The sequence below is a fragment of the Bos taurus genome, chromosome 7 (genome assembly GCF_002263795.3).
Source record: "Bos taurus isolate L1 Dominette 01449 registration number 42190680 breed Hereford chromosome 7, ARS-UCD2.0, whole genome shotgun sequence".
Lineage (NCBI taxonomy): Eukaryota > Metazoa > Chordata > Mammalia > Artiodactyla > Bovidae > Bos > Bos taurus.
In genome coordinates, this window is record NC_037334.1 from 3,693,429 (window position 1) to 3,926,461 (window position 233,033).

The 233,033-nt window shown below is 52.3% G+C and overlaps 8 protein-coding genes and 1 non-coding gene across 30 annotated transcripts; 4 read left to right on the top strand and 5 right to left on the bottom strand.

The window, feature by feature from the left end:
* The first annotated feature begins 211 nt into the window (after window positions 1-211).
* On the top strand, window positions 212-10,040 carry GMIP (GEM interacting protein). 3 transcript variants are annotated; one of them, XM_059888250.1, is made up of 22 exons: window positions 212-351; window positions 642-768; window positions 1,362-1,444; window positions 1,946-2,021; window positions 2,132-2,189; window positions 2,462-2,587; window positions 2,680-2,744; window positions 2,854-2,961; window positions 3,397-3,477; window positions 3,562-3,732; window positions 3,816-3,953; window positions 4,361-4,548; window positions 4,798-4,904; window positions 4,977-5,066; window positions 5,398-5,475; window positions 5,549-5,703; window positions 5,895-6,083; window positions 6,180-6,317; window positions 6,420-6,616; window positions 6,945-7,332; window positions 9,066-9,132; window positions 9,265-10,040. In XM_059888250.1, coding segments are annotated over exons 3-22 (2,796 nt in total). In that variant the 5' UTR covers window positions 212-351; window positions 642-768; window positions 1,362-1,442; the 3' UTR covers window positions 9,639-10,040. The 3 variants fall into 3 exon arrangements, with proteins under 3 accessions (XP_059744233.1, XP_059744232.1, NP_001076934.1); XM_059888249.1 differs by having other exon boundaries at window positions 642-1,444; NM_001083465.2 differs by lacking the exon at window positions 642-768 and having other exon boundaries at window positions 299-351; window positions 1,362-1,446; window positions 9,265-10,038.
* Window positions 10,041-10,912: 872 nt separating this feature from the next.
* LPAR2 (lysophosphatidic acid receptor 2) lies at window positions 10,913-16,415 on the top strand. Of its 3 annotated transcripts, none has more exons than XM_010806526.4 (4): window positions 10,913-10,998; window positions 11,184-11,344; window positions 11,979-12,720; window positions 13,486-13,693. In XM_010806526.4, the coding sequence occupies exons 3-4, from the start codon at window positions 11,979-11,981 to the stop codon at window positions 13,605-13,607; spliced, it is 864 nt and encodes a 287-aa protein (XP_010804828.1). In that variant the 5' UTR covers window positions 10,913-10,998; window positions 11,184-11,344; the 3' UTR covers window positions 13,608-13,693. The 3 variants fall into 3 exon arrangements, with proteins under 3 accessions (XP_010804828.1, XP_005208499.1, NP_001179164.1); NM_001192235.1 differs by having other exon boundaries at window positions 10,936-10,998; window positions 13,500-14,391; XM_005208442.5 differs by lacking the exon at window positions 11,184-11,344 and having other exon boundaries at window positions 13,500-16,415.
* A 291-nt stretch (window positions 16,416-16,706) lies between these two features.
* Window positions 16,707-75,596, top strand: PBX4 (PBX homeobox 4). 11 transcript variants are annotated; one of them, XM_005208454.5, is made up of 8 exons: window positions 17,593-17,862; window positions 39,485-39,558; window positions 64,779-65,023; window positions 65,276-65,466; window positions 65,710-65,845; window positions 69,316-69,472; window positions 69,820-69,926; window positions 74,888-75,596. In XM_005208454.5, exons 1-8 carry the CDS (start codon window positions 17,711-17,713, stop codon window positions 74,993-74,995), a joined length of 1,170 nt encoding a protein of 389 aa, XP_005208511.1. In that variant the 5' UTR covers window positions 17,593-17,710; the 3' UTR covers window positions 74,996-75,596. The 11 variants fall into 11 exon arrangements, with proteins under 11 accessions (XP_059744158.1, XP_015327355.1, XP_005208511.1 ...); NM_001192515.2 differs by lacking the exon at window positions 74,888-75,596 and adding an exon at window positions 71,967-72,360 and having other exon boundaries at window positions 17,711-17,862; XM_059888180.1 differs by lacking the exon at window positions 74,888-75,596 and adding an exon at window positions 32,363-32,427 and having other exon boundaries at window positions 17,786-17,862; window positions 69,820-72,058.
* Window positions 30,805-30,911, bottom strand: LOC112447655 (U6 spliceosomal RNA). The gene has a single exon (XR_003035834.1). It is a non-coding gene; the product is annotated as a U6 spliceosomal RNA (small nuclear RNA).
* Window positions 75,597-88,951: 13,355 nt separating the features above from the next.
* Window positions 88,952-97,969, bottom strand: CILP2 (cartilage intermediate layer protein 2). The gene is made up of 8 exons (NM_001192528.1): window positions 97,843-97,969; window positions 96,861-96,959; window positions 95,509-95,781; window positions 94,779-94,934; window positions 93,427-93,705; window positions 92,435-92,543; window positions 92,077-92,234; window positions 88,952-91,853 (listed from the first exon to the last, which is right to left on the bottom strand). The coding sequence occupies exons 1-8, from the start codon at window positions 97,904-97,906 to the stop codon at window positions 89,518-89,520; spliced, it is 3,474 nt and encodes a 1,157-aa protein (NP_001179457.1). The 5' UTR covers window positions 97,907-97,969; the 3' UTR covers window positions 88,952-89,517.
* A 558-nt stretch (window positions 97,970-98,527) lies between these two features.
* On the bottom strand, window positions 98,528-108,139 carry YJEFN3 (YjeF N-terminal domain containing 3). Of its 2 annotated transcripts, XM_003586240.6 has the most exons (6): window positions 107,554-107,699; window positions 102,901-103,009; window positions 100,885-100,995; window positions 100,562-100,675; window positions 100,329-100,479; window positions 98,528-98,770 (listed from the first exon to the last, which is right to left on the bottom strand). In XM_003586240.6, the coding sequence occupies exons 1-6, from the start codon at window positions 107,610-107,612 to the stop codon at window positions 98,565-98,567; spliced, it is 750 nt and encodes a 249-aa protein (XP_003586288.1). In that variant the 5' UTR covers window positions 107,613-107,699; the 3' UTR covers window positions 98,528-98,564. The 2 variants fall into 2 exon arrangements, with proteins under 2 accessions (XP_003586288.1, XP_059744480.1); XM_059888497.1 differs by lacking the exon at window positions 102,901-103,009 and having other exon boundaries at window positions 107,554-108,139.
* A 55-nt stretch (window positions 108,140-108,194) lies between these two features.
* NDUFA13 (NADH:ubiquinone oxidoreductase subunit A13) lies at window positions 108,195-116,430 on the bottom strand. The gene is made up of 5 exons (NM_176672.2): window positions 116,306-116,430; window positions 110,323-110,401; window positions 109,033-109,104; window positions 108,580-108,649; window positions 108,195-108,388 (listed from the first exon to the last, which is right to left on the bottom strand). The coding sequence occupies exons 1-5, from the start codon at window positions 116,397-116,399 to the stop codon at window positions 108,269-108,271; spliced, it is 435 nt and encodes a 144-aa protein (NP_788845.1). The 5' UTR covers window positions 116,400-116,430; the 3' UTR covers window positions 108,195-108,268.
* A 73-nt stretch (window positions 116,431-116,503) lies between these two features.
* Window positions 116,504-118,527, top strand: TSSK6 (testis specific serine kinase 6). The gene has a single exon (XM_002688518.6). It carries the CDS (start codon window positions 117,252-117,254, stop codon window positions 118,071-118,073), a length of 822 nt encoding a protein of 273 aa, XP_002688564.1. The 5' UTR covers window positions 116,504-117,251; the 3' UTR covers window positions 118,074-118,527.
* A 2,846-nt stretch (window positions 118,528-121,373) lies between these two features.
* On the bottom strand, window positions 121,374-219,838 carry GATAD2A (GATA zinc finger domain containing 2A). Of its 7 annotated transcripts, none has more exons than XM_024994028.2 (14): window positions 219,492-219,651; window positions 203,048-203,107; window positions 180,561-180,649; window positions 157,914-158,177; window positions 134,655-134,787; window positions 134,422-134,553; window positions 133,095-133,184; window positions 132,329-132,460; window positions 132,025-132,192; window positions 130,173-130,452; window positions 127,604-127,902; window positions 126,889-126,963; window positions 126,376-126,571; window positions 121,374-124,789 (listed from the first exon to the last, which is right to left on the bottom strand). In XM_024994028.2, the coding sequence occupies exons 4-14, from the start codon at window positions 158,174-158,176 to the stop codon at window positions 124,659-124,661; spliced, it is 1,899 nt and encodes a 632-aa protein (XP_024849796.1). In that variant the 5' UTR covers window position 158,177; window positions 180,561-180,649; window positions 203,048-203,107; window positions 219,492-219,651; the 3' UTR covers window positions 121,374-124,658. The 7 variants fall into 7 exon arrangements, with proteins under 7 accessions (XP_024849796.1, XP_005208491.1, XP_005208490.1 ...); XM_005208434.5 differs by having other exon boundaries at window positions 157,914-158,182; XM_005208433.5 differs by lacking the exon at window positions 219,492-219,651 and adding an exon at window positions 205,532-205,770 and having other exon boundaries at window positions 157,914-158,182.
* Window positions 219,839-233,033: the final 13,195 nt, after the last annotated feature.

Here is a 233,033-nt window from a genome sequence, read left to right on the forward strand (position 1 = left end):
GCCACTGTAAAGGGAGTATGCTGGGGTTAGGGGGCCCCATAAAGATCTGGGAAGAGGAAACCCTGGCCAGGATGGAGTTGTTTCGGCCGGTCACTCAGGAGTCCTGAGTGCACCCCCGGCCGCTCCGGCAGGGGCCGTGGTCCGCGCGTCTTTGCCTGGAGGGTGTGGCCTAGCAGCAGAGGCGTGGTTGGGGGCGGGGCCTTCGCGAGGCGGGGCCGCGCGGAACCCCGGCAGCGGCGGCCGAGGCAGGAAACCGGGGCTTGGCCCCGGCGGCGCCGGCGCGCGATTCCATCCCAGTCCCCGTCCTAGCCGAGCGACCCTAGGGCCGGAGCATGGACTCAACAGAGCCGGGTAGGCGGTCCGGGACTCGTGATCCTCGAGGGGCCTCTCCCGACCGTATCCTACTTCCTAAATCAGTGAGAGTCCCCTCCTGACCCTCTCTGTCCGGAAAGCTGGGAGAGGAGTTCCTGAATGGGGAGGACGCGGGAATTCTCCACTGTGGGGACTCCCAAGCTGAGAGGGGGTCCGGGACACCAGCCCCTGACCCCCTCCCCCGTAGGAGTTCACCCCGGATGTCTGGGGGAGGGGGCCCAGGAAGGGGAAGTGGCCGCTTCTGCTTCTGATATTTGTGATGGGGGCAGGGTGTCACGACTGCTGATGGAGAGGGCAACGCGGCAGGATCCCCACCCAGCTACTCCATTGCCCAGGGAGGGGAACATGCTGGTCTGCGCCCCCTAGAAGGGGTGCCTGCAGCAGAAACGTGGCGAGGTCCGACTTTGTTTCCGCCAGTCTTTGTGTCTCTGATTTGCATATTGAGTGTCATTTGGTCTTTATGCCTCTCCGGGTTTCAATCTGCCCGTGTGTGTTTCTGCCGCGGGCCCTGTGCTGGTCTGTCCCACGTGTATTTCCATCTGTCTGGCCTGAGGTCCATGTGGCTCCATTGTCAAGCTGTCTCTGTCCCTGGAGATAGTGTGGCTGTATCTAGGACATCTGTTTTGTCACTTTGCTTCTAGGCCCATGCATGTGTGGGTGTCTCTGCTTCTCCAAGCCGCGGTCTCTGTGTTGGGTTGTGCCTGAGTCCGTCTGCCTGTCCTGAGTCGGGCCCCACCCAAGCCCACACTCCCGCCATCCCAGCTCAAACACCCACACCATCCTGCACTCCCCATGGGACCAGAACTCTATCTCTCTTTCTTTCGTTTCTCTTTCCCTCCACCCTCCCACCCCACCTCCCCTCCCCATCCCCCCACCCCCGATCCCACCCCCACCCCTGCTCGCCATCCTCACCCTCCAAACGACCTGCCAAGGTGCAGTGGGTGGAGAGAGGCTTCTGTTGCCCCATGTGTGATACTCCCCTCTCCAAGGGTTACCCCCGGCTCCTGAGAGCAGGAAGAGGTACAGTGACATCTTCCGAAGCCTGGACAACCTCGAGATCTCACTGGGGAATGTGTGAGTCTGAGCCTGAGTCACCCCAAATTCTGCCAGGATCCCTAAATCCCTAACCATTTAGATGCCCAAAGCCCCTTTAGGAACCTGCAGCTTCTGGATGCACTTACCTAATAACCCAAGAAGCCTAAGAGAGGGCCTTCAACACATCTGAATATCCCCAAATTCAACCCCCTAAACCCACCAGCAACCCCCAGAGCGATCCTAGGGCCCCCACGTATCCTTGTGATGCTTGTGATCCCTTAAAACATTGGAGAGCTTTATAATGCTACTCTAAACCCCAAAGTTACCCAGGATCCTTCAAATTCTATCTCAAATTTCATTAAAAAAAAAAAAAGCTCACTTACTTCCCTCCCTAAAGTCCCATCCCTCAGGACCCCCAGATATGACAGATGTCACAGAGGTGATATCTAGGACCATCCCCAAACTGCCCTGGGGTCCCTAGCACCCTAGGTGGGACAGACTCGGTGGAGGGTGGCATCCTGACTCCCTGACTTCCCAGGACTCTTGAGATGCTGGCTGGAGACCCTGTGATTTCAAGAGATCCAGAACCTGACAAGAACCCCACAGCCGCTTTGGTGAGAGATGGAACCCAGGGGACAGGGAGAAGGGGCCTCAGAGGACAGACCGAGGAAAGTGGGGCACTTGCACTGCGTGTTCCTGAATGCTGTCTCCTCCCACCCCTCAGACCAGTGAAACCAGCCGTTGGAGTGGCCCCTCCCCAGAGGATCCTGCACCCCTTACAGGTAGGGGGCTCTGGGCCCAGAAGCATGGGGGCAGAAAGGAGTCCTTCATCACCAACTGCCTGTTCCGTGCACCAGGGACATGGCAGTGCACACAGCAGACATGAACCCCTGTCCTCAGGGAGCCCCAGTCTCAGCAGAGAATTCGTGTAAGATAGCAACCTGGATACGTAAAAGCAAGGCAGTGTTTGGAGAAGCCATAGGATGTAGAACAGGGTTCACTGGTCTGGTCTGAGGGCTCAGGGAAGTTTCAGAGGTCCACCCATCTGCCCCAGGGGAGGAACTGGACTTGCGGCTCATCCGAACCAAGGGGGGCGTGGATGCAGCCCTGGAGTATGCCAAGACCTGGAGCCGCTACGTCAAGGATTTGCTGGCCTGGACTGAGAAGAGAGCCAGTTACGGTGAGGGCTCCTTGGGCCCAGTCCCAGGCCCTGCGCTCGACCCTGCAGTACTCGCACCCCACCTAACTCAGACCCCTGCTGTCTACCCCCAGAGCTGGAGTTTGCCAAAAACATCATGAAGATTGCTGAGGCTGGCAAGGTGTCAATCCAGCAGCAGGTAGCCCTGAGCAGACACTGGCCCCCAGAGCCCAACCCCTTCAGAATCCCAGCTGGGCCCTCCTAGATCCTCAGCATCCTCTAACACCAGCTGCCTCTCCCCTCCCCAGAGCCAAATGTCATTGCAATATATCTACCTCCTGTTTCTGGAGCACGACCTCAGCCTAGGAAACCTGGCCATGGAGACACTGGCCCAGCAGAAAAGAGACTACTACCAGGTGAGGGGGCCCCTCATGCATCATTTCTCTACAAGCATCCGGGGAGGCATCATTACCATCAGCACCATTTGCTGATGAGGAAGCCGAGACCAGGGATGCTGCGGAACTTGCCCAAGGTTACCCAGCAGAGATTCAAACCAGGCTTCCTGTGTGATTACAAAACTGCTTTTGTTTGTCCGCGGGCCATGGGGCAAGATGCTGAGTGTACTCAGGAAGAGAGCCTTGGCATCCCCAGCTCCAGACCCAAAGGATGGAAGTGACCACCGAGATTCTTTGCGGAGAGGCCACGGGGGTAGGGGAGGGCAGATCTGGGGGAGAAGACCCAGGAGAGGGTGTAGACCTAGAAAAGGGTCCAGAGGGTGAAAGACGTGTGGCCCCGGTGAATGGGATGACCAAGCAACCCAGGCAGCATTCCTCATTCCCCATCCTTCCCAGCCCTTGGCTGCCAAACGGACTGAGATTGAGAAGTGGCGGAAGGAGTTCAAGGAGCAGTGGATGAAAGAGCAGAAGCGGATGGTGAGGCCTAGGGTTGCGGGCTGGGAAAGCGGGTTGGGGGAGGAGATGAAGAAGCCGGAAGACTCGTCCCTCTTCCGCCCCTAGAACGAGGCGGTGCAGGCGCTGCGGCGGGCCCAGCTCCAGTACACGCAGCGCAGCGAGGAGCTGCGGGTGCGTTCCCAGGTATCGCCGGAAGACCTGGCTCTCCAGGCCTCACCAGGCCCCAACAAACAGCAGGAGCGGCGGCGGCGCTCTCGAGAAGAGGCCCAGGCCAAGGTGGGGACGGTGCCCCGCTGCGCTTCGGCGCCCCCAGCCCCACGGATCTCTCCCATACACGCTCCCTGCCTCGGTTTCTCCAGGCACAGGAGGCCGAAGCGCTGTACCAGGCCTGCGTCAGAGAGGCCAATGCGCGGCAACAGGAACTAGAGGCCGCCAAGCAGCGGATCGTGTCACACGTGCGCAAACTGGTGCTGCAGGGGGACGAAGTGCTGAGGCGGGTGAGACCCTAACCCGACGGCTGCCCGCCACGCTCATTAGCACCACTGGGCCTCACCTGCCCCTAGACCGCCTCTGGTGCACCAGGACTCGCTCCCTCTCCTGGGACAGCCAGTTCCCGCCCCCAGACCCTGACAGCACTTCCTTTCTCGTTCCCCACTCAAGGGGTCCTCCCCCGAGGTTGACCCACCCGGGTTCTGATCACACCCCTATGCCAGCGGCAGGCTCAATCCCTCAGCCACCTCCCACTGCCCTGCCCGGCCCCCAAGCCTGGACCAGCCTGGATGGAGCTGGTGTCGCTCAGGGTCAGGCCACGCCCCAGGCTCCCAGGCTCTGCCCCTCTCACACGCGGGCTCCGCCCCTCTCACACGCGGGCTCCGCCCCTCTCACACGCGGGCTCCGCCCACAGGTGACCCTGGGATTGTTCGGGCTTCGAGGGGCTCAGGCAGAGCATGGCCCCCGCGCCTTCGCTGCCCTGGCCGAGTGCTGCGCTCCCTTCGAGCCCGGCCAGCGATACCAAGAGTTCGTGAGGGCCATAAGGCCCCACTCCCCACCGCCCCCGCCACCCGCCTATTCTTTCCAGGAGTTCACGCACAGGTGGGTCCCCAGGAGCAGGGTCAAATAGGAAGCCAGGGAGACGCGGCGGCGCCAGGCATTTGGGTGGGGTTGTCCTAGTCCTGGGAGGGTTGGGAATTTGGGGTTACTGCACTGGGGGCGATGATGCCCATGGCCATAAGGGCTTGCAGACCTAAGTCCTTGAAGTTGGGTCCTAAAAGGGATGCCAGGGGTGATGTCAGTCCCAGGCCAGCTTCCTGATTATCAGAGCCCTCAAACCTCTCCTCTCAGTTCCCCCCTGGACACAAGAAAGAAGCTCTCTGGAGCACCCCCTCCACAGCTGGATGAGAGTGCAGCTGAGCCAGGCCCTTGGGAAGACACAGGCACAGGCTGCCAGGGTGAGTACCGTGGAAGGCGGGCAGGAGTGGTGTGGGGAGAAGGCCACACCTGACTGGCCTGCCCCTCCCTAGGAGCTCCGGGCCCCACTGTGGGCAGCGATGTGGACAGTGTGGGCGGCAGCAGCGAGTCTCGCTCCCAGGACTCTCCCACTTCCAGTCCAGGTGGGACCATCCTCGGCCCCTGGCCAGGCTCCGACCCTCAATCTCAAACCCTCTTTCTTTGACCTCTGACCTACCCTGCATCCCTGACCTATTTTCTCAACCTCTGACCCATTCTCTTGATCCAACTTGGAACCACCACTACCCTCAGGTTACTGACCTATATTCTTCAGCCCCTAACCCCTGATCTGTCTGACCCCCCTGACCTCTGACCCTTTCCCCAAGGGCATCCGTGGGTGCTTTGGGAAGGCTGAAGACCAGGAAGGTCTCCTTAGCCTTGGAGCTTCCCCCATGACCTCTGTGACCCTCACCCTCTGTAACCTTCTGACTCCAGGCTCTGGCACAAGGCGGCTGGTAAAAGTGTCATCCATAGGCACCGAGTCTTCAGATGACTTTGAGGAGCGAGACCCTGGTGAGGCTGGAAGCAGGTGGAGGTGGGCTGGGGATGGATTAGGCACTTCTGACCCCTGTCTCCCTCCCTGCAGACCTGGGAGATGGGCTGGAGAACGGGCCAGGGACCCCCTTCAAGAAGTGGATACTATCCAACGCGGCCCAGACCCACCGGTTGCGGCGGCTGCGGGGCCCAGCCAAGTGCCGAGAGTGTGAGGCTTTCATGGTCAGCGGGACAGAGTGCGAGGAGGTACGGCCTGGGCTGACGACCTAATGACTTCTGCTGACCCCCAGTGACCTCTCTGACCACAGGCATCTCCGTGACCTGAGATTCCTAAGACCTTCCCATGAGAGGCCTGCCCTGATCTGATGCTCCCCTATGAACCCCCTGAGTATCTCTATGACCTTCTCTCCCCACTGACCCTCATTACCGTCCCTCAGTGCTTTCTGGCCTGCCACAAGCGCTGCCTCGAGACCCTACTGATCCTCTGTGGACATAAGCGGCTACCAGCCCGGACGCCCCTGTTTGGGGTCAGCTTCCTGCAGCTGCCCAGGGACTTCCCGGAGGAGGTGCCTTTTGTGATCACCAGGTGCACGGCCGAGATAGAACAGCGCGCGCTCCACGTGCAGGTGCTGCCTTGACCTTTGACCACCCCCAGTAGTGACCCAGCCCTCTCAATGGCCAGACTGCAAGCCAGGTGTCCACTTCCCACCCCTGCCCTGCAGGGCATTTATCGGGTCAGCGGGTCCAGGGTCCGCGTGGAACGGCTGTGCCAGGCTTTTGAGAATGGCCGAGCATTGGTTGACCTGTCAGGGAACTCACCTCATGATGTCTCGAGTGTTCTCAAGAGATTCCTCCAGGAGGTGGGTGCTCAGTGGCTTGGGACTCATGGGCCAGATGGGCTCAGGCTGAGGACCCTCTGCAGCCCACCCACACCCATATCCCCCCTGCCATTCCACCCCCAGCTCACTGACCCCGTGGTCCCCTTCCACCTCTACGATGCCTTCATCTCTCTGGCTAAGACCCTGCATGCAGACCCTGTGCACGACCCTGGGACCCCCAGCCCCAGCCCTGAGGTTATCCGCTCGCTGAAGACCCTCTTGGTGCAGCTGCCCGACTCTAACTACAGCACCCTGCGGCACCTGGTGGCCCATCTGTTCAGGTGTGCACTGTCCTTGATCTTGACACGTGACTTCTGATCTGAGGCTCAGACTGTTGTGCCCTCCTTAGACATGGGACCACTGACCCCTGACACTGACTTCTGACCTTTGTATGTGTTTTCTGAGCTCTGAAACTTAATACATGACTTCTGACTTTGGATGCTGACCCTTGACCCCCATCTCCAGGCTTGTGGCTACTGGTCGCAAACAATGACCAGGACCTCTTACCCATGACTTGAGCAAGTCGCCACTAGCCTGGTTTGCAGGTCCTACCCAGTGACCAGTAATCAGACACTCAGGGCCCTGATCCTTCTGCTCCTTCTGCTCCAGGGTGGCTGCACAGTTTGAGGACAACAAGATGTCTGCCAACAACCTGGGCATTGTATTTGGGCCGACGCTGTTGCGGCTGCCCGACGGTCCAGGGCCAGCAGGTGCCGGGCCTGTCACCTGCCTGCTGGATTCCGCACACCAGGCTCAGCTCGTCGAGTTCCTCATTGTGCACTATGAGCAGATCTTTGGGCCTGACGAGCTCCTCCTGGCCACTGAGCCCCTGCCCCGAGACCCCAGCCCACCCCCTGCGACCCTCCCAGCTAGCCTCCAGCCACCACACTTACAACTTGTCCTGGACCCCCTGCCCTTATCCCTAGCCTCAGACCGGGACCCAGACGCCATGCTCCTTGGTGCCCTGGAGAAGCATCCCGAGGCCACGCTCCCAGAGGTAGGAACCTGCTGGGCCCACAGACATGGGGAGAACCTGCTCTCCATGTAATCCTCCCACTGTCTCTCCTGTCTTCCTTCCTTCCTTCCCCTTTAAAATTGTCTATTTCATTCCCTTCCTCCTTTATTATTGACCCTGCGCTCATCCTGAAAGGAAAAGTAAGGAATGGAGTGGTGGGAAATAATGGGATAACAACAGGGTACAGCCTTGCAGAGATCCTAACATGAATACTATTGATTCCTTCAACAGAATATTTATTGAACACCTACTGTGTGCCAAGCATTGTTCTAGGCATTACATATATATCAGCAAAATACTCAGAGTCCACCCTCTTGGTTGCCTCCCTTCTAGTGAGGAAAAAACCAACAATAAACAAGATATATGATACAAAGTTATACAAAGGTATATAGGATGTTACAAGGTGATGAGTACTCTAAAGGAAAGAAAGGGTTGGGTAAAGTAAGAGACGTCAAGGGCACCAAGGTGAGAGGTGGTGGGCAGTTTGTAACGGTAAATAGGAGGCTGTGGGTGCGTCCCATGAAGAAGATGAGTCTGCTCAAAGACTAGAAGGATGTGAGGGGGAAGTAAGCCAGGTGGAGACCAGGGAAAGGGTGTTCCAGGCAAAGGGAACAGCCAGTACAACAGCCCTGAGGTGGGACCATGCCTGCTGTGTTCAGGACACAGCCCTATGCTGTAATGAATGAGTGAGGGGAAGGTGGTAGGAAGTGAGGCCAAAGAGGGGTGTGCAAGCCTCCATTGACTGCATACCTACAGTGCAGGTGAGTTTGCATAGTAAGTGCCCTAAGAGGTACCTACTGTTAGTGAAAACCATATATAGATGGGACTCTTAGGGGAGGCTTCCTGTCCCTCAGGTCCTGATATACTCACCATTCCTGAGAGCTTGGATCTCCCCTGTAGCACCCCAGAGCCGGAAAAGGGGCTGTGAGTGAGGTGTGGGACTCAGAACTTCAGAAAGTGCTCAGGACCGAGAGAGAGCATTCCAACTGCTATTAGCATTTAGCGAAAGGATAAACTAAAAGGTACACAGATAAGCTAAAAAAGCAGGCCTAAAATTGCAGAAAGTATAGCAGGATGGAGATCAGTAGTTCACCCCTTCCTAACGGAGAGATGGCTGTCACTTTCCAGGCTGGTCCTCTGCTGCCTGTAATGCGGGAGACCTGGGTTCGATCCCTGGGTCGGGAATATCCCCTGGAGCAGGGAATGGCAACCCACCCCGGTATTCTTGCCTGGAGAATCCTGTGGCCAGAGGAGCCCAGTGGGCTATAGTTCATGGGTTCGCAAAGAGTCAGACACAACTGAGTGACTAACAACCAACAACCTCTGCTGAACAAAGACATTCCCACTTTACAGAGCCCACAGTTGAGATTAATGACACCTCTTCTCAGGAGGGCAAGCAGTACATTCTTGAGGGCATCATCTCTCCCCAAATAACAAAACTGAAACGAGGAGCTTTGGCATGTTCAGGAGTCTCCAAGAACTGGGATTTTATTGCTGGTTCTAGAGTCTCCAGTGTTCTTGCCTGGAGAATCCCAGGGACGGTGGGGCCTGGTGGGCTGCCGTCTACGGGGTCGCACAGAGTCGGACACGACTGAAGCGACTTAGCAGCAGCAGCAGCAGAGTCTCCAAGAACTGCGATTTTATTGCTGGTTCAAGAATCTCCAAGAACTGGGATTTTATTGCTGGAGGTCTCATTCCTGGGTTTCTTCTTACAGATTTCAACTCTGCAGAGTGAGCAGGAAGAGGAAATAACCGAAGACATCAAAAATGAGGGAGGGGAAGGTGAGTGTGTTGGAGGTTAGCCCAGGGTTCTGGGGTTGCTCCTGCCCTGGGGTCGCTGGACTTTGTGATGACAATGGAGGGTGGTATCCAGAGGACTTTGGGGTGCTTAGCATTGACCACCCTATCCCACAGTGTCCAGCCAAGGGTCTGAGGACTCACCCCTGGGGACACAGCCTCGTGGCCACTTCAGCCGCCAGCCAGTGAAGTATCCCCGGGGAGGTGTGCGGCCTGTCACCCACCAGCTGTCTGGCTTGGCCCTGGTGGCTTCCAAATTGTCCGAGGAGACCTCCGTCACATCAGTGCCCCAAGGGAGCTTGCAGAGGCGAGGACCCAGCCCTGCCGCTACCATCCGTGAGGACAGCCCTCTGCGCCGCACCCCTCTGCCCAAGCATTTTGAGATCACCCAGGAGACAGCCAGGCTACTCTCCAAGCTGCACAGCGAGTCTGTGCCCACGGCCACCTGCTGCCCAGACCCCCAAACTGAGGAGGCTGAGGATCGCCTCTGACTATTCCAGCACTCTGATCAAGAAGGCCAGGACTGAGAAGATGGGCCCAACTTCCCAGGAGTTAAATGTTGGGGTGTCTGGAGAATTCCTCTGAGGAAAGACTACATGGCCTAGTGGAGAACTAAAACTCTTTTGGCGGTACCAGCTTACCCTCTACAAGACACAGGTCAATGTCAAGTATCAGGGCCACTCAGGTTCAGAGGTTACTCAGGGTCAATATAGGTCATGGGATCCTTGAGACAGGGGTGCTTTTTGCTACTTTGGTTGTGGCCACTCCCCCATCTCTGTCTGCCTCCTTAGCTGATCCCAAGTGACCAGATCTTGGAGGGTGTGGCAACCCAGACTCAGCATCCTGGTGGTGCCTGGGGTCTGGTGGCCTCTGAATAAACTGTGTCTTTTATATCCTTGAGTGTCTTTCTTTGCTGGGGGAGGGTGACACAGGAGAGGTCGGTAAGGCAGCAGTCTTCCGCTTCATTTTCACCGACTACAGAAGCCAAAGCCCTCTTATTTTCACCTCAGAACACCGCCGAGCACGTACAGGCGGTAGAGGCTGGGCCTGGACACCTGGCTGAGTCACAGGGGCCGGCCCTCCCAGAGCTCCGCGTGCGATCCAGTCCTGGGAAATCAAACAAAGTGCAGATAACCGAGACAATAGGGCTGTGTGCTCTGGGACGTGGGAGTCCAGGGCTGCCACGGGCGTGGGCCGGGCAGGGAACAGCGCTGAGGAGGGAGGCATTCCGAGAAACCTGAGTGCGACAGGACAGTCAGCTGGGGCCAGGCGAGCGGTAGCTCTGGGCCGGCGAAGCCAAGGAGGGGCTGGGGTCCGGGCGAGGGGAGCGGGGTCGGATCAGGGCGTGGCTTGGAACTCGGCGACGGATTGGACGCGAGGGAGCGGGCGGGGGAGGGTCGGCGCGGGGACGAGGACCAAGCGACCACCCGGACGCGGCCCCGGGCGGCGCCAGGTCACGGCGGGAACTCTCGGCCAGCCCCGCGAAGGCCCACAATCGCAGGCGCGAGAGGTGTGCGGGGACAGGAGGCGGGGGTCCCGCGCCGGAAGTGGAGGGGGCGGCCGAGGGGCTGCGAGACGGAGAGGAAACGGGGAGCTGCGGTTCCGGACGCCCCTGTCCCCGCCGCGGCCGCGGAAGCAAGGCTCCTCCAGGTGGCGGGGACGGGGCGGGGCTCGCCCAGGTGGTGGCGGCGGGACGCCGCGACGGGGGCGTGGCGGCGGGACCCCGCCTCCCGCCCTTCCCCGGCCGCTCCGGCCCGGCGCTGCCAGACGCTCTTCTGCTCCCGCTCTGGTCGCCCGGCCATGGGTCTCGGGCGCAGGGCCGCCCAGTCTGCGGCGTGACGGGCGGCTCAGGTGAGGCCGGCATCGACTGGGGGTTGGGTGCGCGCGGGCTCCGGGGAGGGCGCGGCACGTGCCCGCGGGGCCCAGGCGCCTCACCCTCTTCTCCTTCCTCCTTCTCCTCCCCCAGCCTGGGTCCCACCCCCACCCCCCCTAGGCCAGGCCTGCCACCGCCTTCCTGACAGCCCCTTTTGTCCCAGAGGCCGCCAGCGTCTTCACTCCCACCCGGAGCGGCCCGACGCACCGCCTGCTTCGGGAGCACTCGCGCGCAAAGCAAAGCCCGCCGCCCAACTCATGGAGCTGCCTCACTGTCCAATCTGATCGCCCAGATCACCACACCCCAGCACCGACCTCCTGCCAGGTCCGAGCAGTGGCCCCACCCTGCGAACACGCCCGCTGGTTTCTGCTCCCTGCACTGACCCCAACACCAAACTGACCCTCCCTTGTCTGCTTTCACGGCTCACACCCCTTTGTCCTGCCCTAATCTACGCCCCCCACCACCACCCAACACAAGTTGGTTACAGATTGGCCCCGGGTGGGCAAATGAATTTTGTTTTGCTTTTTTCAGTTAAAAACAAAGCTGCCCAGTCATTTGATTCAGGGGCTATCTTTACAAGAAGCTTATTTGTAATTAAGCAACAGCGCCCACCCCCCAACTCATGGAGCATTCTTTCCAGGTCAGCCCTGTCCACTTTGCCACTTTGCCATGAGGCATCTTCCCTGGTGGTCAGACATCTAGTAAAGAATCCGCCTGCAATGCGGGAGACCTGGGTTCCGTCCCTGGGTTGGGAAGATCCCCTGCAGAAGGGAAAGGCTACCCACTCCAGTATTCTGGCCTGGAGAGTTCCATGGACTATACGTGGACTTTCGCTTTCACTTTCATCTGAGTTTGAGACGCTTGCCCTTCCTGTCTTAACCCTCCCTCTGGCTGCTGCTCCCCTCTGTGTCCTTCCACCAAGGACTGCCTGTACTGACTTCCCCTTCTCTGCCCCCAGATGGTCACCATGGGCCAGTGCTACTACAATGAGACCATCGGCTTCTTCTACAACAACAGTGGCAAGGAGCTCAGCTCCCACTGGCGGCCCAAAGATCTGGTCGTGGTGGCGCTGGGCCTGACTGTCAGCGTGCTGGTGCTTCTGACCAACCTGCTGGTCATCGCAGCCATCGCCTCCAATCGCCGCTTCCACCAACCCATTTACTACCTGCTCGGCAACCTGGCCGCAGCTGACCTCTTTGCCGGTGTGGCCTACCTCTTCCTCATGTTCCACACAGGCCCGCGCACAGCCCGGCTGTCACTCCAGGGCTGGTTCGTGCGGCAGGGCCTGTTGGACACGAGCCTGACGGCCTCCGTGGCCACACTTCTGGCCATTGCCGTGGAGCGGCACCGCAGTGTGATGGCCGTCCAGCTGCACAGCCGCCTGCCCCCAGGCCGGGTCATCATGCTGATTGTGGGCGTGTGGGTGGCCGCGCTGGGGCTGGGGCTGCTGCCCGCCCACTCCTGGCACTGCCTCTGTGCCCTGGACCGCTGCTCTCGCATGGCCCCCCTGCTCAGCCGCTCCTACCTCGCCGTCTGGGCGCTGTCCAGTCTGCTCGTCTTCCTGCTCATGGTGGCTGTCTACACCCGCATCTTCTTCTATGTGAGGCGGCGAGTGCAGCGCATGGCTGAGCATGTCAGCTGCCACCCCCGCTACCGTGAAACAACGCTGAACCTGGTCAAAACTGTTGTCATCATCCTAGGTGAGTGGTACCCTGCTTCCCAACTGCCAATCTGATCGAGCGTGATGGGAGGGGACGATTTGAGTGGGGAATGTTCTTCAAGGAAGTGATAGCTGAGATGAGGCCAGGGAAGAGTTCCAAGCAGAGGGAACAGAAAGTGAGTGCTGCAACAGGACCAGCCCAAAGACAGAAGAAGGCCACGTGAGGAGAGGTCAGCACAGCCTTAAAGGGTACAGACAGGAGTCATAGCTTGTTCTGAGTTCCGTGGGAACTTAAGGGTTCTTAGCCAGGAGTAATGGGGTCAGTTCAGCTGTTAAATGTAGAATGAATGGTCTGGGTTGAAGACACATACCACCCCCAAGAAACAGAGCAGGTCTTCTCAATCATTCCTTTTCCCCCACCAACTAACTGGCCAGTCCCACGGTGACCTCCTTCCCACTAAAGAATCTTCAGTGTCCAGGGTCCTGTCCACTGTGTGTGTGCGTGCTCAGTCATGTCTGACTCTTTTCAACCCCATGGACTGTAGCCCGACAGGCTCCACTGTCCATGGGAGTTTCCAGGCAAGAGTACTGTAGTTGCCATTTCCTACTCCACCTGTCCATCATGTCCCAGTTAGGAAAGGCAGACAAATCAGAGAAAGGTTCCCCTTCTTAGCCATTCTGCCCATCATGCTGCAAAGGCAGCAAGACAGGAAGCATTTCCTTGTAAACCGCTCAGCTGTCGCCCAAGATCTAGAGATTCCCCCCAGCTTTGAGCGGTTGCAACAGCTGGCCCTGCTCATGTCAGGCTCTATCCCACAGGGGCATTTGTGGTCTGCTGGACGCCGGGCCAGGTGGTGCTGCTCCTGGATGGTCTGGGCTGCAAGTCCTGCAACGTCCTGGCAGTGGAGAAGTATTTCCTACTCTTAGCCGAGGCCAACTCGCTGGTCAACGCCGTGGTGTACTCCTGCCGTGATGCTGAGATGCGCCGCACTTTTCGCCGTCTCCTCTGCTGTCGTTGCCTCCGCCCATCTACCCACGAGTCTGTTCGCTACACAGCCTCCACTCCCACAGGCACTGGCATTCGCATCATGCTTCCTGAGAATGGCCATTCCCTGATGGACTCCACCCTTTAGCTAACCTTGGATTTCAGCAGGGTACAGCAAATGCCACATCGCTGCCCCGGGCCACTGTGGATGCACCTGCGGGCCAGACTTAAAGGCAGACCATCAGTCTGACATGGCATGAACCACTGCCAGCCCTACCCAGGCACACAGCTGTGCCTGTCTCTGAGCCTGCGGGTTAGGGTCATCTATGCAACTGGGAGAGAGTTGAATGGGGTGCAAGAATTGGGCTCTGAAGTCATCTCAGGTTGGGGGCTTTTTAACAGACACTTTTCTATTTTTTTTCTGCACATGCCTGGTAACCCCTGTGGACTGCTTTCTTGTCTGTGGTGGTGTAGACGATAAATGTGAGAGAGACGAGGACTCTCGGGCCATGCAGCCCGGGGAAGCAGGGTGACGAGGACGGACTATGGGAGCCCCGTCTGCCTGAGGCTGACTGTTTAGGGGCACAGACGGGAGTGCCAAGTGTGAGCTGGGAAAGGTCTGTGACCCCTTGCAGCCTCCAGGGGTCTTGCCTGTCTCATGAGAACTGAGGCGGTCTACAAGGAGGGCATGATTTAAGGAGTAAACTTTTCTACTCTGAGATCTCCAAAGCCTCTTCTGTTGTCAGCTTGGTCTGTCTGTCCCTGTGTCCCAGAATTGTCCACCTTGGCTCAGACTGAGCTGGAATCCTTCAACATGGCATCTCCTCGGCCCTGTTCTCATTCCCCCTTGGTCTCTTTCCTTTTGTCCTCTGTCTCCTCCACCTGTTCCCCTGCCTCCATCTTGCCACCTGCCTGTCTCCATCCTCTGGAGCCCAGAGTGGTTCCTGGCCTGTGTAAGCCTGCTGCTTGCCCTTTGGTCTGAGTCCAAGTTGTTAATAGTCAGATGTGTCTATCCCATTGCCCACTCTATCACCTACCTATAATAGATGGGCTAGGGGTTGTGGGGTCCATGGACCAGCATGCACGATTTTAAAGTTGCCATTTCTCAAGCTCCTCTGCTGTGCCTGGCACACAGATATGTACTTTACTCTTTGCGACCCCATGGACTGCAACACGTTAAGGCTTCCCTGTCCATCACCAACTTCCAGAGCTTGCTCAACTCATGTCCACTGAGTCAGTGATGCCATCCAACCATTTCATCCTCTGTCCCCTCTTCTCCTCCTGCCCTCTGTTTCCCAGCATCAGGGTACTTTATGTACATTATTTAATTATCATCTGCTTCTTGTGGCAAAGGTATTATACATATTTTTCATATGGGGACAGTGGCCCAAAAAGATTGAGATTTGGCCCATGGTCACATAGCTTCAGAAGGACACAGAGGGGGCTAGAGAGGCCCCTGTAGAAAGGGCTTCAGTTTTCCATAAAGTCTGGAATTGGTCACAAGCTCAGCCCGGCTTTGCCCACTTCCCTCTATGGTCTCAGATGTGCCAGACCCATGATGAACCCCCTCTCAGATGCTCATAGAGGCAATCTGCTAGGCACAGAGTGAACCAGAATCTGGATTCTCTGCTTCCATACCTACCCAGAATTTGAACCCAGGCCTCCCATCAGAGACCAAATTCTTAAACTACTAAAGCATGCATTGCCAAAGAACCAAAAACATGTAGGTCTTTCTACATGGAATGGGGCTGGGTTTCCCTTTGGGAAACTCTCCCGGCCCCACAACAGCTCTGTGAGGAGGCAAGAATAAACTGGGGTGCTAGGTATCCCGGGGTCCAAGGTGGGCAGTGTGGTTCCTTGAGCCTGGGCCCTGAGTTGCCAGAAGTGATGACCTTGGCCAGCGCCTTCTACCACACAGATGAGTACGCAGTCCTTGTCTCCATGGAGCTCCATGCCTGTTGGACAGGAGTATTTGTTCCAGATGCAGAGGCAGTCGATCAATTCCTGTGGGGTGGGAACCACCCCCAGTGGTCTCCAAAGGTAGTTCTGTTTCATGTGCTCTGAGCGGGCTGCTGTTGCATCAGCATCTTCCAGGTTCTAACCCACACAATTCTGGTCTCCTTTGGGATCTTGTGCCGTCAGTTTTTCCCTCCCCTGTAGGTTCTCTCCTGTCTACTAGGTGACCAGGTTTTTTTTGTCTCAGATGGTACTCATAGCTTTCAACCCCCTCCCCCCACCACTATTCTCTGAAGGACACCAAAGTTACCGACCACTTTTCAGGTCTTTCGTGTGGTCACTGCCCACTCTAGTCACTGACATTTCCATGGTCCCCACGTGTTCTAGTACTTCTGTTAACTTCTGTTTCACACCTAATGTGAAAACCATGTAGTGGTTTTCACATTAGATGGTGTTTGCATTTCCTCTCCAACAGTAGTGGGAAGAAGATTCTGAAATGTTCCCCGGAAGTTGAAGTTCCTTTCTGAGCCTGTGTCAGAAATCTGTCCCCAGAGCAAACAGGCTCTAGGAGGTCCCATGACTTTGGAGAAGTGATTTATGTCCAATAATAAATTCTTTTCTCTCACACAAGAATCCTCCGATGGTGGGAGTCCTAACAGCTAGAAACAAAGGCCTGTGAAGATTCACTCTGATTTGGGGATGCATCACAGGGTAGGTCCTCAGAAAGCATCCTTCCCGTGCTAGCGGAATGCTGTAGAGCGAAAGAATGAATAAACAAGCAAGGTCACTCTTAAGCTGAATCTTGAAAGGTGAATTGGTTTGTGCAACTGAGAAAATCACTCAGTTTTAACCTCCCAGCCACCATCACCACATACTCCTGTGCCACCCATGGAACACTAGAGCTGCAGCAGGGGGAGCCAGGAGGCTAGAAGCCCCAGTGACCTACCTGATGGGACCTAGGCTGAGGGACGCACTAGCTCACTGAGCAGGGGTCTGGGGCTCAGGATTTCTGGAGATTGTGTGTGTGTGTGTGTGGGGGGGGGGGGGTGGCGGGTGTTGATGCCGTTCTGAAAGGCAAGGGAAGGTTTGAAAACAGAGGGTGGCTTGAAGGAAGAGTGGAGTGTCTGAGAAGTTAGGATCTGAGATGTATAGGTTCCTGAGGGATGCTCTGAGACATGGGAGCCTATGAAAAGGGGAGAGGGGTGGGCTCTGGCTCTGAGCAGGAGCGGTCGCTCTGAGAAAATGCGGAAGGCAGAGATGTGAGAGGTGGGAGTCTCGAAGCAGAGCAAAACCGGCGTCGCCCTCTCCGGCTGGAAGAATGTGTGCTTAGTCGCTCAGTCCGATCCCATGAACTGTACCCCGCCAGTTCCTCTGTCCATGGGGATTCTCCAGGCAAGAATACTGGAGTGGGTTGCTATGCCCTGCTGCTAAGTCGCCTCAGTCGTGTCCGACTCTGTGTGACCCCATAGACGGCAGCCCACCAGGCTTCCCCGTCCCTGGGATTCGCCAGGCAAGAACACTGGAGTGGGTTGCCATTTCCTTCTCCAATGCATGAAAGTGAAAAGTGAAAGTGAAGTCGCTCAGTCGTGTCCGACTCTAGCGACCCCATGGACTGTAGCCTACTAGGCTCCTCCGTCCATGGGATCTTCCAGGCAAAAGCACTGGAGTTGGGTGCCATTGCCCTCTCCTACTCCAGGGCATTTTCCCAACCCAGGGATCGAACCCAGGTCTCCCGCATTGCAGGCGGATTCTTTAAGGTCAGAGCCAGCAGGGAAGAGGGAGGGGGTTAAAATGGAAAGCGCCGTTGCTCAGCAACCTCCAAAAGAGTCCTAGGCCGTTGAGAGGGGCTGGTGGGGGCGTATCTGTGGGCGGGGTGAGGCTGCTTGGGCGGCGATGGTTGGCTGGTGGCGATAGTAGGGCGTGTCCCTGGGCGGGGCGCCATCGCCTGCCTGGCGGCGGTTGGCCGTAGGCAGAGGCGAGGGGCGGGGCTCCGGGGTGCGCGCGCGGGGCGCACGGACGGCAGCAGTTGGCTACGACGTCCGCGCGAGCTCTCCAGTCTCCCCAGCTCCTGGTTGAGCACCCGCAGCTCATGGACGCTCCCCAGCGCCCGCCGCGCCCCGCGCCGCCACCGCCTGCCCCGCGCCGCTCGCCGCCTGGGCCCCCACCGGGCTCCAACACAGGCGATGTCCTGCAGCAGATCATGGCCATCACCGACCAGAGCCTGGACGAGGCGCAGGCCAGGTGCTGGCGCGGATTCGGCGGGGGGCCATCTAAAGTCGCTTCTCTGAAGGGGGCGGGCCGAGGGGCCAGGACCGGGGCAGCTGGGGTCGTGAGGGGTGAGGAAGGTGCAAGGTGAGAGATGCTATGAGTCTCTGGGCGGAGAGAGGGAGGGCAGGGCGCATGGGAGGGGGAGGCTTGAGGAGGACTGAAGCCGGATTCTGAGGCCGAAGGGACGTGAGGGGTTAAAATGGAACGGATTGAAAGGGGGCTTATGGAGCTAAGCAGTTGAGTGATAGATTTTAAGAGCTCGTCCTGAGGTGAGAGGGATGAGTTTAAGGAGAGTTTGTGGATGGAGAGGTTTATGGTGAAAGGTGGTTTCAAGGTTTATGGAATTGTTTTGGAGATGAGGGGTTTGGAGATGATTGTTTTGGAGATGAGGGGTGTAAGGGCTGAGAGGTGGGTACACACAGGATTTGTGAATAATGGACAACGGAATGAAATCGGTGGTACTTACGAAGATGGGTAATTAGGGGGGCTGGTAATGGAGAATGAGTTGTGGGAAATAAGACTGGGGAATAAAGAGAAAGGCGATGGCACCCCACTCCAGTACTCTTGCCTGGAAAATCCCATGGACGGAGGAGCCTGGTAGGCTGCAGTCCATGGGGTCACGAAGAGTTGGACATGACTGAGCGACTTCACTTTCACTTTTCACTTTCATGCATTGGAGACGGAAATGGCAACCCACTCCAGTGTTCTTGCCTGGAGAATCCCAGGGATTGGGGAGCCTGATAGGCTGCCGTCTGTGGGGTCGCACAGAGTCGGACACGACTGAAGCGGCTTAGCAGCAGCAGCAGCGGCAGCAGTCATTTGATTTGGGAATGATCCAGTAAAAAAGTTAGTGGGGAAGCTGAGTGGAGACAAAGGATCCCCCCCTTTTTTAAATTAATTAGGCAAATATTTGTTAGATACTATGTGTGGGGCACAGAGCTGGGTGCTGACATAGTCACTGTTCTCAAGCTAATGGTTTGAGAGAGAGAAAATAATAACAAAACTAAGTTGTGAGAAAAACTGTAAGTAAAGGGATGGAAAGCTGTGGGAAGCCAGGTGGAGAGGGCTCCGCACCTTCAGAAGCCCCAGGGTGGGAAAGGGCAGGAAGAAAGCAGAGCTAGGGACTGAAAGTCCCCAGTAGATTGGAGAGAGTCTGGAACCAGGATCACATGGGGATAACAAGCCTCGGGAAGGAGTCTGGGTTTTATTTCAGGTGTAGTGGGAAAATCAGTGGTTTTTATGTCTCACCTCCACCTACCACTTGTCAGCCAGCTAGGATTGGTTAGAATGTGCTTCACAAGGCAGCCCATTGTGTTTGGGGTCTGCTTGAATTATTAGAAAATAGCAAAGCACTTTTTGGAAGGTGAGGTTTTGTTGAATGGGACCTGTTTGGGGTCCCTGGGGATGGGACCAGGGTCTGGAGGTATGAATTGTACAGTGCCTAGAACCTTCTAGGGAGGACAGATTACAAAGCCAGGTGAACAGCAGCCCCAGAAACAGAGAAGGCAAGTAAAAGATGGATGTGGCAGGCATTCTTCAAACTTTCTTTCCTCTGCTTCTTATAACATGTCAGTTCTTTCCAGTTTCAAGGCCTCTATCTGGAAAGTTAAGAGTGTCACATATACATACTTCCACCCCCACCCCCACCCCCTGGAGCAGTGTGCTAGGTGCTACAGACACCAGGATGGCTAAGAGGTTCTCTTATAATAAGCTCATTCAGAAGTAAGGGGTGGGGGAGACTGACTTATAACAGTCATCATAACAGCAGTGTGCTGAATAGAGGTGATTCCTGGCACAAAGAGCTGAGCCGGGAGAGGGTGCCCTTCTGTGAAGCCTTGTCTGCTAAGCCAGTCTGAGAGCAAGGGCATTGTTGTGCTTTCCTTGGTATTCCCAGGGCTGTGAACAATACCTGGCACCTAGTATTCAGTCGAGTTTTGTGGCACTTAGATTCTGAAAGGATTGGTTGGAGCTAGGGAAAAGGGAAAACGGGCTTTTCACACCCAGGAACCACAGAAGCAGTGTTTTCTTGTTTGCCAAGTTACCTGTGTTCCTTCTGTTCTAGGCCTGGAGCTGCTTAAGCAGCTTGAACTCTGCTCAGACACGGCCTTCCTCAGGCATGTGGCACCCCAGCACAGCCCCGAGGCTGCTGCTTTTCTCTTGTCAATCTCGATTCTCAACTCCCTTAGGTAGGCTTTAGAATGGAATGCAGTCACTACTTGATGTTCTCACAGAGAGTCCTTTTTCTTTGAAGCTTAAGAAACTGAAAAGGGAGGGTATGGTACTTGCTTTACCACCACATAGCTGTTAGGTAGCTGATTCCTGTTTTCTTTCTGCGGTAGAAAGAGCGCTGGGGTTTCTATTTTGAGACTTTGGGGAGCTTCACATCTGATCTGCTTCTTGCGTAGCCTCTAGATGAGTTCAGGGCCCTAAAAGTCACCCAAGTCCAGACACCAGTCTTTAGTCCTCTAGTGGGCAGGCCACTTACTCCACTTCGGAGAAACACAGCTTGGGTGGGCCTGTTCCTTGAAAGGAATGGCTACTGACTCCAGTATTCTTGCCTAGAGAATTCTGTGGACAGAAGAGCCTGGCGGGTTGAAGTCCATGGGGTTGCAAAGAGTCGGACATGACTGAGCGACTAACACTTTAACTTCATTCCTCATAGTAAACCCAGCAGCCAGGTAGATTATCAACCTGGGCAGGGGAGCAAACTGTGTTTTCCTGATTGGCCAACTGGGTGAGACCTTTCTGAGTCATTTTGACCCTGCGCTCTCTCTGTGCCCTGCCAACCCCTTCATAGCCCCTGGAGTCCATTTAGCTCAACTGGCTGGCAAGAAAGAATTTTTCATCTCAGATTTGAGGCCCTCTCAACCGGCTTTGTCCGTGCGTGCGTGTTCAGTTGCTAAGTCATACCTGACTCTGCAGCCCATGGACTGTATCCTGCAGGACTCCTCTGTTGTGGGATTTTCCAGGCAAAAACGTTAGAATGGGTTGACATTTCCTTCTCCAGGGGATCTTCCTGACCCCCAGATCAAACCCAGTTCTTCTGCACTGCCAAGCGGGTTCTTTACCACTGAGCCACCAGGGAAGCCCACTTTGTCACCATTGAATGTGTTTAAAGAAGGAAAGCACACCTGTCCTCCTCAAACCTGGGTTTTTCTTACAACCTTCTACGTTATTAGGAAGGCAGCTCCATGTGCCTGTGTGTGATTCATTTTGTCGTTATGGCTTCAGCCTGATGGAGTCTTGAACAGTGAACTGTGTATTGTTCTTCCTTCCGGCTACACAGATAGTAGGTGGACACCGGGGACCTTGGAATGCACCGTCTTAGTTGAAATTCAGCCCTCATCAGCTGGAGACTTCCTGTGTGAGGGATAACCAGTTTCCCTGAATGATCTTCTGACTTTCTTGGGTGATACCCTGAGGTTTTCCTGGAGAGTTTTACAGGTTCTGATTTGGACCTTTCACTGACCATGTCCTCATTCATTTCTTATATGGAACCAGGAAGGCAGAAAATGTTCTCTCATCTGCCAAAGATTTTCTGAGTATATCGCTCTATCACGTATAGCCTTATTTTTTATAATAGTACATTTTACATTTTGAAGTTTACGTAGTTTTTTCATGTGCTTCCTTTGAATACCTTTATGAATATCTTTGAATGCCTTTGTGAATACCTTTGAAACCCTCTATGAAAGGTTTATGAGATTGCCAGATTCGGGTTGAAGCCTCTTTTGTCAGGACTGCCAGGCTCCAAAGTTCTTCCTTCCTCCCAGAGTTCTTAACCAGTGTTTGAATCATGGGCCCCTTTGAAAGTCTGGTGCAATCTCTGGGTCCCCCACCCCACTACCATGGCCCCAAACACTGTGTTTGTATACCACACCTTTGAGAATCCTCAGGCTTCAGGTGCCCTGGGGTCTGAAAGCTGCCAGTCATCAAAGGCTGGTGGACTTACTTTTTGTCTAGTAGTGAGATTCCTAAGAAGTCAGGGTGAAAACTCTGGACCTGGGAAAGCTGACAGGTGAGTTTTGGAAATTTAATAAAAAGGGGCCACACTCGCCCTCTGTGATGGCCCACATTCTGTCTGCAGAGTGTGCTTCTCTCTGAATCTAAATAAACCTACTTCTTACCTATCACTTTTCTCTCACTGAATTCTTTCTGCAATGAGACGTCAAGAACCTGAGCAAAAGTAGTCTATAAAAACTAACCACGCCAAATTTCGCCACTTGCCCTCTGTGATGGCCCGCACTCTGTCTGTGGAGTGTACTTCTCTCTGAATCTAAATATATCCACTTCTGACCTTAAAAAAAAAAAAAGGGGAAGTAGAATGGTCAGCGGTGTCACCCTAGAGGCCCAGCTTCAGGCCTGATGTTCTGGGAGAAGCAGCTAAAGAGGACTGGCCTTCAAGTCATTTTGCATGTTGGAAGGATAGAAGGATTGTGCTGCCAGATTGGCAGATTTGGCTGCTGTGGTCACTTCTTGACCATTTGCTTGCAAGGAAACGCAGGTACTCGCTACACTGTCCATTGTGGTAGCCCCTTGCCATAAATTAAATTAAAATGCATTAAAATTGAGGACTTCCTTTGCATCCCAGTGGTTAAGACTCTGCACTTCTATTTCAGGGGGCACAGATTCAGTCCCTGGTTGAGGAACTAAGATCCCACATGCCATGCAGAGCAGCAAAAAAATAATAATAATTAGAAATAATAAAATGCATTAAAAGTAAATAGAATTAAACATTCAGTTCTTCAGTCACACTAGCTATATCTCAAGTACTCAGTAGCCACATGTGGCTAATAGCTATTATATTAATGAAGGTAAAAAACGTTTCCATCACTGCAGAAATTTCCAGACAACTGTGCTTTAGAGCAACGCGTCTCTCAGCTGCACCTGCAGCAGATCTCTGCAGAAATCCTGTTGCGTTGCAGATTCTGATGTGCCAGGTCCCAGTGGGGCCAAAGAGTCCACATTTCTAACCATCTCCCAAGGGTGCTGATCCCTGACCACCCTTGGAGAGGTTGGACTCTCAAGAGTAGGAATGAAAAAAAAAAAAGAGTAGGGATGAGAGCGTGTCACTTACTTCAGTTTTCATGGATCATTTTACCTTGTTTTGTTGTTCATTCGATAAGTAGTGTCCGACTGTTTGCGACCCCATGGACTGCAGCATCCCAGGCTTCTCTGTCCTTCACCATCTCCCAGAGCTTGCTCAAATTCACAGCCATTGAGTCAGTGATGCCATCCAACCATCTCATCCTCTGTCATCCCCTTTTCCTGCCTTCATCTTTCCCAGCATCAGGGTCTTTTCCAATGAGTTGGGTCTTCACATCAGGTGACTGAAGTTTGGAGCTTCAGCTTCAGCAACAGTCCTTCCAATGAATATTCAGGGTTGATTTCCTTCAGGATTGACTGGTTTGATCTCCTTGAGTAGATGGTTAATCTGACAAATGGAAATTATTTTTTGAGCCCAAATTGCGTGTGGGCATAAGGAATTTGAAATTAACCACCAGAGTCACATATTAGCATTGTTTTGCCTACTTAATATAGAAAGAAAATTAGAAATGAACCAAATAAAAATCAGAAAATAGTTGATGTTTTCCCCGCTAGATGATACTTTTGATCTGGGGGCTGGGGCCCTGTTGTTTCAGGGTCTGTTTAATTTCCAGTCCAAGGAAATCAGGTTTTAGAGGCTCCAGGCGTTGTTTCTAATATTTCCTGTACATAGGAAATGGCAACCCACTCCAGTGTTCTTGCCTGGAGAATCCCATGGATGGAGAAGCCTGGTAGGCTGCAGTCCATGGGGTCGCACAGAGTCGGACACAACTGAAGCGACTTAGCAGCAACAGCAGTCTATAAAACCACAGCTCAAATTTGTGTTAGTTTGTAGAATTTGAGTATAATAGCAAATGACCAGTGGGGAATGGTACTCAGGTTTTTAGGGCAAAAAAGCTTTAAATATAACAAATGAAATATGACAAAGAGGGACTCCTAGTGATCCAGTGGTTAAGAGTCTGTGCTCCCAATGCAGGGGTCCTGGGTTCAATCCCTGGCTGGGGAACTAGATCCCACATGCCACAACTAAAAGACCCTGCATGCTGCAATTAAGACCTGATGCAGCCAAATAAGAAATTCATTAATAAATGAAAAATTTTAAAGGGATTACAATGCAACAGATGAGATTATATGATTAAAAAAAAATCACTATTATACATGTGTTAGGAGCTAGCTATACGGCCTATGGAGTGGTGTACCTGAAACTAAAAAGGTTATATTTACAGGTTGGCTTTTAGGCAACGTAACGGACACTTCAATTAGGACCTTCATAGCTTTCCTTAGGAAGAAACAATTTTTAATTTGATTTTTACTTCTATGACTTGTAAGATATTTTCTACTGGTCAAAATTTGTAAGACTTGCTTAATTCCTCCAGTATTTCTGCAGATTTTACTTATAATATGGATTAAGTTCTGAATATTAAAAGATGGTGATGACATAAATTTGACTATTCTTAGAACTTACTCAAATGGCGAGGCATGTGCTGTCAAATGAATGGTGTGGCCCTTGTCTCGGTACCTCTGGGATACTAAATATGGGAACACAGACCATTAGAAGTAAGCATGTTAGTGCATATCAGAGAGCATTCAGCCTTTCAGCACACCCGTCAATGAATGCAAGGAGTCAGAAGAGGAATTTATGGTTCGTAATTTCCTAAAGCCAGATAGCATTAGCAAGAGAGGATCTATTAGTCCAAACCCGGGAAGTAAAATTTCAGTGCTAAAGTTTTCTGTTTCACCACCCTTAAGGAGGTTCTGTAAATGCAGGTCGCCTTGGTGCCCGGCAGTCTGTGTCCTTAGCCTGCTTGCAGGCTTTAGCTCTGCTCCTAGCTTACCGCACTGAGCTTGACTTGGTCTAGTGCCAAAGGAAAGTCTTGCTGCCCTTGGTGTACTTTTCCCAAGAGTTGGACTTTGCTGGTTTTAAAATGATTTCCTGAAGCTATCTAGGATCACAGCAAAATCCCTTTTGAAGTGGTTTTATCAGTAAGTAAAGCAATATGTGAGTGATTCAGAAAAGTTTCATAAATGAGCAGGTTTCGGTCATTTAAGTGAAAGTGTGACTTTCCTGGTGACTCAGACAGTAAAGAGTCCACCTGCAATGCAGGAGACCTGGATTCTATCCCTGGGTTGGGAAGATCCCCTGGAGGAGGGCATGGCAACCTACTCCAGTATTCTTGCCCGGAGAATCCCATGGACAGAGCAGCCTGGTGGGCTACAGTCCCTAGGGTTGCAAAGAGTCGGACACGCCTGAGTGACTAAGCGTAGCACAGCACTGAGCACCTCTTTCAGAATACAGTGGTTGTTGATGATGACGACAGCCATAATTTCTGTCTCTCATTTAAATCTCCCAAAAACCCTAGGAAGTGGGTGGTTTCACTGAGCTTCTAGAAGAGGAACTGGACCTGAGTAAGAACTTGCCTGAGGTCAGATGACTAGGGTGTGGGTGGTTGGAGATTTGGCCTTATTCTCTTGAACTCTGGTGCTGACCTGCTGTGCTCCCTGCTTCTCCCAGTGCCCCACGGGCTCCCTAGAGCATGACATCACTCAGAGCAGCTTGGAGCGGATCCAGTACTGTGGAAGATTAGAAAGCTGGACTGGAGCATCAGAGGCTGTTTTTTAAAGTTCATTCTTAAGCATTTAATCTCAACTGCTCAGTAACCTTTCCTTTTGTGCCAGGTTCCAGGGATACAGCAGTGAGTCCCAAAGGCTCACAGTTCAGGAGAGGCAGACACTGCAGAATGCAGTTCAGGGGCGACCAGAGAGAGGGTGATGAGGAGTTGATCAGCCAGGGCAAGAGAGACTACCTGTCAGCAAGAAGAGAGCCCATGGAATGTGCAGCTGGGACACCAGAGTCCAGCTGAAGTCAGGCTGGGTGTCAGAAGCATCCCCCGAGGAGATGACTGTGGCCTGGATGAGAGGCTTTGCCTAGGCCAAGGAGGCAACAGTATTCCAGGCTGGGGCAGGCATGAGTGCAAGGAAGGCATGGAACATGTGGTTCTATCAGACCTGAGTGGAGGGCACAGCCTTCAAGGAGGGGACTCAGTGGGGTGACTGCCTGTCTTCTCTGCTGTCCAGTCAACCATGAATTCCTTGCCAAGCACCAAGCAAGGAATGAGCATGAAGTTTATTCTGTTCCTTGTATAAGTACTTCTTGAAGTACTCCAGCCTTTCTAAGGTGCTGGTCCTGGATCAGAAGAAAGTTGAGTAGTCATTGGCTCTTCTCTACCATCCATTCTTCAGAAATGTCTTAAGACACTCATTTCTCTTGCAGATTGAGCCTTCCAGTGGTTTAAGGACTCTTGCTCTTAGTTCTTCTTAAAGCAACTTTCTTCTTTATCACTTTTTCCTGCCCAAGTGTAGTGTTTCCCCACCCCCTCACTTTGGCCATATCATGAGGCTTGCAAGATCTTAGTTCCCCAACCAGGGGTTGAACCCAGGCCCCAGCAGTGAAAGCGCCAATGTCCTAACCACTGGACCTCTAGGGAATTCTCCAAATGTGGTGTGTTCTGGCCATCATCCTCTCTGATTGTCTCTCTCATCATGCAGCGTTATTAAACTCCTTAATATGTTCTCTTCATACCTAGAGCGGATGAGTGTCCAGGAGCTCAGCCCTGTAACAGAGACCAGGAAGGAGGGGCTCCCAACCGAGCCCTGTGTGCCTTTGGCTTCTCTCTCTTCTTTGGCCGTGGAAGCCACAGTCCTCACCCTAGTTTTTGATTCTCCACTTGCCCTACTTCAGCCTAGAGCTGTCGGAGCTCTGCCACTTTTCATTTCTCCTCTATTAGTTTGACGTCTCTGCCTTTCCTTCAGTAAAATTCAACAAATCTTTGCTCAGTTATTGTGCCAAGCGTGGTGCTGGCCTGGACTTCCTGAAATGTGTAAGTTGAGGCCTTCATCATGCCCAGGCCAGACTTGGTAAGTTCTGTCAATAGAATAGAGGAGGGAGTAATGAATCCAGGCTGGGATAGGCCAAGCCATTGGAGTCTTGGACTTGACAGAAAGGTAGGACTTCCCCAAGACCCCTGGAGAAGGGAACGGCTACCCACTCCAGTATTCTGGCCAGGAGAATTCCGTGGACTGTAGAGTCCATGGGGCTGCAAAGAGTCGGATGTGACTGAGCAACTTTCACTTTCACTTTTCACTCTCAAGACCAGTGGAGGGAGCAGGTCAGAGAGATGCTGGTGAGGAGCCTCAAACACTTTGCTGAGGGGTTGACCAGATAGTGAGTAGCCATTTCATCTTGTGCCCAGAGAGATTCTCATCTCTCCATGGTTTTCAGTAAGAAATTTCAGGGCCGTGTCAATCGTGACCAGTCCACGTGTAAATTAGGAAATAAGAACATTGAAATGAGCTTTATGCAATCTTAAACTTACTCTACATAAAGGTTGCTCTTTCATTCAAGTCCTACAGAGTTTTTCTTGTGTTGTATTGAATACTTTTCCTTGTTTCCTGGTGCCAAAGTTAGCTCCTGATACAAGGCTTCATTTTGCTAAAACTGCTGTAATGATTTCCATGGTTGAACTTGGGTATCAGGACATAGTCTCAACTCCTATTTACTTAGCTTTTTTTGTTTCATTGAGTATACCTTTGTTTTTTGAATGACTGTACAAATGATTGATGGCACCTACTATAGTCTGATTCTTCCTAGTTTACTAAGAAGTTTATTTTAAAATGCCAGGGGCATCTGCCTCCTGGACTGCATTCGCTTCTGGAGCTCGGCACCCTCTGTGAGTTTCTAGGTTTTCCATCAAGATTTTATTTCCTCAGGGTAGGGACCATGTCTTCTAATTGTTGTTCTTCACCTCGGTCTGTCTCCAGGAGACAGCTGGAGCTGTCAGCTAAAACAGTTCTTCAGAAACGAAAATAATTAAGGGGATGTGATTCCGTCTTTTGTTGAGGTATTCGATCATTGTTGTTCTCAGGGAAGTTTTTTCAAGAAGTATCCTATTCTAAGGGATAAGATCTCTGGATGTATCTCTAAGTCAAATTTCTCAATAATTTAAAATGAGACCTTGTTCAGGAAATAAGAGAGAAAAAGATACATCGTGTGTTTTCACTTATACGTGGAATCTAAATAATAAAGCAAGTGAACAAACAGAACAGGAACAGACCCACGGAGAACAAACTGGTGGTTACCAGAGGGGAGAGGGCAGGGAGGCTAAATGGGTGAAGGGGGTGAAAAGGTGCAAACTAGAAGCTGTGAAACAAGTAAGTTATAGAAACCTGTATGCAGGTCAGGAAGCATCAGTTAGAACTGGACATGGAACAACAGACTGGTTCCAAATAGGAAAAGGAGTTCGTCAAGGCTGTATATTGTCACCCCGCTTATTTAACTTATATGCAGAGTACATCATGAGAAACGCTGGGCTGGAAGAAGCACAAGCTGGAATCAAGATTGCTGGGAGAAATATCAATAACCTCAGATACGCAGATGACACCACCGTTATGGCAGAAAGTGAAGAGGAACTGAAAAGCCTCTTGATGAAAGTGAAAGAGGAGAGTGAAAAAGTTGGCTTAAAGCTCAACATTCAGAAAATGAAGATCATGGCATCTGGTCCCATCACTTCATGGGAAATAGATGGGGAAACAGTGGACACAGTGTCAGATTTTATTTTGGGGGGCTCCAAAATCACTGCAGATGGTGACTGCAGCCATGAAATTAAAAGACGCTTGCTCCTTGGAAAGAAAGTTATGACCAACCTAGATAGCATATTCAAAAGCAGAGACATTACTTTGCCAACAAAGCTCCATCTAGTCAACGCTATGGTTTTTCCAGTGGTCATGTATGGATGTAAGAGTTGGACTGTGAAGAAAGCTGAGCGCCGAAGAATTGATGCTTTTGAACTGTGGTGTTGGAGAAGACTCTTGAGAGTCCCATGGACTGCAAGGAGATCCAACCAGTCCATTCTAAAGGAGATCAGTCCTGGGTGTTCGTTAGAAGGAATGATACTAAAGCTGAAACTCCAGTACTTTGGCCACCTCATGCGAAGAGTTGACTCATTGGAAAAGACTCTGATGCTGGGAGGGATTGGGGGCAGGAGGAGAAGGGGACAACAGAGGATGAGATGGCTGGATGGCATCACCGACTCAATGGACATGGGTTAGGATGAACTCTGGGAGCTGGTGATGGACAGGGAGGCCTGGCGTGCTGCGATTCATGGGGTCGCAGAGTTGGACACAACTGAGCGACTGAACTGAACTGAACTGAACTGAGGAATGTTATGCACAGCACAGGGAATATAGACATTATTTTATAGTAACTTTGTTTTGAGTATAAGCTATAAAAATATTGAATTACTGTGGTGTACACCCCAGTCTGGGCTTCCTAGTGGCTCAGTGGTAAAGAATCCGGCTGCAAAGCAGGAGCCCCAGGGGACCTGGGTTTGATCCCTGGGTCAGGAAGATCGCCTGGAGAAGGGAATGGCAACCCACTACAGTATTCTTGCCTGGAGAATCCCATGGACAGAGGAGCCTGCGGGCTACAGTTCATAGGGTCATAAAGAGCTGCATACCACTGAAGTGATTTAGCACGCACACACACCCAAAACTAATGTAGCATTGTAAGTCAACTATACTTTAATAAAAAATTAGTAAACAACTACCCCAAAAATAAATGAAACAATACTTTGTTCAGGAAGGCAGGTAATTCCATAATTTGGAAAAGTAAGTAATAGCTAACATTAGAGGCTGTAGTATGCTGTTGGTAGAAGCCAGGATGTGACTGATGCTTTATTCATCGCCACAGTCCTCTCTCCTTATACAGTGACCACTATATAGAAGTGCCTCATGTCTGTCCTGTAAATATTGAATAAGTGGGGTTGGAGGGTGGTAAAGCTGAATGCTTTCATTTTCTGGCATGGTTCTATGTGATAATAGTTTTGTTGCAGGTTGGTTTTAAAAGGATATTCACAGATTTGTTTTTTAATTTAGTTTATCCTCAGAAGTTTCTTTATTTAAAGGATTTATCATTTCTCATTCATTGGAACTTTACCTCTTCATAAATATCAACATTTTGTTTTGTTTTAATGCAGATACTTGGTTGGGCAGAACATGTCCTGTGCCTGCTAGAGGTGCCAACACAGACCTTGTTCTTCTGCCCGCAGTCCCCATTCAGCACCTTGCTATCTGGCCAGTTATCTGTTGCTATGTAACAAGTTACCACAAACCTGATGGCTTAAAATGACATACCTTTGTGATCTCAGTTTCCATGGGCAGGAATCTGGGCACACGTGAGCTGGGTCGTCTGCTCAGGGTCTCGCAAGGCATCAGGCAAGGTGTTAGCTGGTCTGTGTTCCTATCTGAAGCTCTGGGTCCTCTTCCAGTCTCATAGGGTTGTTATCAGAACTGTTCCTTGCAGTTATAGGATGGACGTTCTTATTTTCTTGCCAGCTGTCAGATGGGGTCTGCTCTCAACTCTAAGAGACTCCCTAGAGTTCCGCGTTACGGCCCTCTCACAACATAGCAGCTGGCTTCAGGGACGACAGGTTGCATCCCCCAGTCTACTAAACTGGAGTCATAACATAATGTAACATAACCGCAGGCAAGACTATATCATCACCGTTGCTGCCCTGCAAGTCACAGAATCTGCCCAAACTCAAGGAGAGAAGATCCCACTCAGTGGGGGTCACCTCAGGGTGTGTCCATCGCAGAAAATAATCCATCCTTTCTGGTGACGCCGTGAACTCCCTGGTCTGTCATACTTTATGAGATCATTAATGGTTTGCTGTCAGCTGATCACCTCTAGGCCAGGAACATGCTGGAAGATGAGACATTTGTATAAGGTGAGACTGTTCATAATAAACCACAAAAAACATTCTGTGAAATCACTTTGTGTTCATTCAAAGGTGCCTTTATACTGTATCTTTTTTTTAAAAAAATATGGAATGCTTCATGAATTTGCGTGTCATCCTTGCACAGGGGCCATGCTAATCTTCTCTGTATCGTTCCAATTTTAGTCCATGTGCTGCCGAAGCGAGCACTGTACTGTATCTTAAGTAAGATGTTTTATAAGCAGGAAACTGACCTGGGAATACACTTCCCTAGAATCCCCTTTGAGAAGCAAAGCAGCCAACTTTATTCTCTTTCCTCTTCCCTTGGATATTTAGAATTACATCACAGAGGATAACAAGCTCTAACCAGAGTCCATTTTTGTGATGATAATAACTGCTTCTATGGAAGGAAACCATTTTGGCATAATATCCTATGTGATCAACCACTGTACACTGTGTAAGAAAGACTAACATTTGCGTTCAGCTTTACAGAACGCCAAATCTCATCGCCCATTAACCTTCTCATATTTGGCTTCAGAGATGTGTATCTTAGTTCTGCACCCCAACCCTAACCTTTTGAAAGGCATCCCGCAGGGGCACGTGGTGAATTTGGAAAGCATTTGAAAATGAGGGCATGCTCCCTTGGATCAACATTATAGTGAGTTGTGCAGATGTTTGACCTTTCTCATGGTGTTAATCACATTTGGCTTCCATGATGAAGTTACTGGTTTTCAGGTACATTATGTGTCCTTGGCAGCATCTTTTAATAAGGGATGCTTGGATGACAGCATTATAGGTGTCATAATGCTTTTAAACATTTAAAGCAGCAGTAAATGTTAAAATAATAGCTTTTTGTTGTTATTCAGTCGCTCAGTCGTGTCCAACTCTTTGTGATACCATTTACTTCAGCATGCCAGGCTTCTCTATCCTTTACTATCTCCCGGGGCTTGCTCAAACTCATGTCCATTGAGTAGGAGGTGATGCCATCCAGCCATCTCATCCTCTGTTGTCCCCTTCTCCTGCCTTCAGTCTTTCCCAGCATCAGGGTCTTTTCCAATGAGTAGACTCTTCGCATCAGGTGGCTAAAGTATTGGAGCTTCAGCTTCAACATCAGTCCTTCCAATGAATATTCAGGATTGAGTTCCCTTAGGATTGACTGGTTTGATCTTGTAGTCCAAGGGATTCTCAAGAGTCTTCTCCAACACCACAGTTCAAAAGCATCAATTCTTTGGTGCACAGCCTTCTTTAAGGTCCAACTCTCACATCCATACATGACCACTGGAAAAACCATAGCTTTGACTATATGGACATTTGTCAGCAAAGTAATGTCTCTGCTTTTTAATATGCTGCCTAGATTTGTCGTAGTTTTTCTTCCAAGGAGCAAGCATCTTTTAATTCCATGGCTGCAGTCACAATCTGCAGTGATTTTGCAGCCCCAAAAATAAAGTCTGTCACTGTTTCCCCATCTATTTGCCATAAAGTGATGGGACTGGATGCCATGATCTTAGTTTTCTGAATGTTGTTTTCAGCCAGCTTTTTCATTCTCCTCTTTCACCTTCATCAAGAGGCCCTTTAGTTCCTCTTTGCTTTCTGCCATAAGGGTGGTATCATCTGCATATCTGAAGTTATTGATATTTCTCCCATCTGCTTCTCCTCTTCAGATTGGCAATCTTGATTCCAGCTTGTGGCTCATCCAGCTGGGCATTTCGCATGATGTACTCTACACGTAAGTTAAATAATCAGGGTGACAATATACAGGCTTGATGTACTCCTTTCCCAATTTTAAGCCAGTCTTTTGTTCCATGTCTGGTTCTAACCATTGCTTCTTGACCTGCATCCAGGTTTCACAGGAGGCAAGTAAGGTGGTCTGGTATTTCCACCTCTTAAGGAATTTTCCAGTTTTTTGTGACCCACACAGTCAAAAGCTTTAGTGTAGTCAATGAAGCAGAAGTAAATGTTTTTCTAGAATTCTGTTTCTTTTTCTATGATCCAATGAATGTTGGCAATTTGATCTCTGGTTCCTCTGCCTTTTCTAAATCCAGCTTGTACATCTGGAATTTCTCAGTTCATGTACTGTTGAAGCCTAGCTACAAACAATCAAATTTGTATGCTGACTTCTCACATATATATACACCCTGGAGATTACTGTTATCCTCACTGTCTCTCTTGTGTTGCCAAATCCCCTCCCTAGACTGGCTTTTGGGCATATAAACATGTGCTAGTGTCTCCCGTCTTTAAAAACACGCAAAGAAACAAAAACCTCCCTTGACTCTCCCTGTCTTTGACCCATGCCTGGGATTTGGGTGGGTGTTATTTTGTTTTTTTGGCTGTGCTGGGTCTTCATTGCCTCTCATGAGCTCTCCATTGTGGCATGCCAGCTTTTCTCTAGTTGCAGTGCGTGGGGGATTTCTAGTTGTGGGGCACAGGCTCTAGAGCACATCGGCCCGGTGGTTGCTATGTGCTTTTCCCAAGGCATGTGAGATCTGGATCAAACCCAGATCTGGATCTGCATTGCAAGACAGATTCTTAACCACTGGACCACCAGGGAAATCCCTAGGATTTGTTTTTAATCAGGTATAATAAGATGAAAGACAGAGACAACTTCAAAAGAAGAGTTTATCACTTAAAATTCCTGAGAGAAGGCAGTCCACGCCGCGCAGGGCTACATGGGGAAGTGCCATATGGGCAGACGTGAGGAGAAAGCATGGCCTGGAGCCTTTATTATGATTTGCACGAAGCGGCGCTAGTGGTAAAGAACCCACCTGTCAATGCAGGAGACATAAGAGACATAGGTTCGCTCCCTGGGTCAGGAAGATCCTCTGGAGGAAGAAATGGCAACCCACTTCAGTATCCTTGCCTGGAGAATCTCATGGACAGAGGAGCCTGACAGGCTACAGTCCATAGGGTCACAAAGAGTCGGACATGACGGAAGCGGCTTAGCGTGCACGTGTGAGAAGGAAGCAGTGAGGCTGGGTAGACAACCGAGCAAATTTGGGACTGGATAGTTTCAATAATTTCAGCAGTTTCTCTCTCCTCATCTGGTACCTGGCACCTGGGGTGATTTAGGGCTAGGGGCATCTTGACTGGTGCTGAGAGTTAAAGCAGTAGTTAAGAGTATGGGCCTTGGATTTGAGTTTGCATATGAAAGACACACTCTCAGACAAGTATGTGTGGATTTAGCTAGCTCTGGGAAAGTCCGTCTCTCCCTGCCCCAGGATGTCAAAGTCAAAGCATCATAAAAGACAGAACATGCCGCAGCTAAGACCGGTGCAGCCAAATGAATGAAGGAATGAATAAATTTTTAAAAAATAAATAAGAAAAATTCTCCCCTCCAGTATATAAAAAAATGTACACCCTTTCTTTTAGCACTTGCTGCATTTCTTTGCTGCTTTTTGTGATGATGTCAGAGTTTGTGGTTGCTACTTCCACTTCCTCTCCCACCTCCACCCACCCTCTCCCAGCCTTCTCCTCCCTCTGCTGAGTCAGTGACCAATGACCTCCATGTTGCTAAATCCAACGTCTCCTCTCCTGCTTCACCTCTCAGAGGCATTTCTCACAGAATACGCTTCTGTCTTTGAAACTGTTCTTGGTTCCTCCCACCTGGCAGTTTGGGCCCCAGTCTCCTCTGCAGGACTTTCTCATCTGTTTGGCCTCTCCAAGAGCAGATGGCTGAGCCTGGGGCCTGGGTCCCTCTATCTACATCCTCCCGTGGTGAGTCCCTCAAGTCTTGTGACTTAAAAGTGCCATCTCTATGCCCAGGGCTCCGTCTTTATATTGCAGGAAGGCAGGGTGGACCCCTTCCAGGGCCAGAGAGTGGGCTCTTGTCTAATACTAGGAAATGAATTGTCCAAGAGGATACATGAGCTGACAGAACAAGAGACTCTATTGGGAAGGGGTGCCTGGGCGGAGAGAAGGAGGGTCAGGGAACCCAGGAGGACTGCTCTGCCACGTGGCTCACAGTCTCAGGTTTTATGGTGATGGGGTTAGTTTCCAGATTGTCTCTGGCCAATCATTGTGACTCAGGGTCCATCCTGGTGGTGCACGCATCACTCAGCCAAGGTGGATTCCAGCGGGGAGGATTCTGGGAGGTTGGTAGGACATGCTACGTCTCCTGTTGACCTTTTGCATATTCTTCCCGTTGGTGGTGGCTTGTTAGTTCCATATTTCTTACCAGGACCTCCTGTTATAAAATAACACATAAATGGTTACTATGGCGCCTGGCCAGGGTGGGCAGTTCCAGTCAGTGTTTCTCCTAACATTTATGTTGTTTATCTCCAGCCTTGAGTCCATGCCTGTGTGCGATCTGCCTACCTGATTCCTCCTCTTGGGAAGCTTATAGGGATCTCAGGTATAACCTGATCAATACACAGCCCTCCTTTCCAGACCCTCCCCAAAATGTGCTCAACGCTCAAACCCCCAAAGCCCTCCAGTCTCAACGGCTTCTTAGATATGACCCCTGAAGCACACGCAGCAAAAGAAAAAGAGATAAATTTGATTTCATCAAAATGAAAAACTTTTGTGCCTCAAAAGGACACTATAAAGTCCAAAGACAGCTTATAGAATAGGAGAAAAAAGTTTGCAAATCATATTAGCATCTAGTATGCAGAATATATGAGGAAGTCTTACAACTCAACAATAAAAAAGAACCTAATTTAAAAAGGAACAAAAAAAATAAAAAATAAAATAAAAAGGAACAAAGGGGACTTCCCTGATGGTCCAGTGATTAAGAATCCGCCTCGCAATACAGGGAACTAGAGTCTGATCCCTGGTCGGGGAACTAAGATCCCTCTTGCCACAGAGCTACTAAGGCCTCACCCTGCAGCTACTGAGCCTATGCACTCTGGAGCCAGCAGGCCACAACAAAAGATGGAGTCCATGACCAAAACAAAAGGCGGAGTCCGTGACCAAAACAAAAGATCCCGCAGGACACATTGGAGACCCCAAGTGCTGCAACTAAGATCCAATGCAGTCAAGTAAGTAAAGGATTTGAATAGACATTTTTCTAAAGAACAGCCTGCTGTACACCTGGAAGTACGCAATATTGTAAACCAACGATTTGTGTTGTTGTTGTTGTTTAGTCACTAAGCTGTGCCCGATTCTTTTGTGACCCCATGGACTGTGGCCCACCAGACTCCTCTGTCCATGGGATTTCCCAGGCAAAAATACTGGAGTGGGTTGCCATTTCCTTCTCCAGGGGATCTTCCCAACCCAGGTATGGAATCCATGGTCTCCTGCATTGGCAGGCAAGTTCTTTACCACTGAGCCAGCTGGGAAACCCATAAATCAATTATCCTCCAGTAAATGTTAAAAATAAGAAGACCAAATACACCAGAAAAAAAGAAGAAGAAGAAGGCTGATAGGCCTTCCCTGGTGGCATGGTGGATAAGAATCCACTTTCCAATGCAGGGGACACAGGTTTGATCCCTGGTCCAGGAAGATTTCACAAGCCTTGGAGCAACTATGCCCGCGTGCCACAACTTCTGAGTCGGCTCTCTGGAGCCCGAGAGCCGCAGCTACTGAGCCCCAGTGCCACTGCTGCTGGAGCCTGCGGGCCTAGAGCCACGCACCGCAGCCAGGGGAGCCCACACGCCTAGAACCCGTGCTCCTCCAGAGAGGCCAGCACAATGAGAAGCCTGCTCAGCGCAACTAGGGAAAGCCTGCACTCAGCAGTGAAGACCCAGTACAACCGAAAAAGAGTGACTGATAAATACTTGGAAAGATGTACAGCGTCATTAGCCATTAGACAAATGCAAATCCAAACCGCAGTGAGATACCACCTCACACCCACAGGGGTGGCTATAATTTTTTTTTTTTTTTAAGTAACAAGTGTTGAGGATGTGGAGAAATTGAATCCCTCTTAAGTTGCTGATAGGAAGGGAAAACGGTGCAGCCACTTTGCAAAAGTTTGCCATTTCCTTAAAAAGTTAAACGTAGAGTTACTATATGATCCAACCATTCTCCCTAGGTAAGTGGTCACACAAAAACTTACACATGCATGTTCATAGCAGCATTGTTAATAATAATCAAAAGGTGGAAATAACCCAAATGTCCATCAACTGATGAATAGATGAACAAAATATAATCTAACAATGGAGTACTGCTGGTGCTGCTAAGTCGCTTCAGTCGTGTCCGACTCTGTGCGACCCCATAGATGGCAGCCCACCAGGCTCCCCCATCCCTGGGATTCTCCAGGCAAGAACACTGGAGTGGGTTGCCATTTCCTTCTCCAATGCAGGAAAGTGAAAAGTGAAAGTGAAGTCGCTCAGTCGTGTCCAACTCTTAGCGACCCCATGGACTGCAGCTCACCAGGCTCCTCCATCCATGGGATTTTCCAGGCAAGAGTACTGGAGTGGGGTGCCATTGCCTTCTCCGAATGGAGTATTAGTTGCCCATAAAAAGGAAGGAAGCACTGATACACAGCATCTTGGATGAACTTTGAAAACGTGCTCTATGTCACCAAAGACCACATGCTGTATGACTTCCTTTTATATGAAATGTCCAGACAAATCTGTGAAAGCAGATCAGGAGTTGCTGAGCGGGAGGAGGCGGAAATGTGGAATGACTAGTAATGAGAACAGGATTTCTCCCTGGGGCGATGAAAGTGTCCTGGAATTAGGTAGTGGTGAGAATTGCCTGTCATGAATTAGCTACAAGTCACTGAATTATATATACCCTTAAGGGTAAACTTTATGATGTGTGAATTATATCTCAAAAAAATCAGCACTAATAAAAGTGCAATACATATCACATGAAACCACCCTGTAAAATCCTCTGTCGCTTCCTGTGTCTGTTTTCTATTGCCAGCTGTGACAAATGAACACATCGTAGCTTACAAAGCACAAATTTATGATCTTCCGTATCTGTAGGTTCCAAGTCCAATGTGGCTCTTGTTGGGCTAAAATCAAGGTGTCAGCAGGGGATTCCTCCTGGAGGCTCTGGAGCAGTGGCCACTTCCTGGCCTTTGCCACCTGCGTTCCGTGGCTCACAGTCCCTCCGTCTTCAAAGCCCACAACACAGCGTCTCTGACTCTATGTCATTGCCTCTCTTTCACTGACCACAATTGGGAGAGTTTGTCCACTTTAAAGAACACATGATTAGATGTAAATCAGCTATGTATGTATGTGTGTGCGTGTGTGTGTGTGTGTGTGTTCAGTCGCGTCCAGCTCTTTGCGACCCCATAGACTTGTAGCCCTCCAGGCTCCTTTGTCCATGGGATTTTCCAGGTAAGAATACTGGAGTGGGTTGCCATTTCTACTGTACTTCAATTTGAAGGAAAAAAAAAGGACACATGAATTAGATTGTGCCCATTTGTGTAATCCAAGTTAATCCTTCCACTTCAAAGTCGTTAACATCAATCTTCTTGAGAGTTCTTTTCTTGTAACTGGTTCTGAGATCACCATACCGACATCTTTGGGGGCCATTCCTCCACCAGCCACAGTTTCCATCACAAGGTGAGCAAAAGCCAGAGTCCTTGCCCTGACTTACAAGACTCTCCGGTCAGGCCCACCTGCCTCTCTAACTTAGCCATACGGCTGTCTCCCTCTCCCCTTACCCGACAGCGTCCTGGTCTCTTTACACACTCTTTACTGTTTCTGGCTGTGCTGTGTCTTTGTCGCTGCACGCAGGCTGTCTCCAGTTACGCAGAGCCGGGGCCACTCTCTGGCTGTAGTGCTTGGGCCTCTCGTTGCAGGGTCTTCTCTTGGGGGGCACAAGCTCCCGGGCCTGTAGGCTTCAGTAGTTGCTGCACGTGGGCTCCAGAGCGCAGAGTCAGTAGCTGTGGTTCCATGAGGCACGAGGGGGCTTCCTGAACCAGGGATGGAACCGGTGTCCTCGGCATTGCAAGGCAGATTCTTACACTGGACCACCAGGGGAACCCCACGCCTGGGGCCTTGGCACTGGCTGTTTCCTCTGCCTAAACATTTACTCTTTGGCCCTCTTCCCACCTGACTTCTCCTTGTCACTCTGATCTCGGCTTTGATGTCACCTTAGAGACATGCAAACTCCAATAAGCCTTCTAGTCACTCTAGTTTAAGTCACCAGAAAGCACCTGCCCCTGCTGATGGGGTATGTTTGTTCGTGTGGCGTCTCATCATCTCCATCCTAATTGCTCGGGACCTCATTGGTGTCTGTGTGACACTGGAATCATGTGTGGCACCTAGAAGCTGCTCAGTTGCTGCTTTTCAGTCACTGAGTCGTGTCTGACGCTGTGTGACCCCATGGACTGCAGCACGCCAGGCTCCCCTATCCCTCGCCATCTCCCGGAGTTTGCCCAAGTTCATGTCCGTTGAGTCAGTGATGCCATCCAACCATCTCATCCTCTGTCACCCTCTTCTTCTCCCCCTGCCTTCAATCTTTCCCAGCATCAGGGTCTTTTCCAATGAGTTGGCTGTTTGCATCAGGTGGCCAAAGTATTGGAGCTTCATCTTCAGCATCAGTCCTGCTAAATTAACATTGCAGGACCCTAGGATAGTTCCATTCGGGTTTTACTTATGCACTGAAAGGCATAAATAAATAGGGCAACATGTGAACAGCTTTCAAATTACTGGACTTTGAAATTTCATATTTGTGTTATTTGAATTTGCAGTGTTTAAGGAGAAATGTCTTGAATATTTGAATATTACTGTTTAGATTTGGTACAAATTGAATTTATTTGAAACACATCAGTTCTGTCCTTTCATAGGAAATTTCAACAGAACTGGCAGGCTCGATATGGAGGATCTTTACTCTCGTGCCCAGAATGACTCTTCACCTTCTCACGCGCGCCTCTGTCCCCTCTCTTTCAGAAAGCACGCTCTGAATTGCCATCGGATGAAGCCTGCGCTCTTCAGCGTGCTCTGTGAGATCAAGGAAAAGACAGGTAGGCCATTGAGAAGGCGCTTCCTGTGTGGATCCAGACCCACAGCCACTTTGTACCTCTGGTCCGGGCTCAGTCCTAACACGCATCCTGAGCCATCTTGCTCGTCACATCCCTCTCTGGCAGCAGTGGTGCAGATGATTCACTTCTGACTTGTCACAGCCCCGCTTTCTGGTGTATTACCCTCATTTATTTCATAGTTTGTAACCGGAGAAGTACTGTTGCCAGCAAGTAACAAGCAGCTGCATTCTGTGTATAAGATGTCAGAGGCATTGTGGCATTCCGTTGTTTTACAAAAGGATCTACCATGACAGAATTCGGAAAATAGAATAATTGTGTTTTGGTTGTTTTAAGCATCCAAAGTAAGCCCCATGGAAGTTTCTGCCATTGGAAGTTCTTTTGTTTAAAAAAAAAATCTTTTTATTTTGAACTAATTTAGACTTGCAGAAAGTTGAAAAACTAGTACAGAACATTCTCATATACCCTTCTCCCAGCTTCTTCTAGTGGCAACACCCTCAAAACCGTTGTTGTTCAGTCACTAATTCGTGTCCGACTCTGCGATCTCATGGGCTGCAGCACGCCAGGCTTCCCTGTCCTTCACTATCTCCCAGAGTTTGCTCAAACTCATGTCCATTGGGTCGGTGATGCCATCTAACCACCTTATCCTCTGTCACCTCTCCCACCTCCTGCCTTCCATTTTTCCCAGCATCAGGGTCTTTTCCAGTGAGTCAGTTCTTCACATCAGGTGGCCAAAGTATTGGAGCTTAAGCTTCAGCATCAGTCCTTCCAATTCAGGCTTGATTTCCTTTAGGATTGCCTGGTTTGATTTCCTTTTTATCCAAGGGACTCTCAAGTCTTTTCTAGCACCACAGTTTGAAGGCATCAATTCTTTGGTGATCAGCCTTTTTTATTGTCCAGCTTTCACATCCGTACATGACTAGTGGAAAAACCATAACTTTGAGCAGGCCTTTGTCAGCAAAGTAATGTCTCCGCTTTTTATATGTGTCTAGGTTTGTCATAGCTTTTCTGCCAAGAAGTAAGCGTCTTTTAATTTCATGGCTGCAATCACCGTCCACAGTAATTTTGGAGCCCAAAAAAACAAAGTCTGTCACTGTTTCCATTGTGCAGTGATTAAAACCAGGAAACTGACGTTGGTACAATGCTCTGTAACTGAGCAACAGGCCCTATTTGAATGTCCCTGGGTTTGGTCCTAAATGCCCTTTTTCTGCTTCAGGATCCACGTTGCATGTAGTCATCGAGTCTCCTCAGTTACCACCCATCTGTGAAGTTTTCTCCCTCGTTGTTCCTCATTCATGACGTTCATACTTGTGCTGAGGACTGCTCAGTCATTTTATAGAGAGTCCTTCAGTTGTGTGTCCGTTGCTTCTGCATAATTAGACTGAGGTTGTGCGTCTTTGGCAGAAATCATGTCTGAGGTATGTGCTGTCAATAAATCCTACCACTGATAGTTCTGGCCTTGATCACTTGGTAAAGGTTAGTAACAGTTTGAAGGTTTGTTTGTTTGTTTGTTTTAACTTTTGATTGCGCTGGGTCTTCGTTGTTGCTCACAGGCCTTTAATTGCAGCAAACAGGGGCTGCTCTTCTTTGCACGGGCTTCTCGTTGTGGGGGCTTCTCTGGTTGCAGAGCACAGGCTCTAGGCACGTGAGCTTCCGAAGCTGCAGCTCACAGGCTCAGCAGTCACGGCTCGTGGGCTCTGGAACATGGGCTCCGTAATTGTGGCACACAGGTTTAGTTGCTCCACGGCATGTGGAATCTTCCCAAATCAGGGATCGAACCTGTGTCCCCTGCGCTGGCAGGGGGATTCTTATCCACTGGCCCACCAGGGAAGTCCCCTGAAGATGGTTTATAAGAGAAGCCAGCAAATATGGTGAAGATATCTTTAAAACTAAAGTCCTCAATAGAAGGGTTGTCACTTGATTAGAGTGAGTTGGTCTCTTGAGAGCAGTTATTTGAACATTGCGTGTCACTTTAGAGCACAGCTCTTCAGTAAGACTGGGGCTTGTAGAAAGTACATATGTGGTACAAAAGTATGTTTCTTTTTCTATTTGTTAATTCAGTTATTTCGGGGTCCTCGTTGCTTTATGTGGGCTTCCCTTGTTGCGGAGCACAGGCTCTAGGCGTGCAGGGGTTCCCGCAGTTGCAGCTGGCGGACCCAGAGCATGCAGGCTCCGTAGTGATGGTGCAGGGTTAGTTGCCCTCCGGCCTGTGGGATCTTTCCATACTGGGGATTGAACCCACGTCTCCTGCATTGGTGGGTGGTTTCCTATCCACCAGGGAAGTTCAAGATTGGTGCAAGATTGATGTATACTTGACATGGACAGTGGCAGAGGGCAGTGACATGGCCTGAATTCCTTTTTGCTTCTGGTTCCATCACCCTGGCACGTGACTGAAAATGCTCCTGTCCCTAGTCCTTCCCTGTGAAGTGGGGACAGTGATAACACTTAGCTCGTGATGACTGAAGACTGTGTGAGTTCGTAGATGTAAGGTTATGGGTGCAGTGCTGGCCTCCAATAGTTATCTGATGACTGAAAGAGAAATTCAATTTTAAACCTATTTAAGTTTCACCTAAATGCTGTAAGGACATAATATTCTTTTTTTCTCCCACAGTTTGAATATTTTTTATTGTGATAAAATATACATAACATAGAATTTACCCCTTCAACCACTTCTAAGTGTACAGTTTAGTGGTATTCAGTACATGCACATCGTTGTACAGCCATCACCACATCCACCTCCACACGTTTTCATCTTCCTAAACTGAGACTTTTCATAAGAACTAGCCTGTGGTATGAGTGTGTGTGCTAAGTTGCTTCAATCCTTGCTGACTCTTTGCAACCCTGTGGACTGTGGCCCGCCAGGCTCCTCTGTCCATGGGATTCTCCAGGCAAGAATACTGGAGTGGGTTGCCTGCCCTCCTCCAGGGGATCTTCCTGACGTAGGGATCAACCCCATATCTTTTACATCTCCTGCACTGGCAGGTAGGTTCTTTAGCACTAGCGCTACCTGGGAAGCCCAGCTTGTGGTGTATTTCTTTTTTAATTATTTTACCTTCCATGCACTCTGTAACCCAGAAACTTACATTCCATTTGGTTTACAAAGCCACTATAGTTTGAGTGGTCTGCGTTTGTTCTGATAAGCTTGTTTATGCGTGTTTAACTTTTTATTTGGAAACAATCACAGATTTACATAAATGTTCCAAGAATAGCACAAATAAATTTTCTCTCTGCACTGTTGGAGGGTAAGTTGCTGCCGCGATGCCTCATGACCCCTGCACACTTGAGCACATTTCCAATGAACAGGGCACCGTCTCCTGTTTACCCACAGAACAACCATCACGGTCAGAAGAGGAACACTGATACGTCACCCACCAAGGAACCCTCAGATCTCGTTCAGGCTCTGCCAGTTGTCCCAGTGATGTCTTTTGGAGAAAAGGACAAAAAGAGTCAAGGCCTCATGTTGCCTTTAGTTGTCACATCTCTTTGGTCTTGTTGCGTCTGTGATAAGACCCCTGTGTTTCCTTGACTCTCATGACCTTGAGCATCTGGAAGATCGCAGGCGAGCCCTCTTCCTTTGGGCTTACGTGGTGTTTCCCCATGATGAGACTTCTACTACACATCCTCAAAAGGAAGCCATGCCTCTTGTCACGCAAAGACTGGTCAGTGGTGCCCACAGTGGCTCTGTCCCCTCTTGGTGACTAACTCTGATAACTCAAGTAAGGTGGTGTCTGCCAGAGTTCTCCTTTTTAAAGTCGCTCCTTTTCCCTTTGTAATAAGTATTCTGTCAGAGGTACTCTAAGACTACTCCTTATTAAATTTCCCATTTATTCATCTTTGGGTTTTGTATCGCTATTGATTCATGGAGTATTATTTAACACAGTGAGTTACTATTATCTCTTCTCTTTCTCTCTCTCTGTTTTTGGCCATGCGGTACAGCTCGCAGAATCTTAGTTCCCCAACCGAGGGTGGAACCCATGCGCCCTACCATGGAAGCATGGAGTCCTAACCACTGGACCACCAGGAAACGCGCTCACTTCAGTGTCTTTAATCGCAGCTCAGCACCACAGGGTTCACTCTCTCTCTCTCTCTGGATTGGTCACCCACCTCTCTGACAGTCAGAACCCTGCGCCCGCCACCCTTGCTGCTTTACTCGTTTAATCAGTCACCCCTCCCGTCTCGTGTGTATCCCTCCTCCTCCCCACGTGGATCCCTTTTCACCACCTCAGCCCCTGACCCGGATCCCCGCCCCACTCCTGCCAGCTGCCCTCCTCACCTTCCTCAGCCTCCAACGGCCGGAGCCAGGTCGCCCTGCCCTGTGGACAGGCCTTTGCCCGACAGGCCTATAATGCCCCACCCCTGAGCTCCTGCTCAGGTGCTTCTCACAGGTGTCTGAACGTCTAGTGGTCTGTCTTCTCTGTTCCTTATTCATGTATGTTTTTACTTGTGTTCCTTATTTCTATTATGGGGTGCAGATATTATGACTTCCAGTAAACAAAGGTTGGGCTTTTCGGGGGTTTATAAACAAGTTTGCTCTCAACACCTCACAGCACCTCCCTCCAGAGCTCTGTGTGAACCAGATAAGCAGCATTCCTGCAACTGAAAAGCAGCACAACCCAGGAGTCCCGTGGGCTGGAAGACACTGCCCTCGGGACACGTGGTGTGTGTCCAGCGCCTGGAGCTCCTGGCAGTCACGTGCTCCTTAGCACCACGTGGACTGTGTGATGTCGATCACCTTCCTCAAAATCGTGCAGCGTTGGTGCCTCTCTCTGAGGCATGCTGTCGCCCAGCCAGCCCCCACCTGCCCCTGGAGGGGAGAAACAGCCCTCTGGGGGCTCCCCACAGCCCCCAGCAGTTGGCCCTGTCGTCAGAGCGCCTCGGCTGTGTGGATCCTTGAGGTTTTTATTAACAACTTAGCTATGCAAATAATAACCAATCGTTAAAAGTCGTTTCATCAGCTGTCATCTCAAGAAGCTGTGGCTCTTGACAAGCTTTTCCCGTCAGCGAGATGCTGGGACTGATCAGAAAACTGCTTCCAGAGTGCCGCGGCTGCGCTGTCTGGGCGTATCTGCTTTTGCTTCATCTGATTCTGTATGTACGGACGTGACGACAGCCATTGGTCAGCTTCCAACTCAGCAATTTCAGGAGAAAAAGAACAGCTCGACACTTACTGCCATCAGGACTGGCTGAGGTGTCCATTTTAGCCCACGCCGTTGCCCTGGCCCATCCTCCCAGGCTGTAGGGGTCACACTCAGGACTTCTGACCCCACCCAGCCTGAGTCCCAAGGCAGCTGTGGGGCCCAGAGTATAGGCCACGTGTCAGATCTGGGCTTTTTTTTTTTTTTTCCAGAAAATCATGCTTCCTTTCCACTGATTGACTCAAACATCAAGGTGCCTGGTACATTTAGGGGCACAGCATCAGGATGGAGCAGCACCACTCAGCCTTGAAAAACACAAGCCATCACGACTGCCGAGAGCTGCCTAAACGTCAGGCTCAGTGTGGCCAGGCGTCTTTTCATATTAGTAGGAAGCGCAGTCATGGGAGTACTGTGTGTCCAACACGCGGGCCGCCGGCCTTCCCGTCTCAGGGCGGACCACAAAGGAAAGAAGCGAGATCTCAGTTCTGCCTGAGCTTTCCCCAACGCCCTGACCAGGAATGACTGAGTCCTGGCCCAGAGAAAACTGCTGGCGGTCCTGACCCTGCACTGGGGTCCTGGGGGCCTCTGCCCAGTGAGCAGTCCTGGGGGTTGGGCCTCCTGGGGCACTCACAGCAGGAGATGGCACATCAGCTGCTGCTTTTTTTTTTAAAGGTTGATTTTATTTTTTGGCTGTGGTGGGTCTTCGTTGCCGCCCAGGGGCTTTCTCTAGTTGCAGAGAGCAGGGGCTGCTCTGCATCGCGATGCACAGGCTTCTCATCATAGAGGCTTCCCTTGTTGCAGAGCGCAGGCTCTGTGATTGTTTCACAGCACGTGGGTTCTTCCTGGACCAGGGTGGATCAAACCAGTGTCTCTTGCATTGCAAGGCAGAGTTTTAACCACTGGACCACCAGAGCAGCCCCACATCGGCTTTTTTATTTAACCCAAATTTGCCTCTGGCTAATGTCTGCGACAAGTGTTTAGGATAAGAACTAAAACCAAACCTGCACAGAGGATTTAAAGGCCCGTACCCAGGTGGCTCAGTGATAAAATAATCTGCCTGCCAATGCAGGAAACACTAGATTGATCTCTGGCTCTGGAACATGCCCGGGAGGAGGAAATGGCAACCCACTCCAGCATTCTTGCCTGGAAATCCCATGGACAGAGCCTGGCCAGCTACAGTCCATAAGATCGCAGAGAGTCAGACACGACTGAGCACAAACTCGAGGCACTGATGGGGTGTGGGCCACAGCAAGGCAGCTCCGCGAGTTTCAGCATCATTGCCCCAACCTTCCAGTGGCCCCAGGCAGACGTTTACTTTACTCCTATTTTGAAGGTGAGCATAGCGGAGTCCAGAGAGAGGGTTGCACCCCAGTAACCCATAGCCAGGCCCCGTGCTGCCCCTCCACACGCTGTTCTGGCTCAGGGAGGGAACCCTGCACCCACAGGCCCCAGGCACTGCCTCCATGTCTGCTGCTCTCATTGGCTCCATGGCGGCTCCTGGCCTCTGGCATCTGTCTCCTCCCGTGAGTGCAGGGTCTCTGACTGGCCGTGTCCTAGGTCTCTGGCATCTGTCTCCTCCCGTGAGTGCAGGGTCTCTGACTGGCCGTGTCCTAGGTCTCTGGCATCTGTCTCCTCCCGTGAGTGCAGGGTCTCTGACTGGCCGTGTCCTAGGTCTCTGGCATCTGTCTCCTCCCGTGAGTGCAGGGTCTCTGACTGGCCGTGTCCTAGGTCTCTGGCATCTGTCTCCTCCCGTGAGTGCAGGGTCTCTGACTGGCCGTGTCCTAGGTCTCTGGCATCTGTCTCCTCCCGTGAGTGCAGGGTCTCTGACTGGCCGTGTCCTAGGTCTCTGGCATCTGTCTCCTCCCGTGAGTGCAGGGTCTCTGACTGGCCGTGTCCTAGGTCTCTGGCATCTGTCTCCTCCCGTGAGTGCAGGGTCTCTGACTGGCCGTGTCCTAGGTCTCTGGCATCTGTCTCCTCCCGTGAGTGCAGGGTCTCTGACTGGCCGTGTCCTAGGTCTCTGGCATCTGTCTCCTCCCGTGAGTGCAGGGTCTCTGACTGGCCGTGTCCTAGGTCTCTGGCATCTGTCTCCTCCCGTGAGTGCAGGGTCTCTGACTGGCCGTGTCCTAGGTCTCTGGCATCTGTCTCCTCCCGTGAGTGCAGGGTCTCTGACTGGCCGTGTCCTAGGTCTCTGGCATCTGTCTCCTCCCGTGAGTGCAGGGTCTCTGACTGGCCGTGTCCTAGGTCTCTGGCATCTGTCTCCTCCCGTGAGTGCAGGGTCTCTGACTGGCCGTGTCCTAGGTCTCTGGCATCTGTCTCCTCCCGTGAGTGCAGGGTCTCTGACTGGCCGTGTCCTAGGTCTCTGGCATCTGTCTCCTCCCGTGAGTGCAGGGTCTCTGACTGGCCGTGTCCTAGGTCTCTGGTATCTGTCTCCTCCCGTGAGTGCAGGGTCTCTGACTGGCCATGTCCTAGGTCTCTGGCATCTGTCTCCTCCCGTGAGTGCAGGGTCTCTGACTGGCCATGTCCTAGGTCTCTGGCATCTGTCTCCTCCCGTGAGTGCAGGGTCTCGACTGGCCGTGTCCTAGGTTTTTGCCATCTGTCTCCTCCCGTGAGTGCAGGGTCTCTGACTGGCCGTGTCCTAGGTCTCTGGCATCTGTCTCCTCCCGTGAGTGCAGGGTCTCTGACTGGCCGTGTCCTAGGTCTCTGGCATCTGTCTCCTCCCGTGAGTGCAGGGTCTCTGACTGGCCGTGTCCTAGGTCTCTGGCATCTGTCTCCTCCCATGAGTGCAGGGTCTCTGGCCGTGTGCTAGGACTGCCCTGGTACCCGAAACACAGTGTACACAGCTTGTATTTTTGTTGAATTAAGAGCAGTTTCTGGTGACTGATACCTATTAAGTGAAATCCTTTTACCTTGTACATCTCATGGGATTCAGGAAGATTGGGTTAGGGTTAGCGCTCCTGAGGAGAACTAATAAACCCTTTTTGGAGATCTTTGAAGTTAGCTGGGAGGACCCAGCACTGGCCCAGTCCTCTTCCTGAAACCCTTGGGGCTGTGTGCAGGACAGGACTCTGAGGTGTTTGGGTTTCAGGTGTGTGGTGCTGACAAGGACTGAAGCAGAGCCTGTGTGAAGTGCCTGAGCCTCGGAGCAGGAACAGCCACACACTCTGGTGTGGGTCAGGCTGTACCTGCAAACTAGCTCGAGTGCCAGCTTGTGTAAAAAGCTTTGGCTCTTGGAGCGCCTGGAAGAGCTGCCAGGCATCCCAGGCAATCCGCACAGAGTGCCCTGCCCTGTCTCCTCCAAGCCTGCCTGTCCCCTGTGCTGGCCTGGAGCACACCTCTGTGCTTCACTTCGTCTCTGAGGAGCGAGACGTCCCAGCTCTGCCAGCCTTGCTCTGGAGCCGAGGAGCACCGGCAGCTGCTGTCAGCAGAGTGGGTGTAAACACCACGCAAAGGACGACCCTTCTCACTGCTGCTCCCTGGGCCTGGGTGGGAGCTCTCAGGCATAGTCATCCAGCATTTTTTTGATTTTGTTTTTTTACTTATGTTTCCCTTCCTCCTCAGCCACTCAGAGCTGTTGCAATTGTAACATCGTGATCGGTAGTTTCAGCCTTCTGGTTGGGTCTGTCCCAAAGACTGCCCTTTGGGCAAGTGTGTGACTTCTTTCGGAATCCGGGCCCCTTCTGTGATCGGCGGGACCTGAGGAGTAGTTCACTGTGGCTGCGCAGGGAGCAGATCTCCTAGAGCTGGGGGTTATTTTTCAGGTTGCTTGGAGTATCCTTTCTTGGCCCCACAGTCTCAGGGTGACTCGTGAATTGAGCCTCCAGTTCTGACCAGCCTATCATAGCTCCTCTGCAGCCATAGACTGTTCATCTATGAACGGTTCATCCCCCAGGGACAATTTACATTTGAATTGACTAAAATCAAAATAAGGCGTTCTTCAGCCACACTAGCCACATCTCCAGTGCTCAGCAGCCACATGCCTGGTGGTTCACATATCAGACAGTACAGATGTAGAACATTCCATCACTGGGGAAATTCTACTGGACAGACAGATGGATTCGTATAGACAAATACACAAATCAAGAATTAAAAAAAAAACCTCTAATGTCCATGATGATGACCAGAGAAACAAAATATGGTCCATCTGTTCGATGGACTGCTGTTCAGCCATGAAAAGAAATGAAGTTTTCTGACACAAACGACAACATTGATGAACCTTGAAAACTTAATTCTAACAACAAGGCCCTACTGTATAGTATAGGGAGCTTTATTTAATATCTTGCAATAACCTATAATGGAAAATAACCTGAGAAATATATATATTATACATATAACATATATAGTACGTTAATAGGATATATATGTTTCTATATTATATAAATAATGTATATATAACAGAATCACTTTGCTGTTTACCTGAAACATTGTAAATCAACTATAGTTCAATTAAAAAAGAAAAAACCTCTATGCTGAGGGAAAGAAGCCAGACGAAAATGTCCACATAGCATGTGGCTCCATTTATGTGAACTGTCCAGAAGAGGCGGAAGGAGATGGTTACTAGTTACCAGCGGCTGGGTGGGAGGCTCGGGAGTGACTGCTGCTGGGCCTGGGGTCTCTCTGAGGTGGTGAAAAATTAGGCAATGGTTGTACAACCTGGTGAAAGTGCTGGAAAACCAGTTAGTTAGTCACTGGGAATGGGTGGATTGTATGTCACCTGAATTATTTATCAATAAAGCTTTTATACAAACCACTCAAGATTGATGGATTTTAGTCAGGGGCCCACAGCTTAAGGACTTAGTACACAGATTCTTATAAAGCATCACTTTCTTGCAGTGTCTGTACCTCTCTTGCAGTTTCTTCTTAGGGCTTAACCATTCGCTGAAATTATCCTGCGGGTTTGTCTCTGGTGTGTCTCCTGATCCCCTTCCTGGAACGCCGGCCCACGAATGCACAGACGTGCCTGCAGCGTATCCCAGCCCAGTTACGGGCTTGGCCCACAGTCAATATCGGTAAACCTGGTCATGGTGTGAAAGTGACTAACCTTTCTTGACAGAGAATGCTCCTTTTTATGGTCAACCCTCTCCAGTGTTCTTGCCTGGAGAATCCCAGGGACAGAAGAGCCTAGTGGGCTGCCATCTATGGGGTTGCACAGAGTCAGACACGACTGAAGCGACTTGGCAGCAGCAGCAGCAGAACCTGCTTGACAGCAGTCCCTGGGCCAATCCCTCAGACAGCAGTCCCTGGGCCAATCCCAGGGAGTTAGGTCCAGGGCGGGCCTGAAAATCTGATTTCCAGCCTGGGAATGGGTTGGACATGGTTGTGCGTGTTGCTGGGCTGTCACTCCCTGTGCAGGACTCGGCAAAGTAAAGGTCACACCTTGGGTAGACCAATTTCAGAAGCTTCTAGATATCGTTCTGCTGAAATTAGAGCATTTCTTGGGATAAGAAATAAGTTTGTTTAAGGTAGACAGAAGCCATCCATAAGTGCTGTTTTTCTTGGCTGTTTCTCTTAAATGTTCTCCAAGCCTCACAGGAGAGCGTGGACTAGTTTTCTAGACATGTTACTTGGCTGCATTTTCTATGACAACACTTCTCTGTCTTGTCCTTTTGCCCTGTTGCCACAAGAAGACAAAGCTAAAGCAAACTCCATGCCGTTTTTACTGAACATCAGCAGTTCAGTAGTTTATGACAGAATCACAGGCCTTTAATTAACAACTGCAAGCGTGTATTGAAATGAAAACGACTTGCATATTTGGTTGAGATTTCAGCGCTTAGGTTGTGATGTATTTTAACTAAGGATTCATTAGAACTGATGGGAATTTTCATAGTGTTATACCCCTTCAGTCTGATGAATATCTAACGTTCATGTCAGCTGTGATTTCAGAAACTGATGAGTGTTTGCTAAAGGAATATCCTTTGATTTTTTGCTTTTTTTGGCCTCACCACTCGTCTTGTGAAATCTTAATTCCTGATAAGGGCCCTTGGCAGTAAAAGCGCAGAGACCTAACCAATGGACCACCAGGGCACTCCCTAAAGAAATATTCTTTGGGAAGTCCTATGGGAAAGATGGGAAAGAATCTGCCTTCAGTGTGGTAGACCCAGGTTCGATCCCTGGGTTGGAAAGATCCCCTGGAGAAGAGAATGGCAACCCACTCCAGTATTCTTGCCTGGAAAGTCCCATGGTCAGAGGATCCTGGCAGGCTACAGTCCTTGGGGTCACAAAGAGTTGGACACAACTGAGCGGTGAACACTTTCAGTTTCATGGGACTGAGAAAGTCTAGTGATTTGAAACAAGGCTGCAGGGACTGCCCTGGTGATCCACTGGCTAAGACTCGTCAGGGGACCTGGGTTCAATCCCTGGTCGGGGAACTAGATCCCCCATGCTACAACTAAAATACCCCTCATGCCTCTCAACTAAAGATCCTGCATGCTGCTCTAAGACCTGTGCAGCCAAAGAAATAACATACAAAAATTTTTTTTTAATCAAACAAGGCTTCATCTAGAATCTTGCTTAAAGAACTGACCTGGGAAACATTGCCTCAAAGGTAAATGCAGACAGTTCTCAACACCAGCAGGCTGTGTTCCAAGTTATCCCCAGGAAGCAAGAATCTAAAGGCCCCTTGGCAGTGCGGGTGGCCAGCTGGTCCGAATGCCATTGCTCAGCACCGACCCCACCTGGAAGCCAGTTTGGAGGTGAGGTAGAGGATGAGAGGGGAGTTGTCAGTGGCATCAATGACTCCCTGGGTGACTCCAGCCACACAGGGATGCCCTTCAGCCTGTAAGTAGGTGACGTCTCCCATCTTTACTTTGCCTGTCTGTCCCATTCCAGGTTCTGGTCCCATCCACTTGACTGGCACCTACAGGACACTGTCTGACTTGAGGTAGTGCCTCAAAAGGGTCCCCAGTACATCCAAGTGTGTGTGCATGTGTGCACGCGCACGCTTTAGGGAGATGCCCCTTATCAGGTTAAGGAGGGTTCTTTCTGTTCCTGGTTTGCTAAGGGTTTTTATCATTAATGGGTGTTGTTTTAATCGATTTGTTTCTTTTTGCATCTTTTGAGATATGCTTTTTCTCTTTGGGGTTGCTGTGGTGCTTTATGTTGATAGATTTACATTGCTTTTCATTGACAATGGTGATTTTTACTGACAGAGTTTGGAAGCCCCTGTGTTCAGAGGGGAGTCTCCTTGGCTGTGGCCCCTGTATCTGAGCTCACACATGCACACAGATGCTGCTGACTTGGGGCTGCTGGCCACGTTTTACTGTCTCAGCTCTGGTCATGGACGCGTGGGGCTGTGGCTTCTGCCTGCGAGCCCCCACCTTTAGTCTCCATCTGTGAGCGGCTGGTTTTCCTGTGTCTCTCTTTTCTGAAAGTGTTGCAGGAGGTGCTCTCTCTTCCTTGAGGGCCTGGTAGTGCTGGTCCCTAAAATGCCCTGCCAGCCTTTGGGGAGAGGTTTCTTGGCACAGGTCCCTATTTCTGGGCCATGATTCTGTGAGGCCAGGAATGTTACGGGAACCAGAGCCCTGGCAGTGAAGGAGCCAGCCACAGTCCCTGGGTCCCTGGGGAGCAGGGTGGTCCCACACAGCCGTGCAGAGACCACTGTGGCCTTCAGAGCCCCTTCAGGCAGTGGGGCGGTGGGGTGGGCAGCTGGGCAGGTCAGTCTCCCCAGGGGACTGACCTGAGCCAGGACCTGCCTGATGGGACATCTCTGCTTCCACGTTGGGAAAGTGTCTCTGAGGCAGGAATGGCCTGGGAGACAGGCAGGCGGCCAGGTTGGAGCTGAGTGAGTGAGGAGAGTGGGCAGCAGCAGGCAGTGCCAGGGAGCTTCCTGGAACAGAACCTGAGGACGTGGGGGCCGGGGGGTGGGCCACCTGCTGCTCCTGCTCTGGCCCCGTGCCTTCAGGGTGGGTCCCTGGGCCCCTCGGGGGCCTCCCACTGCCCAAACCGCCCTCTCGTTGTGCTGCCCCCCACCCTGCCCAGCCCACCTCTTCACCCCAGTCGCTGATGCCCTGCCTTCCTCAGGGCATCACCCCCACCTCCGCCTGTTCCCATGCTGTTGCCTTGGCTGAGGTGCTCAGTCCTGGGTCAGAAAGCCTGGTCTGCCTTCTCTGTGAAGGAAGCGCCCGCAGCCTGGATTCCTGCCACATCTGTGATGCCACCAACGTGGCGTTGTTGGGGTTTGAAGGGCCTTGCTTCCTCACTACATGGATCTTCCCGTGACAATGGATTGCTCTTCCCTTACAACCCGGGCCCGACCCCCTCTTCCTCGCCTAGCGCCTCCGTGTTCCCTCGATGGGAGCACCTGAATGAGCCTTTTTACCACACATGGGGCTTTCCCTCAGCATCTCATGTCCAGACTCCTTCAGGGGAGCAGCACCATCCCCACCCCAAGACTGAGAATGGTCGTGACACGCAGGGAGGCAGGCCTCCCGCACATGTGTGAGAGGAAGCAGCTTTGCCCCCGAGGGTGTCACTGCAGGATTGCCCCTCACCTGGACCTTGTGCGTGGGGCTGGGGTACCCCCGGGCCGCACCCACAGCCTCTGGGAGCGACCCAGGCGCAGTGTGCCCCTGGCCACAGGAAGCGTTCTGGCTCACCGCTGCCCAGGACCAATGCGAAACGCAAGGAAGGAAACCAGGAAAGGGAAACAAAAAATGCAGCAGAAATCTAAAAGAATAAGCTCAAAAATCTCATTAGATCCAATAGACATAACTCTACCCTGTCACGCTGCTGACCTTTACGGAGACAGAAGGCAGACCAGACACGACCTTTAGAGGAGTCCTTGTCTGCATTAGAACGGAAGGAAACACACTAAAATCTCCTGCTTTGTACTGCACGCATGGAAGAAAAGTTGTCAGGGAAGGGAAGGGTCCACAGGCACTCCAGGGACGGGGGGCCTGACGGCAGTGAAGCAGAGGCATGAGGACCCGTCTGGACCCGCACGCGTGGGCTCCTCCTCAGACACGTGTTAGGCTCAGCGACACACAGACGGAGGAGCAGAGTCCCAGACCACAGTCTTGGTAAACAGTTTTATTGGAACTCCGCTGCTCATTGGTGTACTATTACCTGGAGCAAGTTCAGTTCCTAGTCTGGGCTCTCTTACTGGTTTGTAGATGGAAGAGGTGTCTCTTCCTCTGCTTGAAATGAAGTGTTAGTCACTCAGTCGTGTCCAATTCTTTGCAGCCCCATGGACTGTGGCCCGCCAGGCTCCTCTGTCCATGGGATTCTCCGGGCAAGAATACTAGAGTAGGTAGCCATTCCCTTCTCCAGGGGATCTTCACGAGCCAGGGATGGAACCCAGGTCTCCTGCATTGCAGGTGGATTCTTTACTGTCTGAATCACCAGGGAAGCCCTGTCCTCCACTTACAAGGCCACGGTCCTGTGGATTAGGGCCCTGCCCCTATCACCTCATTTGACCTTAATTACTTCTTCACAGGCCCTATTTCACACGGACATTTGGGGTTTCATGTGTGAATTTGGGGAACACAAGTTAGTCCATAGCAGTTCCATACTGTTTCTTATAAAAAAACATAATGTGTTGACATTCATAATTTTATTTTACCTTACTGTGTGGTTTTTAAACCCACAGTAAACTGGGAACATATGGAAATTTGGTGGTTTGGCGGGGAGTGCCTCTGCTTTAGATCCCAGCTCCTCCTCTGAATGCCTCTGACAGTGTCCCTGAGCTGAGCTCCCGGTCTCCAGAGCCACCCGCTCCAAAGTCTAGGGCCCTGGGGGAGCGGAGGAGCACCCCTGGGACCGGAAATGAGCTTGTCGTAATTGATAGTAACGAGTCATCTGCACGCTAATGTGCCCATGTCACATGTGCTAATGACCGCAGTCAAGCCAGGGACAGGGCGCTGGGAAACGGCTGGGCCGTGCTGAGAGCGGCAAAGGGCTCCACACGGGGGCCGCTGACAGAGCCCAGAGGTGCTCAGCAGAGCTGTGTCCACAGCTGGGACCACGGTATGTTCGCAAAAACGCACAACTTTGAAGACACAAAACTTCTAACGTGTGTACGCCTGCCGTAACATACGCACAGTTGAGACCACGGGGCCTGGGGTGCGACAGACCCAGTGTCTCCTTGCTGCTGTTGTTCAGTCGCTGAATTGTGTCCTGCTCTGTGACGCCATGGACGGCAGCACACCAGGCTTCCCTGTCCTTCACTATCTCCCTGAGTTTGCTCAAACTCATATCCATTGAGTCAGTGATGCCATCCAACCGTCTCATCCCCTGTCACTCCCTTCTCCTCCTGCCCTCAATCTTTCCCAGCATCAGGGTCTTTTCCAATGAGGTGGCTCTTCACATCAGGTGGCCAAAGTATTGGAGCTTCAGCTTCAGCACCAGTCCTTCCAATGAATGTTTAGGACTGATTTCCTTTAGGAATGACTGGTTTGATCTCCTTGCTGTCCAAGGAGTCTTCAGCACCACAAGAGTCTTCAGCACCACAGTTGGAAAGCACGAATTCTTGGGTGCTCAGTCTTCTTTGTGGTCCAGCTCTCACACCCATACATGACTACTGGAAAAACCATAGCTGTGACTATATGAGCCTTTGTCAGCAAAGTGACGTCTCTGCTTTTTAATACATTGTTTAGGTTTGTCATAGCTTTTCTTTAAAGGAGCAAGCACCTTTTAATTTCATGGCTGCAGTCACCATCTGCAGTGATTTTGGAGCTCAAGAAAATGAAATCTGACATTGTTTCCACTTTTTCCCCACCTATTTGCCATGAAGTGATTGGACCAGATGCCATGATCTTAGTTTTTTGAATGTTGAGTTTTAAGCCGGCTTTTTCACTATCTTCTTTCACCTTGATCAAGAGGCTCTTTACTTCTTATTCACTTTCTGTCCTTAAAGTGATAACATCCGCATATCTGAGGTTTGATATTTCTCCCAGCAATCTTTATTCCAGTTTATGAGTCATCCAGCCCAGCATTTCACATGATGTACTCTGCATGTAAGTTAAATAAGCAAGGTGACAATATACAGCCTTGACATACTCCTTTCCCAATTTGGAACCAGTCCATTTTTCCATGTCCAGTTCTAACTGTCACTTCTTGTCCTGCATACAGGTTTCTCAGGAGGCAGGTAAGGTGGTCTGGTATTCTCATCTCTTCAAGAATATTCCAGTTTGTTGTCATCCACACAGTCAAAGGCTTTAGAGTAGTCAATGAAGCAGAAATAGATGTGTTTTTGTTTGGAATTGTCTTGCTTTTTTCTATGATCCAGAAGATGTTGGCAATTTTTTTCTCTGATCCCTCTGCTTTTTCTAAATCCACCTTGTACATCTAGAAGTTCTCAGTTCATGTACTGCTGAAGCCAAAGGCTTTAGAGTAGTCAATGAAGCAGAAATAGATGTGTTTTTGTTTGGAATTGTCTTGCTTTTTTCTATGATCCAGAAGATGTTGGCAATTTTTTTCTCTGATCCCTCTGCTTTTTCTAAATCTACCTTGTACATCTAGAAGTTCTCAGTTCATGTACTGTTGAAGCCTAGCTTGGAGAATTTTGAACATAATCTTGCTAGCATATGAAATGAGTGCAATTGTATGGTAATTTGAACATTCTTTGGCACTGCCTTTCTTTGGGATTGGAATGAAAACTGACCTTTTCCAGTCCTATGGCCACTGCTGAGTTTTCCAAATTTGCTGGCATATTGAGTACAGCACTTTAACAGCATCATCCTTTAGGATTTGAAATAGCTCAGCTGGGATTCCATCACCTCCACTAGCTTTGTTTGTAGTGATGCTTCCTAAGGCCCACTTGACTTCACACTCTAGGATGTCTGGCTCTAGGTGAATGACCACACCATCGTGGGTTTCTGGGTCATTAAGAGCTTTTTAGTAGTTCTTCTGTATATTCTGGCTACCTCTTCTTAACGTCTTCTGCTTCTGTCGTTTCTGTCCTTTATTGAGCCCATCTTTGCATGAACTGTTCCCTTGGTACTTCTAGTTTTGGCAGCCCACTCCAGTACTCTTGCCTGGAAAATCCCATGGACGGAGGAGCCTGGTAGGCTGCAGTCCATGGGGTCGCTAAGAGTCGGATACGACCGAGCGACTTCACTTTCACTTTTCACTTTCATGCATCGGAGAAGGAAACGGCAACCCACTCCAGTGTTCTTGCCTGGAGAATCCCAGGGACGGGGGAGCCTGGTGGGCTGCCGTCTATGGGGTCGCACAGAGTTGGACACGAATGAAGCGACTTAGCAGCAGTAGCAGCAGACGTTCCCTTTGTATTGTGTTCCTCTGTTTCTTTGCAATGTTCACTTAAGAAGGCTTCCTGTCTCCCCTTGCTACTCTCTGGAACTCTTCATTCAGTTGGGTGTATCTTTCCCTTTCCCCTTTGCCTTTCACGTCTCTTCTTTTCTCAGCTACTTGTAAGGCCTTCTCAGACAACCACTTTGCTTTCTTGCATTTCTTTTTCTTGGGGATGGTTTTGGTCACCACCTCCTGTACAGTGTTATGAACCCTCTTCCATAGTCCTTCAGGCACTCCATCTACCACATCTAGTATATAGAATCTGTTTGTCACTTCCATTGTATAATCATAGGGATTTGATTTAGGTCATACCTGAATGGCCTAGTGGTTTTCCCTACTTTCTTCAATTTTGCAATAAGGAGTTCATGATCTGAATCACAGCCAGCTCCAGGTCTTGTTTTTACTAACTGTATAGAGTTTCTTCATCTTCAGCTGCAAAGTATATAATCAATCTGATTTCGGTATTGACCATCTGGTGATGTCCATGTGTAAAGTCATCTCTTGTGCTGTTGGAAGAAGGTGTTTGCTATGACCAGTGTGTTCTCTTTGCAAAACTCTGTTAGCCTTTGCTGTGCTTCATTTTGTAATCCAAGGCCCAACTTGCCTATTACTCCAGGTATCTCTTGACTTCCTACTTTTGCATTCCAGTCCCCTGTGATGAAAAGGACATCTCTTTTTTTGGTGTTAGTTCTAGAAGGTCTTGTAAGTCATCATAGAACCATTCAGCTTCAGCTTCTTCGGCATTAGTGATTGGGGCATAGACTTGGATTACTGTGATGTTGAGTGGTTTGCCTTGGAAATGAACCAAGATCATTCCGTCATTTTTGAGATTGCAACCAAGTACTGCATTTCGGACTCTTTTGTTGACTATGAGGGCTAGCTACTCCATTCCTTCCAAGGAATTCTTGCCCACAGTAGTAGATATAATGGTCATCTGAATTAAATTTGCCCATTCCGGTACATTTTAGTTCACTGATTAAAATGTCGATGTTCACTCTTGCCATCTCCTGTTTGACTACTTCCGGTTTACCTTGATTCATGGACCTAACATTCCAGGTTCCTATGCAGTATTGTTCTTTACAGCATCGGACTTTACTTTCACCAACAGACACATCCACAACTGGATGTTGTTTCTGCTTTGGCTCCACCTCTTCATTCTTTTTGTAGGTATTTCTCCTCTCTTGCCCATTGGTTTATTGAACATCTACTGACCTGGGGAGTTCATCTTTCAGTATCATAGCATTTTGCCCTTTCATACTGTTCATGGGGTTCTCAAGGCAAGAATACTGAAGTGGTTTGCCATTCCCTTCTCCAGTGGACCATGTTTTGTCAGGCCTTGACTAGCAGGGACATGCCCTTCAGCTGCTCCATGTAGCTGGGTGACTTGCCTGGTGCCCTGGTTGTCCCACTGCTGGTCCTCATTGAGCATGTAAACCATCAATGGCCGTGCAACTCAAAAGTCAAGGCAAAGCTCCTGCTGGAGTAGCTTGGAAGGGAGTCTGGGGAAGGCTGGCGCGTATGTTGGAGGACGCCTAGGAGCAGAGGGCTCCAGGGTCCCTCTGCTGCTGCTGGCTACCCTGGGGCCAATCCGCTGCCCAGGAGTATCCTTATTCCTGGGCATCTAGGCAGGTTTGGTTTTTCACAGTTTCAGTGTGGTCTTGTGTGTCCTATAAATATAACATCTACTGGTGTCCGTGTTCCTGTAGGGTAAGTTCTCAGAACAGGAATTTGAAGATGTTAATCAGCATTTCAAAGCACCCCTCCAAAAAAGGTCACAGTAATGCATACCCCATAACGAGGTATGAGAAAAGGGTGCTCTCTTTGTTCTCAGAGTTCTCTGTGAGGGTTTTCAGTTGAGAATAGGTCCCACAGTTTTCTGGTGTGTGTGTGTTTTTTTAATCTCCGCACCTGGTTGGGTACTTGACTTATGACGGGTTCTCAGATGCTTTGCTGTCATTGCTCAGTGAATAAGTCATGTCCAACTCTTTGCAACCTCATGGACTGTAACATGCCAGACTCCTCTGTCCTCCACTATCTCCTGGAGTTTGCTCAGATTCATGTCCACTGAGTCAGTGATGCTATCTAACCATCTTGTCCTCTGACACCCCTTTCTCTTTTTGCCTTCAATCTTCCCCATCATCAGTGTCATTTCCAGTGAGTCAGCTCTTCACTGACAATGTGTTGGAGCTTCAGCTTCAGCATCAGTCCTTCCAATGAATATTCAAGATCAGTTTCCTTTAGGATTGACTGGTTTGATGTCCTTGCAGTCCATGGAATTCTCAAGAGTCTTCACCAGTACCACAATTCCAAAGTATCAGTTCTTCAGCGCTCAGCCTTCTTTATGGTCCAACTCTCACATCCATACATGACTACTGGAAAAGTCTTAGCATTGACTATATTACCTTTGTCAGCAAAGTGACATCTCTGCTTTTTAATACATTGTCTAGGTTTGTCATAGCTTTCCTTCCAAGTAGCAAGCGTCTTTTAATTTCATGGCTGCTGTCACCATCCGCAGTGATTTTGGAGCCTGAGAAAATAAAATCTGTCACTGCTTCCACTTTCTCCCCATCTATTTGCCATGAAGTAATGGAACCAGATGCCATGATCTTAGTTTTTTGAAGGTGGAGTTTTAAGCCAGCTTTTTCACTCTCCTCTTTCACCTTCATCAAGAGATTCTTTACGTTCCTCTTCACTTTCTGCCATCAGAGTGGTATCATCTGCGTATCTGAGGTTGTTGATATTTCTCTCGGCAATCTTATTTCCAGTTTTTGATTCATCCGGCCCAACATGTCATATGATGTTCTCTGTATATAAATTAAATTAGCAGGGTGACAATTTACAGCCTTGTCGTACTCCTTTCCCAGTTTTGAACCAATTTCATGTCCAGTTCTAACTGTTGCTTCTTGACCCTCATACAGGTTTCTGAGAAGACAGGTAAGGTGGTCTGGTATTCCCATCTCTTTGAGAATTTTCCACAGTTTGTTGTGATCTATACCAAGGTTTTAGCATCTTCAGTTAAGTCAATGAGATGTTTTTCTGAAACTCCCTTGCTTAAATTGCCCATTGAGGAAGGCCTTCTTGTCTCTCCTTACTGTTCTCTGGACCCTGCATTCAGCCACGTATGCCTCTCCCTCTCTCCCTTGCCTTTTGTTTTTCTTCTTGCGTCAGCTATTTGTAAGACCTTCTCGGACAACCACTTTGCTTTCTTGCATTTCTTTTTCTTGGGGATGATTTTGGTCACTGCCTCCTGTACTGTGCTACAAATCTCTGTCCGTAGTTCTTCAGGCACTTTGTCCACCAGATCTAATCCCGTGAATCTGTGTGTCACCTCCACTGTATAATCATAAGGGATTTGATTTAGGTCATATCTGAATGGCCTAGTGGTTTTCCCTACTTTCTTCAACTTGTTATTGTTGTTCAGTCGCTCATTCCTGTCTGACTCCTTGCAACCCTGTGGACTGCAGCACACCAGGCTTCCCCGTCCTTCAGCATCTCCCAGAGTTTGCTCAAACCCATGTCCACTGAGTTGATGATGCCCTCCAGCCATCTCATCCTCTGTCACCCACTTGTCCTCCTGCCTTCAATCTTTTGCAGGATCGGGGTCTTTTCTAATGAGTTGACTCTTTGCATCAGTGGCCAAAGTATTGGAACTTCAGATTTCTTCAATTTACGCCTGAATTTTGCAATGAGCTCATGATCTGAGCCAGGTCTTGTTTTTGCTGACTGTATATTGCTTCTCAATCTCTGGTTGCAAAAATCGTAATCCATCTGATTTTGGTATTGACCATCTGGTAACGTCTATGTGTAGAACTGTCTCTCATGTTGTTGGAAGAGGGTGTTTGCTACGACCAGTGTCTTCTTTTCACACAGTTGGTTAAATAAAAGAGCAAAAGGGGAGTTCCCTAGTGGTTAGGATTTGGTGCTTTCCCTGCCTTCACCCAGGTTCAATCCCTGGTTGGGAAACAGAGATCCCACAAGTTGCAAGGCGTGGCCAAAAAAAAAAAAAAGAACAAAAGACAGACCACTAAGCAATCCTCAACAGCCCAGAGTCATACACACACACATGCACACACACACACGTGCTCCCAGCCACCCTTCACTCAGCCGTGTGTCCAGTCCAGACCACTCCTGCCCCTAACTGTAACGAGAGAAGGTGAAGGGACCTCTCCAGCCCTGGGAGGCAGGCTGTGCTGGGGGCCCTCTCTGGGGGGTAGGGGGTGCTGTGTGTGTCCCTCTCGGTCACTCCTGAGCCCAGGCCAGACCCATGGGTGCTTAGGGAGGAGCTGCTGAGCAAGCCTGAGACAGTCGCTGTGCTTCCAAGGGCCATGAAGGGCCGAGAAGAGGGAAAGTTCACAAGGGCGGGTTTGGAAGGCTGTCAGGAAAGGCCCTGAGTGCCAGGTGTCAGAGTCTAGGCTGCCGCTGTGGATGCAGAGCTGGTTGAAGTCTTTGAACAGAAGACTGGCATGATGAAGACAGCGTTTGAGGGTAGTCAGCTTGCAGGTGTGCCTGATGGACCAGAGGGCAGAGCTTCCCCACAGGCCACAGAGGGCAGGAAGGGGTCAATGCAGCAGGGTTCCAGGAGTGGCATGAAGGGAGGGGTTGGATGGTGGGTCAGGCGTCAAGGTAGAATCAATAGGATCTGCACACACAGAGGGATGAGGGAAGAGCAAGTCCATAATCTGCTCTGGGTTAGGAGCGGTTAGGAGGGGGGGGCCTTTAGAAGGATCAGGCAGCGCAGCTCCACTCTGTCCAGAAGTCCCCAGCCTTTACATCTGGCGCTTCTTGAAGACCAAGTAAGGCCATTAGAGCATTATGTCTCTGAACTGGAAGGCCTGCAACTCATAAGAGAGACCCTTTTCCTTTACTTCTTTCAGAAAGAGCCCTGTTGCAGCCCAGTGGGACTAAATGGAAAGGGTTCTTTTGTGTGAGCTGAGTCCCTGAATCTGCATGTGAGGAAAATTCCTGCAAGGATATCTCTTGAACGCCTTCAGTTTTCGCTAGTGAGTTTTTGACCAAAAAAAGTTCATCCGTTAAATAGGGAACAAGAAAGGGGCACATGATTAATGAGCAAATGTCTATATGATAGGATTACCCTTTTTTTTTGTTGTTTTTTAGCTGCACCATGCGGCTTACAGGACCAGGGATTGAACCAGGCCATAACAGTGAAAGTGCTGAGTCCTAACCACTGAACCACCAGGGAATTCCCTGAGCTCAGTTCTTATTTGAGCACTGAAGTCAAGTAGTATCTGATAATATTGAGAGCCTGTTTCTAAGAAAAGACTTAAAACGTTGTTTTTCTTGAAAGTCAGAACTACATGGAATCTATATCATCTGTCATCACCTCCTTCTGCATTCCCTGCCTCCCATCCCCTTAGGAACCACCCCTCCACCTTCCTTCCTGTGTCTCCACAGGTATGTGTTTCATCACTGAAAAAGTAGAGAAAAAACAGGTCCTCCCTGGACCCGAGCCTCACTCTGTAACCCCTGCAGCAGCCTCCTCCCCGAACTGCCTGCCTCCCGTCCTCTGAACTTGCTAGTCAGGCTTCACCCCACCATGCCCTGCAGCTGCTTTTGCAGAGGGTAACAATCTTCCCCTGGTTGGATGGCATCACTGACTCAATGGACATGAGTTTGAGGAAACTCCAGGAGTTGGTGATGGACAGGGAAGCCTGGCATACTGCAGTCCATGGAGTTGCAAAGAGTTGGACACAACTGAGCAACTGAACTGAACTGAACTGAACAATCTTCCCCAAGCCTATGTTTTCACCCCACTGCTGCCACTTCTGATTATTCCTCCACCTGCCTCATAACTCTTTCCATCCCCTCCTTTGCCTGCCCTTTAAACGCTGATTTTCTAGCATTCAGGGGGTGTGGCCTTCTCATAGGTGTACCTGAAGGTACAGGCAGATAAAAACAGACTTCCCAGACACACGCCACACACCAAGGACTCAGAAATACCTTCTTGCACCTGAACTGGTCAGCTCAGCCCCAGCTCCCAGGTAGCAGCTCCTTCGCAGCCACCCAGACATCTGTGCTGAGCTGTGTCAGGGACCAGCCTGACACCACCTTTTCACCTGCCTGCCTGCTGTTTTGAGTGCTCTGCGTGGGAAAAAGTAGCACCTTCCAGGGTGAATGTGGGAGTTGTCACAGCATCTTCCTTTTTCTCAAGTCCTGGTGGCTCAGACGGTAAAGAATCCACCTGCCAGTGCAGGAAACATAGGAGGCACAGGTTGGATCCCTGGGTCAGGAAGATCCCCTGGAAGAGGAAATGGCAGCCCACTCCAGTATTCTTGCCTAGGAAATGCCTTGGACAGAGGAGCCTGGTGGGCTAGTCTCTGGGGTCGCAAAGAGTCAGACACAACTGAGCGACTAAGACTTTCATATTCTGGTGGTCACAGTCTGGGGCCTCTCCCTCTGGCCGCCTCGTGGCTGACATGCACCCCTTGGACAGCAGCAGCTCGTCCCCTGCCCACCCACTGCCTGTCCAGTCCTGCCCTTGAGCGCGTCGCCTAGCTAGGATGGCTTCTGCATGTTATAAAGCCAGTCGGCTGTGTCTGTGCTCAAACTAACCCATCTCTCAGTGGGTTAGTTCATCTCTTCTGGCACCTCTGGATCCATCTTTTCCTCTCTGATTTTACAGCAGAAACCCTCCCCTCAACACACTCACACAACAGACGTATTACCAAACCAAAGTTCAGTCACATGAAAAGCAAATTCACTCTACTGACACCAGATCATGGTGAAGGAAAGTACAGCGTTTATTTCAGGGCGCCAAGCATGGGAGTGGAAGACAAGCCTCAGATCTACCCCACTTCGGTCTTTGAATGAGGGTCTTTTTTTTAAGGGGGAGAACAGAGAGGCTGGAATTAAGCATCATCTTGTGACATTTCATTATCATAGTTTCAACAGTCAGGATGTTTCTGGCTTGTGATTCACTCTCCAGGTGGTCCGTGCCTGTTAGCTCATCTTGCCCTGGAGACACAACCTGAGTTTGTACATGAATGATGAAGTATCTATGATAGCAATTTTAGCACCTTAACCATGTCATCAACAACAGAATATTAGTCATCTGACTGGTTGATTAGTGTTCAGTTAACATGTTAACAGGTGGCTCAATGGTAAAGAATCCACCTGCCAACCAAGAGACTCAGGTTTGCTCCCTGGGTTGGGAAGATCCCCTGGAGGAGGGCATGGCAACCCACTCCAGTATTCTTGCCTGGAGAATCCCATGGACAGAGGAGCCTGGTGGGCTATAGTCCATGGAGTCACAAAAGAGTCAGACATGACTTTGTGACTGAACAACACAGGGTTGAAGTCAAAGGGGATGAGAAAGGGAATAAGGTTTTAGATAGAGAAGTTAATGAGACTCAGTGAGGGAGCTTGGTTTTGGGGGGGCTCGGTTTCAGACACATGCCAGCACAGCCTTCCCAAAGCCAGGGTGCCACTAGGCTTCATATTCCTGTCCATGCACTATGAGCCTCTGGAAGGTGCCGCCTCTCCCATCTGGAGGCGTGATTCAGGGCTTCAGGCTTTGCAGCACCCAGTGCCATCTCACTCCTGCCCTGCCTGGAGCTCCACATGTACCCAGCTGTGGGCTGTGGGCTGTGGCGTGCCTGCCTGCACTCCTGGCACCCCAGCTGGGCTCCTGAGCACAGCACCTAGACCAGCATCAGCATGGGTTATTTGATGTCTGTTATGAGATAGTCTCTTTCCCCGAAAGGGCTGCATAAAGAATGTTCAGACATGTGGTCAGTACTAGCACTCTGTCGTGGTGGGTTTTGCTCCAACAACAAGCACTGACTCCATCTCCTCTCTCTGATCCAGTGTCGAGCATCCATGGCATTCAGGAAGTGGGCCCCCCTGATGCTCAGCTCCTGAGGCTGGATAACATGCTGCTGGCCGAGGGCGTGTCCAGGCCTGAGAAGCAAGGGAGGGGAGCATCGGCAGCAGCCAACGCAGCAATGCCAGGTGGCCGTCCAAACGACAGTGGCCTTGAGCACTCTGACTACAGGGCCAAGCTGTCCCAGATCCGACAGATGTACCACTCCGAGCTAGAGAAATATGAACAGGTGATCTTTCATGGGAATGCACGTTTGTCAAAGGAAAACATGGAGTACAAACTGCCTTCCCTTGGCAGCATCGAGCAGAGAGCCCACGAGCTTGGTCTCATAGCAGGGGTGGCTGATTTGCCCCCAGCCCCTTGCCATCATTTCTCAGTAGCCAGCCTGCATGAGAGGCTCGGGGGGCAGGTGGCTGGTCCCACCCGGGGCCCCGGGCCAGCCTGCTAGGTGGTCACCAGCTGGCATGTGTCCCCACCCCAGGCCTGCCGTGAGTTCACCATGCACGTCACCAACCTTCTCCAGGAGCAGAGCAGGATCAGGCCCGTCTCGCCCGCGGAGATAGAGCACATGGTGGGGGTCATCCACGGCAAGTTCCAGAGCATCCAGATGCAGCTGAAGCAGAGCACCTGTGAGGCTGTGATGGCCCTGCGCGCGAGGTTCCTCGACGCCAGGTCAGGCCCCACCCCTAACCTCTGACCTCAGGAAGAGGAAGCGAGCCCTGCGCTGGTTTGGGTCTGAGTTACGGGAGCCTCCCAGCCTAGGCAGGGGCTCTGACCACGGCTGTAGGTGCGGCCCTCATACAGCCTCCAGGAAGGCTAGGAAGTGCTGACTGCTGCTGTCACAGCCTTTAGGAGATCAGAGACGGGGACGAGGCCCCGTGGACGATCACCGGCTGAGGCTGTCTGTCTTCTCAGGCGTAAGCGGCAGAATTTCAGCAAGCAAGCCACAGAAGTGCTGAATGAATACTTTTATTCCCATTTGAGCAACCCATACCCCAGTGAAGAAGCCAAAGAGGAGCTGGCCAGGAGGGGTGGCATCACGGTCTCCCAGGTGATGGTCCTTTCCTGCCACACCTCCCTGAGCCCGAAAGGGACACCCAGGGAGGTTCATCAAATGTGTGACACAGGAGTCGAATGTGGTGTGCAGCCACAGCCAAGCATGTGCAGTGCAGCCTCGGAACCAGCCGTCTGGGCTCAGGTCCTGGGTCTGGGCTACCGTGGGCCTCAGGCAGGAAGCCATACCTACCCTCCCGCGCTCCCGGGGGCAATGGGTGTGGAGTGTGCGGTCCTGATAGTACCGAGTAGTGATCCTTAGTGAATTGCAGTCAGGGATTTTTTTTAAACCTTACATTCTTTGTTTATTGATGTATTTAGTTTTGGCTGTGCCGGGTCTTCCTGCTGCGCAGGCTTCTCTCTAGCCGTGGCGAGCAGGGGCTACTCTTCACTGTGGTGCCCGGGCTTCTCATTGCGGTGGCTTCTCTTTTGTGGAGCACGGGCTCTAGGGCAAGTGGGCTCCAGAGCGCAGGCGCAGTAGTTGGGACACATGGGCTGAGTTGCTCCACGGCATGTGGGATCTTCCTGGATCAGGGATTGAACCAGTGTCTCCTGCGTTGGCAGGCAGATTCTTTACCACTGAACCACCAAGGAAGCCCAGTCGTTAAGATTTCATATTCTCATATCAGACGGGTGTGCTGTGTTCTGTAAGATGGATGGGGTGCAAGCTTAGGAGAAGACAAAGAACTTGGAGCAAAATTAGGACTTAGAGCGAGAGTAGCTCTTGTGCAAAAGCACCACTTCAGTTATCCTGGAGCACATTCAGGCATGGGCATCACCTGCCAGTTGCTCAGACAGTCCAGTGTGTGAGTCTGGGGGCACAAGACAGGCAACAGCTGGCTCCAGATGGGAAACAGGGGCGCAGGTTGGAGAAGAGACTCAGACAACTTCGGACCATATTGGGATGACTGTTCATCTCAATGGGATTGGGGTGGGGTCGGGGCTAAGGCGAGAGCCCAAGAAATACGTCAGAAGGTTTTGTTGTTTCTCTTATTGGTTGTTATCTATGCTGGGTCTTTGCTGCTTTGCACGGGCTTTCTCTAGCTGCAGAGAGTGGGGGCTATTCTAGCTGTGCTGTGCGGCCTGCTCATCAGGCGGCTTCTCTTGCTGTGGAGCTCCACAACATGGGTGCTCCAGCCTGGGCTGCTGCTCTGAGGCATGTGAGACGTTTCTGGACCAGGGATTGAACTCATGCCTCCTGCATTGGCAGGTGGATTCTTAACCACTAGGCCACCAGGGAAGCCCTTTCGAAAGGTTTCACAATGAGAACAGTTAAGTGCAGGCAGGCCGCAAGTGAGAGACCAGACCAGGCAACACCCACAGGGCAGCGTGGGGGTCGGCGCCCGCCTGTGGCCACAGAGAGGGCCGTCAGGGGCCCGGACTCAGTAAGCGGGACCGCCCCCGCCCCCCGTGCTGAGGGGAGGCTGAGTCTCCAGCCCGGCCAACCTGTGCCTTCAGTCACCACCCTCTGCCCCAGTCCCCGCCGAGTGCGGCAGCACCTTAGGGGCAGCGGCGCTCGGGAGGCCTGCGGGGTCACACAGGCAGCGAGGCCTCACAGGTGTCCTCACTCACCTGGAACTGCCGTGGTGTCCTCAGTGCAGAGCTGAAGTGAGGGCTGCGCCTCTAGGACCTTGAGGCCCAGAAGAAGTGGGAGGCCTGGCAGCCCATCTATCCCCACAAGCAGTTGTCTGGAAACAACCAGATTCACTTCAGGGCCTGCCACCTCAGACAGCAGGTGGGTCTGGGGTCTAAATTTCATGTGAGGAGAGAGCTCGTGACAAACAAAAGTTTGAAAAGCACTGGCCACATTCCAGCAACTCCTGCTCAGTGGCTGGGCCCTGACATCCCCACCCACCCACCAGCAGCAGAATTCTGTCCTGGGACCCCTCCCCGCTGTGGTGGTGCCTCGGTAGAAATGGCTGACAGCCGAGTAGGGCTCCAAATGTGGTGCAGGCTGTGAGGTTCACTTAAGGAGAAAATAGTGGAGCAACATTAGGCAAAGGGTGCTGCAGACGAGACCACCGATGTTTTCAGCATGGATCAGCTGCAACTGCAGGCTGAGGAGGCCCGAGGGGGAAGGACAGGAGAGTGAGCCCATGGACAGGGCAATGGGTGGAAACCTCAGTGGCTACAGCTACATGGACCAAAGGGGCCAGAGGGACTGGGCAGGGAGTGGCCGGTGACACCGAGCTGTGGCTAGCCTTGCAGAGAGGGCATCTCGCTCCTGTCCAAGGTGCTGGGACAGACCGTGTAGGGAGGGCGGACCCCAGCCTGAACCAGCTCCCCCGCAGACACCCACTTGGGAAGTCTGCTCTTTGCCCCTCTAAAATGCCAGTTGAATTCACCATGGAAAACCACTCGCCGACATTCTTCTGCAAACTTCAGCACAGACGTGTGGGTGCATTCCTTGGAGGTAAGTGGGAGCCAGGTGCTTACCTGGCTTGGCTGCGAGCAGGTCACACTCAACACTGAGGGCAGGAGAGTTGAGAGCAGGGAACACACACAGGGCTTTTTCTGTCCATGATTAACATTGAGAGGATTGTAGAGAGACGTTAAAGAAACTAATTTTAAAGGAGAAAAGGTCATCCACAGTCCTGCCATGCAGTTCAGCTGTGTGTTTCTGTTCATGAAAATGCACACGTCTCATGTGTGCATGAAACTGCAGCTCCAGGCGCCATACTTAGGGATACGCGGTGCTTCTGGCTGTGCACGTCTCCGTGCTCATACAGCTGAGTGCTGTCCAGCCTCTCAGCCAGCCAGGGACGTTTTCGTTGTCACAGCTCTTGAGGGCAGGGAAGGGCACACCTGGCCTCCAGCAGTGGAGACCAGGGATGCTGCTCAGCACCCTCAGGACCCGCCCAGAGAATGATCAACAGGGAGGAGCCCTGACCCAGAGGGCTCGTGCAGACATGCCATCAGAGCTGGGCCCTGTGCTTGCAAGATGTGTGTGACTGCAGCTCCCTCCCAACCGGCTTCGAGGACTGAAGGCTGCCCGTGCGCTGCTCCGTGCTCAGCTCCTTCCCCTGCTCCATCAGGTGGTCCTTTATCCTTTGATAAGTTTTGGATTCGATTGTGTTCTTTGCTTCAATCGCATTCCCAGAAACGCGGCTGCTGGTGCATGTGTCCCGCGTCAGGGTTCAGTCTGTTGCCTGCAGTGACCACACACTGGTCTCTCCAAGCGTGTGACACATGCCTGCCCTGCTCCCACCTCCCTCCTCATCCCAGGCTCCAGCAGCGCCTGGTCCTCAAGCAACGCAGCTCCTCCCTCTCTGTAAGCCACGCTGACTCCAGGGCGCCCCCAACACACAGCAGACATTCCCTGTGCCCAGGGTTTGTCAGTGCCGGCTTCACAGTCTCAGCCCCTCACCCCATCCTGGGGCCGCGTGCTGCCACTCAGCAACGCCCCCTCCTTGCGTGCCGCATTGCTCCAGCAGCCTTCCAGCTACTTCTGTCTCTGTGTGTCCACAGGTCTCCAACTGGTTCGGCAACAAAAGAATTCGGTATAAAAAGAACATGAGGAAGTTTCAAGAAGAGGCTACCATCTACACAGCCAAGACGGCAGTGGACGCCACCGAAGTCAGGGGCTCAGGGCGCCAGGCCAGCCCCCCATCGATGTCCCACTCCAGTGAGTGAGGGTCAGTGGCCCCCCGAGGCTGCGCACACCGAGCCGCTTCCAGGGCAGCTGCCGGGCCCTGCACACGCCTCTCCTCTGCTCACATTGTGGGGTTTCCGTTCCCACTGGAGATGGTCCCCATCAAGTCACACAGCCCCGCCGGCTGTGCAGGTGCTGTGGGGACAGAAGGTGCACCCCAGAAGGCTGGTCTCCCCACCCACACAGGCTGCAGGAGGGCTGGGAGCCGTGGGAGTCACGTTCATGGCCTCCTCCTGACCCAGGGGCTGGCGAGTGCCACCTGCGGCATCGCTGCGCCTCCCAGGGCGGGAACGCTGGTCCTGACCCTCCGACCCCTGCAGGCTCCTCTGGCCCATTTCCGCTGACTGGCCCCGGAGACGCACTTATCCGCCTGCAGACGCTGGCCTGCGTCCAGCCCAGCCCCCGGGGAGGAGGCCTTCTGGCCCAGGTGAGTCTGTGGCACAACCCCAAGGCTTGTGGGGTCCCCGACCCAGTGACGAGCAGGCCTGGAGCCCCCGTGGTGGCTGGTCCTCGGGACCGGCTGCCTCAGCCACATCGTGGTCTCCGCAAGCTCTCATGAAGGGCATGACAACCAGCTGGGCCTGCCAGGCCCTCATCACGGGGATGGTGCAGGAGGGCAGAGCCGCCTCAGGGAGCTCAGCACCGTGGGCCGCTCAGCAGAGACCTCAGTCCTCACAAGACTCAGTGGGCACGGCAGGCTCTGCCTGTTGGGAAGGGGCCCTCCCTCCCCGAGGAGGCAGAGGGTGGGGTGGGAAAACGAGGCCTCGATGGTCTGAAGGTGCAGCCCCCTGAGCTCAGAGCCTTCAGCACTCCTCACTGTCCCGGCCACCCCCTCTGCTGGCGCCCAGCTGGGCCAGAGTGAAGGTCCATTTTGGCGACTGGGAGGAGCATGGGCCTCGGGTCACGGCTCTCAGGATGTGCCCTCAGGAACGTTCTCAGGGTGTGGGCCATCCCTCTCGCGGCCCCTGGGGCCTCCTGGCCCCCCACTGACAGCCACGGTGGGGGCGGCGAGGGGGCCTGGCCGCACGCTCAGGGCTGTCCTGCAGAGCTGTGCAGGCACAGGTGTAACACGGCCACCCAGCAGTGGGTAGGGTCTTATGCAGCCAGACTGTTTGCTTCAGAGTCAAACCTCCCTCCTCAGTGTACCCCTCTTAAAGATGCAGGGAATGGATGCCCGCTGGTGCAGTGCATCCCATCACCATGGCAACCCCACAGCCCACAGTGAGCACCTGGCAGAGCCAGCACTCTGATGCCACCAGGTGGCCAGCTCGTCCTGCTCTGCACTTGCCCAAGGCCCAGAGCCGCAACCACAGTAGGGGCAAGCCTGTGAGAGTAACACAGGGTGAGGGGTCCATGGACCGGGGGCCGGGTCCTGTCAGCCCCACGGAGTAAGTGGGAAAGCGTGGGATGTGGTGTGCACCCCCAACTGTGCCCCAGTCCCCTGGCGTGGGCAGGCACAGATGCTCTTCCCAAGAGAAGGTCTCCAGGCTGAGCACCCCCACTCCCCTACCACCCCCCACCCAGCTGGGCGCCGACTCCTCAGCCCTGAGCTGCCCTTTGGCTCCCAGGCCCACACTGGGCCCCAGCCTGTCACTTCCCAGGCCTGCCAGGTGAGCCCTCCCCTCCTCACTCATGTCTTCCTGCTGGGGTCCCAGGCCTGCGGTGCCCACCCCAGGGCAGAGCATGTCCCCCTGCGGCCAGCATCCCCGCCCCAGGCGCTTTCAGACTGAGGCTGAGAGCAGCAGCGCCGGCCTCCCAATTCTCTTGCCCAGCACTGTCCTCTGGCACATGTGGGAGGTAACAGCTGTGGGGAGAGGGGGAAGGGAGCAGGGTCTTGGGCCTCGTGGGGCTGGATGCATTAGAGGGTGCAGGCAGGAGGGTTCAGCCTGTTCAGGAAGGTTTGAGAATGAGGAAAGAGAAGGGGAGCTTGTGCGTTATTGCTCTCGTGGGCTGCACGCAGGACTCACCTTAGAGCAGACAGCCATTGTCAACAGTGGTTTCCAGGGGGAGGGGTCTGTGGATGAACACCCCATGGTCACGTGTGCCCAGTACATCCCCACACCGCAGACAGAGTCCCCCCAGCCAGCGGCCATGGGCCCTTCCGTCCTAACTCCAGTCAGGTGCACGTCCTGCTGGGTTCAGGGTTCCTGAACCTCTTGCTGCTCAGCACATCTCACCACAGTCTTTCAGGGCCCACTGTTAGCTCCAGGCCTGCCTGGGTCTCCCTCCCCCTCAGAGCACGTACCATGGTGCCCCGTCCCTCCCCTGCCAGCGCCCGGCTAGCGGAAGCAGACCCTGCCAAGGAAGCACGTCCATGTGGAGGCCAGCTGCGACTCAGGGCAGACCCCTGCGTCCCCCCGTCTCCTGGCTCCTCTCGCAGCTCTCAGCACGTTCTAAGGGACGTGGAGGCTGGACGGGCCACCAGTCTTCACGGCCCCCCTCTGAGTCTCTGTCTCTGCCTTTTCAGGCCAGGGGCGGCTGGCAGGTGAAGCAAATGCCAACCGCTTCACCCGTTGGCAACCCCGGCAGTGTCACCTCAGATGCATCTAATTAAGTGTTGGGGCGAGCAGAAAAGAGGACGGTGTGACCTGCTGTGGTTCCCTGGCCCTCGAGTTCCTTCAGAAAACCCAGAGCTGACAGCAGAGGGCTCTCCCTAAGCCACCAGCCAGAGACACTGACGCCATCGTCCGCTTATCAGCTGGGATTTGAAACAGCTTGAGATGCTGCTTATTCTCCCAACTCTTGTCTTTATATTTATACATACATATATATATATATAGTAATTTTATGGTTAAGACTATGAACTATTTCTACAGGAAATTCTGGTACCAATTCTGCCATTAAAATTTTGAACTGATTTTAATTTTGCCACCATTCACCCCAGATTTGTTGCTGGCAGCCGCTGACGACACAAGCGCAGTTGTGTGAGTTGTGACCTTTTGCTCACTGGTCCGTCCAGGTGCCAACTCGCCCAGGCACTGCCTCCCACCCTGACTTGTGTTGTGTTATGAAAATGCAGTTTTGATTTAAGTCTGTTGTGAGCTCAGGGTTTTACCGGAATTAGTTTGGCACTTTCTTTCTTCTGTTAATGCAAGTTATACCATTTTCAGTTGAAATGTCATTCAAGACAATAAACTTCCCAAGCGCTTTCATGCCTCTGTGCTCTTGAAATCCCGCTGGCCTGAGGTTCGGCGCTCAGCGTGCCCCGCCTCCCAGGCGTCCCTCGGTCCCCTCACCTGGTTCCTCTGCTTCATCCTTCGGGGTGGGCGGGGCTTCGCTCCGTCTCCTCTTCCTCTTCCCCTCCCTGGGAACAAAGACGGTAGAGCTGGGGTACTTCCCTGGCGGTCCAGTAGCTAAGACTCTGGGCTTCCAATGCAAGAGGCCCGGAAAAAAAAAAAAAAAAAAAAGAGGCCCGGGTTCTATCCCTGGTCAGGGAACTGGATCCCACGTGCCACAGCAGAGCTCACATGCCACACCTAAAGGTGCGCCATGCCACAGCTGAGGCCTGGTGCAGCCAAAACAAGAAGGTAGGGCTGGGCTGTTGGGAGAATTAAAAGAGCCTGGACTGCAGACAGCCCAGGGCCTTGAGCAAATATGTTGTATCTGCCCATTAGTCTACATCACCAGGGCCCTGACCCCACACTACCAGCTGACTCCATGACCAGCCCCTGAGTTTCTGTCCAGAGGGTTTCTTCTCTGCACACAGTGTGTTCCAACTCCCCCACGCCTCCACACAGCTCACCCCAGATCCTGGCCAGTTGACTGCGTCACCGTTCTCCTGACTCTTGGCCTCCAAGCCCCGCCATGTCTCCCTCCTGTCTCCGCCCCCTCCCTCCTGTCTCCGCCCCCTCCCTCCTGTCTCCGCCCCCTCCCTCCTGTCTCCGCCCCCTCCCTCCTGTCTCCGCCCCCTCCCTCCTGTCTCCGCCCCCTCCCTCCTGTCTCCGCCCCCTCCCTCCTGTCTCCGCCCCCTCCCTCCTGTCTCCGCCCCCTCCCTCCTGTCTCCGCCCCCTCCCTCCCTCCTGTCTCCGCCCCTCCCTCCCTCCTGTCTCCGCCCCCTCCCTCCTGTCTCCGCCCCTCCCTCCTGTCTCCGCCCCCTCCCTCCTGTCCCGCCCCCTGCGGTGCCACCACTGTGGTGTTGATGCTCTAGTGAGGGGTGCAGACCGGAAACGAGGTGCAGGAGTGAAAGTCCGCTGGACCCAGCCATGCAACATGGCAGGATCACAGCCTGCACCCCAAAAGGCTAAGCACAGTGGTCTCCAGGAATCAGAGGACCTCAGCCCCCTCCCTTCTGGCTTCCATTCACCTGCCCACCCTTACCTAACTGTCACAGCCACAAGGCTGCTGCTCTTACCTGACCTGTTACCACACATCTCCATTTCTGTTTGAGAACCAAGAAATAGATTTCTTTTTTCTTTTTTAATATATTTTCTTGGCCGCACTGCACGGCATGTGGGATCTTAGTTCCCTGAACAGGGATTGAACCCATACCCTTTGCATTGGAAGCACAGAGTCTTAACCACTGGACAACCAGGGAAGTCTCAAGAAATAGATTTATAGTGAAGGTACTACAATCTCAGCTGACCCCATCCAGGCCCTGGCCCCTTCGCCACCAGCATCCCTGCAGACCCATCTTCAGAGTTAGGGTTGGGTCCTACCAAGATGGTTTGTGATGGTCTGTGTGTCCCTGCGTGCATGTCCCCACTTGGCATGCCCTGCCTTTCTCCACATGATGTATCTTGGAGTGGCCTGCCTCTGCATCTGGGAAGATCTTCCTCCAGTGAGTGAGCCCCTCGTTCCTGGTACTGGGTCCTTAGGGTAGTTCCATCTTTGCAGCCCTGGGCCCTCACTGCCCCTCAGCTCAGCAACTCCTGAGTGATGAGTGCTGGTCAGCGAGCCACCCCTGGCCTGGCTCTTTGCACCATCACCGCCTCTTTTCTCGCCTTCAGTGCACTGTTGCAGCATTCAGTCGTATCTGACTCTTTGTGACCCCCTGGACTATATAGCCCACAGGCTCCTCTGTCCATGGGATTCTCTGGGCAAGAATACTGGAGTGGGTTGACATTTCCTTCTCCAGGGGATCTTCCTGACCCAGGGATGAAACCTGTGTCTCCTGCATTTGTAGGCTGAGCTGCTTGGAAAGCCGCAGGGGCCAGCCATCAGGACCTCCCCCAGCACCTGTGACATTTCCACTGCACACTCCCTCAGCAGAAATGGTTAAGATGCTAGGAAGCCCCAAAACCACAGCCTGGGGTAGGGGGAGTCTCAATCGAGGCTGTTGAGCAGCCCACCCAAAAGAAGACCCCCATGAGCAGTCACTTCCCAGTCCCCCTCCCCAGCCCCTGACAAACACTAATCTGCTCTCTGTCTCTGTGAATTTGCCTGTTCCAGACATTTCACACACACAGGATCACGCAGCTTGAGGCCTTCTGTGTCCCGCTTCTTCCATTCGGCCTGTTTCTGGGTCGACCAGGGCACTCTGAACCACAGGGAAACTAGACGGGAAGTCGCAGAGGGAAGGCAGCTCAGCTCTGGTCCTGCAGCTTGGTGCGTCCACACAGCTGGGCAGAAGAGTCGTGTTCAGGATAGAAATGTGGAAGCCGGGACAAGGACTTACTGTATAGCACGTGGAATGCTGCTCAATGTTATATGGCAACCTGGAGGGGATGGGAGTTTGGGGGAGAATGGATACATGTATATATGTGTGGCCGAGTCCCTTTGCTGTTCACCTGAAATTATCACAACATTGTTAATTGGCTATACACCAATGCAAAATAAAAAGTTTTTTAAAAATTAAAAGAACTTCTTTTGTAAAGTGAAAGAAATAAAGGAGATATTGCAAAACTTCAAAAAAAAATTTGGAAGTTGGGAGAGGCCAAAATACAAGACAAAAATCAAGAGAGGATGTCACAAGTCAGAAAGACAGATCTCAGGAGCAGAAAGTGAAGCCTCACCAGCGTGGCCGGACTGAGCCGCATGGGCTCAGTGGAACCACAGGGCCATAAGCCAGTTCAAGAAGCAATCAGAGGCAGAGAGCACAGTCAGCTCTTGAGAACATTTGCAGCAAAAATGTCGCCAGGGGCCGTGGGGTGTGAGAGGGAAACACCCGTGGGGAGAGCTGCCAGGCAGGTCCTGAGGGAGGGAAAAGTGGGATGCACCAGGGGAGGTCGTCTGAACCCTGGAGAGGAGGCAGAGAGCACAGGTGCTGGAGAAAACCCTGCAGGGGTGTCCCAAGGGAAACAGTGTTGCAACTTGTTTGTCCTGGTTGAGGCCTGTGTATGTGAAATGTCCGGTGCTCACCACTCACTTGCCTCCTCTCCTGGCCATGGTGTGAATGCAGCTCTGGGTTGGTTTAGCCTCCAGCTTCCGGCTGGGTCTCTTAGAGGGTTTCAATTTGAGGAAACTCCCTATGTCAAATTCTGCACCTAAAGTCGCACTTTACTAACATTTCATATTATATTACTCAAAAAATGCCTGAAATATGGCCATACGACAGTAATCGAACTAGAAGGATTACAAGAGCTCAGAGGAGTCACCCTGCTGGCAGAGCGGGAGCTGATGGCACCTGCATGCAACAGGAGGGGACGTTGAGGCTCGGAGGCTTGGTGACCTGTGGCCCAGGCCCCCAGTCAGGAGAGAGGTAGGCAGACCCAAGGCCTTGAGCCTGAAAGCTGATCAGGGGAGACTGCTCATCAGTACAGCGGCTCAAGACGGCAATTTTCTAGAATCTATTAATATTAAAAATGCACACACACTTTCCCTCAGCAGTTTGCCTTCTAATAATTTTTCTACAGGAACATGTTTCTACAGGAACAAAATGATGCATTTCCTGCTACATTTTTTGTAATTGCAAAAAAAGGAAAAGAAATATTTGTCAGTTGAGAACTATTTGGGGCTTCCCCAATGACTCAGCAGTAATCTGCCTATGATGCAAGAGATGCTGGTTTGAAGATCCCCTGGAGGAGGAAATGGCAAACTACTCCACTATTCTTGCCTGGAAGAAATCCCGTGGACAAAGGAGCCTGGTGGGCTACAATCCATGGGGTCACAAAGGATCAGACATGACTGCATAACTAAGCACGAAGCACAGTTCAGTTCAGTTCAGTTCAGTTCAGTTGCTCAGTCATGTCCGACTCTTTGTGACCCCATGAATCACAGCACGCCAATCAGGCTATTGAGTCATGTAGTGGAATAGTATACAACCATTTAAAAAGCTGAAGCAGTTTTTCTCCACAACGTGTTACTGTAAAGAATAGGAAGATAACCATTTGCATACATTTTTTTAAATGAGGTATCCAAATATCTTTGGAAGGAGTCACAGGTCACAGCCAGGACCACTGGGGAAGGAACCAAGGATCAGGGATTGGTGGGAAAGCGGTCTCTCTTTTCTCTGTATACCCTTGGGCAGTCTGCATTTTAGAAATCCCTAAGGGCCTGGTGGGCTGCAGTTTGTGGGGTCGAAAGAGTCAGACACGACTTAGCAACTAAACAAGAACAAAAAGAGGCTTGTGCAGGGAGAGGAGAGGGAGCCCTTGGAACACTGACCACGCCCCAGTCAGTTCTGCTTGTTACCCCCCCACTAATCCTTAGCTTGGAACACATGATCCAGGATCTTACCTGAGAGGAGGCTCACAGAAGGATCTGGAAGCCACCGCACAGGAGATTCAGGCTCTGTGTCCCACCATCGTCCACCAGGGGTCGCCAGGGCCCTGCAGAGAGTACAGAGCTGGAGGCCTGGAGACCTGCTGCTCCTGGGCAAGGGACCCCAGGATGGAAGACCCCTTACCTGGTAGCTGTGGGGTTCAAAGGCAGATCCACACAAAGGGTCAGGCTCAGGGCAGGAAACAAGACCTCCACGGTCACTATTCTGCTCAATGTGTCCCTTGCAAAGTGTCTGACCACCCTCACTCAGGCACTCTCCCTCTCATGATATTTGCATGTGTGTTTGTGGTTTGCATATAATATGCACGATTTGCTTTATTTGAATTAAACACGTGTGTGATTTGCATATTTTTGCATGCCATTGTGTAGTTTTTTAGAGATCTCTTTTTTGTGAGCCAGTTTGTTGGGAGATGGAGACTGGGAATCCATGTCCTGGGCAGCCTCTGAGAGGTGAGTGGACACCTCCCCTAGGTTCTGTGGAATCTCATCTCCATCACCTGGTTGGGAGCCCCAGGAAGGCACAGTCTGTCTGCTTAGAGCTCCACGCACCCTCTGAGACAAAAGCCACCATAACATGGGCAGGGCTCCAAGCTGCTGGACACAAGAGTCTTGAGGGCTACTCTGAGGTGTCTAGGCCAGAGATGGGTTTAAATGGAGGTTCTGGTTCATTGGATCCAGGCCAAACCTGGGAATCTGCATTTCCACCAGCTCCCAGATAAGGCTGGCATTCTGGCCAGATGTCTGAGCAGAAAACCCGCTAATATTCTCTCTGATCCACACATCAGAGAAAGGCTCTGACCAGAGAAAAAGGCTTAATCCCAAGGCTCCCACCAGAGAAAAATTCACTCTAATATTAACCATAAAGGCTTCCCATGCGGCTCCTGCCGATGTAGGAGACCTAGGTTCAATCCCTGGGTGGGGAAGATTCCCTGGAGAAGGAAATGGCTACCTACTCGAGCATTCTTGCCTGGGAAATGGACAGAGGAATGTGGCAGGCTATAGTCCATGCGGTCGCAAAAGAGTCAGACACGACTTAACAACCAAACAACAACAGTATTCATCATGATACTCAATTAGCAAAGAGTCTGAGGTTGATTGGTGATTTAAAGAAAGAAAAAGTCTGGTTGTAGGTTAGAGTTTTGCAAGTAGCAGCCGTGTGCCTGGAATGTGTGATCCTGACTGGGGTAACTGCCCCTGTCTGGGCGTGGACCAGCATCAGGGTCTTTTCCGGTGAGTCAGTTCTTCGTATCAGGTGGCCAAAGTATTGGAGCTTCAGTATCAGTCCTTCCAATGAATATTCAGGATTGATTTCCTTTAGGATTGACTGGTTTGATCTCCTTGCAGCCCAAGGGACTCTCAAGAGTCTTCTCCAACACCACAGTTCAAAAGCATCAATTCATTGATACTCAGCTTTCTCTGTGGTCGAACTCTCTCATCCATACATGACCACTGGAAAAACCATAGCTTTGACTACATGGACCTTTGTCGGCAAAGTGATGTCTCTGCTTTTTAATAGGCTATCTAGGTTTGTCATAGCTTTTCTTCCAAGGAGCAAGCGTCTTTTAATTTCATGGCTGCAGTCACCATCTGCATCTGATTTTGGAGCCCAAGAAAATACCATTTCCATTGTTTCCCTATCTCTTTGCCATGAAGTGATGGGACAAGATACCATGATCTTTGTTTTTTGAATGTTGAGTTACTCCAATATAAAATGAAAATTAAATTTTGAAAAATGCACAGCATGAGACCTGTGAGTTCCAGTTTTATTTGGGGACTGACTGAAGACTGTAGCCCGGACAGCCTCTCAGAGAGTTCCCAGCAACCGCTCCAAAGGGGTGGGAGGATGTCAGCGTGTATGTGATCCTGGAGAAGGAGAATGTGCAATCAAGCACATATCTCAGAAGAGCTGCTACTCACACAAACCAGATGTCTCAGTTAATGATTTCAGCGCTCTTCTAAGTATGAAAAGATGCAAGAAACTGAGCTCATAAAAGTTTTCTCCTGAAAATACCTACCTATCTGAAGGGCTACTCAACCAGTTTCCCCAGAGCCCTGAGAGCTCCATTCCTAATCTCTTCCCTGAACTCCTTTCAGGGTTTGTTGAAGGTGAGCAGTCGCAGTGGCTCATGACCTATGACCTTGTAGAACCAGGTGATGAGGGACCTTCTTCAGGCATGAAGGGTAGCACTTTGAATCTCAAACACACATCCAAATGTGTAGGAGCCTGAGGTCAGGGAACCAGAGGACCTGAATTTTAGGGTAACTGACAGATGCAGGAGCAGTGTGGAAGGGCCTCCTACTGGCCCATGATTGCGCTGATTCATGCAAGAATCACCAGCCAGCCTGGGGGTGCTGAATAGGTTCCTGGGCCCACACTACTGTGAGCTGGCCAGAAATTGGGTTCCTAAGGAGGGCATGAGGGGCACCGTGGGCACTGTGGGACTAGTGCGGGCCACCCAGTGGTAACCGATTCTGGAATGGGTGCCCTACTTCGATGGCAAGTTTAAGGACGATTAGAACTTCCTCAGTGGTCCAGTGGTTAAGACTCTGTGCTTCCACTGCAAGGGGGCATGGGTTCGATCCCTGGTCAGGGAACTAAGATCCCACATTCTGAGCAACCACACACACACACACAAATCGAAGACCAATTAAACTGAACCCCCACCTCCAGTCCCTCTGGTGTCTGGTATTGCTGCCTCCTTCCATCTGCATCTGGAGCAGCCCAGGAAGGCGGGGAAATACACAGCATGAGTTAGACTTCCTATGTTGGCAGATACAGTTTTGCTGTGTGAATGCACACAACAATAAACTTCGCTCTGGGAAAAAAAAAAGAATCGCCAGTGGAGGTGGGCTGGGAGGGATGCTCAAGAAAGAGGAGATATATGTTACTTATAGCTGATTTTGGGCATTCCAGGTGGCACAGTGCTAAAGAATTCACCTGCCAGTGTAGGAGACACGAGAGATGCAAGTTCTATCCCTGGGTCAGGAAGATCCCCTGGAGGAGGAAATGGCAACCCACTCCAGTATTCTTGCCTGGGAATTCTCATGAACAGAGGAGCCTGGTGGGCTACAGTGTGTGGGGTCACAAAGAGTCGGACACCACTGAATGACTGAGCAGAACACATAGCTGATTCACATTGTATGTTGTTTTACAGCAGAAACTAATACTCTTGAGAGTCCCTTGGACTGCAAGGAGATCAAACCAAAGGAAATAAATTCTGAATATTCACTGGAAGGACTGATGTTGAAGCTGAAGCTCCAATACTTTGACCACCTGATGCAAAGAGCTGACTCATTAGAAAAGACCCTGATGCTGGGAAAGATTGAAGGCAGGAGGAGAAGGGGATGACAGAGGATGAGATAGTTGGATGGTATCATCGACTCAATGGACATGAGTTTGAGCAAGCTCTGGGAGATGGTGAAGGACAGAGAAGCCTGGTGGGCTACAGTCCATGGGGTCGCAAAGAGTCAGACACAACTGAGCAACTGTACAACCACAAGTGGACACCGACATCAGCAAAAATAAAAGTTTGAAGAATGAATTGGAGCTATTCTTGCTAGCCTCCCTCAACTGAAGCACTGGGGAAACTGAGGCATACAGAGGTAACCCTGAGGATATGAAGTGGCAGAACTTGAACTTGAGTTCTGGCCCACTGGGCTGGTCCCTGGGGGGGATCCATTCTCTCCTGGCAGGTGTCCATGGTGTGAGGTGGTCTGACCATGCCCTGCCCTCCCTGAGCCTCAGTTTTCCCCTCTGCGAAGTGGAAATATTAATAGAAGTAATTCCTGCCCCCGCAGGCTTGGTAGGAATCACAAGAGCGCTGAGGACCCGAAGCATGGTGTCCATGCTCTTGGAGAGTCTGGTCATCTTTTCCCCCTTCCGAGGGGAACACAGAGACAGGAAGACAAGAGGGCAGAGGTCTGACCAAGGGCAGCCCGGCTCAGGATGCCACAGTGTCTGTGACCGCCTGTGAGGGTCAACGGTGGACAGACCCAACTCCCTGCCTCTCCTTCACGCGGCCACCAGGGGGCGCACTGACAACGTGAAGCAAGTCCAGGCCTCGGCTCACTTTCCTCTCAGACTCCGATTCGCTTTTCCTCCTCCTCCAGGTCTTACAAACGGTGTCGTTAAACGTCATTTCCCTCCTCACTGGCCTCCTTCACTACCCCTCCCAGAAACATGCTCCCACCCCAGGGCTTTTGCATTGGCTGTTCCCTCTGCCCGAGGGCCCTCTGTTTCCTTCTTTGCCCCGTGAGCTGCTCTACCCGCCCCCCAAGATCCCACCCGTCTGCTCTGCTCCCAGCCCACTTCCTACAGCCCCTCTTCCCCAGACCTGACTCCTGAGGGTCCCTGACACACTACTGCCCGCTGCCCAGCCTTCTTTCCAGCCGCCGCCCCCTCACCAGCGTCCAAGGGCCACGGGCACTTCAAGGGCCACAATATTTTGGCTTCTCCTGTCTGGCCCTTCTTTCCCCTCTGGAATAAAGATGGGGCAACTCCAAAAACAGCGGGGGAGGGAATTCCCTAGGTTCGATCCCTGGTCAGGGAACTAAGATCCAGCAAGCTAGGAGGCGCGACCAAAAAATATATATATAAAATAAAAGAACAGAGATGGGGCACCTCTGCAGCGGGAGCTGCGGCTCCCGTTGTTCCCAATCTGGGCCCATGCCCCGCCCCAGCCTCCCCCACCACCCCCACCCAAATGCCGCCAAGTCACCTGGGGGAGGACGGGACTGGGCTGTATGTCCAGGGAGGATCTTCCCCTCTGTGGTCTCAAGATTTTGGTTTATTTTCTTTCTCTTTTTTGGCTTCCCAGCTTGCCGAATCTTAGTTCCCTGACCAGGGATTGAACCAGCGTCCTCAGCAGTGAAAGCTCAGAGTCCTGACCACTGGACCACCAGGGAATTCCCTCTGGTCCTCAGTCGTACTCCTGACTGGCCGATGGGGACTTTCCAGACCAAAGCGAATCCTGGGGAGCGCTGAGAGATGATGAGAGCTGTGGTCTGTGTGGAGGGGAGGTCTGTGACCCCCCAGTTACCCCGTATTGCTAGATCGTCAAAGTCCCCCCGAAGCTTCGGGTTTAATTTCGCCGTCTCTCCTGGGGTGGAGTGAAACCAAGAGGCTGGGCAGGCACGCGTCCCCGGTCCGCCTGGACTGCTCCCGCCCTCACCTGAATCGTCTCCTCACCCACAGGCAGACTGGACTCGGCCCCTCCCCTCCTCTGGTCCCTCCCCAGCCCTGGGTCCAGCTTGAGTATGACGTGAGAGGCTGGTTTTGTGCTCAGGGGTCTCCATGGTGACCCAGCAAGGGTTCACGCAGAGCCCCTGCCCCCCACCGACTGAGCCGATGTGAGCAGGGCAGCGACAGAGCCTGTGGGAAGCTGGGCCGCTCAGGCCGACCCAGGCACAGGCTGCAGCTCCCCCTTTGACCCCCAGGGGGCATCCCAGCCCCAAAGACAAGGTCACCAGGGCCCTATCCTAGTTCACCAGCGGGGGAATGTCTCCTATTCCAGAATTGGCTGAGCTATCCCGGGACACCAAGCAAACTCACTGAGCCTTGGTTTTCCCATCTGTAAAGGAGAGCAATTATAGGAACAGCCTCACTGGGAGGGGTCGGTGAAGCGATGCAGGTAAACGCTTCAGCATCTAGCATGTGCTCAACGGATGTGTGGGCCATCTGCCCATCCCAGGGCTTAGGCAGTTGGACAGGGAGATAAGCTCTGAAGCATGGCCGTGGGGCAAGGAGCACCTTCTGGGGGAAGGACACTTGGGTCCACTTAGGGCACGCTGACGCCAATGGCATGGGGGAGGTCTGGAGGCCCAGGAAGGGGCTGAACCCATGGAAGGGTGTGAGGTGGGATTTACTCAGGCTGCATGACCTCCCCTTCATGTGGTCAAGGGAGCCAGAGCTTCTGGTGGGAAAACAGTCCAGTTATAGGCCCCTGGCTGCTGGCTATGACAGGTGTAAAGGAGTGAGCTCCCCATGGTCAGGGGCATACAAGCAAACAAAAGGTTTCCAACAGCATCTGGGCCAGGGGACAAGCCAAGAGGCCTGATTCTCTGAGGACCCATTAAGAGGCAGGTCACATCCTGGCCGCAGGAGACTGAGGGGAGTACTGCCCGGCAGCTGGATGCCCCTGTCAGAGGCAGCAGGTTCCAGAGAGCTAGAGAACGGACATTCCTCAGCTCCAGGCGCCCGGCAGGCCGCTCCTGCCTGGTGAAACGTAAGCTGGGTCTGGCCGCGTGGACTGCGTGTTTTTCCAGTGGCTTCTTCAGCCACAGCCTGACCACAACCTAGATTCCGTCGGGCCGGCCATTTCCAAGTGTTTGTGTTTAGCTGGGCCAGACGGCGGGCCCATGGTTTTGGCCTCCCAGAAAGCCTGGAGAAGCACCCCCAGCCTCCTACTCAGACAGCCCTCTGGCCCAGAAGCCGCTCATTAAAGCTGCTCATTAAAGCCACTCAGCAGAGAATAACGTGGGATATGGGAGATGGGGCAATCGTGCTGAGGGCCAGGGGGAGCTTGTGTGTCCCATGAGCTGGGGTTCCCCCTCACGAGGACCCCAGGGGCAAAGACACGACCCTGGGCAAAGCTGACTTATTGGAACCCCTCCACGCTGGCCTTCAGACTTTAGGGTCAGCTTACGACCATGTCAGCTGCCACAACTGTAAGTCAGAAGCGAGCACGGTATGTGAACAGCCTTGCCTCCATGTGGCACTTCCCTCTCTCAGCCTTAGCTTTCCTTGGCTGTAAACTAGAGATGATAATGGAACCTGTCGCTGATGAGATCCAACCCAATGCCTGGCAGGTGCTTCACAAACCTGAGGACTCTTCCATGCTTCCAGGCTGGGTCTGGCTGCCTCCCCCATCAGACCGAAAGCTCACTGAAGGGAGAGGCTGGGTCTTCAAGAGGAGGTAGCGAATGGAATTTTGTCTGTGTCCCTCCCCTGCTCAGAACCTTCACAGACAGAAGGTGAAAAACCAGCATTCAAGCCCTTCGGATATCTGATAGTGGTTTGGCAAACTCCTATTCACTCTTCAAAGCCCATAGCAAATGTCCTCTTCTCCAGAAAGCCTTCCTTCAGCCCTTCTGTGTTTTTTTTTTTTTTTTCCTGTCCCTGACCCTCCTGTTGGCCCAAATCAGACCCCTACAGGCTGAGATATCTGTGTGTGGCTCCAGGTCCCTCTTCAGAATGGGGTTCTAGAAAGACCAGCCTAAGCGCAATCAAACATCCCCGTGCCCACAGGTCTGCATGGAGACATCACGTGAGAGCACACGGGTGCACATCTGTGTGTCTGTCTGTCTGTCTGGCCCTGGCTCTGTGCCTGTGCCGGGCCCCAGGAGGGGCAGCCAGGTGAACTCCCCTCAGACCACCCAAGACAGAGGCACCTTCACCAGAGGCAAGCGGCGTGGGCTAAGCAAGGCCCCTGGGGGCTCTGACTTGGCTGGGAGCTCATCCGTCTCCCGACTCTCAGCAGCAAAGAAGCAGGGGTGTGAGCTGTTGGCCTCAGCCTCCACCACGCAGGCGCCGTGCCCTAAGACCCACCATCAGAGCTCAAGCGCCATCTGGGGCAAAGGACGGGCTGGGGCTCCGGGGGGCGGGGCGGACTGAGTCCTGAGTGGGCTCCCGTCACCACTGCCTTGAGGGAGGCCCCACCAAGCGGCCTTCGAGGACATACCTGAGGTTTGGCAACACCCGGCCAGACAGCCCCCAGGGCTGAGTCAGCAGGAAGAGATTCAGGACTTCCCAGGAAAAGCATCTGGGACTCCGAGGCGCCCCGGCCCCAGCCCCAGCCCACGCCCTCCCCAGGGCTGCCGGAAGGTGGGAGGTGCCACTTGCGCCGGGCGGTGCCCCCTGTGTTTTGTGGGACTGAACCGTGGGTGTTCGTGGAGGCTTAGAATCAGCAGTCTGGGCGTCTGAGGGTCGCGTGTCCTCAAGAGCAGGGTGTTACAAGGGCGACTGTGAGTGTTGATGCCCCACTGTGTGCAAATGCGCTTGGCGGCTGGCACCTCACAGGACCCCGTTGCATAGGCTTTTGCCGGGCGCATCCGCCTGGGCGGCTGTGATGGTGCCACAATGACCGGAGAGGCTGTCCCATGCTGCGTGACCAGCAAATCCAGCCACGTGCACTTCGAGGGGGCAGACTGCAGGTGGGACTGTGATGAAGCGTGACGGGGGAGCCAAATGAGTGACGGGAAGGTGGCTGGGTGGTGTGGGCCGGAGCGTCTGACGGGGGAGGACAGGGTCAGGGCTTGCCAGGACAGTGTGACCTCAGGACTGCTGGCGGGGACACCTGACCCCACGTGCCACATCTCTGGGGCTGCATGGCACCTGTGACCCGGGTAGGGCGGAAGGTGCTCCCTGCACGTCTGTTGCTCCCCCGACCCCTGGGGTCGTCTCCCTCCTCCCTGCCTAGATCTCCTACCCCAGGCCCTGGGGTCTGGCTTCAGCTCCTGCCCCTGGAGGGGTCAGACCGCTGGACATAGGCATTCAGCTAGACTGTTCTTTCTCTGTTGGCCCTCTGCCTCTGTTTCCACCATTAAAATGCAAACATTCCCCTCCACCACCTGACTGAAGCCAGGTCTCCCCGCCAGGCTGGCTCCAGTCTTTGGGGTCTGTGACTGGGTCATGTCCAACCCTGAGGGCTAATGAGGGAGACAGACAGGGCTAGGGAAGTTGGGGGTGGCTGCGCCAGGGCCACGAGGCCCTGAACGAGGAGCCAGCAACGTCCAGCCAGGCCAGGAGGCCGCCCGAGGGGAGGGGGCTCCGGCTTGCAGGTTTGGACCCTGCAAGGGCTGCCGTGTGGGAGGCGGCAGACCCCAGTTCCATAAAAGAAACACTTCCGAACATGCTTTCCCACAACAGTTCTAGAAGAGTCTTTGTTATGAGAAATTATATGATCTTTCCCTCCCCATGTCAGCACCTTCTGTAGCTCCCCACCAACCTCCAGAGACTCTCCAGCTCCTCACTCAGCATTCAAGGCTTTGTTCACCTCCCCTGGGTATCTCCCATCTCCAGGCCCACTTGAGGTCTCCCTTCTCAGCCTTCACATGCATCTTTCCAGCTGCCTGGTATGCCCTTCCTGCCTTGCCCACCTGGAAAACTCCTATACATCCTTCAAGACCCACTGCCTATGTCCCTTTCTCTGGGAAACATTACCCCTTCTCTCGGTCTCGGGTGTCCCCATTTCCTGTGTGACCCTGGGCAAGTCCCTTCAGTTATGAAATGAGAGGTATATGTGTGAAAAATCACCCTTACGAAAAGTACATTTGGGGGCCCACGACAATAAATATATATTATAGCGTTGGTCGCTCAGTCGTGTCTGACTCTTTGCAACCCCATGGACTGTAGCCTGCCAAGCCCCTCTGTCCACGGAATTCTCCAGGCAAGAATAAAATGGCCCTAAGGTGAGTTAGGGCTGGGGGAGGGGGCAAAGAGGGCTTGTATCCAGTCAGTGCTCGATGCATGCTCATTTTCCTTTCTCTTCCTGGATTCTACCGGTTTGAGAGCCTCTTGTTCTAAGCACCGTTCCAAGATTTTTCTCCCACTCACAGTACTAGGAATCTGAAGAACCCCTGGTTCTAAAATTAACAGCCTAAAATGCCGTGGGCAGGACCAAGGACCTCCTTGTGCCCTGAGCTGAACCCAGGGTGGCTGAGGCCGGGGTCTCTAGGAGGAGGCCTTATGCCTGTCCACGCCCCAAGCTGACGGGGTGTGGTCTGGCAGCCCCAGTTTTAGGGGGAGAGCGATGGATTTAGCAGGAGGCAGATGGCAAACGTTTCAGGAGGGAAGGGGCGGGACTCCTGGCTCAGAACTAGAATGGGGTCACTTTGTAGTGTCAAGAAGCCCAGAGCTATCAGCTAAGAGCCATGGTTTCCTTCTCTTGGAGCCTCAGTTTCCTCATCTGAATACTGGAGCTGAGTGCTGTTCTCTTGAAGGGCTGTCAGCACGCGCGAGGAGGCTCTCGGGCTACAGCCACTGCCAAGCCTTCTCTCGGGCCCGACACTTGGCCAGCAAGTGTCCCGGCCCGCTTGCCTCCAGGAGCCCCTGCTCACGCCTGGCCCGGCCACTGCAGCTGGGGAGGGAGTTTCAGGATGACACCCAGCCACCCCTGTCCTAGGAAGTGGGGGTCAGCAGCCCGCTCCAAATTCAGCTGCCCCAGGCCTGGCATCGGCTGCGGCCCCAACACTTTCTCAATAAAAGGTATTTGGCAGCAGAGCCTGACACCTCATCACACTCGGTCTGAAAGCCAGCTTCTCCTGCAGCTGCAGGGGGAGCACCCTCCACTCCTGCTGCTTCCCAGGACCCCGACATTGCCTGGGGTGGGAACCTACCCCTCTGAGCCCCCTGCCAGCAGAGGGTGTAGACTGGATAAGGAAGTCCGGGTACACGCACATGCCCCTGGCTTCCAGGGGCCTCCCAGCATCGCCCCTCTCTTGTCCGTCACAGCCGACCCAAGGGAGGCTAGGGTGCCGGCACCAGGGCTCCAAACCTTCTGCTGGTCTCCAAGCAGAGCTCCAGGGCCCACCCTCAGAGACTGGGGCCATAGTCCGGGTTTGCTGGATTTTTCCAGATCCTCCAAGCCCCCGAGTCTGCCCCCTAGGCAGAGGAAGGAGTTCCCCTGAAAGATCTGGCCTGAGCAAAGGTGTGAGGGAGGGCTGGAGAGGTTGGGGGTCGGCGCACGGAGAGTTCAGTAGATAGACAAGAGCCGGCCGGCCATGGGCGCCGAGTGCTGACCCCACAGTGTGTAGGGCTCTGTGTGTGAGCCTCTCTCCTCCCCAGGGCCAGGCCCTCTCTGGGCCCCTATTGTTAGCACAGAGCTGACACCTCTTAATGCTGTAAAGGCAAATCGTAAGGGAGACTGGAGTGGCGGGGTGGACAGGTGGGCAGGGGGGTGTTAGAAGGGGAAGTGGGTGAGAGGGTGGGGATGCAGAAGGCCTCAGCGTGCCCTGGAATAAGGGAACACTCTGCACTCAAACTCAGCCAGGCACCTTCCGGGCCCTGAGAAATGCCACATCCCTGCTTTCTGGTGGCTGACATCTCCAGGCAAAGGGAGTCTTAGGCATGTTCTGAGAGGGCTGTTGGGCCATCCAGGGCGCCAGGATTCACTCCAGAGCCCAGGCAGCTCTTCACCTCTCCTTGTGGGACCTCGGTTTCTCCGTCTGGAAAGTGGGGGTGTGGTCAGAATAGCCCCTGTCCCATGGGGTTGCCCGCCAAGCGCACAGCGTGCAAGGGATGGTTCGGTGCCTTCTGCGCGTCCAGACTGAGAGGCTTGGTGAGGGCAGAGGGCTCGGGACCATGGCCTTGGGCAGCGCAGTCACCATGTGGTCAAGGTGTGGCCAGGCCTCAGCTGGGTGGGACCCAGGGCAGGGCAGCTGTGGCCCCGGCCGCGGAAGTCCAGGGCGGCCTCAATTCCTGCCTCCTGGTGCAAGCGGCCCTGGCCAGGGTTCCTCCCTGCCCACTGTAGCCCCTGGGCACATGGCCAAGTGGGAGCCTCTGACCACAGCCAGGCAAGGAGGAGAATGCCAGGGCAGCAGCTGCTACTGTGTTCAGCGGTCAGGGCTGCACGGGCTCGGGCGGCTCATGGGTCAGCTCCGCTCACACGTGTTGCAGACACACTTCTGTGGGCATCAGTTGGGGCCTGTGTGCCTGCCTGAGACCTCATGCAGGCCTGCAAGCTGCTCTCACACTCATGTCCGTATGTGCTTCGGGCCTGTTTCTGCCTGCCCAGGTGCCTCTGGATCTAGCGGTACCAACCCCCATCCTTCCCTCACCAAGACTGACACAACGAGGAGGAAATGAAGCATCTTTAATTGAATCCCTGCCTCAACCCCCTAGAGAATCTCCAAGCACCAAACATGTGAGAACTGGGCCCCCCAGCCCCAGAGCCAATGCGCCCTCAATGCGCCACCTCCAGACCCCTCCCCACTCACACCTGTGGACAGTCTTGCAGGCTTTGTTCCAATAAATAACCCCAAGAACAAAGCTCAGGGTAGGGGACCCAACAGAGCATCCAGCTCAGCACAGAAATCTGAAGACGCGGATTATCTGAATACACATGAAATCAGAGCTGGTATGCAAGCTGGGAATAATCCCCTTTGGGCCCCAGTAGGTCACCATGCCCCCACGGTCACCCCACAACACTGGCTCCCACAATCAGGACAAACTAACTCCATTTCATGTCACACAGTAACAATTACCTGCTGGGATTCTCCACCATCAGACCTGACTCTGAATCCTGGGCAGGGGAGGGGAACCCAGAAACCTTAAGAGACAGCAAGCCTCTGGAGAAGGGGGCTTGGCTTCCCAAGGACAGGGGGATCAGGAGCAGGGCAGAGGGACAAGGCTGGGGGCCAGGTCACTGCTGGGCCCTGCCTCGGCGGGTGCGGAGTGGACTTGAGGCTCGGGCCTGTACGCGCGCCGACTCGCCCATCTCCCTGCGGATGTCCCCAAGAGCCGCCGATGGGGACTCCAGCAGCCTCTGGAAGAGGCTGGGCCGGCCCGCAGTTGGCTCCCGGCACTGGAAGGTGACGGCTGTGCCTGCGTCAGCCTTCATCTCCCTGGAGAAGCCATCGGAGGAGCCGTCGAAGCAGCGGCCGATAGCGATCTCCTTGGCCAGCCTTGGGCTCTGGTCGGTGACCGTGTAGACACCATAGTTGTGACCCAGAGGGTCCAGCGGGGCCAGCATGGAGAAGGAAGCCAGGTCATCAGTGGGCGCGAGTGGTGGGTGCCGTGTCAGGTAATCCTGCAGGAGCCCGTTGACCGCCACACGCCGGCAGCTGCCCTGCGGCATGATGGTCACCAGCGTCCTGTCCACCTGACGCTGGTCAAACAGCATCCCGCTGCACTTGAATTCCACACAGGCGGCAGAGGAGCTAGGGCGCTGGGGGTCCCGGACACTCCGGGAATCCCGCAGCCCGTAGAGCTGGCCCTGGGTCCGGGGATGGCTGCCTCCCAAATTATGGGAGCGGACCATGTACTCCTGGGGTCCTTGGATCTTCACCTTGAGGAAGCAGGCCCGGAACTCCTGCGGGTTGGGCCACCAGGCCAGGAGATCTCCGGTCCAGGAGGCTGGCGCGCCCTCGCGGAAGGGGACCACGTTGTACTCGTATTTGTCCGCCTCCACACGAGCGAAGCGGAAGTGACTGGCGGTCACCGGGGCCTCCTGGCACTCCCGCAGGCTGCGCCACGGGTACACGGGGCCGTTGGCCTCGGTGGGTTCGCCGGGCCTGGGCTTGGCGAGGTTGATGCGGAAGCCGCTGCGCTTGAGGGCAGGGTCATCGTGGTCCGTGCGGCGGTAGTCCAGCCGGTCCAGGTAGGGCTGCGCCACGCCAACGGCGGCCGGGAGCGGGCGCGGCCGCGAGGGCGCGGGCTCCAGCTCCTCCCCGCCCAGGGTGGCCGTGACCACGGCGGTGTAGGCGTCTGGCTGGTCGGCGTCGCAGAAGGCGGGGAGGCAGGCGCCGTTCGGGCCGGTGACCGCGCTGTCGAAGCGGCCCCAGGCGCGAGGGTTGGCCGAGAAGCCGGGGGCGGGCTCCAGATTGACCAGCGTGACCACCACGCCCTCCACCTGCTCGCTGGGGGTGAACTTGTCGTTGGCATAGGCGCGCACCTTCACGAAGCAGCGGCGGCGCTCGGGCACGTCCAGGTTGAACAGACGGCGCTCGCGGATCTCCACGTTGCCCACCAGGAAGACCCGCTCCTCCCGGCGGGCCCGCTGGGACGCCGGTCTCTCGCGCTGGAAGCCGCTCTCTTCTTCCCACAGGCCCGTGTCAGGGTTTAGCGACCACAGCTTCAGGGCCTCCATGTGGCCCGGCATCCGGATCTGGTCAGCGGCCACGCGCACAGCCACCAGCCCCGTCTGCAGCTGCTCGGCGGAGCCGGCCGCCCGGAGGTCCACCGAGAACATGCCGTACGTGCGCAGCGGGGCCAGTTCCCCGTCCCCGTCCACGAACAGCAGGTCACTGGGCGCGGCGGCTGCCGAAGTGAGATTTCGGGGGTCCACGAAGGTCACCTGGGCCTCCACAGCCCCCGTGTAGGGTTGACCGTCAGCTCTGCGGAAGGCCCCGGGCGGAATGATCAGCTCTCCTAAGGGGGCCTCCTCTCCCATTTCCCCGAGGGATATGGTGTTGCTCTGGCGGGCGTCTAAAATGATGGGGGCTTTCTTTCGCATGGCCTTGACCTCATGGTACACGCCAGCACCTCGAGGGTCAAAAGGCAGGACCCTGACAGTGTCCACGAACTGGCCACTGGGGTCCACAAAGGTCATCACCAGCCGCTGAGTGGAAGGCGCCACCTCGAGAGTGAAGTCACCCTGGTAGGACGTGAAGCCAATGGGCTCCCGGCCCAGCAGGATGCGAGCAAAGCGCAAGGGCTCCCTAGAATCAGCGGCCACCACGCGTCCCCGGATCAGCCCCCGAAGGGGCAGACATTTCTGACAGCCACACTCAGCCACGACCTTGACTGGGAGAGTGTAGCCAGAGCAGTGGATCTTCCTGCTCTCCAGGCGGCGCACGGAGCAGCAGCGGGAGCCTGCGTCCCCACACCGGGGGCTGGAGCCTGCAGGGCTGGGGCAGAGGGTGTCAGGGCAAAGGCCTACGTCCAGGTAGGTGGGCCCTCTGCCTGGCTGACCACAGTCATCTGGAAGCTTGATCAGGTGTTCTCGGGGCCGGGGGTCACAGGCTGGCTGGCCCGGGGCTGTGGAGCAAGGAAGCAGGCAGATCAGGGTAAATGGGAGAGCTCCAGGGAGGCCAAGGCTGGGGGCCTGGATTGGGGTCAGAGGCTCAAGCCAGGGGCTCAGCGACTGAGCAAGGTCAGAGATCAGTCTGAAGTTGGGATTCCATGTGAGGCTGAGTTTTAGCTGGAGGTGGGACTCAGTTTGGTGTCAGGGATTGGGGGGAGGGTTACTGAAGATGCTCACCAAGTACGGTGAGTCGAGCAGCGCCCGATCGCACGGCCCCCGCGTCATTCCATGCTTTGCAGTGATAGGTGCCTGCCTGGTCTGGGCGGAGCCCATGCAGCTCCAGGTGGGCCCCATACCTGTGTGTCCGTCTGTCCAGCAGCGTCCCGTTGTGGAACCTGGGTGGGGGGCGGGTGAACAACACCATGGGTGTCCTTGGCAGAGGGGAGGGGCTGCATCCACCCCCCACCCCTCCATGCAGCACAGGGAGGTTGCAGAGCAGCTTCCTCTGGGTCTCCGAGGCACCACGAATCACAGGACGCCCATTCCACGCCCACAGCTGGGCGAGAGACCCATGAGCACGAGGCAGGGCACTCACCAGGAGTATTTCTTGGGCATGGGGGTGCCTGAGGCTTTGCAGCAGAAGGTCACATTCTGGCCAGCCTCTCGAACTTGAGACTCGGGGTGCTTCACCAGGTAGGGCTTCTCTGGGGGCAAAAGCAGCAAAGGTCAGGGTCCAGCTTCTCCCAGTGATCCTTCCCAAGAGGCAGGTGCCATCCAGTCTCTTACTGTGATGCCCTGTTTCACCTGGGTCTTTTCTGATGACTCTCGCCCCACTCTCTTTCACCTCACATCTGCTGGAGACTCTACCCTTAATGCAGAATCTATTTTTTTCCCCTTTAGCCACGGACTTTATTGTTTGAATATTTGCAGCTATTATTCTATACACAAATTTTAATTTCTTATAGAACTCTGTATTCCTTATGGCTGGGTCACTTCACTCTCCATTTTATGGCACATTTCCATCAAGAAGTGTTTCCCTAGATCGCAATCTGCCTGATTGTGGGTTGTTGCTATTGTTCAGTTGCTAAAGTGAAAGTTAGTTGCACAGTCGTGTCCAACCTTTTGCAGTCCCATGGACTATAGCCTGCCCGGCTCCATGGTCCATGGAATTCTCCAGGCAGGAGTACTGGAGTGGGTTGCCATTTCCTTCTCCAGGGAATCTTCCCGACCCAAGGATCAAACCCGGGTCTCCTGCATTGCAGGCAGATTCTTTACCAACTGAGCCACTCGGGAGTTTAGTTGCTAAGTTGTGCCCAACTCTTTGCGATGCCATGGACTGCAGCCTGCTAGGCTTCTGTGTCCATGAGATTCCCAGCCAAGAATACTGGAGTGGGTTCTTAATGCCTAATCTTAATGCTTCCCTTTGGAACTCACATCTCACCCCCACATCTTCTCCAAGGACTGTGACATCTTATTTCTTGCCCCATTGACCTCGCTGTGCATCATGTCGTCCCAAGTGCTTGGTGTCACCCAGAGTTACCTCCCCAGGTCCTCGGCCCCTCATCCCTCTTGCCATGAGGCACTTACCCAACTTATTAAGGACAACAGTGGCCACTGATGACATGGAGCTGTTGGCCTGGGCCTGGGTCATGCCTGCTGAAAAGCCGTCCATTTGGGCACTGACGTTGGCTTGGCTGCTGGCACAGACTCCAGGCATCCGGAAGGTTCCATGGGCATCACTAGTGGCTATGGTGCCAGGCCAGTCTCTCAAGGAGACCCTGGCTCCTGGCAGTGGACGCCCAGATGGGGTGACCACCGAGCCCAGAAGAATGTGGTCGGGGCACCCACAGGTGCTGGGGCCACACCCTGGAGGGACACAGGGAGGCACAGAAGGCTCTTGACCCCTTCCTGGGGAGGGCTTTCCTCTCTATCAGTCCCTCAGCAAAGGCACCTAGGCACCCTGCCCACCTCGTTCCCCTCAGAGAGTCCTCAGCGTGGACCTGCTTGGAGCAGCCCCTGGTGTAAAGGACATGGGGCTGAGTGGTCAGGGCTGGGGCGAGGGGGGTACCCGGGGTCCTGGTGTGAGGGAGATGCCCCGGGGAGGAGACAGGATAGTTGACTCTCACAGGCCAGAGAGGCTCCTTCTAGCATGAGAGGAAATGTTCAGGCCGGGGCTGGGGGCCCAGCAAGGGGCTGCGTCTTGGGCCCAGAACCTTTCCCTCCAGTCCCAATCCTGCGGTTTCTCCATAAAATGGAAAATTCCACTGGAAACTTCAGGGCAGAGGCATGGAGAACGCACAGCCAAGCAGAGTAGGGTGGGGACCCCACCACCCCATTGGCCACACTGCTCCCCCACCCTGCTGCGGGCTCTGCTGGGGCAGTCTCCAGACCGTGTTTGTGGAGCCCAGGCCTGATTGGAATTTCCAGTCGCCTCCTGGCTGGCCTGGTGTCCGGCCCTGGGAGGGCCTGGGCATCGTGTCTGCCAGGGTGTGAGCGCGTGTCCGCGTGGGCGTGGGGGGACGGGCGGGGCCTGCCAATGCCATGCAAGTGTGCACCCCGAGTGCATGAGCCAGCTTCTGCGTGTGTCCACATCCACCGGGATATCCGCACACCCCAACATGCACACGGAGGAAGCGCCTCCACAGATCTGCCCATGACTGCACATGACCCCCGTGAAGTCCACCCGTCCAGATGTACACTTTTACCAGTGCTCCTCGGGGGCGCAGAAGGGAAGGAGAAGCCAGTCTCCACGTGGTCCAGGTTCCGCTCCTCCAGGCTCCGCCCCTACGCCCAGACTCCGCCTCCTCCCTCCAGGCACCTCCCCATCAGACTCCACCCTAATTAGCCCCTCTAGGTACTTCCCTCAACTGGCCCCGCTGCCATCACACCCAGGCCCCGCCTCTAGTCCTCCCATCTCCTCCAGGCCCCGCCCCTCCTACCTGGACACCGAGGCCTCACACACTTCTGCGCCTCCGAGGGACGCCCGGGACACGCATCCCCCGCGGGGCTTGAGCAGCGGCGGCGGCGCAAGCGACGGCCTGGCCCGCAGCTCCCCGAACAGGGACCCCAAGGGCCCCACGAACCCCACGTGGCCTCTGGGGAGAGGGCAGAGATGGGGGCGTCAGGTGGCCGCCCACCCCAGAAACCCAGAATCTGGTGACAGTGTGGGGCTGGAGAACGTTCGTGGCACGTGCATCTGAGTCAGAGAGAAGTCCTAGCCTCTCCCCCCCAAGGCGAACCGGTCGAATGTGCAGTGGAGGTACAGTTGTCCACCCCCAGCACACCACCGCCCCACCCACCCCGCCCGCGACCTCTCTTTCCTCCCCTCCCAGCCGAGCTATTCTTTCTGCGTCTCACACGTGTCTGGGGCTCACAACACGCTTTCACAGGACGAAGCTGTTGTAGAGCAAATGAGGGCAGCAAGACGGATACGCGGTCCTGGGGGCCCCTTCCTGCCCCCGCTACCTGGGCCCCCGCCATTTCAGCCCATCCCTTCCAAAGCCCCCTCTGCTCCCCTGCTCCAGCCCTCTCCTGTGGCCTTGGTCCTAAAGGACCCTCCTCCTCCTAGCCACGCCCACATCCTCTCGGTCCTGCCCTCTCCCCAGATCCGAACATTCAGGCCTCCTCCACCTCCCGCCAGTCCCTGCGGCCCCCTGAGCCCGCCCTCACCGAGCGGGCAGCGGAAGCGCACGTGGTAATTGGAGCATCTGCGGCCTCGGGGCTGCTCGCGGTTGAGGCACCAGAAACCGCGCGTGGGGTTCAGGTGTACGCGCTCGCCGACATCCGAAGGCAGCGCCCAGTCTGTGGTGCGCGCCTCCAGCGCCAGCGGCCTTGGGCACACGCGTGCCGGCCCGTAATAGAAGCGGATCGCGGCCAGGCTCTCGAAGTCACCGTCGCCGCCCGGGTGGTCGACGTTGAACCAGGACGTCCACTCGCTGGCCTCTGCGGGGACCACAGGCGCTGGAACCCGGGCCGCCGCCGGTCGGGCCCCATCAATTCATGCGAAAACCCGGGCCTGCCCACCCCCATCTCGCGTTTAAGCCGGGTTGGTGCATGGGCCAGCCCAGCCTTCCCAGATCCAGAGCCCTCGAGCACAGAAGGAGCTGCAAAGGGATTAAGGGAGGTTGTTTTCCTCTTGCAGCCCCCCTAGTTCTGCTGCTCTGCTCAGTACCTGAGCTGGCCCAGGAGTGCAAGCTGGGCTCTTGCCACTGTGTCACCAACCCCCACCCTGAGAATTCAGAACTCTTGAGAGGTAAGGAGATGTAAGGGCAGCAGGAGGAGCCGCGCCTGAGACCAGCCCTTCTGCTGCCCTTCCCCAGGCCCCCATCAGTGCCAAATGGGATCTTGCTTGTGCTGTGTTTAGTCGCTCAGTCGTGCCCAACTCTTCACGACCACATGGACTGTAGCCCGCCAGGTTCCTTTGTCCAGGGGATTCTCCAGGCAAGAATACTGGAGTGGGTTGCTATGCCCTCCTCCAAAGGATCTTCCCAACCCAGGGATGGAACCCAGGCCTCCTGTGTTGCAGGCGGATTCTTTACCGCCTGAGCCACCAGGGAAACCCGCTAAGGGACCTTGCTTACTAATGCCCACTGAACCCATCAGGCACCCTCAGTTTCGGGGAAGCCAGAGGTGGGAAGGGTCTGGCCTCGCACAGGTTAGCTTCTGTTTCCATCAGCCCCCCAGGGGGTGCTCACTCCTTTGCTGATTCAAGAGCAAGTCAGATAGAAGCTTCCTATCTGGGAAAGAGTACCAGAACTCTTGCTTCCTTGACTGAACTGAGCTGGTTGTCCCACCATGCCACTCCATCCGCCCCCCCTGGTTTCCTCCTGGACAAACAGCCTAGACTCTCCCTGCTCCTAAAACTGAAGACCTCTTAGGGCACCACTTCCAGGGGCCGCCACACCCAGGGACGCCTCCTGCATTCTTCACCCAGCTTGCATCCCCCTTCTCACATGACCCCACCAGCCAGAGCTCACACAGAGCCCACAGCAGAACCAGGACTCAGACCCAAACTGGCTCACCTTCCCAGTCCTCCAGGGCTGGCGAGGGCTGGCCAGGGCGCAACGATGAACCTTCAAGGCCCCACGCGGTCACCGTGGGCTCCTCGGCGTCCGGAGTACCTATCAAAGGGGTAAGGCGTGGCGGGGTGGGGGGAGACCTCTGTGAGCTCCTGGTATGTGAGGTGCTGCCACAGTCTCTTCCATTTCATAGAGGAGAAGCCACACTCCAACCTCAGTGGACCCCAAGCACAGCAGCCTCCCCTTCTCCAGGAAGCCTCCCCACCCCCAGGCTCTCACAGCCCATCCCTCACTCAGACACAGCCCCTTAGGCTGGGGAAGTCTGTCCTCTTCACTCCCCCAGACACAGTTCTCCCACTGTGTTCAATGGCCATGAATTCAGTTGGCTGTGCCTCTCTCTGCCCTCATCTTGATCTGAATTTTCTTTCATCCCTTTGCTGGCTCCCTCAGTCTACCTTACATCCCTGCACTCGGGGCCCAGGCTGCCAAGGGGAAGTCCTTGGAATCTAGCCTGGCTTCTCTGGCCTTGAGGTGTCTGAGATAGCCAGGCTGGGCAGTGACAGATAAGTCCCTTCCCTCTTGGAGTCTCAGTCTCCCCATCTGAAAAATAGGCCCAGTGCCCGGCTCTACTGAGTGTTCCAGAGATGGGAGTTTCTCTTCTGAATGGTATGTGTGTGTGTGCAAGAGGGGAGGAGTTCAGTGAGAGGGGACAGTTCTGACCCCTTCATCCTGGCGACAAGACTGGATGATTCAGGGCCCAAACGCTGTGGCTACGATGGATACCCTGCAGTCCCCTCTTGCCCCCAGGTGGTCCCGGAGGGAGCTCCATCTTGTCCTTGCCCCCTCACTCCACTCCCGAGGCGGGCAAGGCGGCTGCAGCATGGGGAAGCGAGTGGGTCCCTTGCTTCTGTCTCCAGGCTCCGGCTGCTTGCCAGACGTTCGGGCGCCTGGAGGGGGGCTGGGCGGGGGTCTAGGGGCGCCTCACCTCGGGCCCCCGCCAGGTGTGCGGCGGCAACACAGAGGCAGAGCAGTGTCGGCAGTGACGACATGGTCAGGTCCGAAGGTCGGAGGGAGGGTCCCAGCTCCGCTGCGCACTCGGGTCGGACTCCCGCGGGTCTGGCGGCCGCTGGGGCTGAGGATGGGGGAGGGACGCGGCCGCAGGCCACGCCCCATGCAGGCCACGCCCCGTCTGGGCAACTCCCGGGCCCGAGGTGACTTGGGTGACCACCCCTCTGGGGCGACCCCCTCGGTGCATCCGGCTGTACCTCCGCCCTAGGGCTGGCCTGCGTCCCTTCGTCGCCGACTGGAAGTCCCTTCCTGAGCCCACCCTCCCTTCTCCACGTCTGGAAGTGCCTCCTGGAACAGAGCCTGAAGCCGTCCGGACATTCAGGCTTTAGGCAGCCCTTTAGGCGGCTAGAAATCCTCCCCCGGGTCTCACTTCGAATCTGTTGGCTTTAGGTCGCCCCGAGCACGCTGGTAATCAATCTCACCCGGAATCCACCCGCCACTCTTCTGGCTCCGGTTTTCTCGGAGGCCAGCAGGAAGTCCCATGTGCGTCTGCCCTCCATCCCTCCCGCCTTGGGCCACCGGAGGACCGGTGGGCAGTTCCCCCCCGAGGCTGCCCGCCCCCGCGGCAGACGCGGCGCACAGAGGAGGCCCAGGCGAGGGGGCAGTGGTGGCACGTCTGTTTATTGGCGCGGGCGCCCGTTAGAGCGCCGCGACGCAGTCGGTGCCCGTGTACCCCGGCAGGCGCAGAGCGAACTTTCGGCGCACGTCGTCGGGCACGAACCTGCCCGCCACGAAGTGGTGGCGCCCAGAGAAGCGGCCGGCGCAGCGCTTGGGCGCCGCCAGCGATACGAGCACGTCGGGTCGTAGCCCGTCCTCGGCGTCGCCGCCAGTCTCTGGGTCCCAGCCTGGGGGAGGAAGGATGGGAGGCGGGAGCCGAGGCTGGGGGGGTGCTCGCTCTCAGGAGAACTGCCGCCCACCACCCACTTCCCTTCCCCAGCCTGCGCGGCCTCGGCTCTGACACGTGAGTCCTGGTCAGACCGGCCTCCCGGTAAAACTGAGCGTCTGCCTTCAGCCCAGTTTCTCCTCCCTCCTTGGATATGTCTCCCTCCCCCTCTGACCACAGCCTTTGCCTTCATACTTGTCTGTCTCTGCTCCCGTCCTGCGACCCAATCTTCCTCCTCCATCTGACTCAACCTCTACCATCAGACTACATTTCTACCTGCGGCTCTTCCCAATCAGACCTGTGTGTCTGTATCCCTCCCTCCCTAACAGCCCTAAGCTCCCCCTCTTAGACCTTTCCACCCAGACCTCGCAGCCTCCTCTGACCAGATCCCCACCCTCTACTCAGAATACACTTCTCATCTCCATCCTCAGTCAAGCCTCCCCCACCAGACCCGTCTCTTTGTGCTAGGTTCTTGCCTCTGAAGATATGCCCTGCCCTTAGCAACGTGAGCATCCATCCTCCTCCTTCTGATTGGAGACTGTTCCCTCTGACCTGCCTTCATCTTCAGACCAGATCTTGCCTTTCGGCTTGGCAGGTCCCAGCCCCTCCCTCACTGGGGATATAGCCTCTGCCATATCTCAGATGAGCCTTCACCTTCAGACTTGGGCTCTTGCCTTCTCTGCCCCCTCCAACCCGTCTGGGACCACTGACTGAAAGCCTCCTCCCTCTGACTTTTTATTTATTTAAAATGTGTGTTTCTTTATTTTTTGGCCACACAGTGCAGCATGTGAGATTTTAGTTCCCTGACCAGAGCTCACACCCGTGCCTCCTGCATTGAAAGTGCAGAGTCGTAACCAGTGGACCACCAGGGAATTCCTCCTCCCTCTGACTTGAATCCTGCCTTCTCTGACCCTAGCTTCCACCCTCAGACTAGGGGCACTAATAACCCCTCCTGAGCTAACAGGGCGACCCCCTCTGTCCTAGGCTGTCTGTTCAGACACCAGCTTGCAGCCTCTCCCCCTGACTAGCCACCCCACCTCCTCCTTTGGCCACCATCCCCAGCTCTGTGGCATCCTGTTGCTATGACCCTGGGCTCTTGTAAGCCGGAGGATGTCCCCCGAGTCTGGTTGCCCCCACGGAGGGTCCGGCTGGCTAGCAGCTGTTTGTTCCGTCTGCCCGTTGCCTAATGGTTCCAACAGGCATGGGGCGGCGGCCAGGATGGGCGAGGCCTTTGCCGAGTGAGCTCACGTCTGCCTGGGCGACTGGGCCAGGATGGGCAGAGGGCACGCCGTGCTGGGTGTAAGGGGGAGGGGAGCCAGGGTCACCTGGGCGCCAGCCTGGGCACTGCCCATCCAAAGGATGGACATGACCCTCGGCCTCACCCAGAGTGTAGAAGCCATCCTTGATGAGGAAGCATACTCGGGTGGGCAAACAGGCTGGGACCACCAGAAACCAGGGGAGAGGGTCCTCTGCCCAAGCCTGCCTCCCTGCCCCTCATGCCCTCCCTCCACCTGGCGTGCCTGAGGGGATGTCCAGGCTCACGAGGGGGATGGACAGTAGCTTGAGCGTGGCCAGCGCGCGTGTGCAGGGACCCCCGACCTCGGCCGGCTCCACACCAGGCCCCAGCACAGCGTCCACCACCAGCCTGTAGGCGTTGTTGATGAGCTGGACCTGGGAGAGCGAGGCAGAGGCAGGGTCAGGGCGGCCTGGGGGCTCTGTCCCCCACCACCCCTCGGCTGCCACCCAAGCTGACCTCTGTGGGCAGATAGGACAGGAAGGGGATGTCCATCTTCTCACACTGAGTAGTCAGGTCCCGGTGCAGTGGGTCTGGCGAGCGCGTGGGGTAGAAGATGGTGGGTTCGTACTCCTGTGGGAAGCAGGAAGGGGGTCGGCACTGGGACCCTCCCCAGCTCCCCACTGGGCCTCGGATGCTCCCAACTTGGCAGGAACTGCCCGACGCAAGCACTGGGCATATTCTCTCTCCCCCCAGACACTGAGCAGAGGAGCAAGAGATATTTTCAGGGCTGCGGGGTGGGGGGGTGACACTGGGAGGCCAAGGGCGTCCTCGCTACTCACGAACACGCGCAGGTGCCGGGCGCACGCCAGCCCCACCGCTCCATTCTGCTCTGGGCCGCACACGACCAGCGCCGTCCTCTGCTTCCGGGGGAGAGCGGGCAGAGGGAACACCTGGCAGGGCACGGCAAAGGCAAAGGTGAGGAGTTCGGAACGCCTCCCGAGGCCGGCGGGGAAACTGAGGCCGGGGTGGAGGAAGGAGTGGGGCTCGGGCCAGGAGGCGAGAGGGTGAGACCGGGGAGAGGTGTTCTGGGGGTGGCACGGGGCCCCTAGGGGCCTCAGTTTCCTTGTTGGAGACCCAGAGTCCTTGCCTCGGGCTCTCTCAAGCTTGAGCAGAGAAACGTGCCTCCTGCCACCACCCGAGCCGGAGTGCGGTTTGTTTATTCTCGGCCTGAGCTGCAGACATTCTTCCACCTTTTTCCGCTGCAGTGGCTGCCCCTTCCCCCGCCCATGTTTCCAGGCCTGCATCCCTCCAGGAGGCCCCAGGGTTGGGGGCGGGAGGCGGGGGTATTTTTCCAGCCAGCCGTGCCCTGCCTCTCTCCTCTGTCCCGCTCCCTGTCTTTCTCTCTGTGTCTCTCAGACTGTGCATAGGTCGGCCTCAGCTTCTTTGCTAACTCCCCATCCGTGGCTCTGGAGACAGACCCCAGGGTAGAAGGCTCGGTTTTCCACCTTGCTTCCTACATGACTCTGGGCAAGACATGTTACTTCTCCTGAGTTGTTACGTGTTGTTCTTCCAACTCTTCTGGGCCCAAGCCTTTTAAAGTAATGATAATAATATTATACTTGTTTCTCTCCAGTCTCTGTCTTCACCTCTGTGTCTCTTTCTCTCCGTCTCTGTCTCTCTCAGACTCTGCGTCTCTATTTGACGCAGGAGCTGAGTCTCAGCCCAGACTTTCTGCGCGGCCTCAGCTCACTCCTCCCTGCACCTCTATCAGGTAGGAGTAACAGTGACTCTGATGGGCTTCTGAGGTCTCCAGGGGGCCAAACTATACTCTAACTTCGAACCATACCAAGGGAGTTCTTTCCTCTTGGAGTCTCCTCCCCAGGGTCTCACCAAGGTCCTGACTCACCCTGATCATACCTATGACCCCACCACGCCATGCCCAGAGCCCCAGACCTGACCTAGTCAGGGAGAGTCATAATGTCTGGCTGGCTTTCTTCTGGACAGACACAAAGCTTTCAATGTGAAAACTGGATGGTTGGTCTTCAACAGCCAAGCATGAGGTTACTTTACTGGGTTTGCTTTTGTGGCTTTGATTTTCATTGTTCTTCTTTCCTCTGAGCATCGCACTCAGGATATGTTTCACTTGGAAATAGGAACGTTTAAGTTAAAAAACAGTGGCATCCACGTAAAGAAAGATACGAAGTTTTTTCAAAAGTATACAGTGGTGATCAGAAGAAGAGGAAGAAGGGGAGGAAAAGGAAGAGGTTACCTGCTGGAGCCCTGACTCGATTGGGCACTTTTCTAGAATTTGTGTTTATTCACTGGTCTCAGTTTATTACCCTTTTTCAGACGAGGAAACAGGCCCAGCGTGGTCTGGCAGCATGACACGGACCACTGGACAGCAATTGGTCTCTTGCAGGCACTTTGAAGCCTGGGGGTTTGTCGCAAAGCCAAATACAGCTCTACTCCTCACCACCTCTGGGCCTCGGTTCCTGGACCCGTGGCAGGTAGCTGTTTGGGGGTGTTCAGACTTAGGAAGCTGACGTCCCCTCTGCTCAAGACCTAAGAGGTGGAGGTGGCAGACAGGCAGTCAAGGGCCCCAGACCCATCTCCGTAGTTGCTTCTACATCTCTGGGGACCCCTGTCTCTGTCCTGATGTTCAGCAACCCCCTGGCCAGGGCCAGTGACGGACCTTGGTCTCCTCATCTGAGTGATGGGCTGGGGTGGCCCCAAGCCAAGAGGGCTTTCTTGAGGGCAGAAATGACCATCCTGGCCGGGGGGTCATGCAGCTAGGCCTCTGCTTTGGTGAACCGACCGTCTGCTCAGGGTCGAGGCTGAGAAGCAGGCTCAGGTACCTTGGTCACAGCCACGGCACTAGCATGGCCACACCACTCCACCAGCTGCTGCCGCCCAAAGCGATAATCCTCCAGCAGCTCCCGCTCCAGGGCCGCTGCCTCCGCGGTGCTGAGGGTCAGAGCGGGGAGACAGAGAGAGACGGAGAGACAGACACTGAGCTGGAGCCAGAAATGTGCCACTAGTGTTCCGAGCCAGGCCCTAACACCGCCCCCACTCCCGCGCCCAGAGTTGAAGACCCTCTGTCAGTTCCCTCATCTGTCCTATACATGGTTGAATGGAAGCCTGCCAGGGAGGCAGTGGGAGTTTGGAACACAAGCCTGAGGCACGGGAGCCCTCTGGTGGTAGAGGAAGCACATGGCAGTGCATGTTCGTTCCATTGCCCCAGAGCATGGGCGCCTGTAGTCCTGTACGGATGTGAGAGCTGGAGAATGGATGCTTCCAAATTGTGATGCTAGAGAAGACTTTTGAGAGTCCCTTGGACTGAAAGGAGATCAAACCAGTCAATCCCAAAGGAAATCAACAATGAATATTCATTGGAAGGACTGAGGCTGAAGATGAAGCTTCAATACCTTGGCGACTGGATGAGAAGAGCCGACTCACTGAAAAAGACCCTGATGCTGGGAAAGATTGAGGGCGAGACAAGAAGGGGGTGACAGAGGATGAGATGGTTGGATGGCATCACCAACTCAATGGACGTGAGTTTGAGGAAACTTTGGGAGACAGTGAAAGACAGGGAAGCCTGAAGTGCTGCGGTTCATGGGGTCGGAAAGGGTCAGACATGACTTAGTGACCAAACATCAGTAACAGTGGGGGCCTCCCCCAGATGCCTGAAGCCCCCAGAGCAGGAGGAACCCAGCGCAGGTAGCAGAGCATGAAGGACTTAGCTGTTGGGACAATGTGTGGATTTTAGGCAGTGGAAGCCACTGAGGAAACTCTAGGACACTGGAGGGGGCAGACTGGACTGGAGGTGCCTGGGAGAGGCGGGTTTTAAAGGCTGCAGAGGATTTTAATGGTTCACATGAGGTGGTGGCTGTCGGGACTGCAGCCAGGAGACTCATTGGTGATTCTTCTTTAGATGAGTGATAAAATTCAAATGACTGTGGACCTCCCTGGTGGCAGAGAGGATAGGAATCCGCCTGCCATTGCAGGGGCACAGGTTCGATCCCTGGCCTGGGACGATTCCACATGCCCCAGAGCAACTGAGTGTATGCGTCACAATTACTGAGCCTGCACTCAAGAGCCCACGTGCTTAGAGCCCATGTTCTGCAACAAGAGAAGCCCAGGTACTGCAACAAAGAGTAACCCCCACTCACGGGAACTAGACAAAGTCCAAACAAAGCCAGAGAGACCCAGGGCAGCCAAAAATAAAAGAAGTTAAAATAAATTAATTTTTAAAAATTCGAATAATCGTGGCCAGAGAGATGGAGCCAATGTAGTTGAGGTGAAGCTCCGCCCCCAGCTTGCTGAGTGACAGGTCTGACTCCTCTCTGAGCCTTGCTTTCTTCCTCCTTTGCAAAAGGCAGGACAGGCTAGATAATTTTTGAGGTCCAGTGCAGAATGCAAATGTGGGGCCCCTTGATCAATAATTATTAAGAATTTTAAGATGGTGATGGCAGAGCATTAAGCCAAGTGTTGGGCTCTTCTAAGAGCAGGGCCCAGCCCCAGTTTAGGGGGCCTTCCAAGGGACATGGGCTTGGTGGCTTCCGAGAGGAAAAGCTGGCACTGAGGATGGGAAGATGTTCCTCGTGCCAGAATCAGGGGCTGGAGCAGCTGAGCAGAGTCTATAGCCTGATGCCAGCTTCCCTAGCCAGGACCCCTCCCAGGTGAGGAAGAGCACTTGCCCCCAGCTTATTAGCACACCCTTGAGTATAATAATAATAATGATGATACATATCATCATAATAATAATTATTACTTTAAAAGGATCGGGCTCAAAAGAGTTGGAGGAACATATAACAACTCAGAAGTAAAATGGCTTGCCCAGAGTCACACTGGAAGCAAACTGGAAAACTGAGCCTTCTACCCATGGGTCTGTCTCCAGAGCTGTGGATGGGGTATGAGCAAAGAAGCCGAGGCCGACCTACAGATAAGCAGAGGCTTATTGGGGTGAATCCTGAGGCTCCCTTCTTAAGTTCTGTGAGCAGGAGACTACAACCTGCTAGCTAACTTTGTAGTGTGACCAGGCCGGGCAGCAGGAGGGCTGGAGGTGGGAAGCCAGGACTGCTATGGGATGGGAAGTCAGGGAGGGCTTCCTGGAGGAGCTGACCTGGAGTGCCGTGGGACGTAATCCAAGTGGCAAGAATAATGAGGCTCATTATTCTTCCGGTGGTGGAAGTGAACTTGTCAGATTCAAGGGACAGGAGAGAGGCAGAGTGAGTGAGGCTGAGAAACTTGGTCAGACACACTGCAGGGTGTCACATGATAGAGATGGGGCTCAGGGCAAGGTGACATGCCTTGTGACCCCAGCAAGCAGAGCCACAATTCAAGCCCACGCTTGTCTGCGGCTGACGCTGTAGGTTGAAGGGCCAGGTAGGGAAAAGGAGCTCCCGGTGGGGCCATATGAAGAGCACCCCCAGGGCAGGCAGGCCCAGGGGCTTCTCTGATGCCACAGCGGATAAGAGTCCGCCTGCCAATGCAGGGGACACAGATTTGATTCCTGGCCTGGGAAGATTCCATGTGCTTCAGAGCAACTAAGCCCCTGCATCACAACTACCGAGCCTGCGAGCTCAGGGGCGCACGCGCCACAACTGCCGAGCCTGCAAGCTGTAATTACTGAAGCCCACGCACCTAGAGCCTGTGCTCTGTAGCGAGAGAACCCACCAGAATGAGAAGCCAGTGCTCCATGACAAAGAGTAGCCCCCACGCGCTGCAACCAGAGAAAGCCTGTGTGCAGTAACACAGCTCATTCCCCATCTTCAGCTTGAGACAGCTCTGCTGCCCCCCTGGGAGGGCTGGGGAAGATCATCCATCCTCCTCTTTTTTTCCTCTGTTCTGAAGATTTGGCCTCTGGCCTCCATTTGGAGGCTTCCTGGGGTTCCCTGGTGGCTCAGATGGTAAAGAATCTGCTTGCAAGGCGGGAGACCTGGGTTCGATCCCTTGGAAAGATCCCCTGGAGGAGGGCATGGCAACCCACTCCAGTATTCTTGCCTGGAAAATCCCCACAGAGGAGCCTGGCGGGCTACAGTCTATGGGGTCACAAAGAGTCAGACATGACTGAGCGGCTTTCACTCCATTATTTTCCTGCCTAGCAGGTCACCAGAGTGATAACCGGGACTCCACAGGCAAAGGGCAGTCCGGGAACCTGAGGGCTGGGGCAGCAGCTGCTCCGAGTCGGGCAGGGGATATGGCAGAGCTGCTATGGGGCTGAGGAGCAGAAGGTGCTCAGTTTATGAAGGTGCCTCTTGCTTCTTCCCACCTCCGCCCCCAGGAGAGGAGCTGCAAGGCCCCAGGATTTGCCCACCAGCCCCAGAAGGAGCAAAAGCCCCAGAGGGGGCTCTTTAGAGGTGCAGCTGTTGAGGCCAGGGTGTCTGTGCCAGACGCTCCCTGCTCTCTCAGCTCCATCTGCTTCTCTCCACCCTCCCGCCTCTGCCCTCCAGCCCTCCATCACTGGCTCACCTGGCTACTACTGCAATCCCGTCCCCTCAAACTCCACAGGAGCCATGGGGGTTTTGAAAACTTGAATGCTAGACTTCCCAAACCTCCCCCGCATTCAGAGAATATTTATTCAAATTCCTCACCAGACTTACATGCTCCCCAGTATGTCTCCCACTTTGGCCTTCTCTCCCCGTGCTCCACTCTGACCCAACACACAGCACCTCATCACTCCCCGGGTGGCATTTGAGGCCTCTCCGTCCCCCACACTAGGTGCAGTCACAGCTCCAGCTTCTAACATTTTCCTCCCCCTGCCTCGCATGTGCTGGGTCTCTAGCTGAGTCTGGGTACCAGCCAACTGCTGCACAGGACCTGTCTTGAGGAGAGGGGCTGAGTGGCCAGCGGGCTGGGTCTGGTTTAGAGAGAGCCTGGCTTGGGGCCCGTATCGCACACTTAGCCGAGGACACGGGAGGGCGACTCAGGATCAGGGGGAAGACACAACCGCAGCTGCCGGCTCCAGACCCCAAATTCATCAGCCCACTGGCAAGTGGCCCGTGTATTTAAAAATCGCTTTAATCCGAGCTCAGCCAGCAGCTTCCCTCCCCAGTCTTCAGTTTTATTCTCTGAACAAGGGTGTTAGTAGCAGGGGGGACTACCAAGGAGGGTGTGAGCATTTGAGGAGCTGAAAGCCTGCAGCTCTTCCCAGATGGGGAACAAGGCGCACGGCTCCAGGGTCCCTGGGAAAGATGGAGAGGAGGTGGGCCTGCTTAGGCTCTGTGTATTTGGCGGGGATGGGGTTGAGGGAGCAACCAGTGGTGCTGATGAATAATTCATGAGGGGCGGGCCTGCTGCAGATACCGTTTCCCTAGCAACGCAGCATTGGAGGTGTTGGCAGCCGCAGGTTTAATCCCTCCAAGGAAATTCGAAATTCTGGGATGGGCCTGGCATTCTCCCCACCCCCTATCCCGGCCATGCCTCTGCCTCCCATCTACAGCCCCTGGTTCCCCAGGCCTTCTTCCAGCCATGCCCCTGCTTCCCTCTGGTCCCTCTCCCTGGCTGACCTGAGGAAACACCGCTCTTCGGGCGCCTCCGCTAGATCCGGGCCATCCGTGCTGCTCATGGCGGAGGCGATCTGTGTGCCGCAGGCAGCCACCACTGCCCCAGCCTTTTAAACGCATCCTTGGGCAGAGGGGGCGTCCCCTCGCCTCCCGCCCACTGTGTGTCCGCCAATCAGGAGACGCCGCGAAGGCGCTGCGCACGGCCATTGGCTGTAAAGTGCAAGTGGACTTAACCCCTTTGTGCCAGGAGTGGAGCTGCCTATGGGATGGCGGGAATCCCAAAGTTCCGAATACTGGCAGGGAAACAAAGTCTGGAAGGACAGCGATGGGCTCATCACCCCCGCTATAGGGTCCTGGCCTGGGTGCAAGTGGGCCCGCCTCTGCTGCGCCCCTCTCCAGCCCGGCACATTCCAATACAGGTCGCCCATCCACCCACCCGGTACCCCAGTGGGGAAGATCCCCAGGCTGAAGAAGCTGGCTGCTGACCAGCAGGGTTTCGAGAAAGGCAGGGAAAAGTCCAGGCACATTCGTCAGCCGCCACTGCAGGGCGATCCAGGGGCCACCCCACTGGCATCTTCTGCTTAGTCCCCACACCTCCTCTGACACCCCCACCCCCAATCACTCAGTCCCTGGGACACAAGCAGGCCAGTCTCCAAAGCGTTTATTCTCTCCTAGTGGGGAGGGGACGCGGGTCCAGCAGTCTCTGGGGCGCAGGCCCCTACGTGTACCATATGAACCCATAGGTGGCGCTGAGAACCTCCTCGCTTGCTCGCAGCCCGTAGAGCTCGCCCATCATGGGAGTCACCCAGCGCGTGGTGTGGAACACGGACTCACCCACCTGTGGGGATGAAGGGGTATGGGTAGGTCTCATGAGCCTGCTGGGACCCCACCAGGACTGGCAGCCCCTGTGCCTCTACCCTGAATAGCCTCCCCCTTCTGGCACCTGGCACCACTCCCCCAAAGCCCTGTATTTTCTGTGGGAGGCTGTGTTTCTGCAGCGGCTTGGACCGTGGGGGGCTGAGGACCCACCTTCCAGCCCGGCACATCCTTCATGACAGTTGCCTCCTCCTCCAAGTTCTCCCGAAGCATCTGGAGAACCCTGCAGGGAGACAAGGTGGGAGGTGGGGGACAGGGCTGATCCCTCCCCGGGCCCCTGCCTAACAAACCTGCCAGACGTGCCCCTCCTCCAGCTCCCCGTCACCTCCCACAGCTCTCAGCCCTGCACACACGCTGATCTCTCCGCTTTACTTCCTTCCCCTGGCAAACTCTTGCAGCCCTCCAATGCCAAAGCCCCCTCCTCCAGAAACATTCATTCTCTGTCTTGGGTCTCTCCTGCAAGTCAAGTATGGGGTCCTCTCCAAGGACGATGGCAGCCCCTGGAGTACAAGGTCATGGCTGTGGATCCCCACGTGCATTCTGGCCTTGTCCCACGGTGCAGGCTGGGGCACTCTGACCTGTGACCTCCTGACCCCAGCGGCCTACCTCCGGTCCTTCTCTGCCTGTAACAGAGGCATCAGCGCGATGCGGGCCTCGAAGTCCTCGATCTGTAGACGCCTGTGAAACCCCAAAACCGACACTCAGATCAGTTCACACTGGGATGGGGGCAGACGATGAGGCCCTTGGACAGGCATTACCCTGGCACGGGGCTTGGGGGCGAGGCAGAGGCAAGCAAGGGGGGAAGTGGGTTCAACCCACCGGCAGCCTGCGATGGGCATGGGGGATGTGGGGAAACGCAGCTGGCAGAGGCGGCAGCAGTCCACAAGACTGCTGGCTTCACACTTTCTTTTCAGTTCAAAACTTTTTTTTTTAATCCTAAAAATAGCCCGGGCCTGATGATTGCAGTGAACTGGGGGGAACATTCATCATGAGGTTCTGGGCCTTACAGAACCACATCCTTTTCATCTCAAAATAACCGTGGGGGGCGGGGGGCGAGTATCATGAGCAGCTTCTTTCTTCTGCCTGCTTTTCGGCGTCTCTTAACTCACCAGCCCTGTCTGCTGGGGGGAGTGGGGAGAGCAGTCCCAGTGACGCAGCCCAGGGGGTGGCCCCTGACCCTGTCCCCCCATCACCACGAATCCACAGCAGCACAGGGAAGGGTCCCAGGGAACTTCCGCCTCCACCTCAGCCCCCAGGGCCTGGTCTCGCCTGTCCAGGGTGGGGGCCTCGTGTCCAGCACCCCCCAGGTGCCCTGAGTTCACTGAACAAAGCGGAGTGCCCTCCATGTGCTGGACCTTCTCCAGCACTGCCCCCATGGAGGGGTGAGCAGGGTCAAGGTGGATGCTCAGGACACAGTGGGGGAGGGTGGGGGGGACTGCTGGTTGGGAGCCAGTGAGGAGGAGCCATCTGACAGAGTGCTGGGCAATCTCAGAGGTGGCCAGGGTCCAAACCAAGGCCACGGCAGACTGGGACCCTCAGGCCGGTGTGGCTGGCCCGGCCATTGTCTTGCATGATCTGCCTTTGAAGCCCTGGTATCATTACCCGGGCACCACTGACAAACACCCTCTGAGGGACAGGGCCTGTCCCCCTGCCCCTGCCTCTGCCTGATGGGCTATGCAAACCAGACCTTGGGGTACCTGGGGGTGGAGGTCAAGGGTACCTAGTGAACACCCGGAGGAAAGCTTCTTACTTACTAGTCAGTCATTCCTTGACGGTAAAGCCCAGAAATGGACTCGCTGGCTCAGGCCCTGAGCTCCCTGAGGTGCTGATGGGGGCCTGGAGGAACCCCGAGTCCACGGCGTAAGTCCCCACCCGCCTCTCCAGTGCGGGGCCTACCTGCGTTCGCGGTTCCACTTCATCATGCTCCAGTACCCGAACAGCAAGGCCCCAATGCCCACGGCGAACATGCTGTAGCCTGCAGGGAGAGGGCACTGCTCAGCACCTGCCCAAGGGACAGGCCACCTTGACCCTTCTAACCCACAACCCCCCCATGGCAGGCGCTCCAGAAACAGGAAAGAGGGAGAAGGCGAAAGCCCTCATGGAGCCCCGCCCAGACAGCCAGGGCTGTTTCTAACGCCTGTTCTTTGACTACTTGTTTTGTCTCTATGGAGAATCCGCCCACCCCTCCCGCTGACACCTGCTCCCCAGCAACTGTAGACCCCACGCTTCGTCCCAATCACCCACTCTGCGGACAGGGCACACCAGGCTGCTGCGGCTGCCACACCTCAGCCCCATGCCAGGGTTCCTGGAAGGCGCAGGCTGGGCAGAGGCTATGGGGGAGCCTGGTAGTCTAAATGGTTATGGCTGGGTGGCCTCAGCCCACCAGTGCCCAGAAGGCTGCTTGAGTTCCTTCAGCCAGCTGGTCCCCGTGGCGAAGGATGGTGTCCACGCTGGGTCCTGGCCCCACAGAGGGCCCAGCAGCCGGGGCCACCTCCCCGGGGGTTGCCCACAAGAGGCTGGATGGGGCTGCCGGAGGCAGGCGGTGCCCTGCAGGGGCCACCCGGCCACCCCCTGGGCTCCCAGGATGCTGCTGCCTTCCAGCCTCGTGGGACTGAGCCCCCTTCCTGGGACCCCAGGAGACAGGGGCTCAAATGAATATTTACTGAGCCCCCGGGGCACCTGCGCTGTAATTCTGACTGACAGGCTATGGGCCTGCTGGGGTCTTCAGGGAGGTCTGGATGCCTGGGGCCTGGTTGGGGTTGGCTCATCCCACACCCCCTTCTCTTTCCAGCCTTGGTCTCTCCTCTGGATGGAACTCATGGTTGTTGGGATGAGCTCACAAGCTCAGCCAGACTGAGCCCCACATTAACACCCAGTGAAGGGCCAGCAAATGGTGGGTAAAGCCACTCCCTGGGCCCTGCGGGGGACGAAGTGCAGGCTTGTCTCTCCTTTAGTTTGGCTAGCACAGGACTCATCTGGCATCTCTGCTGGACCCGGAGAGAAATGAGAAACTGGCTCAGTGTTTTACTCCTTTTAGTTCAACCTGTTAAAACACAGGCTCAAGGCAAGACATTCCCGAGTTATGGGGGACAAGGCAGTGGGGCACCCTGGTCCCTGCACTGAGAGGCCCGAGTGCCCAGGACCAGCCCACAGTGCGCCCGTGGCTCGCACACAGTGGCTGACCACCCGTGCTGGGCACGCAGCGCTCTCTTTGCTGGGTGATGCGTGTTTGGCCACAGCTGCCCATTTTCTGCAGAGAGGCTCAGGGGTTTCCCCTCCTAACCCAGCCCCAGAGGACAGACCTGGACTGTCCTCGTAAGGGCCTCCTACCCCCAACACTGGGCGCCATGTGCGGGTCCAAGAGTAAGGCAGGGCGCTAGAGGACGATATGGCAACCCACTCCAGTGTCCTTGCCTGGAGAATCCCATGGACAGAGGAGCCTGGTGGGCCACAGTCTGTGGCGTCACAAAGAGTCAGACACAATGGAGGGACTAAGCAACAACAAGGAAAGGCGACCTTCCCTCCAACTCATCTAGTCCTCACTGACAGCCTGAGGCTAAGGCCCCAGGCCCTCCGGGGGTGTCCACGCCTCCTCTGGAGGGAGACGACAATGGGGCGGGTGGGGGGGGCCATATCCAGAAAAGGGTGCAGGCCACGAGTAAAGATGGCCTGAATAAACAGAAATGCATCCTGTGTTCATGGATCGGAACTCAACATTGTTCAGATGGCAGCAGTCTCCAAACTGAGGTACAGATCCAACCCAGTTCCCATCAGAATCCCTTCTTCCCCCCAACAGTCCCACAGAAATTGACAAGCAGCTCGGAAAATTCATGTGGAAATGCAAGGGCCCAGAACAGCTGAGATAGTTCTGGAAAAGAACAAAGTTGGAGGACTCTTCAAACTTAGCACGCAGCTGTGTATACAAGACCGTGTGCACTGGCGTAAGGACAGACGTGTGCATCGGTGGAACAGAGCTGACAGTCCAGAAATAAACCCTCACAGTTATGGTCAATTGATTTTGGACAAGGGTGCCAAGATAATTCAATGGGGAAAGAACAGTCTTTTCAGCAAATTGGACAACCGGGTAGCCACATGCAAAAGAATAAAGTGTACATCTCCCGCCCTCCATACACAAAAATTAACTCAAAATGGATCAAAGACCTCAATGTAAGAGCTAAAACTGCAAAACCCTTCGAAAACAGGGAAGTCATTCTGTGACCTAGGATAAGGCAACCATTTCTTAGATTAGACACTGGCCACACAAGTGACAAGAGAAAAAACAGATGAATTGGACACTGCTGAGACGTAAAACTTTTGTGCTGCAAGTGACTCTACCAACAAGCTGACAAGACGACCCACAGAATGGAAGTATTTGCAAACCATGTATCTGATAAGGGAATGGTATCCAAAATATATAAAGAAGTCTTAAAACTCAATAATAAAGACTAACCACCTAATTGAAAAATGTGTCAAGGGTCTGAATAGATATTTCTTCAAGGAAGCTACACAAATAGCCAGGAAACACATGAAAAGGTGCTCAACATCATCAGTCCCTAGGGAAATGCAAATCAGAACCACAGCAGACACCACCTCACACCCACTGCTGCTGCTGCTAAGTCGCTTCAGTCGTGTCCGACTCTGTGTGACCCCATAGACGGCAGCCCACTAGGCTCCCCTGTCCCTGGGATTCTCCAGGCAAGAACACTGGAGTGGGTTGCCATTTCCTTCTCCACTCACACCCACTAGGATGGCTAAATTTTTTTACTGGAAAACAATCAGTGCTGTCCAGACGCAGAGAAATGGGAACGCCCATACACTGTAGGTGAGAACGTAATTTGGTATAGCCGATCTGGAAAACAGTTTGGCAGTTCCTCAAAATGTTAAATGTGGAGTTGCCATGTGACCCAGCAGCCCCGCTTCACCTAAGAGAAAGGAAGCATGTTCACACAGAAACCCACACAAGAATGTTCACAGCAGCCAAAAGATGGAAACAATTCAAATGTCCGTCGAATAGTAAATGGACACACAAAACGTCCAGCCATACAAGGTTATTCAGCCATAATGAAGAAGGAACACTGAAGCATCCTACAACATATACATTAAAAATGTGCCGCGAGGACTTCCCTGGTTGTCAAGTGGTTAAGACTCTGCCTGCCAACGCAGGAGACACTGATTCCATCCCTGATCCAGGAAGATTCCACACGTCGCAGAGCAACTAAGGCCCTGCATGACTATTGGGCGTGTGCTCTGGAGCCCAGCAGCCACGACTACTGAGCGCATGCGCTGCAACCACTGAGCCCACGCACCCTAGAGTCCATGCTCCGCAACGAGAGACAACATCGCAACAAGAAGCTGTGCACCACAACCAGGGTGGCCCCACACTCGCCTCGGATAGAGAAAAGCCCACACAGTAGTGGAATCCCAGCACAGCCGAAAATAAACAGAATATATATTAAAAAAAAATGCTAAGAAAAGTTAGACATGACACATCGTTAACTATGCCGTTTATATGAGAGGCAAATCCCTAGAGAGAGGAAGCAGATCCGTGATTGTCAGGGGCTGGGGGAGAATGTGGAGCGACTGCTAATCACAGCATTTCTTCTGGGGTGATGAAAATGTAAACTTAGATCATCCCAATGGTTGCACAACAGGGAACAGACTAAAAATCGGTCTGTACACGTGAGATGGGTGATTATATGGTATGGCATGTGAATCTCAATTAAAATGTTAAAGATACCAGAAAAAAAGGGCCCCTCACTGGTACAGGAGGGTGTGGAGAGAGGAGAGAGGGGTGTGAGTGGCCAGGGGAAAGGTGGGGTAACAGTCACTTCAGTAGCTGTATGGATCAAGGGTGGCCTGAGCCAGCCTGGCACGTGTGGCATGCTGGCGGTGAGTGGTCCAGGCAGAGAAAAGGGGAGTGGGTGCCGAGCTGGGGGTCACAGTGCCTGGACAAGAGCAAGACCGATGGAGAGAAAGCAGCTGCGGATAAGGCTGGAGGACAGAAAGGAGGGCAGGGTGCAGGCTGAGTGAAGCCTCTACATCTGCTGTTCCCTCTGCCTGGGCAACTCCTTTCAGAGAGGTCCTCTCGCCCATTCTGGCTCGGTAAGGCCCCAGTTACCCTGGGCCTCAGCACTGGCCACAATGGGCAATTACAAGCAGTGTGTCTGTCTCCTCTGCTGGGTGAGCTCCTCAGCATAGAGCCCAGCACTGAGGACGCGTTCAGCAGTTACTAAACGGAGGCGCACTGACTAGACACAGGCACATAAACAGAGCCCACACCTCGGAAAGGGTTATGCTCCTCATCCCTCTGCACCCAGGAAAGACTGAGGTGGTCTGGACGTGCAACAGGGGAAGCCGCTGTAAAGGGCTGACGGGAAGAGACACAAGCGCAGGCGGGGGTGTTTAAGACCCACAGCAGGTGCTGTGAGAACAGGATACAGGCCACGTGTGGGACTGCAAAATGAGACAGAGGCTGGCTGTGGGAAGCCCAGGGAGACCCAAGGGCTGGGGTTCTTGTGCGGTCTGGTCTGGACACAGGTCACAGAAGGACACATGTATAGACAAAACTCATGCCACACACCCGAGGAGCGTTCCAGCCTGGGTGCTAAGTTAAGATTGTGAGAAAAGATGACACAGATCGCATTATATTTGTTGAATCTAGGAGTGAGTCTACAGTCCAGTGCCCAGTGCTCCAACTCTAACCTGTAACTGTTTTGTATGGTCCTCAGGCTAAGCACACTTTTAGGTTGGTAAAGTTGTAAAATAAGCGACAGGGGAGAAAGACTGTCTGGCCAAGAAAGCAGAAAATACTTACCTGGCTCTTTACGGAAAAAGTTTGCCAACCTTTGTTCCAAATTACAAAAAAAGCCAGTAGGGAGCAAGGGAAGACTTGAGTTTTTAACCTGACATTAACTTTTCTCTGTCTTAATTATAACATTTAAAAAAACCATGCCCGTGAATTTTTTTCTGCTTTTTAATTGAGGCATAATTTGCAAAACATGCACATGTTTTAAATGTAAAGCTCAATGAGTTACAGCAAAATATTCATTCTTGGTTGACATTCTTTGTATTTGTTAATCTTGTGTGCAGTGTATGGGCGTTTTTTACTTTCTCTTACATATTTTTGTGTTGACCCCAATAAAAAAATTTTAAAACGTTATTTAGAGCCCTTGACAATTAGAAGAATCCATATTTATGGGATATCCTGCAGGTGGGGGCTACCAGCGAGGAACCACTTTGCAGAACTTTTTTTCCGCCCTCCCCCCCCCCCCGCAAAAATAATCTTTCAAATTCCCTGGGTATTCCAGGTTCGGCCCCAGCTTTGCTCTGGGTGGCCCAGTGGGGAGTCGCATCCTCTCTCGTGTCTCATGGAAGCTAAACTAACTTCAGTTTGTGCTCAGTCGCTCAGCCATGTCCAGCCCTTTGCGACCATACGGACTGTAGCCCGCCAGGCTCCTCTGTCCATGGGATTTTTCAGGCAAGAATACTAGAGTGGGTTGTCATTTCCTCCTCCAGGGAATCTTCCTGACCCAGGGATCGAACCTGCGCCTCCTGTGTCTCCTGAATTGCAGGCGGATTCTTTACCCGCCTAACGACCGGGGAAGCCCTCTCTCGGTTTAATCAATGAATTGTAAAATGGAAATAATTAACGGGACCGACCTCAGGGCTGTTACGAGAAGGAAGCAAAGGGCTTAGTAAACGGTCGACAAACTGCAGCAGTTTTCATTATTGTTAGTACTGAAGCTTTTGGGGATCCCAGGGCGCCGCCTCCTGTCATACGGAGGGGGAAACCTTGGCCCGCTAGACTCCCTGGCGTCCCGACCCCGCCGCGGCGCCTAAAACGCCCAGACCCTGACACCCGGGGCAGGGCAACACTGACCCGACAGTCCCCGACGCGGAAGGTTCCGCTTGTAGTCGATAGGGCCGTAGCCCCCCACCGGGGGCATGTCCTGCTTCACCTTCGACGCCGCCATGCTTGCAGGACCTTGCACTTCCGGTCGCAGGAGGAAGTTACGCAACGGCGATCGACACCATGCTGAGTGTGGCGGAAGCTGCGGCGCAGGTCTCGGGCTCGACTGGGAAACTTAGGGCGCCGCTGCACCTAACCCAGTTCGTGCGAGAGCTCCGTAGCGGGGCCTGGGATCGACTGCGCGCCCCAGCTGCGACCAAAAAGTCCTTATTTTCTCTTCTCCTAGATGGAGGCATGGCTTGGTCGGTGTTAAAGCCTGCAGCCCGTCTGGTCGCCAGAGCTCTTGCACCAAAGGACCTTCCCACTCACCTTCCCTCTGGGGCAATGTGAGGCCAGTTAGAAACCCCCAGGCTCCCGAGGGAGCCAGGTATCGTCCCATTTTTCTCCCTTTGGGGCCCCCTGCGGGCAGCCCAGGGGTCTGCAGGGTTAGGACTGGATTACACGAAGTTCGGGACGGCTGCTGCTCAGATTCGGACTCCTGAGGAGCCGCCCCAACCCCAGGCTCTGATTCCACTCCGGTGACGGTCGAGACGCCTTCCTAGTGTCCTCTCATCGGGAACTGGATCATTCAGAGCGATTATGAGTCACAAAGCCGTAGGGCCTTGGGGAGAGCACCACGGGGCGGGGTCAGGGCCCCCACCCCCCACCCCGAGGCAGGGTGACGCCCGCGGTCACTTCACAAGGCAGAAATTGTTACCTGGGCAATAAAAGGCACCGCGGAGGAGGGGGCCGGGGAGTGGGCACATGGGGGTGCGGGTGTGCAGGTGCCAAGCGCCATGGGTTAGGCCCGAGATCGGAGTCCGGCCGCCCCCCGACAGCAGCCGCCTCCTGCTCCCCACGCGCCCCAGGCGCCACCATGTCGGGCGACAAGCTTCTGAGCGAACTCGGCTATAAGCTGGGCCGCACGATAGGAGAGGGCAGTTACTCCAAGGTAAAAGTGGCCACGTCCAAGAAATACAAGGGCACAGTGGCCATCAAGGTGGTAGACCGGCGGCGCGCGCCGCCCGACTTTGTCAACAAGTTCCTGCCACGCGAGCTGTCCATCCTTCGGGGAGTGCGGCACCCACACATCGTGCACGTCTTCGAATTCATCGAGGTGTGCAACGGGAAGTTGTACATCGTGATGGAGGCGGCCGCCACCGACCTACTGCAGGCAGTGCAGCGAAACGGGCGCATCCCCGGGGGGCAGGCTCGCGACCTCTTCGCGCAGATCGCCGGTGCCGTACGCTACCTACACGACCACCACCTGGTGCACCGCGACCTCAAGTGCGAAAACGTGCTGCTGAGCCCTGATGAGCGCCGCGTCAAGCTCACCGACTTCGGTTTCGGCCGTCAGGCTCACGGATACCCCGATCTGAGCACCACCTACTGCGGCTCTGCTGCCTACGCGTCGCCCGAGGTACTGCTGGGCATTCCCTACGACCCCAAGAAGTACGACGTATGGAGCCTGGGCGTCGTGCTCTACGTCATGGTCACCGGGTGTATGCCCTTCGACGACTCGGACATCGCCGGCCTGCCCCGACGCCAGAAGCGCGGCGTTCTCTACCCGGACGGCCTCGAGCTGTCCGAGCGCTGCAAAGCACTAATAGCCGAGTTGCTGCAGTTCAGTCCGTCGGCCAGGCCCTCCGCGGGCCAAGTAGCGCGCAACGGCTGGCTGCGTGCGGGGGACTCCGGCTAGAATCCGGGGTTCCCACCGTTCCCGCCGCCCGGAGCATTGCGCAAGCGCAGGGCACGCGCAAGAAGCGCGCTTCGGTAGTTCCGCGAAGCCACCGCGCACCTCTGTGCACGCGCCCTTCCCCCTTCCCTACTTCGACGCCGGGGGCCGCAGTCGCCCCTGTTTGGAATTCAGCTACTACAACACGATCCCAAGAGCAGGAGGGCGCGTGCGCCCCCTCGGTTACCGGCGAGAAGGCCCCAAGAGGGGGCCAGATGAGAGGAGACAGAAACGTTGCGCGGGTGCGGGGTGAGCGACCGCTACGAGGTGGGCGGTGGCTGCTTGGAGAAGCTGCTGGCGAGCGGACGCGCGCGGAGGGCGTCAATCCACAGCCAGCCTCGCATACCGGTGAGGGAAGGCGCGCTCCAGGCGCTGCCCTCCTTGGAACTTGCAATAAACTCGCTCTTTCTCGCACCTAGTTCCAGCAATGGCCCCCTTTTATGGAGCAGTGGGGAGGGGATCACTCCCCGGGGCAAGGCAGGCACGAGCACCCCATTTTAGAGAGACTTGTGGAGGTTCTTGCTCCAGGTCTGAAAAGGGAGTTAGGAGGATTCAAACAGAGACCTTTCGGGCTCCCCATCCTGGGCAGACTCGAAGGGGCCTTGGTGTCATCTTCAGCAACGTAATGGCCCTGGGAATGGACGTGCTGGATTGGGGACCCCAATCCAGAAAGGACCCCAGCACCTTTCTGGTGTTTAAGGATGGGACAGCAAGGGGCGGGGGAGCGTCTGTCCAGACAGAAACAGTGTTTACAAAAGAGGAAATTGAGGCCCACACAGGTATCACTTGCCGAAGAACAGCCAGGATTGGCACCCAGCTATGTCTGAAGTGGGGTGGGGAGGTGGTGGAAGCTCCCCTTAGTGTTTGGTACCTTCCTTGGTGAGGCAAAGGAGTGTGCCGGTCATTCTTTTTTAATTGTAGAACAGTTACAATACACTTTACAATACTGTGATGGTTTTCACACTATGAATCGGCCACAGGTACACACGCCCCCCCCCACCCCTATACCCGCCGTCCCACTCCTCCTTTCATTCATGCTCTGTTCATCCAGGCATTTTTTGAGCAACTGCTGTGTGCAAGGCACTGGGACACAGCCAAGTGACTTGGATCCATCCGTGCTCCCAGTGAGGGAGCACGTGGCAAGTGTAAGAATGGCGTGAAGATAAAATAATTTAAGTTATGCTAAATGCCAGGTGGGGGTGAGCAAGGAGGGGCTGAAGGGAAGGAATCAAACACTGGAAACAGGAGTGCTCCCAGGAGAGGATGGAGCTGGTGTGTCTGAATAAGGAACTCCCATAGCTGGAATGGAGGTAGAGAGGTAAAGGGGTATGTGTCTGGTGTCTGGAGAGGGACCCCACAGGGTCTGGGGAAGGCTGGGGGTCATTTCGCTTGTGATGAGGTTACTGAGCGTAGTGACAGTGGCTGTTGTCATTTGGGTGTATGGGAAGCAGCTCCCTCGGTGCTCCTCCTGTCTGCCTCCACCAGAGCCCGGGTCCCTGAGGAGAGTGGTCCTTTTCTGCTCCCTCCCTCTCCATGGCTCTCAGGGATTATGCACCAGCTCTCCCTCCACTCCCTTGGGGATTATGCGCCAGCTCTCCTTCCACTCCCTTCAAACAGGATGTGGTCCCAACCACCTCATTTTACAGAGCAAGAAGCAGGGTGAGAAGAGGGAAATGTCTTGCTCACTCAAGAAAAAGCTCACATCCTTTCCCCGTGCCCCCAAGGCCCAGGCACACCGCTTTCCTCTGTCCTCAACCTGCCTTGCTTGGTCTCATCTCTGACCATTTGCATGGGCTGACGCCACTCCCAGCGCTTTTCCCTTCTCTTCATGCAAGACTTGGCCTAAAAAGGGCACCTCACGAAGCGCCCTTCTTTCCCTCCTCACCGCCCTCACGAGGTGTGCTCCCAATGGTTGCGGTAGGGCACGTGCCTTGTTGTGCCCTCTGATTACTGTGTGTGAGCAGTGGGCCTGGGGTCCTTCCCCTCCTGGCCACACCCATGACTCAGTTACGAGGGGACAGGGTCTCAGGAACCAGGCTGGTGGTGTCCCATCTGTTATCTGGAGAAGATGCTTAAGACTTGCCCTCCCTCTGTTGAGGAGCCTGGGTGCCTGATCCAGCAGACGCACTTGAAGAGGGGGCTGTGGAACCCCAGAAATGGGCTTCTCTCAGTGTTGAGGGGTGTGGGTGCAATCAGCACGTGTCAGAGGTGACAGGCTTGAGTTTAACTTCAGTAGTGTCTTGTACCTGTTCTGTGCCTTGCCCAGGTGAGACCAGGCTGGCCATGGCCACAGGGGAGGGAAGTCAGACCCCAGGCTGGAGGCAGAGATGCCCCAATAACAAGCGGCAGCAATAGATAGATAGATAAATGAAAAAAGCACCTAGGAAAACAAGGGGACGCTTTATGCATATTGGAGTTCAAAGTGCTCACAGGTTTCATTTTGTGAGTAAACCTTTGAAACAGTGTGTCAACCTCTGAAAACAAATTTGCACCAGGAATTGTTTTCAAAACCAGGTGGCTCCCACACTGCACCATCTGTCCTGCAGCAGACACCCAATGCTGAGCCAGAAAAGCCCACCACTCTGGGATGGAGGCTGTTGATGGCTAGAACCCAAGCCAAGGGGCAGAATTCACTGCATTCTCACTGCATGCACTCCCGGGGCCTGTGGGTAAACAGGCCACAAAGCGCCACCCAGAGGTAAGGCCGTAGCATCCAGTTGGGTACGTGCTGGTGTGCCAACTCATGTCTGACTCCTTGCAACCCGATGGACCATGTAGCCCGCCTGGCTCTCTGCCCATGGGATTCTCCAGGCAAGAACACTGGAGTGGCTTGCCATGCCCTCCTCCAGGGGATCTTCCTCACCCAGGGATCGAACCCGCATCTCTCATGCCTCCTGCACTGGTAGATGGGTTCTTTACCACTAGTACCACCTGGGAAGCCCCAGCAACCAGTTCCATTCTGTTCTGTTCAGTCGCTCAAGTCGTACCCGACTCTGCGATGGACAGGGAAGCCTGGCGTGCTGCAGTCCACAGGGTTGTAGAGTCAGACACGACTGAGCTATTCACCTCAAGTATCCAGCTGGGGAAGACTAAATCCCCATGGCAAGCGAGATCTGAAAGAAGCCCATGGAAACAAGTGTCTGATCCTTCGCTTACCTGTTAAGAAAGGATCATCCTGCCATCCCATCTCCAAGCTGCCCCAAAGCTGGGAGGAAAACAATGCGGGACCCCAAGGCCGAGCAGTCAAAAAGAAAACACAGCCAACACATCATCCGTTTCTTTATTGTCCTTCAGATTCTAAAACTTCATGACACAACACATAGCCACTGATTCCAGCGTCTTTATTAGAACTTCTATGCCGCCTTGGTGGTCACTTTGTTTTTTAACATTATTATCAAAGTCACAATAAATACAAGTGACAACCTCCTCCCCCTAATCAAAACAAACCACCTCCCAAATACCCTACACTGGTGTGACTATTACTTTTTAAGGATTATAAAACTTTAGCTGTCCTTTAAAAAAAAAACTCAGTCCAACTTCTTTAGGCAAACGCCATGTGCAGCATAACCAGGCATCGAAGAAAAACCCTATGGCAGAGCAGCAAGGGCCGTCTTTCCATTACCCACGCCTGTGATGAGAACGTATGATTTATACAGAGGACTCCTCCCGTGTCTCCCCAGCCACAGCAGTGACTCGTGGGCCACTCGGGAGCCATGCAGGGGTGTCCTGTCGCCTCTTTCAGTGACCTTTTGCTTCCAGACCACAGCCACCACCCACCCCTACCTCCCAGAGCAGTCACTCTTGACCTTGTCAACGGTGTGGGTCCCAAAAGATACACCCGGGACCCTGAGGACTAGGGTCCCCACAACAGTCGGGATGGCCAGAGCCATGGGCAGCTGAGTGGACGCAGTTACACCACGGGCACCTGCGGGCCTCCGCACACAGGCATTTCAGATGGGAAAGGGAGCCTGGTGAGCCCTGCACCCCAGTCCACGTAACAGCCAACGTTCTGAAGAGTTTCCAGGTGCCACTGGGGGTTCCTGCTGCAGATTACTGGGCAGTTACAATTGTCATTTGGGACTGGGGGCTCCCACGTTCTCTGGTTCTCCTGGGAACCAGATCCTCTCAGCCTACAGACTCCCAGAACCGTGGCCCATTTTGAGGGGTCGGCTTTGGGGCTGGGAGAATACCCTTAATGTTAACATCCTTCCCATACTTGAAAGGTATTTAATGCCCTTTCTTAATAACATCATAAATTTCACCACAGAACCATGCACTTGAGGCTTATAGGAGTGACAATGCAAAGGGGAAACTAAAGGGAAAAAGAGGGGGATAGAAGTTTTGAGACAGGGGAAATGAATCAAGATTAAGGCATCTCACCTCCTGGATCCCCCCCTTTTTTTCTTGATCCCTTTTTAAAAAGCTACATTTATGTCACAGTAAGTCCTACCAATGGGAATGTTCCTGCAAATGCTGGGCTGGAGGAGGCAGAGAACGGGTCAGGGCCCAGCCACCGCGTCCTCTGCCCACGGCGGTCAGTCTGTACTCAGCTCACAAGGTCTAGGCAGTAGCCTGGAGAAGTCTGGCCAGATGAGGTGAGGAGAGGTGGATCCTGAGCATGGTGGAGAGTGATGGGGCGAGGATCCGGGGCCAATGCGAGTGGCTTGGTTTTGAGCCCCGGATCACAGACCTTGTCAAGCCCTGTGGGGCTGCAGCCGCCCTGGGCACACCCACTGCAGAGGTGACCCTGGCCAAGACGCCCGAGTTGCTGCATGGCACTGAGGTCAGTTTGCCCGGGTCTGCCAGCTGGGCACTCCTGGTAGGATTTGGGAGTTTTGGCCCATGTCATCGAACAGAGAGAGCTAACAGCTCAGAGTAGTATAAGACAGGTATTTATTTGCCAGGCACACAGAAAAATGCGAGGAATAGAAATGCTTGCATACTCTTGATTTTTTGGTGTAAAAACACACCCTTCCCCACTCCCCCCTCCCCCAAAGGTCAATTTCCCCTTTTCCCCAAATCCCTGGATCTTGGAATGAAAGCCACCATTCTCCAGCCCTCCCCTCCTTCAGGCCACCTTCATTATGCACTCAAAACAAAAATCAATGAGAAATTTAGGGCTTTAGACAACAAAAAATTCAAACATTTTGCAAAACTAGGTCTTCTATTGCATGTCAAAAATGTCTTCTAAACACGGATATTCACACAACATGAGGGGGGGTTAAATGAGCCTTTATTAGAACGGTGCAGCAGTGTATTTGAGGAAGGTGGCCCTACAAAATAAGAATTTTAAATTAAGTCCCTAACTGCATGGACAGGAAAACCAGGGCTGGGGCTGAAGTGAGGAGCAGCGTACCCCGTCTCCACACGTGTGTGCATGCACACATGACACCCTCACACCTGCACAGAGCTGGCCCATGTGCAGCACACACACAACAGCTTCTGCCTTTCCTCATGGACTGATTTTTAAGGAGAGGGAGAAAACAGAACAGAACACAGCTAAGCGCAGACCTGATCCTTTGAGACGTTTCTGTAGACGCTAGGGGGTTAAAAAAAAGTCTGAAGGCAGACCCTGGCAGCATGGCCCTGCTTTTCAAGGGAGCTTCTAAACTAGACCCAAACGCAAACCCTGAAGTCTGGGGGTGTGTGGGCGCCCCCCCACACGCACGTGCCTGACAGGAGCACAGGCCAGGGCTCAGGATGCTGTCCATCAAAATAAGGAGGAAGAGAAAAGGAAACAATTTAATAAAGTAAATCACCACCACAACAAAAAACACAAGGGCCGGGCCCCTTCGACTTCCTGCTCCAGCTCTGGGTGTGGCTGCCGACTCTCCCCTCCCTACTCAGGCCCCAGGGTCCCAGGCTCCCTGGCTTGGTCTGGGTTGCAGTTTGTTCTTCTGCTTAAGTGTGGAAGGTCGGAGGATGTCTCCGGGATGAGCAGCAGCAGAGGCCTTCTGCTGGAGTGAGGGCTGGGGGGTCAGCACCCCACCCCCCAGGGCACTGGGGTTGCGCTTGGCAGGGAACCCAGGGAACCCTGGGTCTGCACCGTTTACATTAAACTCCATCATCGTGAGGTGATTTTAAAAAATCTGTCAATCTAGGGATTGCCATGAAGAAAGGCAGTCAAAGATTAGGAGGCTAAGACGGGGGCAAAGCAAAACAGAACAACGCTCCGCCCCACTTCCGCAGCGCCGGGCAGCCCGAGCGTGTCACAGTGTCTGGGCGCGCCGTCCACGAGCCCTGCCAGGGGCTGAGGGAGGGCCAGGAGCAGAGCCGGCCCCGAGGTCCGCTTTTCTGCTGGTGTTGGGCAAACTAAAGGCAAAGAAAGGAAGGAAGCCCACGGGAAAGGTCCCCAGTATGAATCCTGGTCCACCTGTGGAGCGCCCCTCCGTGACGCGACGAGACTCTGTAGCCAAGACTGGAGCTCTCACTTCGGCAGCGTGGCCTGCGCGCGCTCACCCTCTTGGGGAGCGGGGTATCTTCCCGAGCGGAGGGTGGTGGGGCCAGGTGGGAGGGAGGGAGCCTGTTCTCCACTGGGCCTGGCTCGCACTATTTCCACGTGGCTGACTGGGGGATGGAGCGGGGCGGGATCATGTCCAGGAGGTACTCCCGCTGGCGGTCCACGGCTGAGGAGGTCTTGTGCACCGCCAAGCTCGGGCTGACAAACGCGAGGGCCCCGCCTGCGACAGGACAGAGCAAGAGGCCACAACGGCCCCGGTCAGGGGAGGCTCCGGGGAAGACCCCCGGCTCGGCTGGGCCCACTGGGCACAGGTGGCACACAGGCCAGCTTGGGGAAGCCCCTAAAGCCTCCAACCAGCACACTCTGGGCTCTGGGCTGGCACGAAGCAAAGACTGTTCTGAAGCCCCGGCAGCAGCGGGGACCCAAGTTAATCTATTTTGTGGAACAAGACTTCCAAACTGAATGCACCACAGAACCCTCCATGAGCATTCAAGGGCAGCGCTCCAGAAACCCGGAGGTCCTGCCAGGTCCTGCCCAGCTTTCCTCAAACCACCATCCAGAAACCCAGGGCAACCAGGAGTGCCGCTCCTAAGCCATGACACTTTCGTATCTAGTCGTACAAGTATTTGAAGAGAGCAACTATTTATGCCCTCATGTTCTGCTTCAAACGCTACCTGTAGTGCGCAGTTTTCCCATGGGTGCTACCACTGTGCACACATACGTAGTCTCCTGTGTGACTTTTCCCATATACTTTCAAAATTCCGCCCCCAAAATTTTCTGACCAGCCTATGAGTTTTTGCTGCCATCAGTCTGGCATGTTCACAAATGCTCTCTGCTCTCCAGGAGAGCTGGATTCTGCTGCAGTTGGATGACCCCTCCCCACCCTCCAGCAGGCTCTGCTCTTTGGGCGTGTTTCTAACTCGAGGTCAGCCGCACGCACAGCCGGCTTTTCTGTGCTGTGTTTCCACTGACAGTCCTCTCCCAGTTCTGACTATTGAGATGGACTCTCATGATGGCGCCTCTTCTTCCTACAGGGACCTGGGGGTGGGCTGGGGAGGGAGACGGGAGAGAGCTCTCACCCTTCTCCTCCTCTCGGCCCTCTGTGCCGAGACGTCACTTTCCAATTACTGATGGACACAAGAGATATTTAACATTCATCTCAAGGCGAGCACAAGAGTAAGGAAAAGCAGGAAAGTGGTGTGGGGGGCGGCCAGAGGACAACCCTGGGAAGGGGGAGCTGTGGCAGACGGGCGCAGCCACCAGGGGTCTCCGCCTCCCCAAGCTGAGTCTCAGATGCCTGCTCCTCACAGGGCTCTGCTGCCCACCTCCCCAGGGGCCCCCTCCTCCTGCCTCCTTCTATCCTGCACTTTGTACCATCTGACCTGCCCAAGCGGGCAGGACTTTCCCACAGAGTGGGGCATGAAGGACACCGGGTCAGCACACCGTGAAAGGTACGCTGTAGCAGCAGAAACAAACATTCTCTGTGGCAGAAGGAGGAGGGCTGACAGGCACTGCCTGAACTGGTTCTGTCCCACATTTTGGGTCAAGAGCTGAGAGTCTAGGTATGGGGGTGGAGATACCAAGTGTGATTAGCATTTATCCAGGGCTACCACTAGTTCAGGGTGTCCTATTCAGCAAACAGAGAGGTGAGGCTGTAGTCTCGGAGGCAGCTGCTCTTAAGAAAGCAAGTACAGGTTCAGGACCCTGGCGCCACAACCTGGGCGTGTGCATGCCTCTGTTAAAAGTAAGGACGAGAAGGGCCCGCCCCTGGGGAGGTCCCCGCTGAGCCCCTCCAGGGCCGCCCACCTGTACTCAGGGGCGCCTTCTTCCAGTTGGAGGTGGTGCTGCCCTTGCCAGCGCTCACGGCCCTCTCAGAATGTCTGCCCGTCCTGCCGACGAGGGTGGTGGCCGAGGCTGCGTTCTGCAGTTTGGGCGACTGGCTGAATGTGTGCAGGATGCCTCGGGGCGTTGTGGCCGAGCCCCGGGACAGCTGGCTGGAGGCCTGTGGGGGAGAGAGAGGGCCACAGCTCACACAGGGAAGGGGGCTGCGGAGGGCACGGTGCTCAGCGCAGCCTCTCCTTGATCTAGCTGACCTCTTCCCACCCACACGGGATCCCGGAAGTCCAACATCAGGAGACTAGGTAAGTTGCATCGAGACAGGAGGGGAAGGAGGAAGGGAAAGAGAGCGAGAGACAGACAAGACAGACGGACGGACGGACGCAGGCAGTGTGACAGTCGGCGACTGACGCGGTCACGGTCGGGGGCGTGAGGGCTGGTTGGTTGTGCGGTGCGGGGGGCTCCCGGCGCCCCAGTTCTGACCTGTAGCACAGCCCCGTTACTCCAGTCGCGGGCCTCTCCTGAGCGGAACGCCAACTTCCGCCGGGGTTTTATGACCTACACAAACGGGGGTTGAAAGCGAGGTCAGCGCCGCCCAGAGGCTGAGCTCAGCGACCACGCAGCCGAGGGGCAGCAGCTGTGGCCGCGCGAGGCCGAGTCCCCACAAGGACAGCGGTTTCCTGAGGCAGCACCGCCATCCACTGTGCAGGGGTCTTGAGGAGATGAGTTTGTTAGATGAATTATCAATGACTTCCAAGGACACAAAAAATTGCCAACAGGGAGCTTTGGGTCTACAAGGGGTGGGAAAACAGAACATTAGAAAAAAAAGGGCAGCCAAAAAAACTTGATTTCAAACTTGTTTCTCTCCTTAATTTAGCTAGAACATTTCTTCCAGCGCCCCTTTTGCAGCTCAATGTGGCTTTCAGAAAAGTCCTTTCAGACAAGAAGTACTTGTCAGCCGGCAAACTGCGAGTGAAAGCTACAAAATCTAAAGAAACTGCAAATTAGTATTTTCACCACCAAAAGCCACCATTAAATGCAATTTAGACGCACAGTTAACAACCAGGCAGAAGATCGCCGAGTGTGGGAGAGAATGCCGGAACATCCTGCCTGCCAGCGACAGCTCCTTGCCGAGGGAGCGAGGAACAAGACCCCTCTCTGGGAGGGCACTGTCCGTCCACCCCCTCGCGGCTCTCACCTGCTTCAGCACAGGGTGCGGGGCACTGGCGGGCTCGGCCTTGGCCTGCGCGGGGGCGGCACCCTGCTGCAGGAGACGCTGCTCGATCTCCTGCTCCTGCTGGAGCGCCTTCACGAAGGCGGCCTTCAGGCGGCTCGTGTGCTCCACCTTGAGCGCCTTCTTCTGGTTGGACGCCATGCAGTTCTCGCACATGATGGTGCCGCCCTTCTCCTCCCGCCAGCGGCACGTGAAGTCTGTCTTGCACTGTGCGCACATGTAGGGCTCCCGGGAGAGCACGACGGCAGCCGACATCCTGCCCGCTGCAGGGGGGAGACAAACGCGGCTCACATCGGAGGAGTGGGAACAGCACAGCCAGAGCCTGCACCACCCCCAGGAGGGATGTGCACGCTGGCAGAGCCCAGGCAGCGCCCTGGGTCAGGGGGTCCAACTGGCATCGGGACACCGAGGCCCCGACGTTCGTTCCCTCGGCACACACACGGGTGCCAACTGCGTGCAGACACAGGACCAGCCTCCAGAAGCTCTGCTGCAGAAACAGCGCTGACGCGCTTTAGAAAACACCGTGGGCTCGGCATCCTCCATACCAACTCTCAGACACCCGGCTTCTCCCGGCCATCCTTCCTACCCACAGGGCTGGCATTTCCCACCCTCCTGCACGGCATCACCTGTGGGGGAGACGGTGGCCACTCCAGGCCCCACCTTGTAAGGTGATGGCACCCTTGCCAAGGGGCGAGGTAACCGCATCTATAAAGTGCTCACGACAGACACTGTGCCTGGCGTCCTGTGCGCAGCAGGGCGTCCAGGCCGCGTGACAAGCTCTTAAGGGGACACCCCTACCGCCCTGTCTCAAGAAGAAACAGCCTGGGGAGCTGAAGTGACTGTGCACGGCTGGCCAGACACACAGCCAGATGCCCTGGGGAACGGGAACTTGGTGGCACTCAGCTCCAGGAGGGGTGACCAGGGCAGCCACAAAAAGCGCCTGCTGAGGTGTGAGGTCATGCTTTCTTCAGTGTGTATACACACACACATGTGCCATCCAAAATGCATTAAGGGGTAACTCTGCCTTTTGTTTCTATCTCTTCCATGGGCAGCACTCAAAGTTCAACAGCCTCCTGGGGTCATGCACCATGATGTGGAGAGACCCCGGGCACCCCATCCTGCCTGGGGCCTGGCTGAGTTGCCTCTACCTGCTGAGGGGCTGCAGTGGGGGATCTGACTCTAGGGGGCTCCTGCCACTCCACAGAGCAGACAGGACGCCACCTGCCCAAGCTGCCGGAGGCCCCAGGGTCCACCGTGGGCCCCAGCTCCGGTCCCCAGCCTGGATCTTCTCCTTCCACACGCCCACCCCGAGGAGGTGGCCCCTGCTGCCCAGGCAGCGGTGGCTGCCCTCGGTGTCAGAGCCCCCTCAGGCAGGACTCAGGGCCTCCTCTCACGGCTAGGGCCTGTTTTCTGACGACAGGGGATGGAGACTGACCCCTGACGAGAACAAGCGCAGACAGACTAGTCTGGGAGAGCAGGTGCCCAGCACAGGCCAGTGCAAGGCCGGCGGGCACTGCAGCCTCCTGCCTGCCACACCACACAAGCCTGGTAGCAGCTCTTTTGCCAACCTGACCTCATCCCAAAGGAGTCACTGAAGGAGTGCAGACACGTCCGAGCTGTGTCAGAGCCCACATCTCTCCTCCCTGGGCCTGGCCGTGGGCCCCCAGATCCTCCGGTGCAGTCCACCTGGCCACCCCCGGCCCTGAGGAGGTTTAGCGCTGTCCACTCTTCAGCACGGATGAGCCCACGCGGGGAGGCAATCCAGGCTGGCTGGCCAATCGGCATCACCACGCACCCAATTTAAGGACAGAAGAGCCCTCAGTTCCGCATCCGCTGGTGACTCCCTCGGGGCAAACCTGACTTCCTACTTTCCAGCATCCTTTTTCCTCACTACCCCGTGTGTGCGCTTTCATTCCTAAAACCTCTTAACATGCAGGTGGCTTTCCAGACCTTCCAGAGAAGGTGATAATGTGAAGCTGGCCCAGGCACAGGCATCCATCCCTAACGTGGGGACTCAGTGCTCTGCAAAGCTCCACCTTTCCCCAGCTCTCAGAGGAGGCCCCATCAGAAAGAAGCTGCCTACTGTACATGTAAGAAGTGATCTAGGAGGAGAGGGAAAATAAACTGGGAGACTGGGATTGACGTATATACACTACCATATGTGAAATGGATAATAAGGACCTACTGTATAGCATGGGGAACGACTCAATTCTCTGTAATGACCTTCATGGGAATAGAATCTAAGCAAAAGTGGATATGTATATAACTGAAGTGTTTTGCTGTACAGCAGAGAAACCTAAACAACACTGTACATCAACTACACTTGACGAAAAACTTAAAAAAAAAAAAAAAAGAAAAGAAATTATCTAAACCTCAGAGCAAGTGAAGAACTGATGACGAGAGATCATCCACAATGTGCTCCAAGACAGCCGTGCGTACACAGCAGACGTGCCCACACGTGCTATGCATCGGAAACATGATGGAAACCTCAGCTTCAAGACGGAACACAGCCCTGGGCCCATGGCCTGCTCACCTTGTGTCTCCAGCAGGTTCTGCACCACCTCCTCCAGGCCGACCAGGTAGATGAATTCGTTGTTGGCAGCGCTGGGCAGGAAGTTCATCTCGGGGGCAGGGGGTTTGGGTGGGGGGATTTCAAGCAGCGTCTTCTCCAGCTGTTTGCGCAGTGCAAGCTTGGCGGCCGCCTGCCGACTGGCTGGAGAATCCGCAGCGGTGACCACAGAGGCCACGCTGCTGGGGGTGGAGTTGGCCTGAGCAGAGGTGGCTGTCGTTCCTTTCAGCGATGCTGGGGAGGGCTTTGGGGAGGCAATGACCTGGTCAGGGTGCCTGAGGGGCCCACCCTGAGGAGAACCCCACAGTCTGCACCATCAGCTACGCTAAGTCCTTACAAAAGTTAACTCCAGGTCAGCACCATCAGCTACTCTAATAAGTCCTTAAAAGTAACTCAGGAGCTGCCTGCCATCAACAAGCAACAGAAAAAAAGACATCACACTCGACTGCTCTGAGATGACCAAGCTTACGAATAACTTGTTGAGGTCTAGCTGATACCCAGATGACTTAAAAATCTGTAACCTGCTACACTCTATCAACTAAGGACACTCCTAAAGCCACCAGCATCACGGCGGGTGCCCCTGTGGTAGCCATCCCCGCCCAGGCGCATGGCCACTGCCCTGCCACTGTAGCCTGGTCCCCTCCAGCACAGGCCCGGGTGGCCCCCTTCCTTTGGCTGCAGAGGTGGCGCACTGTGGCACCAACGGCATCTCCCTCACGAGTACCTCTGTGTGCCCCCGCCCTTCACCCTTCTCCATCCTCACTGCTCCTGTGTTCCCCTCACCATCTTCTCGATCCTGGTGGCTGACCTTCCACCATCTCCTCGCTCCAGCCCACTTGCCACCCGACACTCAAATGCTCTCCCCCAAACTGGGAGCAGACCATGCCAGGACCCTTAAGCTTTCCGGGACCGAAGACCTTCTGGAAACAGGAAAGCTGTGTATACTGTCTGCAGGAAAATGCACGCACCTGACAACTGGTGTGCAACAGGCCGGGGGCCTCGGGGAGCCCATGACACTGGCCCGGGGGTCTCCAAAGGGCAGCGAGATGCCCCAGCACAGAGGGTGCTGCCACCGCACCTTGACCCGGCCACCGGCCTCTAACCGGCCAGCGCTTCGCTGTTCCCCTCGCCGGCTCCCTCGACCCCTCAGGGAGCAGAGCCGCGGATCACCACTGCCTGCCTGGCTGCCACCCTCCTGACATGAGGGCAGCATGACACACAGCAGGGATTTGATCAGCGTCTACGGGGTAGATCAACGGCCTGCCCAGGACATCTCCATTTGGGTAGCAGGACTGTCCTTGAACCTGACTTCAGAAGAGCACTGCTGGCCATGCTCTTATCTGAGAAAGGCAGACACGGATGAGCCACGCCAGAGGAGGAAGAGAAGCTAACTCGCACATCAACAAAAGCTCATGCGGACCCAGCCACTTCATCTGTCAGTGAGGATCTCAGCCTGCCGCCCTGGCTCCACCTTCCCCCACTCTGTTAGGTGAGAACAAACCCTCACCACCTCAGAGGCTCTGTACAGAGATGAAGGGTCACGTGGCTAAAAATAGATGCACTGGCGATGCAGGGACATCTGCAGACATTCCCCTCACGTGCCTGCGCCTGGCAGCGGTGGTAAAGAGGGCGGGGTGGGTGGAGGGGCCGGGGGAGCCTCTGGTGACCCCACCCTCACCCCCTGAGCAGTTATCTGCCTCTGCTAGACTGCAGAGGACAACAGGAAACTCCTGTCCACAGCCTTCATGACCCATCAAGGTCCAAGGAGCCACAGCACCATAGTCCACGGGCCTGGACTATCTGTCACACGACTCACCTGTGGGATGTTGACGAGCAGACTAGTGTTGGGGACATTGGCGACACGGATGAGGCCCTGCTGAATGATCCTCTGTCCCTGAATTTGCACACTGGGCACAGAAGCCCGGGGAGCCAGCAGGAGTGGCGGCGGCCCTGTGCTGGAATGTTGTCTGATGTTGTGGATTTGCTGTCGGGTGTGGGGCAGAGACAAGACAATGAGAGGCCAATAAAGAGAGACTGGGGGGAAGAGACCCAGTCTGAGCACCGGGGTCATTCTTGCGGGAGGGACGGTTGCTTGGGGCTGTTCCGTAAGCCGTGCTCACCTGGGCCCCCCTGACGAGCGGGGGCATGACGACCTGGGAGTTCGCCTGAGGCCCTAACTTTGAGGACGTCTGCTGCCCGCCACGGACCAGGGGTGGTGGGATGACACTGCCAGGCATCCGAGCTGAAGAGGTCTGTCAACAACAACAACCCTCAGATCTCACACAGCTTTTTAAACGGGTTTGTTGTTTTCATAAAGGTACATACGCATACCCACCAAAATAGGGGTGGTAGAAAAAAGCTAAAATGCCTACTTACTCTAAACACACAAAAGAACGAGGAACACAGACTCCCAACAAGAGCCAGGCCAACCTGGACTCACTCAGGATCGGGCACCCCCACGATAAGAAGCTAGCTGGGATCCACACTACCCGCTTGCTGGTCTGAGTTGCGGTCTCTGGCTTGAGTGAGGGCAGGTGGGCCTGGCCTGACCTCTGTCCTACAGCTGAAGTGGGAGCTCTGCCCATCGCGCCCTGTGGGCAGAGGAGGCTGTGACAGGCTCAGAAAGCTGCGCTGTGGTGGGGGCCCAGAGCGCCCAGGATCTCGGCCGTCTCTCCAGTCTCACTAGAGGGTCGTGGGAGGGGCCCTCCGAGCGTCTGTGTGATTCATGATGAACAGGGGCCCAGTTTGGGTACGGGGACGCAAATGTGACTGGCGTGGGTGCTCCCACTGGAAGGCCTCATTCTAGTCTTACGAGAAGGAATGAGCAGCCTTTTGCAGAAACCGGATCAGGGCTGCTCAGGAGCATGATGCAGAGTAAACACTGACCTGAAGTGATGGCTTGCCGGAAGGAATGTTCTGGGTGCCCCGTACGAGCGGGGGAGGGGTGGTCACGGAGCTCCCAGTGGAGCCTGCGGGCTGCAAGAGATCAGGACAGGCAGGAGATGAGAGGGCTACCAACCATGCTCCTCCCCACACATGATTCTCAGGAGCATTGCTTTTTTCTTTAAGAAGCATCAAGCTCTCAAAGGTTCTGCTTGCCTGCCACGTCACTGCAGCGGGAATTAACATGTTTGAAACACACAGGATGGATTTTCCAGGGCCCTTTACCCCTCTGCCCCAGGGTGCTTGGCATCACTGAGATTCGGGTGCCATCTCTGCCCTCCAGGGGACGATAAAAGGCTAGCGGGAAAGGCTGAGGCTTATTATATATATATATCAATCCCCACCCTGGTGAGAAACTGTTTGGTCCAGGCATACAGTCCACCAGGGACAGTGACAGACTTGGTCCCCATCACCAACTCTTCAGCCATCAACAAGGAAACAAGTAACGAGCAGGCTCATCCATCAGGGTATTAGCAGATGCCAGGCTTGGCCCACTTGTTTACTAGGTGTGGAGTGGGAGCTCGAGCAAATCCCCAAGTCAGACCACGACTGTCCTCCTGTCTCGCTCCCTTCAAGGCGGAAGCAGTGTCTACACACTGTCAGCTTGCACTGCCCGAGATGCATTCACTTTCTGGTTCACCGAGAGAGTCATCAGAACGTAAGGAAGGGGAGCCGTGTCACAGACCAGGAGCCTCTCCAGAATGGGATAACAAAAGAGGCCCACAAAACCAGCCTGACCTTGCATTACAGGGTAAGCCCCGTTTAGAAGCCGCACGAGGAGCGTGAGGCGTGGGGAGGTGGCGGGGCAGAAGCCCCGGGACACGGCCTCTGGGGTTGGGCATGGGCACCCTGAAGCAGGCGTTCAGCAGTCTGTCCAGAAATCCAGAGCGGCCCCTGCCGGCCACACAGGCACCCACAGGGCAGGACGCCCCACTGAAAGGGGTTCAGGACAGAGCTGTGTTTCCAGCACCTTCAGAGACGTCTGCTCTCCATTTCCCTGATGGGAGTCTACAGGGAATGAGGTTCTCATACTCAGATCCAGAATGTTCTAGGCTGAAATGTAGTCTGATCTCCTCTAAGCTAAATCCAAAACATGAACTTGAGCCTGCAAATTTCCAATTCAGACCTTGCCCCTTTGCCCCCAAGGAAACCTGACTCCTCACAGGCCCAGCTCCTGGGGCAGCAGGGAGCCAAGCAAGTGCCCGTGCCTTCCTGTCCCTGGTCCTAAACACCGCTCACTGACCCGAGGAGTGAACAGCCACGCACATACCTTCTGGGTGGGAGTTTCTTTTTGTATTTGACTCTGCCGCAACTTCTTCAACAAAACCAGTTTGGCTTCTTCTAACCTTAACTCCTCTTTTAGTTGCTTGATCATCCTTTCTCGTTCTTCAGGACTGCTTTTCTACAAGGTCAAGAGGACACGGGTTGAGGGAGAGGCTGGGGCCAGGGAGCACCAGCTGGCCCCACCGCGAGGCAGCTCCCCAGTGCGGGGACAGAGCTCACCATGAGGGCCTCGGCACTGGTCTCCTTCGGGGGCTCCTCGGTCAGCCCGTTCACCCTCGGGCTCGCAGGCTGCTCGTTGTCAGACAGCACAATCACATCAGGCGAAGGGGGCCTCCTCTCAGACTTCATGTCACTGTGGGGCAGGGAGGAGGGCTGTCACCCGAGCACCCCGCCTGTGGTGGGCAGCACTCCCACGGACGCCGCGATTCAGACACAGACACAGTGAAGTGGAGGCGAGCAGGCTGGCCTCCCCACTCCTCCCCACAACCGCCTGCCCGGGCTGCCTTTTCTCACTGCACTCACCACGTGGCCCTCGAACCTGCCAGTTTACGTCTGAGCCCTTTAAAAAGTCAGGACTGTTCCCGATAACCACTTCTGTGTCCCCTGGGCTGAGGATACCTATATGTCTGCAGGAAAACAGCACATTTTGGAACCCACCACAGCCCCTTTCCATACCATGTGGCTCAGCACTGAACCAGAACACTTGCTCCTGGATCTTGGGCCTGCTGGTGGAGCGCCTACCTTCCCATGCTGGAAGCCACCTGATGGGAAGGCCAGCCCCACTTGAATCAGCCTTTCTTTGCTGAACCCAGACTCCCTGACGACCCTCACGCCTGGACAGCCCACCTGCCCCTCCCCAGGTGACAGAGGTGCTGAGGCACACACCGTCAGCCAACGGCCTGAGTCCCCAGCGCGGGGCGTCAGCACCCACAAGGCAGCCCAGGCAGCCTGCTGCGGGGTCCCTCCTGGGCTACAGGGGGGCTCTCTGTCCTGCCAGTGGCAACGTGGCAGTAGTGGCTGCATGCTTTGAAACTGACTGGAGCATGGAACACATTTGCTCTCACGGACCGCTGTACTACCCACCCACTTAATCTGCTCACAAACTAGTTCCCAGCCACCCCTGCCCATTATCCTCTGCCCTATTTCCCCAATCCTAACACTCAAGTTCCTCAGAACGTATATGCGCATCTGGTAACGCTCAGTTCAGTTCAGTCGCTCAGTCGTGTCCGACTCTTTGCGACCCATGAACCGCAGCACGCCAGGCCTCACTGTCCATCACCATCTCCTGGAGTTCACTCAAACTCACGTCCACTGAGTCAGTGATACCATCCAACCATCTCATCCTCTGTCGCCCTCTTCTCCTCCTGCCCCCAATCCCTCCCAGCATCAGAGTCTTTTCCAATGAGTCAACTCTTCGCATGAGGTGGCCAAAGTACTAGAGTTTCAGCTTTAGCATCATTCCTTCCAAAGAACACCCAGGACTGATCTCCTTTAGAATGGACTGGTTGGATCTCCTTGCAGTCCAAGGGACTCTCCAAGAGTCTTCTCCAACACCACAGTTCAAAAGCATTAATTCTTTGGCACTCAGCTTTCTTCACAGTCCAACTCTCATATCCATACATGACCACTGGAAAAACCACAGCCTTGACTAGATGGACCTTTGTTGGCAAAGTAATGTCTCTGCTTTTGAATATGCTATCTAGGTTGGTCATAACTTTCCTTCCAAGGAGTAAGCATCTTTTAATTTCATGGCTGTAGTCACCATCTGCAGTGATTTTAGAGCGCCAAAAAATAAAGTCTGACACTGTTTCCACTGTTTCCCCATCTATTTCCCATGAAGTGCTAAGCTTCCGCTAACGGCATTGCTGACCACATATATAAGGACCAACGGGTCTTCGAGACAGTGCTTAGTGCCAAGCCAAGCCGCTCCATTTGCTGAGGACATAATGTAAACTCTCCCTTAAGATCTAGCCTCAGCATCTGTGTTGAAAGAATCAGATCAGCAGGAAAGCCAGCCAAGGACTGAATTCACCCACTAGGTGGCACTATGACCCAAAGAACAAACTCGGTTAGGTTAACTGGGAATAACAACAGCTCAAAGTTGTCCCATTCCTTCCAGCTGAGTGGGGAGCAGAGTTAAGAGATGGGAAACTGGTATTTTAACAGCCCACTGAACGGCCCTTTCCACTCTCAGAGTGAGCTATGTCTTCAGGGAAGGGGGGGCACAGAGGACCGCACTCCGGGTTCACTGACGCCCCCAACCCCTCAACCCGCAGGGCTCTCCCTTGGGCCATCCTTATCCCAGCTCTCAGAGCAGCAGAGCTGCCGCACCGCAGCAAGCCCAGCCCTGATGCGATAGAACCACCTCAGGTACAGCTGCTGGGTGGGCTTCCACGAGCGGTCAGGAGGCGCCCATTTCAAGGTACAGAACCCCCTCTCTGGGGTTAGCAGCCCACGTTTTCAAGTCCAGGAATTGGCTGGCTGTCTATAAAATAACCCAGGATGTCTTACTAGGGCCTCAACAAACCAAAAACCAATGCAGTTCAGGAACCACTACTCTTTCAATTTCAAGTCTGTGTCTCCCTGCTGGCTGCCAACTCTGCCCAAGATCCACATAAAAGATGACCCCGGGGCTCCAATCCAGGTTCTGTGGGCATGCGCACAGGCACTGCGCAGACACAAGGCTCTGGCACGGGAGCTGCAGCCGCTGGTCGCAGCCCAGGCGGGCTCCCAGGCGGCTGCACAGCAGAGCAGCAGCCTCGGCAGAACCACATCTAGAGTTACAGACTGCCCGTGCTTCCTGAGCAAGGGCAAATGGAGGCACCAGTAACCTACGGGGATTTATCACTTTTTACCATCTCATGGAGCACGTGCCCATCTCCCAAAGGTGAGATGCCTAATACAGCTCAAATCTGCCTGAGGTAAGAGGGCAGGGTTAGGGGCTGGACCACATGGAAGCTGAAGCTTCCTGAGATGACCACTGTGACCAGAGCTCTCCCAGGTCCCATCTTGGACCGAGACTAATCAATAACTCGTCCAAGAGATGACATCACCTCCCATCAGTGATCACTCAGCATCCCAGCAGCCAGCAGGGAGTGAACTTCCTGTATGCTAATCAGGCCACCAAAAAGTCATGTGACAAAGGCATTTCCCTCTTTGGTCATGTGACCCTTTAACTGTGCCTTCCAACGTGAAAACCATGGCAACAGCCAGTTCTAACCAGTTTGTGACATGCAGCCTTCATTTTGAGAAGTGAGGTAGGGTTCAGGTGCTGTCAGGAAATGGAGGCGCCAGCTCTCCCTGGGGCTGCGGGGCTGCAGGCACTTCCTGTGTGGCACCGGCCCTCAGGGGACTGTTCGCCTGTTACAGGGACCTGGGTTGCCTCTTCCAAACGCAGAAGGGCCACCAGCCCCAACTAGTTTCCAACAAGGAAAACTTTCCTAAAGCTCAATTCTAACACAAAGGTGCTTCAAATTTCTCAGTACTTTCCCAGAGAGTTCTTTTAATTCAAGGAAAAGGACAATCATTTGACAACGGCTCAAGATTATCATGGGCATTCTTTTTTTAAAAAAACGTATTTTAAATTATAAAACCATCTAGCCCAACATGCCAGGGAAACAGTGTAGTGGCCACGTGTATTATTTCGGTCCAGGGAGGCTGCCTGGGCACCACATTTATTTGAAAGCTATGATTTCGGGGCAAATGCATTCAGCCTAGCCTGCCCATCTTGGGAATCCTGATATAAATTATTATGATCAGAAGAGATTTTATGTGACCTGGAAGCAAGCCAGGCTGTTCGTGAAAACGTTCTCACTACCCTCCTCCCTTGTATGCCACCCGAGGCTAAACAAACAAAAATTCTGTTACATGCCCGGAACTTCCGTGAAGTTTCCTGGAGATTAAAACTTAACTCAAAACAAGATCTCTGCATTCACAGCACCACCATCCCAGGTGCTTACCCATCAGTGGTCAGTGCGGGGTTAACATTGAGTGTCTCACTGGCCTGTGCCGGGGAAGCAGTTTTCATCAAGGGAACGCAGCCCTGACCTTTGCTGTTCTCTATATGCGCCTGCCTGATGTCCGGGAAAGGTGCACTTGATCCACACTCACTCATCTATTTACTCACTCCTAGCTGCTGGAAGCCAACCTAAGAAGCGGGTGGTGTGTCCAGCAGTGGGGAGAAACCCCTGGATAAAAGCAGTTCTGTCTTTAGGGTCAGCCAGGAGGGACAGATCCAACACCAGGAGTGACAGGGGCACGCGGGAGTAGACCACCGCCCACCCGGCTTCACCAGAGGGCATCAGTGCCCCAGACTTGTTTGACCGAAGCCTGCGTTTTTGTAAGATCCTTGAGACGCTTGCACACACGAGTGAAGTCGGGGGCAGCTGTGGGCCCAGTGAGGTCTCAGGACAACAAACTGCTCCTTGGGGCTAACGTGGGGCAGAGAAGCAGGGCTGCTAGCCAACTAGTCCCTGCCAGAACCCTCCCTCTCCCCCACCTTTTGGCCCCGGCTGGGTGAGGAGAGGCAGGTAGTTGCTAACTGTTTAGGCGGGTGGGGGAGGCTTTGCTAGACCAAGCAAACACTCGTCTTGGCCCCACCAGACCCTCTCCCTGGGCATTCCTCCCACTAGGGCCCATTCACACCCTCCAGGCCCACAGGTCTCTCCAGTACCAAACCCCTGAACCCCAAGCTCCTGCTCCTGAGCTGCCCCCACCTTCACCACCATCCACTCCAAGGAATGTCCCTCCATCATATTCTCATCCCCCCTGTGACAGACCCAACTCACACTGGAAGATGCCCTTCTTGAATGGCGCCTGGAAGGAGTCAGCACTACCCCACTGCACTCAGGGGACCGTCCCCCAGCGGCACACAGTCGGGGGAAGGCTGCTTAGTTCTACCCCCAAACTGCCCACCCTCAGCAGGGAGCTCAGGGCAAAACACTGGGGCCTTACACTGAAGGGCGGCAAGAGCCTGAGCAGAGGCCCTGCCCCGCTAGAGCCCAGCTCGCTCAGCCCTCAACTCCACAAGCTCGTCCAAGGACAGCGCCCTGGCCTTCCTACAAGGGGCCACCCTCCCTCAGCCTCCCAGGGTGACACTGCCACTGCCTACTCGACAGGTGGGTGCCCCAACCCAGGGCTGGGGCCAGGGACCGGTGTTCCCACTTAGACCCTCTCTCCAGAAAGGTGGGGCACTGCAGCTCCCGGTGACGGCCAGGATGTTCCCAGGGCGCTGTGACAAGGGCAAAAACAGGGATCCAGCCCTGGTGCGATGCCACAGCCCCGGAAAAGGGGCTGAGGCCCCCTGAGCCAGAGGGGCAGGACTCTCCTCCTGGCACCATGCTGGCTGGTGGACAGGCCACAGGGCCTCCTCTCAGAGCAGGCACGGTGCACCAAGCCTGCGCGTGCTGAGGGAAGGGGGGGGGTCACACTCCTGCAAAACTGCCCCACTTGGTCCTGCCGCTTACAAGTGAGAAGCCCAGGGTAGGACATTCCCTCTCTGTGCCTCCTACAAGGTTGGGGACAGTAATTCCTGCCCTACTGCCCCTCAGCTTTGCTGGGTGAGGTGAGACCTCAATGCCAAGAAGGTTCAGATGCCTTAGGAGGTCACTGGGGCAGTTCGGACCCCAACCTCCCCTGAGGCAGTAAGGAGCTGCTCGCTGTGAAGGTGAATTCGGCAGACAGCGGACAATCAGGTAACAGCCAAACCCAGTGAAGACAGGTGTTGAGTCTGCTCTCTGGGTGCTCAGGTGACGTCCCTGGTGTGCACCGACCTCCTCCTCTTGCCTGTACCTGGCTCCATGAGAGTCTGAGTTCACGAAGAATCCACAACGCCTGTAGACTGATCACCGTGCGCCTGTGGGAGGTCTTTCCACATGCACAGATACTACGCTGCTCAAAGAGGTGCGAGGTCAACTCAGAAATCAAAGGATTTCTGAATCGTGTCATTATGTATTTTCAAGCACCAGGCCCTAGAAATCCACTTCCCGCGAGCCCAGGACTCTGATCGATGTTAATGAGGCGTCCTAACACTCCTAGTTGCCAAAACGCTGTGCAAAGGACCACTGCACCACACCCTTCTGAAGCCGCCCACTCAGGCTGCAGTGCGCCCTGAAGGCAGCTCACTCCCTGCGGCCTCCAGTGAGGAGCAGAGAGGAAGCAGCAGCACAAGCTCTAAAGCAAGGCCGCAGGCTCTAAAGATCCCCCTTGGGCCCTGAGAACATGTGCTCTGACGGACCACCCCCCACAGAAGGACGCCGAGCTAGCTGTTGGCAAGAGGGTCACAGAGACAGACAGAGATGGCCCCAGCCCCCCAACACGAGCAACAAAGCCCCTGGAGAGGAGAACCCAAGAAGCTACGCTCAGCTGGGACCAGTCAGCCAGCAGAGCTGACAGCCGATGCTATGGCATCACAGGTACTTTAAGCCACTCGACTCCTGGGGCTGGCAGCCCAGCTCTGCCCCCGAGAGCCAGCCAATGCCAGTGCGGCTCTACGGCCTCCCGCAGACTGTCCTCAACGAGGCTGGCCACTCCAGACACTACACTACCCTGGGAGCGAGAAGGCGAGAAAGAAAGGGCTTATCCAAGTAGCCACCCCCGCTGAACTTCAAAGCCCCTTCTCCTCCCCTGAAAGGAGGAGCGCAGTTCTGTGAACACAGAGGGTGCCCCGGGGCAGATGCCCACTCAGGAGGAGACTGGTGTACAGCTCAGGGACGGCCCGGCCCAACAGAGAAAGGGGTGCATGGGGAGTCCCAGGGGAGCAGGGGGCCACCCTCAGGCCTGGGAGCCACCACTGGCGGCTTCGGGCACTGCCGGGAAGGCTGTCTGAGCCAATGTTGGAAAGCAATTCCATAGACTTAAGCCAGGGAGCACCCCTATTTCAGAAGCACTTCTAGGAAACTTCTAAAGAGAGAAAAGTAAGACGTTTATCACCAGTTTCCAGGTTAGTCCTACTGCCTGGTAACGTTTCACTGGCAGTTTCCAGTTGCACGCTGTTTGTCTCAGTGGACACACACCACTGGGATCTTTCACAGTCATCTGGGCGTGAGAGCTACTCACTGGGACCCCACACGGACCCTCCCTTCCCAAGAGGTCCCATCCACTCAGACACACTCAGCGTTATCAGAGAGGGAACTGCCATATGCAGACACAGGCTGCGCCCCGAAGCCCAACACTTGCCTGCCCTGGGGACTGGCAGGCACTGACGAGTGCGGGGTCCCTGCAGCACCCCCGGAGCCCACCTGCTCCCCGCCTGCCCCAGCTCTTCTGAGACTCCCTCGGCTCCCCTTCTTGGCATCCATTACCACCTCTCCCAGCCCTGTAACTTGACACCCGGTTGGCTGGGATGTCAAGACAAAAGCCCAGAGCCTGCTTTGTGGGGGCCAGGAAGTCAGAATACATCGTGCTTCTAGGCCACAGAGGCCATGGAGGTGAGCAGCTGAGATGGGAGTTTTGAAACCCAGCCAAAATTCTTCCTGGAGACTCCAAGTCCAGCTATTGCTCCGGGACTCCATTATGGCCAAGGATCTCAGAAGAAAGGAAGGGAATACGTGTGCCCAGGGTCTGGTCCCAAGAGCCCATCCCCCACCAAGGCCCCCAGAGCAGAGGGGGGCAGAGGCAGCTGCAGCGGAAGAGCACTGTGCCATCAGTACAGCCAGGAGGCATCCGGCCTGTCCTGCCGGGGGCTCCTTCTAGGAACACAGGAGCCCCTGAAGTCACTCAGTCTGGCCAGGGGAACCAAGAGGACCTTCCTGGGACTGGAAGCAGAGATGGGGGCCAGGTATGGGGGCATGAAAAATCACTGGAGAAACAGTCAAGGACAGGCAGAAGGGAGTGTTCCCTGAGCCACAACTGGCAGAGACCCACAGAAAGACCCTGACCTCCAAACGGCAATGGGGCAGCCTGCAGGGTCAGCCCATCCACAGTCACTGCAGCACGGCCTGCCAGCCAGGAACACGCTCCAGTCGGGGCACCACCAGGAAGGCTAAACTCGATTCAGCACGTGCTCTGCTCAGAAATCTGGGAAGGGGCACTTGTCAGGAAACAACCACAGTCACAGAACTGAAATGCTGGCCTGTGTCAGATTTGGACGTTTGCTGACCTTTTATGGTGGCCACCTCTGTGCCCACCACCAAGATGCATGCCTCTGTACGATCCTCTCAACTGTCACCTATACCCACAGGCGAGGAGGGGGTCTTCAGAGTGACTTCCTGAGGTCACGGCCCCAAGGCCTGCAGATAACCTGGGCCCACAGCAGGTCTGCTCAACTCTGGCACACCAAGGTCTGCCACGCGCACCCACACTGCACTGGGACCCGAGCCCCCATCTGCTCAGAGCAGCTGGACACCTGGAGCCTGCAGAGGGCTAAATGGCACCCTAGAAAAGAGGGTGCAGGGCGAGAGAGGGCGGGTTTCACACAACCGTCAGGTGAGGACTCTACTCAGGTTATCAAATACCATTTTTGACTAGGTTAAAGGGGAAAATATTTTCATTTACACCTGCAAGATCCTGGATAGTCAGCAGCATCTGCATGCTGAGTCCCTGAGGTGATAGAGAGATAACAGAGCAAGGACGCAGGTGTGGCCCTCAGACTTATCTGAGAACCAGCTCTTGCTACATGTGGACCGCTGTCTACTCGAAGAAGCTGGGTGATGTTTCAGCACTCGGGAACTCACGCTTCCAAAGGGCCTGGGCCTGGGGAGTGAAGGTCAAAGGAGCGTGGGGCCCTCTACCAGCCACACCACCATCGCCAGCATCTGTTCTTCCCTCTGTCACTGTACCCATGTGCCAGGCCAACCCTCCTCTAGGGAGCAATTCAGGAGCACTCCGCAGCATGGGGGGACCCCCTACAGCAGATGAGCCCAAACACACCCCCTAGGATCAGCTTCCTAATCGACTCACAGCAAGAAAAAAGCCAGCTGTGCACAGATGAAACCACACTCAAGAAACAAACACTGCTTTCCAGCTTGCAACACCTTCACAAACTCTTGTGATAAATGGAAAGTGCTTTGTTTGCCTGTAAGTTTCTTGTGTTTCGAACTGCTGGATCTTCCCCCACCACGCCCTGGCAAACCCCAGGGGATGTCCTCCCAGCAAGGCTCTGGAGTCCGCCACCCCCACCAGACCTGCTCCAGCTGCTCTGAGCAAAGCTGCTGTGAGGCTCCACCCAGGTCAGCCATGAGGGCTGTGGGGGGCTGGGCCAGTTACCAAGCCTCAAAGAGCTTTAGTTTCTTCATCTGCAGGATGGGATGCCACTGACCTTGAGAGGATGCTGTGAAGTGCAGCGGGCACAGAAAGTGCATCCAGTCAACGGATGATCACCCCGCCTCCCTCCTCCAGGCTCACATAATGTACTGTGCATGCACACTCAGGGCAGCTCCCATCACCTTTTCTGCTACAATGTAGCTCTGAATCAATTCATTTGGCCACCTGCCCTGCAATTCGAGGTCTCTGCTGACAAGGCCCCCAGCTGAGGGCCTGTCTTACCCCACTTTCTGGCCCCCTCAGGCCGTTCACCACCGTCCTGCCTGTGATGTGAGCTCCGAGTCCTGCCAGGCAGCTGTGCCTGTGCCCACCCTGGAGAGCCCGCCAGGGCCCCCCAGAGTGGGCCTCAGGACCCCTTCGGGGCTTCTGCCAGGTTGTCGTAATATGGAGACGACATTTGCCTTTTGTACCAAATCAGAACAGCTGCAGCAAACTGTGCCAAGATCCACATCGTCGTCATACTGTAGGCAATGCCTTGGATGAAGTACAAGCTATTGATTTTATTAAAACTCAGCATTTGAGTACACATGTCTTTTTAATATTCTGTGACAACATAAAGCACTCCTGCTGCATACCAAAGCAGAAGAGCCATGTAGGGGAAAAAAAAAAAACCACATTTGGGCATCTGCCACGTTCGAAGGAAGGATGGACAGACATGCTGTCCGTGCATGTCCACGGACAGACATGTCCATTCAGACGTGGGTGTCCGGCATGCACTTTCCCCAAAATGGTTAGAGCAAAGCTGGTTCACCGACAGGAAAACAACCAATAATGTATCACCAATGATACTGTCTGAGCTCCCAACAAGCAAAATGTAGAATTTTGGAAAACTTGTGAGCCCAGCAGCTTCCCAACAGATCAGATAATTAACTAATCTGATTTTCTGCAATACTGAAAAATAAAATGTATCAGAATTTGAAAGATCTCTGTAACTTAGTCAACTAATATTTTCTAATGTTCAGTGGTATGACTACACACTCAAATATGAGTAAAGGATCATTCAGGGAGAGAAGAAACAGAACACCCTGATGCTTCACCCTTTATGAGCTGTAAACAGTCACTTCCTTCCAGAGGGCACAGCACAGAAAGGGAAGAAGAAAGTAACTTTATGGTGAAGACACCCGACAGACACCCAGGAGATCAACACCACAGTGACAACTCACACCGATGGGACGTGCCCTGGACACGGGTGTGATGAGAAGGGCACCTCCCCTCTGTGGTCCTCTCCAAAACCCAGCACAACCATGAGAAAAACAGCAGACGAATCTCAACTGAGGGCCACCCTACAGAACACCTGACTCCCAACCGTCAAGGTCATGAAAACCAAGAAAGTCTAAGAAACTGTTTCAGCCCAAAGGAGACGAAAGAGACATGACGACAAAATGTCATGTGGGATTGTGGGACAGAAAAGGTAAAAACTGGAAACAGGAAATCAGAACAGACAACACAGGCTGTGGTTAATAGTAACTGCTGCTGCTGCTGCTAAGTCGCTTCAGTCGTGTCCGACTCTGTGCGACCCCATAGACGGCAGCCCACCAGGCTCCCCCATCCCTGGGATTCTCCAGGCAAGAACACTGGAGTGGGTTGCCACTTCCTTCTCCAATGCATGAAAGTGAAAAGTGAAAGTGAAGTCGCTCAGTCATGTCCGACTCCTAGAGACCCCATGGACTGCAGCCCACCAGGCTCCTCCGTCCATGGGGTTTTCCAGGCAAGAGGACTACTTGGGACAAATGTTCCCCAACAGTCTGTTAGCAATGGACCACTGGGAAGGGGTGTGTAGGAATGGTCTTCACAACTTTTCTGTTAAGTCTAAAGCAATCTTAAAATTTTTTAAAAATTGTTTCTGTTCAAAGTACAAGAGGGACTGATAGATTTTAATGTAACCGAGTACAAAAACTAATCAAGGTTTTAGAGTCCACAGTGCAACTAACTGTTGGGAATGGCCACTCTGTGTCTTGCGCTAAAAGCAGAAACACACAATTATGCAAAGCGACAAGCAAACACTCCTCCTGCCCCAACCTGCCTGTCTGTGTGAGGCTGGACTTCCTTCACATGCTTCACCCCTAACAACTTAGCACGAGAGACTAAACGGAGAAGCAGATAGGAGAATCCAGCTGTCTGCTTATTAGAGAGAGCTGCAAAATAGCTTTTTTTTAAATGAAAAATGTTCTTTATGCTAACATGGAATTGGTTCATTATTGTTCATTATTATTATTTAAAAATAAACAAGTATTTTCAAATTTTTCTAACACAGTAAATGTCAACATATTTTCCACACAACTAAGCTTCTCTGGGGTCCAGAGATGGAAAAGGGGCCAGGTCAGCGCTTCCAGCAAAGGGTTTTCTGTCCCCATCGAAGGAAGATGCCAGCCAGTCTGAGCAGAGTCCCCCCAAATGGAGTCCTCCTGACATGCCACAACCCATGTGTTTCTTTCTTGTTGCCAAAGCTGTGTTTTGAAAAGCAAGGTGTGCTAAAAATTTAATAGGACTCACCTCACATGTAACACTGTAATTTCTCTGTAAAACCTATTCGGTTATAAGACCAGGATGCTTGTCTTATAAGAACAGGTAATCTTGTTCTTGAGGCCTTGAAAAGCAACAACTGTACCAGCCCCACAGTTTGCCAGTTCACAGAGAACCTGCCACTGCCCGGGGCGGCTGGGAAGCCCCGCATCTGCGGAGGGGCAGGCGAAGCACTGGCGTCCTGTGGAGGCAGGTTGGGGACCCCAGTTCCCACGCCGGGAAACTGCCCTGCATCTCACGCCGCACTCCCTGCTTACACTGTCCTCCAGGCAAAGGCACCTCCCTCCTCCAGCACCTCTGCTCTCACAGCAGGCATCCGGCATGCTTCTGGGCTTCATCCACACCCAGAGCGCCAACTCTCCCTGCTCCAGAGGGTGGTCCATGGCCTGCACTTCCACCCCAACAACCCGACCCTACTCCCACCACGATGGGCCTTCTCTGGCCCTGACTCCAGGCAAACCCAGTGGGCTCCAGGGACCTGGACACCTGAGCACCCCTACTTCTGGGCCGTGAGATCCCAGAGCCTGCCCCCAGACTGCTCTTGCCCATACTGCCCACGGACGGGTACCCAAGTCCTCCTGAAGGAAGGGCACACAGCGTGCCTGGACTGGCTGGTCTCCTTAGAGCACTACCGTGCTGAAGCTGCTTTTGAAAGCGGTCAAGGGCCTGCCTCAAGAAACTCTGTATGTCACCAGGTCTCAGACCCCTAAGACCCGAAGCTTTTCCGTGTGATTACATCACAACTATTTTCAAGATTTAAGCTCTAAAAATAAGCTCTCTGACAGCTTGGGACCTAAGGGATGGGACACGTAGCAACGTCTGGTATGTCTCCCATTTCTCCACCCATCAGACACTCCCTGCCTCCTCTGCACTCCCCTCCCTCAGGTGGGCCCACAGAGTTACAAGAGAACTCAGTTCCCCCTCCCTCACTCTTGGACACCCGTGAGTCCCAAGGCTCCTTCCCACCAGCACTGGGACAAACCTGACTGAATGATGCTGGAACTTCTGCGGTTTGAGTATGACCAACCTCACTTCAGAGCAGAGGGTGGACTCCGAGGGTGGAGAGGCCTGTCCTGGGCTACCCCGGAGTGTGAGTGAAACTGAGCTGTCAGACCCACATTCTTTTTTTTTTTTTTTAAACCACCTGCCATTCCCACTCCCTTTCAGGCTCACAAATTACAATTCAAATGCTCATCTTAAGGGAAAAAAAAACCCAGAAATCTCTTGGCAATCAGGCCAGCTCTGCCTTCCCTCAGGGCACACTCTGCTGGGGAAATGTCCCTCTCCTGGTGTGTCACCCCCGCTGGCCCGGGGTCAGACACAGAGCTCCCTTCAGCCCACTTCTTCACTGGGTTAGGTGGCTGAAGGGTCAAGATGGGATCCCTCGGGCTGGCACATACGCCATCCCTACCCCCAGGGCTGGTTAAGGTTCTGGTACACCTGTTTTCATCAGGTCAGAGATACCAGCTGCAAGATAAAAAGCAACGCATACAAAAGCAGAGCCTCCACAGCGGAGGGCTGGTCGGAGACCCTCCCTCATGAACCCCCATAGGTAGAATGCGTCAACGACCCACTGCTGTGAGGACACAGCTCCAGCAGGAACACACACCATGCGCGGACATCAGAAGCTGTGGCTGCAGAATGAGACTGAGTCATTTCAAAGTAAGGAAGTGATCTGCTTAATCGGCCAATCTGCTTAACTCACATGTGTGTGAGGCCAAAAGTTCCTTGTGCGTGCAAAGTCGCATCAGTCACGTCTGACTGTTTGTAACCCTATGGACTGCAGCCCACCAGGCTTCTATGTCCATGGGTTTCTCCAGGCAAGAATACTGGAGTGGGTTGCCATGCCCTCCTCCAGGGGAATCTTCCTGATTCAGAGATCAAGCCAGCATTTCCTGCATCAGCAAGCAGGTTCTTTTAACACAAGCACCACCTGGTAATTCCCAGCTGCTTACCTAGATGATGTACACAGGGGCCTCTGGTTCCTGGTGGGGCAGTCACACAGTAATATCCCCAGAAGGCTGGCACTATCCAGTGAGAAGCCATGCCCTCCACAGCCAGAGGGGGGCGCCGTGAAGGCGACAGGGAAGTGGCAAAACTGTGGGGCTCCTTAGCTGACCAGGCTGGCTCACAATATGCCCCTAGGTCACTCTGAGAGTTAGAAAACAAGGCACCTCAAGTCCGTCACGCTGCCATCCAAAAATAATGATTTTTAGAAGTACAGGTGAACTCCCTCAAATTTCAATTACAAACCTGTGATAAGATGTGGTCGGATAGAGAAGAACTGGGATGAGCAGCCCCGAGGGAAGGGGAGAAGCAGAGGACGAGGAGGAGATGGAGAGAAGTCACAGAGGTTCAGGGAGGCGGCAGCTGAGGCCAGGAGTACAGAATGAGGAACTGATTTCTGAAGGCACACACCCCTCGGTTCCACATGCTGAAATGCAAGCAAGCTATGGACTTCAGTTGAAGCTGACAGAGCTGCTCTGCAGCCTGCCTGGCCTCTCCTGGAAGTCGCCCAGCGGCAGACAGAGAATTAGCAAATGAAAGGCCAGCCCACAACAGGTGGCTGGGGAGGGGCTGGGCTCCACGGAGTATCAGAGCCCCCACCTAAGGGACATGAGGGCCACAAAGAACAGGTCCAGGCTACAGGACTCCCAGAGCTCTCATACACGGTACGGGAGAGACGGGGGTCAACCGCTGGCAACTGTGGAGAGCCGAGGTGAGGGCCACCACACCTACTTGGGCTGTGAGAACCAGAGCCCTTTGCAGAGCCCTCACAGGCCCACAGCCGTGTCACATTCCCCCAAATCACTCAAGGACGCGCATTCCAGCAGACAGCTGGCCGGAGGGTCAGGCACAGCTGCAGTGGGGCACAGTGGGGAGGACGGGGCAGGAGGGGGCTCGGGGCTGCACACGGCCATGGAGGACCCCCACCACCCCGCACAGAAGCTGGCGTGGCAACTGCACTGGCCTCAACCCTGTCACGGAAAGGAGAGGGCTGGTGGTCACACACGCAGACCAGGACGTGGGCTCAGACCTCTCTGGAGACCTCATGGCTAAAACTGTGAAGACGTGACACTCAGTGAGGATCAAGTAGCCAAATCTCCATACAAAAGTAAAACCACTCAGACGTTTTAGAGGAAAGGTATAGCAGCAACTTCTTTTAAAACAACTCAATACTGACCTACCCTGTGACCCCAGCAATCTGATCCCTATTTAACAAGATGATCCACGTTCACGTGAAGATTTCCACAGGAATGCTCCCAGCAGCCCCAACCTGGAGACTGCCTGGTATCCGTGGACAGGTGAGTGGGCGACTACGCATATCCACACAGGAGTTGCTCAGTGAGATGCTGATACACACCACAGGGATGAATCCCAATCACACGGAGTCAGAGACGGTAGACCCTCCAAGGACACACTATTTCTAGGAGGCTTGAGAAGAAGCAAGACTGATGGTAAGTGGGAGAATACATCCCGTCAGGAAGGGCAGTGTATGTGCGGAAGTCTCCAGTGAACCATCTGGGGTGCGAAGGGTCTGTACCCTGGTAAGCCTTCGGACTACACAGGTGGATACACACGTGAAAACCGCGGCAGGAGAGGCATCCGCAGCCGGTACCAGCAGCGCTCCTGGCCGAGCAATGCCAACCCCAGTGTCTACTGTGTACACCCTCTCCTAAAGACTGCTGGTAAAGCAGGTGCGAACAAACAAGGGCTCCACAACCCATGAACAGTCAGGGACACACACACCTGGTCCCGTGGACTCACTTCCTGCTCAGAACAGAACAAGGCCATCCACACAAGCCCACGCTACAGACGACAGGCACAAGCACTATCATGCTACCCTCAGATTCATATTCACTTTGGAAGAGGACTCGAGCATGAACCTGGGTGTGGATGGCATGCTCCCACAAACCACTCACCACTATGGGTGGCTAAGTCCTGTCTTACCGGCAAATGATCTGAGAACCCTGGCTTCTATACAGAGTGTCGCCCACCACTATCAGAGTCTCAAAGAAGGACGGGGCAGTGATTCTGTCATCAAGGATACCCGCTTCAAAGGTGGCCTGCTTTGCGGGCACCTTGGTGGGGATAAGAACACACATCCGAGTGCCTCGCATCCACGCCACAGGGCACACCACTGGTCCAAGTAAAGCTCTGTCCCAGAGCAAGAGAGACACACGATGCAAAATGGGGAAGGAAGAACAGGTGAAGCAGCTGCCTGAAGACCACGTACCCAGTGGAAGCCAGCAAAGGCAGCCACCATGGCACCCACCCCACATATCCACTCAGGGCCCACAGGGCTGGTTGGAGAGAGGTAGAAATGGGGCTCCAAGTCTGCCCCTGCTGTGCCCGAGACCGAGGAACCCTAGCTTTGTTTCCCCCCAAGGTAAAATAAGGAAATAGAGATGGTCTGCTCAGGTGCCCAGTGACTTTCAGCCCTTGCGAGCCACACTCCTAAAATCAAGGCTCCCAACACCTCTGCAGGTTCTCTGACCATACTGTGCTGCTAAGTCGCTTCAGTCGTGTCCGACTCTGTGTGACCCCATAGATGGCAGCCCACCAGGCTCTGCCGTCCCTGGGATTCTCCAGGCAAGAACACTGGAGTGGGTTGCCACTTCATCCTCCAATGCATGACCACACTATGGTACCCTAGAAAACCCTGTCCCATCACTTCTGCCCCCAAGGACCAGCACAGGACCTGCCAGAGAATCGAGGGCGAGCTGGCAACTCAGAAAAAGGCACACACAGACGTTTTCAGTGAAACGTGGGGGTGTAAGCATGCGGCTCCCACCTCACACACTCAGGGGAGCCGAGGGACCCCGTCCTAGCCTTTCAGGTGGAGAAGGCCTGGCAAAGAGGCTTATTATTTTACTGAGTTAAATGTACCTCCACCCAAGAGAGGAAAAACAAAGCTATTCTCACCTGTGTGGGCCTAGATTACTTCTGAAGATCAATTTGTGACAGAGTCTCCTCTATAGCAAAGTGTAGGAACGGAGTCTATTTATCTTAGAGAGGAAAAAAGAGAGAGAACCCCCAAACAGCTTCCTCTGTCTGTCCCAGCTCCAGCCACATCCAACAGTCTGGACTTGGGGTGGGGGGAGGGCAGCACAGGTTCTGACCTTTGGGCTGGTCTCACAAGACCAACAGGCTCGACTTCCACCTCTGTGGGATTCTGTTTTTCCATGAGCACATTTATGGAGGCCATAAAGGAAACTGAACTATTTTAACCCCATTTTTAAATTTTAAACACCCATCAGTTCAGTTCAGTCGCTCAGTCGTGTCCGACTCTTTGCGACCCCATGAATTGCAGCATGCCAGGCCTCCCTGTCCATCACCAACTCCTGGAGTTCACTCAGACTCACGTCCATCGAGTCGGTGATGCCATCCAGCCATCTCATCCTCTGTCGTCCCCTTCTCCTCCTGCCCCCAATCCCTCCCAGCATCAGAGTCTTTTCCAATGAGTCAACTCTTCCACACTGAGACATAATTTACATACCGCAAAATTCATTCACTATAAAAGTATAATTCAATGATTTTTAAGTAAATTTAGAGTTGTGCAACCATCCCTACAATCAAAGCTTAGAAAACGTCCCTTACCCCAAAATGCTGCTGTTACGATGCCCGTGCACTTGTCTTTGTGCAGATGTACTTTCTCAGGTACGTTCCTTGGAGAGATCGTTGGGTCATGTGCTAACTTGGTCACATCTAACTTTTTAAGAAACTCCCAAACTGCTCATGTCATTTTACATTCCCACCAGCCACGTATAAGGGTTTCAACCTCTCCATATCCCCACCAACACCTGTTATTGTCTTTTTTAATACAGCCACCCTTGAGACTTGTTTCATGCCTAGCCTACGATCCACCCTGTGCCACGTGCATATGAGATGTTATTATTTCCCAGTATTCTATAGACACCCTTTTGCCAAACAGAATCAGTGCTCTTCAAGTCTTCCAGAATCTTGCCAATTTTCAGCTTAGTTGCTCTACCAATTACTTAAAGAGAAGTATGAAGTCTCTGACTACAATTTATGAATTATCTATTTCTATTAGCAAGACTGTCAGTTTATGCTTCAGCTATTCTGGGACTCTATCGTTCAGTACATGTACATTTGTGACTGTTACAACTTCCTGCTGTGCCATTAAAAAAAAAAATGACCCTCTTTGCGACTTCCTTGGTGGTTCTCTGGTTGAGAGAGGTGTGGGTTCGATTTCTGGTCGGGGAACCTTGTGGCCAAAAACCAAAACATAAAACAGAAGCAGTGTTGTAACAAATCCAACAAAAACTTAAAAATGGTCCACATTAAAAAACAAAAAAAAAAACAAAAACAAAAAAATCCCTCTTTGGCTTTAGGAATATTTTTTGTCTTAAACTCGATTGTGTGTGCGTGTATGCACACACGCTCAGGCACATCCCAACTCTTTGTGACCCCATGGATTGTAGCCCTTTAGGCTCCTCTGTCCACGGAATTTTCCAGGCAAGAATACTGAGTTGCCATTTCCTCCTCCAGGGGATCTTCCTGACCCAAGTATCAAACTGGCATCTCTTAACAAATCTCCTGCATTGGCAGCTGGATTCTTTACCACTGTGCCACCTGGGAAGCCAAAGTTAATTTTATCTGAAATTAATACAGTCATTCTAGTTTTCTTATGGTTATTTATGGTGTCTCTTCCTTATCCTTTTATGTAAGGATCTAAGGAGTGTCTCTTATAGACAATATATAATTAAGCTTTATCTTGCCTTTTTATCTGGTCTGACAATCTCTGCCTTTTGATAGAAGTATTTAAACCATTCACATTTACTATATTTTTGATCTGGGTGGATTTACACATTTATCACTTTGCTATTGGTTTTCTACATGTCTTCCTTCTTTTTTGTTCTTCTGTTCCTCACTGACTGCTTTCTTTTGTGTCAAATATTTAATGTACCACTAAATTCTTCTGTTGATTTTTTAAACAATATTTTAAAGTGATTTTCTTAATAGTTGCTCTGTGTGCTGTGCTTAGTCGCTCAGTCATGTCTGACTCTTGCGACCCCATAGATTGTAGGCCGCCAGGCTTTTCTGTTCATGGGATTCTCCAGGCAAGAATACTGGAGTGGGCTGCCATTTCCTTCTCCAGGGGATCTTTGCTCTAGGGATTACAATCAGCATTTTACTAAGATCACAATCTGCTTCAGATTAACACTAACCTGATCCTGGTAAACTGGAAAACCTTTATTCCCACACAGCTCCATTTCACTCCTTCTGTACTACTGTTGTCCCATATATTATATATCTCTATATGTTATAAATACAACAGATTGTTATGTACTTTTGATCAACTGCCAAAGAGCTATGGTCATTTTTGTCAATTCTACCCAGTGTTATAGTTAATGCTTTAGATGATGTTATGTCTTTTAACTAAGAAGAAATGAGGGAAAATGTTTTACAGTAGCCCACATTTACCTTTTCCAGAGCTCTTTACTTCTTCCTGTGAACGTAAGTTACCACCATGTCATTTCCTCTCAGCTTGAAGAACCAGCAGATCTGCCAGCAACAAATCCTCTTAGTCTCTGTTTATCTGAAAATGTCTTTCTGCTTTCGCTTCTGAGGGACAGTTTTGATGCACTAAGAATTCTGGGTGGATAGTTTTCTTCTTTTAGTGCTTTGAATGCATTCAGTTCCGTTTTGGTTTCCATTTGAATGTCTCAGGTGAGAAGTCAGCTGTTAATTATATTAATGCTTCCCTTTTATGTCATGAGTTGCTCTTCTCTTGCTACTTTTGATTTTTCTCTTTTTCTGTGGCTTGTGACAGTTGGACTATGATGTGCCAGGCACAGATCTCTCTGCATATATGCTACCTGAGATTTGTTGAGCTTCCTGGATAAGCTTCTCCTCAAATACATTTCTAGGGATTCTTCCTTCAAGCAGGTTTTCTCTCTTGCCCCAAATATGCCTGCAAATGTGGGCTAACAGGGCTATTGTCCCTCCCCAAGTGTTCATCTTCAAAACTGTCACTTCAGCCACCAAGGCTGTTGCCCGCCACTCTAAACTGAGTGAGTTCCTTCTCACCGTTACAGCCTGCGGTGGCTAGGCAGAACCTCCCTACAAACAGAGCTGGGCAGAGGCCATGAGAGCAGCATCAGGTTAAGTGGCACAGATTTTCACCATTTTAACCCCAAATTTCAGCAGTTTCTTAAGCATAAACCCTTCTCAGATTGTTGCATGCTTCTGGTCCATTTCCAGGATGCTGAAATAGTTGATTCAGGGAAGGAGGGAGGGCTGGGCCGTCAATTCTGTCCTGCTTTAGAGCTGTTTTTGGGGGGGGAAAGGATTTGACAATCTCTCTTTACTCAATCACTGCTGGAAGCTGCCTTCCAGTCTTGACTCATTTTGAAAATAAAACATACACACTGGAAGACTATGTCAGAAAAAAATGCCAGAGATGAAAAGAGGAACCGAAGAGACAGAGGAAACTCATCCTGCTGCCTCTTCACCAATCTCCACATGCTCGAAATCCCCCAGAGCAGTTTGTTTTTTAAGTTGTATCTTGATTTAAATTCACCAGCCACTTCCTTAAAGAAAAAGGAAATTCTCTCTGCTAGAAGCCACCAGAAACTCCCTCTAGTCTTCAATATGCCTAAACTGGATCATAAGAATAGAACAGCATGGAAGAAAGAAGCAGGTTTTAAAAAGAGCCAGACCAAGGGGAAAGGGGTGTACTGGATGAACTGGGAGACTGGGATTAAGACATATACACTACTGATATGCTATATAAAATAGACAACTGATCGGAACACACGACACAGCACAGGGAACTCTACTTAATGCACTGTGGTGTCCTAAATAGGACGGAAGCCCGAAAGGGAAGGGATGTATGTGAATGTATGGCTGGCTCATCTCACTAAGCAGTAGAAGCTAACTGAACACTGTAAAACAATTATACTACAATAAGAATTCATTAATAAAATGAAAAGAGCCAAACAGAAATTCTAGAAAAATACTACATGGCACTGAAAAAAAGATTATCCCAACATTCAGTAACACAAGTAACCCGGGGACTTCCGCGGTGGTCCCCTGGTTAAGAATCTGCCTTCCAGTGCAGAGGACGTGGGTTCAGCCCCTGCGGGGAACTAAGATCCCACAGGCCGCAGGGGAACTAAGCCCACACACCACAATGAAAGAGCCACATGCGCAACTAAGACTCAAAAATAAGTAAAACATTAAAGGCAGCAACATAAGTAAACTTCACAAACACTATGCTGAATGAAAGTAAGCAAAGGCTAGAGACTACATAACTCCAATTATTTAAAGTGGAAAATCTAACCTCTGCTGTTCGAAGTCAAGAGAGTGGTTACTCAGAGGGTAATGACAACAAGAGGGTATGAGGGGGTAAATAACATTACATTTCTTGATTCGAGCTACAAGAAAGAGATCGGTTTGTGACATACCAAGTGGCACATGTCTACTTTTTATCACGTATGCTACACCTCCATCAAATGAAATTCTCTGTATGGAGGTTCCCAAGGGATGAGCCAGATGCTCTCAAGGAGGATCCAAAGACTACCAGCTTCTAACACAGAAACCATGGCCACCCACCCCAAAAATGATTAGTTCTAGAATGGTTCTGGGCTAGACTTGATCCTATTAGTCTGTCAAAACTCTCCCAACAAACCAGACAGAACATTCTGTGTGGGCACTCAAGGAGACACTAAGCTCTCTATGCGACATCTTATTTTAAGTTTAAAACTGAAGAGTACTTGTCACCAACACTTCTCATGCCATGCACCATGGTCAATTTCTGCGTACACATCTGTTACCTAGAGATGCAAAGCAGACATTATCACCCATTCTACAAATGAAGAACCACAGACTAAGGTCATCCACCCAAGGTCAGCCAGGGAGTGTGAGCTGACCCCCACTCTGCCAACACCAGACTCTCCACACCTCACACTGCCTCACGTCTGGAGACACCAGGATGTGTCTCGTCCCGAAGGAGGACCCCTGCTCTGTGTGCCTGGGCTAGTCTGCCGCTTGCTCTCCACATTCTTCTATGCTCCTTCACGTAACCTCACAATGCCCTCACAATTCCCTGGCCTGCCCTACAGGGGAGCATGGTGATTACAGGGAAAAAATGCAGACCAGACAACTAGAAACAGAGCTTCCCTAGCAGCTCAGTGGTAAAGAATCCGCCTACAATGCAGGAGACTGTCTGCAATGCAAGAGATGCAGGTTTGATCCCTGAGTCAGAAAGATCCCCTGGAGAAGGCAACGGCAATCACTTCACTACTCTTGCCTGGGAAATGCCTTGGACAGAGGAGCCTGGTGGGTTAGGTCCATGGGGTTCCAATAGTCCAGTCACAACTTAATGACTAAACCACTGCCGCCTAGAACATAAGAGGGACCCAGCAAACCTCCATAAATGCGGGCTATTCCCCCTCTTCACCCACATGTGACACTGTTGAAAGGAAAGCAGACCCAAACTCACAATTTAATTTCCAGAACTTTAAGAGAGGCCTCTGGTTTCAAAACAGGGAGGGCAGAAGGCAGAGTCAGACAGAAAAGGCCTTTCTGGGTAGCAAGAACACAAAGCATACCATCCCAACTAACGGGCTTCCCCAGCAGGAGGGAGTTAAGTTCTCCATTTATCTCGAGGAGGTAAAATTTTTAAAGCTGAGAAATATCGAGTCAGACCATCTCTGAAGTCCTTAGAACACCAACCGTCTGGACCCCCAGTGAGTTTAACACAAAGCCTGCAGGCTGGGGTCCCTCTGTGGGATCAGTCAGCACAAGAAAGAGAAGAGCACCCAGGCTCTCCAGAGCTGCACCTCCCACCTACTGCCCCCTCCCCGACCCCAGGCGAACAGAGCCGGGAGGGAGAGAGCAGAGGATGTGCTGGGGAGGACAGGAGATGCACTCAGGCGGCTGAGGGGCTGCCCAGAGGCTGTAGCCGCACGCACACGCCCACCAGTGCACGCACATGCCCACCAGTGCACGCACATGCCCACCAGCGGGGGGCTCACGGGACAGAGGGGTGAACACCGCAGAGAGCAGAGCTCACCTGAGCTCAAGGGAGGACCCAGGAAGGGAGGGGGAGGGATGGGGCGCTGCAATTCTTTTCATAGGGAGAGAAGAAATGGGGCGGTAGGTGAGCTGAGTCTTATTTCTTTAAAGTTGAGGATTGGGGAAGTTACTCTTGAAGCCGTCAGTACTAATTAAGGGGAAACCAGTGAAGCACACGGTACCAAACTTGGGAAGAGAGGGGCTTCCCTTCCCACATCCCCCGCCTAGGAGGAGTGGTGGCTCCAGACTGCCCACAGCCCGGTGACCCAGGCAGGGGGCGGCAGCATCTCTGGCCCCCGGTGCCCTAGACGTGAAAAGCAGGGAGGCAGGACCAAATGAAAAGCTCAAGTTTCCCTATAAACCAGAAGCACAGAACTGGACACAGGTACACGTTCAGTTAAGACCTGCTGCCCAGCAGGGGAGCTGACGGAGGCTACCGCTCCATCCTGTGACACCCACCCCACACTACAGATGCCTGGGCCCCAGGACGAAGGTCCCTTGGCCAGGACAGTGGGCAGGTGTCAGAGCTGTAGCCCACAGCCGTCTCCACGACCACCCACCAAAAGCTGCCTCCCGCAGGCCCGACGGGCAGCTTCGCCTCCACCTGCTCACCCCGGCCGTCCCCGGTGCCCGGCCCCTCTTGCTCACCTGTGCGTGGTTCGCATGTCCACAGGCCCGTCGCCCACCTGCCCTTCGCCTCTGCCCATGGCCGTCGCCTCTGTCCCCCTCAGCAGCCCTTGGGCAGGGCCTGCTCCCGACTCAGGCGTCACTCGCGTGTCTCCGTCAGCGTTTAAATCCGAGGCCAACACTCCTCTCTCCATTTTTATCTTCTTGCTCTCCACATCGTCCTCCACTGGGTCCCGCTCAAGCGCTCGCTTCTGACTCCGTGTTCGGCATGCTTCTTCAGTCATTCTGAACTTTAGGGGAAGGGGAAAACACGACATTTAAACTTGGCACGACCAAGTAGCTATCTTCTCAAACTTTTCCCAATGTCAGCTTGGAGTGTTTGCCTTACCACATGACAATGGCAGAAGTGGGCACAACAAATGAAGGGCCCACAAAGCGTGCCCAGAACATTTCTTCACGGCCTTGAGCAGGAGCAACAGAGCATCTGGGAAGCCAAGCTATGTACTGCCCTGTCCGGGACCAGAAGCCTACAGGGACCGGGACAGGAACAAGGGAAGGTGGCTGCTTGTCAGAAAGAAGGGGTAATCTCTGCATTCCAGACTCAAGAGCAAATAGAGGAAACTGTTCTAGGTCTGACCCTCTCCGGCGGGATCAAGCGCACTGGACGTGAGCGATCTGGAACCCAAGAAGGGGCACATGCTGGCCCAGGAGCAGGGCCACAGCCCAAGCCCAGCCCTGCCCTGCCCTGGTGAGGGCTGACCCTTCTCCCCCTTCAGCCAGGGGCAGCCCTCACTGCCTGCTCACCTCACCCCCCACCCCCCGCAACCTGATCACATTTAACCCTTTGACTGCCAACAAAGTGAACTCTGAATGGGGTGAAGCCTGGCCCAGCACCCCGCCAGCACCCTGTACCTGCAGCACACACATATCTTGATTGAAAGAAGAAAGAAAAGAAGAAGGGGAAAAAAAAAAAAAAAACGCTGAGTCAGGTTTTGATCCCATGACATCACTGGGCTCCACATGACCCTTCCCAGGATTCAGTCTGAGAGACAAAGCACTTTCCAGAAAACCAGTCTGAACCGGTTCCAGACAACAAGCTGAAGTGTTGTTAACCCTCACAGAGACAGTGAAGGAAGACCGCAGTGATGTTTGCAGGGAGACTGCTGGCATTCCACAACCCAGTCTGGGACAGGTACTTGCTCTTAAAGGGGCTGCTCAGAGACCAGCCTTGATGTTCCAACAGGGCAGGACACTGGAAACCAGAGTTCCAATGGTCAGGATCTAAGAAGCCACGCGAGAGTTCATCACAGGACAAAAAAGAATCTAGCTGCCAGGCCCCTCCACTCCCGGAGTACCAGTTCACAGGACAGTCAACGCCCACACCTACCAACACGTAGCCCCTTGGGGAACCCCAACCACCCCCGCAGTGTGCCCACACTGAAGACCTCCTGGCTGTGTCCACGCAGGCAGGGCACCCAGAACCTGGGTTTCTCCCCAGCAAAACCCCTGGGAGGCCTGTCCTGGGTAGGGCCAGGCAGGATCAGTTCAGAGCCCAACTTCTGGAATCTGGGGGGTGGTACAGGGCAGGGAAGGAGCCACATCGCTGTATGTGGGACACACTCCTGAGGCAACTCATCTGCCACCTCTTTAAAGGAGCCGACTTCACAAAGGAGCAACAGCGCAAGGCACTGCCTTGGACTCAAACGGAAAGGAAGGGAAGTGACAGCTGCTCCATGCTCCTGGCGCAGGAGGCAGAGCGCCCGTCTGACACGTGTTAGGCCAGCGTGGCCGAGCCTGGGCACTCAGACATCTGCTCCCACAGGCAGTCCAAAAGGGTGGAATCAAGGTTTACCGACAACCATGTGACCCCCCAGGGTGCTCCCCATTCCAGGCAGAGCTTGAGAACTCTGAAGCTCAAGGGCACAGGCTATCAGCTTGGCCTCGATCTGCCCCCGAACCCTCCTGGCACCCCAGCCTGCACCTGCCACCCCACCTCAGCCCCCTAGATCGCACAAACTGTCAGACTGCTGAGTCTGTCCTGTTTCCCTGTGAGCTACAGACAAGTCAATGCCCTGAATGGAAGTCACCCTCCCTTCCTCTCCTTCATCGTGGGAGGGACTGGTCACTTTCCTTTGGGGCACTGCCTAAACAACAGGAGCTGCTCCAACATTTGGGGAATTGGATGAGAGCAGAGATTTCAGTGGTCACTTTGAGTAGTGGGTACCTGTGCTTCCAGGACCAGAGAGGAGCCTACTGGGCGTAAAGATGTGGCGCGTCCAGGATCTCAGGCAAGGAGGTCCCCCAGTGCTGTCAGAGAAAATTCTGTCCCTTAGGGAAGAGGCTCTCGGTCTGGCCAGCCCAGAGGGCCCCCCCGCCAGGACAGCCTCCAGAGTGGTAAGCCCCAGGCTCCAATCCATAAAGCTCATCTGAACCCCAGTTTCAGCCTGAAGCCCTTCCTCCCAACTGTCAATATGAAGAACAAGGTTGGGGCTGGGGAGAGCTGGGGAGTGAGGACAAGGAGGTCGCTCTGCATGAGGCCATCAGACCAGCGAGGCAGTGCCCCAGTGACCTCATTTCACCGTCACGGGTGTGGGACAAGTGGTCCCAAGGGGCTGCTCTCTCCAGACTCAGTCTGGTCAGGGTCCCCAGCCGAGGACCTGGGAGACCCGTCTGCTTGTGCTCAGTGTGCAGCGTCAGGGCAGCTCACTTGGAAGCCGAGGGGCTGGAACTCTGCCAACCCCAGACACTCCCTGGGCCTCTGGCAGGCTGCTGGGGTTGGGGGCCCCGGCTGCTGCACCCTTCCCCCATGACACGAAGGACATGCACAGCTGGAGGGGGCGGGGACAGCACTGGGGTGGAGGGGGATGAAGTCTCAGGCTCTGACCTCCCCCTCCTTGGGTGGAGCCTCCTCCACCACTACGAAGGCGGTTGCCTTAGTGCCCACATGGGGCCTGCCGTCAGCCAATCTCCATCCCGCCAGGCAACTGCTCCTGGGGAGGGCAGGTGCGAGTAAGGAGGGGCCCCACCCTCCTCTCAGCAGGAAGGACCTGTGACCCAATCCAGCACATCAGGGCTGGCGGCCACCGCCCTGCAGGCACGGTGGGGGGGTGGGGGGAGGTTGTGAGGAAGAAACCAGCCTTGAGGAACGAAGTGTGACCTAGGAATGAAGCAGGACGGATAATTTCTGCAAGACGCAGCGAAGAAGAGCACTAGGGTGCTTTCTGAAGAGCAGCTGAAGAGGATATATCGCCCCAGCCGGCAAATTAGGATCTGCTTCAAAACTCCTGGAGAGTGAGGGGAAGAGGACGAAGGGATGGATAGCAGAGTAGCAGTGACAGGTGACAGCGCCTAAGTTCCACCACAGGCTGGAGGAGACCCGCTGGCCCGCAGAGAGCAGCCCCTCTAACTGAGGCAGGATCCGAGCCGGCTGCTGCCTGCACGGCAGAGCCCAAGAGCAGCCAGCCAGCCGAAAAGAGGCACCACCAGGGCGCAAGGCTGCCCGGGGCACAGGCTGCCACCTGGGGAGCAGGGCCAGGACCCAGGGGGCTTCCGTCCCCCTTCTCACTCTCTCCAGGCAAAACCTGGCTGGTCAGCAGGACGCAGCCCAAGTAGTCCTTGGGCCCAAGAGGGACAAGCTCCAGCTACACTAGAGGCTTCCCAAGCACCCAGCACAGACAAATCCCAGCATGGGGGCTACACCAAGTCCTAGGCAGAATGCTAACACAGGGCTCTGGGAGGGGTGCAGATGTCAACTGCTTCTACCAAAAGATGCTTTTAGTTAAATGTCACCTTCCAACTGGTCTGAGGACCTCAGGTGGAAAATATATTCTAAAATAACTCCAATAAATAAATAAATAAATAACTCCAAAAGGGTGATTGTGCAATGGCAGGAACCAATATTTTTAAACAGGACTCTGGGGACCAGCACCCCACACAGGCTGGTTCATTTGGGAGAGGAGAGGTTTAGAGAGGTGTAAGTCAGAGTCTTAACCCTGAGGTTATCATTAATACTCTCTGTACTAGGAAACACTATGTATACTGTTACTAACATAACAGCAAGAACATTACTAGTAATACTCTTGTTTCAGGCATGAGCAAAGTGAGACTTAGGAGTATGTGTTTGGGAGAAGTGACAAGAGCTGATGCTCTGAAAAGCAGATGACGTGGGGTGCTTTTTCCAGAGCCCAAAGAAGGGCGTGAAATCAAGGTGGTGGCAGGAAGAGGAGGCTGAGTGCAGACTGACCTCAGGTGGAGCACGGAGGACAGGGTAAGTCAGGGGGAGAGGGGTCCAATCTGTTCCAAACGATCATGTGGTTGATCTGGGGACACACTGGGGCAGAGCAGCAGGGAGATATGACCAAATGATGGGTGAACTTCAGAGGATTTGGACAACATAACAAACCAACGGCTGGACAGGAGGCGAGAGAGGGCTGTTTTGTTGCTGTTCTTAATTTTTGTCTGAGCAGCTGAGAAAAGATGGACTTGACTTTATGGGACAGAGATGGAGCAGATCTGGAGGAAGAACGTGGGAGTGAGATGGGCCGGCGCGCACAAAGGCTAGGAGCGTGAGGACAGGTGGGGCCTGCACACGGCGCAGCCGCTGTCCTCAGGGACATGCAGAGAGAAGGGGCTGAGCTTGTGCAGCGACTGCCACGGAGCTGAGTGACAACAGGGTCCAGATGCCAGCCGCACTGGGCAGCGGCCAAGCTCCACACCCTCCACAACCCCTGGCTGACAGGCACACGTCTCCCCATCCAGCACAGAGACCTTACTCTGCTCTCGGCCTGAGCTACTTCCTGATGCCTGTCTCTCAGAGACAGTGGCAGAGTTGCAGCAGCTGTGTTCTGGAAGGAACTCACACCAAAAACACCAGCTCTTGAGTTTTAAATCATGTCAAACCTCATTAAGGCCAAATATAAGGGATGCAATTTAACTTGGGAAATAAAAAATTGATCCCAACGGCCAGCCCCCACCAGATACAGCAGAGAACAAGGATGAACCTTAGGGAGCAACTGGCAAGGGAGCTTGTTACTTCCTGAGCCTCAGTTTCCCCTCCACAACTCACACATGTGCTGGGTGAAGAGAAACGGTGACATCAGTAAAACCTTGAGTGAGAAAATCAAGTTGCAGAATGGTATGATACCATTCACAGTTTTACAAGGCTTAGTTACAACCTGCAGAAAAAGATACTAAAAGCGCACTAAAATCGAAACTGAAAGAAATTGGACTAAAATCCACAACACTCACCCTCTGAAACTTTCACTGTCTATATTAAGCATTTCTGTACTGAATTATTCCTCTTAACAGTGACAATCAGCTTCTTTGTAGTCAAAGAAAACAAAGATAAAAAGAAGAGTTAAACATGCCCACTGCAGAGGGTGAGAACTGAAAGAACGAGAGGCACGAGGTGCGGTGAGGGGAGTCGGTCCTCGTGGAGGGAGGAGCCCAGCTCCTCCAACAGGCAAACAAAGAGCCCAAGAGGAACCGCGACCTTCAGCGGACGGAGAGTGGATGCCGCTGCCACCTTCCCACTTGTTACTGGCAGCTTTCAAGTCCACCTTCTGGCCCACTTGCAACTTCTGAGTTCTAAGCAGTAAACCTGAGCCCGTTATTTCATCCCCACAGCCCACCTTCCACCTGGGTCACTAGCTGTCCCCAGGGGACATCAGGCCACAGCATCAGAGCAGGCTCTCCCTGAAAGGACCCCTCACTGAGACAGCCCACAGCAGCAAATCCCACAATGCTCAGGGGCGCCACCTCCCCCACGGCTGATATCCCCCATTTGTCTTCATCTTCATTGTGAGCGAGCAGTATGGGTTCAGGACGGGCTGCTGAGTTAGACCTACATTAATAAGCCTCATGAAGGGGGTGACTCTTGGAGATGGCTTACATGGCAAAATGTAGCAAGTCAGTCAAGGGCTTTAATTAAAAACCCCTGCATTCTGACTTTCTGGAAGGCAAGCGTACCGAGATGGAGCCTCACAGATTGAGGCCAAGGCAGGAACAGGAATCCAGGGAGATGGTTCAGGTAGAGGAACAGCATAGGCCAAAGCAGCTGAGCTGGGAATCTCAGACAGAGGGAGAGGGGCCACAGTTAGTCCTGTGCAAAAGACATCCTCAAAAAGAAACCCAAGTCATACTGACTGACTGAAGCTGAGTTCTGAACCCTTCAGTTCAGTTCAGTCGCTTAGTTGTGTCCAACTCTTTGAGACCCCATGGACTGCAGCACACCAGGCCTCCCTGTCCATCACCAACTCACAGAGTTCACTCAAACTCATGTCCATGGAGTCAGTGATGCCATCCAAACCATCTCATCCTCTGTCATCCCTTTCTCCTCCCGCCTTCAATCTTTCCCAGCATCAGGGTCTTTTCCAATGAGTCAGTTCTTCGCATCAGGTGGCTAAAATACTGGAGTTTCAGCTTCAGCATCGGTCCTCCCAATGAATATTCAGGAGTGATTTCCTTCAGGATTGACTGATTTGATTTCGTTGCTGTCCAAGGGACTCACAAGAGTCTTCTCCAACATGACAGTTCAAAAGCATCTGAACCCTTGCTGCTGCTGCTGCTAAGTCGCTTCAGTCGTGTCCGACTCTGCGACCCCAGAGACGGCAGGCCACCAGGCTCCACCGTCCCTGGGATTCTCCAGGCAAGAACACTGGAGTGGGTTGCCATTTCCTTCTCCAATGCATGAAAGTGAAAAGTGAAAGTGAAGTCGCTCAGTCCTGTCCAACTCTTAGCAACCCCATGGACTGCAGCCGACCAGGCTCCTCCGTCCACGGGATTTTCCAGGCAAGAGTACTGGAGTGGGCTGCCATCTGAACCCTTAGTGGTCTGAAAACTTAAAGACACTCCAGAAATGTGCATGTTTTCTCTTCTATATCATCAGAAGGGCCCCTGGCCCGGCCACCTGGCTAAAAGTTCCATGGGCCTTCAAGGGACAACAGGCTCTCCCTGCTGCAGTCCAGGAACGCGGGTGGGCACCGACCACACCCACACACGTGAGGGCAGGTGCCACTCACCAAGAGTCTCTGTGGGTAGAAGGCCAGCCAGTCATCCCACACGGGGGGAAATCCGAGTACAGTGGGCCTGCAACCAGGTTCAACAGTCTTCTACTTGGCATCCTTATCAGCTGCCCACCATGGAACATTCCACCGTACAATCTAAAGGCCTTTTGTTAATCATGCTTAAATCTTCTTTTCCCCTCACCTTGGAGAGACAAGCACAAGGTGGGCCTGAAATGACACCAGTGGGACAGCCGTCCTCATGCCTCCGTGGCGGCCCCACTTCAGAGAACTAAGACTTGCCCTGCCAGTGGCTACAGAGGCACCCGCGGGGAGGTCTGGCCAGGAAGAGCCCCGCAACGGCAAGGTCTGAGCCCCCTGGCGTCAGCTGCCACTGCCGCCTGCCTGGTGTGTCCCCAGCTCCAGAGGAGCGCCAGCCAAGGGGCCGGGGTGGGGGTTGGGGAGCATGGGCTCCCTTTCAACACTGGCACTTTCAGATCCCAACCCAAGGTTAATGCTCCTCTGTTTACAGAAATGTGGGGTCTTCGTTTACAGACAAGATGGCTTACACTGGGCATTTATGTGCTGCGCATGGGTCATCTCAGGTGCAAGGTGAGTGCTATCATCAGCCCCTGATTTACAGGAAAGGAAACTGAGGCAGGTGAAAGTCACACAGCAAGTGGGAGGGACGGCGCTGGGAACGGAAGCCCAGGCTCCTCTGCGCAGTGCCCACTGAAACACGCCCATCAACCACCCAGAGTCAGGCGTGTCCAAAGGACACAGGAAGCTCCTCACAGGCAGGAAGTGGGGTCGGACCGCTCGCTCTGGCCCCTGAGGTCCAAATGAGATATTAAATGTTCACAACTTTATTGAGTGTTATCAGTGAAACCACGCCTTTTGCTGTTTGCTTTCAGGGCACAGAAATTCTGCTGGAGTACAGGATATACATTCCTAAAAACTGCCACACGGTGCAAAATCATGCAGTCAAAACACAGGGCTTGTACAAATGATGGAGCAGTACCACAAAACTTCATCAGTAACAGTAAAAAGAGAGGCTGGAAACTGATATTTAAACGGTAATGTGTTAAATAGCTAAGAAACACACAAATGCTGCCTGAAGCCTATGTCTCACCTGGGGGAGAGCTGGTGTTTGCTGTGACTGTGGGTGGGGTGCAGCTTCTGAGTTACTACAACAGTAACTCAGGAGGAAGGAGGCTGTTTAACCCAGAAGGGGATGGGCGTGGTGTGGTGCACATCTCAGGTCCGTGCACTCTGCTTTGGGTCCCAGAAGGTGCTCTTTTAGCTGCGAGCAGTTTTCTGGATTCATCTCATACAGGAGTCAGCAAACTTTCTTAAAGAGACACAGTAAGTATTTTCAGCTCTGCAGGCCATTCAGCCATGGTCACTCAAGCCCTGCAACTGTGACAGTTTGTTCTCAAATGGGCATGGCTGTGTTCCAATCAAACTTTATTTACCCAAAGAGGCCACCAGCCTGTGGGCCATAGGCTCCCAAGCCCCCAGACCTAGCATTTCTCCTGGACAAAATCTCATGTAACAAAACCGCGTGCCCTTGTACCAGCAGTGTTAGAACACATCTGCTTTTCCAAACAAGCATTACAGCAGAACTGACTACAGAGAGAACTGGTTTCAAAAAAAGGATGTGAATGTATTAATTCAATCCAAGCCCAGGACTCAAGGTTAACCCTTTTGACAAATCAGAAGAAATTTAGTTTCAAGAAGTGTCAAGTGCATCCTGGTTACTGCAGGGTCAGTCTGTCCCAACTACATGGGTCAAATTTACATCATTCTAAAAGCCCTACACACTCTCGAGATAAATAGGCCCCTTATAGAAGGAAATTACATGCTATAAACTCAATTACTGAAGCAGATGAAACTTTAACCCAGTTACAGAAACAAATGGTTCCTAAGCACACGTGCCTGAGGACCGGGGGTTGGGGTGGGGGCTGGCAGGGCAGGATTAAGCCAGGAAAAGAAAAAAAGTGAAGTCGCTCAGTCGTGTCCAACTCTGTGCGACCCCATAGACTGCAGCCCACCAGGCTCCCCCGTCCATGGGATTTTCCAGGCAAGAGTACTGGAGTGGGTTGCCATTTTCTTCTCCAACGGATCTTTCCCACCCAGGGACTGAACCCAGGTCTCCGGCATTGCAAGCAGACGCTTTACCATCTGAGCTGCCAGGAAAGAAAGTGCAAATCAAGTCCACTGGAGCCGAGTTGCTAAAGACCTGGGGTGGAGAGGGGAGGGGTCCCTGGGAAGAGCCTCGGGATCAGGTTTCTCTCCAGGTAACCGACTTAACTTTACCCTGGAGGGCTGGCGCGGGAGGGTGCAGTCTGTGTCAGAGAAACCCTAAGAAGCGCACTTCAACTGGTTTGGCGGCAGCGGGGGACAGGGTGGGGTCCGGGAGGACACAGGTTCACACCACACTGCCCCCCACTGTCCTACTCCAGGGCAGGTTAGGCAATGCCATCACAGCCCTGCTCCTTGCATCCTGAATAAACCTCGATGCATTCTGCCTGCAACCGTACTTCCACAGCTCAGCCCCAGCCTGGAGACACCACAACAGCTTCGGGAACAGCCACTGGGCTCAGCCTTCACCCAGTCAGCACCTTGGTCCTTCAAGTCTCCTGACCTTTATGTGAACGCTAGGTCTGACTGGCAGGCAGGCACACCACCTCACTTCCAACCTGACAGCATTGTGTCCATCCCGCTGGAGCTCCCTGGACCTGGGGACTCAATGCAGGTTTTCTGAGCCTCCTGCTTAATGTTAAGAGAAGCCAGCGTTGTTTGCCAGATAAACAACCACTTTACAAAAATTAAAGTCTTGACCAACAAACACTTCTGTCATATTAAAGGAGCTCACTTGCTCTTTTAAAGGTTTCGCACAAGGTAGGCGATGTCATCGCTGGCCTCTAACGGTGGCCAGCGGTGCCTAGTCTCTGGGTATGCAGAGAGAAGGGCGTAAAAGAGATGAACACGTGGTGCTCCAGACGTGGGAGCATCTGACCCTACTTGATGGACACCCTACTTACTGGCAGAGGAGGGGCTCAGGAAACCGGGGTGTCAGCAGATACCTCCCTGTTCCCCAAAATCCAATACACCAGGCTAGCTGAACACCAAGCAACCTTGCATCACACAAATACACACCTGTGTACCCACACTCAGACACGTGCCCCTACACACACTCATGTCTGTACAGTTTTCATCCCTTCCTCCCACTTCCAAATCTTATCCAATCATCTTAGAAAAGGTCTTTCTTTTCTGTGTAATTCATTTATGAGCAAAAGAACAGCAGTTCTTATGCGTGATCACTGTCCACTGGGCTCCAGAACCAACTGTCGGGAAGGAAAACCATTCTGAAAATGAGATGAGACACAGGGTCCAGAACCACCAACTTCTGAAGCAAGTGAAGGAGCCCACAAGCCGTGCAAAATCCCTGCAGGGCCCTGTGTAGACCCCTGCACACCTCCACCACTTCAACCCACACTTCCTCTGAGACAAATACTTTCACACCTGGGTAGAACAAGAGAGCGTTTTAAAAATCACTAGCACCTGCAACCACGCTCATTTTTACTACTTTGTGCACACAGTAATTTAAACTTCCAAAGAAGGCAAAGAACCAACTGCTGTTTACTGCTGTTAATATCTGAGTGATGCCTGAACCTGGAAGGGAACTTCGGCAGTACTGAGGAGCCTGGTCAGTTACTAGCAACCAGGGATACCCTTCTCCTAGTTCACAGCCTGTCTGATCCAGGACATGGATGTCAAACACTGATTCTGTGCCAGTCAGTGACCTCAAGGGGCCAGTGACCTGGGGGTCCCACCTCTGTGGAAGGCAGGAGCAGCACTTTGGGGATCACTGGCCTTCATGAGAGCAAAGACCCAGTAAGGACTGTGAGATACATGTGTCTATCATCATTTTGTTACAAGCCAACAATGGAAAAGAAATCCGCTCTGCTGGTCTGGAGCAGGACGGGGAGTATCTAGAAATGTTTCATTAGAGGTAGGCCCCATGAGCAGAATCTGGAGTTGTAGAGATGGAAGAGGAGAAAGCAATGGTAGCAGAAAAGGTAAAGTGGCAGAAATACATAGGCACGTGAAAACCCATCTCCCAAGTAGGTACATGAAACCAAATAAAAGGGGATCAAAACTTTTAACAACTTTTTAAAGGCATGAGGTTGCTTAGAAGGAGAAAACATCCCCCCATGACAGTAAGGCCACTTACATGCTAGCAGTGGTGACTGGGCCTCCCAGGCTGCGGTGTCTGGGACTGGGGATGGGGCGGAGGTCCTGGCCAGCCACCAGCCTGTGAGCGTGAGGAGGGCTGGAACCTTTCATTAGATCCTGAAGGACAGGGGAGGAAGTGCTGAGAGCGCAGAGTGTGCTCCCAAAGGCCTGAGTGCGCACGCAATTTCAATCAAGTGCCTCCAGTCACTCCATCAAACTAATCAATCTGAGTACCGACGCTCTCCACAGGGGACTCTCTGACCCTAGTCCCCAGAGGTGTGCTCTACCTAACCCTTCAGGGAAGAGACAACATTTAAGAATGCGGGATTCAACTCAGATTAGGGAGTGAAAGGTGAAGGTTAAGTTCAGGAGCATCTTAGTCTCCTCCTAACAGGGCACTTCTTTCATGCCAAGTGTGCCCAGACACCACGTCCATCTGAAATGATAATGACACATCAAATATACGGCCATCACCACTCAGGCATCATGCAAGGCACAGTCAGACCAAGGCAGCCGTCCTATCAGGTCACCTTCAGCCCTTGGTGCAATAACCACTCAGATATGTAGATATGCAGACTGTTAACACTGAAAAGAGAAAAAAGCCATATATAAAACACCCTGGGCTCTTACAGTTACAAATAAACACACATTTACAATCTGATTAGTTTTGGGTTGTGATGCCCTCCTCCAGGGGATCTTCCCAACCCAGGGATGGAACCCAGGTCTCTCTCATTGCAAGTGGATTCTTTACTGTCTAAGCCACCAGGGAAGCCCAAGAACACGAGTGGGTAGCCTATCCCTTCCTTCAGGAGATCTTCCTGACCCAGGAATCGAACTGGAGTCTCCTGCATTGCAGGCAGATTCTTCACCAGCTGAGCTACCAGGGAAGCCTTTTTAAGGTAGAGGACATGTAAATGCAGCTTCTGAAATAATGCTTTTTTGGGATATATTTAATAAAATTAATCCGGAAAGCAGAAATTTTAATATACTCAGGTAGCAACCACCAACATTTTACAAATAAAACCTCAAAGGTCTTCAGATTCCTAAAGGCCAACGCCACGCAGACCTGGAGAAAGATGGTGGCAGCACCTCACCCCAGTACTGCTTGAGGGAACAGAGCAGGTTTGGGGACCAGTCATCTCCAGAAAAATCGATGGTCACTGACTTCAATGGGGCAATGCCACAGTAACAGCCAGCCCTCTGGTGGCCTGCCCAGCCACTCAGACTCACCCTGGAGACACACAGGGCCAGGCCTGGGACAGCCGAGTCTCCAGACCGCAACATCTTCCTCCCTCCCTGGAGTCACGGGGAGGGGCAGCCAGAGAAAGCACAGGTCCCGTCGGGTAAGCTGGGGTAGGTGGGGAGTATGTTTTTATCTTTCCCAGACACAGACCATCTCTTGAAACTTCTGAAAACAGGGACCACCACGGACCAGCCAGGCCACGCAGATACCACTGAAGTCAGTCTGCACCTCAGTCTCATGCTCTGGCCTGAGTATCCCTTCCCAGTGACAGGAGAGGAAAGCCTGTCCACATGTCCACGTTCAAGCATACAGCAGGCAGGACAAACCACACTTAAACTGACCATGCTTTAAGAGGGGGAGAGACAGCAGCAAATGTTTTTAAAACTTGATAGCACCCCGGGCTCACTCTGGAGAAGGGGGCTTGGATTTTGTGTTTCTGTTCTCAGAAGTGCTCAGTAACTACCCAACACCGCCCACCTGGAAGTGGCCCCACAGGGGTTTCTGAGCCTCTGATAGCTGGGGCCTGCACCCGAAGCCCAAGTGCAACCCCAGAGAGAGAAACAAACGTTACCAGAAGAGAAGGCGACACGGAAATAAAGACGCTACCTGTGAGGGGGATGTGAACGATATTAAATACGCACAGGGAACCGGTGGCCAGGGGCCCTCTGGCGCAGGACGTCACTGAGAGATGTGTCACTGAGCCTCCTCAGCCCACAAAGGGTTACGCCTGCCAATTCCCTGCCATCTGCAATGTGCCCAGCGGGTGTCACATCACCAAATGGGAGGCCTTAACCCTTCCAGGGCTGCCTCCCTCAGGACCTGGCTGAGAAAGCAGCCCTGACCACCAGCTCCACCGAGCTGGAAATGGCAGGAGGTTTTACACAGAAATTCCCAGGAAGGGCCAGAAAAGCCTTCTGCATCCTCAGGAGGAGATGGGAGTGGAAAGAGGGAGAACCAAACACGCACCCAGCAATGTGGTGACATGGGCCTGGAGGCCCTGCCCGGGCTCCCTTGTCAGCTCCTCCCCACACGCATCCTGCGGCAGCAGGGCCGGCAGCCCCAGAAGGATCAGAGCCAGCAGGGAAACCTACGTCTAGGACTAAATAAGTTTCTGGTCTCAATGAAGCCCATGGGCCTAAGAAACAGTTCCTACTGATGAACAGTTCCTCCAGCACTTCCTGCACAGCTGCGAGAGCTGGAACAGTAATCTTCCTTCTCTCCTCCATCCGGTAAGTAGAAATCTCCCCCTTGGGCAGAGGGTTGTTCTGGGTACAGACACCTATCACAACCTCCAAGAAATAGCTAGGCTGACCTAAAGGATATCACAGGAGTGGTCATTTTGTACAACATGCTACTCAAGGCAAAAGCAAGATCTCGCCTCAGCGAAGGCCCTGAGAGCCCCTCTGACCTGTCTACTACCACCCCTCTCACGTACCCCCTACCCCTCGACCCCATTCTTTCAGCTCCAGCCACTCAGACATCCCAGCTGCTCCTCTGAAAGCCAAGTTTACTCCCACCTCAGGGCCTCTGTCCTTCCTGCTAGGTCCTTCCCGGAATCTCTGTACAGCATTCTCTCCTTCAGCAGAAACAGCAAAGTGACATGATCTCCCCCCACATACGTGACTCGGGGGGTCTCTACTCCCTTTCCCACCTCATCACCACTAGACATGCTAATTACTCATCTCTCCATCTGTGTCCCCCTCCTCTCAACCCCCACAAGAACACAGACTGTCTCTCTGTTCGGTGATACTAGCCCAGGGCCCAGGACAGAATAGGTGTTCAATACATACTTGTTAAACAGACAGGAAAAAGTACTTTCAGTGCTCCCAACTATGGCGCTACCCTCCCTCGTTAAACAAGTCCCAAACTCTTCATGTCAATAGAAAATAAAATGATCAAAACCAAACAAAACAGGGACTTCCCTGGTAGCCCTGTGGTTAAAAATCCGCCTGTCAGTGCAGGTTCGATCTCTGGTCCAGGAAGATCCCACAGGACACAAGAGCACTAGGCCAGTGAGCTGCAACCACTGAGTCCTCGTTCTAGACCATGGGAGTCACAACTACTTAAGCCCACACAGTTCAGAGCCCGGGCTTGGCAACAAGAGAAATCACCGCAACGAGAGGCCCGCACACGGCGCTAAGGAGCAGCCTCCACTCGCCGCAACTTGAGAAAGGCCATGCACAGCAACGACGACCCAGAGCAGCCAAAACATAAGTAAAATTAATTAATAAAACAAAACGCTTACTTCATACCATACATGAAAAACCAACTCAAAATTGGCCAAAGACCTAAAGATTAAAAGCTAAACCTATAAAACTCTTAGAAGAAGAGTATATAAGGGTAAAATCAGGACCCTCAATTTGGCAAGAAATGCTTAGATACACCAAAAGCTCCATATCAACAAAGGAAAAAAATAAATTAGACTTCATCAAATTTATTTAAATTCTTTTGTGCAGAAGATTGTGAAAAAAGTCAAGAGTGGGGAAAAAATATTTCAAATCATATCTCTAATAATGGTCTCATGTCCAGAATATATAAAAAACTATTAGAATTTAGCAAGAAACCCAATTCAAAAAAACAGGCAAAAGATTTGAAAAGACATTCCTCCAAAGATGACATACAAATGGCTGATAAGCACATGAAAAGATATTCAGCATCACCAATCATTAGGGAGACGCAAATCAAAACCAGCTCTCACCCATTAGGATGGCTATTTAGAGAAAAAAGGAAAATAAGTGTTGTTGAGGACATAAAGAAACTGGAACCACCATAAACTGTTGGTGGGAATGTAAAATGTTGCTGTGATGTGGAAAAGTCTGGCAGCTCCTTGAAAAGTTAAATACAGATAAATACAGAATTACCCTTATGACCCAACAATTCTACTCCTAGATATATCCAAGAGATGTGTTCATTAAAAAAAAAAAAAAATTGTATACAAGTGTTAAAAAGCAGAACTATTCACAACCACCACCAAGAACAACCCAAATGTTCACCAGTGGGTGAATCAACAAAATGTGGTATATCCATACAATGGAATATTATTCAGACATAAGAAGGAATAAATTTCTGATCCCTGTCACAATGCAGATGAACCGTGAGAACACAGTAAGTATTTAGCATGTTTAGCAGACACAAAAGCTCACGCAGTATATGATTCCATTTTTCTGAGATGCCCAGAACCATGCAAATCTAGAGACAAAAAAAAAAAAAAAAATCTAGAGACAGAAAGTAGACTAACGGTTGTTAGGGAACGGGGGCACAGAGGTGGGGGAGTAGAGGCTAATACATACAGGTTTCTCTCTGGGGTGATGAAAATGTTCTAGAATTAGAGGTGATAGCTGCACAATATTATGACTATATTAAATGCCAATGTACACTTTAAAAGGGTTAAAATGGTGAATTTCATGTTGTGTGAACATTATCTTATTAAGGCAGGAAAACAAAAACAAAATAATCTTAACCTCAAGAGCCACAGCCCCTCTAGAGCTGCTTAACTACTAAAAGGGAAAAGCAGGCTTACTCTGATCCCAACAGGACTTGAAATGGTCCTCAAGGAAAGACTCCTTTGTGTAACAAGATCGCCAACAACCCAAGAGCCACTGTCCACTGGAGTGTAGTCCCTCATCAGCTTCTCACAGCAGCCAAGGAGGCTGCAGCAAGCCCGTGATCCAGAGTGGGACCACATGGGACACAAATGGGACAATTTACCAAAAGGGAACCAACTCTGTGAGAAGCCAAGACCTCCAAGGGCAGTGGTCACACAGGCCACCAGTGTAGAGCAGAATTTAAGTCAGGCCTGTCACTGGTCCCACACTGGGCTTGTGTCAGCGCCTCAGACTCACAGACACGTCACTCACTCATTCACCCTAACACCTGCTTAGTTTCTACCACGGACCAGGGGCTGACTGGGGGCTCCAACAAAAGGCCTGCCATCCGTAGCAGCACAGTCCGAGGAAGCCCCTGGGGACACACACAGATGTATGGGGCGGGCCGTGAACACAGCAGGCTGAGACATAGGGCAGAGGCCCCTCCCACACTGGAGCTGTCATAAACCCTGGACCACACTTATGGCTCAAATTTATAAAGCACTTCTTTTTTTATAAGACAAAGTCACGTTGAAGACCAGCTAACTACCTACTTTATCCAGACTAATTGGCTATGGCTGCTCTGGACAGACACCACCAATGGAGAGGTGAGATTGATTTCTAATGAATAATATATTAATTTGTGTCAGAAAACAACATATGGGACATCGCGGCATCAGGGTACTGAAGTGAAGCAGCACACGCAGTGATCGATGCGCTCTGGGTTCTGGGGGCGGCAGGGGGAGGTGCGCACAGAACAGCCAGGGCTACCAGCGCCACCCTCCACCAGGCCGAGCCCAGAACGCCCGGCTCACCTCCACCCCTCACTTTCCTCACCTGTGAAATGGGAACACACCCACTCTATCACTAACACGGCTCCACGAAGGTACAGTCAGTGCTGCTATTACAGAAGTAAGAATGCTTCACCAGGAAGCTGCACCGCTGATGGGCCACTGTCACACCCCCACAGCAATGCCAGAACCTCTGCTGAAGGGCTTCTGCTTGAACTTAAACCAACCACAAGCGGCCACCATCCTCACTTTCGTAAGTGGTACTTTTCCTGCTCTGGGTGACATGCATCATAAAGCTCCCTGAAGGAAGGCCTGGGTTACACTCATCTTCCAAATTTATTTTATGGAAAATAAATTATTTTATGGAAAACTGCAACCATGCCCAAAGCAGCAGCATAAATTGCACATGCCCACCACCCAGATCCCACGGTCATCAGACAACCAACCACAGTCTTTCACCCACCTCACGTCTGCTAGGCTCTTTAAGAAGCAAATACCATTCAACAAGTATTTATGAATGAACAGTATTTATCACTACAGGACACAAAATCACAATTCCATGATCACACCATCAACAATTAAACAATTACTCCTCAATCTTTGTCAAAGTCACACTTGTCTAAAATACACAGGTTCCCCCATTGCATTCTTTTCAATCATATGTTGAAGAAATCAGGTCATCTGTCCCATTTCCCTTGACTGGGCTTTGCAAGGGGCCTCCTTGTGGTATAACGAAAGTGTGAAAAGTTGTCAGTCACCCAGTCATATCTGACTTTTTGTGGCCCCATGGACTGTAGCCTGCTCAACTTCTCTGTCCATGGAATTCTTCAGGCAAGAAAACTGGAGTGGGGAGCCATTCCCTTCTCCAGGGGATCTTCCCAACCCAGGGATCGAACCCAGTTCTCTTGCACTGCAGGCAGATTCTTCACCATCTGAGTCACCAGAGATACACACCAGGAACACACCCCCAATTTCCTATAAACTAGATTTTGAGGCCAAATCAAGCATACATCCCTCTGAAAGCACATGCACCCTTCCTTGGGGGTGGGGGTGGAGGGCTGGCAGCTACTGAGGACCACTGAGGACCACTGAGACCACCATTTTATTAGGTGTCTGCAAGTGTATGAACTTATAATTTCATGTTCCATACTCATTAGCCAGAGCGTCAATAGCTACACTGTCTGTTAGCCACATGTGGCTATTTAAAAAGACTTAAATCAAATAAAACTAAAATTTGACTTTCTCAATCACAATATTCCAGGTACCACATCAGACAGTATGAGTAGAGCGTACTGGAAAATTCTGGCAGCTCGAATCTACCTTTGAGGGAAAGTAGCCCTCACCCACTATTTTGTTCCTTGCAAGTTCAGCTGTAGAAGTAAATGCTTTTCTTCACTCTACCAATTTTTCAAAATGAGTTGATTCCCTAACACTTTTTGAAAGGCACTCATGAGTTTCTTCCTTTCCTCTAATCATCAATACAAACCCTAGATTTTTTTTTTAAACACATTTGATGCTCCAACCCAGGGAACTAATTTTCATTCACATTCCCTTGCCCCACCCTTGGCCGGGAGTGGGGGCCAGGGGGGTCCTGTGGGTCCTTCTGATACAACCCTGGCAGGATCTTTCACAACTGGGACATTGCCAATGCAAATTCAGAATTAAACATTTTCACTTAAGTGCTTTGATCTTTCACTTACATGTCTTTTGTCCTTAAAAAAAAAAAAAAAATTTTTTTTTGACCACACCACAGGGCTAGTGGGATTCTAGTTTCCTGACCAGGGATCAAACCTGGGCCCCCTGCAATGGAGGCACGGAGTCCTAACCACTGGACAGCCAGGGAATTCCCAATTTTGGTTCTTAAAGACATCGATTAACTTGTTTTCTCCTACAATATATAATAAAAAGACTACTGGCATTGTTGACCTGAAACCAAAAATATGATTCCTAAAAGCAGTTAAAGATTTTTTCCTAATTCTTACCTTTATGGCATTATCTCGTACCTTGTGATCAAAAACTACCATTTTTCCAATTGTATTTATTTATGGCCGCACAGGGTCTTTGCTGTTGCACGCGGCCCTTCTCCAGTGGCAAAGCATGGACTCCAGGCACACAGGCATCAGTGGTTGAGGTGCATGGACTTAGTCATCCCGCTGCATGTGTCCCCTGCCTTGGCAGGAGGATTGTTAACGATGGACCACCAGGAAGTCTCCAAAACTACAATGCTTTAAAGCCATGTAAAATAAATCCTCTGAGAGGTTAAATTACCCACATGAGTAACAACTGGTATGTACCTAGATTCATTTCAGCTTGCTTTTGCGTATGGCTTTTAGGGGTTCCTCTCCCCCAACATGACATAACTTTATTTTCTAATTATATAAAACAAGCATCTGGTGCGACACAGAAAGGAAACCTGGAGGAGTCTCCCAATAATCCTATCCTCTTTTCATCATGCCTCTGGAGGTGACCATGTAGTTCATCTATGGTTTGTATATCCATTCTAAACAATAAAATAAAAACAAATACACATTATGTCTCCATCCCACCCCTAACCTTTTATCATGGGGAATGAAAGTGAGTACAATACATCTACCCTTCAGTTTGTTATTGTTTCTACTTAATTCACCCTAGAAATCCCATCACAGTGACATGAAGCCATCCCTTCTTTCCCTCAGGGGCTCAGCTCCGCCCCGCTGGCAGACCCAGCCCCATCAGTCCTGGCCCCAACTGACAAACAGCTAGGTGAGTTCCAGATTGCTACTTCAGAATGTTGTAGAGAAGAGCCCAGCCACAATCCTTACTTTTGACAGTATCTTCAGGATCCTTTTTGAGAAGTGAACTCACTGGAGCAAATCCCTCTCTGAGGTGTTGCGAACCTCCCAACGCAACATACGGTGGTGCCCGGTTCCCACCAAGAGAACAGTCTCCACCTCTCGAGACTAAGGGTCAGAAGCGTCCTAGGGAAGCTCCAGTGAGCACTATTCTCAGTACTGGGAAAAACTGGAGTCTCTTTCCTGCCTCGCTTACAGGTCATCTGCATTTGCTTTTCCCTGTTTGTTTTTCTGCACGTCGTACCCGTTCTGGTCCTTAACACCAAGCATGAGGCCAGTCTCTGGGCACACGAGCAGTGTCTGCAGCTGCCGAACGACAAGACACCTGACCGGCAGAAGTCAAGGGTAGACACCAACTCCATCAGCCCAGGCAAGCAGACCGAGCCTCAGTGTGCACACTGACAACCACGTACAACGCGGGCTGTGGTGCGCGGGCTGTGTGCGCGTCGGAAGACTCTCCAGGACGCGGCCCCTCTCCCGCCTTGCTCTTTCTCCGTGCCCACTGAGTCCCAGGCAGCAGGAATGAGAAGACCCCAGCTGACCACAGGCCACGGTTCAGTGGAAAGTGGAACAATCAATCAATCAATCTGTTCGGCTGACTTACACCCATGACCAAAAGTACACAAGCTGATGTATTTATACATTTTTTAAAAATAATTGCTCAAGGGTGCTTTTGCCTGTTTGACATTGACCATCACCGGCCACCGCCATCTGCAGACCATATTTTCCCATCAAGCCCTTCACACAGCAGGTACAGAGAGGCAGGACCACAGGGAACACCTGAGGTGGCTTCCAGAAATTCCCTCCCAGATCCCCAACCTGACTGCTTTCTAATGTTATGGCTATGTCTTCCTTGCTGGCCCTGTGATAGGAAAGGAGGAGTTTTCTTTCATTCATTCTCTCACCAAGAACGTATTGCTCGGACCATGTGCTTCCCAGGAAACAAGGGGCCAGGCAGGGACTTTCCTGGCAGTCCAGTGTTTGAGATGGTGCACTTGCACTGCAGAGTGCAGGTTCAATCCCTGGTCAGCGAACCAAGATCCTACATGCCGAACCGTGGTCAAAATTGAAAACAAAATAAAACAAAGGGCCAGACAGGTATGAGGTCATCCAGCCTAGGACCTCAAAGAATCCTGAGCCAGCCCTCTGCCTTCAGACAATGCCCTAGGCTACTAGACAAGTGATGGTCACTCACCTCACCCTGGGCTGCAGTGAGACCTTTTCTAGACATAAAGTACCATGAATTTTTTAAAATGCTAACGTTCAAAGAAAGCCTGCTGACAACCATGGGCCAAACCCACTTTCTAGGTGGCCAGCCTACTGCACGCTGCCACCAGCACCAGGTAACGAGCACCATTAACACCAATGATCCTCAACTAGCTCTAAGAAACCGGCACAGACTCTTTGAGACATTTTCACCAGAGCTATAGTGTCCCTGGGTAGGGCTGGGGGGGTAGGGTGGGGGTGTAAAATGGTGCAGCTGCCATGACAACAGTCTGGCATTTCCTCAGAATATTAGACTCGTGATCCAACAATTCCACTCCAAGGTGCACGTCCAGAGGACCTCAAAGCACACCTCCACAAATCTGCATGCATAAATCTTCACAGCACTGTCCTAGTTACCAAGAGGTGGGGATAGCCCAAATTTATCCCAGATGATAATAGATAAACAAAACGGAGTTGAGCCATGCAATCGAATACGCTCACCCACAAAAACAGACGAAGCACTGACTCACGCTACAGAGTGGACGAACCCTGAACCCTGAAAACATGCTAAGTATGAGAAGTGAGACGCACAAGGTCATATAGACTGACTCCATTGATAAGAAATGTCCAGAACAGGCAAATTCAGAGATATAAAGGAGAGGAGTGGCTGCTGGGGGCTGAGGAAGAGGGACTGGAGATGGACTGCTAATAGGTATGGGTTTTTTTGGGGGGTGAGGAAAGTGTTCCCTAACTACACAAAGGTGACATCTGCACAACTCCTGAACACACGAAACATCACCGAATTGTATACTACACACGGGTGAATTAGATGATATACAAATTATCTCAATTAAAAATTTTTAAACACCAGGAAAATTTATTTTTGCTGGGGAAGCATTCTGGAAATGTTTTCCTGACCCCAGGATTACTTGACCATTCCCATACTTTGTTGCTCTATGTAGGTAAGAGCTGAAACCTCACAAACCAACACCCAACCCTTGTCACATGTCCTGCTCACCCAGCAGAGCTGTCCCTGCAGCCAGGTCTCGCCCCATGCGGTTGTGCCACTGTTTCAAGGGCATACACCCCTCGGAAAGTCACCGGCCGGCCGGCCCACAAGAGGAAGCGGCTCACTGACCCGGGAGGAGGTCTCCAAGGTGTCTTCATCTTCTAAGACGTCTTTCAGTCCTACCTTCTCCAGTTAAGTAGCCCTGGCCCAAAACATCACTAGCCAGACCCTGATAGTAACAGACAAAATACTACCCGGCTCTGGGCTCGGTCCTGTTGGGTCCTAAAAGCCCTGGACAGTCTCCACCTGAGACCCCAAAGCAGTGGGGGGGATGGCTCAGTTTCCCCACAGACGCAGAGTGCAGGAAGGTCAATGCGCTCCAAGCACGGGTGGTTAAGGATAAACTCTAATCGTGGCATTGGAAAACCACAGGAATGGCCAGAGGGCAGAGGCCACCTGGCCAGGATTATGCTCTGCCCCTGATCCTCACAGAGGACAGCTCATTCTACTGCGGCCTGGGCTTTTCAAACAAGTGACCTGTGAGACATAAGAAGAGAGCAAAAGGCCATCCGGAGAAGGCAGGGCCTGGGCAGCCCCGAGGAGATCTCCCAATGTGCAAAACCCGAGGTGCCGGCCTTCTTCCCTCGCTAGGAGGTGGCCATCAGCTTCCGAAGCAGTGCTGTGTCAACGTCCAAGGACCTGAATGGGCCTATGGGGTAAGCCAGCCTCCATTCCACAGATGCGAGATACCTCGCACTCACCTGGCTTCTGGGCATGGGACAGCGGTCCTACCAGCCGGCCATGGTGGGAGCTATGTCAAAAGGCAACTTCTGTCAACGTGCTGGCCAACCTAAAACAAAGAACAGAGGAAGAAACATTGAGTTTCCAAAAAAAGTTACTGGTACATAGTGACAATTTTAAATGTCTCCAATCCCTGGAATTACACAGCAAAATTCTAGATTTCAGCCAGAGCTCTGTGACTGCACCCTTCCACAGGAGGGCAAGCTGAAGAAATCAATTTCTATCAGTCTCTGTCTGTATGACCCAGTATGGTGCACCAACCAGTCAACACGAAGATCTCAGACACGAAAGATCCCATCTTAAACAATATGGATAGAGACAATAGGTGGTACACAACCACAAGCCAACATACTGAACACACAAAAAACGGCTCAAGGTCGTGATTATAATAGTAATGACATTAACAGCAAAACAGACATACTAGCATTTAATAGATGTTCAGTAGTGAGTTCCAGGTACTACGTTAAAATTCAGTTACCTCTTTGAATCCCCTGGACAGTTTCAGGGTTAAGTTACAAAATCATTCCCATTTGACAGCTAAGGGATCTGACATATGTGATATTCAGGAACTTGTCCAAGGTCACCACATCTCCCTCTTCCGAGGTGACCTCTCCCCTCTCCAGTCCCCACACCTAAACACAGACCCCAAGAAAACCACCCACTATTACAGGCAGGGCAGAGTTTGCCCTCATGAAGCTGGGGACATGAGGTGCCCAAGGATGGATAAACTTCATCTCCCACATGGAAGTGGCCTCACTGCCACAGGGCAACTAGAAGTTTTACCCAGGGATCAGCTCTAAAAGGCTTACACGGCCCAGGCAAAAAGGGGCTGCCTCGTTTTACAGACCCAAAAACTAAGGCTCAAGAACGTTCAGGAACTCTCCCAAGGTCACAGAGACAGCATGAGTTTCCCTCCTTTGTGAGGTTAGATGTCCAGTGCAATGGGCACACAGGCTCAAGCCAGGGAACCAGCCAAATCTCAGCCTCCCCGGCAGCTGTCAGTTGTAGCTTGCCAAATATTGTCAGTGTCACCTCTGCTGTCATTCTTTGCACCCACATGACTACCAGGAGCTCACTCTGGTATGAAACCTTTATATTTAAACTGGGTTCACAGAAATTCACAGCTCATGGATGTCGAGAAACACTCCCACAGGAGAACTTGCAAAATAAGCAAACATCATATGGAAAGATCTTTGGGCACCAAGGAGCACACAGAGCCCTCCTCAGTGGGGCCCAGAGCTGGCTACAGCCACCATTAGGGCTAGCTCCTAGGGAGAGGGGCCCTTTCTGTCACTTTTTTAGACCCTATTCAGTCTGGGAAATGCAGTAGATACCATTAATTCCCTGGAGCCAACACCTCTCTCTGCCTCGGAGAGGGAAACCTCAGGAGTAGTCCGGGGCTTTTCCAAGCACCTGCTCTCTTCAGGATCATGGTCAATATACAAAAGTCAGAGGTATTTCCACGCAATGGCAACAAACAATCAAAATTCAGAACTTCTGTGGCGGGCCAGTGGCTAAGATTCCCTGCTCTTAGGGACCAAGTTTAATCCCTGGTCAGGGAACTAGATCTCACATGCCACAACTAAGACCCTGTGCAGCCAAATAAGTAAATAAAGTTTTTTAAAGCCCAAGGCTCGGACTGCCCTGCTGGTCCAATGGTTAAGAATCTGCCTGCCAATTCAGGGGACACAGGTTGGATCCTGGTCCAGGAAGAACCACACGCCAAGGAGCAACTAAGCCCGAGCACCACAACTACTGAAGCCTGCACGCCTAGAGCCCATGCTCCGAAACAAGAAGAGTCAGCACAGTAAGAAGCCTGTGCGTCACAACCAAGAGCAGTCCCTGCCCACGACCCGAGAAAAGCCTGTGCACAGCAACAAAGATCCACCACAGACAAGGAACGAGGTAATAAATCTTTGGGGGAAAAACAAACGCAAAGCTCTAAAAAAACAGTAATAATTAATACAGCATAAATGTAAACTACCTAAGGATAAACCTGATTTTTAAAAACATGGACAAGACCTGTGACCTGGATTACAGTAAGATGTCACCAAGATTAGTGAGAGAAAACCCAAATAGAGAGATGACTATTCCATGGATCAGAAAGTTGTCAGTTCTCCCCTAAATTGATGCAAAGCCCCAATCAAAAATTTGCCAGCATGTTTTGCTGGGAAAAAAACAGGCTGATTCCAAAATTTATATGGAGATGCAAAAGACCTAGAATAATGAAACACTGAAAATGAAACAAATCTGGAGACATACCATCAAGTATGTAACCAAGAGCGTGACATGCAGGTAAAAGCAGATGAGCAGATAAATGAACAGAACATACCCACGCTCATGTGGACAGATGATCTGCAACACCCAGTACCCCAACTCTGAAACCATAAGACACACTGGACATCTTCCTAAGGGGCGAATGCCAAGTCCCTTAACCTGCTATAGTAGTGCACACAGTGCATAATGGACACTATGCAACATATAAGACGTTTTCAGGTCATCTCAGACTATCACCCTGAACCACAACCTTCCCCACTTTCAGTTCAGTTGCTGAGTCATGTCCGACTCTTTGCGACCCCAAGAATCGCAACACGCCAGGCCTCCCTGTCCATCACCAACTCCCAGAGTTCATCGAGACTCACATCCATTGAGTCAGTGATGCCATCCAACCATCTCATCCTCTGTCATCCCCTTCTCCTCCTGCCCCCAATCCCTCCCAGCATCAGAGTCTTTTCCAATGAGTCAACTCTTCGCATGAGGTGGCCAAAGTACTGGAGTTTCAGCTTCAGCATCAGTCCTTCCAATGAACACCCATGACTGATCTCCTTTAGAATGGACTGGTTGGATCTCCTTGCAGTCCATGGGACTCTCAAGAGTCTTCTCCAACACCACAGTTCAAAAGCACCAATTCTTCGGCGCTCAGCTTTCTCCACAGTCCAACTCTCATATCCATACATGACCACAGGAAAAACCATAGCCTTGACTAGACGGACTTTTGCTGGCAAAGTAATGTCTCTGGTTTTTAATATGCTATCGGTCATAACTTTTCTTCCAAGGAGTAAGCGTCTTTTAATTTCATGGCTACAATCACCATCAGCAGTGATTTTGGAGCTCAAAAAAATAAATCTAACACCGTTTCCACTGTTTTCCCCATCTATTTGCCATGAAGTGATGGGACCAGATGCCATGATCTGAAGTTTTCTGAATGTTGAGCTTTAAGCCAACTTTTTCACTCTCCTCTTTCACTTTCATCAAGAGGCTTTTTAGTTCCTCTTCACTTTCTGCCATAAGGGTGGTGTCATCTGCATATCTGAGGTTATTGATATTTCTCCCAGCAATCTTGATTCCAGCTTGTGCTTCCTCCAGCCCAGCGTTTCTCATGATGAACTCTGCATAGACGTTAAATAAGCAGGGTGACAATATACAGCCTTGACATACTCCTTTTCCTATTCGGAACCAGTCTGTTGTTCCATGTCCAGTTCTAACTGCTGCTTCCTGACCTGCATATAGGTTTCTCAAGAGGCAGGTCAGGTGATCTGGTATTCCCATCTCTTGACGAATTTTCCACAGTTTATTGTGATCCACAAAGTCAAAGGCTTTGGCATAGTCAATAAAGCAGAAATAGATGTTTTTCTGGAACTCTCTTGCTTTTTTGATGATCCAGCAGATGTTGGCAATTTGATCTCTGGTTCCTCTGCCTTTACTAAAACCAGCTTGAGCATCTGGAAGTTGACGGTTCACATATTGCTGAAGCCTGATTTGGGAGAATTTTGAGCATTACTTTACTAGTGTGTGAGAAGAATGCAATTGTGCGGCAGTTTGAGCATTCTTTGGCATTGCCTTTCTTTGGAATTGGAATGAAAACTGAACTTTTCCAGTCCTGTGGCCCCTGCTGAGTTCTCCAGATTTGCTGGCATATTGAGTGCAGCACTTTCATAGCATCATCTTTCAGGATTTGAAATAGCTCAACTGGAATTCCATCACCTCCACTAGCTGTGTTCGTCGTAGCTTTGTTCGTAGTGATGCTTTCTAAGGCCCCCTTGACTTCACATTCCAGGATGTCTAGGTGAGTGATCACACCATCGTGATTATCTGGGTCATGAAGATCTTTTTTGTACAGTTCTTCTGTGTATTCTTGCCCCCTCTTCTTAATATTTTCTGCTTCTGTTAGGTCCATACCATTTCTGTCTTTTATTGAGCCCATCTTTGCATGAAATGCTCCCTTGGTATCTCTAATTTTCTTGAAGAGATCTCTAGTGTTTCCCATTCTGTTGTTTTCCCCTATTTCTTTGCATTGATCACTGAGGAAGGCTTTCTTATCTCTCCCTTGCTATTCTTTGGAACTCTGCATTCAGATGCTTATATCTTTCCTTTTCTCCTTTGCTTTTTGCTTCTCTTCTTTTCACAGCTATTTGTAAGGCCTCCTCAGACAGCCATTTTGCTTTTTTGCATTTCTTTTCCATGGGGATGGTCTTGATCCCAGTCTCCTGTACAATGTCACAAACCTCCATCCATAGTTCATCAGGCAGTCTGTCTATCAGATCTAGTTCCTTAAATCTATTTCTCACTTCCACTGTATAATCTTAAGGGATTTGATTTAGGTCATACCTGAATGGTCTAGTGGTTTTCCCTACTTTCTTCAATTTAAGTTTGAATTTGGCAATAAGGAGTTCCTGATCTGAGCCACAGTCAGCTCCCGGTCTTGTTTTTGCTGACTGTATAGAGCTTCTCCATCTTTGGCTGCAAAGGATATAATCAATCTGATTTCGGTGTTGACCATCTGGTGATGTCCATGTGTAGAGTCTTCTTTTGTGTTGCTGGAAGGGGTGTTTGTTATGACCAGTGCATTTTCTTGGCAAAACTCTATTAGTCTTTGCCCTGCTTCATTCCGTATTCCAAGGCCAAATTTGCCTGTTACTCCAGGTGTTTCTTGACTTCCTACTTTTGCATTCCAGTCCCCTATAATGAAAAGGACATCTTTTTTGGGTGTTAGTTCTAAAAGGTCTTGTAAGTCATCATAGAACCATTCAGCTTCAGCTTCTTCGGCATTAGTGATTGGGGCATAGGCTGGATTACTGTGATATTGAATGGTCTGCCTTGGAAACGAACAGAGATCATTCTGTCGTTTTTGAGATTGCATCCAAGTACTGCATTTCGGACTCTTGTTGACCATGATGGCTACTCCATTTTTTCTAAGGGATTCCTGCCCACAGGAGTAGATATAATGGTCATCTGAGTTAAGTTCACCCATTCCAGTGCATTTTAGTTCACTGATTCCTAGAATGTCGACATTCACTCTTACCATCTCCTGTTTGACCACTTCCAATTTGCCTTGATTCATGGACCTGACATTCCAGGTTCCTATGCAATACTGCTCTTTATAGCATCGGACCTTGCTTCTATCACCAGTCACATCTACAACTGGGTACCGTTTTTGCTTTGGCTCCATCCCTTCATTCTTTCTGGAGTTATTTCTCCACTGATCTCCAGTAGCATGTTGGGCACCTACTGACCTGGGGAGTTCCTCTTTCAGTATCCTATCATTTTGCCTTTTCATACTGTTCATGAGGTTCTCAAGGCAAGAATACTGAAGTGGTTTGCCATTCCCTTCTCCAGTGGACCACATTCTGTCATTCCCCACTTTACCTCACAGCAAATTCAGTCTTTCAAGACGCTCAGATTAAAATCTGGTGTTACCTTCTTAATCCGTTTACCCATCATCCAGTCCATCAGGAAATCCTACTGATTCTGCTGTCAAGCACATGTGGGGTCCACCCACCTCTCACACCTCCACTGGCCACACCATCCTCCAGCAGTAGGGCGGAGGTCTGCAAACTGGAGCTCCTGCTTTTACTCCTCAGCTCAAAACCCCCCGAAGGCCCTGCATTCTCACTCAGAGTGAAGTCCTGTCCTCTCCTGATCCCAGAGGCATGTCCACCCCACCTCCCAGTCATGCTGGCCTCCAACACACCATGCACCCTTCTGCCTTGGGGTCCTTTAAGGTCTTCAACAAAATCCCAGATACACTATCATTTTAAACAATCAAGTCTTCAGTTTGCAGCCAAAGTTGAAAATGGCCTTTGAAGACATAACTACCATACAATAAGCCCTAAATGTCAACAAATGCCCAGTCCATATTCAGCTTCACACGATTTCTCAGAAATGTCTGTATACAGTCAGTTCCAACTGTACTTGTTAGACCATTTGTGCTAGCTGCTCTCTCTGCCTCAATCACTCTCACTCCGAGGACTGACTTCTCCCTTTACCCCCAAATCACTGCTCAAATGTCTCCCTCAAAGAGGTCCACCTTGCTCACTCTGCCCCTTCTCTCCCACACCTCAAGCCCTCCTCAAACTGCACACAACATAGTTACCATGTCTATGGACTTTCTCAGAGGAAGAACAAAGACGCCACAAGGAAAGGGCTATCTGCCTGGGGCCTAATTTCATTTCAAGCACCTGCAGCATGTCTGGCACTCAATAAATGTTTATGGAATGAATGAGCAGAGATGGTTTAACACTAAAGGAGAAGGAATCAACCTGAGGAGTTCATAAGCAATCACCCCTTGATACAATTAGTGCAAAATTCAGGAAGGAGCAGAAACCAAGCAGAGACCCCTTAGCACCAACAGAACTGGGAGCACCTCTCTAAAAGAAACCGTAATCAGTTTTCACGGATATATCCTTTGGGCTGCTGTGCCATTGACCCCACATTGGCCGGGGTTTAGAGAGTTTTTACTATTTTTATTTCCAACCCATACATTTAAAACAGTATCGAGTAACCCTTAAGTACACAATTACCAACTCATAAGAGACTCTTCCGCTCCCTTGATAAATCATTATGGTTTGGCTCTGACCCTGCACCTAGGTACTCCACTTAACATGCACACACTCAACACCCCAAACCTTCGACCTACCCGAACGATTTCCCAACCTGAGGAAGATCTCGCTTGGTGAGGAGGCAGTGACTGGTGATTTACATGAAATCAAGCCACTGCACTTCAGGGAACAGAAGCCCACTGCTGCCACTTCCTTTCCAGGTCAGGCAAGTGAGGTCCGCGCCCTTTGAACTTGAGGTGAGGAGGCCCTGGCCAGACACTGGCTGCTGTCTAGGGAGCTCCAGTGTTCCTCAGAGACACTGAAGTTGCAGTGCCCACGGCCAGCCCAGGGACAGCTCTCAGGGGCCAAGGGCACCTGCCGGGGAAGCCTGGGCTCTCTGAGGGGCTCCCCCGAGGGCCACAGCGCCCCTTCCGAGGCCTGGTCCTGTGGAAGCCTCACGCCTCTGGTCTCCTCCTCAGCACTGTCTGCACTCAAACACTTGTGCTGCCTCTGAAATTCCTCAGTTGTGTCTCATCCAAACATTTAACCACCGTAGCTCCAATCCAGGCCCAAGAACATGGTATTAAACCCAAAAAACCGCCAAGGTGAAACCCAACAATCCCATTCACTGTCTCCCACCCCTAGGTCCAAGCACCACCTCCGGAAACAAAGGGCTACCCTAGACCCTTCTGCCAACAATCGAAGCAACTGCACTGCTACTTGTCAAGGAGACGAAATCCCCAGCCAGCCCTATGAGAAAGGGAGAAACTGAGGCAGGCCAACAGTGGATTACCCCAGGGAAGCCCAAAGGTCACACTGCTCCAACATGTGCTGCCTGGCTAGGGAAAGATTAACTTGGCTCAGAGTCAATTCCCTAATCCAGGATCACAAACTCCGGCCTGGGCCTGCTCTAGGAAATGGGTTTCCTAGGACACAGCCGCATCCACCCAGGGTCAGCCTGTCTAGGGCTGCTTTCGTCCACAGGGCAAAGCTGAGCAGCAGTGACAAAGACAACGTGGACCCCAAAAGCCAACGAGACCGAGCTGGTGGGCTCCGCTCAGCATTCCCGGGACACAGGTGACTCGGTCAAAGCTGCCTGCCTGAGACAAGATCAGAGCGCAGGCGCAGCGAGGGTGTGCTCTGGCTCCACACCCCCCGGGACCAAGCAGTACCTGCTCTCCCCCAGGCCCAGAGCCTCATTAACCCTGTATCCCCACAGAGGCAGGGAGAGCATGACTAGGCAGACTGGAGAGGGAGACTCAGCCCCACGAGGGCCACGGAGCTGACAGTGAGGCCAGCTGCACAAGCCTATCCTTGGCAACCAGAGCTGGACGATCTCCACCGTCAAGCCAGAGCACCCACTGGGGTAACAAGCAGTACATGCCCCCCAGACCTCTGAAGGGCCCCTGCCTGTCCCCCCTCAGCCACAGCAACCATGGCCTCACCAAGAGACAGACTGTGTCCCCACACCATCCCTTCCTGAAGCTCCTTAAAGCTCCCAACACCTCACCACAGCCTTTAGGACCCTGCCTGTTTAGGCAGGCGACCCCAGGAAGTCACCTGGCATGCATGTATGTATAGGCATGCACGTACGTGTGGGTACATACACCATACTCCTGCCTCCAACCACACCGCTCTTGTTTCCTTTACCCACCATATCTGCCTTCCTCTATGACCCGGACTTTCCACATGCTATTCTCACTCCTAGGAAAGTACTTCCTTCCCCCAACTCATCTGTCAGACTCAAAACACGTATTACTCAGAAACCCTCTCCCTTTCATCCCCAAGGGTTAAAACCCCATCACTTGGCGTGGCTGACCTTGACATCTGACAAGCATCCCACTCGGTTCTCTCCTCCAAACACTCCACGTACCACAAGAGGAAGGGCTCTTGTTCATCCTATCCAAGGCCCAACAAGGAATGCAGAAGAGACGACACCACGGCGTTCTGCGCCGGTCACAAGCACCCAGCCACTGCGCTCTCGCCACTGTGCTCAGGCGCCGAGCCGTGCCCAGCTCTTCTGTGACCCCATGGCAAGAACACTGGGCTGGGTAGCCCTTTCCTTCTCCAGGGGATCTTCTCAACCCAGGGATCAAACCCACGTCTCTATGTCTCCTGGATTGGCAGGCAGATTCTTTACCACTGAGCCACTTGGGAAGCCTGTTTTCACCACCAACTTGATGGAAAAACATAACAATATAAATAACATTAGGAATAAACAACACGTGGAGACAGGCAAGGCCACAGCATCGCCACAGCCCCTGGGGGCCAAGGCTTCTCGGGGGAGGCGCTCCCGAGACTCCCTCACACGGCTGTTTGGAGAAAGGTGCTTGGAGACTCCCACAGTCCTCACTGGCCTTGTGTCAGAAGCGCCTCCCTGTCACTGCTGAGAAGTGAGCGCTACACCCCAGTACCCATTCACCAACATCCCCTCCCTCTTTCTTATGGCCAAAACTCTATTTTGTTGTAGTTGTTCAGTCACTCAGTCAACGTCCAACTCTTTGCAACCCCATGGACTGCTGAAAGCCAGGCTCCTCTGTCCACCCCCTCCCGGAGTTTGCTCAAACTTACGTCCATTGCGTCGATGAGATCTTCTAACCATTTCACCCTCTGCCGCCCCCTTCTCCTTTTGCATTCCTTCCATCCCTGGGTCGGGAAGATCCCCTGGAGAAGGAAATGGCAACCCACTCCAGTATTCTTGCCTGGAGAATCCCATGGACGGAGGAGCTTGGTGGGCTACAGTCCACGGGTCGCAAGGAGTCGAACACGACTGAGCGACTTCACTTGAAAAAATACCATCAACAGTCTTTCCAACAGACCCATGCCCTCCTGAAGACTTGACTCCACAACCCCCCTCCTCTCTCCTAAGCATTCTGGATATCCCTCCCTTTCACACCACCAGACCACCCTGATGATGATGGACAGAGTCCTCCTGATGAATCACACACAACCAACTGCTCGGCCCCGACTCTCCTGACAATTCAAACACTCTGGGGCCAAATCCGACTGTGCCCCTGGGGGCTCACTTACCCCTTAGGACTCAAGATCAGCCTGAGGACCAAGCGACAGAGCCTGGCTCCAGGCAGGCTCTCCAACAGAAGCAACTAGTTCTTTGACTATGATTACTGCTGTTCCTCAAAATCCTAAGCCTCCTTATAATGAGGGTCCTTGGAGAAGGCAGTGGCACCCCACTCCAGTACTCATGCCTGGAAAACCCCATGGACGGAGGAGCCTGGTGGGCTACAGTCCATGAGGTCACTAAGAGTCAGACACGACTGAGCAACTTCACTTTCACTTTTCACTTTCATGCATTGGAGAAGGAAATGGCAACCCACTCCGGTGTTCTTGCCTGGAGAATCCCTGGTGGGTTTCCGTCTATGGGGTCACACAGAGTCACACACGACTGAAGCGACTTAGCAGTAGCATTTCAGTGTCTTCACGCTCACTCCCTAGCAGCTGCCCAAGCAATCCACCTTGCAGGTGCATTCAAAACATCAGAGAAACCACCTCCCCCCATATTTAAAATGCACAGGAATCAAATGTCCACCTCTAGACAGACCTGAGACTAGTGTTTGAAGGATTTAGCATTAGTGCGTTACGTTATGAAAGGACACCCTGAAGAAAATGTCAGAACAAAAGACGAAACAACTTCGGTGTTGGCAGCGAGGACCTACGAACCCAAGTCCCCCTTGTGTGCACGCCCGTAAATACGCGCCACCCTGAGGGGTTCTCTGACAAAGGGCCACGGGAAACAAGGGGTACCTTCAGCCTCTTCAGGCACGGGGGGGAGACCTCAGGTGTTCCAGGACACTGCCCCCCTAACCTCCTGCAGACCCCAGTCCTATGTCACCCCACCGAGGGGAGAAGAGCATCCAGGCCCCACCCTCCTAGGGACCAAAGAACACCCACGGAATCATGCTCCCAAGATGATGTTACAATGAGCCTTCTAGAACTATGCGTATCTTTTTAAAGCCCCTAGTATCTGACATAAGGCAGACCATCAAAATGGGAGTGCCTTTGTTCATTTCTCTCTAAGCTGACATTTGGAGGATAAAAATAATGCTCTCATAAAGATGCAGGATATTTCTATATTCACAAAGGTTCCCTTTTGTTTTTCTTCCTCAATGTGGTATTAATAAAATATATGTAACACTGACTGACTTAGTCATTTTTCTGGTCTTAGTCATTTGAAGTGCACAGTTTAGTGGCATTAAGTACACTCACACTGCTGTGCAGCCATCAGCACCACCCATCTCCAGAACTCCTTCACCTTGCAAAACTGAAACTCTGTCCCCATTACACACTAATCACCCATTCTTCCCTCCCTCACACCCCGTCCAGGCACCCACCATCCTACTTTCTGTTTCTATGAATCTGACTACTCTAGGCATCTCATTTAAGTAGAAATCATGCAGTACTTGTGCTTTATTGTCTGGTTTATTTCACTCAACACAACGCCTCTTCCGAGGCAGAACAACATCATTCTAACATTTTGAGGCCTGTGTACAGAACAAATCCCATGGGGCTGGTATACCCACAGCTACAAGTACAATTCTAGAAACTTGCTTCCCAGACCAGGCCCAAGTCCCCGACATGCTTCACTATCACTCAGTCCTTCCCTCCACTCCCCAAATAAACTGCACAAAAAAATACTGGCAAGGGCTTCCCTGGTGGCTCAGGAGTAAAGAATCCACCTGCCAATGTAGGAGACACGGGTTTGATCCCTGGTCTGGGAAGACCCCATATGCCATGGAGCAACTAAGCCCATGTGCCGTAACTACTCAGCCCACACTCCGCAACACGAGAAACCACCACAGTAAGAAGCTCAAGCACCACAGTTACAGAGTGGTGCCCACTTGCCACAACTAGAGAAAACTCACACACATCAACAAACAGCGTAGCCATAAAGAAAAATAATTCTTTTAAATTGCACAACTGATTAGAATGCTGCAAAGTTTGAAAAAAGAAACCACAATGGCAACACCCACCAGTGAACTGTGGCCCTGCACTGGGCTGTGCTTACTCGCTCAGTCGTGTCCGACTCTCTGCAACCCCATGGGCTGTAGCTCACCAGGTTCCTCTGTTCGTGGGATTTTCCAGGCAAGAATACTAGAGTAGGTTGCCATGCCCTCCTCCAGGGGATTTTCCCAACCCAAGGATCAAACCTAGGTCTCCTGCACTGCATGCAGATTCTTTACCATGTGAGCCACCGGGGAAGTCCTACACACAAGCCTGCACTACACAAGCCAATTAAAAATAAACAGAGATGACATGAACATACACCGCATCTTCCTGACAACGTACCCGACAATAAAGGTACGCTCAGAGAGCGTCAGGATAGAGGGGTTTCTAAGGGAGGGTGTTTCAGGGGACCGTCCAACTGTCCACTGCCCCCAGCCCTTACAGGGTAAGTGGAGCCCAAGATGGAGAAGCAGAGCCCCCAAGGTCTTAGAGGAGGCGGGCAAGAGGGGAGCGGGGCAACACCCACTTCTGTGGCCGTCAGTGCTTCCTCCTCACAGAAGGGCCAATGCGGAGAGGAGGTGCCTCGCTGGCTGGGAAGAGTCCTGCTCCACTCGGCCAAGAAGCCAGCATCTGGGGAGCAGACAGAAAGGAAACTGCACTAGGGACATGGACACCTGGAGGAGCGGCTCCAGGAGAGAGGCACCGGGGCCCCTCCCCTACCAAGGCTTCAGGAGAGTGCCTACCTCCAGGGGTGCAGCGGTGAGACCAGAATTTTGAAATATGCTTTGCTTTGTCCTCTGCTGCAAATCGGAATTTGCCTTGGTGGTAGACTTTAGTCTACACTGATGGGCTGTGAGGTACAATGCAAACGCCATGTGAATCTCTGCCTTAAGATAAGAAGTCCAAAGAGCCTGTGGGTTGTGCCCTCAGGGGGACTTTGCCTGTACCTGAAACTCACCCCAGAGTAAGCCAGGGACCCCACAAAAGGCAGGACTCTGCCACACAAAGTCCACATCCAACACTGACTGAAATGTCTTTGCTCCATTTGCAAACAGCAGAGTGCCTGCTTGGGTCGGGCTCTACGCCAGCCAGCAGGCACACACGGCACACACAGAGCCTTCACACGGGTGCACAAGCACGAGCACGTGGGCACACACACCAGCCAGCACACACTTTATCTTCCAGGCAAAGGTACACTTCAAAGCTGTCAGTTGTTGAGAGCGCAGACCACACATTCTAGAGAAACACGGTGCTAAGTGGCCCCAAGGAGCCCACAAGTCCATCTCGTCCCAATGACACAAGTCCTGCCAACATAAGCCAACCTAAGCAAGAAATCCTCTGGGAAGTCGCTTCGAGTCCCAGGTCCCCAGCCCTCCCAGACCAAAAGGGGTGAAGAGGGGGGAGGAGGAGGAGTGCCAGGGAGGCAAGAGCGAGGTGTCCAGTCACCTCCCCTTTACTGGGCGCACCTTGCAGGACCCCTCTGGCCTCCTCCACGGCCCACCCCACTGCCATGCTCTGTCACCAGCCGCCTCACACAGACCTAGGTCCCAGTCATTGCAGCTCTGTCCCCAAGGCCCCAGTGACATGACTGCTGGAAGTGGGGGCTCCGCGGTCCCCCGTGGTCCAGGACTCCTTCCAGTGTTCATCAAGTTTTGGTGGCATGGGAAGGGGAGGGCCTGACTCTTCATTGACAAAGCCACCGCTGGGCACACAGATTCAAACTGCTGCAGAAAAAAAAGCCCACTGCCGACAAAGGCGGGAACATCCAGAGAACCACCTTTAGCACACTGACAAGAGATTTTGTTACTAAAGGAGGAAAAAAAAGTGTAACAGTGGCTAACAATTATTAAATTCTTTATTTGGTGCCAGGCATGGTGCCAGTACTTTACATGCCTGATTTCATTTAATCCTCATAACCACAGAATGAGGTACTACCAACGCTACCCGTACTCCACACAGGTACCGCTAACACTACCCACACTTCACACGGGGGGACTGCCAACGTCACCCACACGTCACACCGAACACTTGACAGGTGAGAAAACAGGCTGAGAGAAGTCATGGTGATTGGCCAGGGTTACAGGGTTAAATGGGGATCCAGACCCAGGCTCCAATCTCAACCATGACACCTTGGGGAGCAGCCTGTCTCTAACTAAGGCCATCCTAAGGCTGGATCCTTCCCAAGGTTCTGGGAGAACGTCCTAAAGCAAAGGTCAGTACAACCTCCGTTCCTCTTAATAGAGCACACTAACTTAACCCTTTCCTGAATTTCAGGAAACCTCGCTGTGCAAACCCCATTCCACGAACCATACAGCAAATTCAGGGACTTATGTGGGTCTTCACCTTCTATGAGAGGCACTAAAACCCTCGGAGGGTGCTGAAGCACAGATTTCTAAGCGCCTACCTGCCAGGGTACACACAAGCTAAGGGAAGAGGACCTGATCAACACTGCCAGCCCGGGCCGTAAATATAAATGAAGACCCTTTCGTCTTTTCCATTGTGTGAGATGTACACATACGCCAACCACACTCAGCATCCACCAAGCAGACCTGGGGCCCGCGGAGAGGACTCGTGCAGACTGAGCTGCTCTCCTTCCATCGGAAGAGCAAAGTGCTCACAGTGGGCAGGAGACAGAGCAGACACAGACCAGGGAAGGAGACAGGTCCTCTGGTCACTGACTCGGCAGTCTCCCCAGCCCACGGAGCATGGAGCCGGGGGCAGCCCGGGCCCTGAAGGGAGGGATTCCTGAGGTGGCTGGAGGCCGGGACGCATGCTGGCCCGCCCAGCTCTGTGCACGAGGCACCAGTCTGATGCCCTCAGCCTAACTCTCCTGATTCCTCACTCCCACCCTTAACCTCAAAACTGGGACCCCTGGCCATCATCAGGCAGATGCCACTCTCAGAACCAAGTCATTCTTTCCAAGGGCCAAGTCTCCAAGGCCCCCTTCCTTCCTGCGTCCACAACGCCTCCCTACTCTCAAAACCCGTACTGTCATTTGGCAGGACATCCACCTGTCTTCTTCCCTGAACTCTGCCAGAAGAGTCAGGATTTGAAAGCATTTGAGCAATGCATGAAACAGGGTAACTTTTTCAAACTAGAAAGTAGCAGCTGTTGGAAAAATTCATGTGGATGTTTCAGGGAAGTGTCTTAATCGCTCTAGGTCTGTCTGGAAAAGTGTCCAAAGCCTCAAGCTGGAAAATTCTCAGACTTTAGAAAATGCTGATTACCAACCAGCTCTTGGGGCACAGGAATCACACTGAGCCTCTTCTTGGTCCCTCTTAACTACTACAAAGCTCTTTCTCAGACGAAGTTAAGGGCCGTGTCCTCCTAATTTCAATCCACTCATCACTACTTCACTCTTGGGAACACAGCAGAACAAACTGTTCATATACGGGACCATCCCTCAGATATTTTATTCTTTTATCTGTTATTTACCACACTTTCATCTAACACAAAGCACTGCTAGTTTGGGGAGGAGGAGACACAAGGACAAATCAAGTTCCCACCCAGCCCCCAGAGAAGGGTCAAAGACACACACCCCTCAGTTCATGAGGGTCCTGGGTCCTGATGACCACACACGACCCCCCATACCTCAATCCACTATGAATCCCAGTGAAGCAGAGCGCGGCCATCCAGGCCCACAGGCTGAGCTGTCTCACAACGCCTGGCTTCTCCCAGGAAGGAGACACGATCTCAGACCACACTTCTCTAGGACCCAGCTCACCTCACCTTAGCTCAAACTCAGCACCTGAAAACTTAAGGCCCACCATCTCAGGGCCTGTGCCACCCTCCAGCCCCCACTCGGGAGCCACCACCTGGACACGCTCCTGCCCACCCTTCCTCTTTCCCAGAGCACCGCGCCCTATCTCCCCATGAAGAGTTAAGACCCCCGAGGACAGGAGCCAGCCATCTCACCCATCGCCAGAACCCAGGGGCACAGCACAGGTCAGGCAGAGAAGGGACCCCAGTTGCTGAATGAACAGATGACTTGTCCTCAGCCCCTGGTATCCAGTTAATCCCTACCCTATATTCACGCACAGGATCTCTGGCACCTGTCCCTGCTTTTTACTCCCCATCAGGCAAATTCAAGGCAACGTCAGCTCATGCCTGCCTCTTATCAGTGGCCCTTTTACCTCACTGGCTTCCCTACCCAATTCAAGTCAGCATATTCCTCCTCACAAACCGGAGGGCTCTCCCTGCTTTTAGTATCAAGTGTCATCAGCCCTCCATTTAAGGTCATCAACGATAATCATTTTTCAAACTTATTTCCCACTAAGACTTTCCATAAACCCTGAGGTCCAGGACAGTGATTTGCCAGTGCCATCCCTCCCTGACACTCCAGTGCAGGGAACACTCCCTCCAACAGTCCAGTCCCACACAACGAACCTGCTTCACAATAGCTGTTAAGACCCCCAAGACCAAGGAAATCGTCTCTTCTCAGAATGGTGTGCATGGCAAGCACAGATCAGATGCCCCATCTTTCTCATGTCATGACATGTAACAAAAATTATATGTGCACAGTGCACTTCAGTACTATGAGGGCAACTCACTGAGGAGCTGGGCTGGGGCCACCTGGGCCTGAGGACATCTGGACATCTCTGTCACCCAGCTCAGCATCTCTCCTTAGGGAATCTCAGAGCCCGCAACTCGTGCCGTGGCCTGAGTGTGTGCCCAAGTATGAGTCACCAACTCACTGTGCAGTGATGAGACGTCTGCACTGCATTTCACTCCATGGGTCACCTACTAGAGTAACTTAGGCTCTTAAATGTCAACGGGCTAACTTTTTAAAAAATAACTTAAAAAAAGAAAAAGCAGCAGCCAACAATGGTTCACAGAAGACTGGTTACAATTTAAGTTTCCTTCTCCTTTCTGCAGTAAACCAAGGCAACAAAGTGGGCATGCTCCCACCATCTTAAATTCACAGAAGGTGCGTGCAGGTCTCTCTTGTGCTCACCTGATGCAGAGCACCTTCCCCAGGGACCTTCCACTTTCGCTGCATGTCATGGCAGAGCCACCTGATTTTATCTCTGGAAAGTTAAGAGGAACCCCTTCCATCCTCCCTGAGGGGGCTGAGTGGGTACGTGATGGCACCAGCAACAGGAAAGGACAACTGTCCAATCCTGAGCCAAGATTCCCAAATCACCAACATTCCTCCTGGAACCCCTCAGCACCCCCTACCCCAATCTTCTCTCATCCAAGAACACATTCAATCCCTATAACCAGCTCACCTGTGAAACAGCTTAAAGATGACTTCAGCAGGCAGAGCAGACTCCCCCCACATATAAAGGGTAAGTGAGAAATAACCTCTCTCAAAGCTTTTCAGCAGCCAGCCTGTGCTGTTCTAGACTCACCCTTACCTGAGTGTTAAGGACTGTCCCTCCTGCCCTAGACTAGCAGAGCCTGATACAGGATCTGATGTCCAGCTTTTCTGAATCCTGAAATGGTCACTCAAAATGATTCATCTGGAGGATGCCTAAATAATGAGTGCCATCTCTTGTTTTTTAATAGATAGGGAAAAGCAGTTTAATGCTCTTAAAACTAACAGCCATCAACCACTCAATTCCAGAACAAGAAACATAGCTACAGTCTGTTTCGTTTGCTGGCTTTTAAATGCAGCCCAGAGACTCCAGAAGCAGCCTTAATTCTTGCCTGTGTCCTGTCCCATCCTCACATTAGATACCGTGATGACCTCAAAAGACAAGGTCCTGAGGAAGGAAATTTGCCAGTGGACCTACACTACATAAATAAAGGGAAGAGAAACCTAAAACAAAACAAAAATTGTGAAACTAACCAAGCCATAAAGAAGTAAGGATAAGGCATCAGACCAGGAGGCTCCAGGAGGGAATAGAGCTCTGCCTCCTTCTCTCTTCTGCAAGTTAACACAGGGCGGGCCACTCCCCCTCTCAGGCCTCAGTTTCCAGTTTGTAACATCAAGCCCCGCCCCACTCATCTGGAAGACAGTAAGCCGCCTGCTGGGTTCAGCAAAACAGTACACAGAAGCTAGTCCCAGGTGAATATTAAAACTTGTCTGCTGCCCAAGGACCAAAAATAGTTACATTTCTAATGCTCTTCCTGACAAACCGAAATTGACAGTAGGCTGCAATGATATTTCAATCCAGACTCGAGTCTGTTAATATCCTTAACCAAGAAAACTTCAAAAGCAGACCAGGGCATGACTACTACTGACAACTGAGACTCCCACCTTCTCCCCAGACTTTAGTATCAGGAAATGTTACTTGTGGGGTTGAAAGAGACAGAAAGCCTCAACAATAAAAACCTTAAAGGTCTGGGGAAAGAGGCAGGAGACAGATGACCAACACACAAACTGCTGAAAAGGTCAGCTAATCAAACAAGTGTCAAGGAAAACACTAACCAAACCCTCAAAATCTCCCCAGTGCACGAAAAAGAATCCCAGGGAGGGATCTGACTCCAGAATCCTCTGAAAGAATCACTTGCCATTGAAGGAATGCATTAAGCTTTTACATACACAATAATACAGGAAAGAAAAGAAGTTAAAGTGCTCTGTCAATGATAAGCAAGCCCTGAGAATATCACAGGTCTGGAGTGACTCAACCAATGCAACCAACACCTTCAAACCAAGGATTGTTTGCCATGCTCCTACTTTCCCCACAGCACTGAACAACTGGGGGAGAAAAAGAACTTTCCCCCATGGGCGAATAAAAGTTGCAGCAGCAAAATTTTCACAACTGGCTGGCTAGCAGTGAGAGCCTGCCCAAAACACACAAGAATACTAAATCTGTTGTCACTGCCACAAAAGCCCAACAAATGTAAACTCAAGTAAGGAAAAACTGGCCTGGAAACCTGCTCACCTCCAAGGTCCTGGTGAGAACCTTCCTCTTAGGTAAAAATGTGTTGGGTCAAGTTTAACAGCCACTGACTCAAAGGGTAATTGCATAGAATAACTGGAATTGGAGGAAATGTTATATTGGGATTATATGCAGAGTTAAGACCACAAGGCGTTTTTTAATTCCCTTCTGGGCAACCTGACTGACCTTTTTAGGTGAGATCTCCTTACAATGAGTTCAGAAGACCTCCAAATTGTTAGGCTGTGGTAGAATTTTGTTATAAAGAAAATCTAGCTCCTCCATCTGAGTGTTTCATTGTGCCTGATAACTGAGATGTAAAACTGGAGGGGGATATTCCTGTAATTGTCCTCTGGGCAGAGGAGGATTTTGGTTTTTGGCTTGTTTTTGGATCTTAGTTCCCCAACCAGTGATGGAACCTACGCTCCCTGCATTGGAGGGCCAGGAGTCCTAACCACTGGACCACCAGGGAATTCCCTCAGGGGAGGAGTTTGATCTCAGAAGTAAATGGAGGGCTAAGAGTTAGGATATCCCTAACTACTTTTTCAAACATTTCTCAGTTGTCCTTGCAACCATCCCATGAGGTTAAAAACACAGTGCCCATCTACAGGTGGGGAAGCTGAGGCCAGGTGGCCAGGCAACCTGCCCACAGCTGAAAAATGGTAAATTGTTGTCAGATCTTCAGATTCCCAAGCAGCCTAAGTGCAGAAGACAGACAGGGTTCAGGCCCAAACTCTCCCATTAGTCACTGCAAGCACCATCAAGCAACCCATTTCCAATCCCTGGCCAAAGGGAACTCGATGATAAGGCCAGACGTACAGAAGCCCCTCTTGGTTCTCAACGGCAGGACCCCATGAGGATCTGCCTGGTGAACATCTTACAAATGGAAGAGCAGCCCCCTGAAAATAAAAATGTGAGGTTCAGAAAGCCCAGGGTCAGGAAGAGGGGCTGTGTCCCCTTTGCCCCGATGAGACATCACCAACCCAGGCGTTCTGTACTGCCAGGGAGGCACCAAAGCTGACGGAAGAAACATTCAGTCTGAGACTAGAAAAGCTGGGGCCCAGTCCCAGATGTAGAAAACCCAGCAAAAGGTGACCCTGGCAAGCATCACCCTCTGTAGGGGCTTCACCTTCTTCCATCTCAAACGTGCAGACAGGCTGCGGTTCTCAGGGGCAGACAGCGACATCTGTTCCACAAGCATGGCGGTGCTCCACACGTGAGAAGCAGCGCAATGAGCTTTTAAGCTCTGCCTCATCTATTGCAGCCACAAGAGCACACTCAGTGGCCCTGAGAGTGTGAGCAGGTACACACTAGGTGCTAAACTATGCCCCTTTGCATTTATTATCTCACTTCCAACTCAGTCATCATGGGAGACAATACTTCCTCCTTTTCAGAAATGAAACACGGGGAACTTTCCTGGCGGCCCAGTGGCTAAGACTCTGAACGCAGGGGCCCCGGGGTCGATCCCTGGTCAGGAAACTAAGAGTTCCCACGCCACAACGAACACCTGGCACAGCCAAATAAAGTAATTAAAATAAATATGTTTAAGAGAAGAAGAAATGGGAAACAGAGGATGAGGCTCACCAAGGTCAAGTCACTACGAAGAGGCTGGGTGGAGCCCACACCCAACCTAAGGCAGAGCCAGGGTTGGCCCAGGACACCTCTAAAGGGACCTGCTGCCCGGGAACCCTGCCCCGCCCCCCCCCCCCCCCCCCCCCCCCCACAGGAGGAGCTGGATGAGCATGTAATCCAGCAGTACTAGAGAGCGCTCAAAGGCATTACCTCGTTTAGGATGAATTAGGTTTGAAGGTTCAAATCAAAAGACCTGGCCATCAAGGCAGGTCAAGTAGTGTCAAGTGTAGAGATGGAGACACAGCAAGAATAGCTGAAGGATTCTTCAGCCTCAAGTGAAGACTTTCTTTCCAATCCCACGCTGCCTCCGACTCCGCCTCTGCCCTCTACCCCACCCCCAGCTATGGCTGGACCTGAGGCCAAACAGCCTCAAAGTTTACAACCTCATCAAACCTTCCCTCTAAACTCCTGCCTCAATTTTGTTGAGAGCCCCCTTGCAGGTACAGCCCACCCCAGCCAGCACATTCTACCTCAGATTTCCTCGGACACATATCAAATCTTCAGTCCTTTCACATAAGGAATCCAAGAACTGGGGATCAGGACAGGAAAGCAAGATCCCTGTCAAACTCACCTGTGAAACAGGTATCCCTGTGAAGTCTGAGAGCGAGAAAGTGGATGCAGTGCACTGAAGCTGCAAAGACCCTTTCTCACATACCCTGGAGTGTTCCAGAGGATTCCCAGTCACTTCCTAAGGCGACCTGCAGGTTTTCAATTACAGTAAGTTTCTTTGTCTTCTAAAAGACTAACCTACATTTTCATCAGACAAAAAAAGAGGTCACAAATACAGCCTAGAAAGCAAGGGGAGGGGCAAGAAGCCTGTGGTCTGACACTCCTCTTGACTAAAAAGTCCTGCATCACGTTTGCCAAAACCCACAGGTATGCAAGATGGTCCCCAGCTGCTACTCATTTCCAATAACAGTCTCACCACCTTCCACCTCACTGCCACCTCTTCAGGTCCCCTGCCTTTCACCTCCACCTTCTTTACACACAGCCTTCCTAATTCAAGACAAAGATGTAGCTTTGCACAGTTGGCACATGAAGTAAGTTTCATTAGCTGAACAAATAGCAATCTGAAGCCAGACTGACTAACTCACCTCCTAAAACAGTTCATATAACTCAAGAGCATCCATTCTAACAACCAACCACATTTAGCTGGCAGCACAGTTCTGTAAGCCTCAAACTATGACACTGCCAACTCGTTCTTCTGGTTCTGCGGCACTTCCCAACCCGACAACTATTATAAGGAAATCCCAACGATGCTCTATTACCCCAGGACGACGGCTCATGAAGACCTCACCTACTCCCCTGTTTCATAACCTTCCTGGTTTTCTACAATGAGCATAAATTATCTCAATTATTGGGGGGAAAAAAATAAGCCCAGGGAAAACAGTCTTGTCCATTCCATTTGATGGCACAGGAACACCCCAAGTCCAAACAGGTAGTTATCAAGACAAGTATTTGAGTTGCCCATGCCTTCAGAGGTTAACATGCTCACACTGACAGTCCTTAACTGGATTCAGTAGTAAGAGTATTACACTTTTGCGTCTCGGAAACTGACACATTCAGGACTCTGCTGGTCATTTTTTATTTTCTCCCAACAGAACACCAGAAAATGCCAACATTTCAGAAACAGCTTCACTACTCTCCCACTCGTGTCCTTCAGGTGCATCTTCTAGTCCTCTGCGATCTCAGGCCCAAGGAGGTCTAGCTGTGAGCTTCAATGCACCCTCATCACACTGGCCCTTGCCTTGCCCTCTTCAGCTGGGTCCCGCTGCTCTTATGGCAAATTCCGGACCCCCTCAGCCCTGGAACCTGCCCTTTTGTCTCTCTCTGCCCCAACCACACTGATCTTCCTTCAATCCCAAACACTCTCTCTGCCAGAAATGCTCTCCCTTTTCCACTTATTTAGCTCCTACATGTCCCCTGATCCCAGATGAAGGAAGGAGGCCCCCTCGAGTCCTGCTTACCAGTTCACAGCATCCTTCTATCCTTGGCCCGTGTTAAGTTTCCCAAGTTTATGAGATTTGTTACAATTGCTCTCCCATTAATCTCACAGTAAACTCCACTGAGCAGGGAGAGATTCCTAGCACAGTGTCGGAGGCACAGTATGCACTCTGATATTTATTGAATAAATCAATAGAGAAATCACTACTTGCAATGCCACAAAGTCACAAAATAAGTGATGCAAAACAAGTGAGAAAAACTACTTACAAGAGTTGAGAACTGGAACCTTTTAAATGCTTTATCATTCAATACTTAAAAGTCTTCTTTCTTAAAAAAAAAAAAAAAGTAAAATACAGACACCAAAAAGTTTAAAACAAAAAACTACTGCTAATCCTAACCCAAAGATTTTGTTGACATCTTGCTACAAATCCTTCCAGGATTTTTTTCTATCAAAAGCAGCATTATTTCTTTCCTCTCTATCAAAATATAAGATTGTAGGATCTGCCAAATGATACTGCATTAATAGAGATGACTTGACATTTAAAAAAAAAATGATGTCATCTGAATGGAAATAACAATGCATCCAAATCATTAATACATTAATCCCATTCTCTACACCACATCCAAGATGACAGGCAATCCTCTGCAAAAACCAGCTTCAGAATTTTAGGGGCAGCAGAGGGGATGAAAGCTGAAGGGTGGGGGACTTAGCGAGGAGAGGGTCTAGCAGATCACTCTCAAAATCCCCAATCTAAACCGCTTCCTCCAAAAAAGGGCCAACTTTTCTGAGTTATAGGCTATAGAAGCGAAGCAATGGGGTGACTCTGTGGCTTGGTTCTTAAAAGCCACCTGGTAACTCTGCTCTCCAAGGACAAAGCAGGGCTAGAAACAGAGTTACCAGATCATCCCCCAACTCCAAGCAGAGGTGTACCGGAGCTTGGACAAGTACATGGCTTTGTGTTGTGGGAGCTCCCAGAAAATCCTCATACACAGCTTGCAAACGGGAGCATTCCTGGGCTCTGGTGCCCCACAGGGCAGGCGCAGGCCCAGCTCTACCTCTCTACTACTCAGCAGTCTTGGGCAAGCAGCCTGGCCTCCTGAAGTCCTGGCCTCCAGTTATCTCACCTGTAAAATGAAGACTATACTCTCCCTTCCCAAATCCGATTATTAGTGACACTGAAATAATATGTCTGTGAACTGAGCTTAGCATACAGTGGGCACTCAAATCGGGGCCAGTTTGATCTTTCCTCCACAGTTTGCTGTCAGGTCTAACAAGCTACCACCACTCTGGTGCCAGCGAACATTTCACGCAAGATTGAAGGCAGGAGGAGAAGGGGACGACAGAGGATAAGATGGTTCAATGGCCTCACCAACTTAGTGGCCATGAATTTGAGGAAGCTCCAGGAGTTGGTGATGGACAGAGAAGCCTGGCGTGTTGCAGTCCACGGGGTCGGAAAGAGTTGGACATCACTGAGTGACTGAATTGAACTGAACTTAAAAGAAAACTTGTAACCACTATCAGAAGAAAAAGAATATCAACAGGACAGTAGGTCCAAGACTGAAGGAACTGCACAGAAGGCTGTCTGTCCGGCAGTTTCTCTGTGCTACCACAGCCAGAAGGTGTCACTGTGTGAAATGGACACACAAGAACCACAGACTTAACCAGTACTGTGTACTCCGAGAAAACTGAAAGAAGTAAAAGGGTAAGGAAGAGAGAAAAATTAAAGGCTCAAGTGACTCACTCGGACTTTGATCTAGAGAATCCAAAGCTCTAAAGATAAGGATGAACCACACACGTAAAAAGGTAGAGTCAAATACACAAAATTAAGCAGTCCCTGCAAAATTCCCAGGGCAAGGGAGAAACGTGCACGCAGGTTTCCCAAGCCATTCAGTGCCTAAGGGAGGGGTCCCCATTCATTTCTGGGTCCCAGTGTTTACACACACACCAAGTGTCAGTCACGCTCTAGGCTAGGGCCCTGCCCATAAGCCTTTCCTTGTTGAAGTGATCAATTCCGATTCTTGGCAATAATCCCTTTAAAAGGCCAGCTGCTGCTGTCTAGTCACTGATGCCAACCCTTTCCAGGTGGGAAAAAAAAAATCAATACAGCCAACGCCTAGATGGAGAGGCAAATTTAAAGTATAAGGCCCTGAGAAAGGCCGGAACCCAGAGAGGGGGAAGGGTCCCGTGGCTCCCCGGGGTCAGGCAGGAAGGGCGCGAGCCGGGGGGAGGGCCAGCCCTGCAGGCGTGGGCGCGCGGGGACTCTTATTCTGACACGGGATCCGCAGCCGCCGTCGCCGTCGCCGCGGGGTTCAGCGCCGCGGCCCGGCCTGCCCGCGACCCTCGTCTCCCGCCCGGGACCCCCGCCCCGCGCGCCCACGTGCCACTGCCCCCATGCCCGTCCCGGACGCTCGGAAGCTGCACCTGGCCCCGACTCTGACCCCCAGAGAAAGCGCAAGAGGAAGAGGGGCGACGCCGCGACTTTCTGGGACCCCCGCCCGGCCCGGCCCCCACGTGCCCGGGCAGCGTCGGAGCGCGGAACTTTCCAGGGCAGCGCGAGGAGGACGCTCCCGGAATACAAGGAGTAGAACTCGCTCGCTCTCACTTTTCCACGCTCGCATCGGGGTCCCTCACAGCCCCCAGACCTTCCGACCCTGACCACCCCACACCGCCCCTGCCGCTCCAGTCTCCCTCACGCGACCCCGGCCCTGACCCCAGCCCCCGCCCCCCGCCAAGTTTGGTCCGGAACTTACCGGGCCGCGGGCCGGCCGGGCCCTAGGACAGTGTGCGGATTCAAGGGGCCGCGGGGCCGGGGTCAGGGTCGCCTGCGGGGCCGGGCGGCCGAGGGGCTGGGGGCGCTTGGCCGCGCGCGCTCGCTCCGCCTGTGGGGCCGCCCGGGCCCGCGGCGCTCGCTCCGCCGGTCCGCCCGCCCGCCCGCGCCGCCGGCCAGATAATGCGCCCCTCGGCCGCACACATGGAGCCCGGCGCCGGCGTCACCGCCCGGGACATGCGCACCAGGTCAGCGCGCCCGGCCCGCGGCCCCCAAAACACCGGGGAGCTCTTAAAGGCGACGCCGCCCGCCCGCGCCCGGCTGGGCGGGGCTAGACGGTTTGTGGGCGGGGCCTGGTATTGGTGGGCGGGGTCAGTTGACCGGCACCGCCCCGGAAGCACCGCCCCTCCCGACCGCCCTCCACGGGACGCCCTGCCCCGTGCGCCGGTTTCCCACGAGGGCTCGGGCGGGCTCCTGTAGCAGCGCCGAAGGGTCGTCGCCAGCTCACCCGCGCGGCACAGCCGAGCGGGCCGCGCCCAGGGCTGACTCACGGCGCGCTCACTGCTGATCTCGCTCCAACTGGGCTGCGAGACATCCAGCAACTGCTTCTGAAAACCGAGGTTCGAATGCCACCCCCGCGGGGTCGACACACAGAAGTTCCCCTCCAGGGGATCGGCAAAACCATAATTCCTCCAGCTCAGTAAAGAGAGTTGTACAAAGTAAGCGCCAGACCCACCCACTTAAAAACACTTAAGAGATGACTGCTTTCCTTCTCCAGTTACCTCCCAATCTGCCCCGTGCCTCTAGGAGAAGGTGAAACCTCCCAAGAAAGCAAATCTGCGCCCTTCCCTCTGCAGTGACGTGGAGGAAACACGGCAAACAGTCTAACCCGAGAGGATGGGCTTTGGAGATATCCAACTACATAAAGCAAAATACAATTTTAATAGGGAAAATAAAATATCTTGTATTCCAAGAAGCTCTCAAAAAAAAAAAAAAAAAAAAGAAGCTCTCAATATCAAGGTTAGGTTCTGAAGAATCACCAAAAAGGCCCTTCCCAAGTTCTTTTTATGAAAGTCAAGTCGCTCAGTCGTATCGACTCTGCGATCCCGTGGACTGTAAGTCTACCAGGTTTCTCTGTCCATGGGATTCTCCAGGCAAGAATACTGGAGTGGGTTGCCATTTCCTTCTCCAGGGGATCTTCCCGACCCAGGGATCGAACCCAGGTCTCCTGCATTACAGGCAGACACTTTACCCTCTGAGCCACCAGGGAAGCCCAGGGAAGCTCTTTTTATGGCATTTATACAAATAATTCAGGATGAGACACCTAGTTAACACATCCTGATACATATTCATCAAGTGAAACAAAGTTTCACCAAACATACCTTTACCACTTGAAATGTACTGATATTTTTCTACTTCATTTTTTCAAAGAGAATCAATATAATTCTGACCCACAACTGGTCTTGACCCCAAACTTTAAAAACAATGTAGAATAAGTTTTACAAATAAAAAGTTTTCTGCCATGTTTCACACCCCCCCCCCGCCCCCGCCCTCAATAAGAAGTTCAAAAAAGCCCATTTTAATTGTGAGTTCCATACCTAACTGGCAACTTTTTGTTGCTGATTCCACCCCCTGCTGCTAAGTCACCTCAGTCCTGTCAGACTCTGTGCTACCCCAGAGACAGCAGCCCACCAGGCTCCCCCGTCCCCCAACCCACCCAAAAAATCTTCCAAGGGCTTAAAGCCAATATCTGGTACAATCTCTCCAGGGCCAAAAGAGAAGCATTCCTCAAACTAAAAATGATACAAAATACAAGTTGTTGGCCCGCAGACACCTTGCCTGACCCAGTTTTGTCAACAATTTGCTTTGCTACAAAGAAATTTAAATGTTCAAATTCAAAAACCAAACAAAAACATTTTATTCTCAAACAGGTAACTGGGTAGAGGAATGCAGAAAAATCCCTGATCCCAGAGGCAAAGGTAAAGCAAATATGATCTTCACTCTAATTTGGCAGCTCTGTATTTTGAGAACTGCTTTACTCAACAATTAATCAGGTGATGTATATTAAAGCAATACAAGCAAAATATTACCTCACTGCTCCTCAACTGGGTCGTGATTAATCCTACTTAATTAAATACAGACACAGCAAAGTGTGGTCAGGTGGGAGATCCAAGACTTGAGCCTGACATAGGGATCCCAGAATCTGAGCTGGCAAACCCTGTGTCAATCACCCAGGTGACAACCATCCTGTTTTAAAGAGGAAGGCATCAGCTGTGACGCAGTAATGACACGGCCCCATGGACTGAGATGCGAATTAGTGACAGGTGGTCCTCCAAAGAATAGTGCCAACTTCTCTGGCTGGCAAAGGGTGATAGGAAGAGAGGACCAAGTGTGTAGATGGAAAAAGTGATGGTGAATCCAGACCTGTTTGGAGTCCCAGATGCTCAGGTGGGTGAATGCTGATGCTGCTTGGCTTTGAGGCCTTGTGCCATAGTACTGGACTAAACAGCAAACAGTTCAGCTGGTGATTAAGAAATATGCTGCAATCACCTGCAGATGCCATTCTAAAACTGAAAACACTAAGAGACAAGTAGGGCTAGAACTATGTTTCTCTTGAAGTTTTTTCCCTCTGCCCTAAGAACAGGCAGTCACTTAATACTTATAGATGCCAGTTAACATAAAAACACTTCTGTTATTAGGTTAAACAAAATTTTCTGCCAAATTCACTTCATATCGTTCAGATCCTTGCTAATAATAGCCAACCCTCCTTCCACCCTAACCACTGAAGAAATATTCTAATTATCGCTCTAATGTACTATTAGATAAACTTCCAAACACCATCTGAGCTAAATTCCTGTACAACAGAGGGACTGACGAAAAGAAATTTGGGCCAAATTCCATGTTCGTGTCCTCATTTATAAAGCAGAAATTCATCAAAGGCTCCAAAATAGTGTGAAACTGAAAAGGAGTAGCATCACCTACTGAATGTTTAAGGTACTGTACTTTTTGGGTTTTAATCAGAAAATTGAAGTTTCTGCTGGACAAAAATTTAAGATGTCTTACGTGATAAACAAGAACTGGATTTTGTAGGCTGGGGAGCCTAGAGGCACCAGCTCAACAAGTTCACAGGCTGGTGGCACAGAAAGACACAGAATGATTTCAATGCAGAAAATGCATTTGTAGGAAAGACAGGACTCACAGAGGAAAGGACTGCTCCCCTCCCTGGGAAGGGCTCTGGGAAATCTTTGCAGATGTGACATTTGAGCCAGCTCTTAATGGATGGACATCCTAGGCACCGAGAATAGCAGAGGCAAGGGGCCAGAGCTGGCTACTCCTGGAGTGGCTTCGGCGCAGAAAGGGCTGAAAAGGGGTGGATTCATTATCCTTTAAACTTTCTAGTTGGCTTTCTCTCTCAGAATGCTTAAATTCACAAGCTAAGCAGCCCTAGTTATGAAGACTTTAACCAATTTTCAGATTGCCGCTATCAAACAGTGATACTAAGCTCCAACTTGTATTCTAAGAAGCTCTCCAAAGAATAAACAGGTTGTTCATTCAAGTTTAAAAAAAAAAAAAAGGGACTTCCCTCATGGTCCAATGGCTAAGACTCTGAGCTCCCAATGCAGGGGACCCGGGTTGGATCCCTGGTCAAGGAACTAGCTCCCACATGCTGCAACTAACTCCCAGTGCAGCCAAATAAAAAATAAATACATATTTTTTAAAAGGCACCCTTATGACAAAGAGCACTAGACTTCCCTGGTGTCCGGTGGTTAAGAGTCTACCCCTGGTCCGGGACGGTTCCACATGCTGAGGGACAGCTAATCCTGTGCACAACTACTGAGGCCCGCAAACCCTGGAACCTGTGCTCTGCAAAAGAAAAGCCACAAGGAGAAGCCAGTGCAACACAACCAGAGAGGAGTTAGCTCAACGCAACTAGAGAAAGCCCGCGTGCAGCAACAAAGACCCAGTGCACCAAAAATTAATACATAAACACAGACATAAATAGTTAAAAACAAGATTATTTAAAAAGAAAGAAAGCAAAAGAGCACTGACTGCTTTCCACACTTTGCATTTTTAGTACTCTAAAGTCTAAAACTATTTTCATTGAGTTTAGAGACAATATAACCACAGTCTCTAAGAGGATTATTTTTAAGTTTCTTATTTCACCCCAAATTCATATTCAGATGGTGAGATTACAAAGCAATTGGGTTGGGAAAGGAAAAGATTCGTTTCTATGTGAATTTCATTTCCCTAGTACGTTGATATTTTTTGTACGTTCTTCAAGGACCAGAAAAGAGTTAAAGAGGATGTACTTTAAGAAAAATACAAGACTCCCAACACATTACAGCTGCTACCACAAATGTCACTGTTTAAAAACAATCACAAAAAATAAAAAAATAAAAACAATCACAACACTTTTACACTAGTCTTGGAGTTTGTGGGAGATATCAGCTCCTGTTTGCCTCATCCCAGGAAAGCTCTCTGAAGTGCAGCTCTCTGGAGATGAGCCGCCTTGTCAACACGTGTTTGAATATCCTTTCTAACCACGACTCTGAGCACTTCGTGTCAATGCAACATAGAGTTCAGGCTCCGTGTGTTAGTCTCTGTGACCCTGATGATACCCCTCTATTACAGGGTTCTGAGCACAAGTGCTTCCCTCAAGGGTTAAATACAAACTGCTAAGAAGTATCACTGTGACCCGTGAACCGGAAGTGTATCTCCCACTCTGTCTTCATCTGCATGTGTCACCAGTTGGCAAGGAGTATCTCTTTTGTGTCTATACATGGCTGACAAAAAAAAAAAGCACACCTAATTTAGATCTATTTTAAGTCTTTGAAAAGTTAGTCAGTGAACCATGTTTTCTATGAATTAAAGAATTAAAAGGGAAAAAAATCAGAAGACGACCAGGAAAAAAAAAAAAAAAGTGCTATATGACAGTCTTAAGTCTAGAAATAAATCTATTCAAACCCGCTTAACAAAGAAACTGTTAGTCACATCATTCATTTGCTAATAAACATCCTTGGTTTAGACATGAAGACAAACATACTTTAAAACCTTAGTATCCAGTTCATACCTCCATCTCCCAGTTATTAAATGGCTGATCTTCCAACCTGACATAGGAAGGAGGAAAACATTCCTCCCAAAGTTTTCCTAATAGGATGAGTACTTGCCGCCTCCACTGGTGCCCAGCATTTTACTATAGAAAATACATGAGGTGGGTCTTTCTAGTTTTCTCCCTCACAGCTTGCCCTATTCCATGCTGACCTAGTCAAGCCTACAATTTTACCAACTCCTGGTTTGAGACCAGTAAAATCTTTTCTTCAAATTTGGGTCAAAAATCAACCTTCACCATATGTAAAATATATAGACAATGAGGATTTGCTGTATGGTTCAGGAAACTCAAACAGGGGCTCTGTATCAACCTAGAGGAGTGAGATGGGGTGGGAGATGGGAGGGAGGTTCAAAAGGAAGGGGACAGATGTATACCTATGGCTGATTCATGTTGAGGTTTGACAGAAAACAACAAAAATCCTGTAAAGCAATTATCCTTCAATAAAAAATAAAATTTTTTAAAAATCAACCTTCAGTATAGATACTTTAAGAGGATAAAAATAAACTTGAAATCTCTATAAATATAAAATATAAAGCCTAAACCTTGAAAATGTCATGCAAGTTAAAAAACTGTTCTGCATGTTAAGAATTTTAGACCAGCTTAGGGCTTCCCTAGTGGCTCAGTAGTAGAGAAGCCACTTGTCAATGCAAGGGACGCAGGTTCAAGCCCTGACTCAGGAAGATGCCACATGCCACAGAGCAACTAACCCGGTGCACTGCAACTACTGAGTCCGCACTCTAGAGCCCGGGAGCTGCAACCACCGAGACAACATGCCACAACTCCCGAAGTTGTCCCGCGTGTCCAGAACCCGCCTTCCGCAGTGAGATGCCAGGGCACTGCAACTAGAGCACAGCCCCACTCACCACAACTGGAGAAAAGTCTGTGCGGCAATGAGGACCCAGCACAGTCAAAAATAAATCAATACAGTTTTTAAAATAAATTTTAATGACAATTCTCAAAGAAAAGAAAACATTCAAAAACAGGGACTTTCCTGGTGGTCCAGTGGCTAAGACTGCGCTCCCAGTGCAGGGAGCCCAGGTTCTATTCCTGGTCAGGGCACTAGATTCCACATGCCACAACTAAAGCTCCTGCGTGCTGCAACTAACACTCAGTGCAGCTGAAATATATAAATGTTAAAAGAAAAATCAGAAGCAGTCCCCATTATCTGTCCTCCATGTAGACTGCATACTATTACAAAGACAGTCTGTACAGTCTGATTTCACTAGCCACCACCGGTTTCTGATTGAAAATACTTATTCAGAGGTCAATTTAAATACAACTTTATAGTTCAATCTTGAATCCTACTATGACACATTTTATAAGACTCTCTACTTTTGAAGGTGACTGAGCTTTTCTTGCCAAAGGTGCTCCATTCAAACTGATTTTTAAGTGAGCATAACCACCTCAGGTCAAGAGAATTCACCAGACTGTTTTTCACATCCAGGTGCTTGATGATGCCCATGCTGTTCCTCTCCCGTGAATGCCCAGTCACCTAAAAAGGAGCTCTCCACATTTCCCCTTCCCTTGCAGGCTCTCCAATCCATCCCTCCTTCCACATTCCAGTTGCAGCATTTTGCTGCACTTTCCAGTTCAGGAACCTCTCTTTTCCTAGCAGCATATGAGGGCCACTGTATCCAGCCAGGCGCCTAACCCTTAACAAGTTAAATGAGCACTCCCATCACACTCGAAGGTAAGGGTTTTACTGTAACATACTGCAGGCGCATAGTGTGTAAGTTTGAGCCTTTTTCCTAGTCACCCTGTCATGCTTCAGAAGGCACGGCAAGTCCACAGGATATACCAAGGTGATGCAGCGGTGGTGGCAGCAGCAGCAGGGGCAGTCTAAGGCTACAGTGAACTAAGGGAACCCATTGGGAAAAACCAGCCAATCCAGGACCCTCCAGCTCAGGGGTCCCCAGCCTCTGGGAATGCCTGATGATCTGAGGTGGAGCCGATGTACCAACAGAAACAAAGTGCACAATAAATGTAACGCGCCGGAATCATCCCAGAACCCTCCTCCTTCCCTCCGGTCCTCCATGAAACCAGCCCCTGGTGCCAAAAAAATTGAGAACTGCTGCTCTAGATCACTGGCCCTCAGTCATAAACAGCAGCCTGTGGCCCCAACATGGACTGGTTTGCTCTTAGGCAGTGTTAACTGCCATTGGTAGCTATCGGGTGCCAACCTCAAGAGGAATAGCCAGCCTTGGTATGCTTCTATAACAATTACCTTTACTGTTGTTCTTTAGTTGCTAAGTCGTGTTTGACTCTTTGCGACCCCATGGACTGTAGCCTGCCAGGCTCCTCTGTCCATGGGATTTTTCAGGCAACAATACTGAAGTGGGTTGCCATTTCCTCCTCCAGGGGATCGCCTGTTTTGGCAGGCGGATTCTTTACCACTGAACCACCCAGGAAGCTACCTTTACTAAGCACCTACAACAGTCTGGCTGCTTGCTTCGTGCTTACCATCCCCACCAGCAAATGAAGAGACTGAGGCTCCAATGTTAGGCCACTTTCCTAAGGGCACAGAGCCAGCAAGTGGCAGAATCTGGCCTTCTGGCTCTAAAGTTTCTATTGCACACAGGGCCTCCCATGGCACTTTTTACCAAGCAGTAAAGACAAATAACAGCAAACGATTATCCAAGAACACACTCTTGCAGAAGGACCTATCTACTGTCGCTTCCGTAAGTTCTATACACATCTCCAGAGCAGCCTTTTGCAGGCAAGCTACTGCAGGGAACCTTGTGATAATGCAACAGGAAACTGTCCTGTTAACCACCCTGCCAGACAGTCCTGAATCTGTGGGTACATGAGCTGGGCCCCCAGCCCTGCTAAGTGTAGGTCCACTAGCTCCCAGCTCTGACAGAGCAGCTTACTGAGCAAAAAGTGAGAGCCTAACATGTTTTCTATGCTCACACTGGAGCCTAAGAACGCAGCCTGGAGGGCGGGGAACAGGAAGTGAAGAGAGAGCAAGCATCCACTTCCCAAGGGCAGCAGAGCCCAGAGGTGGGAGTCTGATCACGTGCACAGTTGCAATACTTGTCCACGCCCACTTCCGGCCTCCGCTTTCCTCTTCACCTCAGAAGTCAGTACTTGGGTGGAGAGAAAGGAAAAGAAGACTACCAGGAACTCCTTGTAATATGCTCCCTCTCCCCTGGAACCTGGGCCCTGAATGAGTATCCACCCCTGCTCTCTGGCTCCACCCCTCACAAATACACTTACTTAAGAAAAACACCTGTCACATGATTGCTCTACGTGGACTAACATCAAATCTGGACCACAACACAGGAAAATCAAACTAGTGCTTCCCCAGTCCCAGTATAAGAAGGAACCGTAGGGCAGAGGGAACTCCGCCAAGAATACTACAAGATAAAGCAACTTAGCTCTTCGAAACTCACCTTTCCATTGCCATAAACAACAGCCAAGTACTACCCTTGTCTGATTTTTTTTAAGAGATTCCAAATGACGCAAGAGGACATTTAGAGTTGTGTATCTCTTTGCATATCTGGGCTTCCCAGGTGGCACTAGTGGTAAAGAACCTGCCTGCCAGTGCAGGAGAGAGAAGAGACATGGGTTCAGTCCCTGGATTGGGAAGATCCCCTGGAGAAGGGCACTGCTGCCCACTCCAGTATTCTTGCCTGGAGAATCCCACGGACAGAGGAGCCTGGTGGGCTACAGTCCATAGGGTCGCACAGAGTTGGACAAGACTGAAGCAACTTAGCATGCATGCATGCATCTCTTTGCATAATAGGCACTGCCATGAAGAAATACCACGGGATTCCAAAAACACATTGCCACTAGCTTCAGGAGAAGCAAAGCTGAAAATGCTCTGGGAAATAACCGTTCCAGAATCCCTTTTGTTTCTCCAAGACTATAGCCCCAGTCATCCTGGATCAACTAGTGCCAAAAGCCAACAATCAACTGGGAAAACACCATAATTTCTGCCTTCTTTCAGAGGGAGGAAACAGAAAAAAAGAGTCCAGTGAGGAAATTAGAAGGGTAGTAAGGTTTCACTTCCAAACCTTCAAGAAACCCTACCCCAAAGTCTCAACATCCAGGGATATTCTCAGAGAAGCCCTGAGATAGTCGTTCATTTATTTGTCTCTGACCAGGACTTAAGGTCCTAGAGGCCTGACTGCATCTCTCTAGCCAGCTCACTGCCAGACTTCCAGCACCGAGCATGGTGTGCCTGGTGCATCACTGGCGCCCACTTATTGCTGAATTATCTGCTGGCATAGGAAGTTATACCAGCCAGAAGATCTAACACTTTCTATTTTCCAATTCAATTTAAGTTACATTAAAAAACAAAAACCCTACCTTAGGGCCACACAGGAAAACTCGTAGCAAGTTAAGCCCTTACTTGAGTGTTCAAACGTCCCTTATATGCCAGTTTGGAGGGATAAATTCATATCCAAGCAACACACCCATATAGACAAAGGCAGACAGTGTGCAGAGAGGATAATGTCAAACTTAAAACTAGAAATTCAAAATAACAACATCCATTCATTTGAATAGAACAACTCCATAGAATAGTTTCCAATTTCGAAAGAGGTCAGCTTCTTTCTTATCATCAAAATCCCGCAGGGATTTAATGCCCCCCAGTGCTGTCTCCAACAGGAAGGAAATCCTGACTTCCCCAGCTATTTCAGTTACATAAATCAACAGTTTATCATCCAGAGTTAGAAGCTGGGCAGTGTTGGGACCCACATGCCTTTTAGAGCAGCCTACCAACGGATAACCACGTTACATTACATCTAATGAATGTACCTAGATCAATATCATTTCTAACTATCCAAGGGTTTTTATTGCTGTAAGGATCTTTCAATTCAAAAAAAAAAAGGTTTAAAAAACTTCCTGTTAGATAAAAGAGATGAGATGGTGGCGCCACCATCCACCAAAGTGAAGTCTGTGGTACATAAGAGACATAATTTCAGAAGGGATAATAATCCCTTTAAAGTTCTTAACCTTGTGTTTTATATTTTAAAAATAATAAACTTTGCTCTTTTCCCATATAATGGAATAAATGTCCTTAAGATAATTAAGACAAATTTAAGACTGGCAGATATTTCTGAGCTTCAACAGTTAAATTCACTGTGTGTGTATGAAAAAGAGAGGGAGAGGGGGAGTGGAGGGCAGAGGAAGGGAGAGGGGATATTTTTTGGAGGGAACCCTTTTCTTCTAACTTGGGAGCAATGCAGTGGAGGCCTAGCTCAGATTTCTCACTCACTATTCCCCTGCAACCCAGGGTGTAGCTATCAGAGACAAGTGCCATCTGTCCCCACATGAATAAGTGAAAAAGGCTGAGCCCAACTCATCAGGCCCAATTTTAAGGCTTTCACTAATTGCTAAGAAAAACAGCTTCTCAGAAAAAAAAAGTGTCCTGCCCATTCATTCCAGTCCCCATCCACAGAGGCTGAGTTAGCACCTCCACAGTTCTCTGGATATTTGGGACCTCAAGGTGAATTCTGATCTCACGGGCACTACGCTACACACTCAATGTACTATTATTGTGTGGCAACAAATGCCTTTGTACATCACGTTTGCAGTCTTTTGTCCCCAAATCTGATCCATTACCCAAAAAGAATGGTTTGTCTTCCAAGGTTCTAATATAAGAAGAGATCACTTATCGGGTTGCATATCCTTCAGTAAAGCGGTCCCAAAATCTGGCCTAGGATCCTATATGGTTCACCTTCCTTTTCTTCCTACAATTCAAGTTTGTAATAATCTTCTATCCGGCCTGTGGTCTAATTATAGTAATATATCTCCTTGTCCTTAACTCACAGGTTACCCCGTTTTACAGAGGGAGAAAGCAAGGCCAAGGCAAACACAAACCCCTGCCACAAAGCCAATCTATCTCACAACTGCTATCTGAACGTGGAAAAATGCTAGACCCAGATAGGCAGTGGATTTTGCAAGAGACAAGTTTCTTTCTCTTTGCTCTTCAGGCATATTTAGCCTTGGCAAAATATCAAATGCTTCCTGGTCGGGGAGTCCAGGCCAGAACCATAGTCTCCTGAGCACAACACCCAACCTTTACTGCACACCAACCACGTGCTAGATGCTGCGCTGGCTGCCTCCGGCTCATTATCCCAGATTCATTCATTCACACATCTAGGAAGCACTTCCCATCTGTAGGCACCTTCACACATATTCACGGAGATGTGACCCCCCTCAAATATTTAGTAATGTGCTAATCTTGTGCCAAAACTTATCTAAGGCCACACAGCTAGGAAGGACAGGCCCAGAATCTGAATCAGGTCCTTCTGACTTCAAAGCTCCCCCTTCCCTAACCCTGCTGGTCCTGTGGGTTTCATTTCAAATAATAAACATGTGCCAGCACTTCTCTGCCCTATCTCAGGACATCTTAAGCCCTGAGTTCCCCACCATCTTCCTTTTCCCTTCAGGGCAGTGCCTACAGCTGACCAGGAAGAGGCAGCAGAGAAGCAACCAGGTCTGGGGCAGCTTCCTGCCTGGACTTGACTACTGCAGGAGCAGAGGGCCCAGGAAACTCTCCAAGCCCTTCTCCACAGAAGAAAATAGCTCGAGTTGAAACTTGTGTCCACATGGTCCACCGACAGATTTAGAACTCAAATTATAGCCTCGGCAGGAGTCTTCACAAAGGACGCAAATTAAGCAAGACCCAGATGGAAATGAACAGGAGAGAGACAGTCTTAAGTCAAACTGTAAAGTGAACTGCAGTTCTAGCAGTCAGAGGGAAGAGCTGGTTGAAATGCTAAACCAAACAAGTTCAGCCTGTATTTCGGAACTCCAGGAACATTTCTCCCCACGTTTTTAGCCTGAGACTTGTGCATGGACACGAAGTGGTTACAAGTTACTCAGGTTTCAAATTGAGTTCATTCCTGTCCTTTGGACCATCTCTCAATGCCAGCATTCATCAACTTGGGCTCCAGAGAGCTCTGCGTTTGGCAAAACAGATAAAATTAGCTACTGGAGTGAACTTGGAATCCAGGGTGGGCCACTAAAATAAAGTACACATGAGATTTGTAAAAGCCACGTAAAAACTTCCTTTGAGCCAAGCTGAAGTCACCTAACTTAGAGAAATGAATTCAAATCCCCTGTTCTCTGCCTCCCTTCCTCCCTTGATCGAAGGTGACCCATTTCCTGCTTCTTGCCTTGCCTTTCAAACCAGAGTGTCCCACAAACTGAAGATCCACTAGAGATCAAGGGGTAAATGAATCGACCTCAGGAGAGAAAACACAGCAGGAAGACCTGAATGAGCGTTGTTTTTTTTTTTTCTTCTCCTTTTGCAGGGGTGGGGGTGAGTTCTAGCGTGCAGAGGAGGACTGAGGATGGGACAGGAAGTGGGTCAGTCCCACAACATGAAGGTGTGATAATGGGGTACAGTGCTCCAGCCCTGTCCGTCCTGTCTCTGCACTGGCCTGACCACACTGTAGTGGCCCCATAACTCAAACATGGAGTAACCACAATTGTCATTTGACAACAGCTCTTGCTCCCCCAAATCTAGCAGGCCTTAAAGGATAAGAGAAAACAGCGTTTTGTTTTTTGCCTGTCTCCCAATTTCCCTTCCAGCCACAATTTCCCTCCAGGTCCTCTGAAGCTGAGGTAAAAATTCAGAGAATACCCCTAATCTGGCCAGAAAGAAGACTGAAAGTGGGAGGGGCATATTTCTGATCTCTCCTTCCAGAACAGAAGTTGAGTACCAAAAACAGAAACAGGGGTCTGAAGTTGGGGTCTCAAAGGAAAAGTGAAGGAAGAGTTTTTGCATTAAAGAATCAGGAGGGAAACCTTAGGAAAGGGGAAATGTCCTCAGGCAAGTGGAAGGAGAACCCCTGGGAATGGAGGGGGACCCTTCAGAGAAGTGAAGAAACTCATTCCCTCTTCAATCAGAGAGAGGGTATCTTGAAAGAGTGGAGGCACACTTCAGGGATGTGAGGAGCCTAATAAAGTGGGACATTTCATTTTAGGAGGAGAACCTCTGGAGAAGCCAGGGACCCCTCCAAACACTGCGGCACCCATAGATTAGCAGGAGTCCCCACAAAATGGAAACTGTTTTGGAAAAGTGGGGAACATTTCTTCAGACAAATGAGGATCCAGTCATTAATACGAGCACTTTGGAGTAGTGGGCCCCTCAGGAAAATGGAGGTACTCATCAAAAAGTTAGGGGTCCCATCAAAAGTGGGGACAACTCAAAAAAGTGGGGAACACCTCCAAGAAGGATTCTGACAGAAGCAGGAACACCTCAGATTAGTTGAGGGGAGCCAAGGGGGAGGCCACCCAAAGAACTGGGGACAGAGAAGCAGGGAGAGCAACGCGGAAAGGTAGGGAGGAAGGGGAACCTATGAAAAGTAGGGGACGCCTCAAAAAAGCAAGGGCAAAAAAGGAACACAGTACACAGTGGGACAACAGCTCCGAGAAGCAGGGTTCTCCTTAAAGAGGTGGGGGTCCCCCAGAGAACTGAGGGGCAGGGTCCCCTAGAAACAGGGGTATCTCCTCAGAGAAGTGGCGGCCCCTCAGCGAAGATGGGGGTCGGTCCCAGAAAAGGAGACGGTCCCACATAAAAAGCAACCGCTCGGAGAAGCAGGGGTCCCCTTAGAGAAGTTCAGAGGAGGTGCCTCAGAGACGCGGGGCCCTCAGAAAACGGGCCCCTTAACGAAGCAGGAGGTCCCTCAAAGAGATGGGGCACCCTCAGGGAAGGGAGGCTCCCCTCAGAGAGGCAGGGTCCCTTAGAGAAGCAGGTTCCCCCAGACAAGAGGGTCCACGCATGGAAGCGGCCCCCTCGGAGAAGCGGAAGCCCCAGAGAAGCCCGGGGCACCGGAAGCCGGGGACCCGCCACCAGCGGCGTCCGCCCCTCACTCACCGAAGTTGCTCGGCGCCTCTGCGGGCGGCTGCTGGGCCCCAGACGGCCTCGGGTGGCAGGGTCGGATCCCGTCCGCTCGGGTCTCGCGGCGGCAGCTCCCTCAGGTGGCGCCCGCGGCGGCGCCCGCGGCGGCGACAGGACGACGGACGATCGACCGACTGACTGCGCGGGCGGCGCGGAGCGCGTTCGGGCAGCGGGGGTGCGCGTGCGCGCGCCGGGGCGCTGACCCCGGGCGGGAGGAGCCGCCGCGCCGCGCTCGAAGCCGCCGCTTGGTCTCGCCGCTCCGTCTCACACTGAAATTGCCCGCTTCGCAGCCCGGCTTCCCCGGTTGCTAGGCAGATTTCGCCTCTCACACTTCCGGGTTGAGGCACGTCTCACCGAGTGGCGGCGCCGCAGGCCAATGAGGTCCGGCCAGGGTTCCCGGGATCCGCACCCCGGAGAGGGTGTGGCCAGCCTAGTGACGGACAGCATTCGGCGGCCAATGAGCATACGGGCCGGCTGGCCCTCGGGATCGCGCCGGGAGCTTGGGCGGGCCCGAGGAGGCGGGACAAGATGAATGACATGCGATTTGCCAATGGGAGAGTGGAGCGGACCTCAGGTCCAGTGAGGGCTCTTCGGGGGCGGGGCTTTAGCTTCGGGGCAGGAACACCGCGAGGGCGGGGCGTGAGGACGAGTCAATCCGTGGTCGGCTGCTCGGACACTGGCGGGGGGTTCTGCCCGGCTACCCGGCGGCCGACAACTGTCTGGGCAGGGGGTTCCCCGCAGTGCTCAGCAGGGGCGCCCCACCCACAATGCACCGGAGGCGGCTTAGGCCGGCCGGGCGTGGAGCGGTTACGCCGGGCAGTGGGCGGGGCCGCATGAGGCGCGCTCTAAGGACTCTGGGCGAACTGTGGCCAGCTCTTGTTCCCTAGGGGATTCGTTGCCCTGGGCTCTCTTCTGACTAGAGTCACGGGTTCGACCCTCTTCTGAGGAGAACTTTGAGGAATCTTACCCCTGGCCCCTCTTCTGAGAAGAGTTTTAGCGATTCTTGCTTTGCCCACTTTTCTGAGAATTGCCAGGATAAGAATGATTGTGTTCTAAGAAAACTTGTAGGGATTCGGGCCCCTGTCCCCTTTACTAAGGACAATTTGGAGGCCCTCTGCCTTTCCTGGAGAATATTTAGTGAACATACCCTGCCTCTTTTCTGAGCCCTAGTGGTGGCCACTGGCCTTCTTCCTCCCTGGTCTGAGGGCCAGTGGGGGTTGCATGTCCTTGGCCTTCACTTCTGAAGATAACTTGGGAAATTCATAACTTGCAAGTCCTTCCTTCCACCAGAGGAGAAACTTGGAACTTAAAGCACCCTTCCTCTCTCCAGAGAGAAATTGCAGGAAACTGATGGCGCCTCATCCTTTTTACTCAATAATTGCCGAGGAGTTGTGCTCCCTGTGCTTTTTCTAAGCACTGTTTGAGTGTTGGAGAAAGAGTTCCTCTTTTCCTAAGAACTGCAACCATTTGACTCCTCTGCCCTAGAAGAGTTATCCATTTAGCTCTCCTTCCCTTTTTTCTTTTTTTATGAGAATTTTTCCAAGCAGCTGTCAGTTCTTTCCCAAGGGTCGAATCTGTGGCGCTTCCTAATTCTGTCCCCTATTGGGCTGTTCATTTCCACTTTTCTGCTCTACTGAGTGGGACCCTTCCAAGAAGCAGTCCTTTTTCTCACCTGTCCCCAGACAAAACTAAGCAGTAACTAAACTCTGCTGTAGCATCACCATGGCCTACCAGGTGTCTGAGGCTTTCACCTCTGTCTTCCCTCAGCCCTTGTGAACTCCTCCCCTGATTTATCCCCAAGGAGCCCAGTTAGACCCTTTGCATGCAGCCAGACATCCATTGAATTGAAGGGGTGAAGAAGGCAGCCACGAGAAAGATCCACAACACTCTGAGGATTCAATATGTCAAACTGTTATCGCCCCCACCCCACCCCACCCCCACCGACCTATGCACAGAAATATGCAAGACGCTGGGATACCTCAACTACAGTATGGAACTTGGGAGCCAGTATGAACACAATAAAGGGAAATAGGCCTATTGGACAAGGCAGAGTGTTACACTAAAGAGATACCAAGAATAGGTTCTAGGAATGTAGAGGAGGAAGTGATTAAATGAAATAATGGATGTGAAAGTGCTTTATAAACCTTGAACCACTGTTCCCTTGTAGAAAGGATTATTGTTATTGTTACAAGTGAGCTGACATTCCTGGGAGAAAAGTAAAAAATAAATGCTGAGAAAGTGATGGGAGGCTTGGCAGAGAGCCCTGTGGGGCCTGATTCCCTGAGTGAGCTCAGCCTGGACCTAAGTGGTAAGGCTGACAGAATCCTTGGCTAGGAAGGGAAACTTCTGGAAACATGAAGACACCGTGTTCCCAGGGTGCCTTGTTTGTACCTCTGTTGTAGCACTTGCCACATTCTGCTGCTAAGTCGCTTCAGTCGTGTCTGACTCTGTGTGACCCCATAGACAGCAGCCCACCAGGCTCTGCCATCCCTGTGATTCTCCAGGCAAGAACACTGGAGTGGGTTGCCATTTCCTTCTCCAATGCATGAAAGTGAAAAGTGAAAGTGAAGTCGTTCAGTTGTATCCGACTCGTAACGACCCCATGGACTGCAGCCTACCAAGCTCCTCCGTCTATGGGATTTTCCAGGCAAGAGAACTGGAGTGGGTTGCCATTGCCACATTCTACAAGTGTCTAAAGCAGTCTGGGTGGACAGTAAACCCTTGGACTATGGTGACTGGCAGAGCTGGGCTCGAACCCACACCTGTCACTCTCTAGCTAGGCCAGTTACTTCCCGTGCATGCATGCTTAGTCGCTCAGTCGTGTCCAACTCTTTGTGATCCCATGGGCTGTAATCCCCCAGGCTCCTCTGGCCATGGGATTCTCCAGGCAAGAATACTGGAGTGGGTTACCATTTCCTACTCCAAGTTACTTCCCTTAGCCATATCAAAAAAGGGAACACCAGTTCTCTACAGGTTGCACTGAGGTTTGTGAGCTCCAAGTGCCTTGTGTGGTACCTGGTGTGCAATAGGACTTGGGAGCTTTTTGTTTCATTCCAGTCACTAACCAGGATGCTTTCTGAGAGCAAGAATACAGCCTTATTCATTTAAGTAATCCCTCAGTGCTTTTATAGTTCTGAATTGAACTGGGATCAAAGAGCAGTTCATTGTCCAACCCCTTCATTTTATACAGGAGAAACTGAGAGGCCCAGAGGGCAACTGTGACTTGTTCACATCCCACTGGCACTTGACGGCTGAATCCTAAACTTGCATCGTCTTAATCTGTTTTGGCCTCTGTGCAGGAAAGATGAGAAGGAGGGAGACCTGTGCCCCTGATCCATTGTGCAAGGCAGAGTTGTGGAAGAACCCAGAATTCCCTGGGCCTAACCTCTGTCTCAGGCAATTGTGAGAAGCTTCTGAAAATAGTTCTAATAGAGTCCCCAGACTCAAGAGCAAAGGGCAAGTGGGGGCCTTGACCAGGGTCAAGGCTACCTAAATTAACTTTATCAAAGGGAAATTGCAAATGAAGTGAGGTTATTAATATTTCAGAGCTACTCTATGTAATTTCCAGATTGATCCCTGGAAATGTCAGGACATATAATTACATCTCACCTTTTTATTTTAAGAATGCACAGAATTTCTCAGATTCTCTGGAGAAAGGGGAAAAAAAAAAGCATTGCCTGGAGGAGGAAATATTGGTTGAATTAAGAGATGTCAATGAAATCTGGAATTCTAAGCATAAACAAGAGTCCTATTTGGCTGGAAAATTATATCTTTGAAGAATCAGAGGCAAAGGCAAATGGCATTCGTTGGAGAGAGTGAAATGACCCACCGAAATGGATGACAGGAGCACAGCTTCTGATATTAAAAAAGAAGAGCACTCAACTCATACCAAGCATGGGCTTTCCTTTCCACACTGGTAGCAGTGATTGCATCTTTCTGCATCAAGGCGTGTCCCTTCCTGGATCTGGGAAATCATGTGGGCAAACTGGCTAAGTGACATTCACATCCAAATAGGGGAAATGGGAACTGAGCCAGGTGAGTGCACAAGCGGCGAGGGAGCAAGGCCTCGGCAGTAGTTAGAAAACCGAGGACCTGGGGAGCTGCCACCCTGCAGAGACCTTCTCTTGGGGTCGTGGTCCTGGACAAGGAAGAGTACCAGCTGACCGTGAGTAGAAAGGGTACTAAGCACAAAAATCAAAGCCCACAAGTGTGGCTCAGTGATTGTGGCAGTTCAGGAGCACACAGGTGCACACCCCTCCATCATTGCCTCCTAGGATTCTTGGATTGCCTAATTCATTTGGGTTTGCCAAGCACTATGAAGTCCACCTGGGAAGCCCAGGTGGTAAAGCTAGTGTTAAAGAGCCCGCCTGCCCGTGCAGGAGACATGAGCGACTCAGTTTCCATCCCTGCATCAGGAAGATCCCCTGGAGGAGGGCATGGCAACCCACCGCAGTATTCTTGCCTGGAGAATCCCATGGACAGAGAGGCCTCGCAGGCCTCCATAGGGTCACAAAGAGTCAGACACAAGTGAATCGACTTAGCACACACACACGCATGAGATTCACATATCTGAGTTGCTAGTCTACAGAAACATGCATCATTCGGCCAGTCCACTGGAATCAGCTTTGATTCTCCCGGGGATAGGGTGGTAATAAGTCAGTTCCTTTGGGGAGGGATAAGTTAGGAATATCTTAGTCCCAGACACTGAATTTGAAACTCCTGCTGCTGCTATTCTGTGCAACCCTGTGAACTGCAGCCCGCCAGGCTCCTCTGTCCATGGGATTCTCTAGGCAAGAATACTGAAGTGGATTGCCATGCCCTCCTCCAGGGGATCTTCCCAACCCAGGAATTGAGCCAGGGTCTCCTGCATTGCAGGCAGATTCTTTACCATTTGAGCCACCATGGAAGCCCTATTTTTTTTTTTTTCATTTAAAAAAATGTATTTCTTTTTGTCTTTTTTTTTTATTTAGTTTGTGGAAGCCCAGTTTAACTCTAGTATATGTAAAATAGATAAACAACAAGGGCCTACTGTATAGCACAGGAAACTATACTCAATATTCTATAATAACCTTTAAGGAAAAGAATCTGAAAAAAAAAGATACATAGGTATGTATATGTATAACTGAATCACTTTGCTGTATACCTGAAAGTAATGCAACATTGTAAGTCAACTGTGTGTTCTGGGCTGTGCTAAGTCACATTGGGCTGCCGTGCCCTCCTTCTGGGGATCTTCCCAACCCAGGGATCGCACCTGTGTCTCTTATGTCTCCTGCATTGGCAGGCGAGTTCTTTACCACTAGCAGTACCTGGAAGTGAAGTGAAGTGAAGTGAAGTCTCTCTGTCGTGTCCAACTCTTTGCGACCCCATGGATTGTAGCCCACCAGGCTCCTAGGTCCATGGGATTTTCCAGGCATGAATACTGGAGTTGGTTGCCGTTTCCTTCTCCAGGGGATCTTCCTGACCCAGGGATCGAATCCGGGTCTCCCGCATTGTAGGCAGACGCTTTACCGTCTGAGCTACCAGGGAAGTCCTGCAGTACAAGCAGTACCTGGGGAGCCCTGTAAATCAACTATACTTCAATTAAAAAAAAAAAAAACAGTCAATCCCTGTATCCAGAGAGAAATAGACACCACTAAATCAAGATGTTGGCCTATGATGTCTCCCTGATTCCCTAAGAGAAAGTCAAATAGCGCCTGGACTATGCGGGGCTGGGGAGTTGCGGGGGGAGAAGCCGTGTCCTATGCATTGGCTGGCGGATTCTTAACCGCTGGACCACTGTGGAAGCCCTCCTTTTTCTATCTACTCTTTGCAATTTCCATTTCTACCACAGATGCCTGGACTACCGTGTGCAAACTGTCGGACTAATTTCTCTTAAATCATGGACCACGTGACACCCTACTCAAAATACTCTGATTTTTACAGAGACTGTATTGCATTGCTTATATAAATCAGGAAGAAAAAAAAATTTTTTTAATGATCTCCATCATCAAAGGTAAAGATTGAATCCTGACTTAATGTTTTAAGCCCTCTACTTGCCCCTTCTTTTCGCTATAGTTTCTTCCTGGATGCTTTCTTCAAGAATGCTATCTTACATTGATTAATGCAAAATTTTCCACATTGAATTCCAGGGGACATCAGAATGACTCAAGGGACTTTTCCTGGTGGTTCCGTGGTTAACACTACACCTTCCAATGCAGGGAGTGCAGGTTCAATCCCTGGTCAGGGAGCTAAGATCCCGCTTGGCTTGCTGCCAAAAAACCAACAGAAGCAATATTGTAACAAATTTAATAAAAACTTTAAAAATAGTCCACATCAAAAAAAGAACAGTCTTAAAAAAGAATGACTCAAAATATCAGTAGAGATTTTATGATGATTTTCCCTGCTTAAAAAAAAAAACAAACAAACTTTTTTCAGCCAGAGAATTTGGCTAAGCCTTTAATATTGTTAATACATGTTGTTATGTTATATTACAACCCTCCTTGAGCATGTGATGTTTCCTTTTTTCCTAAAGTGAAAGTGAAGGTCACCCAGTCGTGCCCGACTCTTTGTGACCCCATGGACTGCCAGGCTCCTCTGTCCATGGAATTCTCCAGGCCAGAAGACTGGAGCGGGTAGCTGTTCATTTCTCCAGGGGGGTCTTCCCGCCCCAGGAGTCAAACCCAGGTCTCCTGCATTGCAGGCAGATTCATTACCAGCTGAGCCACCAGGGAAGCCCTTTTTCCTAAGAACATCTGTTAATATTCTGGCAAACTTAAAATCAGTAGCACGTGGTTCATAGCTTGAATGGGGCTGGCTGGGCATGTTGCCCCGTCTGAGCCAGCTTCTGCCTCCCTGATTGCCTCTCCGCTTCCCGGAAGTTGTATGAGATCAAGGTACACTGCCCCATTTTGGAGGGGAGAAAATTGAGGCTCAAGGGTTTTTATTCAGCTAGGGTCACAAATAAAGAAAACCAGAACCTAGGTTTAAATTCCAATTCTGAACAAAATCTCAGACTTTCATAGTCTTTCCACCTACTAGGGCAATAAGCATATTGGTAACTAACATTTTCTGTTTATAATCCTCATTTTTGTACATTTTACATTAAGTCACTACAGAGAGTATGTAGGCTGGCTTGCCTTTCCCTCTTTCCTTCTCTTCCTCCCTCCTTTTCCTCCTCTCTCGTCCTTCTCTCCCTCCCTCTCTTTCTTTTTTTCTCTTTCTCTCTCTCTCCACTAGATAATACATTCCCAAAGGACAGAACTACATTATTCAAAATACTAATACTTATAATAGATACGTGCACACATTTAATATACGCACAGTGGAGACGTTCCTGATGGTCCAGTGTTTAAGACTCCATGCTTCCACTGCAGGGTTTGATCTCTGGTCGGAGAGTTAAGATCCCACATGCCACGTGGTGCGGCCAAAAATAAAAATACACACACACAATGCTCGAACTATGAATGCCTGTGTCATCCGCTTTTTCTGAATGCCTGCTCATCTCTCCCCTTCACATCTTCATGTAGATAATCGAGTGTTAAGAACTGTTAGAACTGAGAGGAAGTTAAGCAATCAGCTAGTCCATCTTCAATTTCCCAAATGCAGAGTGCAGAGAGGGTATGACTTGAGCAAGCTTGGCATCAAGGCAAGAGCTGAGCCAATCCCCTGGCAGAGCCAGCCTGAATCTCAAAGTCCACAGAGATCCGCTGCACTTAGCTGCTGCTAAGTCGCTTCAGTCGTGTCCGACTCTGTGCGACCCCATAGACGGCAGCCCACCAGGCTCCCCCGTCCCTTGGATTCTCCAGGCAAGAACACTGGAGTGGGTTGCCATTTCCTTCTCCAGTACATGAAAGTGAAAAGTGAAAGTGAAGTTGCTCAGTCGGTGTCTGACTTTTAGCAACCCCATGGACTGCAGCCCACCAGGCTCCTCCATCCATGGGATTTTCCAGGCAAGAGTACTGGAGTGGGGTGCCATTGCCTTCTCTGCCGCTGCACTTAAGCAGTTTCTAAACTCCAGTGGAAGAGCAGGTGGCGCCCCATCTCATGTCTTGAGTGGAATTCAGGAGTCCTCAGGGAGCTCTGGGCAGTCACAGGCCATGTCCTGTGGGTCACTCACGTGTCTTTGTGAGGGAAGTTTCTTTGTCACTGCCCAGCTGCTTCCTGCCTCCATATTAAGGCCTCCATGCCAGTCTGCAGGGAAGCAGCCTCAAGGTTCCCTGACTTTGGCTCCCACCCAGACCCTGCCAGGCTCTGCTGCTTCCTGCAGCAAGTCAGCCTCTCACACATCTGCTCACCAAGGTCCTGGTCCTCTTTATGAGAATTCTCTTCTGGGCTGTTGCCGAAGCATGGACAAGAGAGTTAGGAGACAGACGTTCTCCCAGACATATGGGAACTATAGGAATGTGTCTGGTCAGTTCGGATGCTCCCCTCTTCCTTCTCTGTGGCGGGCATGGGGCTGGCCTTGGGTGGTAGCAGGATGAGCAGTGGGGATGGAATGAAAGAGCATACTTAGTGCCTCCGTCTTATTTTGTTCTTTTGGACAAATAACCTTTCAAAAGTTCTGTCGTTCATTGGTATATTCATTTATTCCACAAATACCTGATGGGCCCCTAAGGAGGGCTGAGCACTGTGGGGTTAGAGTAGTGGGCAAAGGCACCAGGCATAAGGCGTCTCTCCCTGACCTTGGCCCTCTGGCCTGCTGCCCCTCCCCCACAGGTAGCTGCTGTCACCAGTCTCTTGAATGTCCTTCCACAGACGTTCTATTCCACATGCAGATGTACAGGGTCCACTTTGGTTTTCCATACACACAGTATCACACACTCTGATCTTTTAAAGCAAGTGTTCTGGTGGGCAGTTTTCAAGTTGCCCCCTCAATCAGTGACCTGGGACTGTTCTAGAATGTTTGAGAACTGAGCATCTTTAGCCCAACATTGCTCTTCAATATAGAAAGGGTTGCAAAGAGTCCCACATGACTTAGCGACTGAACAACAACAAATAGAAAGCCCTAGAAATCCCTGCACTGGGGCCTGAGGGGGAAAAGTTCCTGGATCCTTGGAGTAGAGGTCTTGCTACATGTCTGGGGTTAGACAAAGCCGAATCACAACTTCAGCTTAGTTCTGGCAACAAATGTATCTTCTTCCTAGTGTGGGGAGTCACTAGTGCCCCCTGTCTGGAACCTTCTGTTCTCCTGTTCCAAATGATGCAGACAGCCAGGAGCTTGCAGCTTAGGGGTAGGTGGGGCTGGGGCAAGAATTTCAGTGCAAGGGCCCAGGTTCTCCACTGGAGCCATCACAGGCCTGCGGTCTTGGAGTTCAGGATGCTGTGGTGAGCAAGTCGAGTGGGGATGGACAGACTGACAACAAAGTGAACAAGGTGATTTCAACCATTAAAGATGTGGATGAAGTAACTGGGGAGACGTTCCTGGTGGTCCGGTGATTATGACTCCATGCTTCCACTGCAGAGGGTGCTGGTTCAATCCCTAATCTGGGAACTAAGATCCCACATGCCACGTGGAGCAGCCAATAAAAAGTAACTGGGGATGCGACATAGTGACTGGAAAGGGCTCTGACCAGGACAGGGGTGGGAGACTTGTGAGCAGGTAGATTTGAGAGATCTGAATCTTAACAAGGACTCAACCCAGGGATGAGCATTCTGGACAGAGGGGAGCAGTGCTCGGCAGAGAACAACTGGCAAGCTGGTGGGCAGGGATTAAGTCGGAGGCCGGCGAGGAAGTGGGATTTTATTCTAATGGGGAGAAGCGAGCATGCTACAGGCTCTGTGAGCTCTGTTTCCTACTGGTAAAATTCCTGGTTTGGATTCAGTAATCTTCCAGCTCTCTGGTTTCATGACTACATTCTTTTATTCACAGATGTTATTGAACCGCCAGGGTGGCCACATTTAGCAAATGAAAACATAGGACGCCCAGTTAGATTTGAATTTCAGATCAATGACCAATTCTCCCGCATTATAAACCTATCCCCGAGTGTCAGAGTATCTTCCATGTTCCAGGGCCCCCGCTAGCAGTCAGCTCAGGTTTGAATAATTCACTTCACACAACCCCACAGCCTACTGCCTTTGGAGGAGCTCATCAGACATGAAGGTTAGAGTCTGGTGTGGCTTGGGAGTGAGGGATTAACCAGCTTCAAAAATCCACTTTGGCCCCAAATTGTGACCTTGAACTGCTGATTCCTTTGGGTGCCCCAGCTTGTTAGCCACCCACACAGCATTGATCAACACACCTTTGATGTCCCTGCATCCAGGTATGTATCGTGTTGTGTGGGGAGGTTTCTTGGGTGACCAAATATAGATTCTGGCCTTTTTCATGAGAATTATGAGAAGGGAGGGGAGCGTGCTCAGCACCAACCTATTATCCTCACCGAGGGTGTGGCTGTGAGACCTGAGGTAAAGTTTCAAGGTTGGAAGAATCCGGAGAGAGATGACGTGGCTATGGGCTCCTCGTCTCACCATGGGGTCCGTCTGTGTGCAAAACCCACCTGGCCCCGTACTCTGTATCCAAGGCATGCGGGTGTTCCATAGGGCAACCCCGGGCATGGTCTATGGCTACTCCAGAAAAGGCAGGGAGGGGCAAATAATCCCGGAGAAAAAGTAATCTCCTTAAGTCAAGGTTTTAGGTCTCAGGAAAACTAGATCCTGAATGAGGGATCTGGGCGTGGCCCTGCTGGGACTTCCTTCTGCCAGATGACAGTACAGTTCCTGAACTCGGGACCCAGCTCTGAGGCATCTTCTCTGGTTAGTTCGTGGTGCTGTCAGGAGGGCTCTGACCCTTGGTTACCTGCTGTTGGAGTGTGTTACACAAGGGGGTGGGTGACCCCGTCTCGGTCAGTCACCGTCTGACCCATGGCCATGCCTCACATCCCTGTCTGTAGTCCCACCTGAGTTCACTTCTGGGACGTGGGCCCAAATGTGTTGGGGGAAGAAGAACCTGAGGGGGCCTGGAGATTCAGTCGCTCCCCTGGACATGGGGGCTCAGTCACTTTCTCCATCCATCAGTGTCCTCCTGGACATGACCCAGGCCTTGGCTGGACTTGAGGTGGTGGGCACGTGTGGCGGCCCTTGCCCTCCAGAATGCCACAGGCAGCCCAGAGGCCCACGGAGCATCCTGTCTGGAGTGTTCATAAGTGAGGGCTGTCCATTCCCTCCCCACAGTCTCGGTGGCTGTGTAGCAGAAGTTGGAAACGTCATCTGCCTGCCCAGCTGACTGGCCGGCTGAGGAAGACTTCCCTTTGTCCTGTCACAGAGCTCCACTACCCCCCAGGTCCCCTGCTTGCCCCATCCTGCAGTATGCTGCTTCTCTCACAGGCAAGACAGCACTTGCTCCTATTTGAGGTCCATCATAGAGCTGCTGGTAGAATGTCCACTCCCTGAGGGCAGGGACTTTGTCTGATGCGGCTCCTGCTGTGTCCCCAGTAGGTGCCAAATGTTTGGTGAGTAAATGAAGGAATGGTGTAGCCCTGACACCTAGAGAACCATGGGGATCAGCTTCTCCAAACTGTGTGTTACAGGAAGGGAACTGAGCAGCCCTGAGGTAAAAGTCAGCCCACACCCTTGCAGAGGAGGACACAGCCAGGCTACACTGAGGTCTGGTGACACCCAGACCAGCTTTCCCAGCTTGCTTGCCCTGCCTGGTGGGGCCGCTGATTGGGGTGTCCACGCCCCCTGGTGGCTGAGGCTGGAACAAACTGGGCCACTGGCAGCAGCTGATGACACAGAGATGAGATGGGAGATTTACTTCCGGTTCAGGTTACTTCTGAGCAGTTTGTATTTAACCCTTTAGGGGAGTGTCTCTGTTCAGAACCCTGTGTTCAGTAGCAGGACATCCTCCAGGGCCACACAGACACTTGCTCTGGACAGAGCATACCTACCTGCAGATGGAGCCTGAACATCGAGTTGCGCAGACACATGACATTCAGAATCGTAGTTAGAAACATTCAAAGCAAAACAAGCACACACTGACCAAGTGGCCCACTTCTAAGATCTATTTCAGAGAGCTTTTCTTCATACAGGGAACTCCTAACTTAGTGTAAGAATGTTACGATTTTTAAAACGTTTGTTGTACCAGTCATAATTCATTGAGCATTACATTTTTCATAAAGCATCACCATAACAGTCCCTTTAGGCTTCCCTGCTGGCTCAGTGGTAAAGAATCTGTCTGCCAATGAAGGAGATGTGAGTTCGCTCCCTGGGTTGGGAAGATACCCTGAAGAAGGAAATGGCAACTCACTCCAGTATTCTTGCATGGGAAATCCCATGGACAGAGGAGCCTGCAGGGCTACAGTCCATTGGGGTCACAAGAAATTGGGATCCAACTTAGCGACTAAACAATAGTCCTTTTATTTTCCAGTCCTTGAAGAAAATATCAGAAGATATCAAAGTGCTAAGAAAACCTAATTCACATAGAAATGAATTGTTTCCTTTTTTCCCAACCAACTGCATTGTAATCTCACCACATGAGAATGAATTTGTGGTAAAATACTTTTAAACTTGTCAGCGATGCCCCCTCCCCTCTCAGGCCCCTTGCAGATGTCAGGCTTGGCACTTCTGAGCTGACTGGGATTGTATTAGGGAAAGAAGGTGGTGTGGTTCAAATGGAAGAAGCGATGTGAGGTGCTGGACAGATAGAAACATAGCACAAACCTCCCCAAATAGCTTTCTTTGTGGGGAAATATAAACTCAAAGAGCTCAAGGAGACCAAAAGGGAAGCCAACACACATGAGGAATACTTCAAATCCCCAGGCCCACAGGAGCCCATCGGCCAGGGGCTGTGAGGTCCAGGCCCCCTCTAGGTGCAGGCCAGCGGGGACCCGGCCACAGTGACTGTGAACGCTGACACCTGCACATTGTGGGCAGGCATCCAGTGGCGCCTGCTGGACCGGCCTTGGGATGGCCCGTGTGTCCCTCCCTCTGGGCTGTCCCATGGACCCACCCACCCTACACCAGGCTTGGGCCAAAACGTTCCCCAGTGAAACCCAGCAACCACAAGGAGAGTACTCCTTGCAAGGGGACAGGTGCGAGTGAGCAAAGAATATTCTGGGACCATTCAGGGAGGAGCTGACAGGTGGGAGGCATGATTGGACCTCAGGCAGGTGAAGATGGCCAGGAATGGGCAGAGTGACCGGCAGGACTTCTGAGGACTGGGGGTGAGTGTTACCAAGGACTAGTAATGTGCCTTTCCCAGGTATTTGGTCCTTGGGCCAGCTGCCCTGGCCACCTGCTAGCCTCTGTGAGGTCCATTCCATTCTTCAGCCCTGTGGATGCCTCCTGGCTGAGTTCTTATCATCTGCTTCCCAAGTGTGTTCTCTGCATTATGTCAAATCACTCACACATCCAGTGGCCAGCAATTCTGCCTGGGGACTGTGGCCCAAAGGCATCTTCAAAAGTGCCCTTAAAAAGTCAAGGCCACCTGGGCATCCTCTCAGGGCAGAGGGAGGAGAGCAACACAAGGGCCTTGATACAGCACGGGTGGCAGGATGGTCCTATCCATGCGCATTAAAAGCACGGCACAATCCAAGAGAGCTGCAA

Bases quoted from the DNA above. Each gene is read 5' to 3' on its own strand.
- GMIP (XM_059888249.1), top strand. From the start codon at position 1,338: ATGTGTGATACTCCCCTCTCCAAGGGTTACCCCCGGCTCCTGAGAGCA. The intron at 6,617-6,944 runs GTGTGCACTGTC...CTTCTGCTCCAG, and splicing joins CTGGTGGCCCATCTGTTCAG to GGTGGCTGCACAGTTTGAGG. The intron at 9,133-9,264 runs GTGAGTGTGTTG...CCTATCCCACAG, and splicing joins CAAAAATGAGGGAGGGGAAG to TGTCCAGCCAAGGGTCTGAG.
- LPAR2 (XM_005208442.5), top strand. From the start codon at position 11,979: ATGGTCACCATGGGCCAGTGCTACTACAATGAGACCATCGGCTTCTTC. The intron at 12,721-13,499 runs GTGAGTGGTACC...TCTATCCCACAG, and splicing joins AACTGTTGTCATCATCCTAG to GGGCATTTGTGGTCTGCTGG.
- PBX4 (XM_015471869.3), top strand. From the start codon at position 17,711: ATGGACGCTCCCCAGCGCCCGCCGCGCCCCGCGCCGCCACCGCCTGCC. The intron at 65,467-65,709 runs GTCAGGCCCCAC...CTGTCTTCTCAG, and splicing joins GCGAGGTTCCTCGACGCCAG to GCGTAAGCGGCAGAATTTCA. The intron at 69,473-69,819 runs GTGAGTGAGGGT...CGACCCCTGCAG, and splicing joins CCCATCGATGTCCCACTCCA to GCTCCTCTGGCCCATTTCCG.
- CILP2 (NM_001192528.1), bottom strand. From the start codon at position 97,906: ATGTCGTCACTGCCGACACTGCTCTGCCTCTGTGTTGCCGCCGCACAC. The intron at 93,706-94,778 runs GTAGGAGGGGCG...GTGTCCCTCCAG, and splicing joins TGTGAGGCCTCGGTGTCCAG to GGTGTGGCCCCAGCACCTGT. The intron at 92,544-93,426 runs GTAAGTGCCTCA...TTTTGCCCCCAG, and splicing joins TGTTGTCCTTAATAAGTTGG to AGAAGCCCTACCTGGTGAAG.
- YJEFN3 (XM_059888497.1), bottom strand. From the start codon at position 107,757: ATGGCCGTGCGCAGCGCCTTCGCGGCGTCTCCTGATTGGCGGACACAC. The intron at 100,996-107,553 runs GTCAGCCAGGGA...GTGCCCTGCCAG, and splicing joins GAAGAGCGGTGTTTCCTCAG to GTGTTCCCTCTGCCCGCTCT. The intron at 98,771-100,328 runs GCACGCCAGGTG...TTCCTCCCCCAG, and splicing joins GAGCCTGGACATCCCCTCAG to GCTGGGACCCAGAGACTGGC.
- NDUFA13 (NM_176672.2), bottom strand. From the start codon at position 116,399: ATGGCGGCGTCGAAGGTGAAGCAGGACATGCCCCCGGTGGGGGGCTAC. The intron at 108,650-109,032 runs GTAGGCCGCTGG...GTCTCCCTGCAG, and splicing joins CAGGCAGAGAAGGACCGGAG to GGTTCTCCAGATGCTTCGGG. The intron at 108,389-108,579 runs GTGGGTCCTCAG...TCATCCCCACAG, and splicing joins AGGATGTGCCGGGCTGGAAG to GTGGGTGAGTCCGTGTTCCA.
- TSSK6 (XM_002688518.6), top strand. From the start codon at position 117,252: ATGTCGGGCGACAAGCTTCTGAGCGAACTCGGCTATAAGCTGGGCCGC.
- GATAD2A (XM_005208434.5), bottom strand. The intron at 126,572-126,888 runs GTCAGAACTGGG...TCTCCCCCACAG, and splicing joins GTAACGGGGCTGTGCTACAG to GCCTCCAGCCAGCTGTCCCG. The intron at 124,790-126,375 runs GTGGGCGGCCCT...GTCCTGTCGCAG, and splicing joins GAAGGCGCCCCTGAGTACAG to GCGGGGCCCTCGCGTTTGTC.